This window comes from Capricornis sumatraensis, chromosome 11 (assembly GCF_032405125.1).
Source record: "Capricornis sumatraensis isolate serow.1 chromosome 11, serow.2, whole genome shotgun sequence".
Taxonomy (NCBI): domain Eukaryota; kingdom Metazoa; phylum Chordata; class Mammalia; order Artiodactyla; family Bovidae; genus Capricornis; species Capricornis sumatraensis.
Genome location: NC_091079.1, coordinates 23,464,111 through 23,752,468, shown reverse-complemented (window position 1 = coordinate 23,752,468; position 288,358 = coordinate 23,464,111). Strand labels below are relative to the sequence as shown.

General features: G+C 50.8%; 1 protein-coding gene and 1 non-coding gene across 2 annotated transcripts; both read right to left on the bottom strand.

The window, feature by feature from the left end:
* Window positions 1–72,177: 72,177 nt before the first annotated feature.
* COL22A1 (collagen type XXII alpha 1 chain) lies at window positions 72,178–273,051 on the bottom strand. Its single transcript, XM_068983408.1, has 65 exons — window positions 272,961–273,051; window positions 268,814–269,380; window positions 245,203–245,277; window positions 240,600–240,711; window positions 238,037–238,160; window positions 233,700–233,975; window positions 231,884–231,964; window positions 230,592–230,708; window positions 228,065–228,109; window positions 225,895–225,957; window positions 221,371–221,409; window positions 206,103–206,156; window positions 205,251–205,304; window positions 203,828–203,881; window positions 203,161–203,205; window positions 199,161–199,214; window positions 198,512–198,556; window positions 196,895–196,939; window positions 196,605–196,634; window positions 196,291–196,344; window positions 191,601–191,654; window positions 182,176–182,229; window positions 175,934–175,987; window positions 175,207–175,260; window positions 173,907–173,960; window positions 172,928–172,981; window positions 168,202–168,246; window positions 167,612–167,674; window positions 167,120–167,173; window positions 163,873–163,914; window positions 162,882–162,914; window positions 159,909–159,962; window positions 159,180–159,233; window positions 158,171–158,224; window positions 157,459–157,512; window positions 155,863–155,916; window positions 152,586–152,690; window positions 151,207–151,251; window positions 150,930–150,939; window positions 146,736–146,786; window positions 140,072–140,151; window positions 128,509–128,544; window positions 127,587–127,640; window positions 126,884–126,928; window positions 122,696–122,743; window positions 115,096–115,209; window positions 114,687–114,740; window positions 105,594–105,647; window positions 103,232–103,285; window positions 101,418–101,471; window positions 98,063–98,116; window positions 94,462–94,515; window positions 90,879–90,932; window positions 88,119–88,163; window positions 87,364–87,417; window positions 86,002–86,055; window positions 84,038–84,091; window positions 82,311–82,382; window positions 82,117–82,152; window positions 81,083–81,127; window positions 79,038–79,217; window positions 77,400–77,466; window positions 74,778–74,960; window positions 72,629–72,706; window positions 72,178–72,368 (listed from the first exon to the last, which is right to left on the bottom strand). Exons 1-65 carry the CDS (start codon window positions 273,049–273,051, stop codon window positions 72,178–72,180), a joined length of 4,881 nt encoding a protein of 1,626 aa, XP_068839509.1.
* LOC138088838 (U6 spliceosomal RNA) lies at window positions 114,114–114,220 on the bottom strand. Its single transcript, XR_011145746.1, has one exon. It is a non-coding gene; the product is annotated as a U6 spliceosomal RNA (small nuclear RNA).
* Window positions 273,052–288,358: the final 15,307 nt, after the last annotated feature.

Below are 288,358 nucleotides of genomic sequence, written 5' to 3'. Positions count from 1 at the left end.
CCTGGGTCGGGAAGATCCCCTGGAGGAGGGCATGGCAACCCACTCCAGTATTCTTGCCTGGAGCATCCCATGGACAGAGGAGACTGGCGGGCTACAGTCCATGGGGTCACAAAGAGTCCAACACGACTGAAGCGCCTTAACACAACACACTCTTCTGTGAAGACTTTCTTGACAGTCCCTCCCAGGAAATGTATCGAATGTTTCTCCCCTTTGCTTTCCAGAACCCCGCCTTGCCTACTTCATTTCTCTGTTTCCATGCCTGATCCCCTGCCTACCTGGGGCAGCTCTTGGCCTTGTTCACAGGTGAAACCCCTGCCCTGGTGTGATGAGTGACACGCGGCAGGCTCTTGATTCAAATTTTCTGACCTGGGCACACACAGGGCCTGTCCAACCACATCAGAGGTGGGAGGCCATGGGAAAGAGCCCTGGCCCAGCTGCTCAATTTCACCTGTGATGCTAAAACTTCCCTCGGGAATTGCTCCTGAGATCAGTGTGCAGCCATCTAGAAACGATCCATGCTTGAACAGAAGTATTTGATGTTGCTGAGCACCCAGAGTCTGGGAAGCTCAGTGAATATTAGGGATATCCATGAATCCCCTCCAGCTCTCGCGGGTAAGACAAGGCTTCATCCACACAATGTCTTATATTTTTAATGAAAGAGATCTTCCAGGATGGACAGAGCAGCAGACCATCTTACTTGAGGCCAGATAAGAAGCAGGGGTGGGACAGGAGAGATGGTAGGGTGCACTCAATACCTGCTTAAGTCCCATGACCATGGGACAATTCTAAAAGAGAAATATGATGGGGAAGAAGCGGGTAGACGTGCATGAGCTGTGCTTAGTCGCTCAGTCGTGTCCAGCTCTTTACGATCCCATGGACTGTAGCCCATGTATCCCCATGGACTGTAGCCTTTGTCCATGGGGATTCTCCAGGCAAGAATACTGGAGTAGGTTGCCACACCCTCCTCCAGGGGATATTCTTAACCTGCAGGTTCTTTACCAGCTGAGGCCATGTGCATTAAAATGTAGTATTTGGACAAGCGACAAGCTTTGATCCAAAAGACAGCCAGAGGGCCACAGAAGTAAACTTGGTGAGGAGAAACATTAATTAACAGATGGAAACACTGAAATCAGGAAGATGGGGCCGCCAAAATCACCCAAATTGTTTATAGATGAATAAACAGAGGCCCACAAAGGTGAAGAGGCCAGGTCAACAGTCCTGTGAGCAGTTAGGTTCAGAGTCGGGATGAGCATTCAGCCCTCATATCTAAATGTTGAGCTTATTCCACTGTTTCTTGGTATCTTACATGGAAAGAGGGCTCTTAGAAACCACCATCTTCCTATTAGTAGCTTTTCTCCCCCTGCCTGTCCTCTGCCCCCAGTGCCCTCTAAAAGATAAATGAAATACAGGCATAGAGAGAGAATGCATTTGGGGACATTTCTCAAAAAAGTTGGAACTTCTATTATGAGCAATTACATCTGTCATTTGGAAATTACAGATATCGTGAATTATGTGCCAGGCATGTCACTTTTCTTATAACGTATGCCTTGCCAACCCATCGTGAAAGGTAGCTGCCATTATAACAGTACAGAGACAAGGCAGATGGCTGAGGGGACAAAGTGGGGCACTGAAGGTCACGGAGAGCTAACAGGTGTAAGAGTCAGGGTTTCCAGCTCACTCTGTCTTACGCTGTGTAATCAGACACAGAGACTTTGCTCATTTTCCAGGACCAAAACAAATTAAAAGAAATAAGGTACTGGGGTTGTTTTTACTGCACAACTGCCCATTCACTCCTAGTGCCTGGCATCTTTGTGATTCGGAGATCACCATATTTCACAAATGAGAAAACAGGAAGACCATGTGTCCTTGTCCTGGGCCCTCTTAGAACCAGGATTCAAATCTAGGCCTTCCTGATCCAGTGCTTTTCCATTACACTGGAGCCGAAATCAAAGAAAGATATTGAAGGGAGAGAAGTACATTTTCAGTTTTAAATACTCCATCAGATGTTTCCAGCATATGTTATAGGAAGGCCATTCAACACCAGATTACCGTTACTCTAAAGTACGCACTCAAAAAGATATGGGCATTTTTAAGACAAAACATGTGTTTTTGTCCTCCTTCACTCTGCTTCAGTGGGTTGACCCTAAATAACAACAACCCAGCACGCATCCTTCAGGCTGACTGCACAGAGACTGAGGAGGCAGCTCGGTCAGCCTCTGTGCAGCCCCTTCTGGGGCTGGTGGCCATGCTGCCAGTAAGACTTGTGCCCACCTTCAACAGCCATCCGTCACGACAGCAGCTGTGCCAGGTGCAGGGACCACAACTGGGATAGAATGGAACCTGGATCCTGCCCACAGGAAGCATGGAATCTGGAAGAAGAGTGACAAACCCAAGCGACGACAACGTGACACAGCACACGCTGTCACAGAGCAGGTCCACAGTGCTGCGGGAGCACAGGGGAGAGTCCAGAAAGGCTTCCTGGAGGAAGGGGCATTTGAGTTGTGTCATGAATGGAAAAAGGAAATGAGCAATGGTCCATTTGAGGCAGAGAGACCAGCGTGAGCAATATCAGGGTTAGAAAAGAGCAGAGACTGGTATAAGACAGTCCAGCCATGCCATCAAGCTGTAAACCTTCAAATTAGGCAAACATTTGGTAAACATCTGGCATTACAGAGCACAGCTGGATGAAGGTGAACTTTGCCCCAACTAGCTCACAATGTGTGTCCAACGAATGCATCTAACCAACACCAAAATGGGTCCCCACCATGTGCAAATCACTGTTCAAAGGGTAAAATGCTTAGTCCAGCCCTGTGGAGAGCAAACCTCAGTGTTCCCAAACTAGATAAGTACTGCATTTGATGCCAAAGCCCTTGACCTTCAACATCTGCAGGCAAGGATGACATGCTGTGTTTCCTCTGATAAAGCCCTCTTTATATTTCCCTGAGTGTATCTTGGACCAGACTACAGGGTTTCAGCTGTGAGTCACTGACCGATATTTCTACTCCTTGTTCATACCTGAAGCACATTGAATGATTTGCTGATCTGAGAAAGGGAGTTTCTTTAGAAAACGATGATAATTCCTTTTATTTGCATGAGACATTAGGTTTTGAAAAGTTCTTCCCCATCATCCCACCTGACTGTCCCAAGAGCCTGGCAAGCATCAAGAACTGTTAGCATCCCCATTCCACAGATGAGACAAGGGAGTCTCAGTGAGGTGGGGAAATTCAAGGTCACACAGCAAGTGTATGAAGAAATCAAGGCTCCTATCCATGTTTCCTGGCTCCCAAATCATGTCCTCTTTTCTCTACACCTCACCATCTGCCTGGAATACATAATATCATTCTCATTAAGACACAAATCCCAAATGAAAGGCCAGTCAAATCACAACCCCACAGGCAACATAACTACAGCATAAATTAAAAGCCCAATTAAAGAACATGGCCTTTTAACTGGGACTTATCACTATCCCCAGAAGCCTGAGTATAAAGAGAAAGCCTGTAAAAGTCAATTGCTGCCCATCTCAGAAATTACCCAGAGACCCACTTACCCATATGCAAAGAGATGTTAGACCCAAATTATTCACCCAACTTCATCTCCCTCCTCTACAGTCTTCTGGAGCCCTGACCCCTGCTGAGCTGGGTTTGGAATCATGCCCAAACCTTTGCCCCTCTCTCTGGTCTGCAGACAAGGTTAACAGTCCATCACTCTGGGAATAACACTGGTGCCTCTCAGCTCTGACACATCCCCTAATATCAGGAACAGCAGAACCTGATGGAAAAACAATGCCTCCGTAGTTCAAACAGAACTGAAGCTGAATTTTCTAGCTGTTTGAAAGTGAAATAGTTTGCCCATGGCTGGTGTCCTCTTTGGCCAAGGGGACAAAGAGTGTTATTATTATCCATGAAAGTCTTATTTTGCTGACAATAGTTGTAAGGATGGCTAGACATGAGTTAAGGGGGATAAAAAAGAGGGACTTTTTTAACCGTTCATTTATAATTTAATATCTATTCCCACTCCACCCCTTATGGCCAAAGGCAATCATGTGATAAACTTCAGGGATACCCCTGGGTCCAAAGGCGGTAACAGTTACCACTCCCCCTTGTCTAAATATCCCTTCCAGTTGGTAGGCTTGAAAGTGACTTTACAAAACAAGACCTGGTGAGCCCTCTGCTCCCTTTCCGTGTCAAATACCACCCACCCTCGCCCCTGGCCAAGCTACAGGGTCAGCCTGGACCACAGAGAATCACTATCCCTGCCTCAGTTCGCCCCAACATGGTCCCCTCCCCAGCCTGCTCTGGGTCAAGGGCTCCGAGAACCTGCCTCCAGAAGGGTCGGGATGTGCCCTCTCAGCCTCCATCTGGGACTTCCGTGGGGATCACCTCATTAACCCAGCGTCTCCCCACCAAGTCACATCAGACTGCCCCTCGTACCCTCTCAAGACGTGTCCAGATGCGCCCTGAGACTAGAAGACAGAGACTGGGGGAGACAGAAGGAGATAAAGCACATTTCGCGGCGGTGGAATCCCTGTTAAGTAAGAAAGGCATCCAACTAGCAACCACGCTTCCAGAAACGTCACTGCCACAGAGGACAGAGTTTTGCAGCTGCCGAGCCCGGAGCGCTCTCACCTACCTGTCTCCCCACTGCAGGGCTCCCCTCTCTCACCTCTGGGGCCACCAGCTCCTCGGTCCCTCACTCAGCTCTTTCCGCCTCCTTCAGTCGCCAACACTTGCAGCGGCAGTGGGAGGACCGCGGAGTCCGGGCACCTGAGAGCTGGGTCTCGGGTCCCCGCAGCAAGGCTGCCTGGAGGAGGAGCGAGAGGCTGCTGCCCTTGCCGCCGCCGCCGCCGCCGCCGTGGTGCTGATGCGGTTGCTATGGTTATGGAACTCCGCAACTGCCCCCTTCTCGGCGCAACAGCTGCCCGGCCGCGGCCTCTTCCGGGGCAGCCCCGGTGAAGCGGGGCCGGGTGGCAAGGCTGGAAACGCTGGCGAAAGGGACCCGCCGCCACCACTGCGAAAAGGAAAAAAGGACCGAGCGCCCGCGCCCGCGCTCTCGGCTCTCGCCCGCTGGCTCCGCTCACCTCCGCGCCCTCGCTTCTCCCCTTCCCTCGCCGGGACGCGGCCAGACCCCGGCACCCGACGCGCAGCGCGCCCTCGCGGCCTGGAGAGCCGTTCCTGCCGCCGCCGGCTGGCCCGGTTCCCCGCAGCCCTGCGCACCGCCCCGAGGCTGCGCGTCGGGCGCGGAGGCGCGGCGCCCCCTTTCCCCAGCCTCGGCCCTCTCCGCCGCCAGTCGGCGACGGGAGCCCGCGGGCCGGGCCGGATGCCCAGGAGCCAGACCCCGCCCGCTTGCCCGCCCTCCCGGCCCGTGTAAGGGGGCGCAAGCAGCTGAGACCCGAAGCCCACCGGCTCCCGCCAGCCAGTCCCGGCCGCGAGCATGCTCAGTCTTCGCCTCGGGAGTTGCCCTCCTGAATTAAGGAAAATAGAAATAGAAAGGTTCTCTCCAGACATCACTCTAACCTCTTCCCCGCCCAGGGAGGCGGGGGACGGATGACAGGGGTTAGAGCAGACGGCAGTGATAGTAAACTTTGAAGAGGGGCCCGGGGGGGGCTGCCAGGGGCAACACATGAGATGCCCAAGAAAGGCTTAATGCCCTAAGCAATCAATATTCCCAATACAATCAGCAGTGGCTGTCAATCAATTGGCTAACCCATCATTGGCTAGTCACCTACTTCATGATGGACGTTAAAGATTCAGACATGTCTACGATTTGGTCCCCGGAAGAGGGGAGAAGATTGAGGAGAGTTAAACTGACTCCCTGCCTACTGAGCATCCTTCACCAAGCATTGCGCATAAAGAGGTCTCTAATTCTTGCCATCTCTGTTTTAGGAAGGACTCCCGGCACCCATGATACAGATTAGAGCCTCAGGAAAAAGCCAAGATTGGGACTGCGGAGACCAGTGCTTCCTCCTTTCGACCGGGTTGCACTAATTCACAATCCAAGAAGAGATGTGCTTGTAACCAGTTACAACTAGGGTGATTAGTGTCTAACCCAAAGGAATGTGCCCTGAGACCTATGTTCCCACTCACCCCCAACTCCTTATGTGGTAAAATAGCATTATGGCTTATCACCGTGAAGCCTTCCTCTTTCAGTTCCTGCTCTGCTCATGGTAAGGAGAGGAGAAGCACAGAGATACTATAGAAACTGAGGCCTCCAGGCAGTCAGGAGTAGGGAGCTGTGTGGACATGACCCATGTATCAGGACCCAGGGGTCTCCCCATGGACACCAATCACAGATCCCTGGTGGTCAACAAGATATCCAACATCATGCAACTGGAGCACTGTCCTCTAGGTCCTAAGGTGCCCTCGCCCCATGTGGACAGAAACTCAGGACCCTGCTCCAAACTGGTGCATTCTCAGCTTGGCTGAATGAGGCTCTGAACAGCTAGGGGACTACAAGAGGTCTCAAGAAAAGCCCTCCCTGACCACTGCCCAGGGTGGGTCTAGGTGGAACCAACTGCAAAGCAGAAGTAACCCTCCAGTTATCCCACCAGCCAGGGACTGACCCACCATCCATCAAATCACACAAGCCAGAGACCTAGCATCACCCTGGGGTCCTGGGCTCCCTGCCTGCTTATCTCTACCCATCCCACTCCACTCCACCCACACATGAGATACCACCTTCGGTCATTTCCACCATGTAAGCAGCAATCAACGTTGTCATTAGCAGGGACCTCACAGGAATTTTTTTTTTAATGTCTTACAGCAGGAGGCAGTGAGTACTGGTGTCTCTAGAGAAATGGATCTCAGCGTTATGGTTTGAGGGGAGCATCTCCAGATGGGACAGGAGGACACTGACAGATACAGAGTCTAGTCCAGCCCCAGGTGAAAGGTGACACCCCACGTGAAGAGCTGAGAGACACAGCTAAGTGTGGGGAGCTCCTGGCTGAGTTTGGTTCTGGAGGAAAAGAGGTAGCCCCCCTCAGAGGGCCACAGGGGCTCGAGCCCCTTCAGAATGAGCAAGCGATGACAGCTGAGTGGGCCTGCATTGTCTCACTTTGTTGTAGAAAGCAGGCTTTCGATGGTGACATCCTGTGGCAAGAAGAAGCAACTGTCTTTTCGTGTGCCTGTTGGTCATCTGTGTGCCCTCTCTGGATAAGTGTCTATCAGATCTTCTGCTCAGTTTTTAATCTCAGTTTGGTTGTTTTCTATTGACTTGTGTGAAATATATATATATATATATATATGTATATATTCTGTATATTAACCCCTTACTGGTCACATCATTTGCAAAGATTTTTCCCGTTTAGTAAGCTGTCTTCATTTTGACAATAGTTCCCTTTGAGAAATACAAATCATAACTACAGTGAGGCTTCCCTTTATAGCTGTTAGAATGGTCATCATCAAAAGGGCTATAAAGTAACAAACGTTGGAGTAGATGTGGAGAAAAGGGAACCCTCGTACACCATTTGGAGCAACGTAAGCTGGTGCAGCCTCTACGGAGAACCATGTGGAGGCTGCTCTAAAAACAAAACACAGAACCACTGTAGATTCCAGCAGTCCACTCCTGCTGATTTGTTTTTGTTGTTTAGTTGCTAAGTCAGGTCAGACTCTTTTGCGACCCCATGGATTGTAGCTCGCCAGGCTCCTCTGTCCGAGGAATTTTCCAGGTAAGAATACTGCAGTGAGTTGCTGTTTTCTTCTCCAGGGGATCGTCTCAACCCAGGGATTAAATCCACGTCTCCTGCTCTTCAGGTGACTTTTCCACCATAGAGCCACCTGAGAAGCCCGGGAATAGAACTACCATATGATCCAGCAGTTCCACCCCTGGGTATATAGCCAAGAAAATACAAAAACATGAATTTGAAAATCCCCATGGATTCCAGTGTTCATAGCAGCATTGTTTACAATAGTCAAGACATGGAAACAGCCTGTGTCCATCAACAGATGGATAGATGGGCCTAGTAGGCACCAGTCACCATTTTAAACTCATTTCATCTTCACAACAACCCCTAGATAACCCTCTTAGGAGGAAACGGAGGCAAAATTGCAGAACTTCACAGAAAGCACACAACTAAAGGAAGCTAAGCCTGGATTTCAGCTCCTGACTCCTGTGTAACACAGCCTGGATGCTCTGTTGTGACTGTGGTTTACATTATCTGTTGTCCGTATTTGTAAATTATATAGGAATCCTACCAGCATCATCTAATGCAGGGTTCTCAACTTCTGCATTATTGATATTTGAGACCAGCTGATTGTCATGAGAACTGATGCTGAAGCTGAAACTGCAATACTTTGGCCACCTGATGTGAAGAGCTGACTCATTTGAAAAGACCCTGATGCTGGGAAAGATTGAGGGCAGGAGGAGAAGGGGACAAAAGAGGATGAGATGGGTGGATGGAATCAAAGACTCGATGCACATGAGTTTGAATAAGCTCCAGGAATGGACAGGGTGTGGTGCAGTCCATGGGGTCAAGAAAAGTTGGACTTGACTGAAGGACTGAACTGAATTGAACTGATTGGCATGAAGGCTGGCCTGTGCATTATGGGATGTTTAACACCTTCCTTGAACCCTGCCCACTAGAAGCCAGTAGCACCCTGACCCCAACTCCACCACCCTCAATTTTGACAAACCCAACAGTCTCTAGACATTGACAGATGTCCCTGGGCAGGGAGTGGGGTGAGAAAAATCACCCTATATTGAGAATCACTGATCCAAAAAATAGACTTAGGGTAAATTTTGTAACAAATTATAATGAATGCAAATCCAATTTCAAATAAAATTACTTAGATTTTTAAAAATTAAGCCAGAATTTATTAGATATGATCAGATCATCTTTGTTTTTCTTTGAAGACTGGGCTGGCAAAGGCTTTCTTCCGGTCAAGATGCTTGCTTGATCTTTTCTTCTTGTTCGCTCGTATTTCCCTTGCAAGTACATCTATCTTTAATCTATGTACATGTATTTCAAAGGGGGCCTTTTCAAGTTGTTTAACCAGTTTGAGAGGATCAGTTTAAATTCATACATGATCATAATTTAATTCCCTGGTGGCTGAGATGGTAAAGAGTCTGCCTGCAATGCAGGAGACCCAGGTTCGGTTCCTGGGTGGGGAAGATCTGCTGGAGAAGGAAATGACAACCCACGCCAGTATTATTTCCTGGAGAATTCCATGGACAGAGGAGCCTGAGGGGCTACAGTCCATGGCGCCACAGAGTTGGGAACAACTGAGTGACTATCACTTTCACTTTTCAAGCACCCTGTAGCATTTCCCATTACGCTGAATGAAGGGAGCCACCGTCAAGTTCTACTCACCATATGGCGCTTGGAACCACCCCCGGGATCATGCAAGGCAGGTGCCCATCGACATGTGGACTGAAGGCATCCTCAATCCATCTTCATACTTAACATTAATGAAACAATCATTTTTAAAGACAGAGTTCAATGTAAATGGACACTTCAGTATATTCGGACTCTAGATTCTAAAATATGATCACCTTGCACCTGCCCACTCCCAACCTAGAGACCTGCAATTAAAAAAAAAAATCAATTAGGGATCCATTAGAATCAGAAGGACCCAATGTGAAACCAACTTCAGCCATTTCCCACTTATGTAACTTAGGACTATGTGCATAGGGCATAATCTGCCTGAGCACGTTTCCTCATCTGCAGATTTACAATGTTTAATACACACAGGAAAGGAGTCTAGCCTCTGGCCAGTTATGGTGGGTGTTCTAATTCATTCTAATTCTTCGCAGCTATGAAGCTGCATTTGTCAGCCCTCCTCATAGCTGATAGGGAACTTCATGATGGCGTCCATGGCAAATCGGGTGAGCAGAGGTGATGTGACTTCCTATGGGAGGAAAAAGAGTGGGTGTGAGCTACACACACAGGCTCACACACACACACACACACACACACACACACACACACACACATATTCACATAATGTTTCTTCTATTGGTACAACTGAAAACAAAGAAAATGAATAAGCCCAGACAAGAAAATGGCCAATTCAAAATGGAGACACAGCAGAGGTTGCCTCTGAAGCTCCTGACAGTGGTGGCCTGACCTGCATCAGACTGTGATGGGGCAAAAATTAACTTACCTCTGTCACCAAGATTTCAGTTAATCTGTTTACAGGTTAGCACTGAATACCTGACATTGGCTAACACTGAGTAGAGAAACAGGAACTTCCAAACCACTAGATAATCCCTGGAGTAGGAAATGGCAACTCGTTCCAGGATTCTTGCCAGGATAATCCCATGGACAGAGGAGTCTGGTGGGTACAGTCCATGGGGTCACAAAAGAGTCAGACACGACTGCGCACACACACAGATAGTCCCTGGTCAGGGAACTAGATCCCACGTCACGTCTGAGAGTCCACGTGTTGCAGCTAAAGTTCACGTGCCACAACCACAGCACGGCACAGCCAAGTAAATAATTTTTATTTTATAATCCACAAGAACAGCAACAGTTGACGTGGCCGCACCAGGAGATGAATGCTGTTACTGCTCACTTTTTTCCTAGATGAGAAAACTAGGCACAGCTAGTTGTTGACTGGAAAAAAAGCACTACCTAAAAGTTGAAAATCATTTTACTCAGTGGATTTTTCTGAGGACGTCAGCCTGGAAAACAGCCTCTCAAACCGTTTGAGGGTCTGCTCCTAAGAGGTAAGAGGGGAGCCGGGATATACAGGTGCTGTGCAACAGAAAGCAAGTAGCCAGAACATCAAAAGATTATTGTTAATTAAAGAAACTAAATATCTTGAGTTGATGAATTTAGTGCTCTTCTAGGTATGTGTTGTTTGCATAAGGAAAGATGCAAAAGTCTGGACTCACTGGAATCATTGCTTTGATACCTACCTTAGCCACACAGGGCCAGTACCCTGTTCTTTCCCACGTGGAGTCCCTTCAGTTCAGCCTAGTTCAGTTCAGTCACTCAGTCATGTTTGACTCTTTTTGACCCCATGGACTGCAGGATGCCAGGCCTCCCTGTCTATCACCAACTCCCGGAGTTTACTCAAACTCGTGTCCATTGAGTCAGTGATGCCATCCAACCATCTCATCCTCTGTCATCCCCTTCTCCTCCTGCCTTCAATCTTTCCCAGCATCAGGGTCTTTGCAAATGAGTCTTTGCATCAGGTGGCCAGAGTATTGGAGCTTCAGCTTCAAAGGGCCCTATTGCAGATGGTTGTCGTGGCTGAGGGCTTGTCTCCACCCTAAACTCCCTCACAGCTCACTGTTAGGGTGGCGACTTGATGACGCAGCATCCTTCGTTTGCTGATAAGGCAGGCCGCATTTCTTTCATCCACAGAACTCCCCCAAGTTGGGAAGGGGCAGAATCAGGGTTTGACCCTAACCAACTGGTCCTACGGTTTACACACAGGACTTCTGCTCTGTTGCTTCGAAGCCTTGGGAGCTTGCCAGGGTCAAGTCTGAAACTGGTTCCATTACCCGGAAGGTAAGGAGAGACCAAAGAAAGAGGCCACTTCAGATGGATAGGTGGCAGGTTTAATAGGCAGGGGCTTACCGCAGAGGCTTGTCCTGGGCCTCAGGAGACAAGTAACTCTCCACACGTGCCAGCCCTGATGGCCAAAGTTTGTAGAGAGGCGGTCCTGGGGTTCAATCACATATGACCATCCAGAAGGTCCCAACTGCTGTTTAGTCGTCAAGGCTGCATTCTTGGAAAGTGTTCTCATTGCGGGGAAGGTGGCCGGAGTTTACATTCCAAGGACAGGGGAGGGGTAAGGAGCCTCTGAAATGACCCCAGCTCGGGGGTCAAATGGCAATCATGTCCTGTCCATGACTTCCTCTGACAAACTCTGCTGCTGCTGCTGCTAAGTCGCTTCAGTCGTGTCCGACTCTGTGCGACCCCATAGACGGCAGCCCACCAGGCTCCCCCGTCCCTGGGACATCTCAAAAGAGGTTTATGCGATGAATGATGGAATGCCAGGCACAGGACTTACTTGCATTTACTTGTCACACTTCAAGGTGTTCATCACTTTACTGCTGAAAAAAGAAGTTGCAACAAATAAATCATTAGTGTCTTTCAGAATTCAAACACTCGGAAAGAAAGCAGGAACTATTGAGTTGATAGTGTGATGACATTAACAAATAAACCCTTGAAAAATGATGCTGTGAAAGTGCTGCACTCACTATGCCAGCAAATGTGTTAAACTCCTCTGTGGCCACAGGACTGGAAAAGGTCAGTTTTCATTCCAATCCCAAAGAAAGGCAATACCAAAGAATGCTCTAACTACTGCACAACTGCACTCATCTCACACGCTAGTAAAGTAATGCTCAAAAGTCTCCAAGCCAGGCTTCAGCAATACGTGAACCGTGAACTTCTAGACGTTCAAGGCAGTTTTATAAAAGGCAGAGGAACCAGAGATCAAATTGCCAACATCCGCTGGATCATCGGAAAAGCAAGAGAATTCCAGAAAGACATCTATTTCTGCTTTATTGACTATGCCAAAGCCTTTGACTGTGGATCACAATAAACTGTGGAAAATTCTGAAAGAGATGGGAATACCAGACCACCTGACCTACCTCTTGAGAAATCTGTATGCAGGTCAGGAAGCAACAGTTAGAACTGGACGTGGAACAACAGACTGGTTCCAAATAGGAAAAGGAGTACGTCAAGGCTGTATATTGTCACCCTGCTTATTTAATTTATATGCGGAGTACATCATGAGAAACACTGGGTTGGATGAAGCATAAGCTGGAATCAGGATTGCCAGGAGAAATATCAATAACCTCAGATGACAGATGACACCACCCTTATGACAGAAAGTGAAGAGGAACTAAAAAGTCTCTTGAAAGTGAAAGAGGAGAGTGAAAAAGTTGGCTTAAAGCTCAACATTCGGAAAACTAAGATCATGGCATCCGGTCCCATCACTTCATGGCAGATAGATGGGGAAACAGTGGAAACAGTGGCTGACTATTTTTCTGGGCTCCAAAATCACTGCAGATGGTGACTGCAGCCATGAAATTAAAAGATACTTAGTCCTTGGAAGGAAAGTTATGACCAACCTAGACAGCATATTGAAAAGCAGAGACATTACTTTGCCAACAAAGGTCTGTCTAGTGAAGACTATGGTTTTTCCAGTGGTCATGTATGGGTGTGAGAGTTGGACTGTGAAGAAAGCTGAGCACTGAAGAATTGATGCTTTTGAACTGTGGTGTTGGAGAAGACTCTTGAGAGTCCCTTGGACTGCAAGGACTCTCAGTCCATCCTAAAGGAAATCAGTCCTCCTAAGGGAAATCAGTCCTGCATATTCATTGGAAGGACTGATGCTGAAGCTGAAACTCCAATACTTTGGTTACCTGATGCAAAGAACTGACTCATTTGAAAAGACCCTGATGGTGGGAAGACTGAAGGCAGGAGGAGAAGGGATGACAGAGGATGAGATGGCTGGATGGCATCATCACCTCAATGGACGTGAGTTTGAGTGAACTCCGGGAGTTGGAGACGGACAGGGAGGCCTGGCGTGCTGCAGTCCATGGGGTCGCAGAGTTGGACACAACTGAGTACTGAACTGACCTGAACTTAATAGGCTACAGTGATGCTGTTGTTTAACTCCACAAGTAATGGGGGCAGAAGCCCATGGGGCCTCCCAGGAACAGCCCTTCCCCCAGGTCCTCTGCTTTGACTCCTCTGAGAAGCACCTCCAGAATACATTTTCATGCATATTTCCTGAGTTTTTCAGATGCTAAAACCACCACCAAAGGGAAGAAGTCAACTACTTGATGATCACTAGCTGGTAACTCTCAGACCTTCTGGCGCCCAAGGATTGGCCACCATCGACCAGAGAACGGTGCACGACCTGATCGCATATCCTGGGACGCCCCTCCCTCACCTGCAGTAAGCCTTTCTCTGCTCTGAACTCCAGTGTTCTGGTTTGTCTGGCCTCGCTGTGCGTCTGGCACACGAACTTGCCTTCAGAAGCAAAGGATATTTGTGTTATTTACATATGTATATCATTTTAAGTGGGTGAATCATTAAATTAAATGACTACAGTAGTTCTTTGGGGACAAATTCTTCCTTCTTGAAAGGACACAGCATTGGGAGGCGGCCAGGACCTTCTCACTTCTCGTAATCGAAGTGTCTGGAACGTCAATATCGTTCCTGTCTGCAGAAGCGCCAGGCCCTGTGCCAAGACCTTTTCCTCGGTGAGTTATAAAGGGGAGGAATTCGTCGTGAGCCTGTCGCTGAGGCTTGCTTCCTCCTCTGTGAAGTAGGAGGTTAAAACTGTACCATATAGGATGGTCCTGGGGGCTGAAGGACCCCTGCATAGCTCTGACACCCCGGGGACCCATTCCTCCCTGACTCCTGCCACCTCCCCAGACCTGCTGCTCACCTTCATTCCGAAATGCCCTTGCAGGGGATGTGAGAGACTCAGTGATCAGGCAATAACTTCCTAAGAAGAACACAGCCAGGGAGCCCCAACCTGGCTGCTAGTCCTGGAACCTGCTAATAACCAGCTCAGTGACTCGGAAAATTTCTGTGACCCTCTGAGCCTCAGCTTCCTCATCTTTAGAATGGACAGGACTTATAAGAGGATCACTAATGTCCCTCCTAATGTTAATGACATTGGCCTCCAGACCTGGGCTCCATTCCCTCTGGGTCTCTCATGATTTGTGTGAAAACGTGCAAGTTTGACACAAAGCTCAGCACAATATATTACTTTATTTGATATCAGTGTTTGCTCCCTTAACTTAATGTATTTCCTACTATCTTAAGGTTTTTTCTTTTTTTTTCATTTTGAAATAGATTAACCAGATAAAATGTTTGTACGCATATATTATACACATACATAGAGAGGGAGTGTACTCATACATGTTCATTAAAAATAGTTTTTTAAAAACTGGATGCAATCAATTCAGTTTAAGGAAAAGACCACTGCCCACACCCCTGAAGTGTCGTGTGCGTCCTTTTGTAATCCTGATGCCATTCTGTTGGCTTTTTCCCACTGGTTGGTGTTATTCTGAATTTTGAGTTATTCAGTCCTATGCTTTCTTTATATATTAATATGAAGTGCATTGCTTAGCTGAATCTTTGTACTGAAATTTTTATAATGAAGATGCATTTTATATGCATTTATATTGAAATATCATGAAGATTCATTGCTTACTTATCTGGATAAGAATAATTAAATTATATGTATTCTTCTGAGACCTTTTTCTTCAAGTGTTTTTGAGAGAGAGTCACCTTGACTCAAGTACTGTACATTCATTCTCTGTTTCTGTAGAATATTTCATTTAAGACACAGTGGAATTCATTTAAAGAATTCTGCTCTTTTTAAAGAATTCTGCTCTTAAGGGACATTTGAGTCGTTTCCTCTGTGTGTATATGTGTTCACTGTTTCCAATAAAAATGTCATGAATATTCATGTCCTCCTGAATATCCATGAATATTCAGGTATGCACCTCCTGGTACACCTGTGCCAGTCTTCCTTTCTATTTAGAAGGACGATTGCTGAGTTATAGCCTACCTGTGTTCCAATTTTTCTGGGTAGCATCACATTCCTTTCCAAACAAGCACTTCATTTCACAGGGGTATCAGCAGGTGACACGAGTTTCCATGTGCATGTCTTTCCAACACCTGGAAGATCGGACTTTGATCTTGCCTGGGTGATGGATTGGAAATGACGTTTCATTCAGAACAGGTTTTAATTTGCACATTTCGGATGAGTAATGATGCTCCAATGGCTCTATATGTTTGCTGCCGTTCATGTCTCGTGTTCCCTGGAAATTCTTGCTATTTGGCTGATTTTTATTATTGGATCGTTTATCTGTGTCTTATGGGTTTGTACAAATTCTTCATTTATTTATAGAATTTCTTAGGTTTATGTGTCCAGATATTATCTCACCATTTGTGGAAGTTGTTTATCCACATGTCTGTGGTGTCTTTTGAGGAGTAAAAGTGAAAGGGAAAGTTGCTCACTCATGTCCGACTCTTCGAGACCCCATGGCCTTATACAGTCTATGGAATTCCCCAGGCCAGAATACTGGAGTGGGTAGCCATTTCCTTCTCCAGAGGATCTTCCCTACCCAGGGATGGAACCTGGGTCTCCCACATTGCAGGTGGATTCTTTACCAGCTGAGCCACAAGGGAATCCCAAGAATCCTGGAATGAGTAGCCTATCCCTTCTCCAGCGGATCCTCCTGACCCAGGAATCAAACTGGGACCTCAGGCCTTGCAGGTGGAGTCTTTACTGACTGAGCTGTTGGAAAGCCCCCTTTGAGTAGTAAACTGCCTTTTATTTACAGTTTAACTTCTTTCTTCACTCTCTGTTGATGCTATGTATTTTGGACCACTTCTCAATCTTGAGGACGTTAAGATCCTCCTCTGTATCATTATTTCTTAAATTGTAAATCATTGCTTTTTTTTTTTTTTTCACCTTTAAATCTCTCATCCAGTTCCCTCACACCATTCATTGTCTAGACCACCCTCCGCCTAGTAATCTTCAGCACCAACTCTGGTACAGACAAGGCTATCATCCATGGAGGGGGTTGGCTCTGAGTTCTCTATTTTACTCCACTGATAGAGATTTTTTTCCCCCTCTTATCAATAATATGCTACAACAATATGCTGCTGTTTCTCATGCTCTAGTTTTACAGTGAACTTTTCTCTTCAGTAGGCTAATGCCACAGGCTTCTCTGGCAGCTCAGCTGATAAAGAATCTGCCAGTTTGATTCCTGGGTTGGGAAGATCCCCTGGAGAAGGGACAGGCTACCCACTCCAGTATCCTTGGGCTTCCCTGGTGGCTCAAACAGTAAAGAATCCGCCTGCAGTGCAGGAAACCTGGGTTGGATCCGTGGAGAGATCCCCTGAGGAAGAGCATGGCAACCCACTCCACTACTGTTGCCTGGAGAATCCCATGGACAGAAGAACTTGGCGGGCTCGCAGTCCTTGGGATCACAGAGTCAGACGTGACTGGGCACAGCACAGGCTAATGCCACACACCTGGGACTTCCTCCACTATATATCAGCTATTCTTGGTAACACTAGACTGTAGGAGTTTGCAAGGAATGGAACTAAAGTTTCTTTATTTAAATTTTAGAGAAGCTTTTGTTAAGTTTCATGACATCACCAATTAGGTTTTTCATTGGAATTGTACTGAATCCACAGAGCAATTGGGAGTAAATGACGTATTTATGAAAATGACTGTACATTTATGTCAGTCTTCTAGTGCAATAAAATATTATCATTTTCTATTTAAACGGCTTACAAATATTTTGTTAGACTTGGACCTAGGTACCACTGATATACATATTACTAGTATAAATGCATCCCTTTGAAAGTCGCTTTTCAAACTATCAGTAGCTAGAAATGGCAATTACTACAGCCTTGTCTGCTGGAGAGATCCGTCTAATCTCTAGCTAATTCTAATAATCTGTCCATAGATTCTTTGAGTTTCTTATGTAAAAGAACATGTGTTATCTGTAAATAATGAGAACTATAATTTTTACTTCTCGTATTTTATATAAATTTTTTCTCTTTCATGTCATAGTTCCCTGGCTGAGCTCTCCTGCAGAAGATAGACTAGGAGAGCAAAGGGGAGGAACCTTGCCTTGATCTTTACATTAAATAGTGGTTTTTAACAACCCAATATTGTGTACATTGTTCCATTATTTTATCTGTAGACACCCATCAGTTACCACTTTGAATAAGTTCTTGTTACTCATATATTGCTAAACTTTTACAATAATGAATAGTCATTGAAATTTTATCCAATATTCTTTTCTAAGTCTATTAAGATAAGGTGATTTTTCTCTTCACTTCTGTGAATAGAGTAGATTACATTAATCTGTTCTATAATGTTAATATGAATTTGCATTCCTGTAATAAACCCTGGTGGCTCACAATGTACCATCTTTTTGTATATACGCTCCTCTTCAGACTGCCAGTGTTTTATTTAGAATTATTTCATTATTTGAATGCAATTTTCCTTTACTTTATCAACCTTGTTTGGTTGTAAAATCAAGTGATTCCATATTCTTAAAATAAGTTGTAGGGGCTCCTCTGCTTTCTCACTTCTTTGAAAAAATATATATGATATATTAGCAAGAATCTCTTTGTTGAATATTTAACTCAACTGTAACATCACTGGGAGTCTTAACATTCTTTGTGTGGTAAGAATTTCAATTACTGATTCAGATGCTAGATAGTATATCTATTAAGGGAGGTCCCAGAGATGGAGTAGGGATACTTGTTCAGGACTGAACCTTTTTGTAAATGGAGAGGAAAGAATCATCAAGAGGGAGGCTGCAGATAAAAGGGGAGAAAGGGAAGGAAATAGAAATCCTCGAGGAACTAGTTGCTGGGCTTGGATTCTGGGGCCTAGAGCAGGAATGAAGGGAGCTCTTGGGCTATGAATTAAGGGCCATTGCATGAAGTTGGTTGAAGAGATGGGTCATGATAGACCAAAAGAGAATGAGAGAACAGAGGAGTGGATGTCTGTGAGGCCAAAACAAACAGGAAGCTTAGTGGAAGAATGGGAGAGGGCAAGGAAGCTGAAAGACAGATGTGATCAGGAAAGACAGGCCTGAGTTTATGCTGCTCAAGTTTTCCAGATCTGGGGTTGGGTCACAGATAGGATCAATCCTAGTGACAGGATGGAAGGGAGATGGGAGGGATCTTCTAGGTAAGACACAATGGAGCCAGGGCTGAAAGCAAAAGCTGCAGAGGCGGTCTTCCTTTAGGCCACCCTTTCATTCACTGCAGTTCTCTTGGCGGGAGAATCCCATGGACAGAGGAGCCTGGTAGGCTATAGTCCATGGGGTTGCTAAGAGTCGGACACAACTGAGCAACTTCACTTTCACTTTTCACTTTCATGCATTGGAGAAGGAAATGGCAACCCAGTCCAATGTTCTTGCCTGGAGAATCCCAGGGACGGAGGAGCCTGGTGGGCTGCCGTCTATGGGGTTGCACAGAGTCGGACATGACTGACGCGACTTAGCAGCAGCAGCAGCAGACATCATGCAGTTTAATCCTGGCACAGCATGGTAAGGTGAGTCCCAGTGTTATCTCCAATGTACAGATGAAAAGCTGATACTCAAACAGACCAAAAAAAGCTGATGCCCTTGGGACATTTCTCAGATGGGATTTAAGTGCAGGTCTTTCTAATCCTGGTTCAATCGCAGGAAGATCTCCTGGAGGAGGAAATAACAACCCAATCCAGTATTCTTGCCTGAAAAATCCCATGGATAGAGGAGCCTGACGGGCTACAAGTTCATGGGTTGCAAAGAGTCAGACATACCTGAGCAACTGAACAAATGCGCTCTTTCTAATTCAAACAACTTTACATTTAACGGACCTCAAACACTATTTAGGAGGCCAAGAATGTGGATAAGTCATTTCCAGGGCATTGAAATCTCACAGTAATAGCAGGACTTTGGGAGGAGACAGAGTTTGAGCCCACAAATGTCAGTGAGAAGTGAAGCCTGGGAAAATCCATTGTCGCAGATTTCAGGAACCCCAGGTTCTATGCCTTCTCATCCATCCAAAACGGGGGTTCCTGGACACTGTGCAAGGCATAGTGGTCTTTGTGATCTATGAAGGCAGTCCTGTTTTGCTCAGTTGTGTGTACTCTGTTGCTCTGTTGTGTCCAACTCTTTGCGACCCCATCCATGGGCTGTAGCCTGCCAGGCTCCTCTGTCCATGGGATTTTTCAGGCAAGAATACTGTAGTGGGCTGCCATTTCCTCCTCCAGGGGAATCTTCCTGACCCTGGGATTGAACTCATTTCTCCTGCGTCTGCTGCATTGGCAGGCGTTTTCTTTGCCACTGAACCACATGGGAAGCCCTTTGCACAGTTACATAGATAGGCTTTGAGTCTCCCCCCTCTTCTCCAATCCTCCTTCCTCCAAAACAAACAACCCTCCTGCTCTGATTCTGGGTGCCACCTACTTCCCGAAATTGGCAAGAGAACTGAGTAAGGCATTTCACACTTAGCGTCTTTTTTGATCCCTGTTGCCACTCTGGGACTTAGATATTATCATCCTCATTTTACTCACAACAAAGCTTAAGCACAGAGATTGAGACTTGGCTTGGTACAAACATCCCTTGCAATTGCAGAGCTTTTTGAAAGAACAAATCATTTACTGTATGATTTTGTATCCATGTTCTCCTCTCGATTTTGCTCTTGCCAAGAACTCCCGAAGGTGACAAGTCCTGTAATCCCCACTGGCAGAGAAGATCTTCTCTCAATGCAAGCCTCATCACCATGAATGCTACATCCAGGACAAAGCCCTGCCTCGTCCGTCTTGCTCTGTCATTTTATTTTATTTTTTTTTTCTGACTGCACCGTGCAGGATGTGGGATCTTAGCCCCCTGACCAGGGATCAAACCTGTGCCCTCTGCATTTGAAGTTCAGAGTCTTAACTACTGGACCTAAGGGAAGTCCCTCCTGTGGTCTTTGTATAAGGATCATAGTACTTCTTCCAGAACTCGAGAAAAAAGGCCAGGTCTCCAGGCATTACTGTCAGGCTAACCGTGGTGAATATCACCAGTGTGGCTCAGGGCTCCCCGAAGACCTTGCTGAACCTGGCACCCACTGAAGATCCCTTTTCCTGAATCATCTGGACTTGAAGGAGTGCCTGAGGGGCCAGCAGAGGGTCCCCAGGGAGACAGATCACAGGCCAGGGTGACGAGTTCCAGGGCCCTGCCTCGGTGCTGATCGGCTGGCCCAGGCCCATGCTGAATTGCCTGTATTCATCCTAAAGGAATCAACCCTGAATATTCACTGGAAGGACTGATGCTAAGGCTGAAGCCCCAATACTTTGGCCACCTGATGCGAAGAGCTGACCCATTGGAAAAGACCCTGATGCTGGGAGGGATTGGGGGCAGGAGAAGAAGGAGACAACAGAGGATGAGATGGTTGCATGGCATCACCGACTCGATGGACATGAGTTTGAGCAAACTCCAGGAGACGGTGAAGGACAGGGAAGCCTAGCATGCTGTAGTTCATGGGGCTGCAAAGAGTCACACACGACTGAGCGACTGAACAACAATTTCTACTTAAGCCACTTACTAGCTGTATGCTCCTGAGTAGGATGTGAACCTCTCTCTACCTCAGTATCTGTTTTTCAAAACTCCCAGCAATATTCCTACAAGAGGATTGTTGTGACAAATGATCCTTGAACACAAGCATTCTATAATTATTGCTTCTGATATTAATAATGATGACTGTTATTGTTATTTAAGCATATGTGAAAACTGAGGCCCAGAGAATACAAGATAACTTCCAAGTTCTCACACTGAGCCAGAAGCCATAATTCCATTTTTCTTTTTTTCCTCAACTTCAGCATCTTCCTTCCCTTTGGAGGATGAATTGAGGTAATATAAGGCAATGACAACCCACTCCAGTACTCTTGCCTGGAAAATCCCATGGACAGAGTAGCCTGGAAGGCTGCAGTCCATGGGGTCGCTGAGGGTCGGACACGACTAAGTGACTTCACTTTCATTTTTCACTTTCCTGCATTGGAGAAGGAAATGGCAACCCACTCCAGTGTTCTTGCCTGGAGAACCCCAGGGACGGGGGAGCCTGGTGGGCTGCCGTCTATGGGGTCGCACAGAGTCGGACACGACTGACGTGACTTAGCAGCAGCAGCAGCAGCAGTAGCAGTGGTATTCGTCAGCTAGAGCTGCCATAGCAAAGTGCCTCAGACTTGGTGGCTGAAACAACAGAAATAAATTTTTCTCCATTCTGAAGGCCAGAAGTCCTGGATCAAGGTGCTCATGGGGTTGACTTGTTAAAGGCCTCTCTCTGCCTTGTAGATGCTGTTTTCTCCTTGCGTCTTCATAGGGTCTTCCCTCTTTTTGTGCCTCCATCCTAATCTCCTCTTCCTACAAGGAGTATGGAATTAGGGCTCATTCTAATGATTTCATTTTAGCTCAGTTACTTCTTTAATGACCTCTTCTCCAAACACAGTCACATTCTGAGGTGCTGACGGGGAGTGGAGGGGGAGGTTCGGACTTCAACACGTGGACTTTGGAAAGGCACCGTGCAACCTATAATGTATGCTGATCACAGATTCCGACACAGAAAAGATGCTCAGGGACACAGTGTCATTTTCACGATATGGAAACTACTGTGCCTTATCGCTCGAGTTAGATGAAATTCCGATATTGCAAAGGTATGATGTCCACAGCCAAAGACCCTCAGACTTAGCCCCTTGTATGTGCCCTGCAGAGGATGTCACACGGTTCCAGAAACTGCTGTGTGCCCACAGGACCCTTCTGAGGAAAGGGAACTCATGAACTCTCTCTAGGTGGAGTTGCTTTGGCTCAAGCCATGAGCACTGAGTGGACTGAGCTCTACCTCCCCAGCCACGGATCTTCCCTGTAGCTCAGTCAGTAAAGAATCTGCCTGCAAGGCGGGAGACCCGGGTTCAACTCCTGGGTCAGGAAGGTCCTCTGGAGAAGGAAATGGCAACCTACTCCAGTATTCTTGCCTGGAGAATCCTATGGACAGAGGAGCCTGGCAGGCCACAGTCCACGGGGTCGCAAAGAGTCAGACTCGACTAAGTGACTAACACACTCCCCACCCACAGGTGGCTCAGATGGTAAAGAATCTTCCTGCGACGTGGTTGACCCCGGTTCAAGCCCTTGTTCAGGAAGATTCCATGGAGAAGGGAAAGGCGACCAACTTTAGTAATCTTGCCTGGAGATTTCCAGGGACAGAGGAGCCTGGCGGGTTACAGTCCATGGGGTCACAAAGTGTCAGACAGGACTCAGCGACTAACAATTCCACTTTCACTTTCACTTACCCACCCGCAGGACCTTGGTCAGACATCAGTGCAAGTTCCCTGCAGCCAAGGATGGCCCTATGAGCACAGACCCTGTCATCTGCAGTGTGGGCTGATACTCCAGCCAATGGTAAAATATTATGTAGGAAATTTTTCCTTGGGGACACACAGGCAAATAAACCAGAATTGAATTTGATCTCATTTATACCCACTGCATATGAAAAGACAGAGAGAGAGGGAGGGGGGAGCTCTGGAACGAACTTTGTCTTCTCTTGAGTTTATAACCCACAATCCTTTCCTTAGAATCAGTCTTTTTGATCCCCTCTGCCATTTTCCAAGATCTTTCTCCACTCTCTTCTTCCCAAGCCAACCATATTCCTTTCCATGAAGTGCCCTTCCTATCTATAATGCAAATGGTGAAAATAGAATTAAAGATGTCTCATTCAATCCAGAGAAAACCTGCTGGGCGTGAAGACCTGGAGTTCCTCTTCAATACCAGAAGCATCTGGGATCCCCTTTCTAGGAACAGGGACTTTGTAACATGGGGCTCACCTGGGAACAAGAAGATTGTGCAAGCTATGTGTTAAGGTCCTTCCCAGCTCTGATGAACATATAGTCTCTAAATCATCTGGGGTACGTGGACCTCAGGCCCTCCCTTCTTCCTTCATACTCCAGCAGAACAAAAGCCTCAGGAGGCAACTCCCCTCTCTGTCATTGCCAGGAGAGGCCGGAAATGATGGTTGGAGAGGGACTTGACAGGTTGATTTCAGTGAGTGTGGGTAGAGATGTTCACTTCTGGCTAAAGAATGCAAGAGGAAACACCACATCCATGTACCAAACAGCGATGCCCTGGCCTCTGCACTGTGGTCGACTCTGAGAACGCAGCAGAGCCCAGTCTCTCGAAGGAGCCACTGACCTGTGGACAGATCATAAATCAAACACTACAGGAAGCCCACCAGAGTACAGCTTGCATGGCTCGGGGAAGAGGTTTCAGAAGCGGGGGCTTTGGCCACTCACTAGCTGTGTAACCCTTACCAAGGCCTTCACACAGCGTGGCGAATCTTGAGAGTTAGGGAAGCACTCTATAAACTGTAGATTGCTTTACAGATAGTAATTGTATTAGGAAGCTGATTGCCCTGGGACACGACCAAGTTCAAACTACTTAGCAGCCAAGGTGGCTGAAGCTCCGGCTCCTGTTACTCCACCCCTGCAACGTGGTCGGCGCTCCAGACACACAGCACACAACTGGACATGTCTCACATTTTCCGCATCCGGTCATGCGTCCCTGCCCTTGCTCTCTTCCTGCTTGCCGTGTGGCAGATAACTGCTTATTTATCAGAATTAAAATCTCACATCACCCCCACCACACACACACAGGGGCACATGGACACAAACTAAGCACCGTTAGCGTCTCTCCTGGGTAAATTGTTTGATCTCAAGATGAGTCAGGAAAGACCAAATTCATTAAACAACGCTCAGTCCCCTTCTCACGATGTCCCCAGATTCTGATAACCCAGCGGTTGTGAAAGAGCTCTAGCTGAGGTCTACTCCTGAGCCACCCTGCGGATTCTCAACCAGTGTGAAACTCAATGCAGTGACGTCATAGATAACCTTTCTGCTGCAATGTGAGGATGTTTATCCCTGCACTGTTTGCAGTAACACAAAATGGGGAAAACATCTTAACGACGAACAATAGTGGAGACTGGTTGGATACAATAAAAGATAAGCTATCAATCAATCGCTAAACTTAAATGCTTTGTTTTACTTTATCCTTTATTGTAAAATAAAAGGAAATGTTCCATTATGTGGAAAAATCCATTTTATGAGTTTTATGCTGTAATACCAGGTTTCCCTTGTGGCTCAGTCATTTAAAATCTGCCTACAACAGTGCAGGAGACTGCCTGCAAAGCAGGAGACCCAGGTTTGATCTCTTGGTCAGAAAGATCCCCCAGAGAAGGAACTGGCGACTCAGTCCTAGTACCCTTCCCTGGGAAATCCCACAGACAAAGGAGCCTCAGGCTACAGCTCATGGGCTCGCAATGAGTTGAACATGACTTGGCAACTAAACTACCACCAGCAATAAAAAAAAAATAATGCCCCAAAAGAATATAAAATCAAGACAGGCTCTGGGAGCTGGAGAGTGCCGGTGACTGTACTCCCCACTGTGTTTTGCTGCATTTCCTAAATATCCTATAAGAAATCATTCTTTACGTCATCAGGTAGAAAATAAATGTTTTAATTTTTTTTAATCACTTGGAATCAAACAAACCCAAATTTTGAATTTTAGACTTCTGCATGTTTTTAATCATCACTCTGATGCTGGGTAAGACTGAAGGCAGAAGGGGAAGACGGCAACAGAGGATGAGATGGCTGGATGCAATGGACATGAACTTGGGCAAACTTCTGGAGATGGTGAGGGACAAGGAGGCCTGGTGTGCTGCAGTCCATGGGGTCGTGAAGAGTTGGAAGTGACTAGGTGAATAAATAACAATAGTTACCCATCCGTCCATCCTTCCATCCATCCACCCTAGGGGAAAAAGATAATCTCACTACTTAGTGTCACTCCCTCAGACCCTTGGGATATAACAAAAGCCACTGGGAAGTTTAGAAGTCTGCCCATGCAGAAGGAGGAGGTGCTGGGCCATAGAGTGGTCCTTCCTTCACATCTTGCTGTCTTCTGTGAGATCTGAGTGCTTATCACAGCATAAACCAGGAGTGTCCCCTCTGTGCCCGCGGGTTGTGCAGCAGCAGCCAAAAGCAGAACAGGAGAGGCAGGCATGGAGCCAGTGGGCCAGAGGCATACCCAGGGAGGTCCAGGATGACTTCCAAGTCCGACTCTGTGCGGAGGTTCAGAGAACAGTGGGTGCCAGGGGAAGATTTGCTAGATGAGGGTCGCAGAAGCGGGGCTTGGTTGCAACAGTGAGAACTAACATGGATCAAGCCCTTCCCAAGCCTCAGACACCACCTCCATGCTTCACTGAGCACCTTGATGTCCTGCTCGCTGGCTCGGTGGCCTCCGGGGAATGGCTCAAACCTCGTCTTCAGTAACAGCATCTGTAGGTGGGGCAGAGGCCTCAGCTTGGCTTGCCTGCTTGGGTTAAGGTGCAAAAGAATGCACAGATGCAGACGCCCATTCAAAGCTTCCACTTCCTATATGTGTGACCCGAGGTTTGCACTGGTTGATTCACAGTGTTATGTTTACCTTTGCAAGTAGGTTTCATGCGTGCCCACTTCAGTTTACAGAAACCCAAGCCATTTCGTAAACAGCAGTTTTCCCGTAAAGGCATCTTTGGAAACTGTAAAGGCTCCAAATAAGACTTTGATGTCTAAAAGAAAATGCATACCATCCTTCCTGATGTAAAAGTAATTGACTAACTTCCTACACAAAGGATTCTTTTCATTTAAATGGAGAAGAAATCTTAATAATAGATGATTGCTTTATGAATATGAAAATTATATATTCGTTGCATAATCAACTGTTTAATTGACACATCATTGCAGCGCCTGTGGAGCGTGTGGAACAGATTTGAAACCACGTGACCAGTGGCTCCAATGCTTCTTTCACAAAACAAGAGACCAGCTATGCAGCTTAGGGTATAGGAAATAGGAGGTTTCAATCTGCCATTGCTTGAGGAGCACCTGCTACATACCAAGAGAGACTGTTGTTGAGTTTACCATCTTCAGAGTGTTATCTCCTCCACTGTCAAGCTCAAAAAATGAATTTATTGGCGTTAGCAGAGGCAAACTGTTATAGTTGTGCTGTATAGGGCAGGGAACTATATTCAACATCCCATGATAAACCATAATGGAAAAGAATATGAAAATATATATATATATGTATAACTGAGTCTTTTTCCTGTACAGCCAAAGTTAAACACAGCACTGTGAATCAACCTTATTTCAATAAAATTTTAAAAATAAAATTAAAAAATGTTTAAAATGAGATTAGTGCATGGATTATTGCAGTTACTATCTAGATTAAAATCCATAGAGAGAAAGACAGTTCATAGTGATAAATAAAGAAAAAAATGGTTTTAAGAATTAGCGGTGGACAAGCACTTTAGACACATCATTTCATTTACCTGTTGGCATCAAAGCTAGGGCAAGATGGGTTCGCTGCTCTGAAGACACATTGCAGATTCAAGAAGAGAACCTTCTGCCTTCAAATGTCCACTAACTGCTTCATATGCTGCCTCCCCGGTGGGTGACCAAAAGGAAAAAAATGCTCACAAGATTCCAAGAAGGAGCAGCTGTAACCAAGCAGGACCCACCCCCTCGTCCTCTGCTGTAGGCCTCTCTGAAATACCCAGATAATCGTATTCCATGCACCTTTCCTGAGTTGTTCTACAAATGAAAAGACCTCCACCTCTCCAACAAAGGGAAGAAGTTAACTACTTGACAATAAGGAGCACGTAGCCCCAGGCCTCCTGGAGCCTAAAGGCTGATAATGTGATACCACCATCAGCCAATCAGAGAACTGTGCAAGGAAGGATCCCACACCCTGTGACGCTCCCTCTCAGTTCAGTTCAGTTCAGTAGCACAGTCCTGTCTGACTCTTAGAGATGCCACGGACTGCAGTACGCCAGGCCTCCCTGTCCATCACCAACTCCCGGAGTTTACTCAAACTCATGCCCATAGAGTTGGTGATGCCATCCAACCATCTCATCCTCTGTCGCCCCTTCTCCTCCCGCCTTCAATCTTTCCCAGCATCAGGGTCTTTTCTAATGAGTCAGCATCAGGGGGCCAAATTATTGGAGTTTCAGCTTCAGCCTCTGTCCCTCCAATGAATAGTCAGGACTGATTTCCTTTAGGATGGACTGGTTGGATCTCCTTGCAGTCCAAGGGACTCTCAAGAGTCTTCTCCAACACCACAGCTCAAAAGCATCAATTCTTCAGCACTCAGTTTTCTTTATAGTCCAACTCTCACATCCATGCATGACTACAAGAAAAACTATATCTTTGACTAGATGGACTTTTGTTGGCAAAATGTCTGTGATTTTTAATATGCTGTCTAGGTTGGTCATAACTTTTCTTCCAGGAACAAGTGCCTTTTAATTTCATGGCTGCAGTCACCATCTATGGTGATTTTGAAGCCCAAAAAATAAAGTCTGCCACTGTTTCCACTGTTTCTCCATCTATTTGCCATGAAGTGATGGGACCCGTCCCCTTACCTGTCTTTAAAAATGCTTTGTCCAACCCCTTTGGGGAGCTCCAGGAGGAGTTTCTTTTTGGGGGGAGAGGGCATGAGCCCCCCCTCTCCTGGCATGGCCTGCAATATATCTTTCTCTCCTCCAAACTCCAGCGTTTCAGTTTATTGGGCCTCACTGTGCATCGGGCACATGAACCTGTGCTAACACAACCTCAAAGCACCAGGGTGTTGATAAAAGCTCCCAGAGCAGGAGGCATTTTCAGGGGACTGAAAAGAGGCTAGAGCTATGGCATGGGGCAGCAAGCATGAGGACAGATCCCTGCGGGAGTTACTGCACCTAGAGATGCTTCAGAGACGGAGGGACAAGAGCTTACACAGAGGAGAAACGGGAATAAAACTCAACATTCAAAAAGCAAAGATCGTGGCATCCGGGCCCATCTCTTCATGGCAAATAGATGGGGAAACAATGCCAACAGTGAGAAACTTTATTTTCTTGGGCTCCAAAATAACTGCAGATGGTGACTGAAGCCATGAAATTAAAAGACACTTGCTCCTTCGAAGAAAAGCTATGACCAGCCTAGACAGCATATTTAAAAGCAGAGACATTTCTTTGCCTACAAAGATCTGTCTAGTCAAAGCTATGGTTTTTCCAGTAGTCATGTATGGATGTGAGAGTTGGACTATAAAGAAAGCTGAGCACTAAAGAACTGATGCTTTTGAACTGTGGTGTTGGAAAAGACACTTGAGAGTCCCTTGGACGACTGCAAGGAGATCAGACCAGTCAATCCTAAAGGAAATCAGTCCTGAATATTCATTGGATGGATGGATGCTGACGTTGAAACTCCAATACTTTGGCCACCTGATGCGAAGAACTGACTCCTTGGGAAAGACCCTGATGCTGGGAAAGATTGAGAGCAGGAGGAGAAGGGGATGACAGAGGATGAGATGGTTGGATGGCATCACTGATTCAATGGATATGAGTTTGAGCAAGCTCCAGGAGTTGGTGATGGACAGGGAAGTCTGGCGTGCTACAGTCCATGGGGTCGCAAAGAGTTGAGAGTCCATGGGGTCGCAGAGCGACTAAACTGAACTAAAGAGAGCCTTGGACCACAAAGGGCAGGGAGCTCTGAAGGGCCGAGGAGAAGGATGTGGAGGAAGGCAGTTGAAGGAAAGGAGTACATCGAAGGGACTCCAAAGAAATCCCAGGCTCCAGGCTTCTCACCAGAGTAAGGATGCCAGGCGCAGCAAAGAAAAATAAGGATGTGTAGTTAAATTTGAATTTCAGGCCAACAGCAAATAATTTTTGAGTAGACGTTTGTCTCAAGGATTGCATGGGAAACACTTCTACTAAAAAGGTGTCTCAGATTTACACATAACTGGGTACCCTGCCTTTTATCGGTTTGTCTCACCCAGAGGAACATACACTCTTAAGTGATCCAGCCAATGTCCCTACAGAACGGGCCTCTGACCCTGCAGAACTAAGGCCCCGGCCATCTGCAGTAGTTGGCGTGCAGCAGGGATGGCGTGGGGCGGTGGAGCGAGGGGGAAATGCTGTACAGACTCCAAATAGAGCACATTGCAGCCAGTTAGCACAATCACTATGGGCTCTTTCCAGGATCAGAGTGCCTTCCGTGGAGTGTGTGTGTGTGCGCTCAGTCATGTCCAACTCTTTGCAGCTCCATGGACTGTAGCCCGCCTGGCTCTTCCGTCCATGGGATTCTCCAGGCAGGAATACAGGAGTGGGTTGTCATTTTCTACTCCAGGGGACCTTCCCAACCCAGGGATGGGGCCTGCATCTCTTGCATCTCCTTCATTAGCAGGTGGATTCTTTACCACTAGCACCTGCTGGGAAGCCCGTCTGACATGGACTCATGAGGAATACCATCAAGAGGGCAGGTATGGATGAAGGCAGGAGTCAAGAAATGGACAAAAACACTGTGTAACCACTTGAGTAGCTTTCAAAGAAGGCAACACCAAGACTCTGGAAAGGAGAAATCAATTTCCTCTTATCCCCTGTGTTGCAGTCAGCTTCTTCCTGTTCAATGAACCTCAATATGCATCAACTTTCTAGGCTGTGCTGGGTGTTGTGAGCTGCAGTGGCAAGATGAATAAGCTAGAACCCAGCTTGTACCCTGGGTTTCAAATGCTGGCTTTGCCATTTACACACTTCCATTGATCCTCAGTTTCCTCATCCGAGAAATGGGTGTAACCATTTGTTGTAAGGATTTATTTAAATGATGTAAGGGAAAAAAATAGTGCTCACAAAAAGCCGACTTCCCCTCTGGCTTTTTCTAATCATGGAGAAACACAGATGGTTTCATAATCTCAAAGTCTTGAGCAAGCGACACCGTGTTTCCAGAGCCAATCACAGACAAACTGAATTCCGGTTTGCTTCCGTTTGCTGTTACTTGATCACATTCACCAGAGTAAACTTTCCCACACGCTGGGCAAAAGGATCCCTAGCAAGTTCAGCTTCAGAGAAACCGTCTGCAATAGATAACCAAACCGGTTAGTGTTCTACAGGGTAATAAAACCACAACCCTAGAGGTTGTATTTTCTACCAGGCAGAAAGAATTTGCAGCATCATTAGAGAAAGCTGAGAAGTGAATAGGGAATGTCCCACCGAAATGGCAAGTTTTAAAATGAAACAGAGGTAAATTCCCCTAGATAATTAAATAATCCTTGAACGTCCCTGTTAAACAAAGCCCCATTCGACATGATGAAGGTTCCCTGCACTCTCTTGGCCTTATTTGTGAGTTTGAGGAATGTTTTTCTCATCAAACATTACGTTACAACAGAGAAGTCAAAACCAATAAAAGGTAAAGATAGAGGGAATTATTCAACACAGAAAAATAAGATTTTGTAGTTTCGTGTCAGCAACTTTTATAGACCTTTTCTGAAACTAAAAGTACTACTGTCATATATTGTTCAGTGTTCTTTGTTGTCGTTTAGTTGCTATGTCATGTCAGACTCTTTGCATCCTCGTGGACTGTGGCCCAGCAGGCTCCTCTGTCCATGGAATTTCGCAGGCAAGAATGCTGGAGTGGGGTGCCATTTCCTTCTCCAGGGGACCCTACCGGCCGAGGGATCCAGCCCATGTCTCCTGCACTGGCAGGTGGATTCTTTACTGCTGAGCCTCCCAGGAAACCCATTCAGCATCCTGCTGGCCAATAAAATCTTAAGCTCTGTGGTTATTTTCCTTTCTAAGAAGAAATAATTTACATTTATTCTGGACAAAAACCTACAAACTGACGTTCAATGTCAGAGTCCGGACCTTCATCGGTAGTGAATAGTAAGTCAAAGAAAGCATCCTTGGGGTGACTGACAGGCGACTTTCTAGTCTGATTTTCCAAAGATGTGTCATCAGTGTTTGCTCATTGCTAGTTGTGGAAAGTTTTTTTCTCAATACTACACTGGTTGGGATGAGTTGAATTAACAGCATATTATTATGCTGGGACTTCCTTTGAAACCTATCCAGAGGTTGTAACCGCTAGTGTTATAGCCACGCATTCCGGGAAACAAACTCACTCAGAAGGGCAACGCAGATAGTGGAGTACAGTTTATTACACCGGCGGGCCCAAGGCAGAGTCTCCTCTTAGCCAAGGACCCCGACTGACTTTTGTGAAAACATTATGTACCTTATGTGTACTGCTCAAGCCCACTTCCCCAAATTCCTTAAACTTAGCCTGGAAAGTGTTAAAGGGAGATCCAACCAGGTTATAGCCATGATTCACAACCAGAAGGGTCAGCTGGTTATACCCTGTAGCCTACACCAACGGGTGCCATAAAGATTCCAAAGGTGACTGACTGCATAGGGGATTATCACATTCTGTTTGGCGACAGGAAATCTTGGGATGAAATCTGATGTGTATCAGTCCGGGAGGCCAGTTTGGCTGCAGGTAGGTTATCCCCAGGGCTACCAGGCACATGGTCCAAACCTCACTGAAAGTGTGAGATGAGTTTCCTTCTTTGTCAAGATGGAGTCAGCTCGGCCTGTCCTCTCCTCCCTCACTAGCTTTACAGGCACATGAGGCTGCCATGCGTTCTCTTAATTTTCTAAGAAACTACAAGGAAATTTAGAATACACAGCTTGGAAGCACCCCCCCCCCCCGGCCCCGGCCCCCACCATTACCTCTAATCAGGCTCCTACCTATCACTCCCTCTTTGTCCATTTGCAAAGAATGTTTTTCAGTTAAGTGGCTTTACTCTGTGAATGAAAAGAGAAGCCCTTAGTTTGGCTGCAATTGCGTTACTTCCCAGCTTTTCTATTTCTCTGAAGCATGATGGGTCCAATCTCTGCTTGGTTGTTTGTTGTCCAATTTCCCTTTGAGAGCAACAGCGAGTCGAGGCTGTGTTTAAACACAATGAAGAAAGTGGAAGATTGACACAGTTTTCCCAATTTGAGTTTGAGTTAAAAGGAAAGCAATAATTGAGTGGAGAGTAAGCCGTGTTTCAGCAGACGCGACACAAATGGGTTAGCCTTCTTGGTCAAGCTCATCCTCCTGATGATTGATTTTTTTATGGATTCTCTCTAGTGGGTTTCGTAGTCAGAGATGTTATTGTGCGTGACACGTGAGTCAGCTTGATACCTATTCATTCGTGGATAGATTCTGGTGAAATCTCTGCCATGTTTTCTCTGGAGTCAAAGAGAACGTGACTTCATCTGGACAGATCCAGCTCTAATTCCAGCTCCACTCTTTATGAAGGATGGCACAAGGGCAGGTGTCTGCCCCTCCTCTATCCTGCTCCGTCCACGAGAGAGACCAGTGCTGACATCCCAGGTTAGCATGAGGAGCCTCTAAGGCATGGTGTCCAACTGCCAGCAGGTCCCCAGGAAATTCACCCCCATCCCTCTGTCTCTTCCTTCTCTCCAGTGGGTCCCCAAGAAATGCATCCATCCCCCTCCCCTGTCTCTTCCTTCTCTAGGAGGTTGGGTTGCTGGAGGATTATGTCACAGAGGTATTGACTTGAAAAAAATGCACCACGTGAAAATTGGGAGTTAAGTTTTATTTGGGACAAAATGAGGACTTTAGCCCAGGAGACAGCATCTCAGATAGCTCTGAGAAATTGCTCCAAAGAGATAGTGGGGAAGGTCAGTACATATGTGATTTTGGTGAAGGGGGAAGAGTCCATGCAATCAAGCACATATTTTTTTGCAGAAGGTTTCTGTGGGTGTCAAGGAGCAGGCGTCATCATGAAAAATTTTAGTGCTTTCCTAGACTTGAGGAGATACAAGAACTGGGCTCATAAAATCGGCCCATCTGTCTGGAGACCTGTTCCACCAGTCTTCCTAAGAGCACAGAGCGCCTCATTTCTGCTCTCTGCCCTGAGCTCCTTTGAGGGGCTGTTGGAGGTCAGCAACTTCAGCAGCATGTGATTTAATCCCTGTAGAGGAAGATGGCAAGTGCCAATTTGTAGTTGACAAGAGGACAGAATACGGGTGCAGAGCTTACTGAGAAGTGTGCTTCAAACTCTCCTGGTGCTAAGAAACCCTTTGAGTGCTTGTCAAATATGTGAGCAAGCCCCACCCTAGACCCACTGAATCAGATCCTCCAGGGGAGAGGCTGGCCCAGTGGTGATGCTCAGTCTATGGAAGACTTCATGGAAGGGATATTCTTCAGCCTCTGAATTAAAGAGCTCTGAATTCATCTCAGAGCTGTAGGTAACCCAGGCAACTGACATTTCAAACACATGCATTTGTTTCCATTGCAGGACTTCCTTTAGACAAATCTAAATTGGAAGCAGAATATGGGAAACATGAAGTGGAGTGCTCTGGCTTGAGTCAGAGCCTGAATAAGAGCTTCCAGAGGAACATGTTTGCTGTGGTGGATGGAATAATGCCCCTCACACGGATGTTGTTGTTGCCCAGTCACTCAGCCGTGTTTGACTCTTTGCGACCCATGGACTGTAGCACCCCAGGCTCCCCTGTTCTTCACTACCTCCTGGAGTTTGCTCAAATTCATGTCCATTGAATGGGTGATTCTATCTAGCCATCTCATCCTGTGCCACCCTCTTCTCCTTTTGCCTTCAATCTTTTGTGGCATCAGGGTCTTTTCCAATCTGTCAGCTCTTCCCAACAGGTACTCAAAGTACTGGAGCTTCAGCTTCAGCATCAGTCCTTCCAATGAATATTCAGGGTTGGTTTCCTTTGGGATTGACTGGTTTGATCTCCTTGCTGTCCAAGGGACTCTCATACAGATGTCCATACTCTAAAACCCAGAACCTGTGAATAGGTTATGAGCCTTTTGTGACCCCCATGGACTGTGGCCTGCCAGGCTCCTCCCTCCATGGGATTCTTCAAGCAAGAAAACTGGAGTGGGTTGCCATTTCCTCCTCCAGAGGATCTTGTGGACCCATAGATAAAACCCATATCTCTATGTCCTCTGCATTACAGGCAGATTCTTTACTGTCCATCGAGGAAGCCTGAATAGGTTACCATAGATGGCAAAAGGGACTTTGCAAACAGGATTAAATTAAGGATAGGGAAAGAAAGAAAAGAAAGTGAAGTCACTCGGTCGTGTCCGACCCTTTGCGAGTCCGTGGACTGTAGCCTACCAGGCTCCTCTGTCCATGGGATTTTCCAGGCAAGAATACTGGAGTGGGTTGCCATTTCCTTCTCCAGGGCATCTTCCCAACCTAGGGATTGAACCCAGGTCTCCTGCATTGTAGGCAGATGCTTTATCATCTGAGCCACCAGGGAAGTCCACAAGGATAGGGAGTTCACTTCAAATATTTGCATGGGTTCCATGTAGCATGAGGGTCTCTAAAAGAAGGTAGCAGGAAGATCAAGCCTGAGAAGATGTTGTGATGGAAGCAGAGGTCAGACTGTTGTGTGATCATGAGCTAAAAAAACACAGCTGAGCTTTATTCACTGGAAAGGCAAGGAAATAGATTCTTCCCTGGAGCCTCGAAAAGCCCATTTTGGATGCTGACATCTGTGGCCCCAGGCTTCAGAATCTCCTTACTACAACTGCCATCATCACAACTAAGTGAGGAATGAGTGTCTCGGCCAGAAGACATCTTCCATCATCAAATGCTGTCCTCCTCTTTTCCACACACACAAACACAAGCTGGGAGTGGGGAAGTAAACAAAGAAAACTGTAGAATCCCAAATATCAGATCTGGAAATGCTCTTGTTCTTGCTCAACATTCAGCCCACAACATTTGGTTGATGTTGGGTGAGCATCTGTTGTGTACCAGACACCGAGCTGGCCCAACCCTGCACTGCACTTATGGGCTGTGGAGTGAGCCTTGGGAATTTTATTCTTACTATCAGAGGAAGTCCTTGGAAGATTTTGAGCAGGTAAGTGACATGGTCTAGTTTATTTTTTAATAAAGAACATGATGGGGGAACTTCTCTGTCTAGTAGTGAAGGATCCATCTGTCAATGCAGGGGACACGGGTACAATCCCTCGTCTGCGAGGGTTCCGCATGCCAGGGGCAACTAAACCCAAGAGCTGCAACCAGTGAGCCCATGCCCTGGGGCCTGTGCTTTGCAACGAGGCGCTGCTGCAATGAGAAGCCTGTACACCACAAGGAAGAGGAGCCCACGCTCACCGCAACTAGAGAAAGCCCGAAAGAAGACCCCGCGCAGCCAGCAGATAAAGAAAGAGTAAAACTTTAGAGAGCATGGGTATGAAGCGTGAGTCCGAGAGGGTGAAGAGCCTACATCCTTGGGCAGCACAGAGTCAAAGCCAAACCCAGGTCAGAGGGCAAAGCGATTTCACAGGGGAAACAGAAGAAGTAAATAAATAAAAAGAGAAAACTGAAAGGAAAGAAAGAAAATGAAATACACGAACGAAGGAAGAAAATAAATGCAGACGAGCCCAGGAGGGGTGGAGGTGAGGTGAGACCGCGCTGAAGATCACGGGCATGCGGTTCCATGAGAGTGTGTATCTTGCTTATCGTTTCCATAGTCTTGCCCCCAAAGCTACACAGTGCTTATTCATGGTATTCTATAAATACTTGTTCAAAAGTGGAAGGAAAGAAAGAAGGGATATTATAAAGTATTAAGAAAAAATCCATGTCCGACTCTTTGCAACCCTATGGACTGTAACCCACCAGGCTCCTCTGTCCACGGCATTCTCCAGGCAAGCATACTGGAGTGCGTTGCCATTTCCTCCTCCAGGGGATCTTCCAACCCAGGGGTCAAACCCATATCTCTTAACGTTTACGTTCATCGGCAGGTGGGTTCTTCACCACTAGCTCCACCTGGGAAGCACTAAGAAAATCTGTGGATGCAATTGTTGGGCTGATGTCTGGGAAATCATGAGACAGAGAGGTATCCAAAGGGTGGAGGGGGATTAAACATCATTTCGATTTGTAAAAGTTCTGAAGAAGGCAGATTCCACAAAATACATGCTGTGAGCCTGGCTTCACTTATGTATCGGGATTCGTTTCAGCTGTGCAGGAAGGAAACCCCAAAATGGCAGTGGGTTATCATAGGCCGGATTATTTCTGTCTTGACTCCACCAGGTCGTGAGGGAAGCATTCCAGGTCTGTGGGCCAGTCTGCTGTGCTGAGATCTCAGGGATCCAGGCTTCTCCCAGCTCACACTCCGCCTTGGCTAAGATGTGTTGTCCACATGGTCAAGAGGGTGGCCTTTGGATCGGAACCCAATGCCACGCTTTCCACATACTCATCAGCTGGAGTGTTATTGCATAATCACATCCAGAGAAGAGTTGTCAAACAAAGGTGGGCTGGGAGACTGTCTTGTAAATGGAGTTGATTGGAGCCCAGTGATACCCATTCATTTACGGATTGGCTATGGCTGCTTTTGCTACAGTGACAGTGTTGGGTAGTTACAACAGAGGCTGTGTGCCCACAGAGCCTTACCTAGTGACCCTCTGACTCTCTGAAGAAAGTTTTCCCACCTCTTCTACGATAGAAGACAGACAGAAAGGCCACCTGGGGAATCCCTAGTTAGTACTACAGAATAAATCACCGAGGTGAAGGGTAAGGACATAGAGGAGGAGGCAGAAGGGGTCACTGAAAGGAAGGGGAAGAGGGTGGTCCTGGGGTCAGGGAAGCCCCATGAAGGGCTCTGTTTTCCAGTGAATTTGCTTTGTAGTTGTCAGTTTCCAGTGAGTCTCAGAGTCACAGTTTCCTCAACTATAAACATATATGTGGAATCTAGAAAAATGGCACAGATGCATCTATTTGCAGGGCAGGGATAGAGACGCAGACATGGGGAACAGACATGTGGGCACGTGGGAGAAGGGGCGGTGGGGTGAACCGGAGATAGGGACTGACATAAACATGCTGCCATGTGTAAACAGAGCTAGTAGGAACTGCTGTAAAGCACAGGCAGCTCAGCTCGGTGCTCTGTGATGACCTCTACGGGTGGGATGGGGTGGCAGGAGGGAGGGGAAGGAAGGGATATATGTTTATATACAACCGATTCTCTTCGATATAGAGCAGAAACTAACACAGCATTGTAAACTGATTACACTCCAATTTAAAAAAAGCGCATCAGCAAAACGTCTTTTAATGCAAGTCCTAAGGATCATATGAGTTGAGGAGTCTGAAGGTTCTAGCACCCACCCAGACTGGCACACAGTGCATGTTAAAGGAACAGACAGTATTAGGGTTCCAAAGAGTAAGTTTTCACACGCTGACCTCACTTTCTTCCTCTACCAGATCTGTAGAAGGCACGTAAGTGGGCAGGTGACCTGATATTCTGGGTCTTAATAAACCCTCGGAGAGAAGCTTTGGCCAGTGTGTGTATATGTGTGTAAGTTGTATTTGTGAGTGTGTATGTGGGGGGGATTTATGTGTGAATGAGTTGTATGTGTGTGAGTGAGAAAGAGAGTGTGTGTGTATGTGTGTGTGTGTGTGTGTGTGGATTAAGCTACATTCTTAGACAAGAAGGAAAACAATAATTAATTGAGTAATTATGCGGAAAAGTTTGGGATTCATCTGTGTTGAATTACTCAGTATTATAATAACACCAGCCTTGTGCTTGGGATACCAGCCGAGACATTAGAAATAATTTTTTGAAAAGCTCTTCTGGAAAGAGTTTCTATTTGAACACTAAAATAGCAGCAGGATGAGAGCACACGGGACTTCTCTCCATTAGCTTGATGGCGTATTGCTGCTTCTATTTTAATGCCGAGTGAAGAAGCGCTGTCATATTTTTAGCGCCAGACCCTTCCCAGGTCTTTGTTCGGGGCCGTGGCGGGATGGATGCTGGCGGGGAGGGTTCGGGGGTTCTGTGCTGCGTCACTGGGTCAGTTCTTGGTAGATGTGGGCAAGGACCCACCACAAACAAACAAGATCACACTTAAAAGCTTAACATTAAAACCTACAGTCACGTTCCCTGAAGAAGCAAACAAATGACAACAAAAGACAAATTCAGTGTGCTATCGCTTCTATGTGGAATCTAGAAGGAAAAGAGTACAAATGAACTTCCCTACCAGACAGAAGGAGCTGCAGATGGAGACAACAAACTTACCGTTATGGCGGGGGGGGCGGTAAGGCGGGGAAGGGGAGGGACAAATTGGGAGACTGGGGCTGACAGATACACACACTGTATATAAAACAGATAACTAACCAGGACCGAAGGTGTAGCCCAGGGACCAGCGCTCGGTACTCTCTTAGGATCTGTAGGGGAAAAGAATCTAAAAAAGAGCAGACGTGTGTACATACACAACTGATTCACTTTGCTGTACACAGGAAACTAACAATATCATAAATCAAAAATAAATATCTGGCAAACAACACGAAAGGACGATGAAAACCACACTGGCTGGACTTCCTCGGCGGCCCAGCGGTTAGGACTTCTCCAGCGCAGGAGGTGCAGGTTCTAAGATCTCCCATGCCTCAAGGCCAGAAAAGCAGAACACAAACAACAGAAGCAATATTGTAACAAATTCAATACAGACTTACACAGCAATCAAAAAGCACACTGGCAAAAACAAACTCAGAGAACTGTAGCTCTTATTACATCAGGGTTGACTCTAAAGGAGCTCAGAAACCTGGAATCAAAGTGAGGGCTGGCCTCAGCTGCCTCCAGAGAGGCGCAGCGTCCTTTTAGGCTTGTCGGTGGTCCCAGGACCCTGGAGAGTGAGTGTTTCACGGCCGCCTGGCATGAACGGATGTGCAGTGGCTAGCAGACATGGGCTCTGATACCAAGTCTCCCCCAAAGGGCCACAGGGCCTTGCACAGGTCACCCCGCCCCTCCCAGCCTTGTCTCATCTATAAAACGGGGATGCGGCCTCTTTGCAGGGCAGTTGACAGTTAATAAAACATGGGTGCAAAGCCCTGGCTTAGTGCTTCATCCAAAGCAGGCTTGGTAGGACCTAGTTATGGAGCACGTGAACATCCCACTCTGTATGTGTGTTAGTCGCTCAGTCGTGTCTGACTCTTTGTGACACTATAGACTGTAGCCCTCCAGGCTCCTCTGTCCCCGGGGTTTCCCAGACAAGAACACTGGAGTGGGTAGCTCTTCTCTTCTCCAGGTGATCTTTCCAACCCAGGGATCGAATCCCAGTCTCCTAAATTGCAGGCAGATTCTTTACCATCGGAGCCACCAGGGAAGCCAGAACGTCTTGCTGCTGCTGCTGCTGCTGCTAACTCGCTTCAGTCATGTCCAACTCTGTGCGACCCCAGAGACATCCTGCTAAGTGAGCCTAAATCTCAGCTTAAAGGGAGCCCCAGGGGTCCCAAGGGACCCCCACCACGGACCCCTAAGAGTAGGCTATGCTGAGATGGCACTTCCTTTTAACACTCAAAGTCATTCCCATATGCCACTTTAATATTCACTAAAGGTGTCTTTCCACCCTGACACTCTCTGAGGACAGCCATGTGCTGGTCAGCTGTGCCCTGCTCTACTGTGCTGGCCAGCCATGCCCTGCTCTACTGCCCGTGGAAGGCAAACACCCCCAGCCTGTGCCACAAGTGTCTGAGCCGAGCCATCGTGACAGGCCCACGCATCACCAAGCACTTGCCTTGGATGCGCTGTGTCGTGCACATGACTGCCAGCGTGCTAAGCATTTGATCCTTTAAAACAGGAGGGACTGCGTCGTTATCCAGGAAAGAATGACGGTGAATGAATGAATGAAAGGATGAGTGTGTGAACGGAAGTCTGGGTTCACTTTCTCATCCTGCTGGCTTCGTGACTGTCACTTGACTCCTGTGAACACTGGTCTGTTCTCTATATGCGTGCTTGTTGTAGAAATCTAAGGATATCTTCAAAAACAATGCTTGGCACAGGTCCTGGGATGTGAGAAAGACTCCACGTAAGGTAGTTACTATGGTGTTAAAAGGAGCCTAACCCCACAGGGATATAGTGTGACTCAAATGAGATAATATGAAGAATATCTATTATTCAGTGACAAATGCTAGTGATTAGAATTCTAGCTCTGCGTAGTGATGAGCGTATGGCAGGAAGAAGATTTATTTTCTTGGTAAAAGAGGTACAGTCTTCAATGAGTCAGCCTAAGAACACCAAGCTAAAAGATCGTGCAGAAAACATTCACTGTACACATCACAAGAAGAAACCTTGTAGGGGTTTTAATGGGCTTATTATTTGTTCCATTCAAAAAAAAAAAAAATAGATAACTCATTTAAAAGGATTTGGAAATTGTATCAAAGCAGGAAGAAGAAAATAAAATTACTCACCTACCAGCTAGAGACACACTGTTAGCATTGTAATATATTTCCTTTTATACTTTTGTTTTCCTCTTTACAGATGTTAACAACAAACTTCTGAAAATTTATTTTTTAACCCAGCGGGGAAGATGGAGGATACAAGATTTAGCATTTTATATTTTGTTCACTTCTCTTTTTTCCATCTTTGCTTAGGTTTTGTGAATACAATTGTGATGGCTGACAAAATATCTCAAAAGTATATGCCTACTTTTCTTTTTTTAATCAATTAATTTATTTTGATTAGAGGATAATTATAATATTGTGATGGTTTTGCTGTATATCAGGGTGAATCGGCCATAGGTATACACGTGTCTGCTCCATCCTGAACCCCCTTCCCTAAGCCCACTTTTCTTAATCTCCGCTGTTAGATGGTTTCCACTTTTTATTGCCTCAGTAAAGACTGAAGGTGGGAGGGGAAGGGGACAACAGAGGATGAGGTGGTCGGAAGGCATCACCGACACGATAGACCTGAGTCTGAGCATGCTCTGGGAGTTGGTAATGGACAGGGAGGCCTGGGGTGCTGCAGTCCACGGGGTCGCAAAGAGTCGGATACAACTGAGCGACGGAACTGAAGTGAGTGATGGGTGAACAGCTTCACATGAAAATTTTCTTTTTAAACTTTAGAAAAGGCTTTGTGTCTGATCAGCATTTTATGGTTTGCGAAGGTGGTTCACCTTACCGCTTCCTCTGGGAAATAGTTTTTGAGCATCTGCCACGTGCCAGGAGCTGTTCTCAGGACCAGGGCATTCCACAGACAACAAGAGGGAGGCGGATCCTTGGGAGACTGCAGACAGCAGCCCACCAGGCAGTGCGTGAACCCATGTCACAGGCACTCACCGTTGTTACCACTTCAGCTCGGAGATTCGGCTGGCTCAGCCTGCCTGTGGCAGAATGATACTAGAATGGATTGTTCGGGATGCAGGTCCAGCGTGCTTCCTGGCTTCCCGCCCCCCTCCCCCACCTGTACAAGGAGAAGTGATGGCTGCTCCTTTGCCTATACTGCGGGGCCCCCAGCACACCCTATGGGCTGTGCCGAGTTGTCAGCCCCCTGGACTCCGAGCTCAGTAAGCACCAACGTGTGATCCTCACGTCTCCAGGTTCCCCATGCTCAGCTCCCAAGATGATGCTCAAAAGATGTTTAATGGAAAACTTAATGATCTTGTCTTCTTTTTTCCTTCCCAGTGTCTGTTATAATGAGGGTGTCTCATCCATCCCACTGTCAGCAAGGCCTATTTTCTCAGCCCAGCTGTGAGTATGTCACCTGTCCAAGACTGCTGACACCATTGCGCAGGGCCCTGGGGAACAGGCACTCAGCCCCACCGTGAGCCCCCAGACTTGAGCCCAGTTCCCTGGGCAGGGTCGGCAGTGAACGCCCCAGGAGGTGAGGGTAGGGGACGAATTCAAGGGGGCCTGCAGGCAAGGGGAGTGGGGTTTGATGAGAACAGCAGGATGCTTTCCATCTGGGCGTGAAATGGAGTTTTTTTCTGTGGTTAATGAGAACAGCCTGTTTCCAATTTGACTAATGTCTTCCATTAGAGCTTTGGCACAGTCCAGCACAGAGGCGCTATCAGGGGCTTTGCTGTCATTTCTTAAAAGCCAGAAACTGCTTTGTCATTCAAAACTTTCCTCTGGTCCGCCCCAGAATCCTAAGGCAAGGCGTATGGAGGTGGACTTGCAGAAAAGCTCAACTCCCTACGTGCCTGCCAGCCAGCTGGTGGCCCTGGGCAGGATAGCCCACCTCTATGAGCTTCAGTCGTGTCCAACTCTTTGTGACCCCATTGACTGCAGCCTGCCAGGCTCCTCGGATGGACGCAGCTCCACAGTTCATAAAAGTGAGGTGAAGGTATCAGCTGGGCTGCCTTCTCATCTGGAAGCATCCACCTCTGTGTCCCCCCAGCTCGTCGGGAGAATCCATCTCCCAGCAGTTACAGAAGTTATGGAGTTGCTTCTTCAAAACCGACAAGAGAGCAAGTCTCTTCACATCAAGACCTCCCTCTAAACATCTCACTCAGGACTACCCTGGTGGTCCAGTGGTTAGGACTCTAGCTTCCACAGTACGGGGACAGAGATTTGATCCTTAGTCAGGAAACTAAGATCACGCATGCTGCGAGGTATGGCCAAAAAATAAATGAATAAAAAATAAGTCAAGCCTCACTCGACTGGGTCATGTGCACTCAGGATCATCTCCTTGTTAATCCCCTTAAAGCTATCTGACGTGGGACTATGGAACTCCTCTCCCCTTGTCAAGAATGTGACATGGGTGACAAGGATATGCAAATGGTCCTGTTGTTTCATCACCTTTGCCATCATCTGTGGTTGAGGATCCAGTTGCAGGCCCCCTCAAATTAAAGGGGAGGGGAACTGTGCAAGGGCATGGGTCAGAGGGTGGTCTTGGAGATGGGGAATCTGCCTACCATAAATGGAGTGGTATGAATGGGATGGGATATTGACGCTGAAGTTCCCTCTGAAGACCATCTTATCCAGCTTCCTTCTTTACAAATAAGGAAACTAGAGTCCAAAGAAGCAGAAGAAACAGCTTCTGGTTTATTCCACACACAGCTGACTAACATCTCCAGCTCCTGGGGATGTTCTTGGTGCCGAGGATACAGCGGTGAACACATACCAGACAAAACCAAACGCTAGGCGATGCAGAAAAACAATCACTGAAACAGTGAGGGGAAAGGCAGAGTGAGCCTTGAGGCTGGAGACAGGACCCACAGGTGTGGATGCGAATCATTGCAGGTGGGAGGAATAGTTGTCTCCCTCGGGAAGGGCTGCGATCTTGCGGGAGCTCCAAGTCCCTGGGTGCATTGCCAGATTCCGCCTCCCAGAAGCCACATGGGGTCTGCTGGGGCAGAGGTTGCCTGGAGATGCAGCCTCACCCAGATGCCAAGGAGGAGGGAGGGGTCGTGCTTAGGGGCGAAGGGCAGGCTGAGAGAGGGTACCCATGAAGACCCCTGGAGAGAAGAGGAAGCAGCAGAGGCCAGCGAGGTGGCCCCCGCCTCCCCAGGAACATCTGGCAGAGGCGGCCAGCCCCTGTGTGCTGCGGCCTTCGTGCTCCCGGCTCCCAGGACGTCTGGTTCTCTTTTCCTCTCCACCCTTCTCTCCCTTACTTACTTACTTATTCGCCTCATTCCTCGCGCCTCCATTGCTACCTCTGATTTTTCAAATTGAAGCACAGCTGATTTATTCATACAAGGTCATATTAGTTTCAGGTGTACAGCATAGTGACTCGGGTTTGTTTTTTTAACAGACTGAGCTGCATTAAAAGGTATCATAAGATCCCTGCCCTCTACAGTACACCCCTGCTCGGATTTGTCTTCTGCACAGCAGTTTGCACCCCTTAGCCCCTCGCCTGGTTCTGCCCCTCCCCCTCGCTCGGGTCTGCCCCTCCCCCTCGCCTCTCCCCTGGAAACCACCCGTCTGTTTTCTGTGTCTGTCTCTGAGTCTGTCCCTGTTTTGCATATACATTCATTTGTGCTATTTTTAGATCCCGCATAGAATGATATCGTGCCGTATTTTTTCTTTCCTCCTGAATTTTTGGCAGCCCCCTCTCCTTCTCTCTTTCTCTCCGTTTGCGCCTCTCCTTTTCTTCGTCTCCCACCCAAATAGCATCTCTTCCCAACAAGCCTGCCTTCCCTTGGCTGCCAGCTGGCTTCCCTCTCCCTGCTCCTCCTGCGTTCCTTGCCCAGTCCCTCGCCCCTCTCTCTTCTCAGGCTTCCCTCCCTTCCCCCTGACTCCTCCCCTCCCTCTAAAGACACTGCCCACTTCAGTCCCTTCTGACAGCTAACCACCTTCTTTCTCTGAGATTCAATTTTCTCTTTCCCTGTTTGCAATAATTAACGGAGATAATGCACTAATGCTTAATCAGAAGAGACTTTCCGTAACTGTCTGCTTCCCTTCCCTGATCGCCGTTCCTTTTCTTTAAGCTCTTGGTGACTTAGTCTTTTATTTCCCCCCAGCTCTCTTTTCCTACCTCCCTTCAGGTTGTGGGGGCGGGGCAGGATTTGCTTTCTGGCTGACAATGTTTCATTTCTGGCCTCCTGGCTCTTTCGTGGGATGCTCTGAAGTCTGCACATTGTCCACCCCTTCCATCCCACCTCACTGCCTGCGTTTCTCCATTGCACCTACTGCCCTGTGGTTCAGTTCAGTTCAGTCGCTCAGTTGTGTCCGACTCCTTGTGACCCCATGGATTGCAGTGTGCCAGGCCTCCCTGTCCATCACCAACTGCCAGAGCTTGCTCAATCTCATGTCCATTGAATCGGTGATGCCATCCAACCATCTCATCCTCTGTTGTCCCCTTCTCCTCCCACTTTCAATCTTTCCCAGCATCAGGGTCTTTTCAAATGAGTCAGCTCTTCGCATCAGGTGGCCAAAGTATTGGAGTTTCAGACGGCTGGCTTATTTATTTGGTGACAGTTCCCCACCAGAATGTAATTTCCTTGGGGCAAAGATCTTGTCTCCCTTGTTCAAGATTCCTCCCATGGCCCTCAGAGCATGTGCTCCACAAATACCTGAGTTTATTAAATGGATGAATAGATGGATGTGCGTATGTGCCTGTTCAGTCACTTCAGTCGTGTCTGACTCTGCGACCCTGCCAGGCTGCTCTGTCCATGGAATTCTGCAGGCAAGAATACTGGAGAGGGTTGCCATGCCCTCCTCCAGGGGATCTTCCCAACCCAGGGATCGAACCCACTTCCCTTTTGTCCCCCTGCATTGGCAGTCCAGTTCTTTACCACTAATACCACCTGGGAAGCCGGTATAGGTGGATGGATGGGCCAATAACTAGATATGTAAGTGGAGGGATTTCTAACAAAACTCAATCAGGTCAGAGTCATGGGAACGTGTAATGGAGCAGTAAATATAAAGGGAACCTGCAGAGATGACCTTGATTGGAATTCTGCTGTCTGGAACCGAAACACGTTCCCGCTCCTTGTCCCTGTGGGGATGTCTCCTTACAGACAGCAAATGCTTCCTGGAAAAGTGATCAGCCCCCAGGAGAGTACTACCCAAGGCGTCCAGTGATCAGTACTCCCTGACGGGGCACAGTCTGGCTTACATGTTATCAAAGGACCCCCAGTTCCTCCCTCGAGCAAAGCTCACTTGAAAGATGCCCCAGCCAGCCCACCTTCAACAGGGGCGGGTTCTAGCAGATGGACCACAGATAGGCTTGCATCTCCTTTGAGAAAAGTGCTGCTTCCTGAGCCAGATATAGCCCTGGGGGGTGTTTATAGACCTGCTAACTCGTTTCAGAGCCAAATTAATCAGAAACATAACAGGGGAGGGAGGTAACTTTCGTTTCCCAAGTTAATGAACAAATGGATTTCCTATTCATTATTCATTGACTTTGAAGTTTAATGAATAGCTCAGGGACAATCCTTAAATTTTGATATTTATAGAAAATCAGCACCAGCCAGATTCACTGTGCATCAGTTTATTATACATAATGAATTTTGCTGATTACTTTATCTGGTATTTATCAACTTTAAATTTTTAATGGAGAGGAAGCGATGAATCCATTGAGCTTGCCCTTACTCTTCACTCTCCTTTGGTTTTATTCCTTTGTGAGAACCGGATGAAAATTTGCAGGAGCCTGCACTGCCTTTTTGTCTGTGTCTGTGTTCTAATTTCTTTTTCTGTTTCCAGAAGAATTAATCTTTCCTGTGACATTCATCAGCTTTTTCCATTCACTTCTTCTGCTGCTGGGAAAGTAATATCTTTCCTCCTCTTCTCTTCAGAAAAAAAAAAATCGAGGATCTTGTGTTTAATATTAGAGTAAGTAAGAAATAAACATTTTGAGACTCATGCTTTGGGGTGACTTAAAACCAGCAGCAAACCTATAAGAAAAAGAATAAAATTCCATTTCAGGAGCCCTCACCCATTCCCCATAATCTACAACCATAGACACTTTTTTCTCTAAACTTTAAACTTTTTATTGTGTTTTGGGGTATAGCTGATTAACAGTGTGGTGGGAGCTCAGGGGAACAGTGAAGAGACTACATTCTCCCCCAAACTCCTCTCCCATCCAGGCTGGCTGATAACAAGAGCAGAGTTCCCTGTGCGATACAGTAAGTCCTTGTTGGTTTTCCATTTGAAATACAGCAGTGTGTTCTTGATCTTCCGGAAGTCCCTAGCTATCCCTCCCTCACCACAATCATAAGTTTGTTTTCCAAGTTTCTGAGTCTCTGTTTTGTAAGTTCTTGTATCATTTCTTTTTAGATTCCACACATAATGGATATCATGCAGTATTTCCCCTTCTCCATCTGACTTACTTCACTCAGTATGACAATCTCTAGGGCCATCTGTGTTGCCGCAAATGGCATTGTTTCATTCTTATTAATGGCTGAGTAACATTCCATTGTATATATGGAATATATATGTAACATTCCAAAGTAACATCTTCTTTATCCATTCCTGTGTCGATGGACATTTAGTACAACTATAAACTTTTTAAAGAGACTAAACTTAGGGATGGTTTCAAAAGGAAAAAGTAAGAGGAATTCTCTGGTGGTCCAGAGGTTAGGACTCCACAGTTTCACAACCAAGGATCTGGGTTTGATCCCTGGTCAGGGAACAAAGATCCTGTAAGCCTGCATGGCCAAAAAAAAAAAAAAAAGGAAAATATAAGAGATGGATATTACCCAGCAGAGCCTCTCGGTCATTTTATCACAATCAATGCTATAGTCATCACATCTTTATTTTAGGGAGGAGCCTAAGTGTGCTGGCGGCAGAGACATAAAAATGTTTCACTTTCCCAATAATGATTCCCAGCTGTGATCTGTGAAAATCTCTGGAAAGTCATTTTCTGTAGCGTCTAAATCTGATCGGATGATAGTTTTAGTCATCTTGAAGCCATCTTGCTTAAGTTACTTAAGGCTCACGTGGCCGGTCACTCTTGTGCCCCATCTCTGACTCTAGGGTCCCCACAGCCTGAGCCTGCCACCCCAGTACCTGTGCGTGCTAACCAGTGCCTCCTTCGTGGCCCTAGACCTCAAGAAGGGGGCAGAGGCTGCGGTGTTCTCTTCTCACCTCCTCCTTCCCAGTCTTATCCCCTGGTTTGGGGGAATAACAGCATAGAGAAGGGAGCTCTGGGGGTGACAGCCTTCTAAAAGGTTGATGAGGATGGTGATGGTGGTTGAGTTGCTCAGTCGTGTCCATCTCTTGCAACTCTATGGACTGTGGCCTGCCAGGCTCCTCTGTCCATGGGATTCTCCAGGCAAGAATACCAGAGTGGGTTGCCATTTCCTCCTCCAGGGGATCGTCCTGACCCAGGAATCGAACCCAGGTCCCCTGCATTGCAGGCAGATTCTTTACTGACTGAGCTATGCGGGAAGCCCCCTGTTGATGATGATGGATGTTTGAATATCCGCTTCACAAAGCCCCCTTTGCGGGGACTCCCTCCCCATCAGGCCACGCCTTCCTGCTGACCTCTCAGGGCCCACCCTCGCAATGTACTCCATGCTCCTGCTCCAAGAACTTAGCTCCCTGTGTAGAGGTCCTCGCCCAGCCTGAGTCCCCCAGTTTCACACCACTGTGAACCCAAACTCTGGGACCTGGGCATGGAGAGGGTCTATCTCTATAACTCTCGGGCAAGGAAACACAAGGAAAATGTTTTTTCTCCTTTTTCTGCAGGAACATGTTACCAGGCTCACCTTCTGCAAAGCTCTGTGGCCTGTTCCAAGAAGACCAGCCAGGTCGGCAAGCCCAATGGATACAGGAGACCCAACTTGGGAATGATATGTTCCCTCCTCTTACTGAATCTCCCGATTCATCTGCAGTTTTATGAGTGGCTCTTTGGGGACTCTGTTCTTTAAGTAAAGACGAAACTTCCCTGGGGCCATACCCTTTGCAATAAGGTTTTGCATTGAGCATCTCTCATCCAGAAGTGGTGTCTACATGCCCCCCATCCATCTGGGCTCATCTTGCAACTTGCTTTGACCAACAGACCCTCCCCTCTCTGGGGCTCAGTTTGTGTGAGTTCAGGAAATACGCTGGGAGTTTGTATTCAACTCTCCATGAGCTGACTTGGGTGGAGTGGGGGCCTCTGGAGCTGTGTTTTCCTCTGCATGTCCACCTTACGTCTTATTCACTCGTCCCCCAGGGCCATGCAGTGACCACCCGAGGAAGCGGAAAGACCAACGCAGCAAGAGCACACGCGGCAGAGATGAAATAAACTCATTCAGACAGAGATTTAGTAATCAACAATGGTTGCTGCGGCAGGATTCTCTTCCCTGATGAAAGCTGGAAAGAGGGACGGTGAGATCACGGTCCTGAACCGCTAACCCCTCTGTTTCCCTCAGGCAGGATGAAATGTGTGTTTTAGTGATTGCGTATCATTTGAGGGGAAAAAAGCATCGATAGCAACTTCAATGGTTGCTAGGCACCCTGAAGACTTTGTGAAGTAAATACATTAACGTCTGATGGTCAGTCTTTCTTAATATTATATCTTTCCACTCTGACAAGGCTGTGACTGTGGAGTGCCCGTACAGAGTTATTAACAATTATGAACTCCAGTCATTTGGAAAATGTTGACAATGAACGGGTTTTTTAATTCTTTTTCAAGATGTTCCCCTCATTAAATCACATAAAAAGTCCTTACTGGCTCCTAAGGTAGTCATTCAATCTGAGAGTCAGTTAAAACCCACTGAGTGCCCTATGCCAGGCATGGAGCTGGACAGTTTAACTGGGGTTGTCTCTATTTCACGCTCATGCAAACCCTTGAGATAGAAATGGGCATGCTATTTGTAAATAACACAACCTAGGTCCAGAGAAACAAACTGATTTGTTCAAGGGGAGAATGGAGGCTAGAATCCCACTTTGCTGACTCCTGGTTTGATGCCGCCTATTTGTCAGACACATTTCTTTCTCCCTGCTTCTGACAACCTTTGTGTCTCAGGATATAATCTAAAAAAAGTGAAAAAAATTTTAATCATCACAATGTGTTTCTTTTGTTTTCCCATATGTGAGGCATTGCGCTGTGCTTTGTTGCATTATTTCATTTGATCAGTGTCAAAAATCACTTGGGATAGAGTATTGTAACCTACTATACAACTGAGAAGGCAATGGCATCCCACTGCAGTACTTTTGCCTGGAAAATCCCATGGACGGAGGAGCCTGGTAGGCTGCAGTCCATGGGGTCGCTAAGAGTCGGACACGACTGAGCGACTTCACTTTCACTTTTCACTTTCATGCATTGGAGAAGGAAATGGCAACCCACTCCAGTGTTCTTGCCTGGAGAATCCCAGGGACGGGGAAGCCTGGTGGGCTGGCATCTATGGGATCGCACAGAGTCGGACACGACTGAAGCGACTTAGCAGCAGCATACAACTGAGACTCTCCGGGAGATAAATAAGTGGTCCAAGATCACCAAGCTAGAGAGCGGCAGAGCCAGGGTGATGCTAGACTTGATCCACCTGCCCCCAGGGCCTGCCTGTCACCTTGGCATATGACACACCCACTGTAGATCTTTCACCCCAAGCCTGTCTACCCTTCTGAACACAGTGAGTTGTGATATGTTTTAAACTAATTCTAAGCTCCCTTAAAAACCTTAACTCCATCCTGTTATTTGCATTACCCGTGACTCTGGCCTTTACCTTATAGCCCTGTCCATTCCATCAACAACTGTGTCCAGTTTCTCATCATTTCTCACCATCTCCAGGTCACCCTGGAATGAAGAAGTGCCTCATCTCCCAGTTGGGTTATGACAATGACTTCCTTTCTGGTTTCCCCCATCATCTCCTTGACCTCCCTGGGGTCTATTTTATATAGACAAACAGAGGGATTCCTGTGAATTACAAACCAGAACGCATCACTCCCCAAAGTCAGGCCTGCAGCAGCCTCACACCTTACAATGAAATCCAGACCCATCTCATGGACTTTGAGGCCCTGTGGGAGCTGCCTTCAGCTGCCCCTCTGGCCAGTGACCGACCCCCCCACCACCACCTGCTGCCCATTTTCAGCCACAAAGGTCCCTTCTCTGTTTTTGGACACAGGTTGCAGCAGCCCCATCAGAGCCTTGGAATTGTGGATTTTCCTTTCCTGGAATGCTCCTCCCCTGCAGGGTGCCTCCCTCCTCAATCCATTCATTCAGGTTTCTGCTTATAGAAGCCAACCCTTGATTCCATGCCCCGAGATACTTTCTTCTGCTTTATAGAATGTTTTGCCCCTTGACCTCATATTATTAAACACTCTCTTTTCTTTCCTTCTGATTATAAACTCCACAAGGGCAAGGATCTTTATTTTCTCACCAACACGCTCCCTTCCCCATTGCCTACAATAGAACCTAGCACATAATAGACGCTCAATAAATTTTTGAAAAGATGGACCAAATCCTGAGATCCCTTTCATGTTTACTCAGAGAAATTCTAGACAATGTGTCCTCTCTTCTCTATACTGAAAGTTTTTCAGGAGCGTGGACCTTGTTCTTTGTGCTCTAAGTTGTACAAGTTTCAAAGGAAATTGATTGAAATGAGTGGAATATAAGAAAACAGGACCTAAATTTTCTGTGTGAGTAATAACTATCTACCAACAACAAAACTAAGAGGTTATGCTTCTGGCGCACAACGAGTAGGTCAGCTGACCTACTTAAAAATTAATTAATCGAAATACAGTGACTGTCAACACAAAAGAAATAGCTCAGTCCAAAGGAATTATTGTGTGTGTCTCTTTGTGTGTTTCTTTCTTACTTATTTCTTTCACATTAGTAGGGTTCTGGAAAGGAACAGAAATAAGCTCATATATTCAATTTTCCTGATTAACAAGAAGTCCATCACGTTCTTCCCAGTGTCCTTTGAGGTGTCCTTTAGGTGGTTAGTGTTCCCAGATCTTCCATCATTCTGATCCCTAAACAAATGCTTCCTAATTTTTTCAAGTCTGAGGACTTCTCTTCAAAAGCAACTACTGAGATGCTGCAGAATCCACTGATTGAGAGGCTACATAAGAGACCAAATTTCCTATGGGCTTAACCTGTGCCTGGCAGAGAATTAATAGTGAATATTCATATACTGAACTAATTCAACATTTGTTGAGTGAATCTTGTAATTATGTCTAACTCATCTATATTCGATAATGATCACAACCTATGCGTATATATTTGAGATGATTGCCGTAGCAGGGAACAATGAAGCATCACGTGGCTTTTGCATCTGCTCATGGCTGATTTTGTTCAGGAGAAACACTGGGAGAGCATGGAAAACTGCTCCCAGCTAAACATGGCCGGTTCGGAATACACAAAACACACACCTCCTCAAACCTTGAGGACCTGCCTTCTATGGCGAGGTGTGTTCGGAGCCACACGCATCCACAGGCGATATTACAACTCTCCATCGCCTATTAGAGAACCTTCCTTCTGTGTGGATGCACACTAAGTCGCTTCAGTCATAGCCGACCCTTTGTGACCCCATGGCCTGTAGCTCACCAGGCTCCTCTGTCCACGGGATTCTCCAGATAAGAGTACTGGAGTGGGTTGCTGTGCCCTCCTCCAGGGGATCTTCCCCACCCAGGGATCGAACCCACGTCTCTTACATCTCCTGCATTGGGAGGTGAGTTCTTTACCACTAGCGCCACCTGGGAAGCACGCCACGGCACAACGCTTCCAATGCGTGTCTTCACAAGCAGAGGCACCAAAGCAGATTTTCATTCCAGAGTCGGGGGACTCCTCTGACAGCCGAGTTTGGCTCCAGGATTCCCTGATGTCAAAGTCATTCTTGCATCGCAGTCTGACTCCTTCCTAGCCTCTTCTGCCTCCCTCTCTTGCTTTTTTACATACAGGAAATGCCCTAAATACCTTAAATAGATTAAATACCTTAAATAGATTAAATCCTTAAGCTAACATGGACGCCTGCTCCCCAGAGGACCTAGGACTGATGCACTCTTTTTTCCCGACTATATGTTAAACTTCAGGAGGGTAGAGAGTGCACATCCTTTTGAGATACCGCTGGCCCCAGGACCTCACACAGCATCTGACACTCACAAGGTTGCCAATCACCACAAAGTAAAGAATCATTGCTTCTGAGCACCCCTTTCTGTCTCGTCGAAACAAGGCTCTGCGGGTCTTAGCCGCTTAACCATCATAATTCATCCACCAGCCAGTGAACCTTCACCAACATCACAACTGAGTTTTCTATTCTCACTCCTGTGCTCTCATTAAATATTTCACATTGGTCTACCACACCATTTGTCACTATTTATGGCAAATAGATGGGGAAACAGTGGAAACAGTGGCTGACTTTATTTTTCTGGGCTCCAGAATCACTGAGAATGGTGATAGCAGCAATGAAATGAAAAGACGCTTACTCCCTGGAAGGAAAGTTGAAAGTTGAAAGTTGGCCAACCCAGACAGCATATTAAAAAGCAGAGACATTACTTGGCCAACAAAAGTCCATCTAGTCAAGACTATGGTTTATCCAGTGGTCATGTATGGATGTGAGAGTTGGACTATAAAGAAAGCTGAGTGCCGAAGAACTGATGCTTTTGAACTGTGGTGTTGGAGAAGACTCTTGAGTGTCCCTTGGACTGCAATGAGATCCAACCAGTCCATCCTGAAGGAGATCAGTCCTGGATGTTCATTGGAAGGACTGATGTTGAAGCTGAAACTCCAATACTTTGGCTACCTGATGCAGAGAGCTGACTCATTTGAAAAGACCCTGATACTGGGAAAGATTGAGGGCAAGAGGAGAAGGGGACGACAGAGGATGAGATGGTTGGATGGCATCACGACACAATGGACATGGGTTTGGGTGGATTCCAGGAGTTGGTGATGGACAGGGAGGCCTGGTGTACTGCGGTTCATGAGGTCGCAAAGAAGTGGACATGACTGAGCGACTGAACTGACTGACTGAGCTTTGCAGACTTCACCGCTGTTTGAGAGCTCCTGAGTGTAAAGACTGTCTTCTTCATCTGTTCCCTTGTTGTCTACAATGATTAACCCATTGTAGCTGATCAGTAAATATAGGCAGGAGGGAATGAAGGGAGGGAGGGAAGGAGAGAGAGGAAAGGAGGAAAGAAAACTGGGAGTAGAGTTTAGCTTCTGTAAATTGGGCTTCCCTTGTGGCTCAGCTGGTAAAGACTCTGCCTGCAATGAGGGAGACCTGGGTTCAATCCCTGGGTTAGGAAGATCCCCTGGAGAAGGAAAAGGCTCCACACTCCAGTATTCTGACCTGGAGAATTCCATGAACTGTATAGTTCATGGGGTTGCAGAGTGGGACAGGACTGAGGGACTTTCATTTTCTGTAAATTATTCATGTCTTCATTTAAAAATGTTCCAGTTATCCCAAATATTTTTAGGAAACACAAGAGAAAATAGACGTGCTTCCTATATCCCAGATTGCTGTTGGCATGTTTAGTCGCTCCGTCATGTCTGACTATTTTCAACCCTTTGGACTGTAGCCACCCCAGGCTCCTCTGTCCAGGGGGTTCTCCAGGCAAGACTACTGGAGTGGATTGCATGCCCTTCTCCAGAGGATCTTCCCGACCCAGGGATTGAACCCGCGTCTCCTGTGTCTCCTGCACGGCAGGTGGATTCTTTACCACTGAGCCATCAGGGAAGCCCCGAATTACTGTTTAAATAGAAGCAGTTCTGGAAGAGTTTGCCATCATGAGAAGGACACGGACTTTGAAATCTCTCAGCCCTGGGTCAAAACCTTCGTGTACAACATGCACCTCTGTGACCCTGAGAAAATGAGATGGCCTCACCTCCTTCATCTCCTCCACTGAAACCCAGAGTCCAGTGAATGTCATGAAGCAATGCACGCAAAGCCCTTGACACTTGGTAGGAGCTAGAGAATTAGAAGCTGTTCTGTCCTTTAAAACTCGAGTCTCAGGGCGAACCCTGAAACCCTTGACTGGAATTAATTTTTCAGCCTAACGTCTTAAACAGATAAAGAGATGCGGCAACTCACTGCAAAAGAATATATATTTGCGTCCTGGCAGCCCAAGTGATTTGAGCTTCACATCACAGGCGATTGTCAGACCAAAATAATCTTCATCAGGATTTCAGCTTTCAAATATGTGGGTTTAAAAAAAAAAAATCTTGGCTCCATATGATTTGTGAAGCTTTAGTTTTATATTTTTATTGAGAAAAAAAAAAAGCCCTGTCATTTCACACTTGCTTGTTACTGTTTGCTATCTTCTGACAGCTTTCATGACTTGGAGTGTAATTCTGAGATTGTCAGGGAGAGACAAGGTGAGACAGTTTAAAGATGCTGACCTTCTCAGGGACCACAGACAAAACAATACACCCTCGCTGTTAATTTCACATCTTCCAAGCTACATGTCCTCCAGCCCCACCAACTCCTGGCAAAGGCTCCCTTGGGCCATGCTGTCGCCAGCCTCCTCTTTTTTTTTTTTTTTTCCAGTATTTAAAAAAAAAAAATATTTGTTTGGCTGTGTCAGGTCTTACATGCAGCACTCCAGGTCTTGGTCACATCTTGTGGATATTTCATTGTGGTGAACAGACTCTCTAGTTATGGCACACTTGCCCCTCTGCATGTGGAATCTTAGTTCCCCAACCAGGGATGGAACCCGTGTGCCCTGCATGGCAAGGGGGATTTTTGACCACTGGAGTACCAGGGAAGTCTCCAGCCTCCTCTTTAAATATCGTCACTGATACCTGGAATCCCTCCCTATCTCGCCTACCTGCTCCTGCCGGGTCACCTCCTCCCTGGCAGGTTTCCTTTACCTATGGGTCGATCTCTCTCCATGGTGCCATGACTGGACATACTTTCTCCTCGCCTTTTGCATGTTCCCTTCACAAACATTCATCCGATGTCTAGCATGCGGCAGATTCACAGAGGAGGGCTGAGGGTGCAGAAGTGAATAAAATGGGCGTGATCTCCTTCAAGTCCTGGAGAGCACGTGATTTGTTTGAGGAAATGAGTAACTGGATTACCAGATCATTGTTGTGGTTCTACCGTCGTTGTCATGTCTGACTCTTTTGTGACCCCATGGACTATAGCCCACCAGGCTCCTCTGTCCGTGGGATTTTCCAGGGAAGAATACTGGAGTGGGTTGCCAATTCTTTCTCCAGGGGATCTTCTTGACCCAGGGATCCAACCCATGTCTCTTGCATTGGCAGGCAGCATATTTACCAATAAGCCACCGGGGAAGTCCAGGTAATTATGGGTGTGTAGATCATGGCATCCGGTCCCATCACTTCATGGCAGATAGATGGGGAAACAGTGGAAACAGTGGCTGACTTTATATTTTTCTGGGCTCCAAAATCACTGCAAATGGCAATTGCAGCCATGAAATTAAAAGATGCTTACTCCTTGGAAGGAAAGTTATGACCAACATAGACAGCATATTAAATAGCAGAGGCATTACTTTGCCAACAAAAGTCTGTCTAGTCAAGGCTATGGTTTTTACAGTGGTCATGTATGGATGTGAGAGTTGGACTATAAAGAAAGCTGAGTGCCAAAGAATTGATGCTTTTGAACTGTGGTGTTGGAGGAGACTCTTGAGAGTCCCTTTGACTGCAAGGAAATCCAACTAGTCCATTCTAAAGGAAATCAGTCCTGGGTGTGCATTGGAAAGACTGATGTTGAGGTTGAAACTCCAATACTTTGATCACCTGATGTGAAGAGCTGACTCTTTGGAAAAACCGTGATGCTGGGAAAGATTGAGGGCAGGAGGAGAAGGGGACGACAGAGGGTGAGATGGTTGGATGGCCTTACTGACTCAATGGACATGAGTTTGAGTAAACTCCAGGAGTTGGTGATGGACAGGGAGGCCTGGCATGCTGCAGTTCATGGGGTCACAAAGAGTCAGACACGACTGAACGACTGAATGACTGAACTGAACTGAAAGTGCCACCAAGGAGGAAAACATTCCAACGAGACTAAATAATAATAGTTTAGTCATTAAACATAGTCAAGGACCTTTAGGCCTCCTCAAGTTCCATAGATAATATACTGAGCCATACCTGTGAGCTATATTGTAGATACTGAAAACCCCACCAGGAGAAGTTGACAGCCAGATTGCAACTGTGACATAAGCTGCCACAATTCCAAGAACTGACCTCAAAGAAATGGGAACAAACCGACCCTGAAAGTGAAGACTAACTGTACCTAAAGCAATCAAGATGATGCTGATCAGACCACTGACCAATTTCAAGATGACGGCCAGAGCTGACTGTGCTGTTTCTGCAGGTAGCCCCCTCCCTCTGCCCCCTGCTTATCAGTGAGGGGGACTCAGCCTTTGGACAGGAGTCCTTCTCTCACCACACCCCCAGTTACAGGCCTCCAAAACGAGGCAATCTTTCCTTTCCACCAACCTGGCCTCTTTACTGGCTTTTGATTGACATGCTGCCCTCGAGGAGGTCATATTCTAGAGAAGGGATACAGACTTGTGTTAGATGGTATTAACCGTCATGGAGACAAACAAATATTAAGGTAAATAGGAATCTGAAATTGGGAAAGAGGGTCGTTTGCATAAGATTCTTACGTGTGTGTGTAGGTGCTCAGCCACTTCAGTCATCTCCAACTCTTTGCAGCACTTTGTATCCCGCCAGACTCCTCTGTCCACAGGATTTTCCAGGCAAGAATGCTGGAGTGGGTTGCCATGCTCTCCTCCAGGAGATCTTGCCAACCCGGGGATCAAACCCGTGTCTCCTGCATCTAACGCACAGAAGGATTCTTTATCCACTGAACCACCGGGGAGCCCCAGATTCTCATGGAAAGGCATGAGTTGATATATATATATATATATATATATATTTTTTTTTTGGAGTATAGTTACTTTACAAAGTTGTGTTAGTTTCTGCTGTACAACTAAGTGAATCAGAAGTTGACAGTTATGCATGGACCAGGGAAAGTGAGACATGGTCATGAAGCTATCCGTGAAAAGAGGTTTATAGACAAAGCAGACTGCTTGCGCAAAGGCCCGGGGACAGCAGTTTGCCTCGTATATCTGAGACCCATCATGGAACTGGTGTGGAAGAAGAGCTAGCCAGAGTTGGGGAGGTAGCCAGGGAGGTGGGGGGCGAAGGAGTGAGGATGGAGTGGGGAGAAAGTGTGTGTGATGTGGGGTTCCACAGCGCAGGGTGAGCAATCAGGCTTCTAATCCAAATGAGAAGGGAAGCCAGTGGAATCACTGGGATGGAGTTATTACAGTTTCTGACCTTTATAGCATCTCTCAGGGTTTGGAATTTTTTCTGAGTCTAGACAGTAAGGCTCTGAACTCTGAGCATCAGCCATAGATCACTACGGCTCCTGATCACTAAGATCTCGGCTTTTCTGACAGGCTGCCCTGTAGGGGTCTGGCATTCTATTTGTCTCCTGCTTCAAATCTCTTCCTCGTCACTGGTCCTGGATAAGATGTCCTTTGATTATTTCTGAACCCATGTCTCTAGATGGATAGGGTGCTCAGGAATTTCCTCTGGCTGCCCTCTCCTTGCTCCTGTGCTGGAGAATGTCCCCTTGGCTGGACCAAGAACGGCTCCAGGTATGACTTCTCAACAAGGACTCTGAAAAGCCATGTGACCCCTCCACTCACACGGATGTGAAATATCACTTGGCCTTTACAACTGGGGCCAGCGTAGCGGATGACTGCCTTTCTGAAGCAAATGCCATAGGTTATAATGAGCACTGGGTGGGAAAGAAACGAAATATTAGCCATGATTCATGCCTCAAATTGAAGGTAGGACAAGTAGTTCTTGAACATCCTGATTAGATTTTCATCTTGTTTGAGCAGCAGCAGCTCAGGTTAATGTTTGCTCAGTGCAATCACGTCATGCGGAGTGACACGTAGATAATTATGCTATTTATCTTCTTACAAAAGTCTCTCAACTGGGGAACTGCGATAATTTGATGCCTAAGAAGGTGGGGGACAAAAAGTCACTCTAGCAAGAGAGGAAGAGCAGGAAGCCTTTAGTGATCAGATGATCAGCCCCGTGGGAAGGGCGGCTTCTTTCCCTGGGTCCGCCAGCTCAGGGGCACTTGCCTCTCCAGCTCCCATCTCTCATCACAGGTCCATCCTCCTGTTCTCAGGAGCCTGCACATTGTCTTCTGGTCCTCTCCCCTCCGTCCTGCCTCCAGGCTGCTGTCAGAATGGCCTGCTCACCCCATCTTTGTTCCCCTTTCCCATTTCTCAATTATTTCCTTACTAAAATATATATATATATATATATCTCCCAATCATTTACACAGCGGTACATGGGCTTATTGCCTGGAGAATCCCATAAACAGAGAAGCCTGCTGGGCTACTGCTCACGGGGTCACAAAGGGTCAGACACGACTGAGTGACTAAGCACAGCTCATGGACTTAACATATAGTGAACAACTCGTGTTCTGAAACCCAGGCCGAACCACATTCAGTCAGTTCAGTTCAGTCGCTCAGTCATGTCCGACTCTTTGCGATCCCATGGACCGCTGCACGCCAGGCCTCCCTGTCCATCACCAACTCCCGGAGTTCACTCAGACTCATGTCCATCAAGGCAGTGATGCCATCCAGCCATCTCATCCTCTGTCATCCCCTTCTCCTCCTGCCCCCAACCCCTCCCAGCATCAGAGTCTTTTCCAATGAGTCAACTCTTCACATGAGGTGGCCAAAGTACTGGAGTTTCAGCTTTAGCATCATTCCTTCCGAAGAAATCCCAGGGCTGATCTCCTTCAGAATGGACTGGTTGGATCTCCTTGCAGTCCAAGGGACTCTCAAGAGTCTTCTCCAACACCACAGTTCAAAAGCATCAATTCTTCGGTGCTCAGCTTTCTTTATAGTCCAACTCTCACATCCATACATGACCACAGGAAAAACCATAGCCTTGACTAGACGGACCTTAGTTGGCAAGGTAATGTCTCTGCTTTTGAATATGCTATCTAGGTTGGTCATAACTTTCCTTCCAAGGAGTAAGCGTCTTTTAATTTCATGGGTGCAATCACCATTCTCAGTGATTTTGGAGCCCCCCAAAATAAAGTCTGATACTGTTTCCACTGTTTCCCCATCTATTTTGAGCCCCCCCCAAATAAAATCAGCCACTGTTTCCCCATTTATTTGCCATGATGTGATGGGACCAGATGCCATGATCTTAGTTTTCTGAATGTTGAGCTTTAAGCCAACTTTTTCACTTTCCTCTTTCACTTTCATCAAGAGGCTCTTTAGTTCTTCTTCACTTTCTGCTATAAGGGTGTTGTCATCTGCATATCTGAGGTTATTGATATTTCTCCCGGCAATCTTGATTCCAGCTGGTGCTTCCTTCAGTCCAGCATTTCTCATGATGTACTCTGCATATAAATTAAATAAGTAGGGTGACAATATACAGCCTTGACATACATTGCTCAATCTTATTAAAAACTTTTCCTGGCTTCTTATTACCTGCAGAATAAAAACCTCATACTGATATAGTCAAAGCTATGGTTTTTCCAATATCATGTACAGATGTGAGATTTGGACCATAAAGAAGGCTGAGCACTGAATGAGCACTGAAGAATTGATGCTCTTGGATTGTGGTACTGGAGAAGACTCTTGAGAGTCCCTTGAATGCAAGAAGATCAAACTAGTCAATCCTAAAGGAAATCAACGTTGAATCTTCATTGGAAGGATTGATGCTGAAGCTCCAGTTCTTTGACTACCTAATAGGAAGAGCTAAGTCATTGGAAAAGACCCTGGCACTGGGAAGGATTGAGGGCAGGAGGAGAAGGGGGTGACAGAGGATGAGATGGTTAGATAGCAACACTGATACAATGGATATGAATTTGAGCAAACCCTGGCTGATAGTGAAGGACAGAGGAGCCTGGTGAGCTACAGTTCATGGGTCACAAAGAGTCAAACACAACTTAGCGACTGAACAACAGCAACCAGCCTGTATCAAGATGCTCCATGTTCAGCCTCCATTTACCTGTGAGGAACTCCTTGCTGCCTCGCTTTGCAAGAAACCTGAAGTCTGTGCACTGTCCACTCACCCTTCCTCATTTTGCAGTGGGACATGGTCTAGGGCTTGGGCACATTGCAGGCCCTACAAAGATAGAAAATCCTCATTCACCCTCATTTTTAAGAGCAAAGCGAATGGACAGGCAGCACACCCTGGGGGGAAAAGTAAGTCTGGAAAAATTGAAGGGAATGAACTTGTACTCCTAGATACTGAATTTAAATATTGGGTTGGCCAAAACATTTCTTCAAGTTTTTCCTTAGTATCTTACAGAAAGATAAGAAAATTTTGGCCAATCCAATATATGTAAATTTATACATATAAGTTTATAATTTAGATTTAAATATAATTTAGATAAAGATAAATATAATCTATAGGTATATAATTCAGATAGGTATATTTGGATATTTACTGATAGGTGTAGTTATAAGCACAGATACAGATACAGAGATTTGTCCATCCCATATCCCTCTCTGCTCTTCTTCTCAACAAAATTACTCAAGAAGCTCTCTGTATCACTGTCTCCATGCCCTCACTTCTGATGTGACCCTCATAGGCTGAGCTGGGTACTCAGACCCATCACTGCTCTGAAATTGCCCTGAACAACCCTCAGGCCACTTTCACGTGGCCAATAACCCACCCTCTCTCCTTGCCTTTCCTGGCTTTCAGCAGCTGTGGCCATGGCTGACCCCCACTTCTTTACGAGAACTCTGTACTCTGGGCTTGCTCGACATGAAACAGGCTGGCTTCCATCTACGCTACTGCACCTTTCCCAGGCTTTCTTTGGGCCCCTCCTCCTCTAGAATCTCCAGGAGTCAGGAGTCTCGATGCACGGGCTCAGTCTCTTTTTCTTGGAGGGAAATGCACATGGGAAGACGGTGCGTTCATTGCCACAACCAGAGACACCGTCTCTATGCTAACGACACTCACAGTTACGTCTTCAGTGGCATCTCCTCTCTGAAGTCCAGGTTCATCTTCCAGGTTCATCCTCTCTTAGGATCTTTGGGCATCCCAAGCTAAACTTTGTAAAACAGAACCATTGGTACCACACTGCATTGTTTCCCACACTTACGACATCTTTGTTTCAGCCAACGTCTCCTTCACCACCCAACACTCGGGCCAAGAAATGGGTACCCCCGTGCCTTGCACACACCTTGCATCAGTGATGTCCTTCAGTAGTGCCTCCAAAGAGCCCTGGTTCCACCACCTCTATGGCTGCCACCCTGCACCCAGCCCATCCTCCTCACCTGGATTACTGCAACACCCCTACCTCATCTCTCCACCCCACCCCCCACCTTCCTTTCCCAAATTTGTGAACAGAACATTTCTAAGGATCCTTGGGCTTTCCTTACTCTTAGAGGAAAAGCCAAGCCCTCTATTCAGTCCCTGAAGGTCTTCCTGAGCAGATGCCTACCTCTTTCAGCTCTTTGTTCTCCTCTGCAGACCCTTCATTCAGGATCCTGCAAACGTGACATCCTGCTTCCTGCCACAGGACATTTGCACACGCCTTCAGCTTGGGAGTCCTTCTCCTCCTTCCCAGGCCTATGCTCAGCTGCCTCTTTTCATCTCAAATGCAGTCTTGGCAGAGATCTTTCCTCCAATCTTCCTAAGATAGGTACTCTATCATGTTACTCATTCTATCTTATTTGTGGTTCTTTTAAATATCTTTTTATGGAGTGCATGTGTATCCTCCCTAGAGAATTACAGTCTCTCTCTCTCTCTCTCTCTCTCTCTCTCTCGATATATATATATAATCTCCCCACCAGAATAAATCTTTCTTGAGGACAACAATAATTACTTTTTAACTCTTGTATCTCTTGTGTCTAAAATGGCACCTTATGAAGTTAATAACTGCTTTCTGATAAGATATAAACCATAAATATATAGACAGAGCTGCAGCCTAAAGGCACTAAGCCTGGCTTTAACCCACAAAGTTAGCTGAAAATATCATAGCCCAAATATACGTTCAGCAGTATCCACAGATCCATAAAGAAATGCATTTTTTATGGATGTGCACTTTTTACGTGCTAGCATCAAGTGCAAGTGGTTAAATGATTTTCAGTCACTGTCAAATGCTGAGAAATAAATGAAAAATAAAATTAAGAGCAACATGCTGGCTGCAGAGAAAAGTCATTTTTGCCTCCATTTGAATCCTCTGCTGACTGGCTCCGTGAAAATGAGTAAAGTACTTTCTTTTTCAGTGTCTAACATCTCTGAGCCCCAGTGTTACCATCCATAAAATGGGATAACAAGCCCACCTGTACTGGGGCTTGACTGTGAACATTATACGTATTGATGTGGCTCAGTCGCAGTTGCAGCTGCCTCTTGCCCTTTCTTGTCTGCTGAAAGATGTGCAGTTTCTCTCTTTGGTCTTGGACTAGAGGGACCCAGGATACTGACTGGGTAAGAAAGCCCTGCCCCTCTGCCGTCACCTTTGCATCCTTGTCCCCAGATGGCCCGTCCAGGAGAACATCAGGAAGCAGAACACAGCTCAGAGTTTGCTTCAAAAAAAGCTTCAGAGACTTCTCTGGTGGTCCAGTGGGTAATTTGCCTGCCAACACAGGGGTCACAGGTTCGATCCCTGGTCCAGGAAGATCCCATATGTAGTAAGGCAACTAAACCCCTGAGCCACAGCTATTGAGCTCACATTCTAGAGCCTGTGACCACAACTACTGAGCCCACAGGTCACAACTACTGAAGTCCTCGTGCCCTAGAGGCTGTGATCTGCAGCAAGAGAAGCCACCACAAGGAGCAGCCCACACATCGCAACCTAGAGTGGCCTCAACGCTCTGCAACTAGAGAAAGCTCACGCACGGCAACGAAGACCCAGTGGAGCCCAGAATAAGTAAGTGAATTTAAAAACAGCTTCACCCTCTCCTGCACCACTCTGCTGATAACTCCCAAAACCCATCATGGAAGTGTCGGCTAAAAAAATGCACAAATGAGGGTTGCAAGTTAAGTTTTATGTGGGGCAGTATAAGGACTGCAGCCTGGGAGACAGTTCCTCAGATAACTCCGAGAAACTGCTCCAAAGAGGTTGGGGAGGAGGACAGTATATATGTGATTTTGGTGAACAAGGAATACATGTGATTGAGCACATATGTTTTGCAGAAGGTTTCCACTAGTCACCAGGAGCGGGCATCACCGTGAACAGTTTTAATGCTTTTCTAGATATGAGGAGATGCAAGAACCGGGCTCATACAATCAGTTCTTGAGAATATCTCTCTGAAGACCTGTCCTGTGACTTTCCGGAACACAGAGCACCTCATTTCTGCTCTCTGCCCTGAGCTCCTTTAGGGGTGTTGGAGGTCAGCAGCTGCAGCATCACATGATTTAATCCTGGTAGGTAGATGGCAAGTGTCCCTGGTAGGTGCCAGTTTGTAGTTGACAGAAGAAAGCCCTCCTTGGGCACACAGCCTGGGGGGGAGGATGTTTGGTCCAGAGAGAAGAGAAGACTTTGGGGTTCCCACCTGATAGTGGTCTTCAGGGATCCAAAGAACTGAAAGTAACGGGATCTCCCAACCAGGGAGGCGGCCGGCCGGGAGGAGCCAGGCGGATGTGTGCTGAGCCCCCACACCCCCAGCTTCCAGCTTCCTTCTCAGCACAGTGTGGCCCTGGTGGAAGGGGCAGCAAACCCGTGTCCCTAGTATGGAGGATGCTTCTGAGGCTTGTGGCAAGCTGCGCAGTGGAGAGCGGGGCCGGGGACCGGAGCCCACAGGCATCAGTACCCAGAGCGCCCGCCTTACCATGGAGTCGGCAGCCACAGCCTCTCCCAGAGCCCTCGCGGGCATGGCTGACCCAACGGGACCCCAGTGGAGGCTCCAGGCTCCGCTGAAGCCTGAGTGGACCCTGAGGACAGGCTGGGGGGACCTCAAGGTGGGGCAGAGAATGGAGTGGAGACCGCCGGGTGTCCTGGCTGAGGGGCCACCCTGTGCCCAGAAGGGCAGGACACGTGGCCCTGAAGGTCTCGGTGTGGCAGCCACTGGGATGGACTGAAGGCTGCAATCCTAAGAGCTGGGGCCAGAGAGGCCCCTGAGGCCAGGCCTCAACCCTTGCCCCACCAACCAGAGGAGATCAGATGCTGGCCTGCCTAAGGGGAGCAGTGGGGGGGTGCAGGTGAACCCCTGTGTCTCCTGAATCTGGGAGTGGACTCAGAAATTTCCAGATGGGGAGCCTGGGAGTGGCCGCACGTCAGAACTCAGAAGGACAGGCCTCCTCGCTGGGGGAGGGGGTGGCCTCAGAGAGGAGGAGGCTGGACCAACTTGAGATGGGGAGGAAGCCCCTTCTCCCTCCATCAGTCCCGAAAGGCTTATGTAGAAGGAAATCATCAGGTCCGCTAAGATTCCAGACACAGAGAATATGTCTGTTAATGACCAGCTTTGTGAGCCTTCCAGAGCAGAGGCGCTAACAGATGGATTCTAAACGGGGAAAAGCTCGTGACGAGCATCCACTCCAACAAACAAAGCCAAGAGCTCTGCTTTTTTCCTAGAGGCCAAAGAAACCCTCACCTAACTCTGCAACAGAATTAGCTCCGACTTAAGGGGGCAAAGCCAACTGTGTGGCTCCAGTGGAAGGGAATCCCACATCCTCCTGCAGTGAACATGAGGCTGCAGGGTGGTCCAGGCATGGGGGCTTGGAGGACTCCATGATTCTCTGCAGGGGAGACCCCCTACCCTGGGGTGGAAGAGCCCTTCCACCCGCTGGATAAATAAACCCCCTGGGCCCCCACCACCGCCCAGAGAACTGAGGCTGCTCCTCTTGGGCATGGAGCATCCAGGAATGAGAACAGGGCCCGTGAAGCTGGAAGCTTCCAAGAAGGTCAGCCCAGGAGGAGGCTCAGGGTGAGAGCAGGGGAGAGGGGAGAGGGGAGAGGGTGGCGGGTGCTGGGAAGGGGAGGGAAGAGGAGGAGGAGGGCAAAGAGAGAAAGCAAGGAGGAGGTGGGAGAGAAAAGGCAAGGGAGGGCCCAGCTAGCAATCTCAAAAACCCAAGGCTGCCCATGTAGAACACGCCAGGAAGGAGACCGAGAAGGGCAGAGACTCCAGGAGGGGAGAAAAAGGAGACAGTCAGCCTCTAGAATTGAGGGAGAGAGGCTGGATTGTCAGAGATTGGAGATGCACAGCTTTCCCAGCCTGACCGGGGGCCATGGTGTGACCCCCTTCTCCACAGCTCCTGGAACTTCAGGACGGGGCCAGGCGCTGAAGACCAGGTACTTACATCCGTTCCCTCCTAACTTGGCTCGCCCGTGCCTTTCCTGGGCTCTCCTTCTGGCGCCTGGATTCGCTAGGCGGCCCCTGCATCCTCCCGCCAGGTGAAATGTCACCAGCTCTCTTTACATCAGGGTTTAGGTCCAGACCAGTGTTCTCTGTTGCTCCACTGTGGGTTTAATTCCTCCTGAGCGGCCTCCCGACCCCTCACTGCAGGCTGGCAGGCGGGACGGCCGGGAGCGCTGTGTGTCCCGACTCCATCCCGTGAGACCCACATTCCCCAAAGGAGCCCAAACTGGGGGTGGGGGATGTCTGTCCCACGGGACTCCTCACGTCTGAGACAGCTCATCTCTGCAGACCTCCGTCCAGACCAGACCACACTTGTCTCCTGAAACAGGATGAAAAGTAGAATCCAAGTTTCCCCAGGGCAGTTACTCATAGAAAAGAACTGCCAGTTTGCTGGGAGATCGAGCGACAATGAAGAGAAGTCTGCAGGGACCCAGGCCTGCCCCCCATTTGATGGGCGGCCAGTGAAGGGGCAGGGCCCCAGGAGCCCACGTCCACACCAGGACGCGCCTGACCTGCCGCTGCCAGGAGACCTGGAGGAAGTCGCCATACCTCCCTAGTCCCCCTGTTCTCACCTATAAAACAAGGCTTGGGACACCTGCCCCGACGATGGCTGTCAGACAAAGGGAGCAAGGCTGCGGGCACATGGCGGGTGCCAGCATTCTCAGATAATGCTGATTTTTTTTTTTTTTTTTTATCGTGGAGTCTTCCATAATCTTTGCAGATTTCTCTTCCACAGTGCTGATAAGATTGAATTGCAAGGCTCTGCTTCTTGTATGTCTGTCTCCCTCTGTGTTGCCCAGAAATAGTGTCATGGAAATAATTACATACATACGATGATATATAATTGCCTTAAATCTCCCAGACTGCGACCTCCATCCATGAGATGGGCCTGCGTTCTTTCGGCTTGCCATCCAAAGTGCCTGGCACCACATCTGCTAAGCATAAAGAAGCCAGCATCCCTCCTGAGACTGGACACAGGTCCTGCAGCCTGGTTTCTGCCGTGTCCTTTGCCTGTAGGGTCCCCACACGCTCAGACCATCGAAGGGTCAGATGTGCCCTGAGTGGCAGCTGGCTGGCTTAATTCCTGCCAAGTTCTCCATTCTTCCCTGACTACGGGAAATATTCTGCAAGGGAATCAAGGTGAGACTGGGTCAGCCCACCACTCCAGCGTCTCCATGGCAACAGCCACAGTGCTGTTCCACACAAAGGATCTTGGTTAACGAAGTCCTCAGAGGTCACACCGCCAGGACATGGCCTCCTTGCCAGGGTGTCTTTCAGAACAGGGCTGGCCTCCTCGGCTCACTCCCTCTCCAAACATCAGTGTTGTGAGGTGAGGACAGGAGCTGCTGAAACGGGAAATCAGCCTAGCAGTCAGCAGTGTGAGTCTGCCGCTGCTTCGTCTTATGCACCTTTCCAGGACTCCAGTGTCTTGACAAGAAAAACATCCCTTACTCCACGCTCTCCCCCACCCCACCCCGGTGAACCTCCTAGCCAGATTTGTGGTTTGCCAATGGTTTTAATAACTTCCTGTATATAGGCACACACTTGGAACCCTGGCTTCATAAAATACCACCACAAAAGAAACCTGAAGCTAGATGTTCCCAGCTGCAAAGGATAGGAGGGCTACAAAATGATTGCCCTGAAACAGCATCTCCCCAACCATATGCCGACGAGCCAGAAAGGCCGCCTGCCGCCTTCTAGTAACTGAACAAGTGGCATCCCCTTTCCCCCACGGGAGTGTTCTTTTAAACGTACATCTGGAGTTCGCCTCTGCACAGAGCCAGGAGAAAGCAGTTCATCATGAGAAAACACCAGGGCAAGAAGACAAGGTGGCCTGGGTCAAGGCTGCAGCTTCCAGCCCCCTGGATGCCTCCGTGTGGTCCCGCAGTGAGTTTGACACACGAGCTGTGTGTGTGATTTGGGATAGGTGGATTCGCAGTTCTGCCACTGTTTCTGAATTACCATGGGGAGACAGAGCCAAGCCCAGCCCCTCAGAGATGTGTTACAGGACACATAGTCAGTGCAGTCGCTCAGTCGTGTCTAACTCTTTGCAACCCCATGGACTGCAGCACGCCAGGCCTCCCTGTCCATCACCAACTCCTGGAGCTTCCTCAAACTCATGTCCATCAAGTTGGTGATGCCATCCCACCATCTCATCTTCTGTCATCCCCTTCTCCTCCCACCTTCAATCTTTTCCAGCATCAGGGTCTTTTCCAGTGAGTCAGTTCTTCACAAAAGATGGCCAAAGAATTGGAGTTTCAGCTTGAGCATCAGTCCTTCCAATGAACATTCAGGACTGATTTCCTTTAGGATGGACTGGTTGGATCTAAACCTAAGGGAATATGCTTTGAAAACTAAGCCAAATATAAAGCAAATATTCGGTTTGAAAAGTTTCTCTACTTGGATTACTGTAAACAGATGAGCAAAGCGGACTCAATCACTCTCTTTGTTAAAAGCATTTATTTCTATATATTTATTTATTTGGCTGTGCTGTGTCTTTTTGCAGCATACAAGAGTTTAGTTGCAGCATGTGGAATCTTGTTTGTTTTTTTTTTTAAGTTGTGGCATTTTGGATCTAGTTCCCTGACCAGGCATCTAACCCAGGGCCCCTGCATTGGGAGTGCAGAGTGTCAGCCCCTGGAAAGTGAAAGAAAGTGAAGTTGCTCAGTCGTGTCCGACTCTTTGCGACCCCATGAACTGTAGCCAACTACTGTAGCCACTGGACCACCAGGAAATCCCTCAATTGCTCTTGATGGAAGACAAAATGAGATGTTGTAAGGGACGGATTCATGTGCCCTGCTTTTAGGTGTTAATGCAACTTCTTGTCGGAGAAGGCAATGGCACCCCACTCCAGGACTCTTGCCTGGAGAATCCCATGGATGGAGGAGCCTGGTGGGCTGCAGTCCATGGGATTGCAAAGAGTCAGACACGACTGAGCGACTTCACTTTCACTTTTCACTTTCATGCACTGGAGAAGGAAATGGCAACCCACTCCAGTGTTCTTGCCTGGAGAATCCCAGGGACGGGGGAGCCTAGTGGGCTGCCGTCTGTGGGGTCGCACAGAGTCGGACATGAATGAAATGACTTAGCAGCAGCAGCACCTTCTTGTGGTCATCATTTCAAAACATACACCTATCAAATCATTCTGTTGCACACCTTACAATTATACCATTATACATGTCAATCGTATCTTAATAAAGCTGCAAGAAAAAAATGAGCCTCATAGACATCTTGTGAAGAAGTTGGACGCGTCAGTCGCTCAGTCGTGTCTGACCCTCTGCGACACCATGTAGTGTAGCTCGCCAGGCTCCTCTGTTTATGGAATTCTCCAGGTAAGAATACGGAGTGGATAGCCATTCCCATCTCCAGGGGATCTTCCTGACCCAGGAATCGAACCCAGGTTTCCTGCATTGCAGGTGGATTCTTTACCTTCTGAGCCACCAGGGAAGTACGCACCCTCACCCCCTGAAATCCTGCGAAGTCCTTTCATTTCACAAAGGAGGAAATGGAAACGTGGGCTATTCAATGATGCAGCTGGCATCCCCAGGCTGTACAGCTGCACTGCCGAGGGGACCTTCTCACTTGGACAGCTCACGAGGGACCAGAAGTGAGGGTCGCTGATTAACAGCTGACCAGGGGCAGATCTGCCCTGAAGCTGGACTGAACTCAATCCATGGATGTTCTCGCAAATCCTCGCTCCCAGAAGGGGAAGGCTGCTGATCAGGAAGGTTCCAACATGCCTCCAGTAACAGTCACTGTTGTGCCCTGAGCAGAGGACGGAATGTTTCCAAGCTGAGACCAGTGTGGCTGAATCCACTCCTGCTTGCTGCCCACCTCTGGCTGGAAGAGAGGTGAGCTTTTATTACTGGTTCCTCATAGGAGAAGCCCAGGTTCTGGGGGGGTCTCTGGGAAGCCCCTGGTCTGTCATCATTTATCAAATATCTAAACGAGGCTAGATATTCAGATAACTGTTCCTTCTGGGGATCAGAACCAACTCTCCTGCACCTCCCTCAGGGCATTCCAAGAAAAGAACAGAAGCTCACGGAGATGGGGCCTTGGGCTGCAGCCATCAGCAGGCAGAAATTTGAGGGTTGGTTGGAAAATACCAGAGATAGCAGGCTGGGACCTAATTATCTGGACCACTTATTCCCACACTCTGTCCCTTCCAAACACAGTTGAGCATCCTCAGACTCTGAGGAGGAAGCATCTCATCTTTGGAGGTCTTGAGATCTGACATCCCAGGTGGCTCAGTAGGTAAAGAATCCACCTGCAATGCAGGAGACGCGGGTTCTGTCCCTGGGTTGGGAAGATCCCCTGGAGGAGGAAATGGCAACTCACTCCAGTATTCTTGCCTGGAGAATCCCATGGACAGAAGAGCCTGGAGGGCTACAGGCCATGGGGTCAAAGAGTCAGACATGACTGAGCAGCTGAACACGCATGCACGCACAAGATCTGGGACCAGTGCCCACACCACCGCTCGTGGCCCCAGGCAGGTCCCATCTTGGAGACGAAAACTATGACCTGGGAGCCCACTGTGGTTTGTCCCGGCCCCTCTGGCCATGCGCTGTGGCATCTGCTCTGTTTCCAGGTGGAAGCAGCTCGTGATAGCTCGTGTGAGGCCCCATTGCCTGTGCACAGCAGGTATTGAAACAAAGGTCTGTTGGAAGTTCTCCTGACTCTGCTGGTGTGTCTATGATCTGGAACTTTCTGTCCCACCCTCCAAGCACCCGGGGTTTCTATCCATTTCAGTTTAGAACTAACGGAAGTGACTTCCTCTTCCCTCACTCACACGCTGGGGCTTCATCCACGCGTTAGGTGACTCCGAAGCCAATGGGCTCTCAGAGCTGCCCCACAGGTGTGAGGCCAGGGTTCGGGTGTGAGGCCAGGGGTATGGTTGTAAGGCCAGGTGCAGATGTGAGGTCGGGTGCATGTGTGAGACTGGCGGTGCGGGTGTGAGGCCAGGCATCTGGGTGTGAGGCCAGGGTTGTGGACATGGGGCCGGGTGCGGGTGTGAGGCTGGGTGCGGGTGTGCAGCTGGGTGCGGGTGTGCGGCCGGGTGCGGGTGTTAGGTCAGGGTGGGGTCGTGGGGTGACTCCTACCGTGGTCTGCACTCTCACTGCACCGGCCCCAGGGTGGTAACAGGTGATGATGGATGATGGCGCCCATCACAATGGTGGTCCTTGGCCAGGGGGCTGGAAATGGCCCCCAAGCTGCCCCGAAACAGAGCTGTAGGCCTGGATCCTTCATGCCCACCCTCATCTGCTGTGAGCACGTGGGGAGGCCTGTCCCCCTGAGGCTGCAGGGTCCACACCCCTAGGAGTTGCCCTGGCTCAGGGTCCAGGAAAGGGCCAGGTGACACACTCTTGCTCACACACACGCACTGAGCACATGGCCTGAATGGTGGCTTGTTCTGTGCTCCCCAGGGAAAATGACGCTTCCCTGCCCTCAAGGGGTCCACATGGGGGCAGATGCTGGTGATAAGGAAGGAACCATCACGGAAAGCAAAAGAAAAGGAAACTCAGATTTATTGAGCACCTGTTGAGCTGGGCGAGTCATTCACAAACATACACTCAACGCCAGAAGCTGGAGACACATGCTTCCCGCCTCTGGCCAGCACCCCGGCCAACTGACTGGCATCAGACACACAGGAGTGGTCTCTGGACCCTCTTATTTCAAAATGAAAGTGGGTGAAACCAACAGAGGGGCACGGAGGAGCCTATCCATGGCTCAGAAGCCAAGTGAACACACAGGGGCATCTTTTGCTGTGTCAGCTCCCACATTTTTGGTGCAGACGCTGCGAGATTCCAGGAAGTGGCCTCCAGCCGTGTGCAGAGTCTCCCTTCTGCAGGCTTGGGACCTGGAGGTGCTGAGCCGCTCCCAGAGGACGGACCTGCCCACTGCTGCGTGCACCCGCCACGCAGAGCAGAGGCTGCGCTGCATGTTCGCACCTTCCTCCTCCTTCTGCTCCACTTACTTCTCCTGGGAAGCAGCAGCTGTCAGCTAATCTCTCCCTGGGTGACCTCTGGGCACGACCAAGAATAGAAGCCCATTGTCCTCATTTTCTTAAAGTTTCCTTTTGAGGAAAGAGGTAAGTTTGGCAAGTGTCCGGTCAGGGTTTCATAGCACCGAGAGTTTCCTTAGAATTGGCAGCTACACTTCAATCGGGGGCCATCAGGAGAACAAGAAATGTTCTCTGCATCATGAATCAGGTTTCCCCAACTTCGGAGCAGAGGGGAAAAACTCAAAAAGCATTACCATATGAAATAACAATAATAATAAACAATAATAATATTATAATCTGACCGACCGGCAGCATCTGTTGGTTTTAATAATGTTGAGGTCTCTTAAGAAAAACAAGGCAAAAAAAAAAAAAAGACAAAAGAAAGAAAGAAAAACAAAAACCACATGGCTGAAATGTCTCAAGACCTCTGGCTTCCCATCGGGCTGTGCGTTCAAGTTTCAGAAATCCACCAGTGTCTCCTGGCATTCCAGCATCTTCTAGGGGCCCTTCACGTTACCGGGTCGAGCAGCAGCAAGGCTGGCGAAGTAGGCACACTGCGAGGGGTCGCACTGGCCTGGGGGGCCGGGGGGACCCGGGGGGCCGGGGTGTCCAGCCGGTCCTGTCTCTCCTTGAGGCCCGGGACTCCCGGGAAGTCCATCTTTAGCATAGCCGGGTTCCCCGGGCTGACCTGGACCAAGGAGCAAAAGAAAGAGACGGTGGGTCACCTTCCTTCCGGAGCACACACGAGCCCTGATGTCACTATTTTCATTCAGTAGCAAGCTGAGGATGCCTCAGGCTCAGAGCAAACACCCCACGGTCTGGGCGCCCTGCCTGGAGAGATGAGAATGGTCCCCGTGGACACCGTGCAGGCAGATGGCTGCTCTTTGCATCAGACACCCTGGGGCCTGGCCCCTCCCCTGCCCCAGACTCCAGCCCAGCCTCTCCCACCTGGGATCCCGGGGGGTCCCATCTCGCCTCGGAGGCCAACTCCAGGTGCGCCCGGGTCACCTTTGGCTCCTCGTTCACCTGGTGAGAAAAACACGCACTTCTGATGGTGGAGACTCACGATGGTGGTGGCGGGAGGGAGCCCACCACGGGGCTGGGGGGAAGGCCAGCACTGTGTCAGACGCCTCGCTCCTGTTCACACACTCATTCATGCACACACACACTCATTCATGCACACTCACACTCAAGCATACACTTGCACTCAGAAATATGCCCATGTGAACACCAAAACAGACACCCCCTCCAAAACATTTGCTCACACATATGTACACGTAAACATTCACTCAAATGTGATAACTGCCCATTGACAGAGGCACATATGTACCTTCACACATATATTATACAAATATGTATACATCATAAACACGTCAAACACAGACACCCAAATGTCCACACTCTCTCCTACACAAACACATATGTCCACACACACCCACTGACACATGCCTACATGTCCCCGTGTTCGCAAAGCATTCCATCTGAGCCTCTGTCTAGGACGGGCTGGGTCACAAACAAACCTGAGCATACACAAGACGCAGCCCTACTGTCGAGAAGCGTGAATTCTAAGACAGGCGACACAGGACACAAAGAACATTCTAATATGAAGCAGAATCAGGTATAAGTCTTAACCATCACAGGAATGTAAAACTCTAACATGTTCAGAAGAAAGAGGGTTCATTCCCCCAGGAGGATATCTGAGACCAGGGAGGAGTTGGGGTTAATACTATACAAACTTGATTAAACTCTCAGCTTTTTTTCCCCATCATTCCTTTTCTTTGATACACTGTCTCCAGAATATCTCCCATATGTAGTGTATAAGGTTTTCTTTTATAATCCACATGGAGATTCTGCCCGTTCATGGAGATTTCAGGCCACTGTTATCTATTGTTATGGTTACTACATTTGGTCAGTCTTCTGTCAGTCTGACTTTTCTATGCTTTATGCTCTCTTATTGGCTTTTAGCTACTATATTTTTGTTTCATGAACCAACAGAAGACAGACTTGGATGCAAACTTTAAAAAAGTTCAGAAGGAGAAACATTACAAGGTGATGTTTCTCAGTGAACGAAGAATTAAGGGGGAATTTCCAAGCAGTCCAGTGGCTAGGACTCTGCACTTTCACTCCCTAGGGTGTGGGTTCAATAATCCCTGGTCGGGAAACTAAGATCCCAGGGTGCACCCCCGCCAAAAACGATTAAGGAATGGAAGGGTGAAGGAGAGAGACGTGGCAGCTGAGACGACAGCACTGCCTCTCCCCTCCCCCGTGCTTATTCCTCGCCGGACAGAAGGGGTGAACGGCCAGGCTGCTGAATTTGGGGCCAGGTCCTTCCCCGCCCTTCCACATCTATCTGCCTGCAAAGACAATGCCTTCCTCCATGCACGGGGCGCTGTTGACGGCGCCAGGCACTGTGCCTTGCAGGAGAGGCTCGCTGTGTCCAGCACAGCCATGTCCAGGTCAGGTATGTCCCTGAGAGCTGGAGAGCTGGCAGCCACGTCCAGCTTTAGCTCAAACCACTTTATTCCCATGGAACAGCGTTAGTTGCCTGGTCACGTCCGAGTCTTTGCAACCCCGCGGACTGTTGCCCGCCAGGCTCCTCCGTCCATGGAGTTCTCCAGGCCAGAATGCTGGAGTGGGTTGGCGTTCCCTTCTCCAGGGGATCTTCCCAACCCAGGGACCAAACCCTGGTCTCCTCCACTGCAGGCGGATTCTTTCCTGAGTCACCAGGGAAGCCCATGTACAGCAGGCATCTAATGCCTGTTTGCCTGGAGAGTAAATGCCTTATTCCTCAGTGACTTCTTGAAAGGGAAAAGAGGAGACATCCTGCATACTCCCCAGACCATGGGCAGTGGAGACGGAGACCGGCCAAGATGGGAAGAGGAAACAGACTCACTCCTCCTGGCAGAAGCATCATTTTGCAAAAACGTCAAGTATGAAACCCTCTTAGGCAGATGAAGAAACGGCACGAGGTCAACACACAGGGTGTTAGCAGGCTGCAGGGGCGGGGAACGGGCGGACTCCTGCATATTCAACGGAGCATGTGCTGTGCACGCTGGGTCCTTCTCTACGAAGCACCTCTTCCCAGCTCCTCACTCACCTTTGGGACCTATGGGGCCAGAGGGTCCCTCCAGACCCCCCTGCCCTGGCCTTCCTGGCTCCCCCACGGGACCTGCCCGACCTGGAAGTCCATCTTTTCCAGGAGGCCCTGGGGGTCCGGGTCTGCCTTGAGAGGACTTTGTGTGCGCAGAGGGCATCTGGGCCAGGAGGTAGGCGAGTTTGGCTGTGGAGCAGGAAAAACAGAGAGATATTTCATGAAGAAGGGATAAAGGACCAAAGACGGGCCAGCAGCACACTGCAAAGCTCGAGGCAGTAAAAGCTGGGAAAGAGCAGCGACAGAGACACACCAAGAGCGCGCTGCAGGGTGCGTGTCCGTGTGGACGCTGCTCCGGAGCCAGGCGGCTGGGCTGGGGTCCCAGTGCCACCACTGCCGGCGGTGTGGCCCTGGGCAAGCCACCTGACCTCTCTTAGCCTTTGCTGCCTTTTCTGCAAAACGGGGGCAATGAAACAAGTCTAAACCCACTGGGCTGGTGGGAGGATGGAGCCGATGAGATGAGGCATCACGACAGCCCCGGCATGAGACCTAAGTGGTGCGTGGATGTCGATGCTCCCCTCGAGGCAGCAATGACAGCAGCGGCAGAAACTGTTGCAACTCGCAGGGTGGGGAAACTGAGGCCAGTGGGGGAGGCTGAGACTTCAGTGGCTTACACAGAGCAACTTAGGGACTTCTCCTAAGTGTGGAATTCCTCATCTATAAATGAAGGGCTGGACGTGATGTCATTAATGATCCTTAGGTGTGTGAAGATCGCAGGATGATTCCAAACCCCAGAGGTCCAGTCGCTGGCCTCCATGCCTTCCTACTGCACTGGGAATACACAGCCCACCGGGGCTCTTCCTTTGTTTTCCAGACAATCAGGCCAAGCCCTTCACCTGGCAGGGGGCGTGACCAGCCCAGAGAGGCAATGCTGACGACCTCCTGGGTCTCAGTGGTAAAACCAAAGCAGAGTCGGGTCTTCTGACAGCCTGGTGGGGGGCTCCCAAGCAGCCCCTTCCCCACCCTCCCACTTGAGGAAGCGGGAGGGGCGTGCACCACAGACCCAGGCACACAGCTGCTGGGCTCACAGCCCGGATGCTCTCATCTTGAACGTGGAGCAGATGCTTCTGATGCTTCCTCCTCCCAAGACTGTTTAGAAGAAAGGACTCAGCTCAGCAGATGCTCCATCTGAACTCATTCAAAACAGGACACATCTCTGCCCAGGGGCGAGAAACTCCTCGTGTGCCCGACAAATCTAACACCCAGACGAAAGGCTGTAGATAGGGATGCTTGCACCCGGGAGACCTTGGGACCGCCCTGCCCGGCGGGAGTCACCGTTCCAGCCTCTGGGATCCTTCCGTTCTTCACCCTCCTTACCACCAGCCCAGCTCTGTGCTGTCCTCTCCAGGGAACAGTCTCTGGTTCTCCTGGGCAGGGAGACGGACCACGCTCACTCGCCTGGACACCCCACGAGGGCAGTGAGAGAGTCATCGTGTTCCGTGCTGCGTCCACAGACCCACTGCAGGGTCGCGAATGTGCCAGGAGGAAAATTTCACTGTCTGAGACCTGATCATGTGAATAAACATGCCCTTCCCCTTTGCCCACCCATGCCTGGGAATGATGGCGGGCTTCTGATCTTCCCCAGCCCAGAGTGGTCTGTGACTTTCTTCTCCTAACAGTTTCCAACACAGAGGGAAGGCAGAGGTGAGATGGGAGAGGATGCAGTGGCTAAGAGCCTGGACTCTGTAGCCCGGCTGCCTGCACGCAAACCCTGGTCAGACACTCACCAGCTCTGCAGCCTTGGGCAGGTTACTTAGCATCTCTGATTTGACCCTCATCCATGGCTCAAGAGCTCACAGAGGCTTCCTTATGCCAGTAAACACATGTGGGTTCTGAGAACTCCACCTGACGTACAAGCTGGTACTATGACTATTACCTCCCCATCCCTCCCTTCCTGAGCACCTCTGTATGGGGCCCATGCAAGACTGGGATTTCACAGTAAATCCTATACAGGAGAATTGCAAGGATTCTAGTTCCTTGAAAGCACAGTGTGTCCCAGCTCCCATTAGGGTCTCTGCACATGCTGTGTCTAAGGTCTGGGGTCTGGTACTTGGTTTTAGCTCCCATGGCCCCTCCTCCAGGAAGCCTTCCCTCACCTGCTCCCCACCCTCTGAGCTATCTGAGGTACTTTCCCTGTCTTCTTCCGTGTCCTCCATGTCACACTAAATACCGAAGTCACCTTGTCTGTCTCTGTCTCCTGTTCTGGGCTGAGTTCTACAAGAGCCATCACAGGCCTGCCAGAGCTCCTTGTTGATTAGATAAACAACTGAAGGCATGGATAAGTGCTCATCACAAGGCTGGTTCTGCAGGTGGTGAGCTCCCCTTCCTGGAGGTAATCAAGCAGCCACAGCTCAAGCGTCCCCAAAGAGCAGCTAGGAGCAGGATCTGTGTCAGAAGAGGCTGGTGGGAGTCCACAAGATGCGCCTCTGTGCTGACTTCTGCAGGAGCTGCCCGGAGGCTGCCTTTCCCGAGCCAAGCTGCAGAGGTCCCGAAGGCGGAGCAAACGGACTACCGCCCAGGCTCACACAGCATCTAGGACCCGATGCTGTGAAAAAGCCAGCGACTCACTTTCCAGCTGTTTCTCCAGTTCCTCTTGGATGAGCCGCCGCAGGACGTCCATGGATGGAGACTCGCCCTGGGAGGAGGGAGGGAAGGCGGAGTTACTCACCTTCCCAGGACCGCCTGCCTCCCGAGACCCAGAGCGCTCAGGAAACCAAGACGGCCACAGCCACGCAGACCACAGCTCCCGAGTCCAATCCCTTTAACACCTAGAACCGTCTCCCCACCACCCGCCACGCAGGCAGTATCACTGCGTCTTGCATGGCGACCTGGATGCCTTTTTCCCTGAAGCCCTTGCTCCCTCTCCTTCCTGCACAAACCCCCTCCCCAGCCCTGGACCCAGGAGGCCTGGCTCTGAGTCTCTCTGGGCTGAAGTCCGCCAACCTGCAGGGCCAGCTCACAGGCTGCCCCGCGCTATCTCGGGCTTGCTGTCCTCCCACTGGCCACTTGGCGGCTCTGGTGTCTGGCCTGCCCCACTGGCCCCGCATGGTGTCTACTCACACAAACGATGAGCGGTCAGCAGAGCAGAGCCCTGCCTCCAGGCCCCCATGGCGATATGCAGCTCTTAGAGGGATCCGTGAGAGCAGACCTCATGCCATGCTGGGCTCCTCCCTGGTCGTCAGAGCCCTTCAGGGAGGTGTCCACTCCCAAGGGTGGAGGGGCTTACTGTGCTCATTGCTGCAGCCCCAGCATCAGGCTTACGGTCTTATTTCCCTTTTTTCCTTTCTGGCCAATGACCTTTCATCTTACTCCCAGAATTCCCATTACTACCCAGAGCAGCAGGACACCCGGCAAAGACTCGGTGGGTGGGGGCGCTCTGGAAGCCCACTGAGTCTGCCAGCACCCACACCTGGCTGAGGGACAGCACCTGGCTGCCCGGCCTCTCCAGGGGGTGAAATCCAGGCTGACTGCAGAGCCCCGTGGGGACAGGGCCAGAGCCTCAGAGCAGGCAGGCCTCAGGAGGGGCCCCTGAGGACCACGCAGGCTGCAGAGCCGGGGTGGGGAGGTCACTTGGGCCTGGCAACCAGCCCCCAGGGACCGGCCCACCAAGCTCTCCCCGACACACTACAGCCAGCCTGTCCCTGTGTTGCAAGACTGTGTCAAGTTAAGAGCTCGGCCTCAAGGAATACTGTGTTCAGAGAAAAAACAAACTGCTCTCAACAAGCTTTTCCTTTTGGGAAAAGCTAGACCCAGAAGGAAGACCAAGCACCCCAGACAGCAGACAGGAGGGAGAGTAGAGCCAGACTCCGGATGGACGGGGAGGGAGCCATCCCCATGGGGAAGCTCAGGTCACTGGGAGCCTCTGCATCTTCTCGACTGCCTGCTGCATGGAGTCCTGGGCAAACAGCATCACCACCCAGGAGTGAAGCCTGGACCACGGGGACAGAGGGACTCTATCCTCAAGCCCTTCATAAGCCATGTGCATCATTTCACTTAACCATCACAGCCAGCCTGTTGGGAGAGAGGCATCCTCGTCCCTTTTGGGAGGGATGGGAGGGCAGCCTCACAGAGGACAAGCAGGGGTCAGCCCTGGCTCACACAGGTCACCAGTACCTGCAACCTGGCCCCTCTGGAGCCCACACACCTCTCTGGCTTCCCCTGAGACCCAGAGGAGCCTCAAGTTTGAGGCATTGCCCGCATGCTTACCCTTAACCCTGGAAATCCTGGCTGGCCCGGAGGCCCCGGGGGACCGGCTGGCCCATTCTCCCCAGGTGGCCCCTGGGGGCCCATGAGGCCTGTGTGACCCTTGTGGCCTGGGATCCCAGGGTCACCAGGCTGGCCCTTTCCACCGGGAGGGCCTTTGTCACCTTTGATGCCAGGATCTCCCTAGAGGAGGCAAGAAGAGCGTCAGTGAGCAAAGGCTTAGAAGGCACCCCCAGGCCGGACATGCCCCAGGCTGCAGGAGGGACCCCCGGCCCCATGTCCTCAGTCTGGGAGAGGAGACTTCAGTCCTACAGGCCCGTGACGCCACGCTGGCGCAGACAGGACTCAGGGCCCAGACGGACAAAGCTGCACCCCGATGTCACACAGGAGGTCTGCAGGGGACGAGACGCCGACTCTGACTTTCAGATCCCAGTCTCGTCTCCTCCCAGCAGAGAAGGCCAGCGCGGTGATGAAACCAGCTGCCACATACATGCTTATGTGGAAAAGCGTAAAGAGTGGTGGAGAAAGTCTGATAGGTTCTGGGGGTTTACATAAAAGCTACGTGCATATTTACACGTGCACGCCCACCTGGTTCTGAGCACAAGGGTTCCAGAAAGATACACGCAAGTGTATAGTGACAGCCCCAAGAAAAGCGGGCTGGATGGGCACCTAGTCTACACTCCACTCACTTGTTTCTTTTTCAATTTACATTGTTTAACTGTATCACTTTTCAACAGAAACAGTAAGAACAGTGAGGTAAAAAATAAATGCAGCCAGATCTGAGGAGGGTCTCCTAAATTTCTCCCACGTGATGGGTTTTATGGGGGCGTTGTCATCCGTGGGTGGTCTCCAGTGTGGGGATCTGGAAGGGTCCCTTTCATGCATCTCAGTGCCAAGGCCTGTGGTACAGTGTTTCCTATTTATTCCACGTCTCTACATCCGTCTGCGGTGAGAGGACCTGTCCCATATTTCAAATGTTCCAGAGCGGAAGGTGTGAGGAGCCTGACCGCTGTCTGGCAACCTTCCACGAAACCACTTAATGGGGGAAGGCAACTTCCTTTATTGACTGGGTATTAGAGATGCTTCTATTGATTAAGTATTAGAGAAGGTTCATGGTCTGAATTCCCCGGCTCCCAACCGAAACTCCAGCATGTGGCAGCTCCGGCCAGCTCCTGGCTGGTAGGACCCTCACTGTCTTTGCGGCCACAGCCCCAGCCCCTGGGTCCATCCCCAGGGGCCAACAACCATGAGTCACAGTCACTGGGAAGGAGAAGGGTGAGAGATCGAGGTGGGGTGAGAATCCTTGACCTCTTGGCTTCCATTTCTCTCTGGTCTGCGGGGGAAACCAGTCCACACCTGTCCAACTTGCAAGGAAAGCAGAGATAAACTCTTTGTGGGACCACGGAAAAAAACCCAGGGCGGGTATGGGGTGGCAGTGCCTTCCATGTCAGGCAGCAGCGGGACCCTGTGACAGCCGGCCACGTGGAAGACTGTTTAATTTCTCTGGAGGGAACAGCGGTTGTTATGGGTGAGAGAACGCCCCCTCCGTCCACCAGTGTTTCTTCCAAAACAGAATTGATTTTTTACCCTGCTGTTTTTTTTTTGTTTTTTTTTTTGGAGGAATGCAATGTAAAGAAAAGCTTTCTGAGCACAGTGCCAAGACGATTCATTATGGGAAAATCTGTTCCCTTGTCACCTCCAGGGACAAAGCTGGTTCTTGGCAAATTGGCACTTCGGGCTCCAAGCATGTCATGCACAGGCTTTTGCACACGGGGAGGAGACGGGGAGATTTGTCAAAGTCTGGGCTTGCTTGCCTCTGAATGTGTAATTGCAATGATTTTACTTCTTAAAATAACAACCATGAAAACCACAACAAAACCCCAACAAGGGGAAAAACCTCCTGCTGTGGGCTCATGACTTTTGAAGGGGGAAAGAGAACAGGGAAGCCCCCGCAAGCTGCCCCCTGGGTGGGCAGCTTCCTAAAGCCCTGGACACAGGCCCCTTGCCCCCGGGAAGGTCGCCTGCACGTGACCACGTGTCCCACTCACCCTTTCTCCTCTGAGTCCTGGCTCTCCTGGCTTCCCAGGCGCCCCCTGCAATGAAAGCAAAGGAGGGCAGTTACTTCACCAGGGGCATCTCTGCTCTTCTTAGTCCTTGCTGCCTGTGGAGGACAGGGGCTCCTCCAAGAGTCCTGCTCTTGCCTGGTCATAACCCCCTCTCTTATGCACCCATCACCCTCGCCTGGCAGTTCCTGAAACATGCCACATTTTCTCCCCAGTGCTTCACATGTGCCAGCGATCTTTTCCAAAAGCCTTTACCTGTCTCCCCTACCCCTTCTCACCCCTGCCCCTGCTCATCCTGACCAGGGCCGGAGCTTCTCTGCTGATGGAGCGAGGGGAGGACAGAGCTGCGGCTTGAGCTGGAAACTGACATCATGCTGCTGGGTGGGGAAGGACCATGGGGAGCAAAGCTGGACATAAGAAGTCAGTTAGGAGGTCCCTGCAAATGCCCAGGTGAGAGATGACGATGGCCCCAGTCAGGTCTCTTAGCGGGAGTGATGGAGAGAGCTGGACAGAGCTGAGAGGTACTGCGGAGTCAGAACGGACATGTCTTGTCAATGAACAGGACTTGCTGATGGGCTGGGTGCAGAGAGCGATAAGTGAGAGATGTATCAAGATGGGACCCCGGGACCGGCTCCCATGCAGAGTGAAAACACAGACTTTTGTTGAGAAAGCGCTAGGGGGGCCTCCCTGGTGGTCTAGTGGCTAAGACGCTGAGCTCCCAATGCTGGGGCCTTGGGTTTGATCCCTGGTCAGGGAACTGGATGCCACATGCTGCAGCTATGGAATCAAAGATCCCACGTGCTGTAACTAAGACTAGGTCAGCCAGTTAAACAAATATTAAAAAATAAAATGAAAGAAGGCGCTCGGATTTCAGGACAGTGACGGCAGAATACAGCATCTAGTGTGGGCGCCCTGCTAAGCCGAAGGACCCCGTGAGACAGCACGCACCACCCGCCGATGAGGTGGGCCCGTGTCTCCCACAGGAAAGGGTCCCAGGAGAACAGGGGTGCGGCACTTGCCTCCTTGCCTGGGACTCCTTTCTCGCCTGGCTCCCCCTACAACACAGAACAGGTATCAGTTAGCTGCACAGCTGCATCAGCACGTTGCACGTAACACGAGTGCCTTTAAAACAGACACTTTTGCTCGAGTCGTCTCGAGCAACGACAATAATCAAGGCTCCCGCCAAGGAGATTCCGACAGGGTCCATGCTCACCTGAGGCCCCCGAGGACCCAGGAAGCCCGGGAGCCCTGGGCTGCCGTTTTCTCCTTTGGTTCCCTTCTGGCCCTGCGGAGGGAAAACGGGGCAGTCACTCTTCAAGATCAAGGGCCAACTCAAGAAGGTTCAGAAATCTCGTAGCCCTCTGTATTCTGCAGGCCTGGCATGTGAACAAAAGAAAAGACAACCCTTTTCCTGGAATGGAAGGGCGGGGTTAGGGAGAGAAGCTGTGCTGAGAATCCCACCCATGGGCGGCGGACAGGAGGAGAATTTCCTGTGAATAGTCAATGGCCTTCCCATTCAAAGCAACAGAAACACAAAGGGACTAACATTTAACAAAACACCTTGATGGGTGTGGGGTTCCCTGGTGGCTCGGTCAGTAAAGAACCTGACTGCCAAGCGCGAGATGCAGGCTCGATCCCTGGGTCGGGAAGATCCTCTGGAGAAGGAAATGGCAACCCCCTGCAGTATTTTTGCCTGGGAAAAATCCCATGGACAGAGGAGCCTGGCAGGCTACAGTCAGTGGGGTCCTAAGAATCAGACACAGCTCAGTTACTAAGCCACCACGCTCGACAGGTATGGGGCCCCTCTAAGTGACCTCCCTGGAAAGGCGGAGTTCCTCTTCCCAATCGGTCAGTGATTCTCATGGTTTGGCTCACTTTTGGGGGCAAAGTGTGTGGGAATCCTTCAGCTTCAACCTTTCTGGGAAGCCACCAAATGCGGGTGAGCCCTTCTGCAGCCAGCTCTGCGCTGGGGGTGGATCAGCCTCGTGACGCAGTCCTTCCTGTCTGAGATGTCTCAGCATGGGTGACAAGACTCCCGCGATGGTTCCTACACGGCTGTCCCTGGTCCAACAGGAAGATGGGGCTCTACAGGGCACCCAGGTGCCCGGTCTGTCTGGGAATGATGGCTCTCCCAAGAGGCAGGATTTGCAGTGCTACCACCAGGAGGGTTCCTGGCAAACCAGGATGGGCTGCTCACCCTGATTTCCACAGTGACAACGGTTAGCCAGCCAGATGGGTCTGCCCATTGCCCCGTGCAATTACTGCTTGAGTAACAAACTATGAGGATGGCCATCTCAAGAGGGTTGCCAATTTTAGCTAATAAATCTACTGTAAGGCTGGGGTGGGAGTGGAAAGGCGTTGACTTATCCAACCCTAGGCATCATCAAAGACCTGTCTTCTCCACCGTGTCTCACCATCTACCAGACCTGAACCCTAAATCCTGAATCCATTATCCAGGGATCAGGACACTGCTCAAGGGCCCCCTTTTTCTACTCCCTGCCCGTTGTTCCTTCTTGCTCTCCCCTTTTCCCGCCTCCCAACCAGCAGGAGGATCCTCTTCAGCCAACTCTGAGTTACATTCAGCCCCACAGTGCACGATGCCTACCCTCTCTCATATGTGAAGGGTCGTGGGCCTGACCCTGTCCTTCCATCCTCTAAAGGCATCAAACAACTAACTCGCACTCTTATTACACGTTTAAAAAATTCTTTAATAGTTCCTCCCCCCCACTGGATGCCTATGGTTGTAGACCACAGAGTTAAGCACGTAATCACATGAAAGAGGTCCTTTCTGGATCCTCTTGCCTCCAGCCTATTCCCACCATCCAAATACCATGTTTCCCCACTGAGGCTTCTGGGAACAGAGACCAGACAGGGTGATGTAAGCCACACAACCTTCCAAAGCTTGCCCTGATTGCACCGCAGCCAAGGGACAGTACTCACGGGGCTTCCTGGGGTGCCAGGCTCTCCCGGTGATCCAGGCGATCCACTCTTACCCTGATGGAAGAGACAGCAGTAAGGGCTCTGCCGGGATGCTCTGCCGGGGCATCACAGGGCAGGACACGGGGATGGAGACTGCTGGACGCGGAGGGCTGGTCTCACACGAGCCGTGACTCGGACCAGCGTGGCTCCACGTCCTGACTTAGAGGCTGCTTATCAACCCTACAGGGCTTCCCTGGTGGCTCAGATGGTAAAGAATCTGCCCGCAGTGCAGGAGACCCACTTTCGATCCCTGGGCTAGGAAGATCCTCTGGAGAAGGGAATGTCTACCTACTCCAGGATTCTTGCCTGGAGAATCCCATGGATAGAGGAGCCTGGGGTGGGGGGGCGGTTACAGTATGGAGCTTGGGGTAGTTAACTCATAATAAATGATAAATACTTAAATGAGTTCACGTGCATGAAAAATCCTGGGCTGGTGACTGCTGCCGGGAGCACAGGCATGGTAAATCATCGCAACACATCTGCTGACTTATCCATTCATCCTCCCACTCAGATGCTGACTTCAGGAACAAACAAAAGTGCTCACATCCCTGGAGGCCTGGTCTCAGCTGGGGATGCATGTTCCTGCCTTTATGCCCTCCCCCTTCTCTGTGAGGGGCACTGATGACTGCGTGGGTAGAGGTATCAGATAACACGGCAGGTGCAGCATCAGTGGCTACTGGATGGAAGGCCCCCGCACTCCAGATTCCAGGACAGACTCACAACCGTAACATGCTCTAACGTGATGGGCATTTTGTGCCCAAAACTCATAGTCCCCCCTGTTGCCAATCCATAGGCTGAAGTCCTAATCCCTGGTGTGCCAGAATTTGGCCTGATTCGGAAATATGGTCACTGCATATGTAATTAATTAAGGTGAGGTCACACAGGAATGGGGTGGGCCCCTAATCCAATATGACTGCTGTCTTCATAAAAAGGGGACATTTGGACCAGACAAATGTCACAGGGAGAAAACCATGTGAAGATGGAGGCAGAGGCTGGGCTGATGCTTCTAGAAGCCAAGGAATGTCAGAGGCTGCTTGCAAACCACCAGAGGTTCAGAGAGCCTTGAGTGACTCTCCCTCACAGCCTCAGAAGGAAGCAACTCCACTGGCACCTTGATCTTGGACTCCCAGGTCACAGAACACGGAGATGATGAGTGTCCCAGATTTCTAGCCTCCATAACTGAGGGATAATACACTTCTGTTCTTGAGCCACTGTGCTTTCGGTCCTTTTGCTATGACAGCTCTGGTGAATGAATGCAGAGCACGCTCGAATCCCAGGATTCCTAAAGTTGGCTCATGACTTGGGGTTGGGGGCTGTTATAGCACCCCAGCCATGCCAAGTGGCACCGTTTTAGTATCTGGATTGTGGGTAGGTGGTCCCAGACAAGAGCCTGGGGAGTGTGTGCTGGGCCACAGGGTGGGCTTAGGACAGCGGCTATTTACCAACTGCTCAGACATTTTGAGGGCTTCCCTCATAGCTCAGTTGGTAAAGAATCCGCCTGCAATGCAGGAGACCTGGGTTTGATCCCTGGGTTGGGAAGATTCCCTGGAGAAGGGACAGGCGACCCCCTTCAGTATTCTATATGGAGAGTTCCATACAGTCCATGGGATCACAAAGAGTCAGACACGACTGAGTGATTTTCACTTCACTTCACTTCAAGACGTTTTGAAATGAGATGGTTGGAGGGCATCACCCACTTAATGGACATGAGTTTGAGCAATCTCCAGTAGAAAGTGAAGGACAGGGAAGCCTGGCGTGCTGCAGTCCATGGGGTCGCAAAGAGTTGGACATGACTGAACAACAACAGAGACATTTTGTCATTTTTTTAATGACACACAGGGCTGTACCAGGATAAACCAACCAAATGTCACCATGGTAACAGGCCTGCAAAGCACGGAGCAGATCGGCCTCAAGGCAAAACTCACCGGCAGGCCCCTCAGTCCTTGGGGACCCTGTGGCCCTGTAGGTCCTGTGTCACCCTGGAACAGAGAGAGGTCACATCACCCCAGAGTCGCTGCATGAAAATGGTGGGAGCAGACTTCCCCCAGGTGCCCTAGAGGCCCAACAAATGGTGCCCAACGTGTCTCATCACCAATCACCAGCTGTTTCACGGGCACAGCTCACTTCCTGCAGGTAAGTCCTCATTTGTGCACTTGCTGACTTAATTTACTTGCGTAGACCTGGCCCACCCGGACCCATTGGGATCTCGGGGGCTCCACTTGGAGCCAAAGGATGTGACAGGGAAGAGAACTTTCCTTGGCGTCCCATCTCTGAGTCGCTGGTCAGCCACCTGTGGCCACTCCTGCCTCAGTCTCCACAGTAAGAAAAATGCCATTGGAAGGTCTACAGAAACTTCCAGGTGCCAAGCAGCGGGGATTCGCCACCGCCTCCCACACTGTCCTCCCGGCAGCCTCCTAACCAGGGTATAAATCTCCTCATATTATAAATGAAAAGGACAGAAGCTTGGCCACACAAATTACACTGTACAACATCCTAAAAAAATGGCAGTTTTACATGAAAAGAGAGAGCTGAGCGGGAGGTAGGCAGGCACTCGCACCAAGAGCAGGCCTCCGGAGCCTGTCCCCACTGCACCCTGAACTGCTGGGCGAGCCGAACCCTCCACCCCCTGCCAAGGGGCTTCCCTCACGCCCTCCGCTATAAACTGGAGTGAGAGGGGTCAGTGAGCCCAGGATTCTCAACCTGCCTTTCAGCACCGAGAGGCACCCTTGGGGGACAGGATGGGGGGCGAGGCCTCGCTCCAGTCCACGCAGCTGCCCTGCTTTGATCTGCCTGCAGGGCCCCCACGTGCCAGACAGGTGGGTTTGTGGAACGGATCCCACTGCTAAGGAAAAGCACAAGAAGAGCTAGACCCTCTCCAGCTCCAGCGTCTCATGACCACAGATCAGCCGAGACGACAATGTACATCGAGAGCCAGGGTGGGGGGACACGTCACTAGGGCTTAAAGCCAGGTCCTGAAGGGTGCCAGGGGCTGGGCATGGGGCCACCTGGGACCTCAGGACCGTGCGCGACGCTCCTGACCAAGCACTCACGTCCAGAGGCCAAGCCACGTCCACACATGTCAGACGGCCCTGCGGGGAGGGCTCAGGCGGCCCGCAGTGCCAGCAGGCGAGATGTCGCCCAGAGATTCTCAGAACCCACCTGTGACTCCCTCCATCGTGGTACCCACTCCCCTGCCCAGGTTCTAAGCGTCTCCTGGTCCTTGTCTAAACTCTCTACACCCCTCCGCCCACAGGCCCAGCCGGGCCCCACCAGACACCCACACTCACGTCTTTTCCTGGTGACCCTTCCCGGCCAGGGGGCCCTGTGGCGCCAGGCTCTCCCTAGGAGAAGCAGAAACACAACAGCTGCTGTTAGGGAGAGAAATGCGCAACGCCAGTGTCTCAGCCGCCATTCCTCGGAGCACGGGGGGAGAAAGACCAGGAGGACCGCCCAACCGAAAGCATCCCCGGGTCCTCGCCCCCAGGTGGAGTCTGCAGTGCCCCCAAGGCCAGCTGCGAGCCCTCTGCGCTGTGGGGAAGCACCAGCTGACAGATCAGGCAAACCGCTGGGGGTTCCGCCTCCCCACGAGCCGACCCGCTGGCCCCTCGCTGCACCTCGGCTTCCTCCTCACTGTACAGAGCAGCGGGCCTCACTGGGGTTCTCCCCAGGGATTCCTCTGTTTGGGGCACTCGGAAGAGACGGAGCAAGGTGGAGGACAGGAGGACAGGGCCCAGGGTTTCCCAGCTGGGATAAACTGAAGGTGTCCACACACGAGATCTGGGACCTCAGGAAACCCACCCCCATCCTCCAGCCGGCAGTGACCTGACTCCAGGCTGACCTGGTCAAACTGGTCGGACATCAGTGTGAGGCCCCCGGGAGAAACGTCTAGAAACACAACCAGGGAGGGACGATGCTTCCAATGGCTGCCACTGTCCTCTCTCGGGACACAGCTCTGCCTGTCCCTCCAGGGCCCAGGAGCCTTGTGTCTAGAAGCGCCCACTCAGGTGCATGGGGACCGCCTGATGGCGACATGTCCACTTACCCGGGGGCCAGGGGGGCCAGAGTCGCCTGTGTGTCCCTTGAAGCCCTAGAAGAGAAAGGATGATGTTATCCCACCAGGGAGCAGGCTGGTAACGCAGGACCAGGCAGACTCCAGGGGGTCTAGAGGAGCAGGAGGAGGCGGTAAGCCCCCGCCGGGTATGTGCAGGGGGTCTTCTCGACCTGGGGATCGAACCCGGGTCTCCTGCATTGCAGGCGGACTCTTTACCATCTGAGCCCCCAGGGAAGCCCTTATCTCCTTTAATCTCCTGTTTTCAAGAGCAAGTGAAGGCCCTTCTGGGGAGAATAGCAGCCCTCAGGCTCAGCCACTAGATAAGAGCTCTGACCTGCAGGCCCCGCTGTTGTGTGGTGGTGGCTGTCATCCTGGAAATGTGTTCTCTGTCCGCTCCTCCCCACTCGATGGACAAGGATAGTGGCCTCTGGAGGGAGGCCGTGAGGGTCACTCCCCAGGCTGCGGGGCAGTGCAGTACAAAGGGGAGCTCGAGACACCGGGAGGCGCCAGGGAGAGGAAGCACTCCCTCGGTTTTGACTCCAGATTCAACCCTGTGACCTCAGACAAGTCAGCTGACCCCCTGGAGTCCTAACATCACCATCTAAGGACTGAGGATTATAAAAATACACACCTGGCAGAGTCTGCAGGACTGATCGGCAGAAAGGGGTGTTCTATGCAGGTATCGTGACGGAGCAGGGCTGACTTTGGAGCCAGGTCAGAAAATGAACCTGGTCTGTTGCCCCACTCTCTAGCTGTGGGCCTTGGGAGTTTTCCTTCTCTTTCTTGGGATTCAGTGTCTGTATCTATCGAGCGAGGGTGAGCCCATGTCTGCAGGGCTGCTGCTCAGGATTGAGAAAGAGGCACAGTGCTCTCCACTGTTCAAGATGGGCCAGTTCCCTTTCCTTGGGTCCCAGGATATTCTTCCAAGACACTCGAGTCCCAAATCCAGCCATGCTCAGAGCCAGGGACCCTGGTTGTTCTCCTCCCAACAATCATGGACAAAAGCACCAAGTAAAGGAAGCCACATGCAACACACCTGGCACATGGCTGGGAAATTGCTTTAGTACTCACAACCACCCTGCAAAAGCGGGAACTGCTCTGATACCCATTTCATAGAAGAAGAAACAGGTTCAGAAAGGTCCTCTGACCCAGGTCACAGAGTTATTAAATGGCAAAGCAGAAGCTGAGCCCAGGTCTGTCTCTCTCCAAGCTTTCATGTCTCTAATTCACACAGTGCCAGCCAGAGGAGGCGGGTCTTTCATCACCTGCCTGGGTCTCTAACCTCTATCCCTGCACTGAAGCAGGACTCCTTACAGCTCTCAGTTGAGAGATGGGCCTTGCCCCAGCACAGTTCTCAGCAAATGGATCTTCTTGGTTGAAAAAAAAAAAAAAAAACAAAGAAACAAACAAACCAAGAAACCCCTCCCTCCAATAAACCAGTGGTGGTGGTGGCGGCACATTAATCTGAGTCGTGTCCAACTGTTTGGGACCCCATGGACTGTAGCCGGCAGGCTCCTCTGTTCATGAGATTCCCCAGGCAAGAATACTGGAGTGGATTGCCACTTCCTTCTCTACCAATAAGCCAGTAACAACCTTAAAAAAAAATCCTAATTCTGTGTCTTAATCCTCCAAAGAGGTGATATTCAGCAGTCTTAGGTTTCTTCTCCTTGTGCAATCAGGTGAAAATCAGGGAGATTTAGGAAGAAGGAAAGTACTTTTTTGTGTTTTATCTCCTTATTGAATACTAGCCAGGTAAGTTATTGATTTTTTTTTTTTAACAGAGAAGCAAATTAAGAAAGTAGAACTAGCATTTTCTTCTCCTACTTCTTGCCAGTAGGCCATTTCTGGCAATCTTATATCTGGCAAAATTATATCTAGATAATTGGATTTTAAGATTTTCATTAAAAATCACATTTTCCCAAAAGAAAATCTAAGGAACTGTGTAAACAACTTTGAAACTATAAAGAAGTAAAGCATTTAGCAAAAAAAAAAAAAAAAAAAAACAAGAAACAACCCAGGAACCCTAAAATACACAGAGTTCATTTTTGTAGAAAAGGTATCTTTGTTTATGTGTATAATAAATAGCTCAGCAGCTAGATTTAGATTTAAATATATAAATGATAGATGTATATTTAGATACATAAATGTTGGGTTTCATACATAGAAGACTAAAACTCATACTAGAATATTAACAGAGCGTTACTTCCATATTGTAGAATTATGTTAACTCAATTTTCTTCTCTATAACATTACTTTTCTTATTCTTTTTATGACCATCATCATTTGTTATTGTTATGCAGTGAAAATGAGTTACACTTCTAATTGGAAAAAAATACTTTAGCTGTGGAAAGGTTTCAGAATGAAAATTAAGACTCATTTTTAGGGTCTGTCATCCAGAGAAAGCCTATTAAAAATATAATAAACAGGATAAGAACAAAGGCAACTTAGAATAACAACATTGTGACAATGGTTGCAAGGGGGAAAATACATTTTATAGCAATGGCATAGGAAGTGACTGGATTTACTGCAGGTAAGTACCGATGTCTTGGAAGGAAGGTACTTCTGGAATCCATGGCTGGGCAGTCTCAAAGAAGCGGACCCACAGTGTCACAGGCAACTGGCTGGTGGCTTTGTTCTATGTGGACAACACACTCACACTCACACTCACACACACACACACACACTCACACTCACACACACACACACTCACACTCACACACACACACATACACACTCACAGTAAGCACTTACAGGGGGACCGCGGGCACCCTCTGGTCCTGGCAGACCCGGCTCTCCTGTTTTGCCCTGAGGATAAAGAAGAAAAGAAAAATCTGAGGACAGTATTTTCAGGATCTTCCTATTCTTGGTTGCCCAGGCTTCACATCACATTTCCACCCGCCAGTCTCTGCGCCTGCCAACCCTACCCTCCAGCACCGTGGTCCATATTAGTCCATACAGAACAGCACTGTGTAGTCCAGCCTATTAGACTCTCGGTTTCCCTGGGATGGCGCTGGTTACACAAGGTTCATCTCTGAGACCCATTCATGGTTTCCCCTATTTAATTCTCTGGATTGTTCTGGTGTGGATGAGAAATTAGGTAGACACCCAAGCCAGAAGTAGCTTTATGCCACTCACAAAACCACTGCAAGGCAGCTACTAACAACTGCATCTTACAGAAGCGGACACTGAGGCTCAAAGTTACAGTTTCACTGAGTTAATAAACAGCAGAGCCAGACTGAATCCCAGCGACACCCGAAAGGATGCTCTCCTCATCCCCAGCAGCAGTGCCGGTGACCGGTGGGCCTGCAACTGACTCATCCCGACCCCATCCCATCTCCTCCTAACGCTACGCAAGCAACTGGGACACTCTGCTGTTCAAGGGTCTTCCCTACCAGCAGTCTTGTACGACCCTGGATAGAACAGAGCAATAAATACAGGCCCGTGGGTGCTAAAGTCCAGATAAAAGTGGTGAGGGTAGGGGAGGGTTGGGGAGCAGGGCAAGTGGGTGAAAGGCCACGGGGGTTGATCGGGAGACGGGCAGGGCACAGGAGGGCACACCCACCCCCAAACCCTCCCTCATTTCCACAGCTTATCAACCTTGAGGGTCAGATGGGGTCCAAGAGGGGGCACAGGAGAGGCAGAAGAGCATCCGTGGATTTAAAGTGAGAATTACAGGGAGAAGGAGGACGGGGCACCAAGCTCTGATTTCTAAATCGGTTTCTTCTCTGTCCCAGCTCCTCAAAGTCTAGCCGTATGGTCTTGGGGGTCATCCCCTCCCCTGGATCTATTTGTCAGCTGTACACTCAGGACCATCTCTCCTCCACAGGGCCTTTGACAGAGGGGATATGGGCCTAGCGTGGCCCCAGCCCCACAATCAAGTGGGACGCCCAGCACTGGCCCAAGCTGTAGCAGGAAAAGGGCAACCGCCAGCCACTGCTGAGGGTGTTCTATGTACCAGCACAGCCAGTGCTTGACACAGCGGTGTCAATGAGTCCTCCCTGTAACCCATGAAGGAGACACTTCTGTTCTCCCGCAGGCAACACTCCAAGGCACGGAGAGGTCAAGGGACCTGCTCAGGGTCAAACAGCTGGGGTTATAATGCAGGTAATTTGGCTCCAGAGACACCGAACTTCATCCTACGCTGTAATTCATGCTCAAATGTCTCCTATTAAAAATAATGCAATGGGCAACACTTAACAGCTGCCTGTCTACCCATCTGTGTATCTATCCATGCATCCACCATCCATCTCTCCACTGTGTCCCCAGCGCACAAGAACTTAAAGGTCCAGGTCAAAGTGGAAAGCAACCAGCCACCACCCGCAGCCAATGCTGCAGCTTCTGGACCCCCACCCTGGGCTCCCCTGGAGGGGCTCCTGTCACTCTGTCCATCAGCCTCTGCTAGCGGAGAGGGCAGTGCTCAGACTCTGAAGGTGCAGAAGGCCCCAGAGCACGGGAGTCCAGGTCCACTGGAGCTATACTCCCTTCAAGCAGTTGAAGGGGAGATAAACAGCCCGGCCTTCGGTCCTTTGGCAGCGGTGGGAGTGGGCAGGCAGCTGTGCTGCTCACGCGCTCTCAGCCGGTCTCCAAGGGAGCGGACCCAGCATGCACGCTGGTGCCCGCTGGACCGTCCTCTCACCGGCTGCTGGCAGCTCTCCACTCCTGGCTACACCTCCTCACTCGGCACCTGCTTCTGGGGTCTGTTCCCCATGCCTGACCCCGTCCCACATCCTGGGCTCCCGGTCTGCTTGGAGGACATCTCTGACGCCACCCATCCTCTGCCAGTTTCCTCCAGAGCAGCTCAGAGTGATAAACGTCAGGATGGCCACGCTGAGACCCCAGGAGGAGCTGCTGGTGAGCTCTGGACTGCCTGCTGTGGGGGCACTTGGGGGGAGTTGCTGAGCACCCTGAGCTCCCAGCAGAGCCGGCCCTGTCTCCCGTGGACAGACTCGGCCAGCGGTGACCCAGAGCAGGCCTGGTCCCCTATCCATCTACGGCCAGCGCCTGGCACAAACCTTTCTGTATGAAGACCGAGGGCCTCACACAGGTTTCCTGTGCTGTCAGTGACAGCCTCTCGGGATAGTACGTGCTGCATGCATGCTTAGCCACTCAGTCATGTTGGACTTCTTGCTACTCTTGGGACTGTAGCCCGCCAGGCTCCTCTGTCCATAGGATTTCCCAGGCAAGAATACTGGAGTGGGCTGCCATTTCCTCCTCCAGGGGATCTTCCCAACCCAGGGATTGGCCCCCATCTCCCATATCTCCAGCATTGCCACTTCCTGCAAACAAGCTGCCTGCCTGCTCTGTGGTACTGAACACGGGTCAGCCTTCAGGGTGTGGGTCCTGACTGCTTCCTTTACCAGCTGGGTGGCCTCAGCTATCCTATTTAACCTCCCGGTGCCTCAGTTTCCTCATCTGGACCAATAGTGGTACCCCACACCCCACAGGGGTTTTCTGGGGGTTACACCGCAAAATATAATGGAGTGCTTGGTACTCCCAGCCCTCGGCGTGCCCACAGCAGCTGTCGGCCACAGTGGCGACATCTGTCCTTCTCTCTCCCTGGCCAGGTCCTCAGCCTGGCTACCTGCCCCTTGCCCGCTGGGGCTGCTTTGCAGGGCATCAGCCTTCAGCAGCTCAGATGAGCTTGGCACTCTGCTCGCTGCCCTGGGCTCTCTTTTTTCCTCTCAGCAATGAATTCTGCTTTCAGCATCTGGCGAAGAGTAAAAAGTGATAACGAAGATGCTTCTGGGGAGTCACATAAGACGCAAAATGAATCATAGTAGTTATGACCAGACAAATCAACTGGAACACAAACCTCACTGTGGAGATTTTTATGTAACTCCACTTAGCGGTTCTATAGGCTGCACGGTTCTAACCTCACCAGGAGTTAAAACCATGGCAGTTGGGAAAAGTAACTCACTAAATCGATTAACAGGTAAAGAAACCTGATGCGTTTAACCAGTTTCTCACCTCATCTGATTCTTCAGCAACTCCAGGGAGTGGCTATTATTATTCTCGTTTTGTCTGAAATGGGACTGAAGCCTGGGGCAGGCTCTGACTCACGCCAGATCACAAGCCTGCATGGAGTGGAGCCAGAACCCAAAGCCAGCTCCTTTTTCTGGGGGCGGCTGCAACTTTGGCATAAAATATTTTAATTTAATTTTATCAATAAGCAAAATTAAAAATGATAATACCCTGCTGGCCTCTTGGGGAAAGAAAATGAAGACATGCATGGAAGAGAACTTTCACTGTGCCTGGGTCCCAGAAGCTCCGGACACAGAGTGGCCGTTTAGGCTGCTCTGACGTGTAAGTGGTAAGAAACCACAGAGTCCCTTACCGGCTCTCCGGGGGGCCCTGGTTTTCCATCTCTGCCCTCTTTGCCTTCTTCTCCCTGCAAGAGAAATTCAAACTGGTTATCTGGCTGCAGACGCCCAGAGGGAGGGAAGGACAGACTTTTTTTTTTTGCCGGGTGTACATGCGACCGACAGAACCGGCTGCGTGTCCAGGTTTACTCCCCAGCACCACCATTCTGACTTGGATCCTCTGTTGGGCAGCGCCTGGCGCACAGCGGAAAAGCAGTACATTGCACTGGCATCACTTTTTATTGCTATGGATGGAGAGAAGCCCCTCCTGGACGTTCTCTAACTTAGGACACTACAGGCTCATCTCCAGGCCTCCTGTGTTGACAACAGCGACGGGGGTGGGGGGACGATGAGGATGCAGCTTCTGATGAGGGTGACAAGGACCCCGAGGCCTCAAGGAACTCCTGGAACTTGAGAGGGGCGCTGAGAATGGCAGCCAGGGCCACGTCTGGGCATAGGAAGGCCACCGACATGTCACATTTCATTCCATGAGATCAAGCTACGACTCCCACCTGCTCCCCACCCCCTACCAGCCCACCCGCTGCTCTCAATCAAGACACCGTTAGCCTCACATTTCTCTAAGAGACTATGAGGTTGCAGGACTCCCTGCAGATCAGGACAATGATACGTCACACAGGCTCAGGCTCCAATCCGGGGCTACCGAGACTGGGCGGGCTCCAGGGAAAGAAAGCAGCAGGCAGCAGGGCCGAGGGAACCGGAGCCACAGCGGGCAAGGTTGGAGCTCGCTTGCACCAACAATGCACGTGATCTTGGGTGGACTGCTGACATTCTCAGCTCTGCGCGGCCCCTCTCCTAAACAGAGGTGACGAACCCGCCTGGCAGAGTCACGAGGGGGCTCAGAATCAGTGCTGCCCCCTGAGATGCTTAACCAACCAGCGACGGCAAACGACACCAGCAGCGAAGCTGCTCCCGCGCTGACAGGTGCGCAGGAAATCACGCAGCGCCCCTCATCAGCACTGCAACGTCAGTGCCCGGGCTCCAGGGGGAAGCACTGCAGATGGCAAGTTAAGTTTACTGACCATCCGGGCCACTGGCCAATGCTCCATGTGCATCTGTAACCCATAACGATCCGGCTTCTGGCATAACCATGGTAACGCCAGGTAAGCCAGCTGGGCAGGCCCGAGGCTAGGCAGTGTTGGTCCTTTTCTCAATTAAGAGTTAACTCCAGAAACTGCTTCTCCCCCTGCACAGAGTGGTGGGGAGGAGTGTCAAGAGACCCACGGACGGCAGAGAAAGCCCATGGAACAGGGTGAGATCAGCACATCAAAAAGAGTGGCCGAGACTGGAGGCTGGAGACCTCGGCATGAACCGAGGAGTGGGGCTGCGGCGAGGACTACGCAGGTTAATGCCCACAGCCCACCCTGCGGTTAGCACCAGGCACACAGAAACTATTATGACTCCTATCGCCCAGGCAGAAGGGAGAGGAAGAGTTTTCTAGACAAGGATGACTCGTTAGAGGAAGGCAGAGTAATGTAGAGTGGCTGGGAGGAAGAGCCATGGAGTGAGAATGGATCTTACAGGGACAGAATTGAAGAGACAGAGCGGAAGAAATGGGGCTCAACTCACGAGGCGCCACGCAGGTCAAAATCTTGGCTTCTGTCTGCCGATAACCATGAGCAGATGAGTTTTGCACGGGAAGGGAAGAGGGAGGCAAGAGAGGAGGAAGAAGGAATTCTTCTAAATCACAGAATCACATCTAAGGTCATTTCTTTCCTCTCCAGTTATCCTAGGACTTTGATGGTAAGGGTTTAGCACAAAATTCAAACTAGGATCTTCTCTCCTTACCTTTACAATGGCTGGAGTGAAATCAAACATTCCCTAGTTGCTCTGACACACTAGGCCACATGGTTGCAGTTTATACCAACAGAGGTTTCACATCCCAGCCTGTCTTTTACGATCTGTGCACCCTGGACAGGGGACTTAATCTCGGGGGTGGCGTGGCCTCAGTGAGGGCTACTGGCTATGTCCAGGAAATGCCTCCTTGACCAATGGGGGCATTTATCAGACATTCAAGGAGGAAGGGCTCCATAAAAACCATTCATTCACGCACATATTTATTTCAGTAATATTTTCCATGTGCTCAGCACATGTGGGGAGCAAAAAAGCCCGGTGTCACAGAATCCACAACCCAGAACATAACCCAGTGACTCCAGCCACTCTTGTTTTATGTCCCCAGATCTAGCAACTAGTAGGTGCCTAATTAGAGTGTGTTGGATAATCAAGTCAATTAATAATGGGGGAGGTGGTCACAGATCAAACCATGACCTAAAGATGTGATACCTGCTGAGACAGACACTTGAGAAAAAAGGAAAGAGACCAAGCCTATCCTGGCCTGAGGGGCAGAGGGCACTTCTGGAGAGTGATGCCTGGGCTGAGATGGGAAAGATCAAAGGCATCGACTAGTGCAAGAGGCGACAGAGGGCATTCGTGGGGGACACAGACACATGTGCAAAGGCCCTGTGGCCTGGAGAAGAGAGGGTGCAGAGTGTTTAGGGACCCAAAAGAAAGCCAGTACACGGCCAGCACAGCTGGAACAAAAGGACATGAAGTGGAGGGCGGTGGGCGGGGCCTGTGGCCAGGAGCGGCACCAGGAGCAGGCACACTCCAGGCCTGGAGCACACGAGGACGCATTCTCAATGAGACGGCAGCAGGCAGCCTCCTTGGACCTGCCTTATTACTAACATACTGGAGAGTCTGACCCTATTGAGAAATATATTGGGTTGGCCAAGAGGTTTGTTCTGGTTTTCCCATAAGATGTTGCAGAAAAACCCAAACGAACATTTTGGCCAATCCGATATTAAACTGAAAAGTCCAGAACAGCAAGCTTCCCGGGTGGCTCAGATGGTAAAGAATCTGCCTGTAATGCAGGAGACAGGGGTTCAATCCCTGGGTTGAGAAGATCCCCTGGAGAAGGGAATGGCAACCCACTCCAGCATTCTTGTCTGGAGAATCTCATGGACAGAGGAGCCTGGCGGGCTACAGTCCATGGGGTTGCAGAGAGTCGGACACACTTGAGTGACTTTCACTTCACTTCACTTCAATTTTGCAGTGTGTTTCAAGAATCTTAGATATTATTACACTCTGACAAGTAGACTTTTGGGCACCATCCTACACAAGTAAGGAAAGTGCTATGCATGTAAAATAATCTATTGTAGATTTTAAAAATAGTTTTATAAAGTTTATCAGGCAATAAATAATAATCATATATATTTTGATACATTTATTGGGTAGAGTGTGTGTAAAATTTATGAGCGTTTAATACCAGTGCAGAAAATATAAAATGTTTATATTATCACAAACCATTATCAGAGTTATGTGTGTGTGTATAGAGAGAGAGATGAAAATTGTATCTACATAAGTAAATAACAACAAATATATACATAGAGAAAGAATGAGATTAGGACTGGCTTTGCTTAGTGATTTTTTTTTTTCTAATTTTCTATTGTACCAAAAAGTCCCCTAGTAAACACGCTTTGCTTTAACAATGGTGGAATATCATTTTCTTGGCATATTTTTGAAGTAGAGAAATTTGATTTAAAATAAAAAGCCACTTACTGGGATGCCGGGTAATCCAGACGGGCCTTGGGGGCCAGGAGGACCTTCTTTCCCCTAAAAGATCCAAAACACAGAACACCATTAAATTTCTTGGGCTGGCTTTTCTGGAGGTGAGTGATCTCACACAGAATCGCCTTTGTGGTCTGGAAGGAGTCCTCAGCCACCTTGTTCCTTTCCAGGAGCTGCTTCTCTGCAGGGCAGGGAGGTGCCCTGGGCAGGGCAGAATCACACAGCTGGTGTGCAGACTCCCTCTGGCCTTATTACATAGACTCAGGGGGAATTAGGACTTGGAAGGCACAGTGGGAAGAGGCTTAGGGGGTCCATGAGGCCTGGGTCCAGATCCAACTCTGTGCTCCATCCCCAAATAGCCCGCATCTCAGGAGCCTGCCTCACAGCACAGACACAGCACCTGCAGGGCTTCTGCACACAGGACGCAGGACAAGAAAAGAACTGACCGGGGACACACACAGCAGATGGTTTTGTTACTGCCGCCCTCTGATCCAGAGGTTCCCCAACTTTTTACCATCCATGGTGGCATTTAGTATCCCTTTTCCTCTATGAAATCGACTTTGAAGGATTGTGTTTACCAAGCTGCCTTAATTAATACTTCCTTTCCATTTTAGTCACCAGAAACACACTCCACAGTCAACCAGATGGGGTAATCAGTGTTACCATTTTTATCCCAGTGGGCTCATTTGTATCACCCTGTGTCTCTACCATGAGTATTTCAGAAGCCCTGATAACTTCCAAATCTCCTGTTGTTGCTTCTCCTTCGCAGTAGACACTGACGTCAGGTTTTACACTCTAATCCACATTCCACATTTGGAATTGACAACCACTTGTAAACATTTCTGTGAACTTGTGTTGCATGACATTTGAGATTACCCAGAGACACTGTCACTTACACCAACGTAAAATAATCACAAAGCAAACAAAAAAATGTCATCCCCTCCCTGCATCACAACACCTGCAAACACATTAACAAATAAAGTGGGTTTTTTGTCAACTTGGGCCAAATATTCGATCACATGAGGTATTTTTAAATAGTGATAACAGAGCTATTATTATTACAAGATAATTATTATTGTTATCTGTTATTACCTGTTATAATAATTTTTATTATTAACAGGTGCTTATTATTCCAGAGGTCCTACTATGTAAACACTAGGAGTCTAGGACAAGAGTCACCAAGCTCTGGCTCTCAGCTCGTTTGCACAATGTTTCATCAGAACACAGTCTCACCCACTAGTCTACACACAGTGTGTGGCTGATTTCACCTTATGATGGCAGAACTGATTATCTGCACCAGAGACCATATGGCCCCCAAGACTGAAATATTCACTGTTCAGGGTCTTTTTGCTCCAATCAGGTGAACTGAAGACTCAATAAGGAATCAGTATGGTTGTTTCTAAACCTGTTTTCATGACTTCTTGCATGCCATAGAAATTATGCAATTTAATTTTTCATTAGATCACCCAATTTAGATGGAAAGAAGAAAAACCATGACCATTTCATCCAAATTAAGATGTTGAAAATACTTGATAAAGGTGAGACACTCACTGTCTAAACAGATAGCTGATAGCTGTACCATCAGAAGATAGCTATAAAAGATTAGCAAAAAATCCTAACAAACTAGGATCCTACATTCAAACTGCTTCACAGGTGTTGCTAGATATTCAAACTACTTTTTAAAAAAACAACAAATAGTAAATGGGTGGGTGTTCTTTCTATAGCATAATAACAAGAGACTATATTCAAGGGAACAGAAATAAAAATGAGGGCCTTCCCTCTGTGTCAAAAAAACTGGCAAGTGGTTTATATGTTTTAATTCAAAATGCAATAGGAATGTTTTAGATTTCTCTCCCTGTGTAATTCTCTGTTTAATTTTATTTCTGTTTTTTAACTACCAATACTCATTGCTTGTGCCAAGAAAACTTCAGCTGTTTATGTTTAAATATGAGGACAGTGGACAGCTTCAAGCACAGGCATAATTTGCAAGGACAGAATCAATGTCTTATTTAATGTCGTTTAATTCCTAGGAATGTGAGGATTTACATCTGGGCCCCAAATCTTATTTTCCTCGGGCAAACAGTAAGTTAGTCTTTATCAGGGCAATCTTTTACTGTCTGAGAATCAATTAAAAGCTGCCTGCAGTATGGTTCATATTTTATTCAGCCTGGAACTTCTAGGTGGGCTGCTTCTAAAGGATCAGCCAGATGATAATCATAAAAAGAACCACGTGGCTCTTACTTTTTAATCTTGGCATCCCCCTACCCCTAACCCACCATCCCACACATGGGGTGAGCGTGGAGTTAACAGAAAGAACGCCGAAATGGAAATTTTCAAACTGACTTCACTCCTAACTTGGATATTAATTTTCTGAATGACCTTGGATGAGTGACCTTACCCCGTCTGCTTTGTCTTCTCATCTGAGGAAAAGGAGTTCTCCTGGCTGACCCCTAAAGTATTCCTGGCACCAGACTGCAGGGATACCAAGGCAGGGCTGACCTGCTTACTAGCAATAGCCCTACCTGGAACACAACCCTGAGATTTCCCTAGAGTGGGGTCTGCACCTGGCCCTGACACTTCCTCACTGCCCCTGAGCTGGTGGCATTTCTCTGATGCCCACTTTCCTTGTCCATAAAATAGAGACAATGATTCCTATGGATAAGAGGCCATCAGATGAGACAAGAGGTTTTAGGGGACTGTAAATCCCTTTAAGAGACTATGCATGTAGTGACTACAAACACAATGCCTGGTAAAGTAATGTTCACCTTTGCTCTGTGGTGCTGAAGCCAAGAATGGTCCCACAGCTTCATGCAATGAATTTAATGCTGGTTTTTGAAATAAAAGTCTTGGGTTCCAGCCAAATCGACCTGTGTGCTTTTAGGATCTGCAACTTCTGTTTTCACTTTTAAATTCACTCTCATTTCACTCAGGGCTTTCTGAACAGCTGAGTCACAGGGGCTACTCCTGCCTGACATGCCGCTCATACCACAGGCTCAGGACGGAGTAGCTCCAGGCTTTCTAGTCTCCTGTGCCTGTTTCAAGTGGAAACCACACCAGAAAGGACTAGAGAGATGGGGCTAAACCTTAAGCCAGTGTGAACTGGTCATAAACTGAATTTTGGAACGGCTGACGGCCAGGTCATTTCATCCAAACCTGTCATTTACAGGCTGGGTAACCAGGGTCCTGACAGAAAGCAACTCCTCCTGCGGTCGACTAGTAGTCATTCGACCCTTGGAACATGGGCCACGGGAGTCAGGGAGGACCAGGGCAGGGCTGGCAAACACCTGAAGTTCTGGGAAGTTCCAAACACATGCTGAAGGCAGACCCTGTCCATTGAGGAACTTACTGGGGGTCCTTGGATTCCTGGTGGTCCGGCAGCTCCTGCTATTCCGTCTGCTCCCTGAGGAAGGTAAACCAGAAAGCCAGTTGGTCATGTATCTGAATGGAAGTCATCAGCACCTCTTCTTTGGGCATGAGGCAATGCAGAGAATTGGCACCCTATGCCCCTTCGCAGCTGCCTGAACTGGGAGTATTTCAGAGGTGTTCTGCCTCTCCCATCAGGCTGCGATAGCCTCTGGGAACACAAAGATGCTGGGAGGACGGCAGGACAGGCCAAAGCACTCACCAGCCAGTTATCCATAGGCAAGAGGAATAAACAGCCTCCCTTCAGAGAGGACATTTTCAGCTAATATCAGGGAACACTTTGGGACACAAGGCAAGACATATACAACTGGATGTATAATATCTTCCAGGGGGCTAAAGAAGATGACTGTCTGTATCAACCCAGGGATGAAGAATGCAAGGGAGGAAGCGTTCCACACAGGTGAGGAAGTGGTGTGAAGTGAGCCCGACACTCTTCTGCCCCAGGGCTCCTGGGCATGCCGTTCCCTCTGCCTGTAGTCGAAACCAGCACGTGTCAGAGCTCCGATCCCGCCCTCCTCATTGTAGCTCAGGCACCAGGTCCTCAGTGAGATATTTCCCAACTTCCAGATTCAGAACTGCAAGCCCCTGCTCCTCAGCGCCCCTTTTCTGTTTATATTTTCTCCAGCTTTTATGTCCACCTCACCTCCTAGTGTTTATCACTGTGTTTATTGGGAACTAAAGTGGTGCCTTGGAGATAGCAGACACTCAACAGTTCTTCAATAAATCAATGAATGAGGAGCCGGGCTGGCTGGGTGATAAAGGCAGAGGCTCTTTAGATTAATGAATGCATTGCTGCTTACTGGCTCTGAGAGAATGGTACAAGACCTCTAAGCTGTCCTCGTCCATAGAAGGTAGGCAGTGACACTGCCCGAGCCACAAGGGGGTGAGGAGCAAGTGAGGCAATGTTCCACAACGTGCGTAGCACAGAATCGAGGGCACCAGTTAAGACAGCACCCTCTCAGAGCCAGACTTCCTGGGTCCATGTCCCGGGTCCCCACTGAGAGCTGTACGGCCCCAGGGAAGTTATTTTATTCCTCTGCCATCTCAGTTCCTTTGTAAAATGGAGAAAAAGAAAAAGATAGCACTCGTTTAATTTGAGTAAGGTATAAATACAAAGAGTTAACCTGTACCAGGCACATATTAAGAGACTCCTAGAGGGTTTTCCATTATCGTAGGTCTGATGACAATAGTCTTTTTCTGCGCCTGTCTGGTGGCCAACCCAAACCAAGAACACTGCAGGGAGCAACTAAACACGGGATAACCAGTAAGCAAGCTCTCACAGGACTTTATTTATGCCGTCCAGCAGTCTTTATTCAGTCGTTTCACATACATTTATCGGGTGCCTATATTGGCCCAGGTGCAGGCAAAGTTTCAGGAATACAGAAGCGGCCACATCATGATTCATTCATGAACTGGGTGCTTTTCATGACAGCGGTTGCCTCTCGGATGTCCCTTCTCCCTTCAGGCCAACGCCTTTTCCCATGATCTATACTATTCCTATCTTGACCAGTTTTTCTTTTTGCTGATCGTCGGATGTCACCAAATCCAGTAACACAGGCAAATAGAGTGTAAAGAAATTTCCTACATGAAATTATACATTTTGAAACAACCAGATTTTCATGAAACCAAATGATAGCAACCTAATCAATTCCCTACAAGGTTGTTCACAAATATGGCCACCGCAGTGCACACCAATGGCAAGGTCAGAAGAGGAAGGCATTCCAAGTAATTACTTACTGGTGGTCCGGGGTCCCCTGGGGGGCCCATGAAACCAGGAGCTCCGGGATGACCCTAGGAAAACACAAGACGATTATTTTAAATGATTCCCCAAAGGCTTTTTACTTTGTGCAACTACAGATTTCAGATAACAAGCCAGAAGCCATCTCCTAACTCTGATAACAATTCTGGATATATATATGTGTGTGTGTGTGTGTGTATGTGTGTGTATACATAAATCTACATATTTATATTTATATCAAAAGGTATGAGGGAGTGTCTAGCAATCTACCCTGGAACTGGATTTACTTCAAAAGAATATGAGGAAGAAGTCTACAGATGAAAACAAGAGTGGCTATAGAGCTGAAAGATGCTGGGACCAGGTGAGAAGTCCAAGGGGGTGCTTTTTATTACACTCTCTTATTTTCTTAATGGGGTTTCTCCAATGGCTCAGTGAGAAAAGAATCCACCTGGAAAAGAATCTGCCTGCAATGCAGGAGACACAGGAGATGCGGGTTTAATCCCTGGGCCAGGGAAGACCCCCTGGAGGAAGCAACGGCAGTCCACTCCAATACTCTCACCCGAAAAGATCCCAAGGACAGAGGAACCTGGCAGGCTGCTTGTAGTCCACAGGGTCACAAAAAGTCGGGGATGACGGAGAGACTAAGCACAGTTTTTGTTTAATATAAATTTATTTATTTTAATTGGAGGCTAATTACAATATTGTATTGGTTTTGCCATACGTCAACATGAAGCACGTTTTTTAAAAATATGTCTTTATTTCCTTGGCTGCTGTGTGTCTCAGTTATGGCATGTGGGACCCTCAGCTGGGGCATGTGGGGTCCAGCTCCCCAACCAGGGATGGAACCCAGGTGTCCACATTGGGAGCGCAGAGTCCCAGCCAGGTGGCCACCAGGGAAGTCTCGACACACTTATTTTGATATGTTTGAAGTATCCCATAAGAAAAACTTAAAAGCAAGTAAATGCGTATACACAATTTATACCCACAATGGAAATCACTCAGTTAACTGAATTATGGCATCTCTGAGAATATTACAATTATTTTAAGAAAGAGAGTCATGCCCCTGTGTAGAAGGGAGTCTATGTGTATTACAGAATGAGCTAAACCGGTTCTGGCGCAAAGCATAGCGCCTCAGCGTTCACGCAGTACAGCAAAGTTAGCAAACCAAGCTAACCGCCATGAATGACACGGCTTCCCTGCCCTCCGCCTTCACCTCCTTCCACAGGAAAACGCAAGCCGCAACGTTCGGTCTAGAGAGCACTGCTGTTGAAAACTATTGAGAGTAATCCAAACACGGTTTGTTTTTCAGGACAGAAATATTTTTGCTGAGTACGTCATCCAATGCAGCGCTCATCTCCCCGCCCCTCGGGTCTCTGCCCCCGAGCCTCACCTGTCGCTGAGGGTCTGTGGGGTCAGGGATTTGCCCACCGCTCAACCTGAACCTCAGAGCCTGGGGCGGGGCCTGGCGTGGAGCGGGTTTACCATGAAGAGATGGATGAAGACTTAGAAGGAAAGGCAGGGGCATGTGGAGAGAGGACAGGAGAAGGAAAGCGGGGAAAGGGTGGCAGAAGCAACACACAAGCAGAGCGGTCGGTCTAAAGGCAGAAAGGCTGCTGCTGCTCTGGCTGCGCGATGATGGGGGACAGTGCGCAGACCAGCAGGAAGAGCACCACGTCGTCATGGGGACCATTTTACAAGGCGTTTGGAGAAGTGGCCCAGCAGGGACGGATAGGCTCTCGCAGGAGAGAGTCATACGGCAGAAGTGGAGGGCTGCTGCTGCTGCTGCTAAGTCGCTTCAGTCGTGGCCGACTCTGCAACCCCATAGACGGCAGCCCACCAGGCTCCCCCGTCTCTGGGATTCTCCAGGCAAGAACACTGGAGTGGGTTGCCATTGCCTTCTCCAATGCATGAAAGTGAAAAGTGAAAGTGAAGTCGCTCAGTCATGTCCGACTCTTAGCGACCCCATGGACTGCAGTCCACCAGGCTCCTCCATCCACGGGATTTTCCGGGCAAGAGTACTGCAGTGGGGTGCCACTGCCTTCAGGAAAGAACACAGCATGGTGCATTCGGTAAAGAATGACTACTGTTTCAGCGAGCGAGAAGCGCTAAAGGTAAGTGAGCACAAAATTTTTAAATATATATTAAAAAAAAAAAAAAAAGGTAGGCTCCGCAGATGATTGGGAACGGGGAGTGTGACAATGAACCAAGGTGGAAACTATGAAATCCTGATTTAAAAAAAAAAAATCCACCGGAGACAAAGAAGAGACAGGAACAGATTTCCGAAATGGTGGAGTGAAAATTACTTAGGAAACCAGTGCTGCTTCTTCAGGGTGAACAGTTTCTCACAAAATAAGCTCTCACCTGGTCACCTTTCTGTCCAGTCTCACCATCTGCACCGTGCTCTCCTTTGCTCCCCTTAGGAGGAAAAAAGAAAGAAAATTACAGAAAATCTTGCCAGAGCTCCTTTGCGAAAGAAAAATTCTGCGTTGCCTTCATGCACTCATTCTTCATCAGTTTCTCATCAGGTTTGTGCTGGGGGCCCACACGGGTACATGACCTTGAGAAGGTCATTTAAAGCCCAAGTTGTGGGGCTTTTTTAATCGACAAAATGAAGAGAAGAATGATTGCCCACCCCATGAAATGCTGGACGAATGAAATCAAATAATACATGGGAAATACTTAGCATGGAGCTCAAAATACAGTAAGAGCAATAATTATCTTTACTGTTCTGTACTGGAAGGACTCCAATACTGATTTTGTCATTTACTAACTGTGTGTCACTGGTCAAGGTGTTTCAACTCTTCTGCTTCCTACTTAAAAAACGGGAATGCTAACAGTAGACTCTTTGTCACGGGGTTGCTGTGAGGAAGAAATGAGTTAAAATCCATAAAGCGCCTAGACCAGTGGTGGCCTCAGGGCTCTCACCAGTCTCGCCCTGTCACCACGGTCATTATCACCATCGTCACTGCTGCCGCCACTGTGGCATCACCATCACAGCCACGATCCTCCTCGTCTTACCAATCCTCACCATCAGCATCACCACCACCACCGACCCTGTCATCTTTCCCCCGGCACTGTCACTATCATCCTTCTCTCCCTCCCCCTCACCCATCACCATGATCAGTGCCCGCGCCACTACCATCCTCATCCTCTCCATCAGCTATGCCATCATCATCTTCACTGCCGCCACCACCTCCATCACTCACTACTAGCACCTCTATCCCCCTCCTCCTGCACATCACCGTCATCTTCATTATCACGGTCACCAAGACACAGCATACAACCTACCAAAAATACAGTGTCACACACTAATCCCGAAAGTACCGTTCAAAGGTTCCGATCTCTCTTAACTGTCACCTACTTAGGCTTACCAGGTTAACAAGTGTATTCCAGTAAAATGTTATTAAACAAAAAACACTGTAGTTCCTTTGAAAGAATGCATTATGCATTAAAACTGTTGGCAATTAATCAGTCTTGGCTGTGGTTCCAGGCCTGTTTTCCCTTACCTTTGCATCTTTGAAAGATCGTGTTCCTTCTTTGCCCTGTTTGTTCATTCAGTCGATGAAGGAGCGGAGGTGGTGGGTGGCAGGCCTGTCTCTGAGGGTCCTTCCAGACTCCCAAATCCTGCAATTCTCGCACTGAAACATCACGCCCAGCCCTCTTCCATCCAGACACTGTACCACACCAACAGTTCGTCGATGACCATGATTACCCAATAACACCGTAGCCTCCCCTCTGGTATATTGGGAGGGTTAGGTGTTCCAGCGTCTGTAAAGTGCCAAATGCTTTTGTGTACAGGGGAAAAAATAGGTTGAGAGGGGAAGAACATTTGTTGCAACATTTTTGCATGTAATTATGTCTATTCTTTTTTTGACTTCCCTGGTAGCTCAGATAGTAATAAGTTTGTCTACAATGTGGGAGACCTGGGTTCAACCCCTGGGTCAGGAAGATTCCCTGGAGAAGGAAACGGCAACCCACTCCAGTACTCTTGCCTAGAAAAATCCCATGGATGGAGGAGCGTTGGTGCAGGCTACTGTCCATGGGGTCGCAAAGAGTCGGGCACGACTGAGCGACCTTACTTCATTTACTTCATGTCTATTCTTTTAAGATCTATAAAGCCAGCACACTGTCCGCAGGCCACTTCGTAATCTCACACTGTTTCTCCGACATTAAGGATGACTGCCTTAAAAGTAAATGGTTTCCTCTCAATTCCCAGTCCTCAGTCTGGGCTTAGAGTGGTTCCAACCCTCATCCCACAACAACTACAATGTCAGCAGCTCAAGGATCTCCGCAGTTGTCCTTGTCTCCTCCACCGCAGCTGGGGATCAAAGCACACACTGCCACCCCCAAGCCTGACTCACTTCCTTCCAAAAAAGAGGGCTGACATTTACAGAGCCCCTGCTCAGCTGGGCACTCTGCCAGAGTCCACATGAGGTCCCATTTCATGCATTTCTTTGTTTATATCCTGAGCTGATGCAAAACAGCATTCGATGTGTCCACATCATCCCATTCAGCCAGGAAAACTACCCAGTGAGGTAGGGGGTTATTATCAGAGCATAAAGATAAGGGTCCTGAGGACCAGAGAGGTTAAGTCATTCACCTGAGGTCACACAGCTGAAAAAATAAATAAATAATAATATTTGTCACCTAATCCAGATCTGTGTCCAAACTGTCTCCTCCTGATCAAGTTAATTTCCTGGTTATTTTTTTAGGTCACGATGCTTTGTCCCACTGGTCTCATAATGTCAAGAGCACTCGATTTTTAGTCTGGAAGCCTGACTGATTACACTAACCATGTTCTCGGAACCTTTTAATGCACCAAGAATATAGCCATCAAGAAAAAACAGATTAGAAACAAAAAATAAACCAAGCAACAAGCTGCCATCCCGGATTCTGCATTCCAGGAACTTTACTCGTTTACTACTTTGCAAACTTAGCTTTCTACAGTAGATCTTCACTGAGGATGCAATGAAAGGGCTTCGCTTTTCCTGTTGAAAAGGACAGAAGAAACTCGCACCACAAGCCCTTACATCAGAGCACTGACTTTAGAAAACGTGACACTGTGAGTTCTTTCTCTGTCTCTTGGAAATGGATATCAGCCCTTTTCAAAGGTCAGTAAGGCTTTTGCCGGTTCTAGGACCCAGATATGGCCTTCCTAGGTGGTGCAGTGGTAAAGAATCTGCCTGCAAGTGCAGGGGACATGGGTTTGATTCCTGGGTTGGGAAGATGCCCTGGAGAAGGAAATGGTAACCCACTTCAGTATTCTCACCTGGAAAGACCCAGGGACAGAGGAGCCTGGTGAGCTATAGTCCATGGGGTCATGGAAGAGTCAGAAACAATTTCGTGACTAAACAACAACAAAAAGGACCCAGGAAAATATTTCTCGAGGATCTGGGAAATAAAGCCCCATCAACCAGATGCTGTAGGAAACTAGGAGCCTAACTTCTGGGTCCATTTTTCCAAGCTGCAGAACTACCTCCAGGCAAAAAGATGTAAGCAGTTTGTTTTTATTTTGTTTGAAGCTAATTCACTAAAGCAGACCATTAGTCCAATTACCGGGTGAATCAGGCTGAACATGACAAACAGTGCTATGTGGTCCTTTTACGTGAGGACTAATTACTATTCACCTTGAGGACACATACATCATCAGTCATAGCTGCTTGACCATAGAAAAGGTGAGGTTCCTTTGTCTTTACAAGCTCTTGGCAGAATTGCCTGTGGTACCTATAATATTCTGGTTTAATGCTTGTGCAAAAAAATAATTATTTCTGTTCTACCTTCTGGTTTGGGAGAAGATTCTGTTTGGTTTTTAAATATATTTCCCCCATGCCATCACGTACTAAGTACATAATACAACAATTATTTAGAGGTTATATTTATAGCAGAGGCTGCTCTAAGGATGTTAGCTTTTGTGAATCCATCAAGCAGATAATTCTCTCTAGGATTTTACAAATTTTTGAGAGCATGGCCTAAATTTTCTCAAATTAGTAAGCCTCTGCTATTCTCAGAAATTCTGTCCCTGAAAATTTGTGTGCTGTTTCTCTGCTTAGAAACCTTTCCCCAAGAATGCCTGTCAATGCAAGTAAAATCCTACTTCTTGGGACTTCCCTGGTGGTTCAGTGGTTAAGAATCCACCTTGCAACGCAGGGGAATCAGGTTCGATCCCTGGCCAGGGAACTAAGATCCCACATGCCGAGGGGCAACTAAGTTAGACTGCCACAACTACTGAGCCTGCACACCACAACCCTGAGAGTCTGCATGCCGCAACGAAAGGTCCCACACAACACAGCGAGATCCTAATGCCGCAACTGAGACCTGAATAAATAAATGTTTAAAAAAAAACCTACCTCCTCCTCCAGGTAGCCTTCACTGGTGACCTCTGCCCCGTGGCATTATTTTCCTTAAAATCATTTAACTCTCCTCCTGGCAATCTGTCATAGTTGTTATCAACTCAAAAGGAGGAACGGTAAGGAGGACCATCCACAGTTACATGCATCCAGGACTTCCTACCTATGTGCTGGGCACCATGCCTGGTGCTTTGTAAATGTTTCCTTGTTTAATCCTCTGGGAGATGAACCATGCAGTCCTCCTTTTACAGATGAGGGACCCCAGCTTCAGAAAAGTCCCGGTTCCCCAAGTCTTATGATCAGTCAGTGCAATTCACGCAGCTAATAAGAGGCAGAACCAGGCTGGGGAACCACTGACCACTCACTGCTCCTGATGGCCTTGGCCCCAGTCTGATTTTGCTTAGAGTCATCACCTTCTAGATCTTTCTTCTCCAACACATCAAGCCCTAGAAGACATGGCCCACATCCGACCTAACACTATTCCTCCTGACTTGGAAGGGAGCTGTTTAAGGGCATGCCTGGTGGGACTCTCTCAGGACTGAGGCAGCTGTGGATGAACAGAGACTTCTGAGGAGAGCATGGACTAAATGGCTCTGGGTTGTCTTCTGGGAAGAATGGGATTCCAGGGCCTTTTCTGGCAGTTCTAATAACAGCAAAAGAGGTTTTATCTCTGCCTCCCAGAATTGTCCAGAACCTCCAATGAGGTCTGCTACTCACCTAGCATCCCCAGTGCCTGCAGTTCCCACCACATGATGTGTGGGCATGTGGACAAAAAGAAAACCATGTTTTTCACGAAGGATAGAATAATCAGCATTTCCAAACTCAAAGGGGCTTTTACATCTGACTCATTAGAAAGTCATGGTCTGATGACAATCTCACTTCTTCTTCCTCTGCACGGATGGTGATCATAATGGGGGCCACTGTTTTCAGCTTCCTCCCCTTATTCAGTATCTTACGCAGTCTGAAAGCTCCAGAATGAAGCTCTGGAGCTGACGGTGTCATTTACCTCCCCAGACCCAAGAGCCAAAGACAGCAACTGCAAATAAGCAGGAAAAATCTCGGGAAGCCTGAGTCCCCAGATGTTGGATCACAGTCACAAACAGTCAAACCTTCCTGATGAAGCCTGTGGCCAGTGAATTCCTAGAGCCTCTGGTTATAAAAGGACACTAACAATGACCACAAATACTCCACTGTGGGCAGCGTTTTCAATTTACAAATGAATCATGAGGTCCGCAAGTCTGACAGAGATCCTGTTTGATAAGCCAAGTTCAACAGAAAGGAAATGAAACAGCCCTCTGTTCTGTTTTCTAGAGAGAGGCATGGGTTGAACAAAGAGCATAGAGACAAGGTTGAGTTTGGAGCCAAAAACCAAGGCAAGCCTGTAGGTCCCCAGGCACGATAAACCAGTCAATATTAAAGGAAATCAATGCTGAATATTCATTGGAAAGACCTATGCTGGTGCTCCAGTATTTTGGTCACCGGATGCAAACAGCTGACTCATTGGAAAAGTCCCTGATCCTGGGAAAGACTGAGGGCAGAAGGAGAAGAGCAGGGTAGAGGATAAGATGGCTGGTGGCATCACTGATGCAATGGACTTGATCTTGGGCAAGCTCCAGGATATGGTGAGGGGCAGGAAGGCCTGCCATGCTACAGTCCATGGGGTCACAAAGAGTTGGACATGACTGGGTGACTGAACAAGTGCCATTCATCTTCCCAGCCACAGTTGGTAAGAAAGGGAAAGCTATTAAGAGTCAGTACCAGAGGCACTGAATCAATAGATAGAAGCTTTGAGTCTCCTTGGGCGCTTTCCTTGGTGCTGGTGTTGGTGATAGCATTACTGGGTTTAGTCACTAAGTTGTGTCCAACTCTTGGGATCCCGTAGACTGCAGCCCGCCAGGCTCCTCCTCTATCCATGGGATATTCCAGACAAGAATACTGGAGTGGGTTGCCATTTCCTTTTTCAGGGGATCTTCCCGACCCAGGAATCAAACCTTCATCTCCTGCTTTGCAGATGGAGTCTTTACTGCTGAGCCAGCAGGAAAGCCCCTCCTGGAGGTGTAACAGCATACTAACCAGTGGGGGTCTGGGACCTGGACTTCAAGGATTCTCTTTGACCTACTAGTTTTATAGTAGTTTTGTAGTATTGGCATTTAATCTTGCTAAACCTTAGTTTTCTAATACGTAAAGTAGAACACTATCTCCACCTCCAAGGATGATGCTCACCACCATAGGAGATGACATTATAAAGCAGGTAATCTGGTCTTTGGTCCTTAATACACTAGGTATGATGTCTCCTGCAGCTCCGAGATCTCACTGTGTAGGGTGACCCTGAGAACAAGGCCACCACAGACTCCCAAGTAGAGAAACAAAACACCCTGTCTTTCAGAAGCAGCACTGATTTCTGTTCTTTTCCTGGATGGAAGCTTTCTTTGACTTTCTCTGACTCTGAAAAGGAACAAACCCTCCCTTGAAGGGAATTATAAAAGAACAAAGGCAGAGTCATTGTCCCAAGACACCAGCCCTTCAGGAGTGGTTGGGCTGATTGAGAAAACAATTCCTCCTTAGTGGAGGGAACGCCTTATCTGTTTAATTGATCTGCTTTCCTTTCTCTGAATAAAGGTTATCACGTGGCAGAGGTAGAACCCAGAAGCTGGCAAGCTGGCAGCAAAGGTCGCGTACTGAGGATCAGCTGAAATGACCCACCTGCAGAATCCTTCAAGCAAGGAGTTTAGCCACCACTTACAACCTCAGAAAAGAAGGGGAATCTCAGGAAATGGCACAGAGGATGCTCAGCTGTGCCGGTGTCTCCTAGCCTAACACTTCCCCAGGGCAGAACCTCCAGTTCTATCTACGCTGAGACCTGATGTCTTCAGTTTCCAAAGCAGGAGTCTTGGTTTTGTCAAAACCCTGTACAACTTCAGAGTCTCTGCACAACAAACACCAGTTCTCTTAACCTGCCAGCTGGGGCCTGGGACACCTGGCTGTTTTCCATCCTGATGCCCCACAGGCTCCCAGCTGGTGTCACATCTCAGTATTTTTGTTTGCCTCCTTACCTTTTAATAGCAAATATAATGGCCCCAACCCCATCTTTCAGGCTGTGCCTAGGGTGAGGCAAGGGAGCACTCACCTGGGGCCCCATAAACCTCAGATCGGAGATAAAGAATATGTCAATGACATATTTTTAAAAGTCAAAATTAATGGAAAATGAAGAATTTCATCACCTATCCAGTATAAATCTATATCCCTTCCTACTTGAGAACTTCTGAATATGTCTGTATTTAAGTTAGAAAATCGTACTATATATTTTAAGTGGTAAATTTTTTAAGTGATTAAAAATATTTTTCTCTTCTACTAAAAAATTTATGCAAAATAATGCAAGATGAACAAAATATGAAAATGGAAATAAACACAGGGCTCCGAAGGGGCAGAAATTGCCATGAGACAAGGGGACACGATTGAGCACTGTCTATCAGGAAAACGAGGGTCTCGCGTAGGCTGGGTCTCATCTTGACTTAACATTTTGGTATTTTGTTCCTCATGGATCTACTTCATTCGCTGTAAACATTTCACAATACTGCATTAGAGTCTCATTTAGCTTGGTTACACCTTCCGCCCAGGTCCTCACCTCAGTCTTGGCCCAGGCACTGACGGAGGGTTTACAACGTGCCAGGCGCAGGTGGGAGCATCGTTGAGCAGTCGTCAGGGCCAGAAGCCCGGAGGGTCTCTGCCCTCACAGCCCCTCGTTCACCAGGAGGAATGGGAAGGGCCAGGAGGCAAGAAGCCAGCCCAGGGTCGCTGCTGAGACCGGATTCCCACGCCAAGGGTCTTGCTCCTGTGGTCTCTCTCCCACCGACGATTGCATGCTGCAACCCCCATCAGAGGAACCATACCGAGTCCCAGAGAAGCACAGTGACATGGCGGCACGTGTGTCCCTGAACGCTGGGGTAGAGCGATGTGCAGAGGTCACAGCAGCACAGAGCTGACAAGGGGGGCAGAGAGAGCCCCCCAGGGCAGCGTGGATGTCCGCTCCCTGCCTACACGCCAGCATACACACTCTCTCCCCCTTAGCGCTGAACACTGTCATGACCGAGGGCCTGCGAGCCGCAGCCCTGACGCCTGCCTGTTCCACAACTGCGTGCCAGCTCCCCGCTCCCATGCCAGCCTCCGAGCTCCGTGAACCTACAGAGTCATGCTGCCTGTTCCAGACAGGTGTCTCGTCATTCACAGCACAGTGAACGATGCCCACTGCATTTCTATAGCACTTCCCTAATAACACTCTTTTAATTATTTTTTATTGAAGGATAATTGCTTTGCAGATTTTTCCTGTTTTCTGTCAAACCTCGACATGAATCAGCCATCGGTATACATATATCCCCTCCCTTTTGAACCTCCCTCCCATCTCCCTTCCCATCCCACCCCTCTAGGTTGATACAGAGCCCCTGTTGGAGTTTCCTGAGCCATTCAGCAAATTCCCATTGGCTATCTGTTTTACATATGGTAACGTAAGTTCCCATGTTACTCTCTCCATACATCTAAAAATACGGAATGCTTCACGACCTTGCGTGTCTTCCTTACGCAGGGGCCACGCTAACCTTCTCTGTATCATTCCGATTTTGGTGTATGTGCTGCCAAAGCAAGCACCCTAATAATCCTTTTATCGAGTGCTAAGTTCTTTTTCTGTATGATATGTTCAACTCTCACTTCTCTCTGCAGTTGTTTTTATTCACATCACTAGTGGTTGGAGAAATTGAGGCCCAGAGAGGTCAAAGCTTTTGCCTAAGGTCATACAGCAACAATGACTCAACTTGAATTCAGAGTTATCTGACCCCAAAGTTCACATCACAACCATCACTACACGTTCCTATCCAGTACCTCATCTGTACTTCCAACCACTCGGGTATTTGTAGATGAGCAATCTGAGACTCAGCAAGTTCAAGGGCCCATTCCCAAGGTCACTGAGACAGCTGGAGCAAAGGAGAGACCTTGAATGTGGGTTTTCTGATTTTAAAACCATGATCCCGTTACACTGGGCATCACTCTTCCTCAAACTTAGGCTAACCAGTGAGATGAGAACAGATACACGTGAGTTTTATGACGGTTCACTGACCTGTGGTCCAGCTATTCCTGGGGACCCTGGGAGGCCTCTGGGTCCAGCATCCCCCTGCAGCAGGAACAGGGAGAAAAAAAGAAAAAACAGCAGGAATAAGTGTCTGGACCCAACATATAGCATTGTCAGCAAGATGTCCACTTCCATATCATTCACTCATTTCCCATGGGATTCCCAGGCCCCTGCCTGCCCCTCAGTGTGTCTGAGCAAAGGCGGATGGTGATAGGGTGTGTGGCTGTGCATTCAAGGGTATAACCCACCCCCAAAGTGGTAAATGGTGCAGGAACCAGTCCCCAAGGTGACCCCAATGATCCTTGCCTCCCAACGCGTACCAGAGAGGCAGTGCTGGCATCCCCAAGGTGGTTCATTTTGTCCCAATGATAAAAAACAAAGTCTCTTTTGTTCCTACCTTTTTCCCTTCTGTGCCTTCTCTCCCTGGCTTTCCTGGGAGACCTCTGTCCCCTTTAAAACCTGGAAGACCAGGGAGGCCTGGGGGGCCCGGGGGACAGTCATTGCACACGTCCTGAGAGAAAGAGTAACACGATAGTACAGTTACTTGGAAAACAAAAGGTGACCCATAGCTCCAACCCCTCCAGACAGGAGGAAGCCAGCAAATGATGAAAAAGCAAACGGCAGATGGAGTCATTACCCACACAGCCTGTGTCAAACTTCATGTTTCTCTCTCTTTTTCTTAAACTAGGTTTCAGCATTGATATATCTGTATTATTACCGCACATCTCCCTACTTCCGGCCAACGACTGAAATGTAGCCCAAGATCAAGATGTCGAAAGCACATGTACCGATGCCTGTGAGCATCTAAAAATATTCACAGTACAGATTGAAAGCAAGCATTTAGTACTGTAAGAAACAGCATGCTTTGTCCCTAAAGCCAGAGACAAAACGATGCTGGAGGCTGGATTCTCTGTCTCACAGGTTTACCTAAGCGGTTTCTGAACGAAGAAGCAAAATAAAGAACCTAAGAGGCAACCCCCTCCCTGAGGTCTTGCTCGCTGTAACACACACCAAGTATCACCTGGCATTCTTTTCAGTCCAAGTGAAACTCGCTCAGTCGTGTCCGACTCGTTGCAACCCCAAGCACTATACAGTATCTGGAATTCTCCAGGCCAGAATACTGGAGTGGGTAGCCATTCCCTTCTCCAGGGGTTCTTCCCAACCCAGGGATCAAACCCAGGTCTCCTGCATTGCAGGCGGATTCTTTAGCAGCTGAGCCACAAGGAAAGCCCTTCTCAGTCCAAAGTAGGTATTTAATTAAGGCTCTCTGGAATGGAGCTTTGCTCCTCGGCTCTAAGGCAGGTGAATTCTGTCCCTGGAGTGAATTTAAAGCCCAGGGAACCAGTTCTCGAGCTTGTCTGTGTCATCCCCAAATCTTACAGTTTGGAGCGCAGTAAACCCCAAATGAAATTCACTGGCTTGACCACACTCTCATCCAGCTCAGAGGCCAGCATCTTGGACTGCTCCTTCCTTGTGCTGTCATTGTGCTCAGTCATGTCCGAGTCTTTGTGACCCCATCGACTGTAGACTGTCAGGCTCCTCTGTCCATGGAATTTCCCAGGCAAGCATGCTGGAGTGGGTTACCATGTCTCCCTCCAGGGGATCTTCCTGACCCAGGGATCCAACCCACATCTCCTGCATCTCTTGCATTGCAGGCAGATTCTTTACCACGGTGCTCGTTCCATGCCTTCACTCTAATCCTGTCTTCTTCCCCGATTCCCTCCTTGTGATCAAGGTTAAATAAAGTAAAACAAGGCTGGCTCTCGGAATAGTGCCAGATCATTTCCAGAGCGTTCGGCTGTTGTTATGAATTCACGTACTCAGCCAGCGGCTCCCTCGCTGTTGGGCGCTGCACTCTTCTGCTTCAAGACCACAGGAAACAGCTGTCTTGAAGAGGTCATGGATCCATGGCACCAACTGACACCAGCAAATGCGCTAACTCGGGCCCTTGGGATGCTCCACTGGAGAGATGGGCAAAGACTTGCTCACGTTCACAGCGGGTGATGTCTCAGGTGACCCAGCACTCATCTTGATCTCTAATTCAGGATGGATGGGCTTGCATCGACAAAAAAGCAACTCTGAGCAGTCCACCGTCCTTTTAGATGCTCAGTTCAGTTCAGTTCAGTCGCTCAGTCACGTCCAACTCTTTGCGACCCCATGAATCGCAGCACGCCAGGCCTCCCTGTCCATCACCAACTCCCAGAGTTCACTCAGACCCACGTCCATCGAGTCCGTGATGCCATCCAGCCATCTCATCCTCTGTCGTCCCCTTCTCCTCCTGCCCCTAATCCCTCCCAGCATCAGAGTCTTTTCCAATGAGTCAACTCTTCGCATGAGGTGGCCAAAGTATTGGAGTTTCAGCTTTAGCATTATTCCTTCCAAAGAAATCCCAGGGCTGATCTCCTTCAGAATGGACTGGTTGGATCTCCTTGCTGCCCAAGGGACTCTCAAGAGTCTTCTTCAACACCACAGTTCAAAAGCAGCAATTCTTCGGCGCTCAGCCTTCTTCACAGTCCAACTCTCACATCCATACATGACCACAGGAAAAACCATAGCCTTGACTAGACGGACCTTAGTCGGCAAAGTAATGTCTCTGCTTTTGAATATGCTATCTAGGTTGGTCATAACTTTTCTTCCAAGGAGTAAGTGTCTTTTAATTTCATGGCTGCAATCACCATCTGCAGTGATTTTGGAGCCCCCCAAAATAAAGTCTGACACTGTTTCCACTGTTTCCCCATCTATTTCCCATGCTCACACCTACTCAATCTTTGATGTTTCTTTAGAGGTGTCCTACTCCAAGAAGCCCTCCTGATTGCTTCACACTGGGGGTATGCTTCTGCCCCTGAGGACCCAGGAATTCCTGCTACAGAAGCACCTCACTATAGAGTGGTCTCTTTATAGCTCCATGCCCTCCCCACCAAGCCAAAAAAAAAAAAAAATGTGTGAGCTCTTCAAGAACAAAAGTAGAGTTGCTTTATCTCTGCATGTTCGATTTATAGCAAATAATCTTCCACAGAGCATGAGCTCCGTGAGGTGCCCAGCCAACCCAATCAACCACCACCAACTGACCTTCACACGCCTAGTGCCATCTCCCTTTAGTGGGTGGTTTCAGAAGCTGGTTGAAATGTTGAGGGGAATGAAATGTTGGGTATGTGAAGAAGTGGCAAATGAGGTGAGTTGAAGGGCACTGTCTTCAGTTGCTGCTGTTTGGAAGGGTGGCAGGCTAGGGAGAAACTCTTCTATTCCTAGACCGTCTCTACAGTTGCTTAAAACAGGATATATCTGTGAAATAGGGCAACCCCAGACACAGGATGCATGGAAGCGGGGCTAGGTTGGTTGCAGAAGGATGTCCAGACACAAAGAAATTTTGGACTTGGAGGGTACAGTGGGATCCACAGCAGAAAGTGATCGCATCTAAGACAAGATCTCACCCTTTTCTCATTTTGTGTCAATTTCTGGCATGGATAAGTCAGCCTGAGCATGTCTAATTAGTCACACGTCCTGTGAGCTTTGTTCCCTGATGGCCAGGGCAGCCCCCAGACTTGCTAGAGAAGGTGCTGGACTTAACATACGGACCTGGTCCTGGAACCCAGTGCGCAAAGGGCAAGACCAGCCCCCAATCACTCTCTTACTAAGGCTCCCTTTGCCCCTGTGCCCGTGGGACCCCAGCCCCTCCTGACCAGGGGCACCTCACTCATTTGGACATTAGCCCTGGGACCCAGGCGGACTGCCCCCAAACACGTCTCAGTGGCATATTAATTATTATGAATTAAAGTTACTTAAGAAATGGTCAGTGTAAGACAGATATTGATACTTCTGTCTTCCTTAAAACAGGAAATAAACTGAAAAACAGGAAATAAACCTCTCACATGAAAGGGGCTTTCCCTGCAGTTGGAGGTGGGAGGACACCTTTATCCCCAGGAACAGGGATTTCAGGGCCAAGAAGCCTGTATAAATCTTCAGTTTTAATTTACTACCCTGAACCCAAGCTCTGCTTAAAGTCTTCACTAATTAAGCACCCAAAGCCTATGTTTCTTTGCCCTGTCAATTCTTCACAAATGTCTTATGTCTTTATCTACGAAGTATGAAAGCTGCCTGTTTTGGCCTCTTTTTGGGTCTCATTTCTAGGAGATATCCATGTACACAAATTAAAACTTATTTTGCGCCTGTTAATGTCTTGTGCCAATGTTTAGTCCCACCACAGGAACTCAAGAGGACCCATAGGTGGAATTTTCTCCGTCCCCATCACCAGCCAGAGTTGTGTGTCCAGCTGGACGGGCTTGGCCAGACCACAGTGAAGCCTCTGCCCACTTGGGGTTCACAACTACACCTTTCCAAGCCTCAGTTTCCTTATCTGTGAGATGAGAACCTCAGATTCTGGGGAGAAATGCATGGCGAGAACACAGGAGTTTCAGCTGTCATGTGCATCCCTGTGGTTTCAGCTCGAATTTTCCTCCCTTTGTCCCACTGGCAGATCAGAGATGACCCTGATCATCAATTCTGCTCCCTACTCTTCCACTTAACTGAGTCATCTCAGGCAAGCCACTTTAGCTCCTTGGAGTCACTCCCATATCTGTTAACGAGGCTCTTTCTCCTACCTTGGGAGAGAGTGCAAAATTTAATACATATGAAGCACCTAGCATGTGGCAAGCTCCAGTGTGTAAATGCAGACTCCCCTTTGTCTCCTTCCCCTTCCTATTTCCTGAGACATTTTCAGCAAACCCTGTGTCATTGTATTTGGTGCAGGACAGCAGAGCAAGCAAGCGCTCAAAACTGCATCACCCTGGAGGGATGCTGCGGCCTCTTGCCAGGCACAGAAATCATCTCCAGATCATCTCGTGCAAACTTCTGCTGGATTCCTGAACCTTCAGTGCACGTTCATGCCAAGTGTGCAGCCTGTACCTCACACCTTGAGCTGACAGCCAAGGAACTCACTGCCTGCCTGTTCTGCATCAGGAGGCTGTCAGGAAGCTCGGACGCACGCAGAGATGAAGTCACGTAGCAGAGGGGTCGAGAGCATGAGGAACTGGAGCTGGTCACACTGGGAGTGAGTGTTGGCTCTGCCACCATCCAGCTCTGTCACCTTGAACAAGTGTCTGGCCCATCCATACCTACCTCCTGCTCTGCAAAAGGCAGCAGGTAATGGTACCTAAAGTCCATCTCGTCAAAGCCATGGTTTTTCCAGTAGTCATGTATGGATGTGAGAGTTGGACCACAAAGAAGGCTATGCACCAAAGAATTGATGCTTTCAAACTGTGGTGCTGGAGAAGACTCTTGGGAGCTCCTTGGACAGCAAGGAGATTAAACCAGTCAATCCTAAAGGAAATAAACCCTGAATATTCATTGGAAGGACTGATGCTGAGGCTGAACCTCCAGTACTTTGGCCACCTGACGTGAAGAGCCGACTCATTGGAAAAAAACCCTGGTGCTGGCAAAGACTAAAGGCAGGAAGAGAAGGGGATGACAGAGGATGAGACGGTTGGATGGAATCATTGACTCAATGGACATGCGTTTGAGCAAACTCTGGGAGATGGTGCAGGACAGGGAAGCCTGGCGTGCTGCAAGTCCATGGGGTCACAAAGTCAGACACGACTGAGCAACTGAACGACAACAGTAACTGGGTTGTTGGCAGGGATTGGGTGAAACAATATTTATCCTGGGAATCGTCTAATGGAGAGGCCTTGAGGAGGACCTCTCGGGCACAGATCCAACCATGGAAGTTTAGTAAACAGGAACTCTTAGAATACGAAGTTTCTACTCGGGCAGGCTTCCAATGACCAAGAGGCAGCAAGTTTTCTGTAATGAAAGATGCCTTCTCAGCAAGAGAGGGTTCCCCTACTAGCCACGTGGACCAGACAGCCCATCAGGCTTTAACCGACATCAAGATGGCAGTGGGTGATTATAAACTAAGGAGCCAGGACAGTGACTCTGCAGACCTGGGCAGACCCACGAGGGCCAGGCTCTCATCTACGGAGTTTCCAGGCAAGCATAGCTGTGGAAGGCCAGGGAGTGTGAGGTGCTGCCCGGAATGTAGGTGCTCACATTCTCTCTGCAGCTCCTGGCAGCTACATCCTTTGGCAGGTCAGAAGTATCAATTTGACTAAATATCTGTCTCAATGCTGCAGCTGTAAAGCACACAGCAGTCACTCCTGTTATCTCTGCCTTAAAGACTGGGACACTTTGAGGCTGTAATCCTTAAGGGGAGGTGGCGGACAAGAACCGAGGCAAACCCAATGCCTTCCCAGTGGGACAGAATTAGGGGAAAATCACCTAGACTAAAAAGCCTGTACTAAACAGGACTTGAATCAATAGACAGTGATTTCTTGCCATGTCCTGGTTGTGAAAAAAACAAAAACAAAAACTCCCTCTTGTCAGTAAAAATCAAGAAAGATTGCTCCACTCCTCATTTTTAAGTAAAATGTATCATTTTCCAACAAGGCATCTCAATGTGTAGAGATGAAAAGCCCCAGGCTTCTGAGGTTTCCTTTTTCCTTTTGCTCTCCTCCCTTGCTCTCATGCAAGAACCAGGTGCTTTCAAATGCCTCCCAAGTGGTTTTTAGAAGACAGGAGATGAGGGAGGGGGCGGTCACACAAAAGGCAGGGCCCGGCTCCACCCAAAGTTCAGACCAAGGCTGAGAACAGAGGCAGCAAATGGTCCCTGACGTGTGTGGCCACAGGACCGCTCTTCCGGAAACATGGATCTTACCCGCCCTGTCCTGCCTGTCCCTCTTCTTCTCCGTTCTAGACCCGAGGTCCCTGGCCGAGCTTCCAGGCAGCCAACTCTCCGCGCCCTATCTCAACCGAGCTCTCTCAGCTCCTGCCCCCTGCCCCCCGGGGAGAAGGTGCTGTGGTTCTGACGATGAGCTCTGACTGCGGTCGGATCCAGACTCCGCCTGGCCAAGGGCCCAGCAGCTCACTCCACCGCTCAGCACCTGCACCCTGGACCTGGCACCAGCAGGATCCTCACCCAACCTGCTGGATTCTGCCCAGGACTGTCTTTTCAGAACCCTAGGACGCAGTCCTGTGTGGGGTCCAAAGTAAGTCTCTGGACTCATTGAGGAGTGGATTCTACTTCCAGAAAGTCGCTGACCCTCATGGTGACTCAGGTTTCTAACAAACAAAGTGCTAGTCACTAAGTCTTATCTGACTGTTTGTGACCCCATGGACTATAACCCGCCAGGCTCCTCTGTCCATGGGATTCTCCAGGCAAGAATACTGGAGGGGGTTGCCATTCCCTTCTCCAGGGGATCGTCTGGATCCAGGGATCAAACCCGGGTCTGCGGCATTGCAGGCAGATTCTTTACTGTCTGAGCCACCAGGGAGGCCCTATAAAGGGTGACACACATCCCTGGGTGGGCTCAAACCACCAACCTTTCGGTGAATCGCCGGATGTGCTAACTGCACCAGAAACACACCAGGATAGTCTTACAACCCCCTGGAGAAGGGAATGGTTAACCACTGCAGTGTTCTTGCCTGGAGAATCCCATGGACAGAGGGGCCTGGCAGGTTGCAGACCATGAGGTTTCAAAGAGTCTGACATGACTGAGCGACTAACAAGCAAAACGAGAACATAAACAGTACCAACCTCACGGAGCAATTGCAGACACGAGAGATGCAGGTGAAGCGTTAACCATAGTACCGCCCGGAAGGATTTCCCGTGACAACGGATCTTATTGTCCAATAAGACAGCCACTAGCCACAGGTGGCAAGTAACTACTTAGGATGTAGCTAGTGTGACCAAAGGCAGGCATCTTTTTTTTTTTTTCATTAAATTAAACAAGTTTAAATTCACACATGTGGCCAGTGGCTTCTGTGCCGGACAATGAATTTTAGAGCATTGCTGGCACGGCATGTTCTCAACAAATGTTGTTATAGTTGTTTATACTCTAACGTAGTTGCTCAGACAAAAAAAAGAAAAAAGAAAAAAAGACCATATTATTGACACCTCCAGTCTCCCCGTCACAACTCTCAAAACGCATGCACATTTATGTTTTTACCTTCACCAAGAGATTTACGTCCCCTGGAGACAGTACTGAAGAGGGGCCCTGTCAAAGTAAAAATAAATAAATACATACACACGAGCGCACACTGCATATTCCATGCTTCTGCAGCGAGCAACCTTCAAAATGTGACTGTAACAGGTGACATGTCTACACAGGACACAAAGAGCCTGGTCTACGCCCCACACTTGGGAACCACAGGCAGACTCTTCTGAGCAGTCCTAACTAACATCAGACTTTCTGGTCCGGTCTTCTTGGCCCTTTCTCTCTCCTCCTGGCCCCTCCTCCCTCTTCCATCACCACCAGCAGGTCCTGTGGGTACTGTGGAAGACAAAGGGGGCGGGTTGTCCTTTACTCCAGGTGGGTAATAGCTGCCGCTACCTGTCATTCACAACCTAGCATGAATCTAAAGTAATTCCTTCAGCTCCCCCAGGTGAAATAGCATTTTAAGCCTCATTCGTCTTTATGAGTTGGAAGTCTCTAACTTCAGGAAGGAGAGTTCAGAAATCAGGAGTAATTACAAAGCCTCTGAAGGCGTGAAGGAGTCTGCAGGTCACTGAGTTCACACTCAAACCCACGGTGAGTTGGGAAGGGACGTATTATGACTGTGGCTGGCCCAGAGCCCAAGTGGAGTGGAGGCTGGGTTCACCCTGGGGTGCAAGGGACAGGAAGCTGGGAAGGAAAATGGAAATGCAGAGGCAGACGCTGAAGGGACGAGGGATTCTCAGGTAAGGACTGGACACTGGCGTGCTGCTCTGCAAACTTCTGCATGTCGCAGTGGACAAGGAGTGCCAGAGAGCCCACAGTCCAGAGGGAAGGTGGCAGGCTTCCTCCAGAATGTGGGAAGCCTGGGACCACTACTAGACTTGTGGTGGCTGGTTCCTTCTGATTGAGTCCAGGTTTATCCAGTCTAGCCTGTTACAGAGACAATTTCCTGGCTTCCCCACTTTCCCTGACTCCATGGGGTTTCTGCCACATCCTGTGGCTCCAGACAGTGGCAGAGGCATTGTGTAAGTTTGCATAGGATAACCTTGGCACTGGCTGGGTGTACGTCATGCTTCCTAAGCTGAAATGCTCAAGTATTCAATCACTGCCCTGGGTTGCAAGAGGACACCACCTGAGAGAGACTGGGGTCGGAATGAGTCAGAGTCGGAGGGTCTGAAGGGGCCCCTTGCCTACAGGGAAAGCTTGCCTAGGCTGCATCTGCTGGTCAAAGCCTAGAACACCCTTAGTTATCAGAGACCGACCCTGGGGAGGAAGGCCAATCTGTGCCACATGCTAATTGAGTAAAACTTTAAAAGGGGAGAGGGGTTTTATTTTGACATTGCATGTTTTCCCGGGCAAATTAATAACGCAAGATTCATACTGTCCAAAATGGGATTTTTTTTTTTCTTTTACAAATTGGGAGATTTTTATGCTGCTGGCCTTGTATTCTTGGGGCTATTTTTCCGCTGTCATTTGAGCCCTCTGTAGAGTTGTTAGAGCTCTATGAGCACGGCTGGGCATCAGTTAGAAGAGAAGAAGGGGTGGATTTCCCATCTAGGTAGAGTGTGCCCTACAATTGTGACCCATTTCTGTGGGCCTCCTTAGAGAGGTCTGAATACACAGGAGCAAGGCCGGTGCAGGGGCAGTGGCCAGTCTGTTGTTGACGGGTGGGAAGTGCTGCGGTGAAGAGAGAGAGTCTGTGCCCTGCCCAGGCCGTCATTACCTCCTGGGCACCAACCACCTGCTGCCAGGACGCTGGCTGGCTGGTCACAGAGACGTCAGCTACACAGCCACTGATGATGGGCGGACGTGGAGGTGAGTAAGAATCGCTTCCTGACGGGCTAGCTCTAGCTGCTGCTCACACCCGAGAGCTCCCTGTGGATCAGGCTGAGGCTAGATTCCGGCTGAACCCACAGCTTCGATCGCCTCTTCCCCCACCATGCCCTGTTTTCTTCAATCTTAACAGGTTTCACCTTAATCAATCGCTGGGCACAAGAATCTCCACCAAAGGCTCTGCTTCTAGAGCACCCAAGGGTGGACAGGGGGCTCCTGCTACAGGGATTCTAGGGGTGCAGCCCTGGGAAAACCCCGTCCAGGGCCCACTGTCCACCCTTGGGGGGCTGGTGACTGCAGGAGAGGCTTTGGTTGTCCCAACCCTGAACATTCCCAAGACAGGTCTGGCCTGGCTGCTCTGGAGAGATGGCTACTAAATCCTTGGAATGCCCTGCCTGATAAGAGTGCCTTTGTTTACCCAGGGCCTTGGGCCATGCAGTTAACAGTGTCCTCCAGGGTGGGGGCCTGGGGCCAGTCTGACCTCTGGGTTTACCCAGGGCCTTGGGCCATGCAGTTAACAGTGTCCTCTAGGGTCGGGGCCTGGGGCCAGTCTGACCTCTGGGAGGGCGGGAGACGGTGGAGTAACCAAGACCACCCAGGGAGGCACGCCTGGTCTGGGTGAGCGTCCCTCGATAGCAACACCCCCTGAATTTCAGACCACTCAGGGTCACCCCCATGGACTCGGATTACACACAACTTCTGGGAGAGCCGAGTGTGGGGAGGGGACACGTGGAGGCCTCAGCCTCGTGTCTCGGGGGCTCCTTCCCTGGGATAAACCATCATCCTGAGTGTAACAGCTCTCCCGAGCTCTGGGAGCCCTTCTGGTGAGTCACTGAACCTGAGGGGAGTCCTGGGGACCCCTGAGAACGTGACTGGTCTGATTATCGAGACCAGAGACCCTGACAGCGACTCAGCAGTACCCGGGACCACGTTGGGGGAGGGTGTTCTGTGAACTTAGAGATAGTAAAGAGGGACCGATGCTCTCTGTCTCTGCCGGAAACCAGCTGAGACACGTCAAGATGAGCCCATCCTGTCCACTGGACTCTGCGGACTCACTTCTCTCTGCAGAGGTGTCAAGGTCTGGATTTGGCAGAGGTCATCTGAACCCCTTCAGATGCAGTAAGGCCTGAACGTTACTCTTCCACCCACTTCACCAGGGCCTGGCACTTGGGTACCAGGGTGGATTCTGTGAGCTTTATTTGGCTGCTGCAAATCTGACTCCGTGGAGGAGGAGGAACATATGAATAAGTACCCCCAACCTCCAGCGAGACTTTTCTCTCACCCTTCTGGCGGGTCTTAGTGAAGTTTCAGGACCCTTCTAGGAGACCAGGATGCCCGTCCAGGTGTCTGCTGTTCCCAGCAGCCTGGACAAGGCAGAGACAGACGCTCACGCCCTCAGGGGCGCCTCCAGGTCTCGGGTCTTTGCCTGACTGACACTCACAGCAGGCTGGGCTCACAGAGCAGACAGACGGCCATCCTGAGGGTGAGCCTCTGCCCAGGGAGTTCCCTGGCTTCTGAAACCAGTCTCGAGGCCTGGGACTCCCCAGTCGTGGCTGCCACTGCCTCTTCCTTCTCGGGCAGCAGGTTTCAAAGGGCTGATTTCTCCTGTATCTTCCCAGAGGCTTCCTGCCCACCCAGACCCGCTCATCCTCACTGCTCCTTCCCTGGAGGGCCCACTGGTAGCCTGGTTAGCTGGCTAAGCCTTTGGAGCATTTCTGGCGTTGGTAACTTAATCTGGGGGCTGGGCTCCCAGAGGGGATTCACTGCACAAGAGGGAAGTCTGCCAGAGCCAAGAGCATGGCCATGCTGCCCGGGACCCGGTGCTCAGGACTGTCTCGTCCCGCGCAAGCTCCTGTGGCTCTCCTTACGAGAGAAGAAAGGAAGCTTCTACTCTAACACGGTGAGGAACTGGCCATGGACAAGAAGTGGCTCCTGTCCATTTGCTCACCTCCAGGTCCCCATCCATCCCTTCCTGTACTGCTCCAAGTCCTGGGGGTATCAGGGACTCCCTGCCTCTGGCGCTCAGGTGAGCTGGCCCAAAGAGAGGTACACGGGGAAACTGGGCGGGGGGCACTGCTCCCTCCCAGCCTCTGGCCAGACTTCCTGGCAGTGGCTGTGAACCCACAATTTCCACTCCCATCTGGTAGCCTTGTCCCCACCGTTCCCGCTTTCTCTTGGCTCTGAAGATGGGCGCAAGGTAGTCCTGGCTTCCCTCTGTGTTTATCTCTGGGCATCACAGCCACCTCTGATTAGTTCCCTCCGCCCACAGCTCTGTATAAAGCCCCTTCTTAAAGCTTCTTGAGCCATCCGAGTTGCTGGCTGAACCTCTGATGGTCAAGATTCATCCAGAACAGTTAGATGACATACTGGTTTGCCAGGAGGCCCTCTTTCTCCTGGATTTCCTGGTACACCCTAAAAGAAGAAAGAAAGAAAAACTTTAATTCTGCTAAGCACATAATACTGATCCACTCTGCCCACTCTCTCCCTCAACCTCTCTCTCTGCCAAGTGCAACTCAGGAGAAAACAGATCACCCGATCGTGAAGACTGGCACGAACAAAAACTCACGGCTTCCAACCTCAGCTGAAGACCCAGAGCTTCTCAGGATATATCAACCTGGGCAAATGTTCAGAACAGTAAGCCACCCCTCTCAGAACTCCTTTCCAAAACACAAAACTGAAACTGCGTACATGTGTGTGCACATGTGGACACACACTCACACATCTGATCTTCAACTCCGGCCATCTTTTTCCAAACCCAGGCAGAAGGACCAACTTTGAACCAGAGGAGGGCAAAACAGCAGGAGGTGTTGTGTGGGATATACCCAGGAACTCACACGGTTCTGACAGCATCACACAGAAGCAAAAGAAGTGCAAGCACACAACACACACTTAGAGGCCACCGTGGACAGAGGGGCCAAACACTCAACATGCTCCTGGGGGAGCGGGCAGGGCTCGGTGCAGAAAACAGCTCCTCCAGCGGTTTCCTGGTCATGGAGGCCTGGGGTAGGGGGGGCGGGCGGCAGGGGGGCGGTCAGCGGGGACACAAGCCACACCCCTTGCCTTTACTTACATCCTGGCCAGCTGGTCCCTGGAGGCCGGGAAACCCAGGTGGGCCTCGAGATCCCTGAAGAAAAAGAAGACATTCCCCGACACTTAAAAACCAAGGGCCCCCTTGCCTGGGTCGGTTCTCCTTGTCCAACCGCCTGGCGCTCTGAGCAATCAGATGGGACGGAGGTATCTGAGAGCAGCCAGGGCTTGAGGAGTGGCTGTCTTCAACACACAGAGAGAACGCTCTGGAAAACCTTCCCCATGATGCTGACTGCCCAGGCCCCCTTCGCAGGCCCCCTTCCTACTCCTGCAGTGAGACGGGCCTGAGCTCACCCCGGGTGCAGGGTCGATTACCAGCCTCGGGGGGCCCACCGGCTGGACAGACTGTGAGAGGCCCAGTGCAGAACCCAGCACTCGAGTGACTGTTCGCTATTTTTTATTGGAAAGTCGTTGCCATCCTGCTGACAATTTCTAGGTGGTATCAGGAGTCGGCCCAAATCATCTTTCAATTATGTATCTCACTTCCTGCAGGAATCAATCTTTCTAGACCTTCCCGCCTGCCTCTCAGATGAAGAGAGCACCCTCACTGGCTCCTGGCTCTGCGGCTGGGGGCAGTGAAGCTGGGATTCAAAATTACTTCCTCTGGCAGCATGATGACGTGCGTGAAACCACAGCCGTCCATCCAGAGGGAAGCAGAGGTGGCAAAAAGCAAAGGCAGTGCCAGCCTGCCCAGCTGTCACCGGAGCTCAGGGCACGGACAACCCACCTCCCGACTCCACCATTCCGCAGGTGAGTGCCTGTATCTTGGAGAATCTTCACTGTATATAACGTTGAAGATTTTTTTTAAACTACTGTCTTTGCTGACCCCTCCATCTTCAAATGGCTTTGATTAGTGCATAATTTCTCCCATCAAGACACAGCCCTGTATTTAAGTCATACTGTACCGGAGGACCTTTCTCTCCTGGTGGTCCAGAGGGGCCCTAAGAAACAAGCAAACAAGTAAGTAAGCAAACTGGAAGTGAAACGTCTGTTTAAATGTGCTGTGGTGTTTATCTCTAAGGCTGGGTCCTTAAGGAAAAGCTAACGCCCTCCCATCTGTTTTTAAGAAAAAGCTTTTTAGTTTTGTATCAGGGTATAATTGATTAACAGGGTTGTGATAGTTTCAGGTGGACAGCAAAGGGACTCAGCCATACATACACACGTATCCATTCTCCCCCAAGCTCCTCTCCCATGCCGGCTGTCACAGAACCTTGAGCAGAGTTCCCTGTGCTATCCAGTAGGTCCTTGCTGACCATCTATTTTAAATACAGCAGAGTGTACATGTCCACCCCAAACTCTAACTACCCCTTCCTCCCATCCCTTCCCCCAGGCCACCATAAGTCTGTGAGTCAGTTTTGTTCCGTAAGTTCATTTGTATCATTTCTTTTCAGATTCCACATATAAAGGACATCACGTGCTCTGTCCCCTTCTCTGCCTGGCTCACTTCACTCACGGTGACCATCTCTGGGTCCACCCATGCTGCCGCAGATGGCAATGCCATTCTTTTTCATGGCTTCCTGCATCTGTAAGGCACAGTGCCACCCCCTCTCTCATGCGCCCACTATTGCTGTGTGTGGGGATCCTCCTGGAACCTCCTCCACTTGCCCTGCACTGGTGCTGCCCCATCCTGGCACCCAGCGGGTGTCTGACGCCTAGCCCATCCCCAGCCCTGGTGCAGAGTGGACCCTGCATTTCAGCACTCTTGTGCTGCACGCCCTGCTTGCTTGGGCGGGATGGGCAGGGGAAGGGGCAGGTCGAGACTCCCCAGAGTGGGCTGCATGGCTGATGCTGCAGCGGTACCCCTTCCCTCACATGCACGCACACATACAGATACATGTGTGTGCGTGCACACACACACACACACCACGGTCTGCCATCCCACACATGTGAGCAGCTTACAACCTGGCTTCCCGAGCTGAACCGAAGATGCGCGCCCTGCCTGAGGCACTAGTGTCAAGTGTCAGGCCCCGAATGAGCAGCACTGGCCCTGGGCCCCAAGCCTTCGCATCCACAGAGGAGACGCCACCCTGCCCTCCTGCCTGGACAAGTTCTCCTTGCCACACGTGGGTTCCCAGCATAGATGTCGACACCCCTGGATGTCTCCCAGGCTTCTGCCAGGGGGCTCGTTAGAACCGGTCCCCAGCCCCCAGGTCACCCCATCTAGGACGGATGGCCTGGTACTGTCATTGCTTCCGGGCCCATCTGCCCTCTCTCCTCTGCCCTGGGGGCACTCAGCACACACTCTCCAGGACTCAGCACCACCCTGGGAATAGCCAGACACAGTAGAGCACAGCACACGGCATGCTGCTAAAATTAAAATTTTATGGTATGAGAACTTGAAAATCAAGTGTTATCATCCTCATCGTTGATGATCAAACAAAGGCTGGAAGAGACAAGGAGACAGCCCATGCCACACCATGAGTCCCTCCCCAAGTCCCACCACCCGCTCTCTGCCCCGGGCACCTGTGTGTCCCCACACCATGTCTCAGTCCCCAGGTGTGTGGAGTCCCACCACCCGCTCTCAGTCCTGGGCACCTGTGTATCCCTGAAGCGGCACCCAGGAGAACCTCCGAGATACCCAAAGAGGGAGAAGCGCCTTTACACAAAGGCAAAGGTCCCAGACAGCACCACAGACCAGGTAACCTAAAAGCCTGCCCATTAAACACGTCCCAGAAGTTCCTGATAAGATAAAATAAGCATCATTTTCAGTGTAGAGTTGAGCACTAAACTAGTGGAAACTTCCAGAGGACTAAGTCAAGCAGGTAAGAAGACAGTGGGCTCTGGGCTTCCCTGGTGGTCCAGTGGGCAAGAATCTGCCTCGCAATGCGGGGGTCGGTGGGGGCGCTCAGCAGTGGGACTCTGCAACTCCATGGACTGTGGGAGCCTATGGAGCCCCAGAGGGCGCCTCTGTCCATGGAATTTTCCAGACAAGAATACTGGAGTGGGTTGCCATTTCCTACTCTAGTACTTTACTCGTATCAACCTAAAAACTCCCCTCAAGAAACACAAACAGCCCTTTCAACCCTCATAGAAGATTTCTTTAAGAGCAATACATGAAATAATTTCCTTATTGCGCTCTGCAAATATTTACTGAGAGCCTCACATACAACCAGGCGTGGCAGCCAGGGAACACGGGTTCAATCCCTGGTCTGGGAAGATTCCACAGGCCGCAGTGCAGCTAAGCCTGTGTGCACAACTCCCAAGCCTCTGCTCCGGAGCCCTGGAGCCTCAGCTACTGAAGCCCAGGCATGTGGAGTCCATATTCTGCAGCAAGGGAAGCTACCGAAAAGGGGCTGCCCGAGCGCCGCAATCAGGGTGTCTCCCCCACTCTCTGCAACCAGAGAAAGCCCTTGTGCAGCAATGAAGATCCGGTGCAGCTGAACACAAGTGAGTAATTTTTTTTTTAAGAGGAGACAATGGACTCAGAATCCCACGCAGAACCTCCCCGACTCACAGATCACTTCCCCCTCCATGAGCTTTCAGGCTCTCGTCAAGCTGAAGGTCAATGGCACCCGGGGACCAATATACACACATCCAAATTTCATTCCTACCACAGTAGCTCCTTATTGAGGCTGTATACTTACTCCTCAAGGAAAGGGCTTAAGGACAGTTTATAACTGGCCTGGGGAATGCTGCCAGATTTTAGAGGCACTTTTTGTTTCTAAATTGAACTCCAAGATGCACCTCAAGCATTTGGCTTGTTCATCAGACTAAGCGTTGGATTCCTCTCATCTGTCATTTAATAGAACATCCACATGTGAAGGATGGAATTGGTTGTCAAAAAGGTCTTCATTTCAAATCTTAGTTCTGTCAATTATTAATTGTTTGAGCTTGAGCACATTACTTTGTTTTTCTGAGCTTCAGCTTCCTTATTTATAACACAAATCTGGGTGATCACCTTGGCTCCTATGATCAGAAGCAGAAGATCCTCTAAGTAGAGAACAGGACCGGTGCCTGGCCTATAACAGGCATTCCCACAGCTATCTTGCTACTATACTTTTAAGAAATAGAGGAGTGTGCGATGGAGGAGCGATTGTGTAACAACGTCCCAATGTCAGTCTGAAATCTGAAGCCTAAACACATGTTCCACCATAAAGACCCTATTTCTGAGATCACACCCTCTGATGGGTTTGTTCAAGAGTCACTTTACGCAACACACATATTTTGGCCTTTGATACCATGTTCCACTTAAAAGGAACTACGACTCCTTGGAGAAATGACTGATCCCAGATCTGGACAAGGAATATATTCAAATCTGGAACATTCTATCATTCCAAATGGGATCAGGGAAACTACCAACCAGCATCTCTTACATCTGCATTGGCAGGCAGGTTCTTTACTACTGTGGCTCAGCTGGTAAAGAATCTGCCTGCATTGTGGGAGACCTGGCTTCGATCCCTGGCTTGGGAAGACCCCCTGGAGAAGGGAAAGGCTACCTACTCCAGTACTCTGGCCTGCAGAATTCCATGGACTGTATAGTCCATGGGATCACAAAGAGTTGGACACAACTGAGCAACTTTCACTTTCACGTTTTCTTTACCACTAGCGCTACCTGGGAAGCCTAAAGACTGCTAGGCCACCTGTGTCAAAAGCACTTAGGGTCAACCCAAAGAGGCTCCTATTTGCATAAAATAAGACAATCTGGACAGCAAAAGGAAGAATACCTGCCATACATTAAAACAAACTTAATGTGTTTAACTCTGAGTTCAAAATTATTAATAGAAAACCAAAAACACCTCATTGATCATCTTTGCGAGATACCAAGGAACCAAGTACCAGGGAACCAATTGTGCTCAAACTACCGCACAATTGCGCTCATCTCACACGCTAGTAAAGTTATGCTCAAAATTCAGCAATATGTGAACCGTGAACTTCCAGATGTTCAAGCTGATTTTAGGAAAGGCAGAGGAACCAGAGATCAAATTGCCAACATCGGCTGGATCATGGAAAAAACAAGAGAGTTCCAGAAAAACATCTATTTCTGCTTTATTGACTATGCCAAAGCCTTTGACTGTGTGGATCACAATAAACTGTGGACAATTCTGAAAGAGATGGGAATACCAGACCACTTGACCTGCCTTGTGAGAAACCTATATGCAGGTCAGGAAGCAACAGTTAGAACTGGACATGGAACAACATCTGGTTCCAAATAGGAAAAGGAATGCGTCAAGGCTGTATATTGTCACCCTGATTATTTAACTTCTATGCAGAGTACATCATGAAATGCTGGGCTAGAAGAAGCACAAGCTGAAATCAAGATTGCTGGGAGACATATCAATAACTTCAGATATGCAGATGACACCACCCTTATGGCAGAAAGTGAAGAGGAACTAAAAAGCCTCTTGATGAAAGTGAAAGAGGAGAGTGAAAAAGTTGGCCTAAAGCTCAACATTCAGAAAACGAAGATCATGGCATGTGGTCCCAACACTTCATGGGAAATAGATGGGGAAACAGTGGAAACAGTGTCAGACTTTATATTTGGGGGCTCCAAAATCACTGCAGATGGTGACTGCAGCCATGAAATTAAAAGACGCTTACTCCTTGGAAGGAAAGTTATGACCAACCTAGATAGCATATTCAAAAGCAGAAACGTTACTTTGCCGACTAAGGTCCGTCTAGTCAAGGTTATGGTTTTTCCAGTGGTCATGTGTGGATGTGAGAGTTGGCCTGTAAAGAAAGCTGAGCACCGAAGAATTGATGCTTTTGAAATGTGGTGTTGGAGAAGACTCTTGAGAGTCCCTTGGGCAGCAAGGAGATCCAACCAGTCCATTCTGAAGGAGATCAGCCCTGGGATTTCTTTGGAAGGAATGATGCTAAAGCTGAAACTCTAGTACTTTGGCCACCTCATGCGAAGAGTTGACTCATTGGAAAAGACTCTGATGCTGGGAGGGATTGGGGGCAGGAGGAGAAGGGGACGACAGAGGATGAGATGGCTGGATGGCATCACGGACTCGATGGACGTGAGTCTGAGTGAACTCCAGGAGTTGGTGATGGACAGGGAGGCCTGGCGTGCTGCGATTCATGGGGTCTCAAAGAGTCGGACACAACTGAGTGACTGAACTTAACTGAGGGAACCAAGTTGTTATTTGAAAATAATTTACAGGAAAACATAATCGGCCTTCCACAAGAAGGGCTCGACTGGGTATCCAAATTATAAATGAGGGAACACCTCTCCATACAGAAGGACTGGAGCTAATACATAAAAGAACTGATTAAACTGAAAGAACACCAATTTGCAAGCCTTGATGTGCTAACTGATCTAAGGCTTGGACATCAAAGGCTGTGAACGTCAAGACAAGACACCGCCAGACGTCAGATACCTCCTGCTGGAAGGACACACAGCCTGTGAAGTCTTGTCAGAAAGATCAAACCTGAATTTGCTCCAGCCTTGAGGCCCAAGTATGGGTGTACAGGAAACATGGGGACCAGGAAGCAATGAGCTATTCTGTGAGCAGAGTTCAGACTGTGGGAAGCTCCATAAGACCAAACAATACATCTTGTTTCATCAATTTAAAAAATATCTAAACTTGAAATTTGATCCCCTCTACCTTGCTCCTCCTCCCATAGATATCTACCTAAAGACACAGCACATTTTATTCTCCATCACCTTTCATCTGAAGGGCTCATGGGCACCCGGCTACATGCTGGGCTCCCGGGGCAGGTCAAACACTTGCTTTGCCTTTCATCAGCAGCTTGAGCCAGGCCCACTGTCTGAACCTCTCCAAGCCTGCGTTTCCTCATCTGTAAACTGGACACAATCACAGCTCGGGCTCCCAGGACCACCGCGAAGACTGCGGAAGGCAATGCATTGAGAAGCCGTGCCCGGGAGCCTTGCCCACTTGTGTGAGTGCTCAGTATGCCTTAGGAACTATTATAGGAACCACAAAAAGCCGTGTTGAGTTTAGAAAGGAGCATTTTCAATTGGAAACGAGAGTAGAAATTTATTTAAAACCTTTTTTTCTTCCAACAACAGAGGAGTCCCCCTGAGACTTCAATCGAAAAGCCAAGATAAGGATATTTGGGATACTCAGCTCCTGGTTATGCAAGGGGCCCTGGGGCCTGGGTTTCCCAGGTGGCACTAGTGGTAAAAAACCCACCTGCCAACGCAGGAGACGTAAGAGACGTGGGTTCAATCCCTGGCTCAGGAAGATCCCCTGGAGGAGGGCATGGCAACTGACTCCAGTCATTCTTGCCTGGAGAATCCCATGGAGCCTGGCGGGCTACAGTCCATAGGGTCACAAAGAGTCGGACACAACTGAAGTGACATAGCACGTTCACTGGGGTCCGGGGTGGTGCACAGCTCCTCCTCTGCAACCCAGGGGACCTCGCGCTGCGCACAGAACAGGATGAGAGCACTGGGAGTGAATGAAGCCGCAGCGCCTGACCTAAGTCCCTCGGGTGACTGCCGAAGGATGCCTGGGGTCCCCAGGTAGCAGCTGGGCGAGATGGGGCTACCTGTCTGCACACACTCCTTTAGAAGGGCAGCAGGCCAGCCTGATCTGGGGATAGCACGAGCTGTGGTGTGGTTCTTAGAACCAAAGGAACTGGGCTAAACCAGGAGACAAGGCATATGAACAGAAACAGCACCGAGACTTGCAAGTCAGTAGTTCAGAAGCAGTGAAGTGTGTGAGACGACCTGGGCACAAAGGAAAGTGTGTCCTTGGTCACTCAGTCGTGTCCGACTCTCTGCGACACCATGGACTATAGCCTGCCAGGCTCCTCTGTCCATGGGATTTCCCAAGCAATGATACTGGAGTGGGTTGCAGTGCCCTCCTCCAGGGGATCTTCCCAGCCCAAGGATCAAACCCACATCTTCTGAGACACTGCCTGCCTTGGCGGGTGGATTCTTTGCTTTTGAACTGTGATGTTGGAGACGACTCTTGAGAGTCCCTTGGACTGCAAGAAGATCCAACCAGTTCATTCTGAAGGAGATCAACCCTGGGATTTCTTTGGAAGGAATGATGCTAAAGCTGAAGCTCCAGTACTTTGGCCACCTCATGCGAAGAGTTGACTCGTTGGAAAAGACTCTGATGTTGGGAGGGATTGGGGGCAGGAGGAGAAGGGGACGACCAAGGATGAGATGGCTGAGTGGCATCACTGACTCGATGGACGTGAGTCTGGGTGAACTCTGGGAGATGGTGATGGACAGGGAGGCCTGGCGTGCTGCAATTCATGGGGTCGCAAAGAGTAGGACACGACTGCGCAACTGAACTGAACTGAACTGAGCACCACCTGGCAAGTCTGGCACAAGGAAGGACTATGTAAACGTGAATTCCTGCTTTACTGCTGCCCTGGCTTGGAGGGCAGCTAAGGGCATCTGCTCGGAGCTAGAACGCTGGGGTCCAATCCTAGCTCCCCGACGTCCTCACTATGACTTCAGGCAACTGTCACATCTCTTACGTGGATTCCCTCATTCGTAAAATGAAAGAGAGAACAGGATCTGCTTGGCAGGGTGGCTGGGAGGACTGGGTGAGAGGATACCCATGAGATAAGTGAGGGGATGGATGTGGGTATCTTGCTCAGAGCTGGACGCGGCAAGTGGGCAGGCCATGTGAGCTGTGGTCATGAGCGCTCCAGCTTTTAGTGGCTTTCATTTCCATTTTTGTTCTATTACTCCCTGGAAGAGCAGGGAGTGGGAAGAACGGCTCCACTCAGCAAACCTGACAGATGCTTCCCCACATCATCAGTGCCATGCTTCCTCTCTCCCGCAGTCTGTAGGTCTGTAAAGGGCTGTGAGCTCGTTTTCTTTGTATGTGAACCCTCAGTGTCTGGGCAAAGTCAGAACAAGTGACTCCAGAGAGGGAACGCTGAAGACAGAAAGGAGAGGCGATTCCAGGCAATGGAGGCTGAGAAAGACGTTAGGGGAGCAGTTGTGTGGCATTTAAAGGTTCAAGGAAAGCTTCTAGGTGTTACTACCAACATGACCGAGCTGTAACCCTCCCTATACCCTTGATCTAGAAACTACTGCTCAGGCCGGGGTCCTGGGGTGCTGCTGGGGGAGCCCCGCCCTCGCTGACCTCAGGCTCAGAGGCTCAGTGAAGTTCAACAGCACTTTGATCTGCCCTCAGGCCTAACTGGGTCATTTTCAAGCTTATCATACCCCGCTAAGGAAGATCACAGGCAACCTTAAGATAAAAGGGATGTTTTGTTACTGTCTTGAAGGGAGAAGTTGAAACGCCAAACAATTGCCTCTCCATCCACTCCCCCGCCCGGTGATGCGCAGAGCTTGGCAGAGAAAGCCTCGGGCTCCCTTCCAGGGAGGATAAGTGTTGCTCTTGGATGCCCAAGCCTAGGAGCACAGAGCCACAGGAAGAGGGGCCAGAGGAATCGAGGCTTCATGTGAGGAGGTGATGGAAATGAGCAAGCCCACCCACGCTGGGGAAACCGCAGGCCAGCTGAAGCAGAGGAAGAGAGCTGGCTTCAGAGGACTGGAAGCAATGGTCCTGGCCCTGGACTAGCTGTGTGACACCAGCCAAGTCTCCTCACTTCTGAGCCCCAGACGGTTTACCCAGAGAACACTGAAGGAACAGACACCTTCAGTACGAGTGTGACCACTCACTGGTGTCTGACTCTCTGCGACCCCATGGACTGTAGCCCACCAGGCTCCTCTGTCCGTGGGATTTCCCAGGCAAGAAACCTGGAGCAGGTTGCCATTTCCTCCTCCAGGGGATCTTCCCAACCCAGGGACTGAACCTGCGTCATCCTGCATTGCAGGATTCTTTACCACCGAGCTACCTGGGAAGCCCTAGACACCTTCAGTGACCCTCTCCAGCACCTCTGGGCACACACCCACCTGGCAGGTTCTGGGTGAGGTGCCTGCCCTGGGGCATCTGTAGCCACGAGGGGATGCTTAGCCCGAGTTCCAGTCCCCCCCTCCACCCGCGCACCCCGGAGCAGCCCTCACTGACTCCCACCAGGAGTCGACCCTGGCTGTGCCCCAACCTTTGTAGAACACCTCTGCAGCTGCACCAGCATCTCCAGGGCCTTGCCAGGGGACAATGCCACTCCCCAAGGGGTGATTTCTGAGATGATTTCCCCCAATAAACCCACAGCCCTTGAATTCTGATCTCGGGAGATGCTAATGCAGAAGCCCAGCCTTCAACAAAGGATAAACCAGCTTTCCCAGCACAGAGGCCTGAGGACATGGACGCTCAGGACCCAGCCCCAGACACAGACCACTCAGCCCATGGCAGGGGGCTGCCGAGCCCGGGGGCGTGAGGGGTGCACTCACACCCTGTCATCAGCCCCGCTCCACCTCCACACCCCCCTGAACCCTCATACAGACGGTCCGGCCACCAGGAAGGAGCCCGGGCCAGCGGCCAAAGACAGGATTTATGGAAGCTCCAGAAGGTCTCACCCACCACGGAAGCTTTTAATCAGTGGAAGTGGAGGAAGGACCCTGAGCGGTTGACTCGTGGCCTCTCAGCTGGAGGCAGCCAATTACCTTTCAGGTGTAATCACTTGGGTGGGGACGTATTTCAGGGGCTATTTCATGGCTCTGAGGTGGGAGGTGGGGCGACAAGCGTCCCCCTCTGCTGCCTGGCTTTCTGATTAAGGTTTTCCTACGGTGACTCCCTGGGACAGGACGTGCAGAGGCCCGTGAAATGACGGAGGGACCACTCCAGATCACAGTTTCTCTTCTAAGCAGCTAACGCCTGCAGGACTCAGAATCCTGACTCCGGCAGAGAAGGCCCCATTAAAGGCAGGATTTCTGAAACAAAGAGAAAGCCTGAAACCTGCTGCGTTTCTTCACTACATATTGTTTCTTCCAGTTACCAACAGATTGTAAAAGACAGCCAAAGACAAAAGATAAAGCTGATGCAATAGAGGGGTTTTTTTCATCAGAAATTTTAGCAGAGAATTTAAGAAAAACAGATTAAAACTGGACATTTCTGAGAGGATACCACCTGCCTTCTCCCTGTTTTCCAGGGACCTTTAGGAAGACACAAGGGCACTGGTCTTCCCGCCTTGAAGGCAGCCCCACTGCTGGGAGGAGAGTGGCAGCGAGCTGGTCATTTCTGGGAGGAGGAGAATACAGACGAGGGTTCCCGGGGGGAATTTCAGGGAGAGAGTGAGAGGGCTAAGAGTAGCACCGGGGCAAGGAGAGGGGGTTTACTTAACAAGTGGTGCTGTGGGTAACCACGCTTCCCAGGTGGCTCAGTGGTTAAGAACCCACCCGCCAATGCAGGGGAAGCATGAGACAAGGGTTCCACCCCTGGGTCGGGAAGATAAGCCTGGAGAAGGAAATAGCAGCCTACACCAGTATTCCCGCCTGGGAAATTCAGAGAAAGCCCACGGGGTGGCAAAGAGTCGAACCCGACTTAGTGACTGAGCACACACTGTAATACACTGGACTTCCTCTCAAATTCCTTAGAGACAAATGAGGCATGCTGCCACTTTGTTTCTTGAATGAGAAACCAAACAGAGACCAGGTCATGTGTTGCTCCAGTTTATATTCAGAGTACGTTTAATAGGAGTAAAGTCTGATTGTGCTTCTGGGTTAAGATAATGACGACGACAACGTCATCAATGATACACGGGCAGTTTGGATTCTATGAGCTTTAGCAGCCATATCAGAAAACCACTGAGTATTGGAGCTTCCTAGTAGAAGGATATGAATTATCCACCAAAACCACCAATCCGAAGACTACTTCATAGGACTTTATTTTGGAGATAAAGACCTTTCCTGGGGGCTTCCCTGGTGTCTCAGTGGTAAAGAATCTGCCTGCCAATGCGGGAGACACAGGTTCAGTCTCTGATCTGGGAAGATCCCACACGTCCCACAGTAACTAACCCCACGGCCCACAACCGCTGAGCCTGTGCTCTAGAGCCTGGGAGTCGCAAGTACCGAACCTGCTGCCACATCTACCGAAGGCCACGTGCCCTACAGCCTGTGTGCTCTGCACCCAGAGATCCGCAGTGAAGCCGGAGCAGCCCCCACTTGCAGGAACTAGAGAAAAGCCCTCGTGGTGATGAGACCCAGCAAACCCAGAAATAATAAAATAATTAAAAAAAGAAAAGACCTTTCTTGATTATACTGATGTCCTCAGCAATATATTGATTGGAGAGGGATAATGAACTCACCTTTGCCAAGAAAGAGCATGAAGGCAAGTCACTCCTCCAAGACCATGCCCCTCCCCCAACCAGCCCAGGCTCACTGGCTTCCACTCAGTTTTCGCCAAGTTTGGACAGTGAGTCCTTTCCCTCCCTTTTCTTTTTTTAATGAGCTTTGTTCTCTCACTCCTCTTTGAAAGGACACGTCTTGGTCTCCCCAGAGGCCTTATTCCCATAAGAAATACACCAGGTTACAGTAACAGCATCAGCCACAGTGGACAGGCCTACAGCCTGACCAACCCGGGGATCAGTGACCCCCGACCAGATCAGCCCGGAAGGCAGCAGCCCTGCCGTCGTAGCAGGCCCCGGCTGTGAGTGCTGGAGCAAGGAGGTGCCGGGTGAATAAAGACTCACCGGAGGGCCGGCGACCGCCATGCCTGGCTCTCCACGGTTGCCAGGAGAGCCGGGGATCCCAGGCGCACCACGGTCCCCCTGAAGAGAGAAAACAACACAGTCAAGACGTCAGCTCTGGGCAGGAGAGAGCAAAGGTGCAAGGCAACTCTGTTCCTCCCACTGTCTGGACCATATCCTCCAGCCAGCATCTCTCCCAGCACCCCACTCTGCACGCCCCCTTGAGTTCATCCAAGCTGCCCCTCATCCCACTCAGTCCAACACGCCTGGACCACAGTCACCAACTGTGACCACCCACCTTTCAGCAGTGACCTGTGCCCCAACACTGCCCATGGCTCCAGATGTGATTATAACCATATGATCCCCACCACAGGTGACCACAATTTCAAGTTTTACTGTGCTTTTTCCATGATTCTCCCACCACCATCCTGAACTCATCCCAGAGTTGACCATGTATCCACATTTCAACCCAATCCTCCCATCATCAATAAATGAATTCATTTTGCCAATAATGTGTACCAAGTACCTATATTTTGTGAGTCACTTTCCCAGGGGTTGCAAGGGGCAAGAATGACTGAGATACAATCTCTGCCTTCAAGCATGGTGGTTAATAGAGTGTAGGTTTAAGTTCTGGTTTCAACACTTGGTAACTGCTAGCTTCAGAGGGCAACAATTTCCTTCCTTTACTAAGGCCAGGGTATACGAGGAGCTGCCAGGCCAGCAGAGCCTATTTGTTCGGAGATCATGAGAACAGAGTGCCTGGCATGGCAGTCAACACACTTCAGCTGCTGGGGTTGTTGCCGGTCTCAGGTGCCCATCATTCTGGACTTTGATCGGACGAGAAAAAGGAGAAGGAAAGGAAGGCAGGGGAGGAATCCCATTTGCTACTTTCTACAGAAGGACACTGAGACGGTCACACCTTTGTATCTACAATTCCAAAATTCTCGACCTCTGAAAACAAGTGTTTACCCTAACTCATCAGGCAGCAAAAGCTGACTTGTACTGACTTGAAGGCTAATTACAATCTTTAGACATCCCCCTTTTCATGGATATTTACACATTTCTATGGCATCGTTATTGGAGAAGGCAATGGCACCCCACTCCAGTTCTCTTGCCTGGAAAATCCCATGGACGGAGGAGCCTGGTAGCCTGCAATCCATAGGGTCGCGAAGAGTTGGACACAACTGAGCGACTTCACTTTCACTTTTCACTTTCATGCATTGGAGAAGGAAATGGCAACACACCCCAGTGTTCTTACCTGGAGAATCCCAGGGATGGGGGAGCCTGGTGGGCTGCCATCTATGGGGTCGCACAGAGTCGGACACGACTGAAGTGACTTAGCAGCAGCAGCAGCATGGCATCATTATAATGAGTTTGATGAGGAATTTTGCCCCACACACCACAGTAAATGCTATTTTCATCACTTATAAATTACTAATTTTCTAAATTCCAAAATAAACTCAATCCAAAGCACACAGGACCCACACAATTTTGCGTAAGAGACTGTACCCCTATATTAGGTCAGCAGATGGTAGCCAAGCCTAATACTGAAATGGGAGGTGACCCTATTCAAGCCACTTACCATCTCCAGGGTGAGTTAATTTGTATGGCAAATGGAAGGAACCTTAGGAGGTCATCATGAAGAGCCAGTTAGATAATGTGCAACAAATTTATTTCAGGTAGAACCTGACATTGCTAGGCAACACTGCTTTATCAAGGCTTATGTTTTAAATGAAAATCCTATTAATAACTGGCTTACCCTGCAACCACCATCTGAATTTGAAAACTTTACATCTGGACCTTTCAGAAAAATAATGCTTCAAGATGATTTGTCTCTCCTGCAGTGTGACTGTTGCTTGGGCGAGTTTGTAAGTTATATATTCATTCAACAAATGTTGGTTGTTTATTCACAGCAAACTGCAATCTGGCTCCACGACCAAAGATGACTCATTCAGGGGCCCTGCCCATTTCCAATGCTCTGTGCTAAATTCAGGAAAGAGATCGGAACAGGCTTGCGAAGTTCTCAGGAAAGAGGTGAACCACAGTCTAAATGCTCCCTCAACTCTGGTAACACTGTCTCTGTCCCTCCTCCCCCCAGGCCCACAGTGGCCACGTGTCCTAAGGACCACAGCCTCCCTCTGGCCCACCCTTGCCTCTGCAAACAGTCCCCGAGAAATCCTCTTCAGAGCCCCAGATGGTGCATCCTGTTTCTTTAGGATAAAATGATGTGGCTGATTCTGGGACTGCCAGGAAAGCTGATGTGTGTGCAGGGGGAAGGCGGGGAGGGGAGGAAGTCAAGAAGTAAGGCGAAGGTGGAAAAAAGTGCGCTGAACTAAGAGAGAGATGATCAGTGCCGGGTCCCTGACCAGCACACTGGGCGGTGAGAGGACGAGGCAGAGGCGTTCACACGGCCGCCAAGTGACCGCAAGTCCAGTCTCAGGACTGAAACCGAGTCCCCCTTAAAACCACATTCCCCTGCGGCTTCACGACTAACCTCTCTATCCCAAACTTTATTCCTGCTCTTACCCTGCCCCTGTTCCCCCCAGGATAGAAGAGGATCAAACAAAAAGGTGGGGGGGACTGAAACTGGGCAGGACCCTGCAGGATCTTCCTGGGTATAACTCCCTCCACGTCCTGTCCTCGCTTCTTGTCTGGCCTTCCCCAAGTCCCAAAGAGCAGACTCAAGCAGTTACTAATTAGGGAAGAGAGGGGAAGCAAAAACAGAAAAACGGAAACAGAAGCAAAGAACAGCAACAAAGGAAATGCAGTCAAGCAAGAAAAGTAATGATGACCTAAACAGTGGTTGAGCAGTGAGACAGAGTCGCAGGACTCCTAGTTTCTCCTGAAGGGATGTACATAAAAACCTGCCATGCACTTTTGAGATGTCATGCAGAAACCAAGATCCCCTCGCATTAGAGGTTGCTGACCAGCATGTGGATACCAGACTGGTTGGAACTAGAAGGTTGATGATTAAGATTTCCAAACGTCACCCTATTACCTCACCACCAACCGGTTAGAAAGATGTCCACCAACTGATCACACACCCTATGACCCTCATCTAAATGTTGCTCTTCAACCCTGTCTGAAAGCTGCCACGGCTTCGAGTCTCACTTGCCTCCCCGTTCTCTTAGCTCCAGGCATCAGACACTACTGTCCTTCGCCTCGTGGCAGCAGGCTGGCTTGGCTGTGCATCGGGCAAGCGGACTCAAGTTTGGTTCGGTCACAGAACAATGTCAGCCTGGTCCTGTGACCTTGGATGACTCCCATAACCTCTCTGGCACCCTTAAGACCCTCATCAATGAGGAAACAAAAGAACATTTTACCAAATTCCCACATACCTACTGCAGACTCATTTACAAGGTAAGAGACTGTATAACATGGAGTGTTAAAAGGTGTATATTATATTTTATGAGCCAAGTTCAGTTCAGTCGCTCAGTCGTGTCCGACTCCTTGTGACCCCATGAGCCGAAGCACACCAGGCCACCCTGTCCACCAACTCCCGGCGTCCACCCAAACCCATGTCCACTGAGTCGGTGATGCCATCCAACCATCTCATCCTCTGCTGTCCCCTTCTCCTCCTGCCCTCAATCTTTCCCAACATCAGGGTCTTTTCAAATGAGTCAGCTCTTCACATCAGGTGGCCAAAGTATTGGAGTTTCAGCTTCAACATCAGTTGTTCCAATGAACACCCAGGACCGATCTCCTTTAGAATGGATTGGTTGGATCTCCTTGCAGTCCAAGGGACTCTCAAGAGTCTTCTCCAACACCACAGTTCAAAAGCATCAATTCTTCAGCAATCAGCCTTCTTTATAGTCCAACTCTCACATCCATACATGACCACTGGAAAAACCATAGCCTTGACTAGACGGACCTTTGCTGGCAAAGTAATGTCTCTACTTTTTAATGCTGTCTAGGTTGGTCCCAGTCCAGTGTTCTTGCCTGGAGAATCCTAGGGGTGGGGGAACCTGGGGGCTGCCATCTCTGGGGTCGCACAGAGTCGGACACAACTGAAGCAACTTAGCAGTGGCAGCAGCAGAAGGTTGGTCATAACTTTCCTTCCAAGGAGTAAGCATCTTTTAATTTCATGGCTGCAGTCACCATCTGCAGTGATTTTGGAGCCCAGAAAAATAAAGTCTGACACTGTTTCCACTGTTTCCCCATCTATTTGCCATGAAGTAATGGGACTGGATGCCATGATCTTCGTTTTCTGAATGTTGAGCTTTAAGCCAACTTTTTCACTTTTTCACTCTCCTCTTTCGCTTTCATCAAGAGGCTCTTTAGTTCTTCTTCACTTTGTGCCATAAGGGTGGCGTCATCTGCATATTTGAGGTTATTGATATTTCTCCCGGCAATCTTGATTCCAGCTTGTGCTTCATCCAGCCCAGTGTTTCTCCTGATGTACTCTGCATAGAAGTTAAATAAGCAGGATGACAATATACAGCCTTGACGTACTACTTTTTCCTATCTTGAACCAGTCTGTTGTTCCATGTCCAGTTCTAACTGTTGCTTCCTGACCTGCATACAGATTTCTCAAGAGGCAGGTCAGGTGGTCTGGTATTCCCATCTGTTTCAGAATTGTCCACAGTTTATTGTAATCCACAGTCAAAGGCTTTGGCATAGTCAATAAAGCAGAAATAGATGTTCTTCTGGAACTCTCTTGCTTTTTTGATGATCCAGCGGATGTTGGCAATTTGATCTCTGGTTCCTCTGCCTTTTCTAAAACCAGCTTGAACAACTGGAAGTTCATAGTTCACATATTGCTGAAGCCTGGCTTGGAGAATTTTGAGCAATACTTTATTAGCATGTGAGATGAGTGCAATTGTGCGGTAGTTTGAGCATTCCTTGGCATTGCCTTTATTTGGGATTGGAATGAAAACTGACCTTTTCCAGTCCTTTGGCCACTGCTGAGTTTTCCAAATTTGCTGACATATTGAGTGCAGCACTTTCATAGCATCATCTTTCAGGATTTGAAATAGCTCAACTGGAATCCCATCACCTCCACTAGCTTTGTTAGAAGTTAGTTAGCCAAGTTAGAAGCCAAATTAGAAGACAAAAAATAAACTAAGCACTATACATATTAGAAAAATCCATATTCTTTTGCACCCCAGTTTCTCCTTTAAAATAGTTAATATAGGGACTTCCCTTGTGGTCCAGTGGTTAAGAATCTGCCTGCCAATGCAGGGGACACGGTTTCCATCCCTGGTTCTGGCAGACTCCGCATGGAGAAGGCAATGGCACCCCACTCCAGTACTCTTGCTTGGCAAATCCCATGGACGGAGGAGCCTGGTAGGCTGCAGTCCATGAGGTCACTGAGGGTTGGACACGACTGAGCGACTTCACTTTCACTTTTCACTTTCATGCATTGGAGAAGGAAATGGCAGCCCACTCCAGTGTTCTTGCCTGGAGAATCCCAGGATGGGGGAGCCTGGCGGGCTGCCGTCTCTGGGGTCGCACAGAGTCGGACACGACTGAAGCGACTTAGCAGCAGCAGCAGCAGCAGCAGCAGCAGCAGCAGCAGGTCAACTGAGCCAGTGAAGCACAGCTCCTGGGCCCGTGCACTGGGAGCCTGTGCTCTTCAGTAAGAGAAGCCCCTGCAGTGAGAAGCCCGCACACCACAGCTAGAGAGTATAGTCCCCACTCACTGCAACTAGAGAAAACCCGAGTGCAGCAAGGAAGACCCAGCACAGCCAAAAATCAACAAAAACAAACAAAAAAAAGAAAGTAAACATGGATCTCCTTTGTACTTTGTCTTAGCCTGCCTCCTTTCTTCTTCCCAAGGCTATATTTTATGCACAGCACAAAACCTTAACAGCTGCAAGCTAAACCACACCCATGTTGCAGTTTGTGTTCTTCTAAATAACTGTTCACACTCCTGCTTCCTGAGCCAGCTGATCCTCACATGCTGGTCTTCTTTCATCCAGGTTCTAAGCTTCCAAATACTTCAGTTCAGTTCAGTTGCTCAGTCATGTCTGACTCTCTGCGACCCCATGGACTGCAGCACTCCAGGCTTCCCTGTCCATCACCAACTCCCAGGGCTTACTCACTCATGTCCATCGAGTTGGTGATGCCATCCAACCACCTCATCCTCTATTGTCCCCTTCTCCTTCTGCCTTCAATCTTTCCCAGCATCATGGTCTTTTCAAATGAGTCAGTTCTTTGCATCAGGTGGCCCAAGTATTGGAGTTTCAGCTGCAACATCAATGCTTTCAATGAATAGTCAGGACTGATTTCCTTAGGATGGACTGGTTGGATCTCCTTGCAGTCCAAAGGACTCTCAAGAGTCTTTTCCAACACCACAGTTCAAAAGCATCAATTCCTAGGTGCTCAGCTTTCCTTATAGTCCAACTCTCATATCTAGACATGACTACTGGAAAAACCAAGCCTTGATTAGATGTTCTTTTGTTGGCAAAGTAATGTCTCTGCTTTTTAATATGCTGCCTAGCTTGGTCACAGCTTTTCTTCTAAGGAGCAAGTATCGTTTAATTTCATGGCTGCAGTCACCATCTGCAGTGATTTTGGAGCCCCCCAAAATAAAGTCTCTCATGGTTTCCATTGCTTCCAAATACTTACCCACCAATTAAAACTCAGCCCAATCATTTCATTTCTATAAACCCTCCTCTGCCTGCCCACCTCTCAGCCTTCAGAAGACATTTGAATGTATCTTCATTAACACACCACCCTCCCATTGTGTCTGACCCTCTGACTTCTATGTAAGTATCTTAAAAGAATAAATTATCCATTGATTTATTAATCCATTAGTTCAACAAATATTTGTCAAGTACCTAAATGGAGTCAGACCCTATGCCAGGCACAGTATCTACACAGTTCTGCATCCACAGTGCCTAGAGTTGGGCCTGGACAGCCCTTTAACAGCAAATTCCTGAATGCCTGAATAAGTGAATCTATCATCACTTGCATTTTGTCAGGTACTAAATTTTGCTGTTGACCAAAATCAACTTTTTGCTCAGGAGGGAACATGATGAATGACCTCTGGCAGCTGTGCCAAGAATCTGAGTCACAATTGATCTCTGCTGCTGGAGCACAGGCCTGGCTCCATTTGTATGTTTATGGCCCTCTGTGATGCCAACACTTCCCTTAAGCAACAGCTTAATGGACTGAAACTCAGAGAAAATGGCTCCAAGAAAAGAGCCGAAGACCTTAAAGCTCAGACAGAATAAGCAAGAAGGTTCCTGATTAGAAGAAAGGGGGCATGTGAGCTCTAATCTATAATAGTGACTGTGTTATCTGCTTTGGTTGCAAGACACTCTGAGCCAGTTCAACAGTGTTTAGGGAGGAAAATGTGTGAGGTCATGGGAGGAGGAGGTCATTTATTGGAAAACTATGTGCTGTGAGATAACTTATCCACAGGAGCCCGTTGGGGGTTAACTACGTTTTACTCCTTCATACAGAAAAGGAACAGAGTCTCAGAAACAACAAGCCCCTTGCCCTTATGTCATAGATCTTGGGCTTCCCATGTGGCATCAGCGGTAAAGACCCCCCCTGCCAAGGCAAGAGACATAAGAGATGTGAGTTCGCTCCCTGGGACGGGAAGATACCCTGGAAGAGGGCGTGGCAACCCACTCCAGTATTCATGCTTGGAGAAACCCATGGACAGAGGAGCCTGGAGGGCTATAGCTCATAGGGTCGCAAAGACTTGGTCAGGACTAAAGCAAGGGCATGCACGCCATCAGTCTTACAGGTAGCAGGGCTGGGATCCTAACCCAGCTCCATCGGAAGGCAAAGCTTGTTCATTTTGCTAGAAACAAGTCCACCCAAGAGAAGCAAAGGCATCTTTAAGAGTCTTTTTGTGGCTGTAAGTCATTATGAAGGGCTGAGAAAGCACCAAGGAAAATCCTTGTAGAGCGCTCTTAAGTCCCCAGGGGTTTTCAGCACCAGGGACAGCACCCAGGCAAGGCCCACAGCTGAACACTGTGAGGAAGGGCATCTCTCCCCTTCCTCCCACCTTGTCCCCCCATGAGCCCCTCATTCCACAACTAAAGATCTCTCTGATTCCAATTAACCTTCCCAATGCCAGCTGACTAGGGAAACCTTTATTCCAAACTACATTCCACCTTGCAAATATGTACAGTATTAACGCTGAAAGGGTCATCTGTTTACACATCTCATATGTAAACAGGGAGAGAGCACAGCTTACCATGGGTCCTAAGGATTTGAAACTGGCTGGTCAACTGTACCCCACGGCAAGGCCCTCTGCACATCTCACCCCAGGTCTCTACACCTCAAAGCCGCCTCCCCGCACTTCCACTGGGGCTTCTCTCCCCAAAAACAGGCCGACAGGGATGAGTCAGGTCTCTCTAGACCCCTCACCTTCTTGCTGAACCCTAAAGTAGACTCCACAGGGTGATCTAATGATAAGGATCACTAATATTTATTGGGCACATACCTGTGGCGAACATAAGGCTAGGCAGGCAAATACTTTATTTGCATTACATCATTTTTTCCCCAAACTCTGCCTGGGAGGTAGATTTTTATCAACCTCATTAATAAGCAGACCAGAAAAAGGATGTCTTTACCCATTTCCATATCTTTTGTTTCTGGTTCCCTTTTCAGTGCCCTTGCCTCCTTGCCTTCTAAGAGACAATTGATTTCTCCCAGATCCTGAAATCCCTCCTCTCGGGGGAACTGAGAGCTCAAAGCGCTGCCGGGCAGATGCTGGGCTCACAGCATCACGCAGGGACCTCAGACACACGTCTGAGCTGGCTGTGGATCAGGGGTCCTCCAGTCCCTGGTCCTGCCGCCCTGCTCCACACACACCCACTGCTCCAGGCACCAGGAATTATTTTACAGGCCTGCAAATTCAGGCAAAGTTGTTTCCACTTTTTTTTTTTCTTCAGAAGCTAGGGAGTTGCCAAATATTTGCTCAGATCGCTCAAAAGAACTCTCTCATTTCTTTTTCCTTTCATCATGAACAACAAAATCACCAAGGGAACACATGTGATCTTTATCAGTACAAGCTCAGTATGACTGCAGAGGTCCCCGGCCTGAAGGGCGGAAAAAATCAGGCAGCAAGTTTAACCTAGAAAGTGAAAGTGAAAGTCACTCAGTGGGGTCCGACTCTTTGCAGACTATACAGTCTTTGGAATTCTCCAGGCCAGAATACTGGAGTGGATAGCCTTTCTCTTCTCCAGGGGATCTTCCCAACCCAGGGATCAGACTCATGTCTCCCGCATTGCAGGCAGATTCTTTACTAGCTGAGCCACAAGGGAAGCCCCCAGCAATTACTCCTGAGTTCTCAAATTTCATATCCTGGTTATTACTGTAAACCAAGACTTTTACATACAATAAAAACAATATACTCTGTGGTTTTGTGGCTAAGATCCCAAAAACACAGCTGAAAAATAAAAGGAGAGAAATAAAAGAATGAGTGTCTGGGCCTTCAGATAAAACTTCCCGTAAGAGCGGCATAAATGGATTCCCAAAGTGTTGTATCTTCAGTAACTGGGCTGGGTGGTAGGGATGTGGTTTAGGAAAGTGCTGGCTGACTCAGAAAGTGGGTCCAGGAAAGACAGCCACTGACACCAAAGGCACATAAAAAGAAATTTTAAAAATCGGTTTGTGTAAATATATGAAAGTGGATAAAAATATGGTAACTCTACAGTAATGCTTCATGTGATTTTGAACATATTTGTTAAACTAAAGCAAAAAAATAAACATTCTAATGTCTCTCACTGACTACGTCACCCACGTTCTTCAGTTTACTCATCTGAGCTGGTCAAGCAGTCCTTCCTTGGCTGTGGGTGCCTGTACAGCACATGCTCTGCTCTGAACACGTTCTATCTCGCCCTCCTGTGGTCTCCTCCCAGGTTAGGGCCCCGCAGAGAACTCCTTCCTTGTCTTCCCCTTCAGCTGCTACACACCTTAGAATAGGGGCAAACATCATCTCTGCCAAGAAGCCTTCCGGAGTCAAACCAGGCTGGGCCGGGAGCCCCCTCTGAGCACTTGTGCCTATCTGTTCATCTGCTTCTCCCCTGGCTCCTGAGCCGATAGAGGGCTGGGGAAACGTGCCACTCATCCCTGACATCCCCCAGCCCACCTCCAGATCTGACATGCAGCAGAGGCTCAGTGGATCCACCACGATGAATGAGATAATAAGCATGTTGTTAATGGATGCATGAATGACTCAATGAACTCATTGATTCAGTGCAGGATAACTTCAGGAAAACTGTCCTCATCACCCAGGAAAGTTCTCTTATGAATACTCCCTCACGGGCAAAGTCGTCTTTTCTGGGTCATGGTTACAAGCAAATTGAAGAAGAGACACCTGCTATTGACTGAAGTGTCTGCCTTTCCTCTCCAAGACCTGGCTAGATGACAACCAGCTCCCTCCCATGCGGGGTCAGGAGGCTGGTGGAAATGAATGACCACCTCCGGGCCTGGCCCACAAAATCTCCCCACAAGGTCCTCCACCATCTTTTCCATCATTTACTACTGCATATGGAGGGCTCGATAGGAGACACTGAAGTCTTACAGGAGCAAGTGCATGGGGCTGGAGGAATGTGGGTCCCTGGATGGCCGTGTGGTCAGGACTCTCCACTCACCAAAACTCCCATTACACTTAACCTGAATGAGGAATCTTAACTTTTACTATGTTAATCATCTGAAATCTGAGGACCCCCTTTGTGTCCCCAATTAAACTAACAATATAAGACTTGTCATTGTCTAGTCATTAAGTCGTGCCCGACTCTTTTGTGACCCCATGGACTGTAACCCACCAGGCTCCTCTGTCCACGGGATTTCCCAGGCAAGAATACTGGAGTGGATTGCCATTTCCTGGTCCAGGGGCTTTTCCCAACCCAGGGATCGATCTTGGGTCTCCAGCATTGACAGGTGGGTTCTTTACCACTTAGCCACTGGGGAAGACCCCAATACAAGACTAGGTCTACTTCGGTGGCTGCAAGTGTCTTTCGCAACTAATTTAACTGCAAGTATTTATTAAGGAACAACTGTGTGGCACCCACTTCCATCTCATGGTTCAGAGCTGCAGAGGCTTTTGTTAGGTGACAAGTGATGAACGTGGAAGTAAACAGGGGTGACCAGAGATGCTCGCAATTAAATCTGGCATGTTCGCCTTCTAAGTGCAACCCACGGTATCTACAGCTTGGTAGACAAATACTCACCTTGGTTCCCATAGATCCTGGTAATCCAGGTGGGCCACGAAGTCCCTGGGAAAACGAATGGAACAAAGACGATCATGGGAGCACGAATGAGCATCTACCCATCTACCCTGTGCTCTGGGGACACACAGGATGGGGCTGTCTCCACGATCTGCTGTGTGCAAAGCAAAACCACCTGGTTTTGAGGCACAGGACCCCTGGGTGTGAATTCTGACTCTACCACCTACCCGTTCTGCGTGACCTCGAGCAAACCCCTCAGGTCTCTCTTAGTTTGCTTTCTTATTTAAGATCTTTTTTTTTTTTTCGGTTTTTAGGTAGTGAAATTTCATTTTATTAATTTTTATTTTATATTGGAGTATACTTGTGCTGTTTTTGAGGTGTACAACAATGTTGTATACATTGAGGCATGCAATGTTGTGTTGGTTTGAGGTGTACCACAAAGTGACTCAGTTATATATACACATATGTGCTGTGTGCTCAGTCATGTCCCACTCTTTGTGACTCCACGGACTGTAGCCCACCAGGCTCCTCTGTCCATGGCATTTTCCAGGCAAGAGTACTGGAGTGGGGTACCGTTTCCTTTCCAGGGGCTCTTCCTGACCCAGGGACCAAGCTGCCTCTTGTGCCTCCGGTGCTGACAGGAGGATTACACATACATACACCCACTCTTGTCCAGATTTTCCCATATAGCTTATTACGGAGTATTGAGCAGAGATTGCTGGGCTCGGAGGTCCTTGTTGACTACCTACTTTATAGTAGTATGTATATGTTAATCCCAACCTCCTAACTTATCCCTCCCTGCAAGATCCTTATTTTGCAGATTCCCTCAAATAAGGTCAAGGCCAGGTGTCAGGTTTCATGGTAGGGGCTCTTCTGATCCCAAAGTCTGGTCTCTTTCTTACTTATCACTTTCTGTCCAGGACACACTAAAGTGTTTCTAAGTCCCCATGCACGTAACACCCTCATGAACTTACACATACAGCTCATCCGTCTGCAACATCCACTCTGTGCTATTCCATCTAAAACATAATTCCTTCCAACTTTCACTTTTCGCATAGATGCCACCTCCTGTGTGAGGCCTCCACAGCTTATACAGATCAAGATGGCCGAGCTACGGCCATCGAACTGCTTGGCTGTCTCGCAAGCATCTCAACAGCACAGGCTCTAACGCGTGTCTGCGTCCTCGGAGCCTGACCCACAGCCAGCAGTCCACACGGGACCCTGTGCCGCGCTGGCCCGATGCGGGCAGGAGCCAGCTGCTGCCCCCATACAAGACCCCTTTCCCAGCCCAGCGGCTTTCTTGCAAAGTTTGACAGTGGAGCCTTTTTCCCTTTTCCAATTCCAGCCTGGTCGTTACAGTCACCGAAGCCCCTGACACTTACCGGGTCTCCATCTTTCCCTCTTCCGGGGGGCCCGGGAGGCCCAGGGGAACCAGGATCGCCCCTGGGGCCGGCTGGCCCTGGGCTCCCTTCTTCTCCCGCTGCTCCCTGGAAAGACAAGTGGACAGTGTCCGGGATCAATGAGATGCAGAAAGTAAGTTTTTCAATGGACAACAAGCTAAAGGGAGGGCTTCCCTGGCGGCTCGGTGGTAATGAAACCGCCTGCCAATGCAGGACCGAAGGGTTCAATCCCTGGGTCAAGAAGATCCCCTAGAGTAGGAAATAGCAACCCACTCCAGTATCCTTGCTTGGAAAATTCCATGGACAGAGGAGCCTGGCAAGGTGCATGGGCTTGCAAAAGAGTCAGACGTGACTTAGTGACTAAACCACCACCGCCACCTGAAAGGGGTAGGTGGGCTTCCTGGTGATGCCCTGCTTCAGAAAGCCCACCCCTTCTGAAGGCACAGAGGACAAGCTGTGTAATGTGACCCCCAAATTCAAATGCCAAAGCCCTTAACTCCGGCACTTCAGTGTAGAAATGGGGTCTCTGCAGGTGTAATTAGCTAAGAGGTGCCGATACTGGAGTAGCACAGAGCCTAACCCAGAAAGCACTGAGGTCCTCAAGAGAAAGGGACGTCTGGGCACAGGCCTGTGTAGGGGGAAGTCCCCGCAAAGACACGGACAGAAGACGGCCATCAATAATCCAAGGAGAGGGGCCTGGAAGACATCCTTCCCTCACAGCCCCCAGGAGGAACCAGCCTGCCTGACACCTTGATTTAGGACTTCCAGACATGGTGAATGGTGACACAGCACGTTTCTGTGGTTTAAGGCACGCAGTTTGTGATGCTCTCGTTACAGCGGCCTTAGCAAACTATACAGCGTTGAACATGGGCACGAGAAGGACACTAGTAGTTTTCTGGTCCAACCTTCCGCCCGCGGCAGGAAGCCATCAGGTGTGCCTCTTCCAGGCAGCCCTCCCATTTTTGCTTGGACTCCTTTGAAAGCACAGAGCTCACCACCTCCCCAGGCAGTTTTTATCTCCTTATTGGGCAGTTCCATTAGACACTGTGTCTTTATACTCAGCCAAGACAGTCCTCTCTGAAATCTTCCAGAGGTGGGGCTATGCAGACAAAATCCAATTCCTCGTCACACGACAGGCCTTCAGTGATGTGAGCACCTCTTGGGGATCCAAAGTGCGGAGAGAGAGAGGAAGCCAGGATCTGATGAGGGAGGGAGCTGGGCTTGGAGTTTGCACCCCGTTTCTGACCACAAGCCAGGAGCCCCGTGCAGCCCCAGCTGTGGAATGCTGTGGGGACCACGTGGGCCACAGGAAGTCCCTTTCCGGGCAGGGCTCTCTTGGACCTAAGCTGCAAGACCTAAGCTGAACCAGACATTGCTGATGCAGAAGTGAGGGGAGGTACCATGTCCCACGGAGGACAAAGCAAAGGATGGAGAGGACTTCTCTCCAGGCACAGGGCAGGATCAGCTTCTGCAGGTCTCAGGTCACTGGACGGGCAGAGAGAAGAGCAGGTCCTGCTGTCAGGGACTTTACCACTTTGTACAGCACGGAGGGATAGTCCCCTTGCAAACGCAGTCTTCTGCTCATCAGAGCAGAGGTGTCTGGCTCCCTCTAGAGGCTGAGTGAGCCAACTGCCGTTGCTGTTTAGTCACTAGTGAAAGAGAAAGTCGCTCAGTCCTGTCCGACTCTTTGCAACCCCATGGACAGTATAGGCCACGGAATTCTCCAGGCCAGAATACTGGAGTGGGTAGCCGTGCCCTCCTCCAGGGGATCTTCCCTAGCCAGGGATCGAACCCTGGTCTCCCACACTGCAGGTGGATTCTTTACCAGCTGAGCCACCAGGGAAGCCCTAAGTTGTGTCTTTTTAAGTCATGAATCTGAGCGACCCCATGGACTGCAGCCCGCCAGGCTCCTCTGTCCATGGGATTCTCCAGGCAAGAATATGCGAGTGGGTTGCCATTTACTCCTCTGGGGCATCCTCCTGAACCAGGGATCGAAATCAAGTCTCCTACCTGGGAAGCCCCAGACGTTCTCATGTTTGCTCAACTAGTCCTCAACATTCCCTTCTAACCAACCCTCTTCTAAGCTCCTTCTAATTTGTCAGTGCCCAGAATAGAGGCCCATCCTTTGCACGAGGTAATAATCAAAGCAAAACAGATGGGCCAGATTTCTTTTTTTTCCTCCCTCACTTAAGGAGATTTTCCACAGGCTGGTCGATCATTTTTCTTCATAGCAAATCACTCCTTCTCCGAGGGATGCATTTAAAAACAGCCTTCCCATCAAAATGTAAAGGTTTGTATCTATTCCTGTTACAACGTTTTGCCAAAATAGAAAAGATAAATGGAAAAGATAAAATAGAAAAGATAAAATGGTCACACCTTCCAAAGGTCCCAGGTGAAGTGGACCTGAAGGAATTTGCATTACTAAGTTCAGAGACGGGAGAGCTGGGTAGGGGTTGGCTGTGGAGGACGCATCAGGAGTTGGGGTGGGGTGAGCAGGGGCACTGGGATTTCTGTCTCTGGATGAGAAGCCTCTGCTGGGGGCTCGGGACAGCAAGCCCCTCTCCCCTCGCCACCTGCTCTCTGCTGCACGTCAGGGCCTCAGCTCCTCCTCGCCATCTGTGCGGCCCCGCGGTCCGTGTGGGCTCAGTGTGAGCTGGAGACCCGGGCTCCTCAGCCCTGACACTGCTGATGCTCGTGACGGACAGTCTGGGCTGAGACGGGGCGCCGTCCTGTGGGTGTTCAGAATCCCTGTCTCCACCCACAAGATGCCAGAAGTCGGAGTAAACGTGGGAGACACGTGCTAGAATGCGAGGTCAGGATGTGTCACCTGGGATTCCAAAAGGCCGGGGAGCCTGCCCCTCTGCCCTCGGGGCATTGGTGTTTTAGGGGAGGACACCGTGTCTCTCTGCTTCCTAACGGATAAAGCTTTTCTCGTAGCCTGGGAAGGTTTAATTGCACATGTGATAGTGTGGGGTGGCTATGCTGCAGCACTGAATTGAGAGAAAGGGGGGCTTGGGAGGCAGAGAGACCAGCTCTGCGGCTCAGCAGCCACGGGACGCAGGACACAGAGCTTCAGTCCACACCTCTGTCAGGCGGGGCCCCATCTGACCCTGCGTCTGTGGCGAGGGTTAGAGGAGCCGACTGCAGAGGAGCCCTCGGCCTCCCGGGTCCTGAAGCGGGTCTGAGCGGAGCGGGCTCCTTTCCCGCCTCTTAAAAGCTGAGAACCGCCGCGGAGGAGGGAGACCACACTGAGTCTTACCTTCTCACCACGCTCCCCATCTTTCCCAGGGGGGCCTCTGGAGCCCGGGGGACCCTAGGGAAAGAAAGGTGATTGACAAGGTCAAGTTCAAGAGGGCCCAGGGCACTCAGAGAAGAGCGATGGGCCCCCTCCGGTCAGAGGCTCCCGACTCGTTCCCCACCTCTGACTTACTCCTCCTCCACCGCCCTCCCACCGCCTCCCTGTCCCCTGCGACCGTCACGCATCCTCGCACATCGGAGCTCTAACCACACGGCCCTGCTTCCCGATGGCCTGCCCGCTGTGGGCTGTGGCTCTCAGACGGCAGGCAGGGCGTGGCGCGGAGGGGACCTCGGGGAGGAGAGGGTGACCCAAGAGCGCAGCCTTGGCGTCGGTGACCTGCCCGTGTCGTGAGTGTCCCCCAGAGGCTGACTTATCGAGGCAAGGCTCAGGGCAGGCGTCCCGCGGATGCACCAGCAGGGACGTCAGAAAGAGGACAGGCGGGTAGGGACACGTTCAAGTGGCTGCAGCTCGGTCCTGCTGGGGGCTCCGGGGTCCAACAGCAGACATGCACCCGGAGCGGCTCCCCCAGGGGTGAAGGAGGTGGGTCGTTTACACACCGGTCGGCCAGGGCTGCTGCTGCTGCTGCTACTGGGCATGTGCCGTGTGGCTGGACCATAAGATCTCTTAGGCCAGAGAAAACCCTGGGCCAAGGGATGCAGGGCTGCCTCCGGGAAGAGTGCACTGACACTGCGGGGCAGGGTGACGTCGGGGGCCAGGGTCTCGCGGTTTCCACGGTGACCACTGAGCACGTGATGCAGTCTCCCTGCGCCTCAGTCTCCTCCGGAGTAAAATGGGGCCGCTTCTGGCACTCCCCTCCCAGGGTCGTGAGGAGTCAGTGAGAGTGAAGGGCTGACAACAGTGCCTGGCACACACCTACTCCCACATCTGTTCTCTAAGCCGCTGTGGTTATCAACAGAAAAGATGGCGATGGAACAGGGCTGGACTCTGCCTACCTGAGGAGCACAGTTCTCCGATGCCCTTCACTGCATGCCACTGGGCGTTGTGCTCCACAACTGAGATAGAAATCAGTGCCCAGGGTGGCTCTTAACGCTGGTCCACAAGCAGACCCCAGGGCCCCCACGGGGTGGCCGCCTCTGCAGGTCAAGTGCAGTGGGGCACGAAGGTGAGCCTACAGAGCCCACACGCTCCAGGCTGAAGATGAAAAACCTGAGGCCTCAGGAGGCCCCCACAGAGGCCTGGCAGCCACTGAGCTGTGGCTAGGACCCAGCAACCCGACAGTCAGGGTTGCCATTCCTCAGGTTCATCCTGCTTCGTCCAGGGCCAGCTGTGACGCTGATCCAGCATCAGCACTACTCACAGCTTTCTGACCCCAACAGTTTCCTTCACCACCGGAGAGCTCCTGAGTTACCGAGAACCTCAGGTTGTAGCTCTGTAGGTATCTTTGCTGGGGCCTCAATTTCTCCATCTGTGAAATGGGAGCAGGGATGCCTACGCCCTGAGTTCTGTCGTGGAGGATACATGAGTTAACCAGGGGGGTGGACATCGTGGATCCACAACCAGTGCTGGTGATCCTCCCCGCCCACCCCAGTTACTCACCACGCTCCCTGGGGGGCCGCTGGGGCCAGGGGGCCCTACAAGTCCAGGAGCTCCCTGTAGAGAGGCAGAAGACGGTCAGAAAGGCAAGGAATTGATTACAAGCAGCTCCCCCTGTCTTTCTCCAAACTTGCCTCCTATCCAGCTCTCCCTGATTTGCCCAAAATGCTTCCAGATGACATTCCCTCCACAGGAAGGATGACCCTCCTGTCCAGGAGGGTCAGGAGGGTGCAAGCCTCAAAGGAGGTGGATTCCAGCACAGAAAGGGGCGACAGGAGGCCAAGGACTCTGGGACGATCCTAAGGCCACAGCACGGAGGTGGCAGGGGAGGAGGAGTGGGTGTTGAGGGGAGGGCAGAGAAGAAGGTCAGGTGCTGTCAGGCACACGTCTCAGGTGGGGCATGGGCTCTAGCTTCAGAGCATGGGGGAATGGAAACCCTGGAAATGGAACAAAATCTGCAGATCTGCGCTATGGAGACACGTGCTGTGGTACAATGCAAGTTGACTGTAAGGGTGTGAACAAGCTTTGGAGACGAGAGAGAGGATCCGGTGAGGCGGGTGGACAGGAGCCGGCCCTGGGCCCGGCCAGCCCTCCAGTGCGGACGGCGCCTTCCCAGCCCCGTCCGCACACTCAGTGGGGAGCTGGGCACTGGGGGCAGGGGTCGGCCCAGCCCCCTCCCGTGGGCCCACGAGGCAGGTGGCCAGGAAGGACTCACAGGGCTCCCAGCTGCTCCGGGCGTTCCCTGGGCGCCTTCTTGTCCCTTGGCACCCTGCACGAGAAACAGAAAGAAGTGAGACGCCTCCTGCAATGCTGGCCTCAGCCCCACGCAGCGACGTGGGGCACCTTTGTCATCAGTCAGGGGACCCAAACGCAAAGGACAGGATTCCCTAGCGACTCAGAGACAAAGATTCTGCCTGCCAATGCAGGAGATGCAGGTTGGATCTCTGGGTTGGGACAATGCCCTGGAGAAGGAAATGGCAACCCACTCCAGTATTCTTGCCTGGAGAATCCCATGGACAGAGGAGCAGGGTAGGCTATAATCCATGGGGTCACAGAGTCGGACACGATGGAGCGACTAAAGTACCACGACGAAACTGAAAGGACGGGGAGCAGGTTTACAGGTGCAGAGATCACAGGTCCGGGCTCCCTAAACTCCTTCAGTCTTCACTTCCCCCAGGACACAGGCAGCATCCCCTGCCCTTCATCTTGAAGTATACGAGGCGCAGAGGGATGGGCCTGCCCAGGTGCACACAGGCAGTTGGGGGCCCCTGGGATCTGAGCTTGGACAGGCCACACAGAGCAGGCAAAACACTGCCCAGCACAGAGCCAGTTAAGCGGCCAATCAAAATACAATCAAAATGCCAACACACTCTAGGTGTCCTTTAAATTGGCATTGGAGATTTCCTGCATTTGAAAAGCCTCCGAGAGCCAGGACCACCTGGATTTTAAGAGTTGTCGGGGAGGGACGGTGCAGCAGGTTACCAGCTCTCCTAAACCCACACTTCAGTGACAGCGAAATGACCTCCTGGGCTCCAGGGGGTCGCGTTTTGGGGTTTTCTGGGAGACCTCTCTCCCCAGGCCCTGGACTCAGTCCTAGCAGTGCCTGTTGCAGCGCCCCCTGATGGACACTCCTAGAATGACAGGGTGGAGGGGCTGGAGAGGGGCAGAAGAGCCCGCGCGAATTTCTGCTCTGGGAGCCAACAGAGGACAGAGGGCTCTCTTACCGGTGGTCCAATGGGTCCCCGAGGCCCCAGTTCTCCAGGGTGACCTGGCGACCCCTGCAATGAAACCACCCATCAGCAGACGAGGTCACACCCTTGCTCTGGGGAGGCATGAACACGGGCAACGGGAAGGGATTGAGACCCACAGAGAGGAGGGAGGAGGAAGGAGCTACATTCAGCTCAGCAGGGCTCCTGTGTGTTCAGACAGGCCCTTCGGTGTCCAGTCTCAGGAAAGCAAACACACAGGGTGAGGGGTGCAGGGCAGGGTGTGGGGCAGGAATGAGGGGTAGGGGTGAGGGGCAGGGGTGAGGGGAGGGGTGAGGGGAGGGGTGAGGGGAAGGGGTGAGGGTGAGGGGTGAGGGTGAGGGGTGCGGGGGAGGGGTGCGGGGGAGGGGTGCGGGGCAGGGTGTGGGGCAGGAATGAGGGGTAGGGGTGCGGGCAGGGGTGAGGGGAGGGGTGAGGGGAAGGGGTGAGGGTAGAGGTGTGGGCAGGGGTGCGGGGCAGAGGTGTGGGGAGAGGTGCTGGCAGGGGTGGGGGCAGGGGTGAGGGGCAGGGGTGAGGGGAGGGGTGAGGGGCGTGGTGAGGGGCAGGGGTAAGGGGAGGGGTGAGGGGAGGGGTGTGGGGTGGGGTGAGGGGCAGGGGTGAAGGGAGGGGTGCTGGGGAGGGGTGCAGGCAGGGGTTCGGGCAGGGGTGCAGGGGAGGGGTGTGGGGCGCAGAGCAGAGAGCACTCACCGGCTCCCCAGGCGCGCCAGGATCGCCCTTCTCTCCCCTGGGCCCTGGTTCTCCCTGTTGGCAGAGAAGCAGAGTAAGGCAGCTGCGCCTGGCCCACCCTCAGGTGGGCCGCGTGGACCTTCTGGGCCTGTGCAGGCACCTTGCGCTGGAGGAGAAGCCGGCACCGCCCAGTGCAGTTCCCACGCTGCTTTCTCCACCCACGACCTTGCCCCCGAGGCTCCTGCCTGCCCCCAGCCGCCCAAGCCCATCCCTGATCCCTGAGTTAGTGTCCCCACGGCCTGGGCTGGGGCCCCACTCCCTCTGCATCAGCCGTTGATGGAATGTGCACACTCCACCCCAGAGAGCCGGGGTTCAGTGAGGACGCCCCGACAATGAGGCTTTCAACAGAGGCAAGCTCCTTCCTCCTTCCAGAATCTCCATCTCCCACCAGCTCAGAAGAACACACTCTGGCTCCATTCGTCAGACAATATTCTTATCTCTAGCTTGCTTTCCTCCTAGAAAATTTCCCAAGGCGGGAATTTGCAAAAGCATTTTGTCTGGTCCTCAAGTCACTAGAGACACGACCCGTGAAGATGGAAGGGCTGATGGGATGGATTTGGGGGATCCAGAGGAAGGAGTGAATCTGCTTTCTGCCAGGGGGAAAGGGACTGTGGGGGTCGGGTCAGGAGAGGGATCCTGAGGCTCTCAGACAAGATGCTCACGGCATTTCTCCCCAGGGCCTGAGATCCAGGAGCAGACTTCACCATGGGGGTGCCTGCTGAGCTGAATGCTGAACACAGGTGCCTGCTTCTCCTCCACCGCCCCCTGCTGGTGATGCCAGCCCAGGGAGATGCCTGCTCTGGGCTCAGCAACTGCAGGGCACTGGCCAGGCCTCCCGGAACCCTCTGCAGGCGCAGGGGGTGGGTCAGGCTGCTCTTCCAGGGAGCGGCTTCTGAACCAGTTACAAAGCCCCTGTAAGCTCTCAGCTGTACTGTCTCCCAGCCTGAGATGGCCTGTCCCTCCATCCCCCAGACAAGGAACAGGTTCCCACTCCTCTCTGACATCAGACCCGCACGCCAGCTAAGAGCCCCTGCTCTGCTCCCCACTGTCGTCCCCACGCTGCCTCGTGGCCTCCCCAGCTGGGGCCCCCGACATCCCCAGGAGGCTTCTTGTTCTGCAACAGGAGTTGGGGCTCTCCTTCCAGCCCTCCTCCCCTTTCTATCGCCTTCTTAATTATGCTGCAAACCTTGTGCATACATGCATGCTAAGTCGCTTCAGTCGTGTCCGACTCTTTGCGACCCTGTGGACTATAGCCCACCAGGCTCCTCTGTCCAAGGGACCTGGCTGCCCCTCCAAATCTCCAGTCCCCGCTGTGTGCAGGGACTGGAAGGCAGACCACTGAGGTGAGCAGGGAATAATCAGAACAATGGCTTCCAAAACCATCAATACAAACCCGGTTACCATGGCAACGAGGCAGCCCCAGAGGGATTCATGCAGTAACCCCCAATGAATCTTTTTCTCTCGTGGACACAATTTCCTTGCTTTGCATCTCCAAGTGGCTTCCTGGTTTCCGCAGAGCTCAGACCCTGCAGGAAGGTGTCTCCCTCACCAGGATTCAAAGGGGAGGCTGGGCAGACCCCTGGCCTCTCTCAGTCCCTTCCCGGGGGAACACCTCGGACATCATCTTTTACGGATGGAGCGATTCCCTTACAGAGAGGTGGGATGTGTAGATTTGCCACAAGCCTTAGGGACTCAGGGTGGGCAAAAGGGAGGAGTCCCAGAGGATGAAGGGCTGAGGCATCGTGTAGGGGGATATGGTTCTGGAAGAGGGAGGCAGCGGGCCATTGTGACAGAGCCTTGAACCTCGGCACCGGCGGGGACAGCAGTTCGGCCAGGGCCTTACGGCCAACAGCTACATCCCGATTCCTGACTCCAGAAAGTCCCTGTGCAAGGTGCTTCGCTCCTCGAGCCTCAGGCCATCATCTGCGAGCTGGGCACAGGGCCGGTTGGAGCGATGCCTGCCCTGTGCCTGCCACATTCAAGGCTCTCTTGCTCTGTCCCTCCGAGCCCTTCCTTGGAGAGAGAAGACGCAGCCGGAGCCCCGCCTGCTCTCCCCTCAGCATCCTCGGACACTCCTGCGGTCCCCTGCCTCCGCCCACCACCAGGGACGGCACCCCTGCCCTCTCTTCCTCCCCATTCCTCCTCCAAAGCAGCTCAAAGTCCTCCCTCCCCTTCCACAATGATTTTGGCACTCAGTCTCTCTCCCTCTCTCTGTGCTCCATTCTTTTCCATCACATCCAGGATCTCTTTAGCTTCTCAGGTTGTAGCTACTTAATAGCAGCGATGTGGAGATGGGTCCTCTCCTAAGCCTCTTGGCCGCTGCACCACAGGAGAACCACGTCCCCAAGAGCGAAGCAACAAAGGAGGCGAGCTTGGTGATGTCAGAGACCCTGAACACACTCGTTTTCACAGAAGCCTCTCTAGAAAGAGGAGGGAAAGGCTCCTGGAGGCTGCGGCCACGCTGAGTGTCCTTTTCCATCATGCGCTTCCGTCTTCAGAAAGAGCCACGCGCTCTCCCGCCGGCCGTCTCCCCAAACAGGCTCAATCCCCACCGGCCCCTCTCAGACTTGGCCCCCAAGACCCCCAGGCCGGCCCCCTCTGCCCTTTCACTTTCTGCCGCTCACAGGGCTCTGTCCTGCTTGGAACAACCGGCCACCCCGTGCAGTGAGGGGGTCACTTTACCCAAAGAGAGGGGTGGCCTTTGCCCTCGGCTACTGGGAGGCCCCCTCCTGGGCCCTGACCCAGGAGGTCCCATCTGCCCCTGGAGCTGGTCCCTCGCCCAGCCCGCTCCCCGCCAGCTGCCAGGACAAGGTTGGGAACCCAGAGGCCTGAGAGCGGCTGGCAGGTCAGGGCCCCGCCCCCCAGAGGACCCAGGGGCATCGCGAGCCAGGCCACGGGGGCACCGGGCAGCCACAAGGTGCCGCCGCTACTTACGGGCATTCTCGGGTGTGGTGTGAACAGGGATGTCTGCAAAGGAGACAGCAGAAATGAGACAGATGTGAGTGGACAGCAGCAACCTGCCTCAGACAGACTTACCGGTAGAGAATGCAGCCGCAGGGGCCCCTCTAAGGATGATTTCGACAGAATCACACATTCCTTTTAAAGCCCCTGCCCTCCGTATGAGGCCATCCCCTGCCTCAGATACTAACTGACCAATCCCTACATGCCCAGACAAGGGCAGTTACCGGACAGCCATGGTCCTCTCCCTTCCTGCCCCCCCACCCCGAAAGTGATTAAAGCACAGAATACCAAGGCTGGAAAGAAACATTCAAGAGAAAAAAAAAACATGCAAACCATGCTCACATGTTTATACAGCCTTTTTTTTCCTTTAATTTAGTATGTATTATGTACCAGAAACTACACAATGTCCCTTAGATATTTCAGTCAATTTTCACTACAAATGTGCAAGACACAGCTCCGTATAATATATATTTTTTCCTTAACAGATGAGAAGATGGAGTCTTTTTCCCACTAAATAACATGTTTAAGATCACAATGCTGGTGAGGAAAACAGCTGGGATTCAAACCCACTCTTTTCTTCTGGCTCCAAAGCCCCTGCTCTTTACTCACACCTGAACCCCAACTCACAATGCCCACCCTGAGACCTGCAGAGGGCGGAGGCGTGAGTCACGGGTGTATACCCACGTTGCAGTCTCACCCTGGACACACTGCTTCCTGCTCCTGACCTCACCCCCACAGGCAGCAGGTGGGCATGGGCGCCCAGCGTCTGTCCAGTGTTCTGACCAGCGGTAACCGTGCTGCCGAATAAACTAAAGCACAAGGTGGTTCTTACAGAAGCTCATGCACTTTCTGGATCACGAGACCCAGGGATGGGTCTGGCTATGGGCAGACTCCCTTAAAAAGATGTTTATAACTACGTGGTTGGTGTGCAGGAGGAGAAAGGATTAGAAGCAGAGTAACTTACAGTGCCAGGTAATCCAGGGGGCCCCGGTGGGCCCACTTCACCCTAGATGAAGAAGTGGAAACAGCAGTAAAGAATCCACCTGCCAATCCAGGAGATGTAAGAGACGCGGGTTTGATCCCTGGGTAGGAAAGATCCCCTGCAGGAGGGCATGGCAGCCCACTCCAGTGTCCTGGCCTGGAGAATGCCATGGACAGAGGAGCCTGGCAGGTTACAGCCCATGGGGTCACAAAGAGTCAGACACGACTGAACATACTTACACAGTCCTGCTTATCCTGGGATACTTTTCCTAAGAAGACAGACTCACCCTGTCTGGCTCTATTGCAACTGATAGATATATAGATCCAAGCTATAAAATATTTCAAACATACCAGAACTCGGCTCTGAGAAACACTTATGCGGCCACATGTAGCTGTAGGTTGTTTATACCACTCTATACTATTCCATGGCGCACGTGGAGACAGTGACCCGTCATCCATCCTCCCTCTGACAACGGTGACCTGATTTCCCACCTGCCGCCAGCGCCCCCACACTCTGTCCTGGAGCCAAAGCTTGAGCCCCCTGAGAGGCTCCTCTGGACCCTGCCCTCTCCCGAGGGCTCAGGCCCATCCTTCTCAGCAGCCTGAGAGGTGAGTGTTACATTCCTCTGAATGGCATAGGCTTCGGAGTCGACTCACCTGAGCTTGAAACCTAACTCTGCCACTGTATACATTATTTTACTTCTGTTGGTGTGTTTTCCTCTGTGCAAAATAATGACAACGGTACACACAGCTCACAAGTGTCCTCTGGGGACTAAGTGAGACCTTCAGCCAGAGGAAATTGTTATTCCATTTGCCTCGAGGAAAGGAGGTCACTGGGCTGCTCCATCAGGAGGAACAGTCCCCAAAGCCCTTCATTCCATGTGAGTCACGATGGTGTTGGGACACGGATATCTCTGCTCACGCGTGTCCTAGCAGCCCAGGGTCCACAAGTGGTTATTAGTGGACAAATGAATGAAGCAAGCTGACTGAGAGATGGGCTAGGCTTCTCTTATTAATAGTGACAACAATAAGATGATAATGAAAAGTAGTTACATGATAAACCATAATGGAAAAGAATTTTTTTTTAATGTCTACATGTGTGCAACTGAGTTACTCTGCTGTACAGCAGAGATTGGCACCACTCTGTAAATCAACTATACTTCAATTAAATTTTTTTTTAAGTGGTAACATTGTTTTCTATGCTTGTTTCTACAGTTATACAGGATTTAATCCCAGGTTTCAGCTCACTTTGCTACGTGCGTTAACTCCCTTCATCGGCACCGAAATGCCTGAAACAGAGATGCTTCATGTGTACCCCCATTCCATGGATGAGCAAACTGAAGCACAGCCACATTCAGGCCCTTGCCCAAAGTCACACAGACAGCAGTTGGTGCAGCCTGGTGGTAAACTCTGAGCCCAAGCCCTTAACTACTGCGAGGCATTCCCCTGACCGTGTTGCAGAAGCTTCAGAGAGAATTCAGCACCTTTTCTAGTGCTGAGTTCCAGAACCAATCTCACCCAGACTATCCAAGTTCAGTGTTTCCCAGTGCAATGCACGTGTGATCGAGCTCTTTCTGTTGTGTCCGACTCTTTGTGACCCCATGGACTGTAGCCCACCAGGTTCCTCTGTCCATAGGATTCTCCAGGCAAGGACACTGGAGTGGGCTGCCATGCCCTCCTCCAGGGGATCTTCCCAACCCAGTGACTGAACCCACATCTTCAGCATTGGCACGCGGGTTCCTTACCATTAGCATGACAGTGCAAGGTATGAACAGACATAAACAAGAAGAGAGTTGGAGAGATGTGTCTCCAACCTCGAGGGCCTCAAGACCACCTTTCTGGAAGAGCCTCGCCTGCCCTCAACACTGTGGGGTGAACACAGCACCATGAGCTGGCGGGGCAGAGCCCAGGAGCTCTCTGACTTGGGGAAAGATGCTCGCCTAGAGAAGGGTCTCTGAGCTTGAGTCAGTGGGGCTGGCGGGGGCTCCCATCCCTGCTCCTCCGCAGTTTAAGTGTCTCAGCCCCAGCTGAGGCAGGGGCGTTATCACCCTCCTCTCAGAGATGCCCTGGGGTCAAACACTCTCAGTGCAGGGTGGGGAGGAGGTGGATCAGACACTGAGGAAGGGACACCTAGGCACGGCCAGCAGGGGGCAATGTTGCTTCAATGTCAGTTTTTTTTTTTCAAACCCAGAATTGTCTATGATGACATATTTCTCTAGAGGCAAAGAAAAGCAGGCCAGATTCTTTGGAATCTTGAATGCGACTCTGCCGTGGCCCTGGCAATTCTGCCAAAGCAATAAAAGGGGCTTAATGGCCTCGCCGAGTCCTCTGCATCTTGGAAATGAGTTTCTCAAATAGAAATTGCTTTTCTGAGAAGTCCGGGAGAGCGGCGGGCCTGAACGGCTTATCCACCAAAGCCCTTTCCATTGCAGGATCTCTATTTATAGAGCAGGTCCATTCAGAACAAAGACCTTGGCCCTCAGCATGGGAACAGGGATGGGGGGGTGCTGAGCAGGACGGTGTGCAGGAAAGCGGGACACGGGAGGGTGCGGAGCTCAAACTGGGAGAGCCAGGTGGCCCTCTGGGCAGCAGAGGGGGGATCGCAGGGCCCTGCTGGGCGTGTGAGGCTGCCCACGTTCCCCCGGGCCAGGCCGGTATGCCATGTGGACCCGCTTGGAGCCTGGATGCTGGGCCTGGACTGCGGTCAGGTCTTGACTCCCACCGCCCTCCATCCACGCAGCCCCGGGCCGGCAGCCTGGCCCTTCTGTGCCTCAGTCTCCTCATCTATAAATGGGGGGTTGTCGCTGATAATCTAGCCCACATCCAGATGTTGCCAGGATCACCCGAGTCACCATGTGTGCCGTGCTCACCATAACGACCCTGACCTGTGGCAAGTCCCACCTCCCTGGCCGCTGGTTCCTGGAGGCCCACGGTTCTCAGGTTCCACCACTTTATACGAGAGACTCAGGCATCCATGGATTTTAGTTATCTGCAGGGTTCCTGGAACCAACTGCCCATGGATGCCAGCCTATACAGGCAGCTCTGCTTTCGGGCCAGCAAGGGAGACACTGGAATCAGAGGGGACACCCAGGACCACAGTGGGGAGAACCAGGACTGCCACCCAGGCCACCGCTGCACCTTCAAGCACGGCACTCCCTCCACGTGAACGACGGACGGGCAGTTGTGCGACACGTGGCACAAACGCCCTGGACAAGGGGAGCGGCTCCTACCTTTGCACCTCGGTCACCTTTCAGTCCCGGAAGCCCCAGGGCCCCTTTCTCTCCCTACAGAGAAAAGATAAAAACCAGGAGACATTAGAACGCGACTGAGTGTAACGGCTGCCTCTTCCAGGCGAGAGCAAGGGGGGACCCTGGGCAAAATACGGTTTTGTCTCCCCAGCCTGCCCTGCCACGGTGAGGACCGAATTCAAGGGACATCCTGTCGATTGTGTGAAGGGGCAAGCGCTCCATTTGGCACCCGACAGCTGACGCCCCCGATCGTTCCCACAAATTTCATCTGAAGCTACTCCACCCACTCTTCCGGATGGACCCTTTGGCCACCGTCCCTTCGTTCCAGCGCGTGGCCCACGGTGGCCCGGTCCCCCGCCTTTCCTCTTCCTAGACACTGGGAAAACGCTCCAACCCCAGCCCGGGTCAGCCCGTTGCCGAGTGCGCAAACCAGGGCCGGGGGGCGCTCTCCTCGGGCGCGGCGCGCGGCCTCACCTGGTCGCCTTTCTCTCCCCTCGCACCGGGGAGTCCTGGGAAGCCTGGGAGCCCGGCCTCTCCCTGCGGAAAGAACGCGGCGCCGTGATCAGTGGGCTGTCAGGAGGGAGGCCGCCCCAGACCTCTGCGGGAGCAGGACAACATGGAAACAAAGCAGTGGAGAGAGGGGGATCCTAGACGGAGCTCCGGGGCGGCCCCAGGCGCGGGCCCACTCTGCAGCCCCTCGCCCGGGAGCCCCTACTCCCCTCTCCCGCTGTCTGACTCCTCATCCCTCTGGGTCAGCCACGACGTCACCTCCGGGCCACCTCTCCTGACACTCCCCAAGCCTGAGTGAGGGGCCTCCTGGGACTCCTTCGGTCACCTGCATGGCACCACTCGCTGCACCTGCTCAAGTGCTCTTGGCTGACGGTGGTGACCCTGGTACCCAGTACAGCAAGGGACGCACAGCACGTGCTGACGGTCGCGGGGTAAAGAGGTGAAGGCACACAGGCGTGTTGCGAGCTCCAGGGAGACACGCGATACAGGCGCAGCGGATACCAACAAACAAACGCATCGGATGAACAAACGAACAAGTGAATGAGTGAACAGACCTTTTCTCCAGGTCGGCCAGCCAGGCCCTGCTCCCCAGCTTCACCCTGAAGATAGAATAACAGACACCCCGTCACTCACCACTCACGTTTGCAGAGATGGCTGTCGTTCCCAGGTGGTCCTGCAGACTCGGAGCACCTGGCACCCACACCCTCGACGCTCACACAGCAGCACAGGCACTGAAGCCCCGGGTGCTGAGCGTTTCTGGAGGCAGGCTTCCACATTCCCCCACGTGGTCTGTGCACGCATGCCCAGTCGTGTCCAGCTCTTTGTGACCCCATGGGCTGTCGCCTGCCAGGCTCCTCTGTCCATGGGGCTCTCCAGGCAAGAATGCTGGAGTGAGTTGTCATTCCCTCCTGCAGGGGATCTTCCCCACCCAGGGATCGAACCCGAGTCTCCTGCGTCTCCAGCATCGGTCGGCAGATTCCTCACCACTAGTGCCACCCGGGAAGCCCCATGCTGGCTCGACCTTCCCTCCAAAGAAACAATTTCTCGAGTTGCCCTGATGGGAGTTTACACAGGTTGGATCCAGTGATTCTGACTCTAAACACAGTTTAGAACCACAGAGAGTCCTGGAGCCGCCCCGACTCTGAGCTCTGCTCCCTTTCGGGGGAACTCAGACCCCAGGCTAGGTCTAGTGGTGGAGAAGCTGTTGATGAACTTGTCCGAGCTGACCAAGCGGCCCCGCAGTTGTTCAGACTCCTTGGTAAAACACAGGCAGCTGGGGGTGGAGGAACTCACAGGCAAGGAGAGAGGTCCATTTCCCCTCCCATTGTATGTTGCTATAAAGGCCAGTCTCGGGTAAAATGCTGCTTAAACATCCAAACTTATATTACGTTGGAAAGCAAGCCCTCAGCAGGGCTATGCGGCTTCCAGTCGCGTGGATGAAGTTGTGTCCTCTGGCATCAGGTTTCTGACCAGCGTTTCCTGGTCCTGCTGAAGTGCGGGGGCAGGGGGTGCAGGACCAGAGGGGCCCACTCTCTGACCCCACCCGGCTGCTACGCTCAGCAGTTCCCTGTACGTCACTGAGGCAAAGAGGCCTGTGGTGGGAGGAGCAGGGAGGGACTGCAATTTCTAACCAGCCATGTGTCTTCAGAAACACTAACTTCTTGAATGCCTGTTTCTAACATCATTATGCATGGACACATAGTCACTTCAGTCATGTCTTGACTCTTTGCAACCCCATGGACTTTAGCCCCCCAAGCTCCTCTTTCCAGGGGATTTTCCTGGCAAGAATACTGGCATGGGTTGCCACTCCCTTCCCCAGGGGGTCTTCCCGACCCAGGGACTGAACCCAGGTCTCCTGTATTGCAGGGAGATTCTTTACCGTCTGAGCCACCAGGGAAGCTAAGTATGGTCCTTATTAAAATCTTTATGTAGGTTTCCATAAGGAAATTTGGTATTCTGGTAAGTGGACACATGAATGAATGAATGAGTGGTTATGCAAACACATAAAGGTTTTCCCTGCAGCTATGCCAGACTCCAGTGGTAGTGAAGTCTATACCACATGTTGAGAGAGACAGAGAGAAAAAAAGAAAAGAAAGTAAAGAAACTAAAAGCACTGTTTAGCATGAGACACACATTTTATCCTGCAGTTCTGGTGCCACTGGGGCCACTGGTGTCTGAGTCGGTGTGTATAGAAATTCTAGATGTGCTCCACTTCTCCCATCAATCCCCAGTGTTCACAAGCACAATTAGTAACAGCTGCTCTTCCTGGATCTGTGCAAACACGTGCTATACAAATTGTCACTTTAAATCTGCTAGGACAGGGCAACCCTTACAGTCGGAAAGGCGCTGGGTGGGGGGTGGTGCTGAGGTTGGTAGCAAGCATTTTGAAGGCATCCTGAAGTGCCTCCTGAATCCGTGCGGTGAATCCTAAGCCAGAGCATGACCCACGAAGGGGCTGAGCGGCTCCTGGAATCCTCGACATGAGCCCAAGAGGGTGATGCACCTGCTCATCCCACAGCCGGTCTGTTCCGAGTGGACTTGAGACCCGTCATCCAGGATGCATCCACGACCTTCTTCAGAGATACTTATCTTATGAGGTGTGATGTCAAAATAAAGCAACACACCTCCTGCCGTGTCTCCTTCGCAGCTACAAAGTATGTTCTAAAAGCAACGTAACTGCAGAAATTCACAGTTTCCAACTTCCTAGAGAAAATTTTTAAATGCACTACACTACACTAGAAATCGTACGAAAATGGCAGATGAGCTTGTAGTTACGGACCTCTCTGAAACTTTCAGTCACCGGGGGCGAGCATAAATACCGAACACGTAGATGGAAAGACTAAAGACAACCCCGAGGGCACCTCAAATTCACCCCAATACTTCTGATCCATCGACTTCGTCTGTACAAGGAACTCGATGGGAACAGGTTCTTCTGAAGACTGTTGAATTGAATGTGGGAATTTATACACTGTAAGCTCAGAAGGATGAGCCAACTCACACATGTGAGGAAACACAGCCCAAACAGGTCTGGCTGACCCCACAAATCCCCCATAAAACCCAAGGAGGATTTGAGGAAACACAGCTCACAGGTCTGGCTGAGTCCATAAAATCCTAGCAGTCAAAAATGAAAAATAATAGTGACCTATGCAAATGCTTAAGTTATTTCTGGAAGATGACAGAATTTCAGCCAATCAATCAAAAACAGGAACATGGCCTTTGGTGTTTAAAAGACCACGTGATTTACCCCAGAGCAATGGAGGGACAAAACACAGCCAGTTACACATTACATTTCAATCACAGACATTTTTTTAAAACAGGAATGTTGAGTCTTAAAAGATGGAGGCGCTGTGCTTGCAAGTGACAGTGAGCTGGCTCGTGGAGCCCTGAGGAATCTGGGGTGCAGGGGCCCCTAGCGGATGCTTTCCACAGGGAGTCCATCACGCATCCTGGAGAGGGTGGGCACGTGGTAACCCATGCGTGTTCTGCTCCATTTTAATTTGGTCTAAATTGTGGCTCAGCTGGTAAAGAACCCACCTGCAACAAGGGAGATCTGAGTTTGATTCCCAGGTTGGGAACATCCCCTAGAGAAGGGAAAAGCTACCCACTCCAGCATTCTGGTCTAGAGAATTCCAAGGACTGTATCATCCATGGAATCACAAAAAGTCAAACACGACTGAGCAACTTTCACCAAAGAATGATCACTTCTTGAAAAAGCGAGGCCACAGGGAACTGAGGGTGCAGGGATTTGCCCATCAGCCTTCACTGGCCAGTGAGGTGACCCGGGTCCTGCCTCCTGGGACAGCAGGGTCACCACTGGGCCAAGTCCAGGCCATACCTGTGCCCTTTCTGGGCTGTTAGTTATCAGTCGGTCACCAGTGAGCCCTTACTGAGTGCCTGCAGGTGCCTGCTGTGGGCTGGGGCTGGAGGGCGGTCACCAAGAGCCAGTCACAGCCCTTAACTAGCTCTTACCCTAACAGGGTGTGAGGGAGAGGGCCCCTGCGTGAGTGTCTGTCTGGACACAGGCCCCTCCAGAAGCACAGGCGCCTGCAAATGCATACACCATGCACACACACACACACACACCCCTCACACACACACACACCTCTCTCACACACACACACACAAAACACACTGCATAAACACACACAACATACAGACCCACACACCATGTACACACCCACAACACATACACATACCTCACAGACACACACATACACTGCATACACACACACACACAGGACATACAGACCCACACACCATGTACACACACATACACACCCCTCAAATACACACAGACATACACACACACACGACATACAGACCCACACACCATGTACACAACACACACACACCTCACATACATACACACTGCATACACACACATGACATACAGACCCACACACCATGTACACAACACACACACCCTCATACACACACACTGCATACACACACAACATACAGACACACACACCATGTACACACACATACACACATCTCACATAGACCCACATACACTGCAGATACACACGACATACAGACCCACACACCATACACACACACACACACACACACACACACTGCATATACACATCCACACCACATACAGATGCACACACCATGTACACACCCACACATACCATATACCCATGTACATACCCACCCACACACCATATACATACCATATACACACCATATACACACCCACAGCACATACGGACACTCACCCAAATCCAGCACTTGGGCCCCCACCCCACAGGAGGTGCCCCCTCTGCACGGCACGTGGGTTGCCTCCGCTGCCCCAGCGGATCCAGTTTCCACATGTCTGCACCCCCGGAAGCCCCGGGCTTCCTTGCCTTCTGGAGGGGTCAGGTGTAAAGGGACACTGGAGGCAGGGAAAGCTCAGGGGACAGGACAGGGAGGGCACTGACCCCCCGGCCCCTCCCCTCCCAGGACGGGCTGGTCAGCAAGGCCGTCCCTCTTCCTGAGGCCAAGGCTCTCCCGTGGGGTGGGCTCCTCTCCTCCAGCCGCAGGGCCCCCTGCCTCCAGGAACTCCCTGCTCCTCCTCCTGGGCGTGCCGTGGTGTGGCTCTCGGTAGTCGTCAGTCCAGGCGTCACCACTGACCTCGACCTGCCCCTGCCTTTCCAACAGCCCGTGTGCAATGGCCCTGGCTGCCCCTTGCCTGACCCCAGCCCACACAGCTCTGACAGCGGGGGTTCACACAGAGCCTCGAACACACTGCTTAGAATAACAGGTGCGAGAGGAGGAAGGCCGAGTCCTTACCCGTGGGCCGCGCTGTCCAGGCAGACCGTCCTCCCCTCTGTCTCCCGGGTCTCCCTGCAAGGAAGGCAGAGGAGAGTCAACAGCAGGAGCCGGGAGTGGAGGGAAGCGACTGAGCACCAGCTCTGGGCCGGAAGCAGGAAAGCCACTCGGACTCGGGTGCTACTGAACTCCTTTAATTCTGTGAGACCTCAGTAGCCTGAAACAGCAGCTCCAACCACCTGCTAGATTCAACAGCTCTGCTTTTGATTTACAGACTCAGGTGAGAGGGAATGAGGGATTCAGAGCAGGGTAGACACTGCCTAAGTGCTTTTGAGACCACAAAATACTTGGTTAGCCCTTATCTTTTGTTTTTAAAGAGAGGAGAATGGAGAATATTTACATGATATGTTCTTAAATTAAGTTAAATCCGTATGTATTCTGTATTCTGTCATGAAAAAGTTGAGCTTCTAAGTCCGCTTACTGAAAGGGATGGTGAAAACTCCTGTAACATTCAGAAGTTGCCTTGCAAGGACTGTTGACATTCATCCTTGAGCTTCTGTATCTTTGCCATGAAAAGGTGAAGTTCACTTGTTAATCTGTTGGCTGTCTGGTTTATTAATTGTCCCTCTGAAGTGAGTAAACTGTGAACTTGCTTCCCAATTTTATGACAGTTAACCTCTGACTCCTCTTAATGATCTTACTGTAATGAGCCCCACCAGAATATTTTTAAGTTGAAGTCTCTTATTATGTAAGAGTCTCTGAAAAGGCTTCCTCCTTGCAAATAAAATAGATGCATATTTCTACTAGAATAATTTAAAAGTCCTCGGCTTCCAAATCCTCAACTAGTTACCTAGGTAGGAATAAGGGGCTCACCCATATCTGACCTTGAATATAAACATTTCCGAGCTCTGCATGACTCAGGATCCAAACGTGATCCACAGCCGGGGCACCCAACCATCAAAGAGCTCTGTGGGTTCTGGGTTCCCTAACTCATACCAACCTTGGGTCCTGGCAGGCCTGGGGGTCCATTCGGCCCATCCTTTCCAGGCGGGCCCTGGGCAGAGAGGGAGAAAACAGACCAACGTAAAAGGCACGGTTAGGGCAGCACCACACTGAACTGCTTCCAGCCAGGAGCGGATCCTGCAGCCAGAGCTGGCGGGCGTGGCACCTGACACACGCAGGGCCGCTCCTGGGTGTCAGCTCCTGGGGCGCTGTCACTGCCGTAAACTGTTAGTGGGTGAAGCCGAGGGGATGGGTGTTCAGGAACATCTGTGGATGGCAGCTAACCATGTGCTCCAGGCTTGGACCAGCTCCCCTGAGAATGGGCCTCACAACCATGATTTACGTCCAGAGCCTTCACTGTGGTACCCAGAGCTTGACAGAGCCAAGCACGCTGGCGTCCAGCCATCACATCTCAGCATCCCGGGGCTTCCGCCTATAGCCCCCTGTGGATCCGGTGCCCAGTGACGGGGGGACAGCTGCCCATGCTGCCCAGTCTGCCTTTTCCCTCTGTCAACCTTTCTCCAATGTCCTGAGCCCCCATCAGTGGTGCGGGTTCCACTGGCTTCCTATAGCCACAGCCTTTCCCCACCCGCTGGCCCCACCAGACAAGCAGCAGTAAGGAAATTCCTTCTGGATGAGCAGGGGGCCTCCTGAGGTCCATCACCTGACACCCATCATGGTCACATGGTCTCAGAGGCCCAAGGCCACTCTATCACCCTGCCCTGAAGAGCTGCCAGCCAAGAGGCAGGAGACACCCAGCTTGAATCTGCACCCTGCTCGTGCGGACGTTAAGGTTTGATGACCTCCACCCTCAGGACCTAGAAGGATCGAGAAGGCCTGGCTCACTGGATCCTGCTGACTGGGAAAGAGGAAAGAGCAGGCAGAGAGGCAGGGCAGCCCTGCCACATCCTGGACGGAGCCTCGTGTCTCCGCACCCATTACTTCCACGACCCCCTGGTGGTGTCCCCACAGATGAGAAGCCACGCTTCCAGCAGCCAAGGGCTGTCGACTGTGCCTCGGGGTTACAGAGCCCAGGCAGTGGCCGGAGGAGCGGGCGCCTTGGTCTGCAGCCTGGCTGGGGGTCCTCGGGGCGCAGCCCCTGGAGACAGCATGCGGCAGGCGCCACGGAAGAGGGGAGGAGGAGGCCAGGTGCCAGGGCCCAGGTCCCCCCCAACATGGAGTGGGGCACAGAGCCTCACCCACTGGGAAGCAGCCTGGGTGGCCAGCAGAAGGGCCAGCCCCTCCCACGTGGAAGGACAGGAGAGGGGAGAACGGGAAGGGGTGCCCCAGTCACTCACCACCTGCCCGGGGGGCCCAGGCTTTCCCAGGAAGCCGATCTCTCCAGGCAGACCCTGCCGAGGGGAACCACAGGGGCACCATTAGCCTGACCTCTTCCGAGCATTGGCTCCCTTCTCCCAGCACCTTTGCGGGCAGAAGCCCGGATCTTTAGCTCTGACGAGGGCACCCAGGGTGGACACCCCTCGGGGGCATCTGGCCGTCCGTGGTGTGGGCCACGGTGAACCGAGGGGTCAACATGCCTCCCAAGCTGGCCAGCGCGGGGCTGGGCTGGGCTGCGTTCGGGGCCACCAGCATCTTCACTCCCCCCTGGCGGGATGGGTGGAAGGAACCACATCTCTCTGCCCCTCACCGTCCGCTCTGCCCACGGGAACCTTCCCAGCTGCTCCTGAACTAGGGGAGGGGAGCCAACCCACACACTGCTGAAAGACCCCAGGAAGGGCGACCCCATGCTTCCTGCACACTTCTCTAGGAGCAGCCACGAACGTGCTATATGAGCTCAGGAGCTATGTCCAATCTAAGGGGCTCTGGAGCTGTATGAATTCAGGAGCTATCTCCAGTCTAAGGGGCTCAGAGCTGGCTGTGGGCAGGGCCCTCCTCGTTCGTGCCTTCACTTTGCTCTTGGACAAAGAGCCAACGGACAGCTCCACACCACGATGTCCCTGGCTCCCGGGGCCATGAAACCTCCATCTAAGTGCCCTGGGAAGAGAAAGTCAAAACCAGTCTCACCGGGGGGCCTCCGGGTCCAGGGGGGCCTGGGACGCCAGGTGGTCCTGGGGGGCCCTGTAAAGAAAGAGGGGGGCCTGGGTGACAAACGTGCATGGAGCAGCCTCCCGGTGGCACTGTCCTTCAAGAGAGGAGAGGGATGGGGACACAAGAGATGGGGGTGGGGGTGGGGCTTCAGTTTTATTGAAATACCTTATTTCTTTTTAAACAAAAAGGAACAAAAGCAGAAAGAAAAGATCTGAAGTAAAACTTACACCATAATAACATGTGTGCTATCTGGGTGATGGGCATGTAACTGGTGCAGTATCTATTCTGATATTTATTGAAAATATTTGCGCATTTAAAATAAATATGTCTGTGTGTGAATACACACACACACAGAGTTAACCCATTAACAAAAATTTCCTAGAACAGCGGTTCCCAAGCATTATTCAGCATTGGATCACCTGGGGTGAATAGACAGATCTGTTAAACAGCAGCTCTCACCACGACACGTTCTAGGAGACGCACCTCTGGCCTTTCTTTGCCCAGGTGTCTCTAAACACATGCCCTCCCTCCCGTCTTCCTGCTCAGAAGGACGTCTCCATCTTTCTGAAACATTCTGCAATGCCCCCGGCAGAAGTAATCACTGCGTCCCCCACGATGAAGACCAGTGTGACGGTGCTCACATGACTCACAGGCCCTTGACGCCAGAGTCCCCCACTTGTCCCCCCCGCACCTCTTCTCACACAGCGACAAGCCCAGGGCTGGCAACAGAGCAGATGTTTGAAGCCAACTTCAATTGCAAACAGCTGGGGAGAGGGCCGTGCTCTCAGAGAAGAGCGTCCCATCCCCACTAGAGGGTGGTAAACACTAAAAAATGGCCACGGTTGCCGCTGCTGCGGACACCTCCCTTTTCTCCCGCTGGGGGCACTGCTGAGTCAACGACGGGCAGAGAAAGCAAGAACGGAACAGATCTTCGTGCTTGGCACCTGGACCTGGTTTTCCGCGTGGCTCGCTGAGTGCCGGGGAGTCATTGGGGGGTAGCGTCTACTTTTACTGGGAGACATCTGCTTGGACCTGGAGCAACTGAGTGCCCAGGCCGCGCTGAACGGGGGACTGGGCAGGTACTCATGCAGGGCCCCTCGAAGGGGTGGGCGATGGAGGCACCCAAAGTGGCTGGTGACCTCACTTCTCTCCACGTCTGCTCCAGCTCAGCTCTGCTCACCTCCGGGCAAAGCAGCAGTCCTGCAGGCGGCGCTCCCAGGACCCACCTCTTGCTGACCTCTGAGGTTCTCACAGTGACCTCAACCCCGCGGAGCTCATCCGAGGCCCCTTCCCACCACACGCAGCTCTCCCTCCAACAGCAAACCAGACACACTTAGCTTCCATTTCTCCTGTGATGCGCAACACCCCCTGGAGTACGCTTGGCCTCTTTCAAAGCAGCCACTCCCGGAAGCGGGCCTGCCGACCAGCTCGTTAGTCTGAACCTGCCCCCCTTCCTCCTCCACGTCCTGCAGAAGCCCCTGGGGGCTGCTGACTTCGTCTCACAGCCTGTGCGACTGGACAGTTTTAGTGATTCTCTTCTATAAATTACTGGAGAAGGCAAAGGCAACCCACTCCAGTATTCTTGCCTGGAGAACCCGGTGGACAGAGGAGCCTGGCGGGCTCCCTGGGGGTCTCAAAGAGTTGGACATGACTGAGCAACTGAACAACTAGAAATTAAACCTCCTTATTTGACAATATGGAAAACTGAGGCCCAGAGAGGGTAAGGGCCCTACCTGAGGTCACACAGCCCTCATGTGCCGTGGATCCTAAATGGTTCATCTGCCACAGAGCCACCTGGAAAGCTCGTTGTAGAAACAGGCTCCCAGGTCCCTTGATGGCACTCTTAGAAGCTGCTGGGGGGCTGGGATGACGGAGAGAACAAACGTGGACCAAGTGAAGAGACCATTCTGGGGACTGGAAGCCCTGGTGATGAAATCATTGTGCCTGTACCTGAGGGGCCATCCTGCCTGGGGCTGGTCAAGGAAGGCCCTGCAGAAGGGGCCATGTCCAAGCTGAGAGCTAAGAAGTCCAGAGAAGGAAGAACACTAGTTGAGGGGCCTGAGAACAGGCAGGCCTCCGTGTGTTGCCAGGACCGACAGTCAGTGTGACGGAGTGGAATGGGGGTGTGGGCTGGGAGACAGGGCTCCGGGAAGCGGGGGGGGACACAGCGCTGGGGTGGGGGGAGCTGCTGGGAAGTGCCCGGGACCTGGCTTTAGCAGTGGAGAAGCACACACAAGAGCCAGTCTGACTCGGCTGGAATAGCATTTGGGAGGAGAAGTTGACAAAACTCGATAGCAGGTTGGGTGTGTGGAGTGAGGGGGCAAGAAGAGACCAGATCACCAGAATGAAGGGACCCGTGATGGCACCCTGCACTGCAGTGGGGATGCAGCGGGGTGAGTGTGTCCGGGTGGGGCGGACACTGGCTGTTTTCAGCGAGTGTTTGAGGCACTGCGCGGAGGTGCCGGGGAGCTTGGAGAGTGGAGGCTGCAGGATTAAATACAGAGGGAGAGGGTGATAAAAACAGGAGGGGCCTCATACCATCCGATGAATGAGGTGTGTGAGACCAGCTCAGCTCACGCTCTTCTCGTTTTATCATCAATGTGAAAATGCTACTCGCTCAGTCGTGCCCAGCTCTTTGAGAACCCATGGGCTGTAGCCCTCCAGGTTCCTCTGTCCGTGGGATTCTCTAGGCGAGAATACGGGAGCAACATGCCGTTCTTTTCTCTGGGGGATCTTCCCGACCCAGGGATAAAACCCCAGGTTCTGGGGTTCTACAGAGTCTGGACGCAGATTCTTTACCATCTGAGCCGCCAGGAGAAGCCAATATCTAAATAACCAATTCACCTAATTATTAAAGAGAGTGACAAATTAGCCAATAGATCTAAACGTTAACAACAACATCACTGTTGTAATTATTATGAATAAAACCAACTGAATAATGACTTTACCAATTAACCAATGAGTCTAATTATTATTAATGGAATGTTTTATCCTTCTTGATACGATGGTGACTACACACCATCATGCTCAGTGATTACAGTGGTGACGTGTAAATAACCAATTAACCTAATTAGCATTAATGATAACAGAAAAGCAAATAACTATTCCTAATAACCACCTTGTTCCAACTGGAGTAGATTTATGAAATTGGATGGAATCTGAAGATGCATGAAAATCACTTGCATAATTAGCACGTAGTCACACTTCCTGCACAACTTGGAAATGTTTGTTTTCAGAGGTTATTCGTGATCGTGCGTCCTCCTCCCTCATGATGGTGAGTCCTCCTCCAGGACACAGCTCCAGGGGCACAGGGATTGCTCCCCCCTCAGGGGAGGGGGTTTCTGGGTAGAGAAACCCAGCTCAGTCCTCTGGGGTCGGCCCCTCCCCTGGCTGTGTTCCCACCCACTCAAGGGTCTGCCAGCTATGCTGACCTCAATACCTTCGCATAAACAGTCATCTAGACCAGATACAAATTCCCACTTTTCCTAAAAGGCTGCCAGGACACAGGAGCCACCACCTAGAATGTGTATCTTGAGTCTAAAACATTCCAGGATGAATGTTTTCATCCTGAAAAAAGAGGCACCAAAAGCATCTTCCAGAAGGCCAGCTGCCCGGGGCTTGGCTCACCCTGAGGCTGGCTCTTCCTGTTACAGCAAAGCTAACTAAACTCTAAGCTCCATTTCTGTCGGGGCCTTCCCTGCTGGCTCAGATGGTAAAGAATCCACCTGCAATGCAGGAGACCCTGTTCGATTCCTGGGTCGGGAAGATGCCCTGGAGGAGGGACGGGCTGCCCACTCCAGTATCCCTGCCTGGAGATTCCCAGAGAGAGGAGCCTGGTGAGCTACAGTCCACGGGGTTGCAGAGAGCCAGACAGGACTGAGAGACTAACACACTCATTTTCACTTCTCCATTTCTTTAGACTGGAAACGGGCTAAGCCTTCTCTTCTCACAGGTGGTTGTAAAGAGCAAACCCAACTGTATGCTGACACAGGGACAGCATCTGACGAGAGTAGAAACCGAACAGATGGACCCTCAGCCTTCTCGTCAGACCAGGGAGCCCAGGAACTTACTTTCTGCTGCGACAGAGTCAACCCAGATTTTCCAGATCAGCTCAGGGGCTCTCCTCTGGGCCCAAGAGGCTGACGACCCATCCCCCAGAACCAGAGCTCTGACTATGCCTCTCCCAGGTCTTAGCTCAGAGAACAGTCCCTCTATCGGCATCTCCGCCTGCCCGCATCACATCTGGCTCCTCTGGGCATGGACAGGGGCTGCGGGGTTGAACCTTCCCAGGGCCGCACCAGCACACAGTGGGGGTTAGGTGAGCACCTGCTGAATGAATCGATGAGCAAATACACAGATGGCAAGCAGCACAAAACTGTGGCCGGGCCCAGGGCAGGCGGGTGTGCGCGTAAGTTAGGAAGAGTGAATTACGAGCTGGGCAGGGATCCAGCAGGGAAACACTGCTCTTGGAGTGGGCATGGTGGGCTTGAATGCAGCTTTGCATCTGTGGGGTAGTGATCCAATGTAGGGAGCTAGGTGGCACCTATCATACACTCGACACCACCCGGTTCTGAACCACTGAGATCCCTGAGTACATCAGCGTGCCCCATTTCTGGCAAAATCCCTGCCCTATTTGTGTCTACAGCATCCAGCTCAAGGCCTGGCACTCAGTAAAGATTTTGTTGAAGGGAAAAGGGCTTCAAAATTTAAAGCGAAAGAAAGAAATATATTTTTCAGGGTAGCCAAGAAAACAGTGTTAGGGAAAAAAATCTGTAACTTAAAGCATTTTGATGGAGCCATATTTATGGTGAATTTTTGAAATACATAAGCTTTGCGCACTGGAAACAAGGTCATAAAACAAATGCAAAAACACTCTTTATCTTGCACTACTAACATCAAAATGTCACAGTGAGTGTGGAATCTTTAGAAGACCATGAATAATGGCTGGTTTTACAGCCCCTTATTCTGTGTTACAGCCTGACTGGCATGTGACGGGCTGGAATGAAGTCTGAGATTCGCGTGTGGGGTGCCAGGCACACACTTCATATTCAGAACGGGAAAAGCCCATTTGGAAGCGTGGTCAGCAGCGTGCCCTGGGTGGGTGCCTACCAGATGTTAAAGGACAGTGGCTACCATCACAGAGTCGGGTGTGGAGGAGATGTGCCCAGGAACAAGTGGGCGCCAGAGCCGAGCCTTTACTGCAGCAGGGAGCCAGCTGACAAGCCTGTATTGATCCCGCCCGCCTGCTGTGGCCACCAAGCCAGAAGGATGGGACAGCACCCCGCCTGGGGCTCCCTGTGCTCTCACTGGGACCCCAGCACCTGGGCCACATCCCCACATCTTCTGCTGAAATCATCACCCTGTTTTGTTTTTATTGGCATTTGCGACAAATGACGAGGCGGAAGTTCAGAAGGTAAAGAGACTTGTTCAAGACGCTGCAGCCAGCAAGTGGCCACAGCTGGAACCCTAAGCTCCTAATCTCCGCCTCCCTAACTGTGACCCCTCCCCCCGCCCCCCCCAACCCCCACCAATGCTTCCCAGGAATTTACCAACCCTGATTCCAGGAAGGCTGGGGCTGGGGGTCGGTGGTGAGCTTTGGTGCAATTAGCAAAGAGATCACAAAGTGGGGTGTGATCACTACCAGTGCTGAGCACCCTGTTCTGTCCACACTGAAGTGTGTGTGTCGGGAGGGGGGTGAGGGTGTCACAGTGACTCTGAATTTATAGAAAAGGGGGACTGAGGGAGGTCAGGGCCCAGGTGGCCTGGGATAGGGGTAGGGCTCTCCTGAACAGCAGGTGACCCCGAGTGAGTCTGTGTATTGGGGAGTCACACCCCCACCTGGTCCGTGAAATGGGGAGGGTAACCTTGAGCCTGCCCACCTGCCGGGGTGGCTGGAGGGGTCCACGGGGGACCACAGGGGTGGCACACGTGAGACCATGGGGGAGTGGGGAGCTGGACCAGCCTTGGGCCGGGGGAGGAGGTTGACCCTCCTCCAGGCCTAATTCCCACCCCCCAGGAGACTGAACAGCCGTTCTCCCAGCACTGAGGTGGGAGGCAGGGAGGGCGAGGGACCCGCTGCATGTTGTTCTTAATGCTCTGATGAGTATTGCTCAGACTCATGCGAGGGTCTGGTTATAACCTGAGAACTGCTACCCTATCATTTCCTTAATCAGAGAAAGCAGTGTGGCTAAGGAAGAGAATTGGAAGACAGTAGTTACCTGCTGCCCCAGCAAGCCAGGGACTCCAGGAGGACCCGCCTCACCTCTCTTTCCCTGAGGACAAAAAGAAGAAGCCAGGATTAACAGGCAGCCCGCACCCAGAGCCCGTCTGATGACACGTCTGGAGGAACCCCGCTGATAACAGACTGTCCGCCTCGAGCCTCCCTGCAAGGAGGCCGTGTGGGGTCGAGGGGAAGTCTGGGGCCAGGGAGCCTCCCCTTTGGATGTCAGCACCGCAATGTGGCTGACTTTGGCAACACATGGCCCCACATTTTAAAAAGTACTGCAGGGTTTACCTGAGAAAAATGCCCTTGTCCTGTCCCCATGACACTCATTCTCTTTCCTTGACAACAACTAATCCTACCAGATGTTGGTTGCTTTCCAGAGGCAGTTTATGTTTAGGCAAGCTTTGCACAGGCTCTCACACACACACAGGCAAACGCGCCCACACATGCACACACATTCTCTCCTTCTATCCCTTTTTTTCTTTAGAAACTATGGCATAACATTCAATCCGCTGATAAACTCCACTTTATTTCACTTGGGGATTTAACCCAGATGCCTCCTGGGTCAGCACGTGGGGAGCAGCTCCATTCTTACAGCTGCAGACCTCTCAGTACGAGGGCGAAAGGCGATGCATCTCAACTCTGGGCAGGCAGGTCACACGGACCATTTCTGCGCTTCTGCCGTCAGGATCTGTGCTACTCTGCATGACCCCAGCCGGTCATCCCTTGGGGGTGTGATCACTAAGCCTCGGAGTCTACCTGTCTGGACAAGGGTGAGGTGCGTGCTGGCGAGTCCTCACAACACACAGCGTGTACCCTATCATACGTGTACATGGACGATGGAAGGCCCACCCGTCTGCTTTCTTCCTTACAGTTATCCTCACAAGGTCAGACTGCAACAAGAAACAAAAAGGAAGGCATGACTCTGAATCAGAACCACATTTCTCAAGCACCTGCTCTGTGTCAAACCCTCTTCGGGGTTTCCCATACTTCCCTTGTGTCTCCACTCTGCAGGAATCCCCTCGCTCTGGGATGCAGGCACTCTCAATCCTACTGGGAGGCATGGACACCGAGGTTCAGTCAAGTTTCACCGGTGACCCAGCTAGAACCTGATGAGGTTAAGATCTGGCTCCAGAGCTGTGTGCAGGGCCTGTACATGTGACTCTTACTCCCCAGGGCTCTGACAATGAGATGATTGTGACGAAGCGTCTCTAACAGTCTGCTGGATTACAGAAGCTGGATGACGTCAGCATCTCCCCTCTTCCTTAAACTCTGGCCCCTCTCTCTCTGCCCCTGCACACTCAGGTTTGTCCCCACGCACTGGCCACCCCAGAGGGAAGGTGTCTTTACAACCAGACTGTGCCAGCCCAGCCCTCTGACCTGCCCTTTCAGTCTGGCGTCTGGTGGCCCTGCTCCCAGCCCTAAGCCACCGCTCACGTGGGCTGCTGAGCTTGGCCCCAAAGATCCCAAGGACTTGGCCCGCCAAGCCACCTCTGTCTGTAGGACCCATGCTCCATCTCAACTTGTCAAAGTTCTATCCCACTCTACTATCTCCTCTTTCATGAAGTCCCACCAGCAATAGTGAGAAATATTGGCAAAATAGGGCGAAAACATATTTGAGACAGATTCCCAGGTGTCATTCAAGAACTCATGAGTTAGAATCGCCAGGGGTGGGGCATGGAGCTCTAAGTAAGCGGCCATGAGAACTCAGCCACTCACTGTGATCAAAGAGGCCTTTGATCTTTTCTTTTCCCAAGCCCCTTCCTCGGCAATATTGTAAGAAAAAGAGTTCTAAACCTAACGTAGATGAGGACAGGAAGCCATTTAACTTGCTGAGTCTTAGTTTCTTCATGTGGAAAATTATAATCATTCTAATTATGTGAAAAGACAATATAGAAGAAATAATTCAATATTTGAGAAAATGATTTAAAAAGCATAACAGCATCATGCAAATGTAATAGACAGTTATGAGGATGAGAAGGAAGATGACGGTGACTCTAATGAAGAAGAAATGCTAATAGCAGAATTCTGGCCCTTTTGAGTCCTTAAGTGGGTGAGAGACCACATGTCAAGCAGATCTGGCTTCAAAACCACTACCTCCGATGAACGCTGCAAAGATTAAATAAGATAATGTCCACAAAGTGCGCAGCGCAGGATCCGACATGAAGAAGTACACAGTGGTGACGGTGGAGCGGTGGTGACGGTGGTCATGATGGTGGGGGTGACTGTGATGGTGGTGAAGATGCTGGTGACGGTGCTGACGGCAGGGGTGATGGTGGTGGTGATGCTGGGAATTGTGGTCATGATGGTGGGGGTGGGCGGTGGTGAATATGCTGGTGACGGTGTCGATGGTGGGGGTGATGATGGTGGTCATCATGGTGATAATGCTGATGATGGTGGTGCTGGAAATGGTGGTGATGATGATACTGCTGTTGGTGTCGATGGTAATGGTGGTAACTATGACACTGCTATTGGTGTAGATGGTAATGATGGTGGTGATGATGATACTGGTATTGGTATTGATAGTGGTGACAATGATACTGTTATTTGTGTTGATGGCAATGGTGGTGGTGACGATGATACTGTTATTGCTGTCGATGGTAATGGTGGTGATGATGATACTGTTACTGGTATTGATGATGGTGACAATGATACTGTTATTTGTGTTGATGGCAATGGTGGTGGTGATGATGATTCTGTTATTGGCATTAATGGTAAAGTTACTGGTGGAGGCAGCGGCACTAGGGGTGGTGGGCATAGCAGCAACTCTGCATTCCGGACCTATACTTGGGTGTGGGGATTTGAGAAGTGCTGGCCAGTGCAACCTATGCATCAATAAATAACCATTCATTCACAACAGGCCTATTCCCTGTCATTTTTTCTTCTCTTTTAAATTGCCAACCAACACATTGTTTGGATAAATGTCTATGGTTTATCAACGAGGGCAGAGTTCTCAAGCTAGTCTGGATGTCTGGATGCTGAGCAAGACCACTATTTCCAGGGCCGCCTGTCTGCCCGTGGAAGAGAGAAGTCGATAAATTCAAAAGAGCATCTCCTTCCCAGGCAGGATGAGTTAACACAGCCGCATGAGGGACCGTTATCAGATAAAAAAATTGCTTGTGCAAGTGATTCTAATCTGAGCCGTATGGCCCTTTTGCTCAGTTCTTGTTCTCCATGCCTTCAAATGTCAAACATGATTATTTTCTACTGGTGAGAGCTGAATCCAGGTGCTCAGGGAAAACCTAGAGTGTCCTGAAATAAACCTGGCTCCGCGCCATGATAGGAATCAAACAGTAGCCTGTGATCCAAGCAATGCTGTTACCATCTGGTAGGTCAGGGAAAAGCAAGAAAAAAGGCTTTAAAAATTGAAAAGTAAAAACAAATTCAACCCAGGTTGCCACCGACAAAAGACTTCTTGTGCTACTCTCTCTTAAGTCTACCAGAAATTGGAGCTGACGGGCCTGACTACACTCAGCCACGTGAGGCCTCTGGCTCCAAGGGCAGAGGTCAGAGCTGCAAGTGATGGGTGCCCAGTGCACCCGCCGGAACAGGTGCTGCCAGCTACTAAGAGGTCCAGGTGCTATCAGCTACTAAGAGGCCTGTGACCCCATGGACTGCAGCCTGCCAGGCTTCTCCGTCCATGGAATTCTCCAGGCAAGAATACTGCAGTGGGTTGCCATTCCCTTCTCCAAGGGATCTTTCCCACCCAGGGATCGAACCTGGGTCTCCTGCATTGCAGGCAGATTCTTTACCATCTGAGCCACCAGGGAAGTCCACTAAGAGGTCCCACATCTCTCCAAAGTTTCCACTGAAAGGCCTATTAATGTCCAGTGTAGAATTCTGGTGTGTATGTGGACACACACACACACACACACACACCCCATCCTAAAAGCAAAGGCAGGAATGGTTTGGATCCAGGATGACCTGAGTTCTAATCCCTGCCTCCTCATTTACAATCTGCATGTTGCTGGGTAATCTGATCTACACCTTCAAGTCTTGCTTTCCTCATCTGCAGAATGGGATTGAAACTGCCAGACCTCATAGGATCCTTGTGAGAATTAAGTGCAAAACATGTGTTCGAAAAACAACAAATGAACAAACAGCTAAATGCCTGCTATGCAATGACTCAACCAACGCTACCTCCGTCCTGTCTTATACTAGAGTTCTACACATGTATCGAAAGGTTCTGTTTTTAAAATTGTTTTTAAAGCAACTGGCACAATCAGACCCACCATAAGACACTTGGGGATCACTCTATCTCTAGTAAGAAAGAGAGCATCACACTTGATAGTATCACTTCTTCAGGTCTCACCTCTTGGTAAGAGAGGAAAGAAGCCGGAAAACATTGATAAAATGATCGAAGGAACCAAAGAGACTGTCTCTAGCTTGTGGAAGGAGCAGTGACAGAGCCCTGAGTGACCCTAACCTGAGCAGGGAGGTCATTTAATACTTCTGGACATTAAATTTCTCACTATCAATCTCAGAGACTCCCTCCACCATGATGAGTCTCCAGTTTAGACATTTCAAATTTGACATTGTTTAAATGCCTGGCAACATGGAATTCTATTAAGCACATCTTCCCCCCGCCCCCCCACCACCCCTGCCCAACCCTTGTTTTTATCCAAAGGGGACAGAAGATACCTAGGCTATTTCAGATGGGGCTAGGACCACAGAGCAAGATAAAAGCTAAGTAAAAGGTACAGAGGGAACCAAGTTTTCGTCTTTAAAACTGGACACTCTAGACACACAGATGACTAACAGGTACATGGAAAGGCACTCAACATCCCTAACCATCAGGGAGACGCAAATCAAAACCACAATTTAGATGTAACGTCACATATGTTAGAATGGCTATTACCAAAAAGATAAAGAATAACAAGTGCTGGTGAGGGTGTGGAGAAAAGCGAAGCCCACTGCTGGTGGGAATGTGAATTGGTGCAGCCTCTGTGGAAAACAGTATGGAGGTTGCTAAAAAAAAAAGAAAGAAGAAGAAAAAGAACCAATCCATGATCCAGCAACCCCAATTCTGAGTATTTATCCCAAGGAAATGAAAAACTAACTTGAAAAGACATATGCACCCTCATGTTCAATGCAGCATTATTTACAACGGCCAAGACAGGGACGGTCCCTACATGCCCAGGGATGTAACAATGGATAAAGGACAGTATCATCGTATTACATATGCAACAGAATAGTACCATAAAAAAGACGGAAAGCATGCTATTTGCAACCACATGGGTGAATCTTGAGGGCACTATGCCAAGTGAAATGCATCGGACAGAAAAAGACAAGTACCTTAGGCTCTCACCTATAATATGGAATCTAAACCAAAATTGAACTTATAGGTATAGAGAACAGATTGGTGGTTGTCAGAGGAGAGGAGGTAGATGGTGGGTGAAATGGGTAAAGGTGGTCAAAGTCATAAAAAAAAGAGCTGGAATTTCCGGTGGAAGGTCAGAACCCAGGTGGCCAGATGGCTAGTCCTGGGTGCTGTTCTGCCCACACCACCTGGGTGTGTCAGCTGCCCAACCGCAGCACTCATGCGTGATCCATGAGCCTTTCACTCTTGCAACCTTAATTGTGTCTGATGTTCACTAGTAACATTCGGTTGTTGTTGAGTGGCTACGTTGTGTCCTGCTCTTTGTGACCCCATGAACTGCAACCTGTCAGGATCCCCTGTCCTCCACTATCTCCAAGAGTTTGCTCAGATTACGTCCATTGCATCACTGATGCCAGCCAACCATCTGATTCTCTGCCACTCCCTTCTCTTCCTGCCCTCACTCTTTCCCAGTATCAGAGTCTTTTCAAATGAGGTGACTCTTCACATCAGGTGGCCAAACCGTTGGAGTTTCAGCTTCGGCATCAGGCCTTTCAATGAATACTCAGGGTTGATTTCCTTCAGAATGGACTCGTTGGATTTCCTTGCAGTGCAAGGGACTCTCAAAAGTCTTCTCCAACACCACAGTTCAAAAGCATCAATTCTTGAGCACTCAGCCTTCTTTATAGTCCAACTCTCATATCCATACATGACTACTGAAAAAATCATAGCTTTGACTAGATGGACCTTTGTTGGCAAGGTGATGTCTCTGCTCTTTATTACAGTCTAGGTTTGTCATAGCTTTCTTTCCAAGGAGCAAGCATCTATAAATTTCATCTTCTGATGACATTATACATTTAGGCATATTTTATGCACTTATATATGCTTTTATTTTCATATATAATTTTATAAACGTGAGGCACTCCTCTAAGTGCTACAAATACAAAAATAATGTTCTCACAGACTTACATTTTAGTGAAGAAAAATAGAAACGGATTCTCAATAAGAAAAATACAAGTTCTCTACAGCAAATTAAAATAGGCTGGTGTGAGAGTGACAGGATGTCCATTTTGAGATGGATGATTAGGGCACAAGAGAATATTCTTGGGGAAAAACTTAGCCTCGTGGAAGCTCTTGTGTGTCCAACTGCCTCAGTGGCCTGGAGCCAGGCTGCCTCCACTCTGGAACGTTCTGGGCTTTGGAACGTTCTGGGCTCAGATGCTCTGCAGTGCTACCAGCTCCAGCTAAGAGTGCTCCCCTAACCACCCTCTCCCCAGTGTCTCGCTCAGATGAGCATGAGGAAATCAGAACCTCAGACAGGCTTGAGCACCTCCTTTTTCTTTTTCTGACAGCATAGTATTCTTTATTAAAATATCAAGGTCTGCTAACTTAGAAAACATGACATTCAAAAGAGGATATCTGTTCAGATCCATAAAAAAGAGAAAAGCCTCTAAGTACCCTTGATCTTTGCACTCATCACTGTTTTTAACAGTCTGCTCTAATTGCTAATCTTATTTCTTTGTTTTTTAAATCGAGGATAATTGCCTTAAAACGTTGCGGTGGTCTCTGCTGTACATTAATGCAGATCAATCATAACTCATATAATTTATATATATATAAATACAAATTTATATTTATAAATATAAATTTACTTTTATAAATTTATTAAAATATATAAAAATAAATTTTTGAGCCTCAGTCTCCTCCCATCCCATGTCTTTAGGTCATCACAGGGCACCAGGCTGGGCTCCCGGTGTCATCAGGGAGCTGTGATCACAGCTCCCTGCTAGTCTTCTCCTTTACACACGACAGTGTGCACACGTGCATGCCACTTTCTCCTCGTGTCCTGGGACTGATGAACCTATCCACGGAGGAGAAATGCAGAGCCAGACCTGGAGCACGGACACGTGGACACAGCTGGAGCAGGAGTGGGTGGGACAGACTGAGCAGCTCCTCTGCCTCCATCTGAGGCAGGAACCCAGCCACGCAGTGAGTGCCCAACCCCCCTCCTCCACCAGTGGGGGTACAGCGGGATGAGATGGGGTGGAGACGTGGATGGAGAAGGGGGTGCCCCGCTGCAACCTCCCCTCCCTTTCATATCCTCATTGTGGAAAAACAGCAGCTTTGTCCAAAATGAATGTGTTCGCCCCGCTGGGGATTACACTGTCTGCCTGTCGCTAATCTCTAAAGTAAAGGGCCGGGATCCCTTTCCTCAACCCATGTTTTAGTCTCACGGTCTCAGTTCCCGGGTCCCTGGGCTCATCACTGTCTCGTCTCTTCCCCTATCGTGGCCTGAGCACTGAAATCAGGAGCTCCTTAGAGCAACGTTTCAATGGACACTGACAAGGCAGGTCACCCGCTGCAAGGGGAGGGATAAGGTTGTGAGTGAGTCGTCACCCTGTCTCAGGCCCTCCTGACTCAGCTAGAGGCGGCGGAACAGGAGGCCGCCTCCCAGCCACACCGACATCGGCCGCCGTCTCCACAGGATAGGCTGCCGAGCAGCACCCATGGGAGGGAACAACTTGAGTCAGGAGATCATCAGCGACGCTGCAGGGCCAGCGTCCCCAAGGACATGCGTGGCCATCACCCCCTGCTCACCCGCGGATGCAGGACGAGACAGGCGCCTCCTGCGGGCCCCTGGCACATGCTCTACGAACACTCTTGCTGCCCCGCCCTGTGACTCCAGGACAAGAGAATGCAGCGATGCCTGGAGATGACCGTGCTACGTGAAGGGAGTCAGAGAAGGACAAGCCCCACTTCATATCGTTTATACGTGGAATCTAAAACACGCCACAAATAAAGCAGCTACCAAACAGACTCACAGACACTTAGAGAAGACTTGTGGTTGCCAAGGGGTGGCGGGAGGGGCAGAGTAAAAGTCTGGGATTAGCAGATACAAACTGCTAATAAACATGCAGGACAGATAAACAGAAGGCCCTACCGTACAGCACAGGGACCTATACCCAACGGCCTGGGATAAGCCATGATGGAAAAGAACAGTGAAAAAGAGTGCACATATGTGTGTGTTTGAGTCACTTTGCTGTGTAGCAGAAACTAACACAACATTCGGAGAAGGCCATGGCATCCCACTCCAGTACTCTTGCCTGGAAAATCCCATGGACAGAGGAGCCTGGTGGGCTGCAGACCATGGGGTCGCTAAGTCAAAAACGACTGAGCGACTTCACTTTCACTTTTCACTTTCATGCATTGGAGAAGGAAATGGCAACCCACTCCAGTGTTCTTGCCTGGAGAATCCCAGGGACGGGGGAGCCTAGTGGGCTGCCATCTATGGGGTCGCACAGAGTTGGACACGACTGAAGCGACTTAGCAACAGCAATAGCAGCAATACAACATTGTATATCAACTGGACTTGAATAAAATAATTTTTTTAAAAACCGTGATGCTACAAAATTAGAGCCAGAAGTCAGGAAATGTGAGCTGAGTGTTCACTCTGCATGAGGTCCCCTGCTGGGAACTGAGGACCCAGAGCTGAGGGTCAGCCCTAGTCTCTGGTGGTGGGGGGTACCAAGGTGGGCAGGCAGCTCTGGTGGGCTACAGCAGCCTCTATTCTACAACACAGGAGTCAAACCCGTAGGTGTGCACAATCTGGACAAAAAGAAAGGGGGGGGGTTCTATCAGATCAAATGATATGCTCCTAAGAAATTATGAGATTCAAAAACCATTTGGATTCTTCACTCAAGAGTACCTGAGAGCCTATGGGCAGACCTCTATTATCTCATGGTTATTTTTTCTTATTCTCTCCTCAAGGCTTAGCTCAAACATCACCTCTTTCAGGAGGCCCTGGCTGGCCCCCAGCTTGGGTCAGTACTCTAAGGATTGAGTGTCCTCTGATCACACAGAGATGTGAGTTTCTATGTACATGACTCATGGAAAACCACACACTCGTCTGCAGGAGATGAGCCAGGACCCAGCTCGAGGCTGCCCATCCTCAGCCACTGTCGAACTCAGCTAACCCTTCAAGTTGCTTCCAGCATTCATCTCAACCTCAGGAGACCGGCACTGTCTCCTCTGTGTGAGCAGCTAAAATGGGGAGTGTGATGTGGCTGAGTTGGGGCACCAGGAAAGAAACACAGTTTACTTACTCGGAGACCTTGCAAACCGGGAGGTCCGTCCTTGCCTTCTGGACCCATCAGACCCTTCAGGAGGAAGAGAAAGGGGAAAAAAACAACAGAGATGGATCATGGTAAACACACACAGTAGACACCACAGGATATACTTTGTCTGGACACTCCCATTGGATAGGAAAATACCACTCCATTCAAATGGGGAACCTGGGAGGTCAGGAGGGGAAAAAAAATAAAACAAAAACCATCTAATTCCATCAAGTCTGTAACACTTAAACATGTGCACCTATCCGATGTAATTAAGTGTGATTGACAACCAAGACATAGGCACCATCGTTCACGCTCTAAAGACAAGCACAGTAAGGACCAAATGCCCGGCCTCGATGCTCTGCATCAAGTGCACACAAGACAGCGTCCAGAACCCAAGCGTCTTCAGCCCTAAGCCTGGTGCCTTTGTCGCTGTATCTGGATGGCTGGGCAAGGACGGGCTTGGGTTATCTGACCCTCCATCCACAGTGATATCCAAACTGATTGTCTGCATAAATAAATGAAATTGTCTGAGTGCCGAAGAATTGATGCTTTTGAACTGTGGTGTTGGAGAAGACTCCTGAGAGTCCCTTGGACTGCAAGGAGATCCAACCAGTCCATCCTAAAGGAGATCAGTCCTGGGTATTCATTGGAAGGACCGATGTTGAAGCTGAAACTACAATACTCTGGCCACCTGATGCGAAGAGCTGACTCATTTGAAAAGACCCTGATGTTGGGAAAGATTGAGGGCAGGAGGAGAAGGGGACGACAGAGGATGAGATGGTTGGATGGCATCACCGACTCAATGGAAATGGGTTTAGGTGGACTCCAGGAGTTGGTGATGGACAGGGAGGCCTGGCGTGCTGTGATTCATGGGGTCACAACGAGTCATACAACTGAGCAACTGAAATGAAATGAAGGAAGGAAGGAAGATTAATTTCCACTAAGTAAGGAAAACTGGCCCAGGAACTGACTAAAATCCTGCCCTCTAACCCCTCACTATGTATCTCCTGCCTGATCTCAGACAAGTACACTGGGCGCCCTTGAACCTCAGTCAGCTCATCTCCAAAGTGAGGATAATACACCTTCTACTCAGTGGCCATGAGGACAAAGTGAGGAATGGGTGCAAAGGCCCTGACATGCACCTGGGTCTTCTGACAGCACCCTGGTTTATACTTTTGTGCATAATGACGTCATCTAGAATACGGCATGACATGTGGATCGTAAAATGAAGCCTTCAGCTCTGAGACCCTATCACCAACTTTATCAGTGAATTGGGGCCAACAACTCCCTCTCTGCACTTCAAATTCCTCATTTTCAATAATATGTTGTTGTTGTTCGCTCATTCATGTCCAACTCTTGCAGCCTTATGGACTGTAGCCTGCGAGCTCCCCTGTCCATGGGATTTCCCAGGCAAGAATACTGGAGTGAGCTGCCATTTCCATCTACAGGGGATCTTCCTGACCCAGGGATTGAACCTGTGTCTCCTATGTCTCCTGCATTGGCAAGTGGGGGATTCTTTACCCCTGAGCCACCTGGGAAGCGAGTCTATAGACTCCATAATATGACTGTCATACAAACAGCTATTATTGCCACATTTTGCATAACTATTAAGAGACAGAACTGTATTGAGGTTTAAGGTCTTTTCTCTTAATAACACCATTAAAACGAACATGTGACTGTACCAAGGATTTAAATATCCCTTTCTCACAAGGATTATTCCAGTGGGATCAGGGCACACTTCAAGGGAAGCCCCTGCAGAGGTGAGTTTTCCTGAAGCATCAAGAAATGTCTCTCATTTGATCTGCCCAGCTGGTCCTTCTTTATTACATTCAATCAAACATTGATACAACTACCACAACCTGTTTCATCTTGGGGAAAGGATGAAAGATGCATGCCTCCTCAATGACTCCCAGCATCTGGGTGCAGAAGGCTGCGTGCTGTTTCCACTTAGAGAATGGGATGCACTTTCCACTCTCTGGGATTGCTCGTCACAAACTCAAAGTTTTCCCTTCTCAACAGAAGCTGCTGAAGCCAGGCTTTTGCTCTCCTTCAATCTAATGAATACTTAGGGAGCCACTGTTCTGCAGAAGGCCCTGGGCCAGGTGCTGCTGGGGATTCAGAAAACCAGAAATAACAACTGATCTCTGTATTGGGCTTAATAAGGCTTCCTAGAGCAGTGCTTCCTACGATCACCCATTTAACTCTCACAGTACATTAATGTAGGAGGTGACATCGATGATGATGATTTCCAGGAAAACAGAAGAGGATAAGATGGGTACAGTGATGCCATCAAGACCCAAAGCTACTCGGTGGATGAACTGGGACATGAAACCAATGCTCTGGGGCTCCTAACCCCAAGTGTCTTCCATGGCCATAGTGCTCCTTAAGAGCTCAAACTGAAATCAGGTCTCACTTTGATGTCCCTCCTAAATACTTGCTGTGGGTCACTCCTTCACAAGCATGTATTAAGTTCCCACCATGTGATAAACTGCGGATTTGAAAAATGGGAGAGATACTGGCCCTGGCCTTAAGAACTTTACACTCTAGGCCTGTTCCTCATTTTTCACAAGGTCTTTTGGTAGGCTATTGGCTTTTTGAACTCCTTCCAGGGGAATTTCATCACCAACACCATGTACTGTACTCAGTCCCATTCTGTCAAGAGCATCTAGCCCCGAGACCCTCTTCAGGACCCTGGACAGCTCCACTGAGCTGCAGGGTTGTGCTCTTCCAGTATTTGCAACAACTGTGGGTTCAGGACCCTCTCCTTGTTCTAGAAAATGGCCTGAAGGAATGATATGAAACACTTGAATCCTCATTGCAAATGTCAACTCACAATTATTTCTTTTTCACACTCTTTTCACTAAACTAGGTAACCAGTCCATGTGCTTTCATCCTATCTCCAGCCTTAAATATTTCATTTGATATAAAACATGTGACCAAAATGTTTGAGGTTTCTTCCTTTCCTCTCTTCCTCATTTATCAAATTTTACATAAAGGGGAAAAATGCCATTAGTACATCCCAGACCCCTGAATGAGGGATCAAGAAGGCTGCCTTGGGAATAAGCAGGCCTGGGCACTGTTACCTTCTTATTCTTTAGTGGGAACCGAGAGGTAAAGTCACTCTGCTCTGTGCAACTCGGAGGAGGTGTTGCTGCACTGTGCACTCAGGGGTGAAAAGAGGATGGGCTAGACTGTCAGACGGATCTGGGTTCAAAGCTCAGTCTTGCTTTTTAGCTATGTGACTTTGTGCAAGCTACTTACTTATATCTCTGTGCATATCTTCTTTGGTTAAAAAAAAAAAACACTTCACCCTTCCATACTATGCATATGTTTGCCTACAATATGTACTACAACACCGATGATCAATACTTGCCACTGACTGATCTGAGCACACTGTATTACCCATGTTATCTACTTGAAATCTCTCAACATATCGACGATGGTGGGGAGATTTGGAAATCAAGCCTCAGAAGGGTTTAAGCAAGGTATCTAAGGTTATAGAGATAGAAGGGAAGTTATTCTAACCTGAATTTTTTGATGTGAAATTTTTCTAATTATACTGGAATTAAACACCATCTCAATTCTAAAGGAAATCAACCCGGAATGTTCACTGGAAGGACTGATGCCGAAGCTCCAGTACTTTGGCCACCTGGTGAGAAGAGCCAACTCATTGGAAAAGACCCTGATGCTGGGAAAGACTGAGGAGTAGGAGGAGGTAACAGAGAATGAGATGGTTGGATGGCATCATCAAATCAAAGGACATAAATCTGAGCAAACTCTGGGAGATGGTGAAAGACAGGGAGGCCTGGCGTGCTGCAGTCCATGGGGTCGCAGAGAGTCAGACATGACTGAGTGACTGAACAACAGCAAAACACATCTTCCAAGTTTCTTCCAGTTTTACCCCAGCAAAAATATACACATTTATCCTAATGAGAAACAGGCTTTATTGTAAATATGATTATAAATCTGAGTTACTTTAAATATGATCTATGGGCATTTCAAAATAAGAGTTGTTTTATTTCCTTCAATGAAACACTCACTTGAAAGAAGCAGAAGTCTGTTACCAAAAGGGACCTGATTCAACCACCAACATGTGGAACTGACTGATTCATATTCATCATCCTTAGTATCTGAACTCACATCAAAAATGGTCACAGAGTCCCTTTGAATGGCCTTTTCCCAGGTGGTTATTCTTAACATTAAATTCTTAACCGAGGGAGAAACCGAAGGCTGAAGTGTTCCAAGTCACTTCAAAGTCGGTATTAATTAGAAACAAGCGAAAAGCAAATGTGCATTGGAAATGATTCAACTGGTGTTGAAGTGTCCAATGTTTTTATTCTGTTTTATCTGAAAGGAAGCTTAAACACCAGACTGAGCACCAGAACCCCAGCCCTGGCCAGTCTGGGCCTGGGGACTCTGGAGGCAGGCTGCCTGGGCTTCGGCTCCAGGTGCAAACTTGCTCATGCCCAACTCGCGCCTGGTGATCTCAGCCCTTGAGGCCCAGTGTCTCCTGTGCTAGATGCTGGCAACAACCCCTGTCACTCAGGGTGATGGGATGAGCCTCTGAAATAACCCTGCACTTGGCAGCGAGAATGGCCATGATCTGCAAACCTAGAGGTGTGCAGATCGGACCCCAGGCTGAGGGGGGCAGGGACGGGGAGGGTGGGGAATGACTTACCGGAGCGCCTGGTGGCCCAGGTGGGCCCTGGTGACCCCGTGGTCCAGGGGCTCCCTGGTAACACAAGCCAAACACGAATTAGCCGTGACACCCCCTCCTCATGTCCCAGGGCTCCAACCAGGACCCTCTGCTGACTGTCTTCTTCCCGAGTTCCCAGCAGGGACTCAGAGACACTGGTGCGAATCAGCGTTCCTGGCAGACAGTCAATCTGACCCATCTCTGAGGGGCTCCGTCTGAGCTCAGCAAGCAGTCTCACCCCTATGCTGGTGGCCTTTCTATTTCTGCCACCACCTGGGGTCCCACATCCCGCTTACCTGCTCGCCTTTCAGGCCCTCTCTCTGCACCTGGGGGACAAACCAGATGTCAGCAAAGCTGGTGGCCTCTTCTCAACAGCCACCCTCACTCCACTCCATGGCGGGCATTTGCACAGCCATTTCTGACTTTTCTCTGATTTTATCCCATTTTCAGTGTGCAAAAGCTTCAGAGCCAGCTCTTGTCATCAGAAGAGTTCCTCGTCATTCTCAGAGGCAACAACTGTCCCAACTACACAATCCGATCAATGTCTGAGTCCGGGATTTTAACCTCAAGGGGCTGCACCACTTACCACAGAGCCTGGAAGCCCAGGGGGGCCTGCAGGACCCACGGCACCCTGCGGAGAAATGACAGGCATTTCATTATAGGGAACTATTTTGATATTGAGCTATAGCCACAATGACTGTTTCAAATTGTAAAGCAGCCAAGATCTGTCCCAGTAACATTGCTTCAACATGAGTTGAGAGTCATTGTATCATCACTCAAGGACCTCTGGCTTCTAGACCCAACAAATGCTCCAAACCATACCATGGCCCTTGGACCTTGTCTTCCTACTTCTGCTGCATTGATCATAATAAGCAATGAAAACTCAGCTATCTCCCAATCAGGAGGGGCCAAACGTCTCTATAAATGAGGGGGAGGTTGGAATTTATAATACACACACACACACAGTAGTGGGAAAGAGCTGTCACCTAGATCCAAACTTTAAGAACCATCCCCTCTTAGTGACTTGAAATAAACTACTTATTTTAGGATTTAGCATCCTCAGTGTCAAGAAACTTCAAGAATACATTAAAATCCTGACACCAGGGTAACAGAGCAATATAAATCTCAACTCTAAAAATATTTAGACAGAGAGAGAATAATTCGGCAAGAACTGAAGTTCAAGAAAAGATCAACCTTCTCCAGCCACCACTGCTCAAGAGAGGCTTTCTCAGCCCATGGGGGTCTTATTTATTTATAACTATACCCTGTTTCTGGAAGGAGTCAGAGCAGCCTTTTTCTTTTCATTTTCAGCATGTGCTGGGAAGGCGTCCGAGTCGGGCAGTGACCTTGACCTGCACTCTGCAGTGTGACACTGAGCACAAACTATGTATCTCTGGCCCAGCCCTCTTTGCTTTAGCCAGATTCCCCCTGCTGCCCATCTCTCTCCTGCCTATTCTCAGACCCAAAGTCTGATGTCTTTCTTAAGGGCCTAATCATCTGAAAGAAACTCTTTCTCTTGTACTAAATGCAGGGCTGGGTCTCATCACCCCTCCTGCCATAAATCCAGAGCACAGCCTGCCTTCTCCGTTTCCCTTGTGACCCTGAAGGCCTAGCAAGGTAATCATCTTCATATGTTTTCATAGCACTTCACAATTTTACACACAGTTCTTTGCATTACAGAAATCCTAAACAGCAAATTCACTGAGTTAATAAGCCTTGTTGTGAAAATGTTCTAACACAGATGACTAGCAGGATGAGGTGCAACCTCTATTTTATTTATGAAATACCCAGCACATTTTCAGAATTATAATTCTGGTTAAAAAAACAGTAAACCTTCCAAAGGAGAGGAGGAGAAAGAGGAAAAGGAATTTGTAAGATTTTTTTATTTGCTCCTACTCTGTCTTAGCCCAAAAAGCCATTTAAGTAGCACAACATTTTAGTATGTCCAGATGTTATATAATGGGGATTTTCATTTGTTTTTTAGATGGATTTGTATTCCCCCAAATAGAAAAACATGTTTAAATACAATAACCAGAAATTTTTTATAGGCTGAATTCTAATGCATGATTCACCACCTCTGTCTGCACTTTGTTCCCAGAACTCCAGCACGGCCACCCCCCAAAACACAGGCCTCGATTTGTTCAGGGGAGCAGCTCCACACCTGCTCGTCAGGAGCCATCTCCCACCCCAGCACCTGGCTTACCTTCTCCCCCTGGGGCCCTGGCTCGCCAGGAGGGCCGGGTCTTCCCTGGAAAGAGAAGAACACGGGGTCCGTCAGGGGAGTGAGTGGAGATGGCAGGGCTGAGGGTAACACACCTCCATATCTGTTCCTGGCCTTTTCCCCAGAAGGTCTCCTCCACAAGTTTTCCCAGACCGCACTTGTCGCTATAAAGTTACCCCAGGCCCACATCTCCATGTGGTCCCCTTTGGACTCCTGGATGCATCTCATAGAACACCCTTATCGGGACATTAAGAGTTCTATTAATTTGTACAGCTTCATATTATTCCCTGTGTCTATTTAATACACACCCTGATTTATTCAACTTGTTTCTTATTTATGAGCATCTGGGCTGTCTGTAATCGTTTAGTCTCAGGGACAGGACTGCAACTCATGAACACACGCACGTTGCCTGTGGTCTTCCCATTGATGACCAGCTGTCGTGTTACTAAGGTTAGACCAGTTTAAAGTGGTGTGTTCTCTAGGATCCCTCCACTCTGGCCTGGAGGAGTCCATGAGTGGCAAGCTGGGGGCTGGTCATTAAGCCTCCCGAAGCCCCCAGCGGAGCAGGACAGACTGAAGCCCACAGGCCCCACGAGTCTGACTCAGGCCCCACCCTATCCTGCCCACCTACCTGCTCACCAGCCTCCCCCTGCTTCCCGGGGAATCCATCCAGGCCTCGCTCCCCCTGGCAAAGGAGGCAAAGTGAGATGAACAACGGAGGGACACGCCCAGGGTTAGTGTCACAGAAACGAAGGGCCAGCAAAGGCATTTAGCGCTCCGTTGTGCTCTGCTCTCCACCAGGCACCAGGCGAGAACCCCCCAAACACACACACACACACACCAGGAGACACACACACACACACCAGGAGACACACACCAGGAGATGCACACACATATACCAGGAGACACACACACACACACACACCAGGAGACACACACACACATACCAGGAGACACACAAACACACACCAGGAGACAAACACACACCAGGAGATACACACACCCCAGGAGACAAACACACACCCCAGGAGATACACACACACCCCAGGAGACACACACACACACACCAGGAGACACACACACACACCAGGAGACACACAAACACACACCAGGAGACACACACACACCAGGAGATACACACACCCCAGGAGACAAACACACACCCCAGGAGATACACACACACCCCAGGAGACACACACACACACACCAGGAGACACACACACACACCAGGAGACACACAAACACACACCAGGAGACACACAAACACATACCAGGAGACACACACACATACCAGGAGACACACACACACCAGGAGACACACACACACCAGGAGACACACACACACACACACCAGGAGACACACACACACACACACCAGGAGACACACAAACACACACCAGGAGACACACACACATACCAGGAGATACACACACACCAAGAGACACACACACACACACCAGGAGACACACACACACACGACACACACATACACCAGGAGACACACCTGGAGAGCCCCTCCCCTCTCTACACACACACCCACACACCAGGAGAGAGAGAGAGACACACACACACAACCTACACATACCCCCACACACACACACCAGGAGACACACACCTGGAGAGCCCCTCCCCTCTCTACACACACACCCACACACCAGTAGAGAGACACACACACCAGGAGAGCCCTTCCCCTGCCTACACACACACACACACAGAGGAGAAAGAGAGACACGCACACACACACCAGCCTAGACTCTCAGTGTACTGGGGGTCAAGGGGCAAGAAGCTGCAGTGAGGCCCCAGAGCTGCTGGCAGCAGAACCACGGGTTGCTGCTCCAAGGCCTGGGCTCCCATCCCTAGAAGGGCAGGACCCCGGGACGCCCTCCCCGGGGCCGCAGGAGCTCGCCCCAACACCCCGCCAAAGCTGTCCAGAGAGCACGCTATTCTGGACAGAGCAGCAGCGGCTGTGTCCAACTTCTGGTCCCCAGGGAGTGGGCGCCCCTCTTTGCGACTGAGTGGACCCACTGTACACTCTGCCGACTGCCCCGAGCCCAGCAGCCCCTGGACAATCCATTCAGGCCTCACTGCCCCTCAGTCACTAGGAGGTCCTTGTGCCCACGGAGCCTCCATACCTCGTGCCTGGCAGAGCCTTTCTGGAAGATGCCGAAAGCAAGGCCGGCCCGCCCGCCCCACGCCCTCAGAGAAGGTCCTGACAGGCGCTGGCAGAGCTGGGCTCGGTGGCGGGCAGGCACTGGCTCTCTCTGGCCACTCTCCACGTCTGGGAGGCCAGGCAGCGGGATGCACCTGTCTCGAGGGGAGATGGAAACTTCCTTTTTGCTGATTTAAGAAATTTAAGAGGTTCGCAAGAAAATAAACTGTTCTAAGTACTCATCAGATATAAGAACTGGAAAGAAGCCCAAGAGATCATGCAGCCCAAGCATCTGGTTTGACAGATGGGAAAACAGAGGTGCAGAGAAGGAACCAGCTCCCCCCAGAGTCACCGAGAACATCGGCAAGGGAGCTGGGGATCAGTCAAAGCAGAGCTCTCAGCGCTCAGGTTATGCCTCCCTGCCGATCCTCTATGCCTTGCTGTTTCTCCCCTTCTCGTCTCCCACTCTCCATAAATATGGCCTCTGTTGCCCAGCACTGCTCTAAGCATTTTACAAACATTAAGTCATTTAATCCTCATAGCAGCCTTACATAATAGCTACTCTCTACATTGAGGAAACTTGAGACTCAGAGGTGAAATCAACTCTCCGAAGATCACACTGCTTGCAGACCCCAGAGCTGAGCCTGAAACCCAGGCAACCTGGCTCTGGAATCACCATGCAGGGCTTCCTCTGGGCCCTCTGGGCCAGACTGTAGACTAAGGCTGATGGCTGATGGCTGGACTTCCTCTCCAGGACCTGCCCTGCCAGGTGGCGGCTGCAGGGCTCTGGGCTGTGGCTCAGCCCTCCTGCCACGTCTGTTCCCCAAACCCTGCCTGCTTCCGGGGGAAACCTTCAAATTGGACCCATCACCCCATTCACCAGGGCTGCCCATCAAGCCTGTGGCTGGACCCCCAGTTACCCGAAGGGTCATTTCCCAGTCCCCACCTTGTACAGAGGAGCAGCAGAGGGCCACAGAGAGGCCCTCCACCCAAAACCTGACACACGGAGCCACAAGAACTCTCCAAAGAACAAAGGGACATGCGTCCCCAACCACCACGGCAAGGGACTCCACTGTTGAAGCTGCAGTGATAAAAGTTTGATATCTGAACAAACAGAAACCACGCTTTGTGGCCTGAGGTGAGGGGCATCACCCTGGCTCTCGCCCTCCTCCTTCCGAGGAGGCTTTTGGGGACCCACACGCTTCCTGAGTCATACAACACATTCGTCTCCTTTGACCACAATCTCCCTTCTAAGGGACCGGCTGGAGAAAACCATCCTACATTGGGAAAAATAAATAAATAAAGGCATTGGTGTGAAAATGTTCACCAAAGCAGTATTTTTTAATCATGACAAACTGGAAATAATCCTCACTGATCGATAATAGGGGAATGAGCACATAAATCACGGCCTATTCACACAGGGGGACGCTGTGCAGCCACTTAAGATAAATCATAGATGTCTGCAGCAGCACGGGCGGGGGAGACGCTGCCTGGAGGAAGAGGAGACGCGACGCAAAGCAGAACATGTCACGCGGGATGATGTAGAAAGACATCGGAGACACAGGAGTGAGTCCTGCAAGACATCAGGAAACAGGCCAGAGTGGTCGCTGCAGCTGCAGTGGGATGGTGCAATTACAGGCTGTTGTTTGTTTTTTTTTCTTCCTGTTTCCAGATATGGCTATGTGTGTGTGTTACGTTGCTTGAAATAAAATTAAATTTCTTAATAATTTAGAAATGTTCTATAAACAAAAGAAACACATACGCCAGGAAGACAGAACAGAGCAGGTGCTGAAAAGGGGGCTGGAACACAGCTAAGCGCGAAAGGGCCAATTTCCAGCTTTTGATCTGAAGGAGCCCAGTGAGCGGATGGGCCTGGGATTCCTGGGAATTCAATGCTCGCTGCTACCTGGGGAGGTGGGGCAGGGGGTGCCATCCTTCTCCCCACCCCCAGGGCCCCAAGCACTCCACCCATGGAAAGGTCTGGTCTGTGGATGACTTGTGACCTGGTGGCGTCAATATGAAGGCACAGCCAGCCTTGGCATGGAGAGTCTCAGCTGAGGTCAGGTCACTGCGCTCAGTCCATGAGGCTGAGCGTGGGTCACCAAGGCCACAGCTGTCCCCGCGCTCCCTTCCCTCCATTGAGAGTCAGTGTCCCCGAGGTGTGGAGAACACAGGCCAGTTGCTAAGGAAGATGTGAGTCCCCAGCAGCAACTGGAACTTTTTGAATCCCAATCCAGGGCACTTTGAAAACCCCTCTGGCCCGGAAACCCCAAACTGTCTCTGCAAGGGGATCTCAACCCCTGCAGGCACCGGGCCCATGGCCTTCCGGGCCCAGAGTTTACATTTGGGGTCAGAAGCTAATGCCTCCTCTGCACCAGCCCTCGGTCACCATAGTACGTACACACACACACACACACACACACATTCACACACACGCTGTCCACAGAAAGCTGCACAACTAACTGAAGCAGGATGTAAATACCTTTTCTCCCTGGGCTCCCTTTTCCCCTCGTTCTCCATGGAGACCCTGGAGGGGAAGGGAAGATGAGTAACACGCAGACAGCCCCGTCCAGCTTCTCTGCGCTGAGCTTGAGGCCCCGGGACAGCCTGCTCGCCTGAGACGGTGGTGAAGGTCTGTCTCCCGTGTGTCTCACTCCCCACGGCAGCCTGCTTCTCCCTCGGGCCCAGGTGGTGAGCTCGGCCCCCACTTGGATGACAGCCCCTGGGGCTGGTCACCCTGTCCCTGGATTATCCAGGTGCCTCCAGCTAAGACCTGAGCTCAGCTGGCCGAGCACAGCAAGGTGGCCCCAGAGTCAGTCCCCACTGCCATCCAATCACGGAACCAAGGAATTGAACCTGAGACTCGAGGCCCCTTGAAGCCACGTTCCTCCCCCTCCCCTGGGAGAGGGCCGCCGCCCTGCCCTGCATCCACACACCATCCTCAGGAGAAGCACCCAGAACCTGCACGAGGGCCCCCCTCCCCTCTGGGAACAGACGTGATGGAGACACCAGCCCAGGTGTGGGCCTCTCTGACTACATGCTCCAAGTTGCATCTATACCCAGATGTGGGGTGGGGACCTGTCACAGGGCCTGGGTCCCAGTCCCCTAGGACAGCAACACAGCCCCTTCCAATAGCGGCCTCTACTTACAGGAGCGCCGATGGGGCCGGGAGGTCCTGGAAGTCCAGGCGGTCCCTGGGATCCCTGCAGAAGAGAGTTCCGGAGCAGAAGTTTGGGGATGGAGAGAAAAGGGCAGGGGCAGAGGGAAGATGCACTCAATAACCATGTTAGGGGCTGAGACAGCTGCTCCTCATCTGTCGCCATGTGCCGCCTGTATAAGGCCCCCCCAAGAGACCCTCCCCACCTCTGCTGCCCCCCACCATGCAGAGATCATGTCACCCCCTGCCTGGGGGAGCCGGGATTCACATGCAGCTCGGCTCGACTTCCACAGCAGCCTTTGAGCTCTCACGAGGCCAGTGCAGCAATCTGGTGTGGCTGCGCCCCGTGGCCATGCCGGGACCTGGGCTGGACGCGTGCAGAGCTCCTGGTCACAGGCCAGCTTCCCACGGCTCATCACGCACACTTCACGTGGGGCCAGCACAGCCTGGACATGTCCTGACAAAGCCCACCTTGGGTCCCGAGCCCGGGAGGCCCTACTGCCTGGACCAGGAACTACTGCCACTTTAAGGCTGCTAAACTGGCCATATTTATTAAAACCCATTAATAAAAGATTGAGGGCAGGTGGAGAAGGGGACTACAGAGGATGAGATGGTTGGATGGCATCACTGACTCGATGGACACGGGTTTGGGTGAACTCCTGTAGTTGGTGATGGACAGGGAGGCCTGGCGTGCTGTGATCCATGGGGTCACAAAGAGTCAGACACAACTGAGCGACTGAACTGAATGTTAAAAAGTGCTTTTTCCTCAGCCAAAGATACCCTAATTTTTGTCACCTACTCTACTGAAACAAAAAAATACAGTGGTGCGTGCATTTACTGATTTTTGTGGAAAACAAATGAAATTAGAAATAACCTGGAGGGCGGCAAAGAGAGGAAAAGTTATGTAAATCGTGATGCATCCATGTCATGGAACGGTAAGCACTGATTAAGAGAACAGGCGGTATTGATCTGAGCTGGTGAGGAAAGACACGTCTCTTGTTAGAAAAGATAAATGGCAGAATATGGTAGGATTTACTTTCTGTGAGAATTTAGGAAACATCAGGGATGTGTACATACACAAACACACACACACACGAGCAGGCGTGTGGCTGCATGAGAAGCATTCATGGGGCGTCGAGTGGGCCCATAAAAGTTGGTTTTGTATCAAGATCTGTGCACTAGAAACATCAGATAGTGAAAGTCGCTCAGTCTGCTCTTTGTGACCCCGTGGACTGTATAGTCCATGGAATTCTCCAGGCGAGAACACTGGAGTGGGTAGCCTTAGCCCTTCTCCAGGGGACCTTCCCAACCCAGGAATCAAACCCAGGTCTTTCGCATTGCAGGCGGATTCTTTACCAGCTGAGCCACCAGGGAAGCCCAGAAACATCAGAATAAGAGCCCAGAGCAACACTCACCCGCAGGCCCACCTCCCCGGGCAGCCCCGGCTCGCCCGGCTCTCCTGGCTCCCCCTGCGGCATAGAGAACACCATGAGGTCACAACCCGGGGGACTCAGGCCCAGGCCCCCAGGGCGTCCTTCCCAGAACTGGATCTCAGCACGGAAACGGTGTCATAATGACCAGCGAGCCGAGACCTAGGCTCCCCCCAGAGGCGCCTCCGACAAGCAAAGGAGCTGATCTTCACCACAGGCCTTCGTCACCGGAACCCCCAACATGCTCTGGCTCTGCTAGTCCACAGAACCGGGCCGGACAGAAGAGTGGGGAAAGCACAGCGGCTGACGTTGATTGTGAGGAGCCACTGAGGACCCAAACCGAGTTCTCGGTGGCGAAGAGGACCTCTTTATCCTGGGTCAGGCGGACCTGCCTGAACTGAGATCACTTCCACCTGGGGTACCGGGGTGTGTTCCGACTCAGAGGCTGGGGAGGCAAAGGGGGAGTCAGGTGCCCACTGAAAGCAGGCCGGCTGGACACAGGGGCTACAGGGGCCCTGCCGACTCCTTAAGCTATGAACTGAGGACTTGGGAACTGGGTCCCCTGGCTCCATTCCAAGTTCCAGGCACTGGGACAAGAGCCCAGAACTGCCGGTCAACCAACTGCGAAAACAGCTCCCAGGAACAGCCAGGTGACGCCTGCTGGCCAGAGCTGCTGGTGTGGTGCTAATTACCAGGCCGACCTCCAGGGACCTGGGATGATCCTGGTACAAAGGGGCCCAGCTCAAGCCTGGTCCTGGCAAAGGCCACCTTCCCTCAAGGATAGGGGCTCCGATCAGCAGGCCCCCAGCCCGGTGCGGCCTGTGGGAACAGACATACCCGCATGCCTTTGCTGCCGTCTCTTCCTGGGGGACCCGGCAGGCCCAGGGAGCCCTAGGAGGGGAGAGAGAGAAGAGTGGTTAGGACGGGGTGAGGACCGCGCTGGACACAGGCTCTCCACTGGGGCAGCAGAGGACGCGCCAGACGGGAATCGTGGCCAAGACATTCCTACTCAGAGGGCAGCAACACGCAGATCTGCAGCCCAGACGCCTCCAGGGGAGGGCAAGAAATGCAGGCTCACGGGCCTCTCTCCAGACCCCTACATCAGGGTCCACGTTTTAACCAGACATGCTCCTGATAGTGGGAGTGAGACGCCCCGGCCCTGCCTCTCAGTAACTCACCACGTGGCCGCCCCGCTCCAGGCCCTGGTCACACACGTGAGCAGAGCATCGGCCACAGGAGGGTTCTCGACCTGGGCCCCCCAGCACCGGGCGGGTGAGTCTTCGCTGGGGGCGGAGAGGCTGCCCTGGGTGATTCAGGGTGTCCTCCAGGGGCCCTGAATACCGGGTACCACTCCCCAAGTGTGACAACCCAAGCATCCCTGGGAGGAAAAATCATACCAGAAATGCTGGGCTAGGCCAGGTATCAAAAGTGCTTCTTAAGCTGGGGCAAACTCCGTTCCAGTGACTCAAGACAAAGCATGTGACACATATCCTCATGGAGCAGCTGTGGGGGCCTCCTCATCCCACCCCCATGCTCCCTGGAGATGCAGGAGGGGGGCAACTCGGGAACAGGGAGCCCGAGGACCCCTTAGCTCCCATCCAGCTCCCACACCGTCTCTTTCAAATCAAAGGATTCCACCAAGACCTTCATCCCACTCCCCACTCTCCATCAATTTTCCAAGGACCACAGAACAAACCAGTGCCTCTTTCTGGGGCTTTTCCATCTGTGAAATGAGAATGTCGGACAATCAGTGAATCAATGAACTGATGAACCTGTAAGTAGTATTTAGAAGAAAACACTATGGGCTAGACCCTGTAGGATGTCTTCTACAAATATTTTCTTACTTAGTTCTTAAAATAAGCCCGTGAGAGAGGTTTCATTTTCTCACAGACACATCACACATTTCTAGTTTTACCTAGAAATTAAGATGCACGCATGTAAGCACACAGACAGGCACACTCACAAATACTTTAAAAATGTTTACAAAGTGCATTCTATGGGCGAACATTCTAAGTTGTTCTGTTCTTGGAGAGACAGACAGACAGACATCTCTGACCCACAACTGCACCTTTCTAGCCATGGGACCCCAAAGGCAGCCACCCTGGAAGGCCATCACTCATCTCTCTTCGAAGTGTGCAGAGTGACACCGGCAGGATCACTGCGAGGGTGACCGGGTATTTCAGATATAGAGCACACACCCCACTGGGCACCCCCATGGCCAGCAAAGGACACCACAACTCACGTGCGATGTGCATAGTAAACTGCCTGAGTGGCCATTTCCTCGGGACAACTGGGAGCTGACGGGATGCTTGCTAGGGTCAGACTGTCCTCCCTGTCCTCCCCTATAAGGGAAGGGCAGCTGTGGCCGGAGATTCCTCAGCCTCTAATCGCACAGCTGCATGGTGAGGATGAACCCCTGCCCGCCTGTCCCTCCATCTGACTATTCTGAACTCAGCTGAGGTTGAACGAGGCGACCAGTCCAGATGCAAGTGGTTTCTCTGATATGGAACGGCGAGTAGACACCAGCTAGTGTTGCTATCATTAGCATTAATGGCAGAGCCAACAGCAATACGAACGGGATACTAAAGACAGTACTAAGAGGACATTACAGCTGTGCTGCTCACAGCCTGTCTTCACGTCACATTCCCAACCTGTCATGTTCTGAGCTCTCTCCGCTCATCAGTGCACTGAACTCATCCCCCCAGCACATCTGTGTTTCACACTCACGTCACATGCAGCCCACGAGCACACAAGGACACTGGATTCCTGGTGGCCTCCCAGCGGTTCCATGGCCCAGTGAGGCAGGTTGGGGCAGTGGAAGCCTGGGCACCCAGCCCTGCTCTTCCTCCCCAGGGATCAAGGTCAGCCCCGCTTGGCCTCACCAGCCTCCCTTCCCTGGGGAAGCATCAGAGTTTCCCCAAACGCCTCTCAGGAGGCAGGCGCCCTGCTCAAGCCAGCATGCTGGGGGTCAGGGACAGTGTGGGCTCAGCTCCCCAGATGCCCTGTCTGTCTCCAAGGCCCATGTTTCATCTGCCCGGAGCTGAAGCAAAAGGTGGTGTGTTTCCAGGTAGCCAGGGCCAGCTTAATCCTGCTTCCCTACAACACGAGAGAGAAATTCAAGATTTCCCAAAAGGGCAACATCAAGAATAAGGACACCCCCAAGATCAGGCCCCCTGGGGTGGCGTGACACAGAGCTCACCCGGGGATCAGTTACTCAGTCTGTCTCCTGGCAGCTGCAGGTAGGGAAGGGAGGTCTGGGGGGCTCCTGCCGTGGGAATCCAGGGGGCAGGGGCAGCAGGGCACGGAGCTGCCAGGACCGTGTAATAAAGGAAGCCGGGGAGGAGTCCAGAGACAATGCCAGAGGGGACTCCAGAGAGTTCCGGAACCTCCGTTGTGCCCATGGCTGTCGCAGGGCCAGCCCCGTCTTTGCTGTCCAGCAAGTTTCTGGGTGAGTCTGTCTGATCACAGGACCGGAGCGCCACGAGGTGGGAATCGGGACTGGGTCACACGGTGTGAACAGTGTCCACCGGGCCCAGAGCCCCACAGGTGCTCCCTGTGCGTCCATCCCTTCCTAAGCCCCGTGGGCATGCAAGGGGAGACCCCCCTACTTCAGAATTAGCCCTGGGGGTATGAAACCCCAGGGCCAAAGTGAATCACAGGCGGTTGCAGGAAAACAATGGTTTCAAGAGCCAGTAAGTTGCAGCTTCACATCCTGCTCCGTCACTCAGTACTGACAGACTCGGCCAGGTCAGCGCAGTGCTCTGAGTCTCAGGCTCCACTAGGAAGTAGGTGTCATGAGCCTCGCTGCAGGATCTGTGCTTCCCACAAACGGGAACAGCTCAGCAAACTGATTTTAGAGAACTGGTGTCCCAGAACCAGGGCTTTCCCTAGTGGCTCAGTGGTGAAGAGTCTGCCTGCAATGCAGAAGACATGGGTTCGATCCCTGGGTCAAGAAGATCCCCTGGAGATGGGAATGGCTACCCACTCCAGTGTTCTTTCTGGGAAAGTCCCATGGATGGAGGAGCCTGGTGGGCTACAGTCTGTGTCGGACCCAACTGAGCACACACGCATCCCAGAGCCAGTCCCTTCTGCTTTGTTTGCAGGGATGGGCTCCCCTGCAGTCTAAGAAAGTCAGCCTCTTTAGAGATGAATGAATATTTTTTTTTTGTCTAAGAAGCTAACATCTTTTTTTTATTTAATTTGAATCATGGTTGGGATAACCAAGCCAGCACTGGAAATAAGACACATACTGAGAAACTTCCATTTTCAAGTCATCATGAGGTCCAGATATTTCATTAGATGGGCTCCTGCCCCGGGAGGCTGTGTGCCCAAGAAAAAGTCAACCTGGCCCAGATATTTCATGTTCCAGGGTCACATAATCTTAGCATCACAGAACACCACCATGCCAGCACAACACACCTTCCAAAGTCCTTCTCTTGAACTCAGCTGCCTGCAGATGCTGTGAAGAGAGAAGTTACCACCCTAAGCTGCTCCCTGACATCCCACCAGCAAAGTCACGCTGCCTCCTGGAGCCTTGGTGTCGTCATTTGTAAGACAAAGGTTCATGCTGCTTGAGATGGGAAAACAAGAGTGGATATAATTGTAGACTATAAAATGCTATTGAAGTGTCAGTTGCTTATATTCTGTGGAGAACTAAGAACACTTTCTCAGGTCCATAAGGCGGGTCAATGAGCGGAGCAGGAAACAGACCGGAGGCCGGCCTAGAGCGGGAAAGGTCGGCACAGAGGGCTCCTGAAAAGGGAATCTGGAGCTCAGGATCTACGGCAAAGTGGAAAAAAAAAAAAAAAGGAAAGGGGATGGAGGGAGGGAAGGCAGGAAGAGAAGCGAGCAAGGAAAGAGAGAGAAAGATAAAGAGGAGAGACAGGGGAGGAGAGGAGAGGCCCAGACTGGGGGAGGGCCTGGGTTCATGTGACGCCTCTGCTGGGCCTCAGCTGAGCAGAAACAGCTGCCTTTCCCTGCCAGGTCTCCATTTCATCACCTGGGAGCAGGGTGACGCGAGGAGGAAAAGCACCTCCGGCCCAAAGTGAGATGCCTTGAGACAATGCCTCGGAAGATGACTTGAGCACACGGGAATCTGAAGAGAGCATCAGGTTCTGTTATTTGGAATATAATATCAGGAACCTCCATTGTTTGCCTGTGAAAAGGAAATCACTCACTTAAGATGACTATATCCATATACACAATGGAATACTACTCAGCCATAAAAAATAACAAAAGACCGCTACTTGCAGCAATGTGGATGAGAGTAGAGATTGTCATAGGAAGTGAAGTAAGTTAGAAAGAGAAAGACAGAGGCCATACTTATCACTTACACGTGGAATCTAACAGAGAACACAAATGGACCTATCTATGGAACAGACTCGGAGAAGGCGATGGCGCCCCACTCCAGCACTCCTGCCTGGAAAATCCCACGGACAGAGGAGCCTGTGGGCTGCAGTCCATGGGGTCGCTAAGAGTCGGACACAACTGAGCGACTTCACTTTCACTTTTCACTTTCCTGCATTGGAGAAGGCAATGGCACTCCACTCCAGGACTCTTGCCTGGAGAATCCCAGGGACGGGGGAGCCTGGTGGGCTGCCGTCTATGGGGTCGCACAGAGTCAGACACGACTGAAGCGACTTAGCAGCAGCAGCAGCAGCATGGAACAGACTCACAGACATGGAGGACAGACTCCTGGTGGACAAAGGGGAGAGATGGAGTGGGAGTCTGGGGCTAGTAGATGAAAACGATCACATAGAGAAGGTATAAGCTACAAGGTCCTACTGCCCAGCATAGGGAGCTATAGTCAGTATCCTGGGACAAACCATGATGAAAAGGAACATACGTACACACACATACACACACTGCGTCACCTTTCTATACAGAAGAAATTATCACAACATTGCAAATAAACTATATATCAATAAAAAATAAACTATAAAAAGAAAATACACTTCGCTTCATCTTCCTATGTCACAGTCATCATGGAATAGAATTACTAAAACCTGGATGAAAAACAAAAGGATGAGCATCGATAATGCACGTGAAACCCATTACAGACGACAGCCAGGGCTCGGGGATGAGGGGCTTCCCCTCGGTTCACACTGGCAGCTGTGACTCAAAATCGGGGGCCCTGATTCCAAGTCAAAGCTCTGACCTCACTCCCTCCACACACACTCTGCCTGGATGATCTCACCAGAAGCCCCAGAGGGTAATGTCTGGCAGGAAATTACCCATCTAGGCCCACTTGCAAGAAACAGAGCTCCAAGGATCATATGGTGACTTCACTGGGCGAAATACAAAGAGAAAACAGAAATGTCTCCTGTTCTATTACTTAAATATCAGAGCCTGCCCCCTATATCCCAACTGAAGCACTGCTTTGCTGTGGAGATGCCCCGTTAGGATTCCTCTTCACCCCCTGGCTGAGCCAGAGCAGGCCCTTCAGGTGGAACAGAGAGGTCCTCTGCACAGTGATCCTTTGAGCGCAGCTCTGGCACAGCAGCATCCCTGGGCCTGGTTAGGCAGGCGGATTCTCTGGCCTCATCCCAGGGCCATGGAATCAGACAGACTGGGAGCGGGGCCTAGCCAGCTGGTTCAACAAACCCTCTGTGTGGTTCAGGTGTTTGCTCAAGTTTGAGAACCACTTCTCCGTGGTGTCTGAATATGTGAGCACAATCCCTGGCTTGGCCACACAGAGACAGAGAGTCACTTGCACCTGGTCACATGGTGAACAGGCCTGAAAACAAGGACAACAATAGCTACCCCAAAACTAAGTAGCTTGAGCGTCAGTCCTGGCAGACACTTGTGAGTACAAGGGACTGCTGTTATTCCTAGATGCTCTGCAGGCTGTTTTGGATGAAGTGAAGAAAGAGAAAGATACTTTATACCTCTATGTCAGCCCACCTGGGACACGCTTTCTCATAACACCCTCCAGGCTTCCTGAGACTCTGGGAGTTGCACAAGTCCTCCTGTGGTGGGGGGCGGGGAGAGAGGTGGGGGACACTGACATTTCCCAGCTGTCAGCCACCCCTGGGGATAAGACCTCATTGCTGCTGAGGACGCAGAAGATGTCATTTGGTGTAAAAAGTGAAAAACTACACTGGCGTAACAGTAATTATACTCAACATTTGTGAGTACTTCTTAACAACAGAAGTCATTTATTTTCACTAGTTCACTTCATCCTTGCTGTAACCCACTGAGGCCGGTAGAATTATAGTCATCAGTTTATAGATGGGGGAAAGCAAGGGTTGCAGGGGTTGAGTAACTGACTTCGACAGAGTTACACAGCTGCTAAGTGGCCAAGCTGGGATCTGAGTCCAGCCAGCTGGCGTCTAGGGTCTGCGCCCTTGGCCTCCACCGCCCTCCCAGTCCAGCACTTACCCTTCCAATAAATGCTCTCACCCTCCTGTATGAGGCCCTTGGCCCTGTGACTGGGCCATGAGACTTGGCAAGAGCCTGAGTGTCAGATGGAGCTGGAGAAAGTGCATACTTTCCTATTCTGGCTCTGCCTGGGGCTGTGAGAACCCGTGAACTCAAAACTTCCTCAGTGTGTCCTTCAGCACCACGGACAGGGTCTGTGGCACCTTTATTTATTCCAACTCCCAGCAATCTGCCCCCACCTACAAGGCTATTTGAGGGCACGTAGGCAGCTAAACTTATTTCCCCCTAAATCCTCTAATTATGATAAAAATAGAAGGCACTCAACCACAGTTATCCAGCTCAATAACCACGAATAATGCACATTAAGGCACAGGCTAAGAATAGGAGATGGGGGTGCTGATTAACCCAGTCGTTAACAAAGGGGATGAGACCCAGAGCTAGAGGCAAAGGGTGTAAGTACGTCTTAGAAGTTTCACACATATAAACGCACACATATACTTTATATTTTATGGCTCAGAGGCTCTATAATGTAGTCATTGCCTAAAATAAGTTCCTTCCCACGAGGGACGTGGGTTTTGAGGGTCAAGAAATCCCAGATAAAGGCATCTCTCTAGAGGCGGGCAGGGAACTGGCACTGGCCAGTGTGGGGTTAACAGTGGGGCACATAGGGTCAGACACGGCCCCAGAAACCCTCACCCACCGCTCTGTGCCCTCAGGCATGCCCCAGAGTCCTTCAAGGAGTTGCAGAGGCTGGTAGTCATAAACTGAACAGCAGGCAGATGAAAGCGGTCAATAAAAGGCTGACATCACGATTCTTTCCACTTCAAGGCACCTCTCCGAGACGAGTCCAGACAAGAGTCACCAAGCGCTGGCCGCTGAATTCACCTTGGCTGCCAGTGTTAATGCCCCCAGGCCATCCTCTCAGCCAGAATCTGTGACATAAGAGTGGCTCCATCATCCCTTGCAAGGGCCCACGTCTCACCTGCACCAGACCCCCGTGATATGTAGAGACAGCTGAGACCATCCGAGGACCTGACTTGGTCACTAGCTCTGAAAGGAGGTGCTGGGAAGAAAATCCATCACGTAGCAGAGCTTGCGCTCCACTCCCACCCACCTGGGCAGTCCATCTCCACCTCCACAAAATCCTCTCATCTCACAATTTCAAAGACTGCCTGCCTTTAAAGACACCAAACAAAGAACCAGATCCAGTGGGAGAGACCGGGTCTTTCATGCTGTGATGGCACAAGGTGGGTCTGTTGTGTTGAGATGAGAGAACTGTCACTGTGAGAGCAGGTCTGACCATCCCCTGGAGCAGGGCCCCAGGCACCCCTGTGATGTTCATAGGAAGGGCTCCCAGCTGGCTCAGACTGCGGGCTAGTCAGGACTGTGTGAGCAGCCACACTGCCACCCACCACTGGCTCTGCCCCGCAAGCTCTGCAGGGGCCACAGTGATTCTCCGCTCTCTCTCTGCGTCACCCACCCTGACCCCCACCCTGGCTCCTCCACCCACCTTGACTCTCAGGTGTAGACAGTGGGTTAATCCTGCTCTAAAGCTCATGCCCCTCACTGTGCCATCCTTCCCCCGCCCTCCAGCACAGTGCCTGGCCCTAGACTGGGTAACTCATACACTTCTGAACAAACCAGAGCTCCTTATAGACTACTTCCTACAACTTCTACAATGAAAACATCACCATAAGAGCATTTTCCTAAATCTCGGTGGCCTTTTCCATGAGAGAGAGAGAAGGTGATGCCCTCCACCTGAGCTCACCGCCCTCCAATACTTTGGCCACCTGATGGGAAGAACTAACTCATTGGAAAAGACCCTGATGCTGCGGAAGACTGAAGGCAGGAAGAGAAAGGGATGACAGAGGATGAGATGGTTGGATGCCATCACTGATTCGATGGACATGAGTTTGACCAAGCTCCGGGAGTTGGTGATGGACAGGGAAGCCTGCCATGCAGAAGTCCATGGGGTCGCAAAGAGTCGGACACGACTGAGCAACTGAACTGAACTGAAAATTCTATCTGCTAGGAGCCAACCAGCCCAAAAAAATTCAGCTGAGTTTCTTCTACTTGCTCGCATATTTTTTCTGGGGCACCACACTGTGAAATCCAAGCACAAAATCCATACAAAGTTTTATTTATTGCCAGACAGGATTCCTGTGAATATGCTGAAGAAAGGGCTTTCAGGTTGTTGTTTGTTGGTATTTTTTTTTACCCCGTCTACCAAGTGCTGAGTACAGAGTTGCTGACCCAAGCATGGCTTGGAGACACTTTGCCCTGATTCCATCCCATGTCTCTCAAAGGCCTTCACCATCTATAAGTTGTGATCCAGACTCCTTAGGGGGCTGTGAAGCCTGCTCCCTACCCTGTCCTTGGTTACTCTCCACTCTAGGGAAACTGGGTGTGTGGGGGGTGGGTCTTCCCAGCGCCAGATCTGGGCTGCTCTCTGCCAGAAGGCCACCCAGGGCAGGTTTTAGAGCTCCATGAACCCACCACTCTGTCCCACGTGCTCAGTACTTTAAGACTGCCTCCTTAAGAAGCACTTGTCGCTCTTTCGTGGATCTGAGTAATAGCGTCTAGCAGATGAATGAAAGGAAGAATGATAAAAGATCTTTATATGCAGCTACCTGCAGACCTAAGCCAGGCACTCTCCCAGGCAGTGCCAACCTCCTATAACACAGCCCCAACGGCCCCACTTTACAGACGATGAGACTGAGGCTCAGAGAGACACCACCTAAAACACACGCAGCCACTGCAGAGCTGGTCCAAACCAGGTCGGCCCAGCTCCCCAAGCCTGCTTTCTTTCCAACACCTAAGCCCACATTTGAGCACAAAACAAAGGCTCCCTTTACCCTTATTCCCCCATGTGCCAGATTCCCAGGGAAAAGCGGTGTACCCCCAAAGGGCAGAGAGCTCCCCAATATCGAATGAAGCCATAAAGAGGAAAACTCGATCAACACCCTGACTTCCAGACACTAGAGGGTGCTGTGGGTCCAGGAAGCGACCACAAGGCAGCCTCCCCTGGTTCCCTCCCCTGAAGGCTCTGGTCCCCAGAGCAGGAGGGCCCTCGGAATGAAAAAGGAGGCTGTGTTTTTGTTTCTCAATCTTTTTCTCTCCTTGGGGCTCATGAACCACGTCTCTAAGGAAAAAAGACACTGTGCCCAGCCGCAGGAAACCTCACACCAACATCCTCACCATGGTTACTCATCTATTTTGTCAACATGGAAGGACCAAGGGTGGAGAGGCATGGAAGTCATCGTCCCTCCCTGCTCTCCCTGACTCTCCCCAGACTAGTCCAAACCAGCCCAGAGCAGTGGCTCTACCCTAGCATCATCACCATCACCATAATCATCACCATCACCATCGTCCTCACTGTCACCAACATCACTGTCATCACCTTCACCATCATCATGACCATCATCCTAATCACCACCATGACATCACCATCATCACCACCATCACCACCACCACATCACATCACCACCACCATCACCATCACTATCATCATCATCATCACCATTACATCACTATCATCACCATCACTGTCACCATCATGACCATCATCTTCATCACCACCATCACCACCATGACATCACCACCATCACCACCATGACATCACCATCACCACCATCACCACTATTACATCACCACCATCACATCACCATCATCACCATCGCCTCACCATCATCACCACCACCATCACCACCATCACCATCACATCACTATCATCACCATCATCACCATCATCACCATTACTGTCACCATCATGACCATCATCCTCATCATCACCATCACCACAGTGACATCACCATCATCACCACCATCACCATCACAACCACCATTACCATCACAATCACATCACCACCATCACCATGACATCACCATCATCACCACGACATCACCATCACCACCATCACCACTATTACATCACCACCATCACATCACCACCATCACCATCACATCACCATCATCACCACCATCACAGCACCATCATCATCACCACCATCACATCACTATCATCACCACCACCACCACCATCACATCACCATCATCACCACCATCACCATAACATCACCATCATCACCATCATCACCATCACCACCATCACCATCACATCACTACCATCACCATCACATCACTACCATCACCATCACCATCACATCACTATCATCACCATCATCACCATCACCACCATCACCATCACATCACTACCATCACCATCACCACCATCACTGTCACCATCATGACCATCATCCTCATCACCACCATCACCACAGTGACATCACCATCATCACCACCATCACCACCATCATCACCATCACAACCACCATCACATCACAATCACATCACCACCATCACCATGACATCACCATCATCACCATCACATCACCATCATCACCACCATGACATCACCATCATCATCACCACCATCACATCACTATCATCACCACCACCATCACCATCACATCACCATCACCATCATCACCACCATCACATCACCATTGTCACCATCACCACCACCATCACCATCACATCACCACCACCACCATCACATCACCATCATCACCACCACCACCATCACCATCACATCACTATCATCACCATCATCACCACCACCACCATCACATCACCATCATCACCACCATCACCATGACATCACCATCATCACCACCATGACATCACCATCACCACCATCACCACCACCACCATCACATCACCATCATCACCATCACATCACTATCATCACCATCATCACCATCACCACCATCACTGTCACCATCATGACCATCATCCTCATCACCACCATCACCACAGTGACATCACCATCATCACCACCATCACCACCATCATCACCATCACAACCACCATCACCATCACAATCACATCACCACCACCACCATGACATCACCATCATCACCACCATGACATCACCATCACCACCATCACTATTACATCACCACCATCACATCACCATCATCACCATCACATCACTATCATCACCACCATCACCATCACATCACTATCATCATCATCATCACCACCACCACCACCATCACATCACCATCATCACCACCATCACATCACCATCATCACCATCGCCTCACCACCACCACCACCATCACATCACCATCATCACCACCATCACATCACCATCATCACCACCACCATCACATCACCATCATCACCATCATCACCATCGTCACCAAGACAGAACTGCCAGCAATGATGGGGTAACAAGAACACAGTGTCACCCATTATGTGGGCAAGGGAACTGGCTGAATCCTCTGAGCAACCTCTCATGGTAGGAACTATTATTTCCCTTCCTATCTTTTACAGAAAAGGAAACTGAGGCTCCAAGTAGCCCAAGGGGAGACACACAGTCGACATGGATTTGAAGCTGAGTCTTTTTGGCTGCAGAGTCTGGGGCCCCTCTACTGGCCCCTGGTCTTGGATGATGGAGGTGCACGTTCCAACCACCCATTCACTCCTTAGACAAGCACGGATTTAGATGCAGACGTCTTCCAGACACTGTGAGGAGGTCTCAAGTCCCTTTTTCTCTTTCCATGTCCCCAGTGCTGGAGGTGCAGGCAGATCTTTTCAGGCAGCTCCACAAGCCTGCTTCCCCTTTTCCCTGAGCCTGATTTCATACATATATAAACACTGAGGGAGAAGAACCCCAAGAACACCAGGGAGAATATGGGGCACAACAGGAACCAGAGAGGATGTTAATTTCCTAAACGAAGGGCAGAAGCAGTCCAGGAACAGAGCGCCACACACCAGTCTTGGGCCGGGAGAGTCAAGGGGCCAAGAGCTCCTGCAGGGCTTCAGATGTGTGACCCTGGGCCAGTCACTCACCTTCTCTGAGCCTCAGTTCACTCAGCTATAGGACAAAGGGGATTCAATCAGCCTCCCAGCATCCCTTCACTTTAGTACCCATCACTTTAGCACACAGTACTTCAGTATTGTGTTTTCTAGCCATCTTACCAGCAGTGACCTTGGGCAGGTCACTTGACCCCTAAGCTAGTTCTCTCATCTTTGAAAAGGGCAGGGCACTGGTTTCCCTGAAGCACTGTGTGAACAGTGAGACACAGCTTACAGGGCACGCGGCCTTCACAGAGGCTGATGCACACTGTCACACTGGTTAACTGCGTCACCAAAAATTTAAAAAAAAAAAAAAAGCACAATTTAGAGCAATATGATTTCCAGACACATCGGGCTCCTGTCCATCCAATCTGCTTGGTATTCTGCAACTGCTTTCGAGAGAATATTCAAGCAAAAAAGCCAGGCTATGAAGCTCTTTCCAAGGGCATGAGTCACCAGTGGCCTTCTCCCTGCCGTGAATTCAGTCATCCCCTTGACTCACTCTGGCCTCCTGCATCCTTGGAGGAGAGGCAGAGGCTCCAAGCTACAGAAGGTGGCCCCAGGGACTCAGGCTGGGGGTGGGCTGATGACCAAACCTCCGAACAGCCACCTGCAAGGGCCTTTATGCATCATCACACCCACTCCCTCGTTTCCACTGATGAGGAAGCAGGGACCCAGAGATGGAGGTGACTCACCCCAAATCGCACAGCTCATATGTGGCAGAATCTAAACTCAGACTTTACTAAAAATGCCCAACTTCAAGAGAATGTCAACCGAGGACAGAGCCAGGCATGCCAGAGCCTCTTCTGCCAGCGCCACGTGTGTGAGGAGGTGCCCCTGCGGGGCTCTGACAGCGCAGCTTCAGCTCTGAGGGGAGTGCTGCAGCCTGGACTCCAGGGCACCAGGGACGTGCCTCCAGGCATCAGGAGGAGGCTGCCTGACCTGAGCTCAACCAGAACGCACGGGGCAGAGATGCAGCTACTTCTCCCAGGAGAAGGGGCGCCTGTCAGTTTCTCCTGGCAACACCAACACATGAGAAGGACAGCACGTCACTCAGAGCTCAGGCTGGACCAGGACCCAGGCTGAGCCCCCTGACTTCAAGAGGGCTCCAGCAGCCCCAGGCCTGAGCCCGAGGAGCATCTGGATGTCCTGTTAATACCCTGTGCTCTGGCTCTGGGCCCTCAGGAACCAGCATGCTGGCAACTATCAAACCAAGTTCCAGTTGCGATGCTTTGAGCCTACACAGGAACCATGGAAGGTGGTCCATCAGCCCTGCTTCAGGCATCAGGAGACTAGACTCTGACAGCAGAGCTGAGAGCAGCGCCGGCCACCCAGGTCTGCGGGTGCGAAGCTCGCATTATGCTGTCTGCTCACGCCGTCTCCCCAACGGGCTTTGTATTCTTGTGCAGCAGTTGCTATGTGTGTGTGCCTGTGCCTGCGCTTTTAATACAGGTAAAGAAAGAGAAGTTCATTGTGGAATCAGTGAAGACACAAAGGAATATAAGGGACAAAATAAAGACCCTCACAGCCTGGCCACCCACAGACAACCAGAGATTAACAATGGGGATTTGCTTCCAGAATTAATCTGTCTCTCTTCCACACACGCACACGCACACACACAATGCATGACTCACACTGCACAGATATTTTGCAACGTGTTTTAAAAATTAACAAAATATTATCTTCATTTTCTGGGTCATGAATTATCCTTCTAGATGGGACTATGTGTCCATAAGTGTTATTGCGTTACGGAGATGTGCCATTGTGTTACGGACCTGCACAACAAAGGCGCATTCTACAGTGTTGTAGCTGTCGACAGAGCAACAGTTGTTTTCAGACTGGCTTATAGATTTCGCTGCAGGAAACGTGTGGCTCTGTACTTGTGCACAACCTCCATTTATCTCCTGAGAGTAAATCTCTAGACCTGAGCGAACGAAATAAAAGGTACTCTACAGAGAAAATGGGCTGGGCATGTGAGAGCTCTGTTTCCATAGTAACTTGACAGAGTGGCACCTGCTTTACATCATCAACCCTACGCAGGAGATTGATGTGAGCCCCCCAGGGTCCAGTGCTCAGTGTCCCGAGTCTGCAAGTGCTCAGACTCTGAGAAAATAATCAACACGAATGTATGTTGCAAAGTCTTGCGGCTGTTCTCCTGAGAAACAGGAGAGGTAGCTTTGATCACTGGTGTGAGTAGAAGATGGCATTTTTAAGTGACTGTGTTTTATTGCTTCTTCTAGGCGGACACTTCAAGAAAGCGCCCCCTCTTTCCCAGGAGCTGTCGAGTGTGTGCACCATTGCCACAGCGGGGGGAGGTTAGAGAAGGTGCAGCAGCTGGGGAGCACATCACAGGCCTCCGTCCCTCCGTCCATCCTGCTGCTGCCGCCTGCCACTCTGTCCCTCCTCAACTTCCTTTTGTGCTTCTGCAACGATCTCCTGGCGATTCCCCAAGCTCCTCTGGTCTCCCCCCTCCTACTGGTACCTGCTAGTCGAACTTTCTCAGCATGTCTGATCATGCAGACTGTCCTTCCCATCACTGCAAACAAGCCTGGACAGGTTTTGATACTGAATGCCCAGCATGCTGGTCCTCAAACCACATCTGCAGCTCTGTATCCCACTTACCAGGAGCTCCATGAAGTACCCTGTGCTCTTAGGCACTGTGGAGCATCCAGGACCTAGACAAGCCTTTCCCTCCTTGCACTTCACACTGAGGCACTCAGCAGGGAGACCTCTTCCCTCCCACCCAATTCTTACCAGCAGCATCACAGCACACACACCTCTCCTGAACCCAAGGCCCTCATCCTGGTCCTGGGCCACCTCCATGGCCCCTGGAGGAGTGAGACAACGGGGAGGTGCTTACCTTTTCACCCTTTTCTCCTTGCACGAAAGGTCCTCTGCCCTGGAAGAGGAAAGCAGAAGGCAGAGGTTTGCTACAGAGCATCTCCATGGCATGGCGTCACACATGGTGAGCACGCCGGGATTCGAACAGCTGGCTGCTTTCTCATAAGCTCTGCCGAAGAACCTCTAAAAGTCATCTATCGTTCCCTGAGTGTTGATTCTCATGAGTTTTATTTCATTTTCCCAAAGACTCAACATGATGGTAGCATTCTTTTTTCCACATCAGCTTTTTAGAGATGTAATCTGTTGCTGTTTAGTCGCTAAGTCACATCCAACTCTTTGTGACCCCATGGACTATAACCCACCAGGCTCCTCTGTCCGTGTGATTCTCCAGGCAAGAAGACTGCAGTGGGTTGCCATTTCCTTCTCCAGGGGATCTTCCCAACCCAGAGATCGAACCTGAGTCTCCTGCACTGGCGGGCAGATTCTTTACCACTGAGCCACCAGGGAAGCCCAAGATATAATCCACACAGCACATAATTCAGCTATTTACAATTCAATTTAGTACTTTTATAGACTTGTGCAACATCACCACAATCAATTTTAGAACGTTTCATCACCCCTCAAAGAACCCCATACCCATAGTTTTCACTCCCCTTTTCCCTCACCCTCTGCTCTGGGAACAATCAGTCTGTTTCCTGTCTCTGTACTGCTAAGACGTGTCAGTCGTATCCGACTCTGTATGACCCCATAGACGGCAGCCCACCAGGCTCCCCTGTCCCTGGGATTCTCCAGGCAAGAACACTGGAGTGGGTTGCCATTTCCTTCTCCAATGCATGAAAGTGAAAAGTGAAAGTGAAGTCGCTCAGTCGTGTCCGACTCCTAGCGACCCCATGGACTGCAGCCCACCAGGCTCCTCTGCCCATGGGATTTTCCAGGCAAGAGTACTGGAGTGGGGGTGCCATTGCCTTCTCCGTCCTGTCTCTGTAGGTTTGCCTATTCTAGACATTTTATATAAAGGAAATCACACAATATCCAGGCTTTTATGACCCGTTTCATAGCCAGTGTTTCCTTAGCAAAGTGTTTTCAAGGTTCACTCCCCTTATGGCCTGCATCAAACCTCATTCTATTGCAGAACAATATGACATTGCATGGCTAAGACACATTTTATTTATCCGTTCGTCAGGTGATGAACACTTGGGTTGTTTCTGCTGTTCGGTTATGATGAATAACGCCGCTATGAAAATCCATGGACAAAGTTTCGTACAAACACGTGTTTTCATTTCTCTTGGCTGTATACCAAGGAGCGGAACTGCTGGGTCTTGTGGCAATTTCGTGTTTAACCCTTTAAGGGGTGCCAGATGGTTTTTCAAAGCAGCTGCAGCATACTCGAGGGCTCCATTCCTCCACACTCCCCGCTGCACGCCCGTTACTGCAAGGGGAGCGCTGCCATCTCTAATCCTTGGTGATGACTTGTTTATCTCTCACCTCAATTCTCAGTACTGACTTCACGTATTTAGGGGTTCTGTTCTTAGGTGCACACATGTTGATAATCGTTGCATATTTCTGAAGGATCAACATTCTTATCATGATAAAATGCTCCTCTTTGTTTCTATTAACATTTTAAAGCCTACTCTCTGGTATGGCTATAGTCACTCCAATTTTTAATGTTTTCAACTTGCAGAATGTGTATTGGCCACAGTTTCATTTTCAACCTGTTTATGTATTTGAATCTAAAGTTTGTCTCCTCTAGACACAACACGGCTGGATCTTGCTTTTATGTCCAGTCTGAAAAATCTCTGCTTTTTAAGTTAGTTTGTATAATCCATTTACAGGCAGTGCTGGCTTTGATATAGGCAGATTTACATACGCCATCTAACTTTCTGTTTTCTATGCCTCCTGACTTTGTTCCTTGTTTTCCTTCTTTATTAATCTTTCCTGTACTACATGAGTACATTTTTACTGCAGTACTTTAACCTCTTTAAGGATATTTTCACTATACACTTTTAAATTATTTTTCTTGGAGGTTGTTTGAAGTTTACCGTGTATGTCTTAACTTTTCAAGATCAACCTGAGACTTACACTAACTTACTTCCAGTGAGATTGAGAAACATACTGCTATGTGACCTATTCCATCTCCCCCCTTTTAGAGCTACTGTCGTTAACAAATACTTGTTAAGTATCCAGTGATACATTGTCATAATTATTACTTTGAAGTTGTCATCCCCCTACATTCTGACCTCAATTATTTTTGGTGATGAGTCAGCTGATGATGTTATTGGGCTTTCCTTCCACATCGTGACTCATTTTTCTTCTGCTACTTTCCCATTTTTTGTTTTGTCTTTTAGCATTTTTTATTGATATTGTTTCCTTGGGCTCTAAAATCACTGCAGACGGTAACTGCAGTCATGGAACTGAAAGATGCTTGCTCTTTGGAAGACTCCTAGACAGTGTATTAAAAAGCAGAGACATTACTTTGTCAACAAAGGTCCATATAGTCAAAGCTATGGTTTTTCCAGTAGTCATGTATGGATGTGAGAGTTGGACCATAAAGAGGGCTGAGCACTGAATAACTGATGCTTTTGAATTATGGTTCTTGAGTAGACTCTTGAGAGTCCCTTGGATTGCAAGATCAAAGCAGTCAATCCTGAAGGAAATCAACTGAATATTCATTGAACGACTGATGCTGAAGTTGAAGCTCCAATACTTTGGCCACCTGATGTGAAGAGCTGACTCACTGGAAAAGACCCTGATGCTGGGAAAGATTGAGGGCAGGAGGAGAAGGGGATGACAGAGGATGAGACGGTCGGATGGCATCACCAACTCAATGGACATGAGTTCGAGCAAACTCTGAGAGACGGTGAAGGAGAGGGAGGCCTGGTGTGCTGCAGTCCATTGGGTTGCAAAGAGCTGGACACGACTTAGTGACTGAACAACAAATTGATACTATGATGTTTCTAAGGATGGATTTCCTTTTGCATTTCTTGACTGGAGTTCCTGAGGCTTTCTGAGTGTGTAGATGACTATGCTTCATCAAGTTTAGGATGTCTTTAGACATGATTTCTCTGATTACTTTTTATGCTCTTCTCCTGGTAACCATATTATGTGCCCACTGATCAACTTCACGGGCCCCCACATTTCTCTGAGGCTCTTCATTTCTATTCATTATTTTTTCTCTCTGATCTTCAGTTTAAGTAATCTCCGCTGATTTATTTTCAAGAATTCTGGCTCTTTCTTCAGCCAGTTCAAATCTGTTATACTTCTTATATTCTGTATTTGATGAGATATTGTCACAACACTCCCCTCCATTTCCTTCAGAAGTTTCCTTTAGTTCTTTGGATACGATTTAGTGCCTGCTCCGCAGGCTTTGTCTGTTAAATCTTACATCTGAGACCTCTCGCTGGCTGTTTCTGCTTTTCTTCCCCGTGTATGAGTAAGATGGGTGTTTCACTAGCCCCCACCTTGTAACACTGATCTGAAGGTTAAGTGAGAAAGAATACTGTCAAACAGTATGATGCACACTGTTACACCAGCAGGTCTTCCTACTTCCCTGTTGTTCTGCACAGAGCAGGTGCTTCCTACCCCTACAGGAGGCAGGTACACGGTGCGGGTGAAAGGCACAGCTCAGCGGGTGACCACAAGACTCAGATTAAAACAGGTTCAAATCTCGCCTCTGACACACGCAGGCTCTGTGATAACGAGCATATCATACAAGTCTGAAGATCCTGTATCCTTCACATCAGAGAAGTGAAGAGACTATGTTCTGGGGTGGGATCAACTGGGAGATTGAGGCTGGCATATATACACTCCCGATACCAAGTCTAAAATAGATAACCAATGAGAACCAACTGTATGGCACAAGGAACTCTAGTCAATGCTCTGCGGTCACCTAAGTGGGAAGGAAATCCAAAAAAGAAGGGATGCGTAAGGCTGATTTGCTCTGCTGTACACCAAAAACCAACCCGATACTGTAAATCAACCATATTCCAATAAGAATTTAAAATAAGTGCTTCTGAGAAGTAAGGAGGATTCCCACACAAAGCACTGGTGAAGAAGGGCAGGTGGTACAGTTACAACTACAAGCTCTCAGATGATGACATGAGGGGTGCTATCTGCCAGGCTAACTCGTCTAGGAGAGCGACTCTTCTCATCTGCCTTATCTTCAGGGAACCCCCTGAGCACAGAACCTAAAAGGAACTGGCTATACCCACTCTCATTCATGGACCACCTACCACGGCCCAGGCATTTTATAGACAAAGCTGTTATTTTCTTTACTTTGCTAGTGGAGTAAGATGAGATTTTCAGAGGTTAAGAGACTGACCTCACAGTCAGGCAGCTAATGAAGGCTGGAGCCAAGGCCAGTGGCTGGGGCCCACCTACTCTGAATCTGTGCCATTGATGCTAGGGGATGCAGCGCTCTGGAGCACAGGATTCCAGGGGTTGGGGGTGGGGTGGTGCGGGGTGAGGCCAGAGTGGCCGGGAGGCCCCCCATGCCCATGGAGAGGGGCCGCCCGACACTAGCCATGGTGGAGAGGCCTTCACTCACCGTATCTCCTTTCTCTCCCTTGGGTCCAGGAGCGCCCGCCAGCCCAGTGGCTCCCACGTCTCCCTGAGGGGCAGAAACCAGAGACAGCAGCGGGTCAGGTCCTCCAGTCGGGCAAGGCTCCCCGACACCAGCTGCCCACGGGCCTCCTTGCCCCCATTTCCTGGAAGCGACTGGTTTTGTCACTGCCAACTGCACCATGAGGCCAGGTTTCCCACCCCCGGAGAGAGGAGAAGCATCTGAATAACTTCCCCAACCTCCTAATTCCAGGAGCCCAGGGCAGCTTGAGACAACAAGTTGGATGAAAGCCTCACACACTGGTCGCCGGGAGCGGGAATGGGAGATTCCACGCATCCTACCGGACCCAGCTCGGGCGGGGGCCCCAGGCATCCTGGAGCCCCCCCGGCAGCTTTAGGGCCCCTCTCTGGCCCCACTCCCCCACCCACTCTCCCATCGCCCAGTCATGCCTCTTCCTGCTGCCTCTGAGTCCTGGGCACCCGGCTCCCTGTCACCCACAGGTACATCCTCGCACCCTGAGAGGTCCTGGGCACCTGGGTCCACCAGGCCACACCTGTGGACATGACCTGAGTGACCTCTAGCTAAACGGAGCCAAGGGACTCACAAGTGTTCACGCAGCCTCCTAACTGTGGACAGGCTGGGACACGGATGAAGGGCCAGGACAGCTGACCAGCCACGGGGCAGCCAGGCTCCCCTGCAGGCAGCGGGGCCTCTTCTCTCCTTGGAATCCCTCCCTTGCACCTTGCCTTCTTTCCCAGGGCTGGGGGGTGGGCTCTGCCACCCGCACACCCCAGATCTGTTCCATCACAGCCCCGGTAAGGTTGCTCTGTGAACAGTCGCTGCTTCAGACAAACATTTTCTACTTAGAGGCTCACACCCTCAGACGGCTCTGCTCCCTTCTTTCATCTGACAGCCGAGGAGACAAGGTTACAGCCTGGGGGTACCTGAGCAGAAACCCTCATTCTCATCTTTGCAGAGAACACCGGGCACCCTGGATCTCAGAGCTGCTTGTGTGTGTGTGCGCACACGCATGCACACCCGTGTGTGTGTGTGTGTGTGTGCATGCCCATGTGTGTATGTGTGTCTTTGTGTATGCGTGCATGCCTGTGTGTGTGCGTGCATGCCCATGTGTGTCTGTGTGTGTGTGCACATGTGTGCACACCCATGTGTGTGTGTGTGTGTGTGTGCACGCCCATGTGTGTCTGTGTGTGTCCTCTCCATTCTAGGAGACTGGAGGCAGAGGGGAGCAGGGTGAGAGGAGGGGAGGTGACAGAGATACACAGAGGAAGGAAGAAGGGAAAAGGGACCTTAGCAGGCACTCCATGGTGGTTCGCTAAATATGAACATCATCCATGCAGATGAGGGAGGGGGAGAAGGAACAAAAGGGGGAGGGGGAGAGTGAGGTAGGGAGGAGGGAAGGGAGGCACCCCTGTGTCTCCACGCTTACACTCAGCCCCTCTTTCTGACACCAGACCAGGTGATGGTCACTGGGCCACAATGACCTCTGCCCTCAGCCACTGTATGACCCACCCCCAGGGGCAATCCACATATTTCCAGGTCTCAGCTTTCTGAGACCAAAACCATGATGGGAGATGACAGCCCCGTCCTGCCCCATAAATGCTGTGAACCTGGGCAGTGGTGGAGAGAGAAGAGGCTGGTCCCTGAATGAGGAAGGGGGAGCCCCCAGGGAGACACCTGGCTTTGAGCAATTGATGAGCTTGGAAAAAGAGCACAAAAATAATTCCAACCAATTTAAACAAACAGATCGCAGGTGCTAAACAGACTGTTTAAAGCCCAACCCCCAAAGTTTCTGGAATATAGAGGCCTAAAAGGATGGATGAAAGGTTAGCTGACCACAGAGAACTGAGGCTGCTGGAACAAACAGGATCTGAGCCTGGGCGTGCGAGTTCCACCTCCTTCTAGCTCCCACTGTCAAGCTGAGAGATGACCCTTCTGAGCTGTGAAGAGACTCAAAGGTTCTGAACGTCATGGCACTTGCTCTGCTCTTCCATCTCAACAAGCTCAGAAGAAAAACCCCACAGGACGGTAAACTAACACACCACTGTTTTGGTTACTTTTTTTTTTCTTTCTTACAAAGAGAGCAAATCAAAAGATCCTCAGGCTCAAAGGACTCATCTGCAGCTCCAGTACTGACCTTTGGGCCGGGGAGTCCCACGGGGCCATGGAAGCCCTTCTCACCCTAAAGGAAGAAAGACAAAAGAAACAAGTAAGGCTCTGTCTTGATTTCCCCCTTCTCTCTTCACCGGTGGGCGATCCCAGGCACAGGCTCGTAAGCCAGTCTCTTAGTAAGCCACATGCTGATCAGTGAGCTGGACAGAGTTCATGGCAGCTGAGAGCTCCTGATCCCAAACTGCCAACCTGCATGGGGAGCTGGGACCCGGCCTCCAAATACAGCTACTGGTGGAGAGATCATCCATCAATCGACAGATGCCAGCCTCAAACTCTGGGGAGCATCACCCAATAATCCATTCCATCCATCGCTTCATACCCTGCCTGGATCCCACCTTCCCACCAACTCAATCATTATTTAATACAGTGGCTGAAAATACACACATGAAACGATTCATTCTTTGCCATCTGGAATTTACACGCTTATGGAAGTAGAGACAAGCAGACAGTCTTCATCCAGGGTGATAACTGCCACGGTAGGTGGAAGAAGAGGGAGAGAAAAGGGTCATAATGTCATGCAAATAGAGGTGCTGAACAGATAATTACTGAACTGAATGGATGGATGTGAATAATGGAGGGAAGGATACAAGGAGGGAGGGAGCCGAAAGGAGGGGAAGGGAGGAGCAGGGAAGTGGAGGACAGGTGGAAGGAAGGAGGAAAATCAGGCAATAATATTATGAGAAAAGGATTTTCTGAGGATGTCTTGAAAGAAGAGCAGGCATTAGCCAGATAAAAAGGCTGGAGGGGGAAAAGGTGTTCTAGGCAGAAGAAGCTTCACATGCAAACTGCAGAAGTCAAGGAGGATCTTGCCCCCTCCACAGGACAGGACGCTCCTGCCTGCCTGGAGACTGGGAGGGGAACATGGAGTGAAATGAGGCAAGAAGGGCAACTGGAGCTGAGGGGCTGCACAGAGCAGAGAAAGCTGGGGCAGGGGATCCAGAGGCTGAGCTGAGGAGGTCAGTGGCCATCCAGCGGGTGTCTGTGAGCTGGGGGCGGGGAAGGTAGGTGCTAAGAGAAGGTGGAAGCTTGCTTGACTCGACTTCCCCTCAGGGGTCCCCGCCATGGCAGGGCTCCGGGGAAACCCTGACCTGGGCAGAGCCCCACTGGCCACTCTCCCTGGCACAGTCTGCACGCCGGTGCGCCAAACCTCACATTGCTGCAGTTACCCTTCTCATTTGGGGTTTTTAACGGAAAACAAAGACTCCAAAGGATTTGGGTTTGGATGGTTGCTTTTGTTATGACATTGATGGGTGAGAATATGATCAGCATGTTGTCCATGGCCTGAAGCCCTGAGCGTGCCCAGGGCGCCGTAGAGGAGGAAGAGCCCTGCCCGGCACCCTGTGGGCACCCACTCTGACTCCCTCCCTGGCTTCTGCCAATCAGAACCCAGCACCAGGCCAGAGGCGCCCCACTTCACCGACTCCCCAGGAAAGCTTCAGCTCGCAGCAAGACTGGGGTGGCTCCTCGAGGTCTCCCAGCAGGTAGGACCATGGTCTGACCACCCCACCTGACTGAGAGCTCCTGAGGGGCCCTCTGGGAGGAAATAAGAAAGACGAGAGTGAGGGAGAACAGAGGAGAGGGAAGGTGGTAGGGAGGAGAGGCTTCCATGACGGGCAGGCTTAATGAAACACATCTGTTGGGAAATTCTTAAAGTGTGTTTATTCCAAGTAACCTCAATCACCACTTTGTATGCTGGCCTGTCTCCCAAGACCCCTGTAAAGTCTGGGGGCACCCGCTGCGTGCCAGTCCCGAGCTGGGAGGGGTAGACAGAGCGATGGCTAAGCCGAACACTGGAGATGGAGGGCCCTGGGGCCACCCAGGGCAGAGCCTGGGCAGAGCCTAAAGCAGAGCCTCGTGGAGACCAACTCCAATTTGTCATCCTGGTGTTATTTGTTCTGCTCCGACAGTGGAAATTTTTTTCTTATTAAGAAGGCCGCTGGTCTACAGAAAAACAACAGATGAAGGCCCTAGGCATCCAAGGAGACATTTCATCCAGACAAACAGGAGGTGGTGGTGCTAGTCAGAAATGAACTGGGTTTTAAAACAAGAAGCGCTAAACTCTATTCCTATATACATTTAGATTACACAGCATGGCCAACAGAGCACAGAGGGATGAGGATGGACCCCACAGAGCCACCTGAACCCTCTGCCACTGCCCTGCTGACACTTATTCTCAAAGCAGATATGCCTGTTTAGTTGCACAGGAGTTGAAGAGGACACCAGGAGGCAGAGAAACTTTGGGAAGACATCATTAACTTCAGGAAAATGTTCATCCCAGTGGAGTCTGAGGGTCTCCCCTCCCAAGGCCTACAGAGATCCAGAGGAAGTCCCAGGAGAAAGGATGGTTCCCAGACCGGAGAGTTACCTGGAGCCCGGGGTCATCCTGCCCTGGCAGCCCACGTGCATGATGGGAAATTCCAGCTCCACCGATAGTTCTGTGAGCTCTGGGCCCACTGGGGCCCCAGGCCTGCAGCTGAGGGTGGACTGTGTACCTTTTCTCCAGGTGGGCAGGAGCAGTTGATGGTCTTCAAAAATCCGATCTGCTCACTGCCGGAGGTGGGAGGCGGCTGGGGCGGCGGGGAGGGTTCCATCAGCACAGTCACCTGACACTGGGAGGAAGCACAGCGGTCAGAACCTGGCTTCTTGTCCCGCACCCTAGAGTGCTTCCCTGTCCAGGCAAAGGGGAGCTGGGAATCCTGAGGAGGCTGGAGCCTGAGCAGGACAGGCAAGTATCTGACTGTAGGTCCTGGCACCCTGAGACCTCGGAGTCAGATGGGCATGGAGTCAGATGAGCCAACGGGTCTCACTCGGCCCCTCCACTGGCCTCTCAGCAGCCTACGGGAACTGCTTAACACCTCTGAGCCTCAGTGTTAACCTCCGCAAAATGGGGACAAGGGCATTTCCATCATAATGCGGTGAGAAGGGTTTAGTGGGACTGAACTGAAGTATCGAGCTCAGAGTCTGGAAACCAGGAGCCAGCCAAATGCTGGATAATGACTTACTTCTCCCCTTCCCTCCCTTTTTTCCCCCTTCCCTTCCCCTCCACTGCCTCGCTCGTTGCCTCCCTTTGCTCTCTCCTAATTTAATCTGTCCTCCTCCCTTCCCTCCCTCTCCTCTCTCAACCGCCGGGCTCATCTGACCCTGCAGCCCCACCTCTGACAACGACCGCCTCTGGGTGCCTGTGCCCGATGGTCATCCTGAGACAGGACACGCTGACCTGGTGCTCACTGTACTCAGGACCTGGGCCGGCCGAGCACAGAATGGGGATTTTAGCCTTTAGCCCCACAAGGCAGGACTACCGAAGCATCCTCGGGATGGGTCCTTGGCAAAGAGAGTGGAGAGGAGGCACCTGGGCGGAGGCGGAGGTGGGGAGGGCCCAGGACCGGCAGAACCGCACAGAGGGTCCAGGCACAGCAGGCAGTCTGGGCCGGCCCTCTGTTCCTGACCCCGAGCTGCCTCCCCAGTCCTGCTGATGAGCCCTGAGCACTGGCAGCACCAAAGCCCTTCTCTTCTAGGGACACGCAGCCAGCCTCTGCCCCTCACCACCCAGAGCTGGGCCCCCAGGGCAGCTGACTGAGGCCAGAGGGACCTGCTCCCCCAACCCAGGCCCCACCCGACCCGGAACTGGAGCCCCTGGTGATGACCACCGGGCTCCCTCCCAGGCCGAACTCTGATGGCGGGTGTCCTGATTCTGCTCCCAGACCCTGGACACCGCCTCCCCAGGGGGTCACAGGGAGGAAGTCAGGGCCTGTCCCCCCACCCCCCGGGCAGAGTCTCTGCTCACCGGACCGGAGGGGATGTCACAGCAGGTCTCCAGTTCCGCGTGTCGGGAGTCGCAGTAAATCACGACCCGCTGGAGGTCAAACTGGGAGGGGAAGCGAGGTCAGAGGATGAGTTTGGGGGGCTCAGAACCCAGGCTCCCCCCTGGTATCAGGCAGGCCCCACTCAGGGATCCGGTCCACTTCCGCCTTGGGGTCCTGTGTGGTGGTCTGACTCTGAGCTGAATGTCAGAGGGAGCCAAAGTGTCATCTACCAACATCCCATCCTTCCAAAAGTGCAAGCCCTGCGTGCAAGGAGCGAGTGAGCACAGGCTAGGAGCAGTGTCTCCTGCTTTCTGTGAGCCAGGCCCTCGCACGCCCCTCCTCTCCCCGCTCAATGCCGCTGCGCTCACTATAGGCCGGGCTGTGACGTGGTCACCAACGGTCTCCAAAGCTTCAGCGTGTTCCCCTTTTTGAATCGTCAGCAGCTCCACAGAGTGTCTTAGCTGAACTTCTTTCATATCACAAATCTGCTTCTATCACTGTCTTCAATCCCACTGTGCCCCTTAATATAAAGGGGCTCTATTACCCCCATTTTCTCCAAGAAAGCACATCTGAAGAGATACCAGCATATTCAAAACCCAAGACCTGTTGGTTATGATGGTAAAACACCAAGGCAACCTAAATACCCACCAACAGGAGAACAAATAAGCAAAATGTACATGAAAATACAGTATTACGAAGCAGCTAAAAGGAATAAAAGCTTAGACACATAATTTTGAAAGGAAAAAAACAGTATGCGACTATGTTGTACATACATTTCAAAACATCCAGCACACATCCAACAACGCTACATTCGATCACAGAAATGCAAATACATGGGGGAAAAAAAGAGATGGCTTTGGGAAGAGCTAGCTATCCCAGAGCATGATTCTTTCACACCTTGACAAGCGGGGGACACTTCCGGTCAGAAGGATAGAGTGACTTTAGTTTGAAGACGGTGCGCGTGCGCGCGCGCGCGCGCGCGCGCGCGCGTGTGTGTGTGTGTGTGTGTGTGTGTGTGTGTGTGTGTGTGTGTGTAGGTGTCGGAATGCACCTCTAGAGGAGAAAATACATTAAACGAAAAGGGAAAAGAGAGAAAAGGAGGAGGAAAAGCAAAGAAAGAAGAATGATGGAATGAAGATGGAAGGACAGCTCTTTCCAGCTACTGAATCATTCCCGGTGAACATCCCAGGATAGTTGAATGAGGATGCTTTTTACTTATTTCCCACATACTTGCCTATATTTTCCTAATTTCCCACAATCAGAGAAGGGAAAAGAGTCTATTTAAATGTAAAGGAAACTATATAACTACCTACCCATCGATTTTGCCTACACTTATAGGTAGACGTGGCTCAGCAGTAAAGAATCTGCCTGCAACGCAGGGGACACAGAAGATGTGGGTTTAATCCCTGGGTCGGGAAGATTCCCTGCAGGAGGGTATAGCGACCCACTCCAGTATTCTTGCCTGGAGAATCCCATAGACAGAGGAGCCTTGTGGGCCACAGTCCATGGGGTCACACAAGAGTCAGACGTGACTCTGCCTGACGAGTGTGAGTGTGATATAGAGACACATGAGCCACATTCCCAGCACAGAGCACAGTGCCCGGCACACAGGAGGTGCTCGGCAGATACGCTAAATGAGCAAGTGGCTAGGTCACTGAACGAGTGAATGACGGGACCTGGCAGTGTTCTGAGCCGGGGCCCTCCCTCCTAAGACGGCCCGAGTGATACAGGCAGGCGCGGGGGCACCCGGCTCCTGAGGCCCCTCCGCTGAGGTGACCCCGTGACCCCGGAACTCACGTCAACAGGCACGCTGTCGTAGAGGCGCTTGCCGATCGCCGTCTTGCCCTGGATGTCGATGTTCTCCCGCTCCTCGAGGGGCAGCGTCTGCACCAGCGCGCAGTCGACGTACAGGGAGGCGTGCTGGGCCTGCACGCTCAGGGCCACCTTGTGCCAGTCCCGGTCGAAGAGGTCGTGGACCCGGGGGCCCCGGAAGACCACCCTGACGGCGTCCTTCATGGCGCCAACGGCGCTGTACTCCACAGCCTTGTTCTCGCCGTCCAGCCGGATGGACACCTGCGGAGGAGGGCACCGGGGGCCTGTGAGCTGCCTGGGCCCGAGGCGGAGAGGACAGCGGAGAGGGGAGGCCGCAGAGTCAGGCCCCGGCCGCAACCCTCCCCAGCCGGTCAGCCTCTGCGGCCCCCTCACTGCGATGCGATGGCTGACAGCTACCTTGTACACTGTTCCCAACCTTGTACTGGAAGACTTGAGCTCACACGTTAATCCAGGGGTCAAACTCTCAAATGCCGAGAGGGGCCAAGCCGGTAAGAGCACTTTGTAAACCTGCAAGTGTGGATGAGGCTTGAGCTGTGAGACCTACCAGAAACCGCGAGTGGTTTCAGTGTCCTTTAAAGCCCAGAGAACAAGACTGTTTCCAGGTGCCAGGTGCCAGTCTGTGATCTGTCAACTAACCTGCCACTAACCTGCTCTCTCTCTCACCTTGAGGATAAAAATGAAGTCCCAGCAAAATACAGGGAACTTGCCCTTCTTGTTCACTGGATTACCCCCATTTTGCCTTTTGTAAAATGCCTGGAAAACTCTGGAGGAAACTTTTACTTTCCTCCTACACCCAAACTGGCAAATCACTTTTAAGCTGCGTGACCTCAGGCAGGTTATTTAACCTCTCTGTGCTATTTCTTCATTTGTAAAATAGCACCAATGATAGTGCTGACTTCACAGAGCTGTTACAGGGATTAAATGAATTTACAGATATGTAAAACATTCACAGTACTTGTTATAAGTCAAGCGCTGTTCCACATATCAACTATAATAAATCAAGCGAGTTCAAAGACATCCCTGCAGTGCAGCCTTCTCTGAGACACACACATAACTGGATTCTAGCCTGGTCATTTGCTCTCACATCCTCAGGCTTGTTGATTTATTTTTTCATAGCACTTTGGGTCAGTATATGAAAGTATCTCATTCACTTATTTGGTCCATCTGTTTCTTGCCTGCCCCACCCCATCTTTTTAAGCAGGCACTCTGTCTCTGTCACTCATTTCTTTAACCCCAGTAGCTAGGACAACCAACACACACCACACAGTAGCACTTAACAGAAAGGGAATGAATGAATGGGAGCTCTGAGGTTAAAGGAAGGAGCCCACTGCTCTGTAGATCAGCCAGTGTTCAGGACACCACCCAGGTGTTCTGGTTCCCCTGTCTGGGCTCCACGTGGGCTCAGTCCAGCCAAGGGGGACCTAAGATTTATTATTTTTTGCACTGTCTGGTGGTATGTTACAATTATAGTGAGAAACAAAACTATGAACCCCTAATAACCTGAAACATGTGCTGTGCTTAGTCGCTCAGTTGTGTCCAACTCTCTGCAACTCCATGGACTGCCGCCCGCCAGGTTCCTCTGTCCATGGGGATTCTCCAGGCAAGAATACTCGAGTGTGTTGCCATGCCCTCCTCCTGAAACTTCGCATGCATATAATCTAATACTTGTGATTAAACCTAGTCTGCTACTTCTTGCAATTGGCTTCACCTGTTTGAGCCCTGAATCCCTGAGGACCTGGGGAGCTTCATGAGGCCATGACTTTTTCTCCAATGTTTCCATTTCTTCCAGCACGATACAGAGCACAGGAAGGCCTGTCAGGCCCAAGTCCTGCGTCTACCAATCTGAGCCAGGAGGCCTCAGGAAGACAACCCACGGGTCGGATCCGTCAGCAAACCCTGCCGATTCTATTTTCAAAATACATGCCCGGAATCCGATTTCTCCCCAGTTCCCCATGATCACTTGGTCTAAGTCAGCCTCATCCCTCGCCAAGAGGACAACGGTCTCCCAGGCTCCCTGTTCCAGGCCTGCCCACCTTCCAGGGCCTGGTCTCAGGTCCCTGCACTGGCCGCCCACCCGGTCAGGAGCCTCATCTCTAAGTATGCCCCCCTCCACCCCTGCTCCAGGGCCAGCCTCCTTCCTGGCCCTTTATCAGACCTGGAATGAGTGAGCGCCCCTCAGTTTCTCCCAATGACATGCCAGTGGTCAAGGGAGGCTGTAATCCTACATGGGGTCACGGAGGTAAATATAGCTACACGGTTACATGTCTACAGGTCCAAGAGCACACAGTGAGGCTGCTCGCAACACTGCTCAGAGCTCATCTGCTGCTTGGCTTCTGCCCACTTTTCCTGGGTCCGGCCAGGATTCCCCAGGGCATGCTTGGGGTGGCCATCGTGGCGTTTCCAGGGAAGGGTCAACCCCGAGGCTGGTTCGATGGAACAGGACTGCCAGGTGCCTCTCCGAAAGGCAGGTTCTGACTGCGCACGGCTCTGCAGGATCCCGGCCTGGGGCGCATTCAGACAGAAGAAGAGGAGGGGGTGGAGATGGCCGAGGGAGCACGCAGCCCTGCAAACGCCACAAAGGAAGAGGACCCAGACGGCGGGGGCAGTGCGCGCTCACCCACAGGAATGTCATGGCAGGCGCCCAGGCCCACAGCACCGGACCCCGCGGCGCCAGAGATGTGCGTGTCTGCAGACGGTGGATGGGGGTCACGGTGCACTGCCTGCTCTCTGCAAAAACAGCCTCCGGAGCAGACGCTCACCTCTGTCCAGCCTCCCGCGCTCAGGAAATCAGGCCAGGGCAGCCAAGCCTGATCGTGCTCTACATGCCAGTCTGACCGGGGATGCTGTGGCAGTGTCATTCCACAGGACTAGCTGATGCAGACCAGAGCCAGCGGGGCACACTGGTCAAGAGACAGACTTGGAGTTCAACCGCCTGGGTTCCAGTCCCACCTCCCCCCATCATGACCTACGAATGCCAGGCAGACGCTGAAGCTCACTGCAATGGTAACAGCAGAGCCTATTCATGGGGCGTCTCCAATGGCTCAGATGACAAAGAATCTGCCTGTGATGCAGGAGACCTGGGTTTGATCCCTGGGCCAGGAAGAGGCCCTGGAGAAGGAAATAGCAGAGGAGCCTGGCGGGCTACAGTCCACGGGGTCGCAAAGAGTCAGACACGACTGAGCGACTACCCCTTTCACAGTTTTCATAGGGTGGTTATGAGAACTGAAGAAGGATCTCCGAAGCAGTCGGAACAAGCCTGGGCTCCTACTGACTGTGTGTGAGTGTGGGTACAACGTGTGCTCGGGGTCAGTGCTCAGCTTCAACCTCGGGAAGGGAACTCACCACCATGAAGCAAGTCCCCTCTCAGCGAGCAGCCCGTGAGAGTGGCTGCTGTGGTCCTGTGGCTTGAGCATGCTTTTGTTTTGTTTCAACCCCAAATGAAAATACATCAGTGTCTCCCAGATGAAGATGGGTCATGTGTTGATACAGCTCATATATCGTCAAGAGGGGACAAGGGTGAATGATAGACACGGTTGGTCCATGAGCTCTGAGAACAAGGGGTTTGAGAGGTGCATCTCAGATGAACGCATCGTGCTGACGGTCTGCATCTGGAGAGAGGCAGGCCCCCACTTGGCTCCTGCTGCTACTGGACTGTCCCAGCTTCACAGGGATGAGAACCAGAATGCACCCGATGTGGGCAAAGACAGGCTGCAGAGCTCCATTCAAGGTCAAACCAAGGATGATCATAAAAACCCTACTACACATCAGGCAGCATCTTAGATGCTTTACAGACATCACTCTGTACGATGCCTCCAACAACCACTGACGGGAGGTGCTCTGTGTCCCGACTAAGAACATCAGGACTCGGAAAGCCAGCGTGGCCCTGAGCCCACACCAAGAAAGGACCAGACACAAAGTCTGAGCCCCAGTCATGCCAACTCTGAGCAGGTTTCTTCCACCGCATCACGAACACACTGCTAATGGAACACGTGCATTAGGACAGCGGTGCTGGCTGTCAGCTCCCCAGCTGGACTGAGGGTCCCTGAGGCAGCAGCTAGGCCTCCAGCCCAGCAGGGTGCTGGGCACTTGGCCATCAGGGAGAAATGAGGCTGCAGTCCCCCCGGGGGACTCCCGGTCCCCCAGGGGTCTCCCAGTCTCTGCAGGTGCCCTGGGCTTGGATACACTGGACTCTCCATTTTCAGGGCCCAAGACAGGGACCCGTGGAGAAAACACAGCAGGTGCTGCCCTGCCCACGAGGAGGAGACAGAAGCCCGTACTGGGACACGGCGGGCGGCTCGCACCTGCGGGATGCCGTACTGGTCGATGACCTGCCAGATATACCAGTCTTCTCTCCGGGATGATTTCCTGAGCCGGAAGGTGGTGACAAAGGCATACTCATCGGGCAAGCCTTGCGGGAACACGTCCCTGGAGGGAGACAAGAGACAGACACCACTAGGCTGAGGGCAGAGGCTGCAAAGGAAGCCCACACACCCCAGGGTCACTGAGTCTTGCCACGCTGACCTCGTGGATTTCTGAAGTCCACCTGCCTTCACTGCCTTTTCCTTCCAGCAGTGCCTCCACACAACTCTTTCTGAGCCCTGCCTTGGCCCCTTCAAATCTACCTGCTCCCCTCCAGGGCTCACCTGCTTCCATCTCTCCAAAATCAATGAGAGATGCTACCCTGCCTCCTGCCCTGGGGTCAGATGCAGCCGACTGTGCCAGCCCTCACCTCTCCCTGCCTGCTGCTCCCAGCAAGGCCACACGGGGGTGTCTTATCCTGCCTGGTTGCTGACCCACATCACAGGACACCCTCCATCCCCTACAGAGAGTGGGGGCCAGCTTTCATCTGGGGAAGTCCTTCAACCCCATCAGCTCCAGCCCAGACAGCCCTACAAGGCAGGCACACTGCCCTTTCCTGACAGCATCCCAATGGAGCCTGGCTCCCCGCCAGAGTCAGGGGCGTGCAGAGCTGTGCCACTCCTGTCCTAGCTGAGGGCGGCTGGGCTGTCGGGGCAAAACTTCTGGGGCTCAGTGGCCCAGTAGAGGCTCCCCCCCCAGAGACTGGCTGGTCTCCAGAGCGCCCCTCATCACTATCAGCTGTTGCCCTGCACACCCTGCTCAGAGGCACTGCCTTCTGCACTGGAGCAGGTGGAGGCTGTCTGGTCCAACAGCCAGGATGGGAAATGAGGGGGTGTCTGGCTTCCTGGTTCTCAGACTTGTGGACCCTCAGGGACCCTTGGTTTGGCTCTAGGAGCTGCAAGCAAAGACTGGTCCTCCCTCTGTGATTCTCGGGTCTCAGATCTGAGCCGCGAGTCGGCCCTGCTGCTCAGAGTCGTTCTCTGAGCTTGGGTTTCACCCTGGATCACACCCCGGCACTGGGAGCAGCGCCCATCACTTCCCCGGGCCTCTCCTGGAGTCAGGGCCACCCCGGTCACTGCCCATGGGAGGGTCTGCACAGACATGGGCTTGGGAGCCTCGGACGGACACTGCCCTTCACCTCCTTTTTCATCTTATTGCATCAGTGAAGCCTACTCTGCTCTGAAGTTTCTAAACACACTTACATCTCAACATACATATGTGTAACATGGACTGCAGCCTACCAGGCTCCTCCATCCATGGGATTTTCCAGGCAAGAGTACTGGAGTGCACTGCCATTTCCTTCTCCAGGGGATCTTCCCAACCCAGGGACTGAACCCACATCTCTTGCATCTCCTGCACTGCCAGGTGGATTCTTTACCCACTGAGCCACCTGGGAAGCCCGTGTATGTATCTATGTATTCATAACTGTATCTACATCTGTTTATACACAGGCATGCCTGATTTTGCTTTAGTTTTACAAAGATACTGTGTTTAGCTACTGCTTTAGCTTTGAAGATACTGTGTTTTTTTAAAACGGAAGACTGGTGGCTACTCTGCACCAAGCAAGTCCATCGCTGCCGCTGTCACACAGCATTCTCTTTTAACTAAGGTATGTGCACTGTTTTGTTAGGCATGATGCTGTTGCACACTCAACAGACTACAGTTCGGTATAAACGTAGCTTTGATACACACTGGGAAACCAAAAGACTTGTGACTTGCTTTGTTTTTTTTTTTTTTAAATTTTAAAATCTTTAATTCTTACATGTGTTCCCAAACATGGAACCCCCTCCCACCTTCCTCCCCATAACATCTCTGTGGGTCATCCCCATGCACCAGCCCCAAGCATGCTGTATCCTGCGTCAGACATAGACTGGCGATTCAATTCTTACATGATAGTATACATGATAGAATGCCATTCTCCCAAATCATCCCACCCTCTCCCTCTCTCTCTGAGTCCAAAAGTTTCAACATTCAATTTACTGTGGTGGTCTGGAACCAAAGCTGTAGCAACTTAAGGGCATGCTCCTATCTCTATCTCTGTCACTACCTTCCTGTAAATCTAGCACGAGACTAAGACTTTTCCTCTGGCTGTGTATACACACACAGGTATACAAGAGAGGGTAAAGGGAATGGCGTTGGAGGACTGGAGTTTGAGGTCAACTTCTGCTTCCTAGGACTGAGATTTTGAACAGGTTACTGTCCCATTTTGAGACCAAAAAAAAAAAAAAAATACATGCATGAGTGAATGGAGGATGGACACCAAATCCATATGGAGAGGGGACCAGGAGGACCAGGGAACCAGTAACATCACTGGAAACAGATCAATTAAGAAACAGGGGGAATTTCCGGAGTCAGTGATATGGACGTTTCATCGCAAGGTGATCGCACCAGGCACTCTGGAGGCTAAACCCCTACCCAGTGCTTAGCGAGCAACCAAGCTCACTGGCTGCTTCCCGCCCTCGCTAAGGCGTCCAGGGCAGGTCTGGGGCAGAAGCCAGCACTCACTCAGTCCTCTGCACCACAGGGAAGGATCCCATCCGGACGTAGGAGCTCTGCGCCCCGTTCTCTCTCTCCCCCAAGAGCGTCTTCACACTGAACAAGTCCATCAGGTCAAAACCTGTCCAAAGAGACGAGAGGCACATCAGAGAGAAGACGACTGTGTCCGTGATACCGCAGGAACGGAAAGGTGTCTTTCGCTTTGTTTTGGCTCCAAGAGAGGACCTTGCTCACTGGTCATGGGAAGTAATGGGAAAGACATGATCTTGGGTTCAGGGGAGCTGGCGGGACAAGGCGGGGCATCCAGGTCAGTCACGTATCTGTGTGATGCCGAGCAGCGACACAACCCACAGGAGCCTGGGCGCTTGGTTGTGACAGAAGGTTGACACGCCACCCGAGGCTGTCCTAAGGACCCCAGGTGGCCACTCAACGCAGGGTAGGAAGCTGACTCAGCAGGTCGGTTGTTTCTCAGGATTCTGCATCACCAGCCACACATCCTGACCCACGACCCTCTACAAAACCGCCTGGACCAGCGTGGGGGGCTGGCTTGAGTCCTGCAGATACGGTCCTCAGATAAGCCCAACCACAACGCCCGCACAGACACGTCAGTGGGATGCATCGGCCTGACACTGCGTCCCCGGAGCAGGAAGCGCTCCCGGCCGGTGAAGGGAGGCCCTCACCCGTCTCCGCATCCCCAGGGTGAACGTGCCGCTCAGCATCAGCAGCACCAAACCCACGGTTCTTCAGGAAGATTCCTCTGTCTCCAGCACTCTGGGGTGCAGCCACAGGAAACAGGAAACGAACTCTCACGTTAGGGTGATTAAAACATCTTCTACCACAAAATTCTGTCCTAAGAGATGACTGACTCATCCAACTTGTATTCTTGAGAGCCTGTCTGTTCCCAGCTCTGCACAAGGAGCTGCAAGGACAGAAAGCACTGACCTCCGACCGAGAGTCTGAGCAGTGGCAGAGCCAGACCAACCTGCACTGACCCTGCAAGTGAAACTGTCAGTCTCCCCCTCGTGTCTGGCTCTTTGCCGCTCCATGGGCTGCAGCCCCGCCAGGCTCCTCTGTTCATGGGACTCTCCAGGCCAGAAAATACTGGAGTGGGTTTTTCCATTTCTTCCTGCTCACGAGGTCCTAGCTATGCGGCCTGAGGCAGGGTGCCTGACTGTCTCTGAGCATCCATTTCTTCATCTGCAGAAGGGGACTGTCTTTGCGTGTGTCTCACAGGGTTGTGGTGAAGCTCGAATGACACGGTACAGAGCTCACCATACGGAGCCTGACGTGCAGTGAAAGATCCACGGAATAGCTTTCATATTAATTGCTTCCCCTGACAGTGACTGCAGTCTCTTATCCCACTACATCTGTCCATGGATTTCACTTGTTCATTCAATATGTATATTTTGAGAGCCTGCTCTGAGCCAAGCACATGTCAGCACTGGCAACAAGCTGGGAGAACTGGGGGACCCAGAGGTTCCCAAGAGAGTGGGTTTAAAATCCAGCAGGCACGTGCCTGATGCCCACACAGCAAGGTGCCAGGGCTGAACAGGAGAGAGTCCTGCTCCTTCCCTTCACAGCGCCATCCCTCTTCCTGGAAACTTCCACCTTCAGTTTGGTTTCCCTGTAGTAGTTATTTGTGAGAGAACACCAAAAAAAAAAAGACTTCAAAAAGCAAACATATGCTCTACTGCCTGATTCCACTTTCACTGGTTTCCATGAATAAAAACAAAGACTTAAACACCACGAAACTGAACAACAAGCAATTAACGAGGTGGCAGCAAAGGGCACAGAGAGAAAGATGAATTGCCTGCAAGAAATAAAGGCCGGGAAGGAAAATGAAAAATGTTCTGAGGTAAGCAGACTCGAATGTGATGCCCCGAGAGATAAAGAGGCAATTGTTTAACGCAGAAAGTGCGAGGGGGCACCTCCCTGAAGTCGTGGACTCAGCTGAAGCAAATGGCATCAGGGACACTGTGACCACCGCCCAGTGTCCTTCAAAGGTCTGCGAGGGACCGAGCTCCGCTGGACGCCCTGGGCATGAGAGTCACTTCCAGGTCTTTAGTGGGTCTGGCCGAGGTGCACACAGTGTCTGTGTCCGAGGAGGAAGCTGAGCAATCGGGGGGTGGGGGGTGGGGCCTGATCTGATTCATGCTTCCATCCCTGAAAAAGGATGGAATCTGCTGTTGTTCTTAACTGAGGCTCCACTTGTGGAAAGAGGGAAGGAGAGAAGAAAGGAATTCTCTAAACCACTCAGGGCTTTCTACGTCTTACAACGCCCCATTGGCTGCTCAGATTTCAGTAGTCAACAGGACAAAATTCCCAACGTGCCTCCCACTACCTGAAGTCTACTGTCCACAGAGAAATGCGCACAGAGGTGGGCAGTGTCCGTATAGTGGGTAGATGGGAAGAAGGGAGATGTCTGGGCTTGTATAGGAGCACATGGAGTATCTGCCTGGCCCAGCTGAGGAGACTTCAAGGAAGGCTCCCAAGAGGAGGCAAGGCCTGGCCTGAATTTAAAGAACAAATGACGTGGGGAGAGGAGGAGGGAAGGGCATCCAAGGTAACTGGATGTGCAAAGGTCACCAGACCTGAGTCAGTGAGGTTCCTTCTGAGAATCCCCACTATTTCGGGATGTCAGGAACCACGAGAGGGGGACCAAGGAGTGAGTGAGGCGGGCGCAGATTGGGCCAGGCTCTGACGACCACGTGAGGCAGCCTGGGCTTCTTTCTGCAGGAGGTGGTGGGGCATGGAAGGGCTTTAAAGCAGGGAGAAACACAACCCGGGGCCTGTGCTCAGAGGTCACTCTGGCCGCAGGGATGGAGGAGCTGGGGCACCGGGGAGGACCACACTGGAAACATGGGGCTGGGGGGGCGGGGAGGGAAGAAGCACCAGGCTGGGACCATCTGAGACAGTCGGGACTTGGTGATGATTATCTGGACGTCAGAGACCAGGCAGGAGGAGAGACCCATCAGAATGTCTGTGGCCAAGTTTCAGAGTAAGACCGAGCCCAGCACCTTCCTTCACCATTAAATAACTCCTCCAGAGAGCACTGCATAACATCGTAGTTGCTAGAATCTGCAGAATGTTCAGGTTCAGAGCTGGGAGGGTTCCTAAAAGACATTATGCCAGAAGTGGGTAAACTGAGTCCCAGAGTGCCGCCTCCAACTGCCTGGTCTGTCCTCCACCCCGTCCTCACTTCTCCAGCCCCACTGAGCCCAAAGACTAGCTGGAGTCACTTAAGGAAACACCTAGAGACGAGCCTTTGCCAACCGCATCTTTTACAAAAGCTGCTCCCATTACCCGGCTGCGCTGAACTTGGCAGGTCTGCAGCACCTTCCATCCTTAATTCCAGCCTCAGCCCCAGCAAGTGGCTGCAGCGGGACCCTGCTGGGACACTCTAGGAAGTGGGTCAGAGGGCCTGAGTGTTTCCTCACCCGTGGTCACTGGCTGAGCGCTGGGTTACTCCGTCACACCCGAGGAGGGTTGACCCCGATTCATCTCACCTGCTGTGCACACAAGCAGCACAGTCTCTTGCCATTCTAGAAACATCCCCCAGGCACCAAGATGCAGATGCTGCCTTGCTCATGTGGGCAGGCAGGGTCCCTCAGGTAGGGGTGGGGCAGAGCAGCACCTACAAGACACCTGGTTCTGATCGCCCACGGCTCACTGCCTCGGGAGGGAGACCGCATGTGGGTTCGTACTGGACCTGAGATGCTTTAGGGTGGATGGATGGGGCTCCTGACCCGGCCGGCACTGGTGAGGAGAGCCGGGCTGCTGTCCTGGACGGGGAGAAAGCTCCCCTGTGATCACGCACCTCAAGTGTCTGCAGAATGCCCGGCCACAGGGAGCAGTAGACAGATGCTCACTGCCAGGATAAAGGGGAAGCCGGCTCGGCCGTCCCCACGTACCCCCAGTCACCCCGCCCAGGCTGGATGGAGCCAGCCTCTGCAGTGCTTATTTCTGCTGCTGGCTCTGCAGTCATGTGTCTCACTGCTCCCTCATCCATTGATTTGCTCCTATATTTATAACTCTGATTCACTCTCTCCTTCACGCCCAAATGCAGCTATTTATTCACCTTCTTACTCGGGCTGCCCATCACTTACTCATTCCCCACGTCCCTCATCCTACTTCATTCTCTACCAACGCCTATAACATCACCACTGACTCCCAGATGGAAGACGTGAACGGCCTCCCCCAGTGGGCAGTTCGTGGAAGGGAGTTGCCACCTGCACCGTTCAGACCGTCCCCAGGACTTTGGTGAAAGACGGCAATGAGGACAGTACCAGCAAGGCTACCACCCTTGAGTCCAGGAGGGTTGTGGTCAAGTCCAGCAAAGAAGAAAGTGGAAGTGTTAATCACTCAGTCGTATCTGACTCTTTGTGACCCCATGGACTGCAGCCCACCAGGCTCCTCTGTCCGTGGGATTCTCCAGGCAAGAATACTGGAGTGGGTTGCCATCCCCTTCTCCAGGGGATTTTCCCAACCCAGGGATCGAACCCAGGTCTTTGGCATTGCAGGCAGACTCTTTGCAGTCTGAGCCACCTGGGGAGATTCACGTCTGGCAAACGGCATCACAAAGCAAGCTGTGCTGGCTGGCTGTTTCTCGTACCTGTGATCTCCTTGGTTCCGCCATTGGTGTGCTTAAAGCGATCTCCTTCCACACGAACGCTGGGGCAGAGCACATCTGAGAAGGGCGAGAGGAGAGACTGATAAGCAATCTTGACGTTCCCTCCGTGGAAAGTGACAGGGCAGAGACCCCGTCCACCCCCCAGCATGTGGGACATCTGCCGGGAGCAGCGGCAGAAGCAGGGCCACACCGACCAGGTGTTCTGTTTACTCCCAGATGTACCTGATGCACATGGGCCCTAATGCCAGTGCCGTGCCCAGAGGTAACACAGGAATAGGCAAGGTCCCAGCAAGGAGCTCACAGTGTGTCCAGTAGAGGGAGCCCAAGAGCAATGCCCACAGGATCAACAGGGTCCTAAGTGACAGGAAGGGGTCTGGGTTCCTGGGGGTCTCAGGATCCCAACACCCAGCCCAGCCTGGGAGGTCAGGGAAGCTTTCCCAGAAGGGTGACGCTTGCAGTTTCTCCTAAAGGAACAGTAAGACTCAGCCAGCCAGACCAAAGAACAAAAGCGGACACAGGCAGAGAGGGAATGTCACAAAGGCATGAACTTAATAGATGAGAATTCCAAGTCAGAGAGGTGTCAAAGGAATGGAAACGTGCCGAGAGCCTACCGGCAAGGCATCTGTTATGCTGCCTGAGGGAGCTTCAGGTGCCACTCCAGGCACATCCCAGAGGAAGCAAGACTGCCCAGTTATACAGAGGCAATGGAGGAAGTCAAAGTAAACCATACCTCATTACGTGGCATAACATATCTAAACATCTTCATGATCTCTCACCTTTAAAAAACTGGAAGGAAAAGGGATTCTTTCAGTTGCCCTAAAAATCCCGGAAACTCATTGTTACCCAAGGGGAAAAGGTCAGTTCAGTTGCTCAGTCGTGTCCGACTCTTTGCGACCCCATGGACTGTAGCACGTCAGGCCTCCCTGTCCATCACCAACTCACTCAAACTCATGTCCATCGAGTTGGTGATGCCATCCATCCACCTCATCCTCTGTCGTCCCCTTCTCTTCCCGAGGAAAGGGTAGGGAGGGATAAACTTAGAGTTTGGGGTTGGCGGATACAAACTACCGTGTGTGTGTGTGTGTGTGTGTGTGTGTGTGTGTGTGTATACATATATATATATACTAGATAAACAACTAGGGCATACTGTACATATAACACAGGGAACTATAGTAAATATCTTGGAATAACCTAGAATATTAAAGAAACTGGAAAAGAGTATGTACGTATATATACATATATGTGCATAACTGAATCACTTTGCTGTACATCTGAAACTAACACAGCATTGTAAGCCAACTATTCTTCAATTTTTAAAAATCCTACCCAGAGAACCCACTGCAAATGTTAAAGTCTCGGGCCCTAGTGTTGGCTTTCCTGCAAGTCCCCTAATCTCCTTCTCGGTGTGAGTGTGTGTGCCATGGGACACCTTACAGAGAATATACTTGTCTAGGGTAGCTTGGAGGAAGGGCAAGATCAAGCCATAACGGGATTAAATTTATCACCAGAGGCAACTCAGCATCTGCCCTGGAAGCAATCTGGTAACATACATTATTGTAAGAATCACACCTGATCAGGCAGTTCCGTCATCCCACAGATTTCACGTACGATGACCTCTTTTCAGCACAAGTGTTTCATTGTGGGACCCTTCACCAATCAGGAGTGAGAAGCAAGAATGGGATTCTCCCTGATTTGGGAGGAGGTATTTTTAACATTTATCCTCGAAGGCACCAGAGGTCTGACAGGCCCCAAGGAAGGGGTTATTTTGGAAACAGCACAGAGCTGTGTGTGTCTAGAATCACATATATGCAAGTGGGTGCCGGCGCTGCACAGGGTGCAGACAGCGCCACCCAGGACAGCAGCAGCTGCGGATGACAACCAACTGCTTCAAGGCTGGCAGGCCGCCAGAGGGATGCGCTGGGACTGTGCGTCATTAAAATGAGTTGACTCTGACCTTTCTAGCCTTGATTATCAGCAAACCTCTGCAGTCTGACGGCTGGAGCTCAGTGCAGGCAAAGCCACTGAGCCTTTGTCTCTGCAAATATCCCAGGGGAAGGCCCTGATTCTTGACCCTGGATGGTCAAAAACAGTTCGAAGGCCATGAACACAGAAAAGATGGAAACGTTTCAGAGATATCAACATGTGCCCACACCACTTTAAGAAATCAGTCCCCAGACCACCTGCCAGTCCCCTCATGGGAGCCATCACTAAGCCCCATACACGCCAAAGCCTCAAGAGGGAATTTATAGCTAACAATAAGTCATAACAAATGGCTCCCAAAATACACCCTGCATCCATGCTCCCCAGGGAAGAGAGGGCCCTGGAGGGTCACCTCTTTGCAGGGAGTGGGGGTGAGCACCCAAAGTCACTCTCAGCTCGTAACTATGTGCCTTTGGCCAAGACATGTCCACCTCTTGGACAATGATCTATTTATTTCCACATGAGCTTGCTTATTGGAATTGAATTACTTACAGAGGTCCAGATACAATCCAGGTCCTGAGCTAGTTTTAAGGACCCACAAATGAGAAAACAGATAAGATAGCATCCCTGCCTTCAGGGTGCTCGTGGGCTGACTGCAGCCAGGGCCTGAGACAGGTCAGCTCCCGGAAGTGCCAGGGCTGCCCTGACACCCTGTGTCTCCTTGCCTCACAGCATCCTCCTCCTTGACCCTGTAGACTCTGGTCAGCAGCCCCCTGGGCCTTGCTCCCACTCACCCCAGCCTGAGTGAGGACTCCTTGGCAGGGTCCCGTGTCCTAGGGCTGGTGGTGCCATGCTGAAGGCACTGACCAGTGTGGCTGCCTCCCCAGTTAAGTCTAAGGGCCCAGCTGAGTCTCAGTCCAGCTCTGTCTCCGCTGCCTTCCCGGCTCCAGGCTCAGAACGGGAGGCGAGTCCACGATGGATGGAAGGACCAGCGATGCCTGAACCAAAGCTGAGCGGTAGACCAGATGCCTCCCAGGAAAGGGCTTCATTGTGCTTTTGACCAGGTGAGAACTCAGAGTCCAGGACCCCAGCCACCAAGGTGGGGCAGGCACTGTTAACTGCCACCCTAATACCCATCCCTCACTTCCTCCTGGCAAAAACAATGTCACTTTTATTCAGGTGAGCAGCATTGTTAGCCCAGGGAGAAAAGTAGTGAGTGGTAGGTCGAAGCCGATTATGACTCCTATGGTCCCCACCTTTCCAGCCACCCCCTCCAGCTAGAGATGCACCTGTGACCCGGTTCTGGCCAAGGGCGTAAACACCGGAAGCGCACGGTGGGTGGAGGCGGGCTGGGGTCTGAGAAGGCCTCCGTTTCCCTGATGGATGGGGACAGGTAGGCCGAAGGGGCTGGCAGGGGCACGTTCCCTTCCTCCTCCTTCAAATGCAGAACATCTGCAGGGCTGTCTAGGAGAACTGAAGAAAGAGGAACTCCGCTGCCTCCAAGTCCAAGTGAAAAGCTTGAGAAAAAGCAAAGAAGCTGCTGAGAGACTGGATTACCGTCACATATCCAACCAATACAGACTTTTCCGCTTATCATTCAGGATCAACGCAAGGAGCCGCTCTGGAATTAAGGAGGAGAGTAAGTTCTCAGCAGTCAAAATGTGTATTTAACTAGTTCCCGGTGAGCTGGTTGCTTTTCCTTTTTAAAGTGTGAGAGCAGAAAAAAGATACAGCTGATGACAAAGCCCCTGTTTCCCCCGGAGTTCACCCATTGATATCTGTATTCCTTCAGCCTTTAGGAAGGTAGAACATTCTAGACTTCCTGGAGCAATGCGATTTCCCTTTCCCCAGGATGGGTTCTTTTTCATCAGAAGCTTCAACAGAGGCTGAGTCTTGGCTGATCAGAGCTGCTGCTCCCTGGGGCACATGACAGAAACTCACTACAGGTTCTCAGGAAGAAAAGAGAAAAAAAAAAAAAAACAACACTTCAGCTTGCCCTCAGTTTACCAAGTTGCAAACAGGGAGCGTGTGTCTGAGCATCAGGGGAGGAGGGTTAGCACAGACAGTCTCTGCCGTCCTCTGCCGTCCTCTGCTTCGTGCTCACCCACCCGCAGCTCTGTATGGAGGAGACACGCCAGGCCATCTCAGACATGCCTCCCAGTCCCCTGGCTCCCAGTCCAGAGCTTCTCCAGTCGGGGGGAGAAAGGGAGGGTGCTGGCAACTACTGAGTGCCTACTGTGCGCCCGTCGCTGGAGATTTGACTCACAACAGCAATTCCAGGAGGCAGATTTTGTTCCCATGACATAGATGGAGGAATGGAGGCTAAGAGAGGTCAAGAAACTCACCAGGAAGGAAGGGTGTCTGGGTTTGAATAAAGGGCCACCTGTGTCTAGAATGAGCGAGCAGAGGTGGCCCGGATGAGCTGAGCAGCACCGGGAGAAGCTGGGAGCAGAGCCCGAGGGAGGAGGCGGTCACTGCCCATCCATCACCTCCCGGCCGCGAACCACAGACGGGATGACGACAGTCCCAGTGGGCAGGGGAGGGGACAGGGGAAGCAGACACGGGCCAGACACCCGGCAGACTCACGGGCTCGTTCCTCGGAGGCCAGGAGGCCAGCCAGGAAAGCAGTCCACACACCCCCGCTCTGGAGAGCCGGGCCCCAAGGCCCCAAGGATGAAAGGAAAAATGATTAGAACCACAGGCTTCCAAGGCCGACGGCCCACACGTCGAAGTACTGTGGTCTGCTTCTGCCCAGGGCCGCAGCTCTCCCCGCGGTCAGCAGACGGAGGGAGCTTGCTCTGCACAGACACTGCGCCAGGGGCGTTGAAACCATCAGCACTTCTGACCGACTCCTCCCTACAGCTTTACGGGCCAGGTGCGGTGGTTCACAGATGCGGAAACAAAGGCATAAAGAAGTCAGCAGGCTATCCAAGGCCACAGAGTGAGCAGAAGGCAAAGCCAGAGCGCCAGCCCTGGCGTTGGCTCAGGGCCACGACAGCACGAAGCTTCTCTCCAAGGCCACTGGTCCAAGGTCACCCAGCACAGAGGACCCAAGTCTGTCTTGTCTCCAAAGCCTGCGGGGACAGACGGCCAGCTTGCTACTTCCGGGGGCACGCCTTCTGCCTCTGGATGCCCTGACATGCACCCGGGGCTTCCTCGCTCTGCACTGAGGGTTCATCTGCTCTCTGAGTTCCGCCCGTCAGGCCCAAATGCTTCGGCCCGCTTACATCTGGCTCTGAACAGGACACTGGGGAACCTGGGGAGGGCAGATGTCAAGACTCTGCCCTTGAGTGTGCCCTCTGCTGGTGCCGAATCCAGGATGGCCCCACTGTCTCTCACAAAAGCGGGTTAGATGTTTCCAGATGGTCAGCGTCCTCCTCTCTCCAATCGTCTCCAGCTGAGCATCCCTTGTTCCCAGCAGCTCCCTCACCCAGGAGAGGAAGATCGGAAGGAGTAAGACCCAACCTACGATCACACACACTGTACACCCACAGGTCCTGGGGCATGGCTGAGGCGTGCTTCTGCCGGCAGAGGACAGTGCTTAGCCTCCTTTGTGACACCCATCAGAGTAGTGTTACGCCCATTTTTCAGATGAGACAACTGAGAGGGCTTAGATGACCTGCTCCAAGCACACCTCTAGTTAGCGGCAGAAGCAGGGTTCAGATTCAGTATGACCCCAGCATTTCCACACTTCACACCACAACTCGACATAAACATACAGGGTGGGGAAGAACATACGTTAACACTTAAACCACGGCTACCTCTGTGAGGGCAGAACTTGAAGTGGTTTTTACCTCCTTTTTGCTTTTCTGTATTTTCACATGGGCCTTAAAAATATGAAGGTGATTCACTAGTACAGTATTTGCAGGTTATCAATACTATACTTTACTAGAAGGAGGCCTGAGCCTTGCCCTGGTACCCTCGATACTTAGGCAGCTGGAGGCTGTAGGGGCAGGGGGGCGGCAGGGTCACCAGGGACGGGCAGGGGGGCACAAGGGCTGTTTCCAGGGGTGACCTGGAGTCCCGGAGGATGGCAGGGACCTCGTGGGGCTCATATGCACGTCTGGACTCAAGACATCCTGACACAAGGAGCAAATGTGTAAACACACAGACGAGGCAGCCCCGCCCAGCTGGAGCCACAGGCCTGACATGGGGGATGCCGGGAGCAAAGGCAGAGACAGACACGGAGAAGTGAGGGGTCGTCATGCGTGATCAGTCCACAGAGGAAACTGACCGGTGAGGGGCGCTAGGTGTGGGGATCAGGACGCACGTAGGGTCTAAGAAGACCCCGGGCTTGGTGCGTCTGGGCTGAGAGCTCAGAAGGGAGCAAGCAGCCACAGGAAGAGCAGACGGCCAGAAGGTCCCAGCGAGGGCAGAGCCCCGGGGAGGAAGCTGCTCGGTCGGCCCAGGGGTGATGCTCGGTCAGCCCAAGGGTGATGGGCAGGGGGGTCGGGGGAGGTACCAAGCCCTGTAGCAAAGTCCAGGGAGGGAAGAGGGCGGATGTGGATCAGGGGACACCTCCTAACCCCAGGTAGAGTCTGCAATTCAGGGCAATGAGGAAATGACTCTGCCTGGGATACAAGGCAGGGCAGGAAGGGGGCGATCCCGGCCAGGGAGAGAGAGGTTATCACAGTGACCTCGGAAGCGCAACCCCTGCCAGGAGGGTATGATTCCGTTTTCCTTGGACCTCCTTTCTCCTGGGGACTGTCCCGTGGGCTGAGCACCAGTAGGTGTCACCAGAGACTGCGAGGACCTCCTGGAAGCCGGGCAGGGAGGAGCCTGGGGTGGCTGGAAGTCGGGAGGGTGGCAGAGCCTTCGGCCACCACCCAGGTGCTCAGCCCCGCAGTGGCAGTGACCGTTAGCACCTGGCATCTGAGAAGCACCTGAATGCAAATCTCCCTCACGCCGCATCTGACAAGCGCCTGCCACGCACCAGGCGCTGAGCCAGTCCAGGGCTCATGGTAAGGAGCCCTCGGCACTCAGGGAGCTGCCGTCTCCAGCAGACAGAGCGGGAACCGGTCAAGCCAGGCACTGATGTCTCCAAGAACCATGCAATCGCAACCCCTGGGAGGTGCGGAGGCCAGTGGGGGATGCAAACAGCGGGGTCGGAGCTGGCTGGAGGGCCAAGGTGTCTCCACTGAGGTCTGAGGCGGAGGCAGGCAGGTGAGAGCAGAAGGGCGGCCCACCAGAGGCATGGGCCAGGGCCAGGGGGCCGGGTAGCATGGCCACCACGCCTGGGATGGCAAACAGGGAGGAGCGACCGTGAAACAAGCTGGGGGTGGTCCAGGACGGGTGGGGACCGACAGGCCCCAGCAGGAGATGCCGCTCTGCCTGGGCAAGGATGGGGACTGACAGGCCCTGGTGGGAGATGCCGCTCTGCCTGGGCAAGGACGGGGGCGGAGGGACCAGCCAGGGGGTGGCAGAGAGCCATGGGGGTGCACAGGAAGAGGCAGTCAGACCCCGGCCTCTCTGCCAAGCAGAGTGGGCAGGCGGGTGGCCAACTGGATGAGGAGAGAACCGGAAAGAAAGTTCTGAGTGTCTGGAAACCTGTAAGAAGAACCCATCTGGAAAACAGAGAACCCAAGTCCAGTTCCCACCACCCCGTGTCTGAGGTGTCTCAAGTTGCCCAGCAAGCAACCAGATCCATAAGCCTGGCTTTCCGAGCCAAGATAAGGCCTGGCTTTTGGTTTGGGAATGGCCCGTGTGCAGACAGCGTTTAACGCGCTGGGAGGGGCGTGGAGGAGATGGTTTGGAGAGGGAGAGGGCCAAGAGGAGGCCTCGGAGTAGGTCCCAGCCTCCCATGTCACATGCCGGGACATGAGAACTGACCAGCAGAGAAGGCTGAGAAGGGGAGGCTCGTGAGATCGGAGGGGGACCCGGGGCAAGGAGGAGGCCCGGAGGCTACAGGAGGGAGCGTCTCAGAGGACAGGGTCGGATGCCTGAGTGACAGAGCTCACCACCAGGAGGCAGAGCTCGCGCCCAGTGTGGGACGGCAGCATGACCTCGCCCTGCACCCTGAAAGCTCCGTTTGGACAGCCAGGGGTGGGGAAGGCCTCGTGGGGGGAAGCCGCGCTCTCTGTGTGAGGCACCCTCCATCTTCTCTGACCTTCCAAGACTGTTTCCTCAGTTCCAGAACCAAATTCACAACCTTAGCATCCACCCTTCAGGGTCCCAACAGGGACTGGACAAGAGAAAGGACAGGAGGCTCCAGACTCAGGGCTGAGGCCATGGTGCCCAGGGGGTCACGGCCCCCCTCACCCCAGGACGCCGGTGCCCAGCAAGGTGTCACCCAAGCCCAGCCTGTCGTCCGCACCCCCGAACCCCAAGCTTCTGCAGGATCAGAGAGGAGGGGGAGCAGCCCCAAGGCTTTCACACAGGGCAGGGGTCCCACATGAGAGAGCTGCTGAGCGGGTGAGAAAAACTAGGCAAAATGAACCCTTCCTTCCTTCCAACGTGGAGTCAGAGGAGATTGAGAGAGAGGAAAACGAAAAAAGCGGCAAAATTATCACATGACTCCAGAGAAGGGTGGACAAGACATGTCCCCCTGGCCCTGTGCAGAGGGGCTGAGACTGGGCTGGGAAGACCAGAGGCAGGGGCTGGGGGGAGAAGGGGGAGACCCACGGTGGGAAGAGGCCTCGGGAGCCCGGCTCCGGGGGCAGCACAGACCCAAGGCCCTCGGCGTGTTGCCGGGACAAACCACCTCCCCGCTGCATCTCAGGAAAGAGGACAGGCTAAGAGCGCAAATGCCTCCTCCCAGGCACACCCCTGACCGCCACCCACAGTGTCTGTGGGTCTCAGGGCGGATGGGCAAGCAAGATACCCAGTCTCTTCTTTCTACTTGCGGCCACAGCCTCTCCATTAGCAGGCGGCCTGGGGTCAGACTGTGTCCGGACTCGGGGTCATATCCCCAGTCAGGGGACAGAGACAGAGGCCTTGAGCCCGCTGTGGACAGTGAGGCCCAGCTCAGCCGTGCACCGTGTCAGGCCCTGCACGCCTGTGTGTGGGGGGCGGGGTGGCAAGGTGGGGACCAGGGCACCAGGCAGAGGTGGACACGGCTGGCCCCCCTGCCCACCTGCCCCTGGCCCCTCTCCCCGAGGGTCGGTGGAGGTGGGTTCCTGAAATGGCCACTAGCTGCATTTCCGTGGGAGCCATGGGAAGACTGGTAGGTCAGCACAGCCAGCCTGGCTGCCTACCCCCCACACCGGACAAACCAGCCGCATAGGCAGCGTGCTGAGCAGAGCTGGGGCTGAGGCCAGGAGGAAGTCTAGGGCACGAGGGCACATGGTCCAGGGAGCAGGGCCCCCACCTAGGGCTGCCCGCCCGCCCACCGCAGACGGCAGCCTCCCCCGAGGGCCTGCAGGCAGGGGATACGGAGCCCCTCCCGCAGTGTGGCTTCCTGCCAACCTCACACAGGGAGTGCGGGCATGGGGGGCCCCTCTCCTCCCAGCTGACCACAGCCACGGCCCCGTCCCCTTCCAGCCCCGTGTCTTCACCAGGGCATCACCAGGTGCTGGGCTCTCTGGTCAAACCTCTGCTCACTTTTCCTAACTCCGGCCAACCCTTCCGCCCACCCCAGGCCTACCCTCAAGACCACTTTCTCAGGGACACATGCCCCGTCTCTCGGGCCCTGCCCAGCCCACCTGCCTGGGGTGCTGGGCTCAGCTCCAGCTCCCTCTCCCACTCCACCCTGAGCCTGGGGCCACCAGGGCTGTGAGGGGCAGCCGTCAGTGGGGTCTGTGGACACACTTGACCTTGCAGCTTGGGGGGTCCTTGCCCCCACAAGGCCCCCAAGAGGCAAGGCCAACTTAGCAGGAGCAGTGACGAGAAGGGGGCTGGGCGTGGGCTGGGTGGACTGGGGCCAGGGTGGGACCCTCTGGGCCACTGTGTCCTGGACGCCACTGGAAGGGGGTTTCGCCTGCCTCCTAGGCCCACGTTACAGGGATGGGACATGTCTCCGGGGACACTTTTTACACTTGATCGGTGACTTGCATGTAACACAGAGTTCACAGTGGGCAGGTTTCCTTTTGTTCTCCTGCCTGGGGTTCGGGGCTCAGGGCCTTCCCAGTGCTGGGTGAGCTTTGGTCAAGGCAGAAGTCACTGGAGATGCTCAGCTCTGCATTCCAGCCCCGGAATCATGGGTCCCACGGGGTCCACCAGTACAGGCTCCTCTGGTTCAACCTGAGCTCAGGGCAGGATCTGGGGCCCTAGGCAGACACAGCTGCAGCACAAAACACCCAGGCTGAGCAAGCGCCGAGGGACGCCGGGCTCGCCCTGCAGGGGAGCTGGGGCCCCTCCAAGAGCGCCTGTCATCACTGCCCCCTCCTTGGTCACTCATCCTTACGTCCGGTTATTAGACTGATGCAAGGAACAGGAGATTGAAAACAAACCAAGAAAACTCCAGCATGTGTTCATTACTTGATCAAGCAACACTGGCTATATCCAGAATATGAGCAGGTATTTCAGAAGCGCAGACAGACACTCCATACGCATTGGGTTTTATTTTTGTTGTTCCTATTCCCCATGCCATTCCTCCATCTCTCTCCCACGTGTACGTGTGTGCTAAGTCGCTGCAGTTGTGTCCGAATCTTTGCAAGCCTATGTACTGTAACCCTCCAGGCTCCTCTGTCCATGGGATTCTCCAGGAGAGAATACCAAAGTGGGTTGCCATAACCTCCTCCAGGGGATCTTCCCAACCCAGGGATTGAACCTGCGTCTCTTAAGTCTCCTGCATTTGCAGGCAGATTCTTTACCACTAGCACCACCTGGAAAGCCCCAAAATGCACTGATTTTTAATAAAGCTGTAATTTTATAGCTTCCAGGCTGAGGGTCAGGAGGAAGGGGCTTTTGCTATATGGACCACCCCTCTCTAGTGTGTGAGTGTGTGTAGGCACATACATGCCTCCATGTGTGTGTTCTGAGTGGGCATGTGTGTTTGCACGCCCGTGTGTTTGACTGCGTATGTGTATCTGTGTTTGTGTGACTGCGTGTCTGTGATTTGCTGTGTTTATATGTGGATAAACTCAAAGAAACCAGAATCTGGTGTCATTAAAAGGACAAAGACAGACACATTTTACAGCCAAAAAATCACCAAGAACATGCTGCTTTGACCATTGTTTTCCTTCAGCCTTCCAGGAAGCGTGAGGCTGTATCAGAAGCACAGCAATTAATCAGCCGCATTTCTTGGAAAGCCCCAGACACCATGTAACCCCTGTGCCCCCCTCGCCCTCCCACAAGTGTGAATCCAGTTCAGCTAGGTCAAGGTTAGCTACAGGACGTGAGAGACACTCAGAAGACAGAATTCCTCCACATAGTTAATTATATAGATGCATACTTATTTACAGACACGTGTGTATATATAGACTGTGTATACGTGTATATACATTTTGCAAGTGCCAATTTCACTGTGGCCACGATATTTCATCCCTTTACCAACGCAACACGAAAGCCACTGTGGCGAGTGGAGTGTCAAACCTCCCTCCCTGAGCCGGAACTCCTGGCGTGATGATGCCAGTAAATGAGATGGTCACGCCTGCATGCCTGCACTCTGTCTGGGATGACCCCAGGGACAAAGAGCGCCATGGCTGGAACCATCCCACTGCCGGGCAGTGGCAAGGGGAGCACGCGGACCCACAGCTGACCTTGAGTCCTTTCTAGTCGTACCGGGGTGTGAATCCTCATCTAAGACCTGGGATGGCAGAAGGACTTTTTAGGATACACACTGCTGCTGCTGCTGCTAAGTCACTTCAGTCGTGTCCGACTCTGTGCGACCCCATAGACAGCAGCCCACCAGGCTCCCCGATCCCTGGGATTCTCCAGGCAAGAACACTGGAGTGGGTTGCCATTTCCTTCTCCAATGCATCAAAGTGAAAAGTGAAAGGGAAGTCGCTCAGTTGTGTACGACTCTTAGCGACCCCATGGACTGCGGCCCACCAGGCTCCTCCGTCCATGGGATTTTCCAGGCAAGAGTGGGGTGGCATTGCCTTCTCCATAGGATACACGAGTCACCCCTAAAAAATGGCAAGGCGAGGAAGCACCTATAAAGCAACAGCTCCTGGGAGCGGGGGAGGGGGTTATGCAGGATGACAATCAAGACACAGAAGGGAAGGGGCCTTCTGGATAACTGATAATCTACAGTATATAATGGGTGGGATTATATATATTATTTATAATAGTATATATTAATTTGTAATATATTAATTTATAATATAATGTAAAATATATATTAATTTATAATATAATGGGTGGGTGGGAACCCCACACACCCTGCTCAGCACCCCATGAAATGCCCTCTCCAGGGTCACCCCAGGAGACAGCGGCAGCGACTTCATATTCTCCCAGCCATTGCCTCAGAACCCATCATCGGGAGTCCGTGATCTTTCCCTCTACAGAGCCAGAGAGTAAACACTTCAGACTTCATGGGCCACGTGGTTGCTGTCACAACCACTGCCTGTGGCTGTGTGAACAGAGCCACCGACAATATGTAAACAAGCTGACATGAACTACATCCTCCAGTAAAACTCAGTGTGTAACACGTGGTGCCTGAGCGCATCTGGCCTGCGGGCTGGAGCTGGCCAGCCCATGCACTAGGTCAAGGACGGGCTTGCCTTCCTGAATAGGCTAGCTCCCTTTACAGGATTCAAAGTGCCTGAACTTCGAGACTCTGCCTGATTCCCTCCTGGGATGAGGAGCTCACACCCAGTCATTATGTCTCAGAACTTCAGTTTTTGACTTTTTTAAAATATAGATTTGTCATAAACATAGTTTATCAGTTGCACCTGGCTCTCTGGTCCCATGAACTGCAGCATACCAGGCCTCCCTGTCTTTCACTAGCTCTTGGAGTTTGTTCCAATCCATGTCCGTTGAGTCAGTGATGCTATCTAACCATCTCATCCTCTTTCGCCCCCTTCTGCTTTTGCCTTCAATCTTTCCCAGCATCACGGTATTAAGTATGATAATAAACAGTGCAATAAAAACAAGAACCACAGTAAGTTGTTCACCAGATCGGTGAATATCGCATTCTTTCAGATGAGGAGACCAAGGCTCAGAGAGGCTCAGACTCCAGCCCAGGCACTGCCGGCGGCAGAGGGCAGAGCTGGGATTCCATCCAGTCTCTGTGCCACAGATCAGAAGCGCTGGCAAGGCCGTGCCCTGATTAGGATGGTCACGAACTCTGTGCCAGGCTACAAAGGGAGCCTTTCATGTGTACGTCCCCTGGGCTCTAGAGAGTAGGTAGTAATATTACTGTCCTCAATTTATAGTGAAAACTTAAGGTTAAAAAAGGAACCTGTCAAACAGAGAACCTTGTGTTTAACTGGGGCCTGTAGACCTCAGTCCGTCTGCTCAACCCAGATGCTACAACACTGCAGCTCCCCAGAGACAGAGGGCAGGCTGTGAACGCGGGCCCTCCCCAAATTCGCATCCTGTAATCCTCACACACGCCAGAAACCATGCCTTCTCAAAGCGGGTACTATTGCCTCCAAAGGGGCAAAAATGGCTTTCAGGGAGGGGTTGAAAAAATCTGAGGGATTTCAGATGGGGCCCTCCAAAGTTCAACCTACCCAAACAGCATAAATAGTAGGTGTGATATTACAGTTTCAGAGAAGCAGGCAATGAGAGGAAACAGAACACTTACATAAATACCCTATTTTTAAAAGGTTGAGAAATACTGCCCTGCGTGAAACATATAAACTCAATCACCTTTCTGACAGATAATAAATATACACACATGGGCTTCCCAGGTGGCTCAGCGGTAAAGAGCTGGCCCGCTAACGCAGGAGATGCAGGTTCGATCCCTGGGTCGGGAAGATCCCCTGGAGAAGGCAATGGCAGCCCACCCCAGGATTCTTGCCTGGAGAACTACACGGGCAGAGGAGCCTGAGGGCTACAGCCCACACGTGCTGACACACACACACACACAGAGTAGAGCAGATAGTTGCAGAATGTGTGCTCAGGGCCATTGTTGTGTCGAACACTTTCCACATCCCAATCCTTAGATTTTCAGGATGCTCGACAAGGTAGCAATGTCACCATCATCCTCTTTGTACCAGTGAACAGGACAGGAAGAGGTGAGCTAATGGGCCTGAGGCTTCACCCAGGGTGTGGGGTGCGAAGCCCTCCCACCAGCCCACGCTACACTGGGGGAGTCACTGGGCACGTGCAAGCCTGCTCTAGAAGCCTCCCTGCCTGCACAAATCCACAGAGAGCTCAGGACTAAAAAGGCAGGACAGCCATCCTAAGACTCCAGGACCCAGCAGCAGAGAGCGATGGTCAGGTGGGGGGCACTCGGGACGCGAGGGAGCCTGCTCCTTCTGTGCATCGGGACACACCCATCAGGAAGTGTGGACAACACGAGCTGCCCTCTCTGGTTCAGCAGAGGCTAAAGGCGGAAGCTCTGGGATTTGGACACGTGGGTCACGCAGATGCGGCCGACAGAGGAGTCAGGCAGGGGCCTGGTCAGGCGCGGGCCCTGTGGGGCCAGGCTGGGCGACTCTGCCTTCTTCCCCAAGCACACAAATCAAGAATGAGTGACGGGTGGTTTTTAGTTTTCCATTACTTTCAGTAATTTTCCAATAAAATGTCCCAGCTCATAATCAGAATTAAGAAACCCCATGACCATTTCCAGGGGGTGACCTTGATCAAGACAAGTTTTCCCAAGGAGGACCTCCCAGTGACCTTCAAGCAAAGGGTGGGACCCCCGGCCTCACTTCCTGAGGGCGATGTGGTCCAGGAGCCAGGCCACAGGCATCCACGTGGCGGCTCCAAACCCGCAGCTGGGGCAGCTGCCGGCTCTGCCCCGGCTTCAGGTCCACTCAGGGAGGATGAGCTGGGCAGATCGTCTCGTGGGCACGTGTGTGTTCCCAGATGTGAGTGTGTGTGTGGTGTATGCAGAGTGTCTGGGAGGGCATGTATGATTTATGGGGTGTCTGTGTGTGTGGGGGGGGTGTAGAGTGTGTGTGTGGGGGTGTATGTATGATTTATGGGGTGTATGTGAGTGTGTGTGTGTGTGTGTGTGTGTGTGTGTGCGCGCGCGCACTCGCTGACCTCACCTCCGAGTCTCCGGGCCACGCAGAGGGACGTGGGAAAGGAGATAGGTGGGGACAGGAGGACTTGGTCCCTGGGCACAAGGCCGCCTGCAGGGCTGTGCCCTCTCTGATGACCACAAGACTCAGGCCCCGAGGGAGACAGGCCCAAACAAACTCCCAGCCTGGACGTGCCACCCAGACATGCCAACAGCCGGACCCAGGCTCTCCGTAGACAGAATCTCTCGGTCCTCAAGGGGACATTCCTGGGCGCTGAGGTGTGCTCTGGCCTTGGCTGGTTCTTGGTCCCCTCCCAGCTGGGTGGACTCTGGAGAGTCAAGCCCCCAAGTCAAGCCTCCGCATCCGCCCTCAACAGTAAGGGCACCTCGGCGATAAGCGCCCTTCGCTGGTAAGGGCGCCTCGGCAGTAAGCACCCCTCGGCGGTAAGCGCGGTGATGTTCCCCTCCTGGGCACCGTTGCTGCCCACCCCCGCCAGGCCCAGCCCCTCCTCCACCAGCATCAGGCCCAGGCCTCCTGCAGGCCCTTGGTTCTCCTACTTGCCTCTGCCTGGAACTCTGGGCCCATCAATCTTGGCGTGAATGGCTGTCCCACATCATTCCAGCTTCAACTCAGCTTTTCCCTTCTCAAAGGCCTTCCTATAACCTTCCCACTTAAGACCCTTTACCATGCGAACCTTCCTCATTTCTTCAAAGCACTTAACCACTCTATGAAATGACATTCATATTCACTTGATTTTTCTCCCCTCCATCTCCTTTCTGGAGAGTATCGCCCTCAAAGTATAATCTCAGATGCGATTATTCACCATCATGATCCCCTTGCCTCAGAACAAAGTCCAGGAGATAAGAGAGAAACAAAAACTATGTGTTGAGAAAGTAACCCAAAGGTATAATAGAGAGCCTTTAAGACGTGCACTGCCGCAAGCTGCCATCTTCAAAGGTCCACCTGGTCCGTCCCAGCTACACAAATAAGTCCTGAGATTTCCTCACACTGTTTTATGCTATTAAAAAAAAAAAAAAAAAAAAGCATAGAATACATTTTCAAGTGATTCCCTCACCTGAAGGTGAAGTGTCCTACGGCAGATACGGTCAAAAGCAAGAAAGAGCCTCTCAAGGAATCTCAGTGTCCAGCCCGCGGGCCCACCTTCCCCATCCTCACGGTAGCCAAGTCTGTGAGCAGGTCTAACGAGCACGGGACGCCGGGACCCTTCTTGCAGGGGCTGAGGACAAGCCTAAAATCACAAACTGGTGAAACGCATGGCTGGGGAGCGGATGCCGACATGCTCCCAGAGAGATCTGCAGGAGAGCAGTGAAATGCGTTCCACCTCACACGTAAGAAAGCCCCTCTGTGTGTGTGTGAGTGTAGTCATGGTAAGGATCCCCTCCAGTAGTCAAAACCCAGTGGGAAAGCACGGGGACACAACACAGAGGAGGGAGGGAGGGAGGCTGCAGAGACACAAGAGGCTCCTCCCATGCCCTCAGTCACGCTAACATTCAAGAGCTACAGGACACAGCCCAGGACATGGCCCTGTCCCTGGGGAGAGGGGAGGCAGGACCACCAGAGAGCATCCCCAGAATAGAAGTAGGCGGAGGCTCCCCAGCTGTGGGCGCTGGCAGGCCACAGGATCGCTAAAGGCCACACCACCAGCTATATAAAGGTTGTGTCGTGGCTGTGACCGAGCCCGGGGTGGAGAGGGCTCCTAATTACAGCCGCGGCTCTGGGGCTGGGCCTCCGCCCCACACTCTGCAGGAAGCCGGGCTGAGATCCAGTCCCCTGGGGGCCTCGGCAGGCCATGGAGGGGCAGGAGCTGATGCCCTGACACGGAGGTGCTTCCCTGGATGATCCCAGGGCCAGGGGGACAGTGAGCCACGGGCCAGAGCAGAGCTTAGGGGAGGTCACCGGGCAAGGCCACGGAGGTCATGATGCTAGAAACAGGTCTCTGACAACGCTGCCATGTGTGCCTGCTGCGGCTGCTGCCGGTGGTGGTCCACTTCTAATTTTTCAGATCATCTCTGTCTTTTATAAAATGAGGATAAAGACTTCTTCAGCTACCATGACCTTCATCTATTGAACAAACAGCCACTGGTCACCGTGCAGGAGCCAGGGCTTGACCAGGCCCTTGTAGGGTTCAATAATTAGACATCTGATGGGATTACTACAGAAGAACAGCTCAGAAAAGCTCAGACTCATGGGCTTTGGGTGCTGAGCTGGGTGAGGAGTCGAAGGCCTGATTACCTGTGATCCTGGATAAGCCACTCGGCCCCTCAGGGCCAAGGAGGGGCCATCAGTACCGCCATCAGAAGAAGAAGTACCGCCATAGAAGAAAAACTTACTTAGGGGATTGGCGTGAGACTTCAAAGCCATGGTGGGTTTAAAGATGCTTCCTGAATATCCAAACTTAGTGGGAAGAGCTCAGGCCCTGCGGTCAAACAGAGTGAGGTCAAAATCCCAGGTCTGCTCCCAGCCAGCAGGGCCACTTCAGGAGTGACCTGAACTAGCCACCCCAGCGAGGGACCAGCAGTGGGGTAAAAGCCAACATAAGCACCTAAGCGTTGTGAATATGAACTCTGAGAAAGGACGGATGTGGAAAGGAAGCCATAAACGCATTGGGGAAAAAAATCAGCTGGCGGCACCAAGTTATCCTATTTGCTGCTATGATTTAGGAGGCAGGTTATGGGAATTCTGCTCCAAGCAGAGGGATGATGGCATTCTGAGGCCTGAGAAGCAGAAGGACAGTTCAAATCCATGGCTGGTCCAGGAGCAATCTTGACAAAGAGAAGCTTCAGCAGCAGCCGCCCTGAAAAAACACTGTCCAATCCCAGGCCTGGCCCTGTCCCCACATCACCCCCTCCTCTGCTCACATGGTCACTCCCAGCTGGGCTTCCAGACCAGAGCAGGGCAGTCACGGCCCCCACACCCCAGCCTGTGCTGCCTGAGGGCCAGGGCTGGGCACCCACCCGGACACTGGCCCCTCACCTCCTGTGCGCTGAGCTGGGACTCAGCTTCCCCGCTGTCCCCTCAGACTGCCCTGCCTCCCTCCTACAGCCGGGCTGGCTGGAAAGCACAGGCTCTGGAAGCAGTCAGACCTCAGTTCCCATCTGCAGCATCAGCATCATAGAAGACGGAGAAGGAGGAAGCGGAGGAGGAAGAAGCTCGGATGTAGGCTTCACACATAAAGTTAAATTTCCTAGCAGCCACAATTTTAAAAAAGCAAAAAGAACTAGGTAGAATTACTTTTAGGAATATGTTGTATTGAACCCTAAATTTCCAGGATGTGTGTGTGCTGCGTGCTTCATCTCTCAGTCGTGTCCGACTCTTGCGACCCCACGGGCTATAGCCTGCCAGGTTCCTCTGTCCATGGGATTCTCCAGGCAAGAGTAGGTTGCCATTTCCTTCTCCAGGGGAAATCTTCCTGAATCAGGAATCCAACCCAAGTCTCCTGCATTCCAGGCAGGCTCTTACTTACTGAGCTACAAGGGAAGCCCCAAATTTCCAGAATACTATCATTCAAACATGTAATTAATAGAAAAAGATGCATGAGATGCTTTACTCCCCTTTTTCATACCTGTCTACAAAATCCAGTGGGTATGGCACTCAGGCACTTCTCAGTCTGGACAAGCTCCAGACTGGTCACTGGCCACACGTGATGGCCAGCGCAGGATGAGGCACCAGTTTCCCCACACGCAAATGGTGAGCACGGACACCGCCCCCTCCCCCCACCCCAACTGGGCTGGGTGAGAACACAGTGTGAGTGAAACGCAAATATCCTCCCCGGCCTTCAAAACGTTTGGTGCTCAGAGAACAGGGGGCTCTCTGAGTGCTGTTCACCTCCCCCAGCACCGACCCTGGGAAATCAGGTTGGAGTCCTTCTCCCCCAGATGTGGCCTGCCATAGGGAGCAGGTATGATTCACCCCCCACCCCCCACGCCCCAGCCTGCCTTTTCCAGACGTTCATCAACCTTCAACATCTAATCATTCCACTCTGCTCATACACACAAGGGAAACACTTATTGTTGGCTAGGATTTCAGATTTGCTGAATATGCCTAGTCTTTGCATTTGGGAGGCAGTACATCATTGCGTGAGTTGCTTCCCACGTGCACAGCACAGAATCCACTGAAGGCTGCTGCCCCTGATTTCTTTTTCGACAACATTCAGGCAGCTCCTCCTCCATCCTAGGCTCCGTTCCAGGCACTGGTACCCCTAGGAACAGCCTTTCCCTGGTGAGGATTGTATTCCGTGGGTGAAGGCAGCTCTGACAATGAACAGAAATTTCAAATGGCAGGAGGCAACCAGCATGCACAGTCTGTGGTGTAATAATCTGTCACTTCCCTGCTGCCTCCAGGAGAAAAAGCTTCCCAAGGACAAGAAGGACATCAGCTCCCACACTGCATCCTGGACACCTGGTAATTGCCTGGCAGAGGACTCACTCAGTGTGTGACTGCTCAGTGAATGAATGAACGGACGGACAGATGGACTAAAGTGAACCAATGCCGGATGCAACATATGGTTGGGTTGAAGTCGCATGAATGAACAGATTAGTGTGAATCCACCATGGCTGCTGAATGAATAAATGAACGAGTGGATTGGATGGACTGAATGATCACAACACTGGAAACCCATATCCTTACTCTCAGATCTCCTAGGTCATCGGTGAGAAGCCCCTGCGGGAACAGCCCGGATCCAGACCGTGAATCATCCGCAGGGACCCTCCCCGTGCCAAGGGGCCTCCGGCTGTTTGGATGCTGTGGGGCTCCTTGATCCCACCCACCACGTGCTTTCCACTGTTACTGTTCGCGCTTCTGTTTTGTTTTGCTTTGTTTCTGATTGAAGCAATTGTGAAGAGATTTTGCTTCCTGAGTCTCCAGAATAGAGCGGACCCTCTCAGCCTTCAGCTGTATTTACAAACTGCATTCCCTTCAGATGACTAAGAATAACTCAGACTCTTCCCTCCATTCAGGCATGTGGAGAAGCCTGCGAGGGAGAGTCCTGACATTTCCACAGCAGACGTGCGACGTGCTAGCAGGCTGGACCTGTATCCTTTCCCCTTGGGTCTGGTCCCTGGTGTTCCTGTCAGGGTCAGACCCCTTTCCTTGGGGGAGGAGAGGCGGTAACTGACTCCACTCCACAATGTCAAACAGGGTCCTATGGTTCAGCCTTGCTTTCACTCCGAGGTTACGGTGATTGGCTGGGGACAGTCACAGAGCCTATAGATGTCCAGCTAGACGAGTCCAGGCCTGCGGGGTCACCCTCTCCTCTCCTGAGTCCAACCCACACCTGCTCTTTCTCTGTCCTGCTCAGGCCCATGTCACCCAGCCCCTTCGCTGGCTGCTATGGGATGAGGTCAGCCAGCCAGGCGGGCAGGGAGTGAGGCAGGGACTCCTCTCCTGCTCCCTCTGGGTCACAGCCAAGAGGGCAGCCGTGATTCTCCCCAAGACGAGGAGACCAGAGCTCGTGATGGTCAGGTCCTCCCAACCCAGGGGCCCCGGCTCCCTGCCATCCCTGCTCCCACCGCTGGCTCCTGATGCCTCCCTCTCCCTCCCCAACATCTGTCTTCTCCAAACAGAACCTCATCAGCATCTCTTCCATCCATGCTGGTCACTGCCGGACCCTGACACACAAATCTGCCAAGAACAGAATTAACACCGAGAGCGAGCAGAGCAACAGGAGAGTAGAGGGCCTGGTCTCCACTCGGGGCTGCCTGACCACTGGCCTTTGCACCCTGGGTGATGTCCATATGTCTCAAGGCTTAAGCAAGTTAGAGCAGGGTTTGCTGTTACCTGTGATCATTGTCCCTGACTCAGACCCAGGGTCAGGGGTGGTGAAATCTGTGCTCTAGGGGCACACACAGGCTGACAGCCCAGATTCTGTGCCCACACTGCCATTTTATTAACTGGGCAACACGATCCAGTGACCTGACCTCTCCAGGGTGGTCCAAACCATTCCCAAAACCATCCCCTGGGAGGGGGAACCTCTTCAAAATCTAGATTCTGCTCTGCCAAGACGAAGAACCACTTTGAACCCAGGCTGCCAGGATGAAGAAATGCTGGGGGTGGGGGGGCGGGCGGGTCAGCTGGGTGCTCACAGACCCTGAGCCACCAGGCTGGATGACTGCCCCTTGGCTGGACCTGGTCCTAGCGCCCGCCTCTTGTCAGCCGGTATTTCTGGCCATATGCACCTAGATCAAGTCTCCACCCGGCCTTGCCGAAGCAGTTCATCCTCCCTTCCTCCTCTTCCCCACATGGTACCATCACCTCTCTGGACTGCTGCTGAGGGCCCCACAGGCCTTGCAGCTGTGCCCCCTTGGATCTAAGCATTCAGCAAGAAGGGGAGCATCTGTATCTTAGGAGGCTGTAACGAGGGTCAAATGAAGTCACTGTGGAAGTCCACAGCCAGTGAGCTGCACCCTATGGAGCAGGTGAGTGTCCCTTAACCCTCTGGGCATCCCTTTCCTCATCTGTAAAACGGGCCTGGGCATCCACCCCCAACATCATTCTCTGAAGTTGCCCAGCTGTCTTGTGAGGGGGCTCGCTCACCGGCCAGTATTCCTTTCTCCGTGAAGATCTGACCATGTCACATTCTGCCCAGAACCCTCAATGCCTTGCCATGCCCACAAGGGCCCCCTTTATCCAGGCCTTGACAATCACACAAAGCCACCAGCCCCTACTCTGCTCCTTTCCTCATATCATTATAGTGCATTGACTAAACGTTGCCACCTCACCCTGAAGCTTGTGCTCTTTCTTCTAAACTAAGTGCCACCTCCTCCAGGAAGCTCTCCCTCATTCTCAAGGTCACCATCCACCAAAACCACAGCAGGACCTCACCTACCACATTCCTTTTTTCGGTATCTTTCCCAATATCTAGATGAGGAACAGATTTCATTTTCTTGGGCTCCAAAATCACTGCAGATGGTGACTGCAGACATGATTGACAAACCTAGACAGCATATTAAAAAGCAAAGACATTACTTTGCAAACAAAGGTCCGTCTAGTCAAAGCTATGGTTTTCCCAGTAGTCATGTGTGGACCATAAAGGAGGCTGAGCGCCAAAGAATTGATGCTTTCGAACTGTAGTGCTAGAGAAGACTCTTGAGAATGTCTTGGGCAGCAAGGAGATCCAACCAGTCCATCCTAAAGGAAATCAATTCTAAATATTCCTTGGAAGGACTGATGCTGAAGCACCAATACTTCGGCCACCTGATGTGAAGAGTCAACTCATTAGAAAAGACCCTGATGCTGAGAAAGACTGAAGGCAGCAGAAGGGTATGACAGGATGAGATGGCTGGATGGCATCACTGACTCAATGGACATGGCTTTGAGCAAACGCCAGGAGATGATGGACAGGGGATCCTGGCGTGCTGCAGTCCATGGGGTCGCAAAGAGTCGACACAACTTAGAGACTGAACAACAGATGAGGAAAGCCTCAGGGCAAAGGCTGTGTCTTATCTTTTTCTATAGGCCCAGAAATCAGCACAAGGCTGCACAAAAAACAGATTCTCATTAAGTATCTGTGAATAAATAAGTAGAGATTAAGAAAGTCAACACAGAGAAAAAGCCACAGAGTGCTAAAAAAAATGGAGAGAAGCATCAAGTCTCTGACAAGGCTTAGCTGCAAGGCTGGCCCATCCCTGAGACCAGGTCCCTGCAGCTCCGGCCAGCTGTTCCCACCGTCAGTCCCTCCTCCACTGACCCAGCCTCCTGCCCCTGTCTAGGTGGGACCCTCGGGGCTCCCTGACCCAGGGCTCAGTCCCCCAGAGAAGTCAGTAAGACAGAGGCTGACACTGCTCCCTGCCCCCACCTGGGCCCAGGAGGCGGAAGTTACCAGCAAGGAAGGAATGTCACCCCAGTGAAGCAGGCACAGGCTGAAGCTGGGGAAAGACTGACACAGGAGAAACCCACTACAGCCCCTCCTGTCCTGGAGAGGGGGCTGGCCCCACGATGACCCCACTAGAATCTTGAGGTCAGCTGCCCAGGTCAGAGCGCTAAGGGCTCCTGGCTCTCTGCCCAGTTGTCCCCCAACTCCACCCACATACTCTTCCCTCTCATCCCCCTAGCCCCAGCCATAGTCAAGATTCCAGACAAATAACTCGGAGGCCTCGGGTGAACTCAGAGAGCAACAGGTCAAGAGCCCCTGGCCTCTGGGGCCAGCAGCGGCCATCATCTTGAAGTGGCTGCCTCGGGCTTGCTGGGGACAGTTCCTGAAGGCGGTCTGTGCCCCATTCTTCCATGATCTTTCACTGTGACACCTCAGGTGAGGGGCAGGACCCGACATCTCTCACCTCTGTGAGCAGGTGCTTGGGCGAGGCCTCTGCAAGCACCTGCTCTGATTCAAGGGCCCTGAGAAGCCAGTGTGTGGTCCCCATGGCAGATATGGAGCTGCAACCAGAGACATATAGCCAGACTCTGAGGCTGGATGGGGTTTAGGACCCAGCCCTCTTGAATTTTCCTTCCCTGGACTCAGGGCCCAAGGCACAGGGCCCAGGGGACCCTGGGGGTGGGTGTGCACGCTGGGGGTGGGTGCGGGTGGGTTTCCAGGTTCCTGAGCAGCAGAGCAGCCGCCGAGTGTCCTCAGGCCCGCCTCTGCCTGGAAGCTGGGTTTGCCCCCAGCCCCGCCTACCCCGGGCACGGCCCCGACTCACTCTCGCACAGGCGGCGCCGCAGCTTGCCCCGGATCTTGTCAATGGCGTCGAAGTCGGACACGTGGAAGACGTGCGCCGCCGTGGGCTCGGAGGCGATCTCCTCCAGCTCCTCACGCAGCGCCTCGCCCACGCCCACAGCAAAGATGCGGATGCCAGCGCGGCGCGCGGCCGTGGCGGCGGGCAGCACCAGGTCCTGGCTGCGGCCGTCGGTCAGCAGGATGGCCACCTGCTTGAAGGCGCGGTCCCCAGGGCGGCCGCCGGCGCGCGGGGCGAAGCTGTGGCGTGTGATGAAGCGCAGCGCGTCGCCCGTGTGCGTGTGGCCGCCGTGGTAGGCCAGCTGCCGCGCCGCCGCGCGCACCGCAGCCCGCGAGCCGAAGCGGCCCAGCTCGAAGGCCGTGGCCGGGCGGTCGCTGTAGCGCACCACGCCCACCCGCGTGCGCTCCGGGCCCACCTCGAACGTGTCCACCAGGTTGGCCACCCACTGCCGGACCTTCTCGAAGTTCTCCTTGCCCACGCTCGAGGAGGAGTCCAGCACGAACACCAGGTCGTAGTGCACGGTTTTGCAACCTACAGGGGCAATGGGAAAGGCAGGGTCGTTGCTGGGGGCTGGAGGCGTGATCACCCGGGTCCCCCAAAGCCTGCCTCCAGGCCCCAACCGCTCTGCGGGGTGGAGGGGGGCTGGGCTGCCGCCTTAGAGCCCCATCCTTGGTTCCCTAAAGGCCATGTGATGGATTGCTCTGAAGTTCACCTGACTACGTATATAGTTAATATGTACACTCACATATATATATAGTGAATAACATATAATTATATATTATATACTATATATATATAGTTTATATGTATTTATACAGTGAATAACATAATTATGTATATTATATATTATGTACTGTATATAAGTATATATGATTATATATAGGTTACAGATATATTCATGAACCTGCGTAACAGTCATGTAACAATACTGACTACTGTTGTCAGTTTCTTTAACTCCTCCTACCATGTTGGTTCAAAAGTGACTTCATTGTCTTTCAAACCTGCAAAAGGCAATCCAAAAAATCTTCAAACGCTCATATTTCCATCTGGGCAGAGATAACTACTGCTAACCCAGGGTGTATTTATTTATGCTGTTGGCAGAAGTGGGCCTGTACCCATGGCACTGATATATAAGCTGGTTCCCAGCATCCAGTGATACTCCAGGAGCCCATTTCCAGTGTGATAATGCTGGTTTCCATGGCTGCAGAGATTCCGCCGCAGGGATGAACATAATTTATTTAGCCAGTCCTCTCCTGTCAGATAGTTAAACAGTTCACAGTGTCTCACTATTAGAAATCATAGAAAATGGATTGCATTCATATATTTTAGAACGTCTACAGTGCTTTATAAAAATATGCTCATATTTTTACAAATATAAACTTTATATAAGCTATATGACACTTTTGATTAAATAAAATGCGGCACTATAATTTATTTCTGATCCACAGGGCAACCCTGTGCAGAGAGCTTGCTGGTCCCCATTTTACAGTTAGAGAATAGGAAGAAAAGTGTTTTCTAAACTTCAAAGTGCTGCACAAATAGACAGGGGAATCATCAAAATGCCCTTGCCTCGATTTTTCCAGAATCTGAGTCTTGGCCATGACATCTGGAGCAGTGGATCAGGCTTCTGGAAGCACCTGGCACAGACAGTTGATCAGTGAAAATAATTTTTTTTTTAAAAAAAGAGATCTCACTGTGTTAAAACGTCCAGATGGCAAAAGTAAAAAATATTGACTGTGGTGGCCAGTGAGGATGTAAGGAGAATGCCTTTATGGGCTCAAGGAGTGAGTCTGGGGTTTGTCACCCCCACTTGTCAGACTCCTAACAGCCTTGTATCTTTGAATCTGCCAATTCCAGAATCAGTGATTTACTTAAAGAAAACCAGCAGATAAATAGAAAGGGCAAAAGTAAAGCTGTAAGGAGGTTCATGGCAGCACTGCCAAGCAAAATCCCGGAGCCTGCCTTCCTGGGTATGCATAAGGACCATTTAAATAATATTCCGCCAGCATCATTCAGTGGCATGCCAGGCGGCCACCACGGTGATGGCCGTATTTACCAACGTGGATACACCTTCCACTCTATCATTGCCGTATTTACCAATGTGGATACATTTTTTACTCATCTATCATCAGGTATGAAAAGCACATGTGTGTGTGTCTGTGTGTGTGTCTGTGTGTGTGCATGTATACAACTGTGTACTGAGGCAAGAAGCTACAAAAAGTACCCTTGCTTCGTTCTGGCAAGCAGAGCCATGCATGAAGTTCTGTGTAGTCCTGATCTTGTGTTTACACACAATGCATTAAGTTCAAAAAACAAAAATAATAAAGCTAGGTATATTTATACACACTTGCACACGTCCTCATCCCACCCTGCTCCAGTGCCCCCCTTGAATTTTCCACGTCTACCTTCCCCTCTAGTTTTTTAAAATCCAAGTCCAATCGGCTGAGAAGCCGAGGTGAACCCCTGCCTTTGCAGAACGGATCCCCTAACAGGATCAGAGCTTTCGGAGTGTGTTTGCCCAGATGTGTGGACTCAGAGAAAACTCCTAGGGAGCTTCTGCCCTGGACACAAAGGTCATCCTTTTGCCTTTGGGACTGTGATGTCCCAGCCTGATCAGGGTGATTGCTGCCCACGGCTCTAACCCTTGAGGTGATGTGGTTGTAGGTGGCAGAAGGTTCATTCGTGCGGGAGGCCTCACCACGGGGCCACTTTCTCTGGAGGCCAGGGCACAGGTGAGGTTGTGGGCACAGGTGAGAATGAAGGGCAATGAGGCGGGAGGGGCCCTGGTTTCTGGCCTCGGTCCTGCCACTCGCAGGGGCCCTGTGACCCCGCAAACTGCTTTCCACTCCATGAAATGAGGGTGGAGACAGAAGGTCCTCTGGCCTTCCCGCTTTTGAATTTGATAATCCTAGTGCCAACTGGGCACTTGCAGCTATCCTGGGGGGCGCAGAAATCTCCTCGGAAGGCCCGTGTTCCCCACATGGAAAATAGGATGTCCACACTCATCACTGTCTGTCTAGCTACCCTGGCTTTGTGAGTCGTAAGCAGAATAGACCTTTGTAAGGTGATGGAGAAATGCAAGCCTTTGGGGGTTGTTTGTTTTTCCTCTTCTTTGGAGGGCCCAGATAAACAGCCTGACTCTAGCTCAGCCCTGCCCCTTCCTTCAACCTCACAGGGGGTGAGGCATGGAGGCGGGGCCGGGGTGGGAGATGCTCTCTTTTTTTTTCAACATTTTTAAAAATCAAAGTGTAGTTGATTTACAATATTGTGTTAATTTCAGGGCTTAGAGCAAAGTGATCTGCTTATGCATACTTATGTATCGATCTATAGTCTTTTTAAAAATTCTTTCCCATTATAAGTCACTACAAGATACTGAATATAGTCCCCTGGGCTGCACAGTAAATCCTTGCAGTTTACATAGTTTTTATCCAATACTGTGCCTCTGTTGCCTCAGTTCCTTATCTGTAAAATGGGGCAGCGTTTCACACCCAGCCATCCAGCGGCAGTTCTCTCCCTGAAACCAGCTCCAGCTGTGTACTGCAGACCCGGCATGCAGGCTCGGGGCCGGGTGCCGTGATAGCCCAAGCCACTCCTGTCCCTGACTCCTTCCCCAGGTCCCCCACGGACCATGACTCCTCCCAGGAAGCCCTCAGATGGGTAGACAAGCCGTCCCATCACTTCTCACCCCTCCCACCCGGGCTGTCTCTGCTCCCATAACTTCCCCACTTCCTGGCCGCTCACTGTCCCGGCCACCCCTTTAGGCTGGACTCCAGAGCACTCAGTGCCCCTCAGGCTGTGGCCCAAGGTCCTCTCAAGAACTGGACAAGGCAGCAGGACACTAACCCCACTGCTACCCCACACCATGTATGTGGTCAACAAAGACACAGCCTCAACACGTTGTATGATTGACCGCAGACATGTGTTCACTCTCACACACGTGCACACGCCCCAGTGGCATGGCTGATTATGACTCACACTGGTGGGGGGACAGTGGACACCACACCTGGGATAACCTACACTCTCACACACACCAGCAATAGCTCACCCCCAGCCCACACCCACACACGCATGGACGCACACCCACTGCTCTGTATTCCGCCTACGGCCCTACCTGCCCTCTGGGCCTGACAGCCGCGGTCCCCACTCCAAAGCAGCAGCATCCACAGGAGGAAGGCCACAACACTCCCTCGCAGGCGGCCCATGGCTCTCTCGTGCTTGGGAACCGGCATTTCTTGGCCAGGAAGAGACGCTGTGAGGGTCTACTGGAACGTGTCCTGTGTGGAGGAAGAACACCTTTACAGGAGGGCCCTTGAACTAAGAAGCTGCAGAAGTAACCTCTGGACCCCCTCAGGGGAGGAATTCCCCAGACCCCGCCTCCCAACCCTCTTCACTGCTGAGACTCACCTTTTCACACAGCCAAAGGTGTGACTTTCTAAGAGCAAAGCTCAGTGTTACCTCCTGATCCCTGATTCATCCATCTCTCGGGTCCCCATCCATCCATTAGCAGATGTGAATTAATTAAGAACCTGCAGGCCTCCTGTTATCTGCTCCCTAAGGCTCTGACCTGTGACACTAACGTCATTATTCTGATCGTATTTTCTACTTTTAGACATTAATAGGCTGCTTAATTTGTTTAGCATGTCACAAGAGGACACCTCTTTGCCCATACTCAGTTATTTTCTTACAACAGATTTGTAGGAAAACACTTGGGGCGTCCGTCCTATGGGTTTTGAAAGGGCCCTGGTAAGAACTGTCAAACTGCTTCGCAAAAAGGCTGCGCTGCTTTCGCTGCCCCCAGCAGTGTTGGAGTGTGTGTGTGGGTGCCCCTCTCACTGCGTACCTGGCCGCATAGAGTGGCACCATTCCTTTGATCTTGGCTAACTCAACATCCCTTCTTGCTTTCAACGCATTTCTTTGATCCACTGAGGTGTATTAGCTAAATGATTTCCCATTTTGTGTATTTTATTTTCATGTGGATGGCCATTTCAAAACCTGTTTGTCATTGTGAACGCCAAGATCCAGGAAAAGGAAACTGGTTATAGATGTTACCATTCATTTATCCATTCCCAAATATTTGCCAGTGGCCCTCATGTGACAGGTTCTGAGGGCAGGCAGATGAATGTCACCAAATCCATACTCACTGACACCTGGGAGACAGGTAAGACATAGGCCAGGGCAAAGTAGGCTCGATGACACTGATAGTGGTAAGGGAGGGGGTGTTTATGGGGGCTCAGGAACAGGAGGGGGACTGTCCTATGACCATTTCAGGAGAAGGTGAGATGATAGTTTACCACGTGTAAGAAACGCTAAAAACTCACAAAAAGCTGTTAGAGCCAATAAACAAATTCAGCAAAGTGGCAGAATAAAAAAAAACAACATTCAAAAATCTGCTGCATTTCTGTCCAGGAGCAATGAACAATCCATAGAGAAACTAAGGAAAAGAATTTTATTTACAACAGCACAAAAAATAGCATAAAATACTTAGGAATAAACTGAACCAAGGAGGTACAAGACTTGTACACTGAAAACCGCAAGTCACTGCTGAACGGAATTAAAGAAAGGCCTAAGAACACAGTAAGACATCTTCTGTTACTGCTTTATGGTTACAGGGTTTCTGTCTGGGGTGATGAAAATGTTCCTGAAATAGTGCTGATGTTTATACAATATCTGAATGAACCTGATGCTACTGAGTCACACACTTAAAATGGTAAATGTTATGTCATATACTTTTTATTACAATAAACCTCATAAACGATGTCCATATCCTTATCTCTGTGAATATGTTACGCTACATAGCAAGGAAGAATGACAGTTACAGGTGGAATTAGCATTGCAAATCATGACTTCCCTGGTGGGCCAGTGGTTAAGAATTTGTCTTCCAACGCTGGGGACATGGATTCAATCCCTGGTTGGGGAATGAAGATCCCACATGCCGCAGGGCAACTAAACCCGTGTGCCACAACTGCTGAGCCCACACGCATAGCTAGAGAGCCTGTGCGCTGCAACTGGAGGAGCCTACACACCGCAGCGAAGACCCAGCACAGCCGATAAATACATAAGGAAATGAGAAAAAACAAAGAATAAGTTAATGCTAAAAACAAATACATAGCTAATCGCCTGACCTTAAAATATGGAGATAACTTGGAGTATCTGGGTGGGCTCCATGTATTCACAAGGGTCCTTGCAAAAGGAAGAATTTGGCTCAGAACACAGAGAGATGGCAACCTGAGAAAGACTTGCTCAGCCATTCTTGGCTCTGAAGACAGAGGAAGGGTCCCCGAGTCAAGGAATGCAAGTGACCTCTGGAAGCTGGAAGAGGCAAGGAATGAATTCTCCCCTCGGGACTTCGAAGGGGACAGCCCTGCCAACCCCTTGACTTCAGCCCAGTGAGACCCATTTCGGAATTCTGATCTTGAGCACTTTAAGATAATAAATCTGCATTGCTTAAATTGTTCAATATTGGTCACAGCATCCACAGGACACTGAATTCAGATGACAGTTTAGGGGAATGGAGGGCCCAGTGGATCCTGGGTAGTTCTGAGTGGTCCCTCCTGGCAACTTCCCACCCTCCCTTTCTCTTCACCTACCATCTACAGATGTTTGTCCAGGCCCTTTCCTCTGGAGTAAATCATGTCCCCCCAAACTCACATGTTGAAATCTCAGTCCCAAGTGTGAGGGTGTTTGGAAGTGGGGTCGTTGGAAAGTATGCGTGTGCAGTAGTTGCTCAATTGTGTCTGACTCTTGTCCATGGAATTCTTCAGGCAAGAACACTGGAGTGGATTGCCATGCCCTCCTCCAGGGGATCTTCCCAACCCAGGGATCAAACCCAGGTCTCCTTCACTGTAGGCAGATTTTTTACGGTCTGAGCCACCTGGGAAGCCCCTTTTGGAAGATACTTAGGTTTAGATGAGGTCATGAGGTTGTGTTCACCACAATAAATTAGTGTCCTTACAAGAAGAAGAGATCTCAGGAGTGGTTCTCTCTAGTGAGGGTGGACTGGTTGGCCTGACTGTGAAACAGGCAGCAGATTCTGTAACAACCCACGAGCATCCCCACACCTGGGCTGAGGACCGCCTGACCCCACATCCCAAGCCGCAGGTCAGCATGCTTAGCCCGCTCACAGCTCCATCACCCACCAGCGCCACTAAGAGAAAAGCAGCTTCCCTCGATGGGGGCAGACATCGCCAGGAGGTCAGGAGGGCGGAGCCTCAACCCAGAGTGCCTGGTGGTGCAAACCCCGTCAGTCACCAACTCTGCAATCTCAGAGAGGGACCTAACCTTTCTGCGCCTTAGCATCCTCACTGAGGAGTAAGATACAAACAAAAACCACCTTACACGGTTGCTGCAAGGGGATTAAATAAGAAAACTGCAAGTAAGGGCTTCCCAGGTGGCCCAGCAGTTAAGAATCCACCTGCCAATGCAGGGGACATGGCTTCGATCCCTGCTTCGGGAAGATCCCACATGCTACACAGCAACTGAACCCATGTGACCAGCTACTGAGCCAGCACCCTAGAGCCACAGCTGCTGAGCCCGTGCACCCAGAGCCTGCGCTCTGCAACAAGAGAAGCCACTGCAACGAGAAGCCCGCCCACCGCACCTAGAGAGTGGCCCCCACTCACGGCAATGAGAGAAAGCTGGCACACAGTGACAAAGACTCAGTGAAAGCAAAAATAAACAAATCTTAAAAAAAAAGAAAAGAAAAGAAACCTGCAGTAAAGCTTTAGCACTACCTTAAGGCCATGTCAGTAACAGAAGCCAGGGCAGGGATTCCAACCACACCTGCTTCTTCAGCCCACCACCATCCTGTGCATGTATGCATGCTACGTCACTCAGCTGACTCTCTGTGACCCCGTGGACTACAGCCCTCCAGGCTCCTCTGTCCATGGGATCTTCCAGGAAAGAATACCGGAGTGGGTTGCCATCCCCTCCTCCAGGGGATCTTCCCGACCCAGGGACTGAACCTGTGTCTCTTACGTCTACCTGCATTGGCAGGTGGGTTCTTTACCACTAGCGCCACCTGGGAAGCCCAAGGGTCACTGAACCTGGGTAAAACCCGGCGTCACTGGAGAGCCTCCACGCTGTATATGTCATAGGTCCCAGCTCTAGAACAGCCCCATAGTGTGGACGCCTGCATCTCCCATTCACAGGCCAGCAAGCCAAGGCTGACAAGCAGGGAGATGCTCCCAGCACACCCAGTTGGTGAAGGGTAGAGCTGCATGTGAAAGCAGGTCCACGGGACTCAGAAATAACTACTCCTTAGGCAATGGCGGCCCACTCCAGTACTCTTTCCATGGGAAAATCCCATGGACGGAGGAGCCCAGTAGGCTTGTCCATGGGGTCACTAAGAGTCGGGCACAACTGAGCGACCTCACTTTCACTTTTCACTTTCATGCATTGGAGAAGGAAATGGCAACCCACTCCAGCGTTCTTGCCTGGAGAATCCCAGGGATGGGGAAGCCTGGTGGGCTGCCGTCTATGGGGTCACACAGAGTCGGACATGACTGAAGCAACTTAGCAGCGGCAGCATCACAGCAAGCTCCCCCAGGGCCAGTCTGTGCTGACCTCTGTCCCAGTGAATATGTGTTGAGTTGAAAATTCAATCTTGCTGTCTGGTCCTCTAAAGAAAAGGCTGGGGAAACGTGTGTGCTGCAAACCAGACCACTTTTAGCAACATCTTCTCTGCAAGGCAGTACTGGGAGCCTCACCCTCCTGAAGACGAACCTGAGATCAGGGAGCACAGACAATTCTGCTGGGCACCCAGGCCAGTAAAGTCGGAGCTGGACCTGCCGTCAGGCCTGAATGACCAAAGTCCACACTCTCCAGCACTCACCTTTTTAACATACATCACATGCTTACTAAACACCAAGAGTCATTCACAGGACTTGATACATAATAACTCATTTAATCTGGAAGGCAGGTGTCATGAGACCCATTTTACAGATTAAGCAACTGAGGCACAAAGGGCTCAGGAATCTTCCCCTGACACACATCCAGTAGCCAGGATTCAGTCCCAGGCAATCACAGGTGCATGGGTATAATCAAGCATAACAGGGCTTCTCAGGATGTTGGAATCTGGCTGGAGCAACACTTCTTTCTTAAGCACAGAGACAACATGGATATAGCCAAAACCAAGTTGTGCATCCTCCAGAGGACAGAGAAGGGTCTTCTCTGCTTGTTAGTGTGATGGATTCCATTAAGTGATTTCCAAACATTGAAACAGCCTTGCATGCCTGGGATACACTCTGTTTGGCCATGACCTAGAATTCCCTTTATTCACTGTCATATTTATTTGCTAATATTTTGCTGAGAGTTTTTGCATTGAGTCTCATGAGATATTCGTGTGCCATTTTCTCTTCTTGAATGCCTTTATTTAGGATTAGGATCATGTTGGCATCACAGAATGAGATAGGAAATGTTCCCTATACTTCTGTCTTCTGGAAGATGTTGTAGGGAAGAGAATGAATGGAGTTTTCATAGCAAAATGCCCATTGAGGAGTCAGGCTAAGTAAGGCACCTTTACGCTCAGTTCAGTTCAGTCGCTCAGTCATGTCCAACTGTTTGCAACCCCATGAATCGCAGCATGCCAGGCCTCCCTGTCCATCACCAACTCCCGGAGTTCACTCAGACTCGCGTCCATTGAGTCTGTGATGCCATCTAGCCATCTCATCCTCTGTCGTCCCCTTCTTCTCCTGCCCCCAATCCCTCCCAGCATCAGAGTCTTTTCCAATGAGTCAACTCTTCGCATGAGGTGGCCAAAGTACTGGAGTTTCAGCTTCAGCATCATTCCTTCCCAAAGAAATCCCAGGGTTGATCTCCTTCAGAATGGACTGGTTGGATCTCCTTGCAGTCCAGAGTCTTCTCCAACACCACAGTTCAAAAGCATCAATTCTTCGGCGCTCAGCCTTCTTCACAGTCCAACTCTCACATCCATACATGACTACTGGAAAAACCATAGCCTTGACTAGATGGACCTTAGTCGGCAAAGTAATGTCTCTGCTTTTGAATATGCTGTCTAGGTTGGTCATAACTTTTCTTCCGAGGGAGTAAGCGTCTTTTAATTTCATGGCTGCAATCACCATCTGCAGTGATTTTGGAGCCAAAAAAAATAAAGTCTGACACTGTTTCCACTGCAGGAGCCACTAAATGAACATCCCATCTCCATCATAAGAGGGGATCACCCCTACTCCATAGGGGATGCTGTGAGGGTTCCATGAAGTAGTTTCTACGAAGCATGTCACAGAGATACCGGCACAGACCAGGGACACAGCCACTGTACCTGGTGAGATCTGTGTACCTTGCTTCCCCACCAGCAAGCATGGGTACCACGATCCTACTTCTCTCATCAGCTCTGTCTAGGACTTGGCTGCCAAGTGGGCACGACGCAGGCCACACCCTGTCCCTGGGAGGCAGGACTGTGCCATTAGTCTCCCAAAGTCCAGCAATTAATTTACTGAGCTGAGTTCCTTCCACGAGCCAGCCCATTGCCATAGTAACCAACCTTCCCTATTCAGGGACTCAGAGGTGGGGGAGAAAAGACACTGAGCAGAAGGCAATTTAGAGGGAGAAAATGAGATCTGGCACATTGCGAGGCAGCCTGGGCAAAGTGCGAGCTCTGCCTGCTGCAGAGGGTCTGGCCGCTGCCCACGGAGGGTGGAGACTGCGTGGAGTGAGGCACCGCGGATGTGTTGCTGGGGTGACGGACGAAGCTCTGGGCAGGAATCTGGTGGAGACAGAAAAGCCTGGCGTGGCTGTGTCCAGGCCACTGAGCCGGGTCCTTTTGAGCTTCTGCTGTGCTGTCTGATGAAGACCGCACTTGCAGGTGCAGAGGGGCAGAGGGAGCTGGCTGGCTTCTGTCTCTATGGAAGCCCAAGAGGCCAGCTGCCTGGGGAGTGCTGGGGAGCCTGCCTCCTTGATTCAAGACCTGCAACAAGTCCTCCTCAGTCACCAAACACAGACCAAGCACCTTCAGGGGCGTTGACTCTTCTGCAGCAGCTGGCACAATGGCAGAGCTTCTGTTTAGAACCCTGTGTTCAGAGTCCAGTTCTGCCTGTGACTCACTGTGCAAACCAGGGAAGTCACTTAACCTCTCCAGACCTTAGCCCATTCACGTATAACAACACCTACATCACAGGCCAGTGTTAACTGCATAGGGGTCCCAGGCCTTTAACGTCTAATTATTCCCCAATTCAATCGTGCCCTGAAGGCAGGTCAGGCACTTACTAAGTGCCAGGCACACAGAACAGGACACTCTGTCCAAGAAGCTTCAGACCTAATAGTGGACACAGATAAGTGAGTAGATGCTTCCACTTCTGTAGGGTCAGTGCTCTGATAGCACTTGACTTAGGCCTGAGAGTCAGGGAAGGCTTCCTGGAGGAGCTAACACCTGAGCCAAATCAGGAAAGATGGGTGGAGAGCAGGCAGGGAGACAAGGGTTGTCTTCACCAGGAATAGCCCGCCTCCCTCCCAGGATCACTTATGAGCAATAAGTAAAGTATTTAGATGAGGAAGTAAAAGCAATGGTGAAAATTCAAGCTGGACCAGAAGGCAAGAATCCATGTTAATAAAGGCAGTCAAAGGACTTGGGCAGTAACCTAGTAAAAGGGGGTCAGACTTTGCCCTTGGAAGCAGTGGATGTCCTCATGCAAGGGAGTGACCTATATTAATACAATTTCAAAAACCCTGTTGAGAAGGATGGATGGAGCAGAGGGGCCAACAAGGAGGTCAGTCCAAAATCCACAAAGAGATGCTGATAATCTTTCCTAAGACAGTAAGGAGGTCAAGTGGTCCTTGTGCGTTCCTGGTGGCTCAGAAGGTAAAGAATCTGCCTGCAATGCAGGAGACCAGGGTTTGATCCCTGGGTCAGGAAGATCCCGTGGAGAAGGGCATGGCAACTCACTCCAGTATTTTTGCCTGGAGAATCCCACGGACAGAGGAGCCTGACACAGTACTGTTCATGGGGTTGCAAAGAGTCAGACACACTGAGCAACTAACGCTAACATTTTCAAGCGGTCCAGCTGCAGATTCCATGGTACCAGACTTCCAGTTTGAACATCTGGGAGCCAGTCACTGAGTCGGGTGAGGGTGATAAGCAGGACACAGTGAGTAAGTCTGAGTCGCCTGGAAGACACCCAGGTGGAGAAGTCAAAGACATCTGAGTCTAGCTCAGAAGAGACACTGGGGCAGGAGACCCTCCTGGAGAAGTGAAGAGGGAGTGGAGGACAGAGCCCTGAGGGAAAGCAGTGTGCAGCCAGGGTGGGGGCAGGCAGAGAAAGCAAATGCCCACCCCCTCCCCACCCCCCCACCCCCCACCCTGCTGACACAGTGTCAGCCTCACGTTCAACTACCACACTTGGTCTCAGAAGTGCTAGGGTACTTCTGTGCCTTTGGTTTGCTGCCCACAATCCAATGTTTTCCTGTGACTTTCATGGTGGAGAATCCTCTGTGGTGTACCTTCAACTAAAGACAAACAAACAAAATCTTCAAGAGAATAAAAAGATAAGTCATAGATCAGGAGAAAATATTTGCAAAAGATACATCTGATGAAGAACAGTTCTCCAAAATATACCCCAAACCCTTAAAACTCAGCAATAAGAAAACAACCTGATCTTAAAAATAAGCTGAGGTTCTTAACAGACCCCTCACCAAAGAAGATACACAGAGGAAAAACAAGCACAGGGGAAGATACTCCATACCACCTGTCATCGGGGAAACGCAAATTCAGACAGCAGTGAGACACCCCTCCACACCTGTTAGAACGGTCCAAACACTGACAACACCAAATGCAGGTGAGACTGTGGAGCAACAGGAACCCTCAGTCATTGCTGGTGGGAGAGCAGAACGGTGCAGCCACTTTGGAGGACACTCTGGTGCTTTCTTACAAACTAAACGTGTTCCTACCAGATGATCCAGGAGCCGCCCTCCTTGGTATTTATCTAAAGGAACTGAAAACTTGCTGCTGCTGCTGCTGCTGCTAAGTCACTTCAGTCATGTCCGACTCTGTGTGACCCCATAGACGGCAGCCCACCAGGCTCCCCCATCCCTGGGATTCTCCAGGCAAGAACGCTGGAGTGGGTTGCCATTTCCTTCTCCAATGCATGAAAGTGAAAAGTGAAAGTGAAGTTGCTCAGTCGTGTCTGACTTTTAGCGACCCCATGGTCTGCAGCCTACCAGGCTCTGCTGTCCATGGGATTTACCAGGCTAGAGTACTGGAGTGGGGTGCCGTTGCCTTCTCCGAACTGAAAACTTAGGTCCACACAAAACCCTGCACATGGATGTTTATAGAACTTTATGTATAACTTCCAAGACGTTGAAGCAACCAAGATGCCCTTCACTAAGTGAATCAATAGATAAACTGTGGTCCATCCAGACAATGGAAGATTATTCATCACTACAAAGAAATGAGCCAGCTAGCCATGAAAGACCTGGAGGAACCTTAAATGCATGTTACGAAGTGAAAGAAGCCAGTTGGAAAAGGCTACATACAGTATGATTCCAACTCTATGCCATTATGAAAAAGGCCGAACTATGGAGACAATGTAAAGATCAGTGGTTTCCAAGAGTGTGTGTTTGGAGGGATGAACAGGCAGAGCACAGAGGATTTTTAGGGCAGTGAAAATACATGTCCAAACTCACAGTATGACAGCTGGTTCAACAGGTTATGCGATAACAGATGTGGTGAACATACTGCGGCAGGAACGATGTAAACAGTAGCCAGAGCCAGGCTGTGGTTTCACTTGAATTGTTTTATTTCCTCACAACAAGCTGACCAAACGGTGATTAGAATCCAGGAATCTCAAACTCAGCAAAGTTAACAAATGTGTCTCAAATCATACACCCAGGAACATGCAGAACTAGGATTCAGTCGTAGACAGGTATCATCAGTAACCACAGAGGACTGCTCCCTGTCCGCTATAGAATGAAAGCCCTAGCTGATGTCTCATAGAAGAGGAGGAAACAAAAGAACTAGGGACTTTAGGAGTCTAGTCCTAATTACCAGCAAGAACATCCACCCAGCCCTCCTTCCATTCAGACACTGAAAGACTTACATGGAATCAGCTTAAACCCCAGGCTACCAAAATGCAGGATTAATTTCATTGCAGGGGATGGAAATAGAATGAGAAATGTGCTTTTCTAACCTCCTTCTTTGTGCCGTGGAATTCAAAAATATTTCCTATCAGTTTCTTTTTATCAAGAGACCAGATGCCAGTCGCGTTTCTCTGCCAGTTGCTAAAAACTGTGAATGAAACTCAAGCCACGGCGTCTCTGGAAACTCCTCTGGAGCTTCCGGGAAGAGAGGCATGTTTCTGATAGAGATGCTAAGTTTGGAGATGTGGAGGGCCATTTGCCATGACCCGGGGGTGGGGGAATCCTGACGGAGAAGGAAGCCACCCATTGAAGAGAACAAAATGAGTTTTGTCACTTGAGCACCTTAGCCCAGTGTTGCCCAAAGTCCACAAGCACTCAGAGCTTTTGTGTTGGGGATAAATATTTCTCCAGCCCCATTTTTTAAAAAATCTAAGCCAGTCTGAGCTGGACTTCTTTCACTTCCAAACCACAGACAGGCCTTGGACTTTATATGGCCCTGCAGATAATGGCTCCATCTCGAGCTCACTCAGGCCCTTCCAAGTGCCCTCCCCACCCCGGGTCCTTAATCTCCTTCCTTGCTCTGTGTCTTTTCCCCTCTTCTCCTCCGTTCATGTTTGATAGACAACTCAGCTTAGACTGGCTTTCCCAGAATCCCTTTCCAAGGGCTGACTTCCAAAGTCCATCCACATACCGCATCCCTGCATCCTTCCCAGGCCAATGGGGCGGCACGGAGAAGGATGCCTTCCCTTGAGAGAGCCCCACCATCCACACCAGAAACCACTCATTGCCCATGATGGCTCTGTGAGTCTGTGCACACATCCGAGAGCTGTTGTAACCCTGTTCTTCTTTCTTGCATGTTCAGTACCGAATTCTTCTTGATTTTGTTCTTTCTCTCTTCACCGCCCCACCCCAAATAGACTGTCTCAGTTCATTTCACAAGAGACTGTCTCAGATTACAGGGTCCTGAGGACACAGAGAGATATTTCTGTTTAACTTATTTTGAGTGGCGTCTGGCCTGATGAAGCAATGCGTATAAATAGTGCTGCAGGACCCACTGTGATTTGGGAGGTGCCGACCCAGTAGAGTCCCCACTTTTGTGGGGGAAGGACAGTGAGGAGGCATAAGCGGCATCCCCCAGTGAGAGCTGGGACTGACAGTCAACAGAGAGCCACGGGCCGTGGGGCCAGACAGACTGGAGTTTGGCTCCCGGGTAGCACGTGTCGGGTTTGCTCCATGATCTCAGCTACTGTCTAAGCTTCCGCGCCTCGTCTGTAACAAGGAGATTAGCCTGCCCCACCAGTTTATGGGAAGGATTAGGGTCCCTACCACAGTGCCTGGTTGCCAGTCAATTAAAAAAAAAAAAAAAAAAAAGCTACGAGCACTTATTTAAAGGAAGTTACCAGAGAGCCCTTTCTAGCACTTGTTTCAAGTTGACAGTACCTTCTGTACCACTAGATGAGACCGCTGTCTGAGAGAGTGGTCTACTCCAAACTCCCCCATTGCCCCATGCTTGAGGCAGAGGAACCCGAGATCAAATTGCCAACATCTGCTGGATCATCAAAAAACCAAGAGCATTCCAGAAAAACATCTATTTCTGCTTTCTTGACTATGCCAAAGCTTTTGACCATGTGGATCACAACAAACTGTGGAAAATTCTGAAAGAGATGGGAATACCAGACCACCTAACCTGCCTCTTGAGAAATCTGTGTGCAGCTCAGGAAGCAACAGTTAGAACTGGACATGGAACAACAGGCTGATTCCAAATAGGAAAAGGAGTACGTCAAGGCTGTATATTGTCACCCTGCTTATTTAACTTATATGCAGAGTACACCATGAGAAACACTGGGCTGGATGAAGCACAAGCTGGAATCAAGATTGCCAGGAGAAATATCAATAACTTCGGATATGTAGATGACACCACCCTTACGGCAGAAAGCAAAGAAGAACTAAAGAGCCTTTTGATAAAAGTGAAAGAGGAGAGTGAAAAAGTTGGCTTAAAGCTCAACATTCAGAAAACGAAGATCATGGCATCTGGTCCCATCACTTCATGGCAAATAGATGGGGAAACAGTGGAAACAGTGGTTGACTTTATTTTGGGGGGCTCCAAAATCACTGCAGATGGTGACTGCAGCCATGAAATTAAAAGACACTTATTCCTTGGAAGAAAAGTTATGACCAACCTAGACAACATATTCAAAAGCAGAGACATTACTTTGCCAACAAAGGTCTGTCTAGTCAAGACTATGATTTTTCCAGTAGTCATGTGTGGATGTGAGAGTTAGACCATAAAGAAAGCTGAGCGCCAAAGAATTGATGCTTTTGAACTGTAGTGTTAGAGAAGACTCTTGACAGTCCCTTGGACTGCAAGGAGATCCAACCAGTCCATCCTAAAGGAAATCAGTCCTGGGTATTCATTGGAAGGACTAATACTGAAGCCGAAACTCTAATACTGTGGCCACCTGATGTGAAGAACCTGACTCATCTGAAAAGACCCTGATGCTGGGAAAGTTTGAAGGTGGGAGGAGAAGGGGACGACAGAGGATGAAATGGTTGGATGGCATCACTGACTCAATGGACATGAGTTTGAGTAAACTCCAGGAGTTGGTGATGGACAGGGAAGCCTGGCGTGCTGCAGTCCGTGGGCTCACAGAGTCTATGACTGAGTGACTGAACTGAACTGAACTGAATCCACTCTCAGCCCCTCTCATGCTTCCACCTAAGCCTGAGTGCCCCCAGTAACCAGGTGCTGGCAACCTTGCAAGACACTAAGAACATCTCAAAATCCTGCACTCTTGGAGCTTCATGGTGTCTGAGAGATGTTAACCATCTTCAGGTGAGGACGCTGAAGGGAGGATCCAGCCCTCACTTGGAGCCCCTACCTTAAGAGATGCTGTAGTCTAGAATCCACGCTCCTGGCTCAGCCCTCGGGTTACCCAGGACCCCAGAATCTCTGAAGACGCTTTTCCTCCTGAGGGTGAGACTCTGACATCTGAACCAGATTGTAACCCTGTGGGTTAAGCTCTGTAAGTCTGTAAAGGGCCTTGGGCACAGATATCATTGGAGCACACAGGTCTGTTCACATCGTTCCCAGAAGAAAGCCTTCTCCTTCCAGCCTTTCTCAGTCTGGTCCCAATCTCCTTTTCCAGGTTCATGGTCCCCACCGACTCCTCATGAGCCTTTTCCTCCAACCTCACCCACCTTCCTCCTCTTTCTTTAACACCCCACCATTGCCCTAACCCTTTGCCACTGCCTCTGTCATTAGACTCCTACTCATCCTTCAAAACCCCTAGGATGCATCTCCTCCTCTGTGAAGGCTTCTCTGATTTCCCACGGAGGGAGTGCCACTGTCTTCTTCAGGCTCCCACAGACCCCTGGGGTGATACTGGTTTATCAACTCACAAACAATATTAAAACTGACCTCCTTGTCTTCTGAATCCTGTCAAGTGGGAAGCTGATATTGCAGTGTGTTGTTGTTCAGTTGCTCATTTGGGTCTGACTCTTTGTGACCCCATGGACTGCAGCACTCCAGGCTTCCCTGTCCTTCACTGTCTCCCAGAGTTCACTCAAACTCATGTCCATTGAGGTGGTGATGCTATCCAACCATCTCATCCCCTTCTCCTTTTGCCTTCAGTCTTTCCCACCATCAAGGTCTTTTGCAGTGAGCCAGTTCTTCACATCAGGTGGCCAAAGTATTGGAGTTTCAGCTTCCGCATCAGTCCTTCCAATGAATACTCAGGGTTGATTCAGGTTGTATTATGATGGGCTCCAGCATAACTGTCTCCTCTCTCTCTGGGCCATCAGTCCATGAGCCTGAGGAGTGACTGAGCTGAACTTAAGGCATTTCCCCTCTGGCCAAGCCTCTGGGGGTGGGCAGAGGTGAACTCAGGCAGCTGTGACTCCTCCCACCCCCTCATCTAGTGTTTATGTTATTTTATCTTATTTCCTATGATCTTTTTTTTCTTCTGTTTCTAGGTCAGGAAGATCCCCCTGGAGAAGGGATAGGCTACCCACTCCAGTACTCTTGGGCTTCCCTGGTGGCTCAGACAGTAAAGAATCCGCCTACAAGGTGGGAGACCTGGGTTGGATCCCTGGGTTAGGAAGATATCCTGGAGGAGAGCATGGCAACCCACTCCAGTATTCTTGCCCGGAGAATCCCCATGGACAGAAGAGCCTGGTGGGCTACAATCCATGGGGCTGCAAAGAGTCAGACATGGCACAACAGCTTATTGGTCTGTCTTTTCCATGGAGCTCCTTAGACTTAGCGGTCATGTCTCAGGGCCTGGAAGGGTGACAGGCACAGAGCAGGCGCTCCATGCACCAATGTAACCATGACAGAGTGTCTCCACTAACTCTGTATTGACTTAGATAATGAAAGCACATTCTCTTTTATTTTTTTGAAAAAAAAAAAAAACTAAAAAATATAATCTTAAAACTTCTACGTCCTGAGAATAGAGCAAGCATGTGGCTTATGAACACAGGAGTTACCGTCTCTGTCTAGTCACGAAGGATGTTTCTTTTTTTCTATGAGAGCTTCTCAGATCTCCAGGACCCACTGCTCTGCAGGTGTGAGTAGGTGGGGGAGGTCAGGGATGCCTGGGGAGGAGCCAGGAACAGAGACCCCACGGGGTGAGTTTCCTTCTCAGGGAATCAATGCACAGATGTGCCTGACACAGTGGGACCAGGGAGGTTCGTGCCCAGTGTGACCCGGGGCTCCGGCTCATTGTTCAAAGGACCCGCTCTTTTGGCATCACTGTGCGGGGACTCCAGGACCAAGGTGAAGAGGAAGCTCCGGAAATACCTCCCCTTGGTGGGGGCAGTGGGAGGGGTTCTGCTCATCACCTCTGTCCTTCGCTGTGTCCAAACCCAGTCTGAGCATTTCTCAGTGGGAGAATTCGCAGGAGCGACAGAGAAGAGCCTCTTGAAAGGTTCTATCTGAGGACTGAACCCTGCCACCCCATCCTCTTTCCTTCCTTTTCACCTAAGAACCGTCCACACATGGCAGATCAACTCGTGGTGGCGTTAATGCATCACAAGGCCCTCATGCATCCATCCACCTGCGGGCTTGCTCTCTCACTCACTGTTTCATCAGTCGGCTCTCTAGCCTGCCCTCCACCCAGGGAGTCATGCATTTCTGCACCCCCTCCCTCCCTCCCCACCTCATCACCACCGACCACCTACCCACACAGGTGCTCACTCACGCCGCAGGCCCAGTACTGAACCCACTCCCACCCAAGCCCACACCAGAGCTTCGGCAATGGAGATAAACCAGGCAGAGTTCCTGCCTCCGGGAATGCACGTGGTAGGAACACAGCCCCAAAGAGGAACAAGGCATTCAAAATAGTGTGGGGTCAGCGGCAGTGATGTGGATGAACAGTGAGGAAAGTCAGAAAGAGAAAAGCAAATACCATATATGAATGCGTATGT

Bases quoted from the DNA above. Each gene is read 5' to 3' on its own strand.
- COL22A1 (XM_068983408.1), bottom strand. From the start codon at position 273,051: ATGGGCCGCCTGCGAGGGAGTGTTGTGGCCTTCCTCCTGTGGATGCTG. The intron at 269,381-272,960 runs GTAGGGCCGTAG...TTGCCCCTGTAG, and splicing joins CTGTCAGGCCCAGAGGGCAG to GTTGCAAAACCGTGCACTAC. The intron at 74,961-77,399 runs GTGAGTCGCTGG...CCTGCTCCACAG, and splicing joins ACTGGAGAAACAGCTGGAAA to CCAAACTCGCCTACCTCCTG.